The sequence below is a fragment of the Heteronotia binoei genome, chromosome 1 (assembly GCF_032191835.1).
Source record: "Heteronotia binoei isolate CCM8104 ecotype False Entrance Well chromosome 1, APGP_CSIRO_Hbin_v1, whole genome shotgun sequence".
Lineage (NCBI taxonomy): Eukaryota > Metazoa > Chordata > Lepidosauria > Squamata > Gekkonidae > Heteronotia > Heteronotia binoei.
Genome location: NC_083223.1, coordinates 136,233,688 through 136,522,045, shown reverse-complemented (window position 1 = coordinate 136,522,045; position 288,358 = coordinate 136,233,688). Strand labels below are relative to the sequence as shown.

Here is a 288,358-nt window from a genome sequence, read left to right as displayed (position 1 = left end):
AACACTAGGGATGTTTCTCTAGTTTCATATGCCTTCACTGAACCTTGCAACTTTCTAAGAAATCCACAAACTATATGCTAATGGTTCTATGTTAGCTTGCCTTACAAAAAACATGGTAAAAATATGGCTCTGCCTATCTTCCATTGAATCTGAAGAAGTGTATCACAAAAGCTTGTACTGGGAATTATTACACACATGTTACATATAAAGCTGCCTTATATGGAATCAGACTGTCAGTCCATCATGGTCAGTATTATCTACTTAGACTGGTAGTGATTTGTCCAGGGTCTCAGACCTTAGACATCACCTACTGCCTTTAACTATTAACTGGAAATGCCAGGGATTTAATCTAGAACCCTCCATATGCAAAACAGAGGCTCCTCCATTGAGCTACAGCTCCTAAATATTGTTAGTCTTTAAGGAAGAAGTGGCCTTCTGTTTGTCTCACCTTTTAATCTCCATCCTTGAATGCACTAAAATGGGCAACTGTAATTTGATACATTGTTCTTCTTTTATGATCCTTACCAGCAATGCCTCTTGTCCCATCCATCAGAACATAACCTCCAAGGGCCCATCTTCTCACTTGCAAGTCCTACACACAGAGATGGCTCTATGACACGACAATACTGGCGGCATATGCTGATTGTTCAGGGCTACTGAATTAAGCAGCCTGTTGACTGCCATGCCAATGCTTAATTCCCTAACAGCTTCAATTAGACAGATTTGTAATATATATAAAAAGAAAACCAAACATGAGAAAATAACTAATGAATGCATAAAAATCATGAGGTGTATAAGAAGATGGTTCGAGCTGCATGGATGTCCATTGCAATAATACTGCAAATAATGCAATAATTTAGTGAAGACTTAGAACAAACACATTTTAAATCTAGATGTAAGAATATAAACATGTTTATAGTGGGTAAGTCAGGGGTAAGTCATGAGTGTCAAACATGTGGCCCGGGGGCCGAATCAGGCCCCCAGAGGGTTCCTATCAGGCCTCCAAGCAACTGGCTTTTGTCTGCTTCCTTCTCCCCTCTCTTGTGCCCTTCTGCATCGCAGCTTGCTTTGCAAGGCTTGCTCAATCGCACAGAAGCTACAGAGCAAAACCTCTATTTTCTCCACTGGTTGAGGCTCCTCCCCCACCTGATCCCCTGGGGAATAGCCAGAGTTTCCTTTGCCCAGTTCCCTGGATCCCATGGGAGAAATTCAAAGGAAGCACCTTTGAGACCAACATGTGCTAATGTTTTAAGCATGTTTTAAGTTTTTTCAGAAAAATTTTTATCATGTTTGTGTCTTTTTCAAAGTTTATAATAATAATAATACCTTTTATTTATATCCCGCCCTCCCCGCACAAGCAGGCTCAGGGCGGCTCACAACATGTAAGTGCAATACAATAAAATCATACATAGCAATAAAATCATCATAAATCAATTTACGAGTTACATTAAAATTAACATTAAGGTGCTAAAATAGATCTTTCATAACTTAGTAGGAAAAGTTCAGTAGGAAAAAACATATATCTCTCTGCTACCTAATCTTAAATAGGTACACGCATGACCTGTCCCAACACAGCCCGTCCCAACAAGGTCTCATTTATGTCAGATCCGGCCCTCATAACAAATAAGTTCAACATCCCTGGGGTAAGTAGCTAGCAGCTAATTATTCTTGCAAACATGCAAGCCACTTCCTTAAGAGGGTATCCATTTCTATGGTTGCACAATGTGAAAGTTTTCAGGAACTAGGGGAAGGGAGCTATAAAATATGAGCAGATATAAGAACACAATTTACGGGAAGGAAACTAACCCCAATTTGTTCAGATGCTCATACTCAAACACTATGAATCACCGGAATTAGATGGCAACCTTCATCTTGAATTTTGTTATGCCATGCACAGGAAGAAAGCACACAAACCTTACATTTAACCAGGTTTGTGCCTATCATGAAAACTAGAAATTTGTTCATGGTATCTGAATTGAGAAGTGGCATTTGTGTGATACCTACATCCATGTCCCTTTTGCAGAACTTGAATACCTGGGTAAGCTAAAACAAGTTCTAAGCCAGTAGACTAAACGACAGAGACGGTCTAGACAAGATGCTAACATCAGCATTATTTAATAGTAAACAGCAAAAAATACTGCTCACTAGTAAACATATCGTGAAGCAATAACAGAAGATGAAAGTTTTTAACATTTTAATGTATTTACATTAACGTATTTATATTATACTAGAATCACCATGGGCAGGGTCCCTGTAAACTTTAATTAATTGCAGCCTCAGGGGAGGGGGGGGTTGGCATATGTTTGGAATACCAAGCAGACTGCTAAGTGCAGATTATCATAAGAGGGAGTCAGCAACTAGTTCCAGTGACTGATTCCAACTTTTTGAGTTTTTCTTCAAACAATTTGGAGGGTGTAAGACACACAGACCAAATTGCATGGGATTAATTCTGTTTAGGAATGTACAGTCAAGTGACTTTTAAAACACCCAAACATCCACATTAAGATTGGTTTTAAAAAAAAACCCTGAAAATACTTTGTGTAAACTAAATATATATGCTTCACAACACTCAGATTCAGTTTAAGAGAAATTGGGGAGAAGATAACACAATACAGCTAGTATTTTCATGTTCAGCTTCCAAACCTTGTGACTCTTTTACATCTATTATGTTCTATACAACAGGAATAATAGAAATCTAGACACTTGTTGTGTTGTGCCATAAGTGACATCCTTATGAAAAAGGTTTATCAGACTCTAAAGTACAAGCTTTGCCCTGTTATTTATTTGCACTTGCAGTTCAGCCATTGGTTTAGAAGAATAGTCATGTTTCTGTGCCACCTCAAACAGAAAGTCAAGTAAGCAAAGATCATCACAAGAACTAATGAACTCATTCAGCTTCAAGCAGAGTTCCAGGCAAACATGAAATCCAGCATGCATGACGTTCCTGCAGAGACTCATCACTCTATCAGATCCTCATGCACAAATCCTTTCAATACCCCTGCAAGTCCCAGACACACATCCTGAGGACCAAATTATAGCTAATTAAAACATACTGTTTTCACAGCATTACTGCTGCTACAGTTAAAACACTCCTTACAAACCTGCCTGGCTTCTTTAGTCTATTGCTAAATTGTTTTTTAAAAACCCTGTAGATAAGAGATTATATGTATAAATTTAAGGCACGTTGCTCATGTATATATCTGTATTAGGACTGTAAAAAAACCTCCTCATAACGTTAATGGTTCGGACAGTCAAGTATCTCAGGGTTTTTTCTTAAGAAACCACAAATACTGAAGAATCATATTTATGTAAAAAGTATCAAACTATAGAAGAAACAGAAACCTAAGTTCAAGAAGAGGCTTAAGAGAAGCAGGTGCTTCATGTTTTAATAAGTAGGTCACCAGTCAGAGCAGCTGGGGGAAGGGAGAGACCATCCACAGGAGAGGAGAGATTGGAGGTGGTAGCCACATCTTATTTGCAAATAAGCGTCTTATTAGGGCAGCACTCAGATGCCTTCACCATTCCAAGTGTCACCAGGGAGCAAGGGCCTGGGGTTACAGGACCCTCGGCTCAGTCAGAGCGCCAGCTGCACAGGGCTCAGCACAGACCTCTCCATTTTCCCCTTCAGCCTCCACTGAAAGGAAAAACTTCACATGTGTAAAAAGAACCAAATTTAATCAGGGAGCCCAATGGAATCTAGTCTCCCCTTTTCCTTAGCACTCTTTGTCATCAAAAACATTTAGCTAGCACTTGGGTTTCCAGCCACACAGTCACTCAAGGAGGAGGAGGGAGGGGAATAAAGGCAATTATTGTTCTTTCAGTGCTAATCTAGCTATACAGTCTTTCCAAAACTACATTTACTTGGGTGTTGTGGGAACAATACAGATCTCCCATACTAGTTAACCCAAGCACTTTGATTTATGGAAAATAAATTGACTTCTCTAGCCTTAGTGGTCTCCGCATGCTGAGTCTGTCCCACACCCCAAAATTCACCAGTGGATTCTATGGCAGGAAACAGACTTTGAGACAATTAAAAATAGTTTGTGAAGGGCATTACTATCCATTATGTACAAATTGCCTTTGTCTCACTGCTGCTTCTAGTCAGACAGGTTTTAAAATAGTACAAAGCCATAAAAAACTTCTTCACTGGAGGTGAAGGTGATGTATGTGTACATGTAATGAGCAGCTCTTCTATCAAGCTGTATTTAACTCTGGAAAAGCTATTGTCTGTCTCTAGTCTTCCCTAAGAAAAAAACCTTGGGACTATCAGGCAGTCTGTGGCCCCACCCCCAATCTCAGCATGTTCACTAAACAAGGGAGCCATTAAACGCAGCAACAGCAAAATACTTATGAGTTAATGTAAACCAATTACTCTGCGAAACTATTTGACTGGCCCAGCCTTCCAAGCCTTCCAAGCAGCAGAAGTTCAGAAACATTTTCATTACAGCTCACATGCTTATTTTTAGCATCCTCTTAGATGCTTTGTGATGAAAGGGCTGCAGTGAAATTATCCAGACACACGAAGTTAGATTGCCTTTCTCTGAGGGGCACTAAAGAAACGCACTCATACATCTAAGTAAAGGCAATTTCCACAATTCAACCCATTTTAAAAGCACTGCAGGACCATAAGGGCTCAAGTAAGCGCGGCTGCTCTGGGATGTGTGGCCAGAGGAATGAGATTAAAGCTACATACACAAGATGGTATCTGAAAATTGCAAACTCCATGTCACCCATGCACCGGGAAGAGGGCGTCTTCTCTTTGCTATTAACTGCATGCGAAAGGCTGGGGTACCTAATTGTGTCACATGATCTTCAGGCAGCAGCACCAAACGTGTAACCGCTTAGGAAAGCCTATTCCTGTGTGGTCCTCTTAACACTACAACTTGCACTTGAACAGCGCAGCATCGCCTTGTAGTGGGGTTTACACACCTTTCCAAGATGTAGAAACAGCCACCTACATTTACCCCGCAGGCTACCCAAGGGTCGAACTCGAAAGCGTGGGTGGCACAACCGGTGCGTGACCGCACCAGACCACAAATCACAGCACCAGAAATCCGGATCCTCACCGCATGCGAGATTTACGGTTATGCTGCAGCTGACCGACGATACAGCATCAAGTTTCAGAACGAAGGCTTTATCCTCCTACATAAAACTCTTAGGACAAGGTCTGTTTATTCAATCCAAGGCCCCCTGCTGAAATTATCGTTGCGAGTCAGACCATATATGAAGGGAAAAAGATAAAGGCTGAGTTTGCAAGATGAAGAGACTCCCGACTCATCTCTGCACAGAGGTAAACTTGTTGACTTCAGCGGATCTACGTGCTCCCAATCCGTGAGGAGGTGCAGCTTCCTACCCGATGCAAAAACTGCACTGCGAGACCCCCCACGCCAGCCTTCTAAGCCACCCCACCAAACTCCTGGCATAAGAAAGAAACAGAAATGCTCAGCGAGGGAACGAGAAAGGAAAGTAGGGGAGAGGGCGGGGGTCTGGTTCCCTACCGTCTGGACTCCTGGAGAGAAGGAAACGTCTTTCTCCACCCTGAGGACTCCTCGCAGCGTCCCGGGCGAAATGGTAACGACCCCAAAGTAGCCCAGCCCCGCCTGGCTGCTTCCCGCAGGCAGCGCCCCGCGTGCGGCCACTCGTAGCAAGACAAACAGGCGGAGCGAAGTTTGTCTTGTCTTGCTTGGAGGCTGGCCGCCATACGGCACGCAGCTCCAACACCAGAACTCCTGCTTGTCCTCCTAGTCGCAGAGGTTGCGGCAGCAGCAATACATTCCGAGCCACGCCTTCGAGGAGCGGCGGCTGCCCCCTTGAGTGCTCAGGGGCTTGGAAGGAGGCGGTGCAAGAGCCGCCGCCACCACGAGGCAGCCCTTTGCTCCCCGCCTCTCTCCCGGGTAAACTTCGCTTCTTTGTGTCTCCTTTGGAAAGGTGCTGGTGGACTCTGTAGAAGACATGGCTGCGGCACTCAGCTCTCTCTACACCCATAACCATTTGTGCCTAACTGGTTACATGACAGACAGAAATTCAACCGGGGCAGCCTTTGCTGTTTGATAAGCAGCAAAGGGGAAAATTGGTAGCTTTCAAGTGGAGCGTTTAATAATTCTACAATGAATTTCTGACTTTCATGGACATAACAGATATTAGAGAAGTCAACGTCTTCTACTCTGTAGTCTTTTCTGGGGATGCGGTCGGGTAATTGCACTGAATTCCTTCTTCATGGGACTGCTTTTAATGCCTAACTAATTCTGACATAACTTTTCCATACGTACCTATTGAATAGCTCTTCAACTACTCACTGAGTAAAAGGCAAACATAAATTTGCAATCAATTCCCCACCTTTCCTTTGCCAAGTGCTTTCTCTGCAATGGGCATTCAAAGCACCTTACAACATTTAGTCCTCCATTGTGTCCTCACAACAACAGCCCTATGAAGTACGCTGGGCAGAGAGAACATGACCTGCCCAAGGTCATCCAGTAAAGTCCCAGATCCTAGACCTAGCCCAACAATCTACCCACAATACCACAGTGGTAGTGAAAAGAAAGAAATATAATTGTTAGCAATATGAACAGTCTAGGCTTCATCACTGTCTGCAGAGGGCCAGAAGACTGTATTTTATCCTAATAACTTTGTTAGCTCACCATTGCCATGGAACTGTTCTTACTGCTGTTCAGGTTCTTCTGAGTACAAACCTTTGTTGTAAAACTAATGGCATCTCTAAACCATTGTATTAACAGCAGGGACGGCCCTGCCACTAGGCAAACTAGGTGATTGCTTAGGGCTCCGGCCTTCTGGGTGCACTGAATTGGGTGCCCCCCCGGGTGCCCCCCCCCACATGACTTGCTGATGTTATTAGTGCAGTGGTGGTGCCAGAAGTTAGCCTTGCCTAGGGTGCCAGACAGTCTAGAGTCAGCCGTGTTTAAAAGTTGTATAAAACTTGATAGAGGGGATTTCAAAAGGAGGAAGGAACTAGGATGTCATTCCATCTTCATTTTGAGAACCTAGGTTGTTGCTCAGGTGTAGAGTGTTTACATGCAACTGGGCTTCCAACATCCTTTATTGCGCTGAACAAACCAGTCCTTTAATGAGAATGATATATGTAAATCTAAGAATTCTTTCACACTCATGAGTTCGGTGCCCTTACCTATTGCCTTCAAAATCTACTCCAGGCTTTGTCAAATCTAACCAGTTAAAATAATTACTACAATAGTCTTTTATATTTCTTTTTATATGCTCAGAATTATATTTTATTTCCCACTTTCAGGGTCATTAAAGCTTTAGCCACAAAGCTTTGTTCAGATGCTATGCCTGTTATATTATGGAGGGGCCATTAATAGTGGGTTGGAAAGCCATCCGAATTCGGTGAGGAAGGTATGTATAGCCAAATAATGCTCAGTGGCTTAGGACAGTGCTACCTTATTTTTTAATACTTCTTTTTAATGTATATTCAAGTTTTCTGCCTAATCAGAAACTCAAAGTGACTATTTACATTGTTCCTCCCTCTTCCATTTAATCCTCTCAACAGCAACATTGTGAGGGTAGGTTGGGCCTAATGAAAGCAAGTCTGGTGTAGTGATTAGCATGGACTGTAATCTGGGAGAACTGGGATTGATTCCCCACTCTTTCACATGCAGCTGCTGGTTGACCTTGGGTCAGTCAGTTTCTCTCAGCTTTTCTCTCAAGCAGTTCTCGAAAGAATTCTCTCAGTCCGCCCCCTACCTCACAGGCTGTCTGCAGTGGGGAGAGGAAGGGAAAGGAGCAGGGGGGAATGTGGTGGAACGGAGTTCTAGAACCTCTTTGTGGAAACAAAATTCTCAAAAAATGTTTAAAAGTTCATGGGGGGGCATCCTTGTGTTTCTCCTTCATTTCTGTCTTGAGAGTTCTGACACCTCTTTTTCCAGAATAAAAGTTCTGGGAAGACAATTGTAAGCCACTCTGAGTGAAAGACAGGGTGTAAATGCAATCTTTTTCTCCTTGGTCTGAAAGAATGTGAGGGGCCTGAGGTCACCTAGCAGGCATCCAAGGGTTGAGTGAAAGATTTGAGCCCTGTTGTCCCAGGTCCTAGTCTGATACACTAACCACTACACCACATCAGCCCTGTGGCTCTTGTGAACACTATTCCCCAAGATGACACCTGCCCCCTGTTTCAGGAAAGTCAAGGCCCTTGCTGGTGGAGCTTGTGACTAGCAAGTGGTTTCCACTTTGAAACTACTGCTGGAGGGATCTGCGAGTCAGCTTGAGGTACAGGCCTCATGCTAGGGGTAGAAGTAAATGTGGCTCTGTTGGCAAGTGTGAATGTGGCTGTCAATAAGCTGTGGAGTGACCACCACAGGCATAGACATTACCGCTTCATGAGGGCCTGACTGAGTGAAAAGCAACTCTTCAAAAAGAAGATGGTGATGGAGGGGAGAGAACATTTCTCTTTGTTTCCCATGTGGGTTTCATTTCTCTGAGAAACTTCTAAGAACTTTGTCTGCATCTCAGAATTTACTGCTGATATAGCCCCTAAGGATGGTAGCTATGTTTGTCTGTTTAATCAAATATGAGGCAAAACTGCAAGAGCCAAAATAGAGCAATGGAGGGTCCGTGATTATTCCTGGATAAAAATGGTAAATGTCTGGAAATATTGAAGCTAGTTCAGTTCTGTATACTAAAGTGCAAACAGAACCCAGTGCTGGATTAGATTAATGTGCTTTCCTCCCTTTATGACATAATCCTCAATGTATGTTTTCATATACCACTGTATCGCTCCAGCCACTATGTAGTGCAGATGGTAAGCCTCTCTGTCTGTTGGAATCTCTTGGTCTTCAGCATAACCACTAAGTGATCTCATTTCAGCTTTGCTTTTATCAAAAATGACTCTGCCTGGCAGTCTGGGTAGATTCCTCTTTGCCTTTTCTGTCACTTTGCTCTCTCTGTGTGTGTTTTGCTTACCATTAAACTGGTCTTTCACATTCTTAGAAAATTACTTTTTATACTAACAAGACAACATCCCTCTCTCTTTTTTTGTTCTTTATAGTCATACCAGACAAGCCAGTCAGAAAGAAGCCAATCCTGAGCCACACTTGGAGCCTTTCGAACTCTCTATGCAAAGAAAATACACATCTGGATTCCATCCCTATTGCACAAGAAAGGTCTGTCAAATCTGACAGTTTCTCCTCTCCTAAACTGTCCTAAGTAACTGATCGGATGTGTGTGGGGTGTGGGAAATCCCACCACTTGCTATTCCAGTACAACCTGTGTCCTGTCAAGCCCAAAGTAATTCACCAGCCATGTATTCTGCCTGTCAAGTGCTTGGTTATTTCTGCTCAATACTGTCCCAGGCAGGCAGCAAAAAAAGAAAAAGAAAGCTATTGGGAAAGAGGAAAAAATTTAGCTGTGCAGGCCTACAGTATTTTCTAAAACATCTTAACTAGCAGCTAGCTTGTTTAACTGAAGTCCTAAATCATTCATATTTCTGGAATATCTCAGAGGATCTGGTTCTAAGTCCTCTGAAATCAGTAGCAAATTTCACAATGTGAAGGAGCCACGCAGTAGTGTCTCAGAATATTTTAAATGTCAAGTTATCTTGTGGCAAAGCAATGTAAAAGCATATAATGGTTTCCAATGATAAACTGCTGTGCACATGGTAGCTTTCTGTGTATTCTGTTTAATAGGATAATATCATGATCCTCATTTTCTGTCAGTTGTGTTTCCATTTGCACATTAAACATGACCAAGAATGTGTATAGTTATTTTGAATAGTCTCAGATAGGGTTGCCAATGTCCAGGTAGCACCTGGAGATCTTCCACTACTACAGTTGTTCTCCAGATGACCAAGATTGGCCTTTTCAGGGTTATGTGTTCATAATAGCTCAGAAAGCAGGAAATATAAAAATCTAGGGAGGCTAAAAGTTGAAGTCAGTGAAGCCTTTTTGTGGATGCAAGGATTTTCCTCTCTGGAGCATGACTTAGTTTCTCTTATTCCCCTCCCACTGCAGTCCCAAATGCTCCCTGAAATGCAATCCCCCAGGAACAGCACTTCTGGTGGTATTCTGGGCTACAGCAGGAAAGGTGAGGTGCGAAAGGCATGCACCACAGCCAGAAAACCTTCTGTCTGCAGAGATGCTTCACTGGATGCAAGCTACAGCCTCTGCAGATGAATTAGTTTCATGTAGCAGTAGATAGTAGTAAGAAAGCAGGAGAAAGTGACCTTAGTCACATTCTGTGATGTATGTAAATGATAACTGATCAATAATTTTGTTTGATGTATCTTTTCTGTTTTGCCCTTCTTACATGCACACACACACTGGTGTACTCAGCACATTTTGTTTACTCAGCACTTACACTGTAAGTAGTACACTTGATGGGGGTGGATGGAGATTACCATGTATATAGTAAGGCTAATTACCATGTATGTAGTAAGGCTAATCACATAACTGCTTTCCACTTTACAGAAATGTGATGTAACAAACCATATAGTTGCATAATGAAGGGGAGACCCTGAATAGTTAATGAATACTCCTATAAAATAATAAATGAAAATATGCTCTTGTCTTTAAAAAGCAAAAAAGGGCGTCTGATGTAATGTTGAAGAAACTGCAAGTGATAGAACCAGACAGGCCTTCAATGGGTGTGAGTCACAGATGTGTATTTGATATCAGGCAGGCTTTCTAAGGAAACTCCTTGCTAAATAGATAAGCAGAGACACACTGGAAAACTACCAGGGAGAAAGGGGAGGGGGAAGTGAATCTGATAACTGTGAGGGCCAGCCTGCAAGCTTGCTTTTTTGCTTAAAACGGATGGTTTGAGAAGTGTGCAAGGGTTCATTATTTTTGGGAGCCTTGCTGCTCAAATGAACCTTGCTATTGGTACCAAATAGTAAAATACCTCGTTTTCAATCAGTAAGTGTGCGGCCTCGTTATTTCCCTGCTACAGTATCAGGTATTAAAACATTTCACAAAAGGTAATAGGCTACAATAGGGTTTTCTGACAATGTAGAAACTTTGTAGAAAATATATATTTGTGTCCAGATGGTTTATAATTTAGGCAGTATGTGTCACAAATCATTATTTTCCAGCAAGACTATAGTAAAAATAATTTAAAAACATGATTCCTTCCAGGCAAACACCTGGTATTCATATTCTGTGTTAGTTTAATACTGTCAATAGCTGTTTCATTAGCACAGTTCTGGTCTGGGATCTAATCCCAAATAGGTTTGAAGGTATGAAATGGCAGCGCTAGTCCAAGTGAGAAGCAATGGCTGTATGCAAACTCCTTTGAATGTAGCTCAGATTACAAAGATTAATTCAAATTAACACCTTCATGGACTGTAAGCAAATTTCTGTTATCAATAGCCATTATAGTTATGAAAGTGGAATAATATACCAACACAATTCCAAACACAGTACTTATCTATAATGTTAATATGAGTATTAGGGGCATTTTCAGAGAAAATAATTGAGTGGAAGCAGAGCTGGTTTTAGGCCCTTTTTCCTATGGTGTGTTTTGAAACCTAATGGAGGGAAGAGCAGCCCTGAAAGAGACAATCAGTAGTTGTAGGAATTGCCCACCAATTATCTGTTATAAATGCCCTTCTTCCCTGAAGTAATTACTTCAGCAAACACAGATTTGTAAGTTCCAGACTGCCAGGTTTGTATAGGGAAGTTTGAGGAATAGGAGCCTGGTTTGGGGATGGGAAATTTTCTTGATAAAAACAAAATGACTAGTGTTTAAAGGTGTTAAGTAGTAACTGAAAGCAAGGATTGTCAGTGTCTTCAGCTAGGGATTGGATCATCCCCAGCTACAGTATCACTGATTGCCCTCCCTCACATACTGGCTCATGGGGAAATGCTACAGGCAGCCAACCTAGCAAGCAGTGCTGACCAGAGCTCTGATCTAATCACAATGAACCTAGTTATACTATCATAACTAAAGCATCACCACCACTGTCTCCTAAATGCAACCCTGAACCAGTGTGTCACAATAGAAACAAAGCCTCTCCACTACTGCATACCACAAACAGCCTACCCATTGTATTTCTCAATTTATTGTGTGATACCAGAAAGAAGCTATGAAAATGCAGCTTATTGTATCTATTTGGTTTCTTGTAAATTCTTCTGCTCCCTGGACTGAGGTAAAACAAGGAAAGAAACCCATCCTCCAGGCACTGTATTGATGGCTAGCTCCACTGGGATGAATGGAGTATGCACTGTCAGAGCAGTCTGATCAGCTGAGCCTCATTCTCCCTTCAGGTCATATCCTTACCATCTGCAGGCAGGGAGGGAAGATTTACTGTGATGCATTCAAAGGAAGGAAATGTGAGTGTTCAGATCTTGCACAATAAGTTCAGTTTAGCAATGACAGTTCTTTGAATGAGTTTAAAGCATTAATAGCCTTCAAGATTCCTGAGGTGCAAAGTTCAAATGTGAATTCACTGAACAAATGTGAGGAACAAGTGATAGAATAAAAAACAAACACACACTATAATCTAGATTATTTTAGCTCTCAAGATCATGTCTGTAAATATATGTAGATAAACAGCAACAGAACACCATATGGATTTACATGATAAGCATCTAAGTAGTCCTTCAGAAAGTACATAATTCAATACTGACTTTATTAAAAATACTTAGCATTTATATAGAAATGTATTACATTTAAAGCTCCTCCTACATTTTGGTAAAATTCTGTCAGATCAACCAAAATATAGCTAACAAATAGAGTCTGGGCCTGATACTCAGGCGACATGATATAATAACCATGCAATGGCACCTCTACCCATCAGTTTTATAAGCTTCTCACTATGCCCTGTGGGCACAACAAACTGATGCTCCAGCAGTTCCCACATTACCAGAAACATTTGAGAACTGGGTCTAAGCTGGAGAAAGAGAGTGGCTTTACTAAGAGCATTTGGTTCATGACTGAGGCAAAATTTTAGCTAAGGACTTGCTTGTTCACTGCCAATCTTCCTAGCTATGTCACTCTTTCACAGGAATGATGCATTTGTTCTTTTGATGGGTCGAAGCAAATTTGGATAGCCTGGATGAGATCTGCCCTCCTTGCAGCTACAATTAAAGTTGTGTGGTACACCATGTGTCTCCCATAACACATCTAATTTGGCCATTGCTGATTTCTGCAAGTTTCTACATCCTTGTAAAACCATTACACAAGCAACAACTGATGCTATAAAACAGGAAAAAACATAACATGTGCATAAGGAATGCACACTGTTTTGAGAACAGTTATAAATTTTGTTGGGCCCAATTCCACCTAATAACTTTGAAGCCATTAATTCAAAACCACATCCTGAACTATAGTGGTTCAAAGCTGTCCTCAACACTCTAAACCAGACCTCAGTGGAAAAACTTCCAGCACTGGCCTGGTTCTTTTTGGACATGTTAACTAAGAGGTTAAACTTGCCTCTGATCCCTTTCATAAATCATCTTACCCCACATATCTCTGTTTAAAATGGCAAGATCCCAGCATGACCATGGAATGTTGTGAGGCAAGTAAAACATAAACTAAGAGGGGAATTTGATGGAGGAGTGGGGAAAGTAATGATAGGTGATCTAGAATTTTCAAGGAGGGAACTGGAGAACTAGGAAAATAGTCCAAAACCTCATTAGCCTTCTAAGGCTTCAGCAGGCCTTTCCTTTACATTTTGTCTATAACTACCTAGGACAGCCTGCAGCTGGATTAACCAGATTCTGCTACTTCCATCCTTAATATGAGATAGGATATGACAGCTTCTACTGCCATAGTGCAAGGGTGGACTAACTTCCACCTTACATGATTTACTTCGGGGGGGTTTTCTTACTATAAATTCCAGGACCCATCAAAGTAAGAATATATATTTCAGATCTCTTGGAAGTTGAGGAAAACTTGATTTGTTCCTTAACTCCAAGAGATCCTAAATCTATTCAATAATCTATTAACAGTGCAATCCTGAGGGGGGAGTGCAAAAGTGCTTTGGGAGTGAACTAACCGCTATGTTGATGCAAGTTGCATTTGTGCCCGCGGAAGTACAGTTGTGCTGTGGCAGAGGTGACTTACGTGGGCGTGCGCCCATCTGAGAGCAGCAGCGCCTAAGGGCTGCGCCTGAGCAGAAGCTGCAGTCCGGCAAAGCACACCGCACCGGTGCAGGAGGGGGTGGAGTCAGAGGTACAGCCAGGTTTGTCGGCTTCCTAAGAACTTTGGGACATGACACACACTCCCAAGAGGCATAAAGTTACGCCCAGGAAAACAGCAGTGTATTCTATAGGCACTCGTCGAGACTGGAAACAATTATTGTCCCCACCACCGTGGGAGCTTGCAAACCCCTTATGAAGCCGTGTAATTGCCTCATTAATCCCCTTGCACCCCGGACTGGGCAAGCCCCCTCCCCAACACCCAATCACCGCTCCCCACCTCCTAGAACTACTTCCATCCCTGCCTCACACAACTCATTTAGTAGGGAAGGCTGCATAGCGAGGGGCTCTGCTGGGGAACTCCCTGCCACGTGGACTTAGAGCGAGGGACAGGGCACTTTGGTGACAGGCACCGCACAGCAAGGTTGCTTAGGCAGGAAAGGGCGAGCTCTTTGACTTGCAGGGATGAGAGCGAGGTCTCTCCTCTGTGGCTAACCTCTAATTTCCAAGTTCCAACAGGTACTCAGTCTCCAGGGGCTCAGCATGCAGAAGCGGTTGCACAAGGACAGGTGAGTGTGACTGCACACCCCAAAGTCCCTCCCCCTCCAGTTGCTCATGGCTGGACAATGTGACAGCATCTCTGGTGCTTGACCTGGGCTGCAAGCTCAGGTGGGGGGTGCATGCCATGGCCCCTGCATGTTGCTGGAGCCCCCCCTGGTTTGTCCTCTGCCTCATTCCCACCACTGGTAGGGCACCGGGGGAATGGGGGGTCTGGCAGCTGCTCCGATGCCTGTGGTGAGGTGGGTCAGGGACTGTCCCTTTAAGAGATCCCCTCAGCAAAACACAGCCTAATGCTGCAGCTGATGCCCCTTCGGGGGGGGGGGGGGGGGGGAGGGGGCTTTTGATCTCTGTCTCTGTTTTGCAGGTGAAAAGTCAACGCAGAGGCTTCCATGTGTGGTGGTTCAAGCCCCCCACCCCCCGTACTCAGTCAGCTGTTCCTGCCCTCCTCTCTGAGTGGAGCCTCGCACCCTGCAAGACTGTCCAAGTTGTGCTTGGGATACTGTTGCACTTGGTTCCAGCACAGTAAAGTCTGAGATGTGCGCTACTTTGTCTCTCCTGCTTGCCGTCTGCTGCACGTTCCCTGTGCCCCTCCCCTCTGCCACTTAGTCAGTGGGCTCTCTAAGGGAACATCTTGGGGGCATGCTCGCTTGGTCCTTGGGGGGGCGGGGGGAGACTATGACCCACCTTGCATGTGCAAGGCTGGACAGGGGAGGGAGGATCTTTGCCCCACTCCTCCCACAGGAGGCTGGGTGCCGCACCTTAGCCTGGCTGGCCCAACAGCCTGCCTAACCCCACAGAGCTATTGTGCTCAGGGCACAACCTACAGCGGGGGGGGGGGGCAAATTGAGTGGTTGCATGGACGGTGCCTCACACTCTGTCTTCTGCGGCCCCTGGAGGAGGAGTTCTGTGCACACTGCAGATTCCCTATTACTATTTACTACTATAATTAGGAAAGGGTCAGAAAGAAATGTTAGGTTGTTAAGATAAAATCTGGAAGGTCAGACCAAAGCTTGCTTATTATTGCCATTTCTCTACCAAATCTATTATTGGCTTAATATTCTCTTGTTGAAGAATAATATTCATAATTTTATCAAGACAGATGACCCTCTGCATCAGACCAGGTGGTATTGATATATGAGGCCAACTGAGACTCCATGGCATTGCTATATAGTTTTGTTTCATGGGGACTCTGGCTATAGGTGTTTAGTCATAACAGCAGCACTTATGGGAGGAAGCGATGATTATGATCTATTTTCCTATAATTCATATTAACTCTCTCTGCCAGTTATGTTCATCATCAACTCAAGAGTCAAGTGATTCATCTGTGAATGGGTGCATGAAGAAACACAAGAACCGATTCCTAGGTTTGAAGACATTTTGAAATGAATTTCAGAATGAGTTGCAAAGTGCTAAGCAACCTTTATTCTAGACTTCAGTCTCTCTTGGTGCCATTTCATATAGTGTCCACAAATATTACAGCAAAGACATACTAAAGTTGTTGACTTTATAGTTGACTTTATAGAACCTACTATAGTTGTTTTCTGTTTTCATTTTGCTCCCACACCACACTGATATTGTTCCACTGTGCCTCCTGATTATTTCACACATTGCCTCCATTCAGTCAACCTGGGAAACCAATGCTTAATTAAACTAACTGTTACAGTGCTTGTGTGTATGCAGCCCATACTTCTAATTATTATTAGCTCTCTGTGTGTATATATTAAGTACCATCAAGTTGTTTCCAACTTATGGCAACTCTATGAATCAGTATTATCCAAAACATCCTGTTGTTAACAATGTTGCTGGAATCCTGCAAACTGAGGGCTGTGGTTTCCTTGACAGAGTCAATCCATCTCATGTTGGGTGTTCCTCTTTTCTTGCTGCCTTTAGTTTTTCCTAGCATTATTCTCTTTTCCAGTCTCTCTTGTTTTCATAATGTGAACATAGTATGATAGCCTCTATTTAGTCATTTTAGCTTCTAGGGAGCATTCAGGCTTGATTTGGTCTAGAACCCACTTATTTATCTTTTTGGCAGTCCAAAGTATCCATAAAACTCTCCTCCAACAGCACATTTCAAACTAATCAGCTTTCTTCCTGTCAGTTTTCTATATTGTCCAGTTTTCACACCCATACATAGTAATGGGGAGTACTATGGGATGATTTAATTTAATCTTGGTCATCAGCAATTCATCCCTACGTTTAAGGATCTTTTCTGGCTCCTTCATAGCCTGCCCTTCCCAGTCTCAATCTCCTTCTGATTTTTTGGTTGCAGTCTCCCTTTCGGTTGATAATAGAACCAAGGAATAGAAAATCTTGGACACTTTCAATTTATTTATTGTCAACCTTGAAGTTGTGTAATTATCCAGTAGTGATTATTTTTGTCTTCTTGAAGTTCAGTTGTAATCCCACTTTAATCTTCAGTGGTAATTGTTTCTTCGCTATTTCCTGCCAGTAATGTAGTGTCACTTCCATATCTCAGTCAATGTTCCTTCCATCAATGTTTACTCTACCTTCATCTAAACCTAATCCAACTTTTCTTATGATATCTTCTGCATAGTTGAAAAGGGTATGGCAAACCAGCATCTGAACCCATAATTGGAAGCAGGTATAATCAGTCTGAAAATGGTTTCAACAAATGCAGACATCCTGGCCTCTTCCCTTGTGACATCCTTACTGTAAGGCAGGTTGGGATAACAGCCAGGTCTCTTTGGGGGAGATAGTGGAATGGCCTATGGCACTGAAGCCAGCATTTGTAAGGCAAACCAGGATCTGAATGGTCATTTGGTTCTACAAACAAACTAATAATGATTTTTTTCACCATAGGCCGAACTAAACATAACAGTTTTTAAATAGTTTGAGTCCCTCACACCCTTCTTGTTTTTCTCCATAGCCACGCAGCAGCTGTGGGGAGCAGCATCTAAAAAAATCAGAGAGCCAAAGTCTTGGAACCACACTACAGGGGGAGGAAGGTTTCCTGCCTCTCTTCCAAACCATTGTCCTGTGAAAAATCCACAACAGGGAGGAGTTATTTCCCCAGCATTCTGCTCCACTTGCACAGATACTCCACATGGAGCATCAAAATCACTGAAATAAGTTTCCATCATCATGGTTTTTGCACAGGAAAACAGGATGGGGAGGTAAGTGCCATTCCAATCCTGTTTGGGCTGTCCTTTGTTGTTGTTGTTGTTGTTGTTTTTAAAGAAGTCATTCCCCACAGCTGCTATATGGGAGCAGGGAACACAAGTTCCCCAGATCCAACTCTTTAAAAACAGTAACATTTAGTTTGGCTCTATGTCTCACCCAGGCATTAGATGCCTTGTGAGTGGCTGGGCGTGTATGTGCATATGCATATCTGTGAAAGCTTCTTTTCAGTAAGCAGATGTAGGGTATGGTAAAACTCCTTGTGCCCATAGGAAGACAAAAAAACCTTTACACATGCAAGGATACATTATTTGCAATGTTTTTTCTACAATTTCCCCTTTCCCCTTTTCCTCATTAGCAGTAATCCTGCCATTTCCAGAGAGTGAACCTTAAGCACTAGTAACTTCCATGACCTACTGTAATTGAAGTTTCATGCACAGAGACGCCTGTATACTTTTTGGAGTCTTCTCAAAGTCCCAATTTAGCATATTTAATATATGCATTATGGCCATTTCTGCAGTATATTCACCAGGCACAAACAGAGCATTCTTTTCCATTAAGCTTTATTCATAGCTGTTTTTGTACTAAATAAGTAATGTATGCAAATAATTGGAAAGTGAACCCTACAGTGCTATTTATAAATTTACCGTCACAGTCTTCCTAATTTTTGTTACTAAGTATTTGCATCAACAATTTTTGTTTGGTGTGCTCCATACTTTTCCTCTTGAAAAGCAAATGCTGACAGTGCTCTCCTCTGCTTTCCTTACATGCAGAGAAATCATTTGGATTTTCACATGGTTTTGAATGGCTGACCAATCATGGGATGTCCTGCCTGCAGAATTAACTTGTATCATGAAAAGGCATCTATAAAAATGCCAGCATGGAATGACTCATAGTCACACTCACACTCTTCCTGCTTAAATTCTTACAGTCTAAAAATACAGCAACAGAATAGTCTTTATATTTGTCAGTGATGGCTTAGTTGAGCTAGGTGGGAAAATAGATTGGACTGAAGCCAGTGTTGTATTCCATAGCGCTGCTTATTTTGGATTTGGCTGTGCTGGCTCCAGATCCATAACTCCTAATATGCCTACCTTTATGAAAAATGTGGTTGGTACTATCAATCCTGGTAATTCTAATCAGATGTTGAGCAGAGAGGATTCAGTATATCCCATTCTTTCAAGCAGATGATTGGGACTGTTGAAAGTGCCCATGTCAACCATCTGATATGTGCATGAATGCCTGCACATACAGTGGCAGATGCTTAACATTCTTCAGGCTTACAACACCTGATTTGCATTCTGAGACAGTGCACTTTAACAAAGATTCTGGCACGTGGTTCCTTGTGTAGAAACTACTGTGTTTTATTTTATATACATGTTGGGAACGGTAGTTACGGTATCAGTACACAAATGCCATGTCGTGTAGTTGTCACTTCTGTGTAGCTTGGGTTCTGCATTACAGCAGTAATATTTACAACAAGCAATCACATGGTTGGGGAGTTCCTGCCATACTGCAACAATATGTGTGAACCAGCTGATGGCACAATGGTAGAGTATCTGGTTTGCGTGCAGGAGTTCCCACATTCAACTAAAGCTGACATCTCCAGCTAAAGGGACAAGGTAGTAGGTGACGTGAAAGCCCTCTTTACCCCAGAGAGCCGCTACTAGACTAGACAATGGTGACTTTGATAGACCAATGGTCTGGCTCAGGTTCATGTATTTGTTATTCAGTTCCAGACAAAGGCAAAAAAAGTGAGATAATTTGCTGTGGGGAAAAGCAGTCTGAACCTTCAAGTTTCAACTGTAAGCTGCAGAGCAGTAAAGTCTGGGAGTCTGTTCTTTTACTGTTACCTCCCAAACAGGATCAATCTGATGAACAAAGAATGCAAAACAAGATGCCCAAAGGATCAAGTTGTTGAACTGGCATGAAAAGAGTGTAAGGGGTGGAAGATGGTAAGACTCATGGTGTGACTTTGAGCCATGCCATGCTTTTTAGCCTGCTCTCCTTATTAGACTGAAGATGAAACCCCAGTGGAATTCACTTGGAGTTCCTTAAGGAACACAAGGAACACAAATATGACATATAAGGATTTTGTAATTTTCCTTAGTTAATCATTAGCAGGGCTGTACTTTTCAAAAACAGTTCCAGGTTATATATTTTTTTTATTTTAAACTTTTTAAAACAAGTACATCAAACATTTCTCGTAGTCCTGAATAGTACTGCTTTCCTTATGTACCCACATGACCTGCATCTAAACTATGAAAGCCTGCAGACACTACAACTGTGGTGGAATTATGCTGTTTTGAAGTAAACCATACAGGACAGCCCTCAGTTGCTTGAACACTCTTCATTGTGAAAATTCACATATTTTACCCTGCCATTGTTCCACATTTAGCCGGTGTCTACCTCACACACCCCTTGCTTGCTGCCCTGCTTTTCAGAGAGGCAAGTGATTTAAAAAGAAGACGTTTCCTGAATAGCAAAACAGAAGGCAGATGCTGGGTGATTATTCCCCTCTCTCCAGCCGCCCTTTTCTGAACTGTCAGTCATTGGATTCACACTTCACTTGGAATCAAAGAGGCACAATGCCTAATGGGTAGCAACCCTTCAAATTGCTATTAGTCTAATTAGTTAGCTCAGATAGCTTGTGGGGGGGGGAGCTCATGTCACAAACACAGCTTTTGCTCCAAAAGCACATTTGTTTCCTACAGCTAATTTTATTGAAGTTTTGTATTGTTAAACTACAGGAGTATGCCAAGTGCAAAGCCATACACTGAGAAGCACCCCCTCCCCCTTTTGCAATTAAATTCAGATGAATTTGAAAGGACAGAGTTAGGCAGAAAAAGGCAGACGTGATCATCTTTTTCTTTGTCCACTTCTCTCACAGAAACAGCAACTGTATCTGAAGAAGTGTACATGCACATGAAAGCTTATACCTTGAATAAAACTTTGTTGTCTTAAAGGTGCCACCAGACTCAAACTTTGTTCAGAAACAGCAATAGTAGTTTAGATCTCAGTCCAGAACTCTCCCTTTGAATACAGGTAAGTCACAAGGAAGTACACCATCAATGCTCAAAAAAATGAAGCTTCAGGGAGGCTTCAAACATTCCCTTAATGTTGCTGACACTGCACCTTTTGATAGGCAATGACTGATTTTGTGACTGGGAGGGGGTTCTTTTTGGAGGGGATGCAACTTCAGAAAGCATGGTAAGAGTTTAGGATATAAATATTTAAAATTAAAAAGTTATTCAAGACTACAAGCCTATGTACGCAGTAGTTCATACTTCTGGGTAAACATGCTTAGGTTCAGGTTCACTATTTCCCTAGAAACCAGTGCTTCAAGCTAAGATGCTTGTATGCCTGGTAGAGAGCACAATATATGTGCAAATCAAAAACTGCATTTCGATAGCTAATACAGTAGAAATAGTATCTCCTCCAGGAGCAAGTAATCCATCAGGGCAAAGAGGTCAGTGCTGCAACAAGTTCAGTTCCTTGCTGCTTGTCTCCTTCACTGTAAAGAATTAGCTTAATTAATATACTGTCAGTCCAGGGCTTGCATGCTCTCAGTTCCCTCAGTATAATCAATCTTAGTCTTCCTGCTTTCTTGTCTTTCTGGACCCCAACCAAGTTCCTCCCTACACTCACAGCTAGAGGTTTTCCTTTGACATTCTTCTTAAGGTAGAGGCTGTAATCAGGGGAGGGGTGAGAAAAGTTGGCTGCCAGTTTGCAGATGGGGTCTGGGATTGTCCTGGAATTACAACTGATTTCCAGACAATAGAGAAAATGTCTGCTTTGGAAGGTGGTCCCTATGGCATTATACTCTGCTGAGGCCCCTCCCCTTCCCAGGCTTCACCCACAGAATCTCTAGGGAGCTGGTATCCCTATGCAAAGCCCATAGGTGCCCCATGGGAAATCTATAGAAGCTGTGTGAGGCATATTAAAATAAGATTGACAGGCTTGGCCAATGGATTCTTAAGCAATTTAGTGACCAGCTGAGAGTGCAACAGAACCTGATGTCCTACTTCCAATTGTTAACAGCTTTAGGCTGAGGCAGTTTCTGCAGTCTGTGCTACCAATTGGCTAGTCATAATATGGTAATGGGAAAAGTGGGAGTTTCTTGTTGATCAGTTTTCTTTCTCTCCAGCTCTTAGGGCCCAAGTAGATGTGATGGTGTCTGTGAGGCCTAAACTTGCTAGGCTTCCCACTACGGTCCCAGAATGGTGGCAGGAAAACAATAAGATAGAAAACAGTGATGTTAACAACAGCCCCTGGTGCACTTATGTCACTTCCTGAAAAAAAGTAGAAGTGACATGGTGGATGCTGTAGCAGGCTGAGGTGCTCTTGTTTCCCCCTCCCTTATTAGGTGCTGAAATGGCCTCCCGTGGCTGTTCTGGCACTTGATAAAGGGTGTGGGGGAACATGAATAGTATACTGCAGGCTTTGACAGGATTGCCCTTGAGGCATTTTTAAATCACTTTAAAAGGACAGCCGTGTCCTTATGGTTACATTGAGGATGACTTTACATCTAGTTCAGCCCTTAGATTTGGCTTGATGGGGGACAGAATGAGAAAAGGAACTTAGCTGGAGGTATAGTTGAAGGGACACTGTCTTGATCTATGATGGGGGGGATGTATGTAAAAAAAGAAATCCATGTAGATCTGACCTCTTAACTTTTCAAAGCAATGGTACTTATCTAGAAATATGGCCAGGGAGAGTTTTTTGCTTTGTTGTTCTGTAGTCAAGGATGTGTGTACGTCCCATTATATAATTAGTTTCCCTTCAGATGTGGTACACATAGGCTGCAATCCTAAACATACTTGCCATTGAGTTCAATTGGACTAATCAACATGTTTAGGATTGCATTGCAAATCTCTGTACCCGTCTGCCATTTGAGTGTCTGGGAGACTTTCTTTCCTCACATCTCCTTTCTCTTTATTAACATCCCCGTTAAAGAATTCTGAACAGCTTGAAAGATACTGCACTGTATCATTTGGGTTAGTATTAATAAAAAGTATTGCATGGCTTTGACTTCTGCTTTTGATTTTTTTTTTAAGTCAAAGCCAGGCACTGAAATATGAGCTCTTTTCCATGCACTCCTTTTATTTCTGTTGAAGACCCCATATTTCTGAAGATGTGTTTGAAGTCATTTATTGTAACATAATACTTGGCAAGAGTTAAATTGCAGTCCCAAAAGACCATGAAAACAAGCTGAATTTTCAAGCAAAGCCAGACTTAATCTAAAGTCTTAAATATTCATAGACTCTTGGTATTACTCAGTTTTTAAGGGTTGTATTGCCTTTGGATTTCTATTTCTATTCATTTCTGCTCTTCTATCACCTTCTCAGCTCTCTTGTGTTGTCTGTCTAAATTTAGCTTGTAAGCTTCTTGGATTGGAAACCTGACTATAAGGTTTTCTGTTGAGTTCCAGCAAAGTACCACATGCACTTACAGTGCAGTAAAAAGTCTGCTATGAAAACATTGTGAAAGTGTCACCCCAGAGTCAGAAATGACTGATGTTTGCATAGGGGACTACCTTTACCTTTTTAGTAATAATGATTTATCTGCTAATGAGACAGTAGAATTCTTGAAACCAGGAATCATTGTGTAGAAAAAGAGGTGCCAGAGCTCATTAGCACAACTCATTTGTATAACTTATTTGCATATGCCACACACCTGTGACATCACCAAAAGGAATACTAAATTATATCACCTCAGCATCTACCTTAATACTCTTCTTGAATTAAAATTGTCATCATAAAACCTTGCTGCCATCATACTTTTCAAATGACTTTCTCCTATCTGGCCACAGTGGCATGATGAAGATTTCCATCTGTCTGCTTTATAAGTTTTGGTTATTTTCCCATTTTTGTGGGGGGAAATATTAGAAAGTCTGTCAAATCTTAAGAGTTCAGCAAAATTCTCACAGGGGGTTTGAACAATGAAGCCCAGAAGCAAGTATTTGGGGAGGGGGTAAGAAAGAAAGAGCACAATAAAATTTAGAAGGTTCTGGAGTTCTGCTCTTGTGAGCTCCTGCCCAAAATGAGGCCTGCTTTAAACAAATACAAAAGTAAGGAAAGTGTACACAAGAATACACAGTCTGCAAAGAATTGGGTGTGTTTTTTAAAAATTATTTCTTGGGTTGGAACACTCTCAGAAGAAGGTATAGGATCCTTACAGTGCATTGCTATGAAGAGCTGCTCCAGTCGAGGTCCACCAAAGTTAATGCACTTAGATCGGAGTAGCTTTGCATAGCCTGTGCTGTCAGAAGGAGATTGTTCTCCCTTGGCCTTCCCTGCCGCCCCCCACTGAGCCCATATCTGGGTAGTATGATTTGGTGGTTAGAGGGATGAGTGTGGACAGAGGTGGTTAGAAGGGGTGGTGGAAGCCATACCATTTCCCTGTAAAGAGAGTCAAGTATAAAAGCACACAAACCTATGGAGCCAAGGTAAGGAACTCTTCGTAAGTTAATTTAGAGCCAAACTAAGCATGATAGCTTCCTGGGGCTCATTCAGGGATGCCACCACCATTTTAAAGGCTAATAAGGGTGATTTTGAAATGCTGCAAGGTGGAGCCTGTTTTCCCCATGCCTTTTCGAAAGCTGAACCCCTCCCCCCCAATTTATTCAGTATTTGAAAAGTTGCATGCGGGGGAGAGAGCACCTTGTCCTGGGACACCATCACATCTAGCTTGGCCCTTGGATGTACACAAACTGATTACAGTGTTTGAGTGTTGACAAAATCAGTTAGTGTGAACAAAAGAGAAGCCATGTTGGATTAGGCCAATGGCCCATCCAGTGGAACACTCTGTGGCACACAGTGGCCAAAAAACCCCAAGTGCCATCAGGAGGTCCACCAGTGGGACCAGGACACTAGAAGTCCTCACACTTTTGCACCAAGAATACAGAGCATCACTTGCTCTGCTTTCCACCCTACCAGCCCACTGGGCAGCATATTACACAAATATTATGACACTATATAACAACTCAGAGAAGGGCTATGCATATATAAGTGTTTACAGCACGCTAATAAGGGGAGACACAAGATCGTTTCCAATTGCCCCACCACTTAGGTATCCCACTATCTGGCAGACTTTGCAGTGGGAAATTTTCCCACTTCTTCCTCTTGCTGGAACCCGCTGCCCTTTTCTTCTCAAACGGAAATGTAGCTCTGTCAGAGGAACTTAAGGTTGTCAACCCCTAGTTGGGGCCAGGGGATCCCCTAGTTTGGAGGCCCTCCACCACTATCAGAAAGTGGAGGGGGAGGAAATGTCCACTGGGCACTCCATTTACCCGATGAAGACCGGTTCCTATAGGGTAGCATAAATAATTGATCCATGGGTAACTGGGGCTCAGGGTGTGTATGTGTTTTGCGGTACAGACACAAAATTTTCAGCAAAGCATATGGTGCCTCTACTAAAAAAACAAAAACTCAAGTTTCAAAAAGGCAGTCTAATTCTACAAGCCCCAAAAGGAGGAGGGAAGACATTTAAAAGGAGTGCAGTCCCTTTAAATGTGATGGTCATCACTCCCTTCAAAGTTCAACTGTGCTTTTCACAACCTTGTATCTGGCTCCACCCCCAACGTCTCCTACCTTCACCCCAAAGTCCCCAGATATTTCCTGGGTTGGACCTGGCAACCCTAGGGAAACTATGTACCGTAGTTGAATATATACCATTCACTCCCCCACCACCAATGTCTGACTTTACATTCTTGTAATGTTTGTATAGCTGAAAATTCAATCCCACAGAATTACTAACTGGGCCACAGTCTGCTTAAATGCAGGATTGGTCTCAAGTGTGTCTAATTTTGCTATCTTTTCCCTACCTCTGTTCCTTTGATAGAACCTCTAGGGTTGCCAGTTCTGGGCTGGGAAATACCTGGAGATTTTGGGGAGTGGAGCCTAAGATAGGAAGGGTTTGAGGAGAGGAGGGAGCTCAATGGGGTATAATGCCATAGAGTCCACCTTCCAAAGCAGCCATTTTCTCCTGGTGAACTGGTCTCTGTCACCTGGAGATCAACTGAACAAAGTTTGAAACCAGAGGCACCTTTAAGACAAACAAAGTTTTATTCTGGGTATAAGTTTTTGTGTACTTGCAACACAGCTACCCACCTGAATCTATCTGGAGATCAGTTATAATCCTGGAAACAGGGTTGCCAGGTCTGTGTTGGAAAATACCTGGAGACTTTGGAGGTGGAGCTGGGAAAGGGTGGGGTCTGGGGACGGGAGGGGCCTCAGCATGGTACAGTGCCATAGAGTCCACCCTTCAAAGCAACCATTGTCTCCAGGAGAGCTGATCTCTGCCAGCTGGAGATCAGTTGTAAAAGAGGGAGATCTCCAGGCTTCACCTGGAGACTGGAAACCCTAAATTCCCTGACACAAATCAGTTTAGTAGTTTAACCTTTTGTCATTTCTTTATCTCCAGAAGAGGAAAAGTTTTACTAGCTAAATTTCTTAGTGTTGGGCTGCTGTAAAAGCAAAGGAGCAAGGGCTGTGTAAAAAGTTATTCTCCTAAACTCTGCAATAATAGTTGGATCATCCTGGAGTTGGTGGTTCGTCTCATAACATGGCAACTATCTGGGTACATATTTGAAAACCAGAAGCCAGGCCTAGTTCTCAGTCTCACTAGACTTACACTCCTTGAAGTCACTGGAGGCAAATGAAATTACACCAGCATAAAAAACTGGTGTAATGGAGTGGAGAATTAGGCCTGTGGACTCTAATTTGTTCTGACAGAGTGAGGCAGAGCTATTTGCTGGATGTTTGTTTCTGAATTGTGGTCTTGATGAAATTTGTCAGGGGCAACAGCCTCTGAAATTCAAGACTTCTTTCTCTTCCATTAACTAATTCTGCAAAGGTAAGAGTAGTGCAGGCTTCAGCAGCTGTGCATTTCTTTACCCAAACAGGATACAGCAACTCTAGTATGACAAGGCAGTTTTGTTTCTAGCCCAATAAAATCTTTGCAACTCTCTTTGCAACTCTCTGTAAAGGCTACCAGGTTCCTCTTGGCCACCAGAGGTGATGGGGGTAGGGTTCCCAGATCCCGTTTGGGAAATCCTTAGAGATTTGGGGATGGAGCTTGGGAAGGAAAGGGACCTGAGTGGGGTACAAAATGTAGGTTCCATCCTCCAAAGCATTCTTTTTCTCTAAGGGAACTGATCTTTGTAGTCTGGAGATGAGCTGCAATTCCCCAGGTCTCACCTGGAGGCTGCCATCCCTAGCTGAAGGAGACCATGCTGCATGCAAGCCATGTTATGTGACGGAAGAAACCAATCCAATAAGAACTGAAGTGTTACCTTCAAGTCTGAATTTTCACATGGTGTTTAAAGAACTTCCCTGCTTGTTTTCTCAAGGATGACCTCATCAGGAAGTTTTAAGTTCCTTCTAATGTAGTAGTTTTTCTCTGATGCAAAATGAGGTGATAGACTGAAGTTGCAGCATTTGGGGACTGTACCACAATAATGCAGGAGATGTCTTAAATGCTTATATGTGTTGGTTTTTTTTACATCCTTCCAAGTACAGCAATGCTGATTCTGTAAACTTAGGGGGAGGTATTTGTGAGATGCAAGGCCTCTCCTGACAGAACAAGGACTGTACATTAGAGAAGACAGGATATGATTTCGAGGCACTCTAACCTCCTATCCTTCTCCCATTTAAAAAAGTTAGATAGCATTTAATTAACTTTGAGCCAAAAATGTCCCCCGCTCTGCAAATAAGTAAAACAGCACTCTGAGCATCTGCAAAGGGTTCTGTCTTTTCAGCCCATAGGAACCATACACAGCCACTTTCCTGGTATTAAAGGATGAGTTCCTAGGTGTGATAAGTGTCTTGCAGGCAAGTGCAAGTCTGGAATATTCCATTTTGATAATATTCCATTTTGATAATTAAAACATTGATCTTTGCCACTTCCCACCTATTCCAATGTAGATCAGAACCCAGTCCCAAAGCCTTGTGACCTGCAAAATGTCTTCGGAGAAGAACAAAGGTACATGAGTGAAATAAACAAATTTAACAACAAATCTACTACCTGCCATTGCATTTTATGACATGCATGGCCTAGCCCCACAAATTCCCATTTATGTCAGATCCGGCCCGTGTAACAAATTGATTCAACACTCCTGCACTAGAAGGTCAGTAAGGCCTATGTGCAGGGCCGTCTCCCCTGCTAGGCAAACTAGGCGGTGCAATGTGGTTTCCTGCCTTTTATCTTTTTTCAAGGATAATTCTAGAATGCAAAATCTTGACTAGTTTCACATTTGAAGTACCAGAGAAGAGCTCAGATTTTCAGTTAATCAGGATAAAGGGAAGCTGGCAGTGCCAGAGATCAATGCAGTACTAGAAAATATGATCTGGACCATGTGGTTTTTGTAGGCTCATTGTTTGAAACAGGCAAAGACGAGGCAGAAGGAGCTGGGAACTTTGTCAGCCTTGGAGATTAAAAACGTTAGGACGGGAGGGGGGAGAAAAGCCCAAGGGACTAATTAAAGACCTGGACGGGCTGGTTGTGGTCTGTGGGCCATAAGTTTGACACCCCTGTTCTAGCTGTCCAGAGTAGCCCAAACTTATCAGATCTCAGAAGCTAAAAAGGGTCAGCCCTGGTTAGCATGTGGATGGGAGACAACCAAGAAAGTCCAGGGCTGTTATGCAGAAGTAGGCAATGGCAAACCACCTCTGTTCATCTCTTGCCTTGAAAACCTTACAGGATCACCATTAGTCAGCTGAAAAGTCATGGAAATCAATAAAAGTTGTACTGCAGAAACTCCACTATAATTGTGTCTATCTTGCATTTTTAAATCATGTGCCAAAAGTTTCAAAATCCCAGGCCTGAACTAAATGAATAAGGGTATTTTAATGCTACCATTGGGGAGAACAAAAGAAAGCACCAAGTAATTTGATTTATTGCTTTTAGAAAGCTGTCACCTACCTAGGTAATTCTGCATGAGCCAACACTGATGTGTCAGCAGACTGAGGCATATGCAATTTCTAAGTGCTGCCAGCACATTTTCACAGCGCATCTTAAAGAAGAAAATGAAAAGAACTGTTTCCCACTAACCTTTTGTGCACCTTTTATCTTGTGCAATTTTTTCTTTCAGGTCAAGAAGGAAAAACATCTACATGAAATACATCTTTCATATTCCCAGGCTTTCTACAATGGGGCTTTGCTCAAATCCCATTATTAAGCAGGAATACTTTTCCATTGCTCCTCTTCAGCTCTAAGGAATAGTGTATTGAGGGTGGGATGGCTTGCAAATGGTACACAGATTACAAGCAGTCATGTGATCTACAGACAGAATTAATAGACCTTGCCTGCCCACCCCTGAATTATTTCTGTGCATGTCCTTGAGTAGAAGCTGTTCTTTTTTTAAAATAAATCTTATTATTGTTCCTGTCAAAGGTAGTAGCTATCTAGACATGGCCATGTGTAGGTCATGTGTGGTTATAGCCTAGGATAGGGAGTTGAAGCCTAGGATTGGCATGGGGGTGGTACATAAACACCTAGTTCCTTTAAATGGAATTAAGTCCTCGGGGCCAGATGAATTGCATCCAAAGGTGCTAAAGAAACTTGCTGATGTAATTTAGGAGCTTCTGTCCATATTTATGAGACTTCTTGAAGAACAGGTGAACTCGTGGGCATTCGATGAAATTGCTGAGCAGACAGGTTAAAACGGATAAAAGGAAGTACTTCTTCACCCAAAGGGTGATTAACATGTGGAATTCACTGCCACAGGAGGTGGTGGCGACCACAAGTATAGCCACCTTCAAGAGGGGTTTAGATAAAAATATGGAGCACAGGTCCATCAGTGGCTATTAGCCACAGTGTGTGTATATATATAAAATTTTTGCCACTGTGTGACACAGAGTGTTGGACTGGATAGGCCACTGGCCTGATCCAACAGGGCTTCTCTTATGTTCTTATGTGACACAGAGTGTTGGACTGGATGGGCCATTGGCCTGATCCAACATGGCTTCTCTTATGTTCTTATGTGCCAGAAGACTGAAGGTGGGCAAATGTCCCTATTATCAAGGAGAAAAAGGAAGATCCAGGTAACTACTGACCTGTCATCAAATAGTCCTTGAGTATTTAATTGTGATTACTAAGAGCATCATGGGTTCCTCAAGAACAAGTCATGTCAGACCAACCTTGTCTCCTTTTTTGAGAGAGTTACTATCTTATTGGGTCAGGGGAATGCTGTGGACATAGTTAATATTGATTTTAGTAAGACTTTTGATAAAGCTCCGTATGATATTCTTGCTGACAAGTTGGTAAAATTTGGATTTGATCCTGTTACTGTTAGGTGGATTTGTAAGTGGTTGACTGATTGCACCCAAAGAATGCTTGTTAATGGTTCCTCATTCTCTTGGAGAGGAGTGACAAGTAGAGTGCTTTAGGGATCTGTCCTGGACCAGTGTTGTTCAATATTTTTATAAATGATTATAAAGGAATAGAGGGGATGCTCATAGGGTTGCCAGGTCCTCTCATTGCTCTGGTGGAGGGGATTAGGGGTGTGTTTTGGGGATGGTCAGGGACTGCGACACACTGATGTTACCTGGAAGTGATGTCATTGTGTAGGAAATGCTGGGCACAAACCTCTGGGTTTGGAGTGAAACTCTATAGTAAATTCACCCTCAAATCATAGAGTTTTGCTCCCAAACCAGAGCATCTCCACAACAACATTTCTGATGCAAGGACATCACTTCTGGGTGATGTCCTTATGTTGGACACATCACATGGTGACACACAAACACACCCCATTTAGGGGACTGTGGTGGGGAGAAGCCCCTGAAACTGGGGGATCCCCCATTTGGGCCTGTGGACTGGCAACTCAAGATGCTTATTAAATGTTCAGATTATAACTAAATTGAGCGGGATAGTAAATACAGAAGACAGAGTCAAAATGATACAGGATGATCTTGACCAGCTGTAAAACTGGGCTAAAACTAACAAAACGAATTTCAACATAGATAAATGTAAAATTCTACATTTAGGTAGGGAAAATCAAAAGTGATTTGGGGTAGACTTATCTTGGCAGTAGTATATGCAAAAAGGATCTAGGGGTTGCAGGACCGGATCTACCTGTTTTTTGAGGGGGGGGCAAAATTAAAAAATGGCGCCCCCTTATGGGCCATTCTATCTTATGGTCCCATAGAATACAATGGACTTCATATCCAATTTGCCCATCAGCTCTCAGAACAAGCACCCCCCTCTGCCCCCCCCCCCAGATCCGGCCCTGAGGGATTGTAGTGGACCTTACACTGAACATGAGTCAGCAGTGTGACACAGTAGCAAAAAGGGCAAATGCAATTCTGGGCTACATCAACAGAAGTACAATGTCCAGAGCATTTTAGATTTCATTTGGAGTATTGTATTCAGTATTGGACACCACCGTTTAAGAAGGATGTTGACACAATGAATGCGTCCAGAGTAGGAAAACAAAGATGGTGAGAGATCTGGAGACCAGGTCTTATAGGGAAAGGTTGAAAGAGTTGGACATGTTTAGTCTGGAGAGATGGTATGATAGTCCTCTTCAAGTATTTGAGAGGCTTTTATACAGATGATGGAGCGAAGTTGTTTTCTGTTACCCCAGAAGTCTGGACCAGAACCAATGGATAAGAACATAAGAGAAGCCATGTTGGATCAGGCCAATAGCCCATCCAGTCCAACACTCTGTGTCACACAGTGGCCAAAAATGTTTTTTTATATATATATACATATATATACACACTGTGGCTAATAGCCACTTATGGACCTCTGCTCCATATTTTTATCTAACCCCCTCTTGAAGCTGGCTATGCTTGTAGCCACTGCCACCTCCTGTGGCAGTGAATTCCACCTGTTAATCACCCTTTGAAGAAGTACCTCCTTTTATCCGTTCTAACCCGACTGCTCAGCAATTTCATTGAATGCCCACAAGTTCTTGTATTGTGAAAAAGGGAGAAAAGTACTTCTTTCTCTACCTTCTCCATCCCATGCATAATCTTGTAAACCTCTATCATGTCACCCCACAGTTGACGTTTCTCCAAGCTAAAGAGCCCCAAGCGTTTTAACCTTTCTTCATAGGGAAAGTGTTCCAAACCTTTAATCATTCTAGTTGGCCTTTTCTGGACTTTTTCCAATGCTATAATATCCTTTTTGAGGTGCGGTGACCAGAATTGCACACAGTATTCCAAATGAGACCGCACCATCGATTTATACAGGGGCATTATGATACTGGCTGATTTGTTTTCAATTCCCTTCCTAAAAATTCCCAGCATGGCATTGGCCTTTTTTATTGCAATCACAAACTGTCTTGACATTTTCAGTGAGTTATCTACCACGACCCCAAGATCTCTCTCTTGGTCAGTCTCTGCCAGTTCACACCCCATCAACTTGTATTTGTAGCTGGGATTCTTGGCCCCAATGTGCATTACTTTGCACTTGGTCACATTGAACCTCATCTGCCACATTGACGCCCACTCACCCAGCCTCAACAGATCCATTTGGAGTGCCTCACAATCCTCTCTGGTTCTCACCACCCTGAACAATTTAGTGTCATCTGCAAACTTGGCCACTTCACTGCTCACTCCCAACTCCAAATCATTTATAAACAAGTTAAAAAGCATGGGACTCAGTACTGAGCCCTGCGGCACCCCACTGCTTACCATCCTCCACTGCGAAGACTGCCCATTTATACTCACTCTTTGCTTCCTATTAATTAGCCAGTTTTTGATCCACAAGAGGACCTGTCCTTTTACTCCATTAAAATGAAATCAAAAGTTTTCAGCTAAACAATAGGAAACACTTCCTCAGTGGAACAGGCTTCCTTGGGATGTAGTGGGCTCTCCTTCTTTGCAGACTAGATAGTAATCTAAAAGCAATTCTGATTTGTGTGAACTTAGATTGTGAGAGGGAGGCAGGAAGAGCTGAGTCAGTGTTCAACTCTTGTGACCCTTTCTTACATGCCCAAGGTAATCCCATCACCATTTTGGGGTCAGAAAGGAATTTTCTCCAGGCCAGTTCAGGAAGGGATCCTGGAGGTTTTTTGCCTTCCTCTGGGCATAGAGCAGGGGTCACTGGGGTAGTGGGGGAGTTGTTTGTTGTACAGGGGGTTGGACTAGATGACCCTTGAGACCCATTCTAGCTCTGTGTTTCTCTGTTAAACATCCAGCTCACTCTTTGAGGCAGGATTTGGTGTAAGATCATAAACAAGGAGAAACAAGGCCATGGGGAATAATAAAGCTTTCTAACAACTTGATCTTAAAACTTGTCGAGACAAAAGTATTTACGAGCAAAGTGATCAGCAACTGCCCTAATGCAACAGAACATGGAGTTTGCAGGGCTGCTAGTGGTAGTATATGTAATAGTTCAGCTGCTGAAGAATAGGATGCAGAGAAGTTAAGGATCAAATACATTTTATGAAATTATTTTAGAAAGATAAATGAAATCCAAAAATGGGATTTTGAGTATGGTTTTATGTAATGTTTTAATTTTTTTTGCAGGAAGCAAGTTTTTTTAAAAAGTTTTTTAAAAAAGAACATAGTCTTCCATGAAGAACTGAGGAATTCATTGTAAGAGCTCTGTAAGAATTGAAATATATAGGGCCATTTGTAAAATAAACATCCTCTATCATTTTAGGAAGTTTTGCTTTTGTTTTTGCCAACACTAGAGCAGCCAAGATGAAGTGCAGTCTGAAATAAAAGGAGGAATTTCAATGCTGGTTAGAGATAAGCATTTGGAAATTAATGAATAAAAATCTGACCCAATAGCCTGTTTGAAGAATTGTTTTATCATCTTGCAGTTGGATGTAAAAAAAAAATTGACCATTGGAAATCTTTTAAAATGTCCAAATTATAATTTTTGCATCCTACATTGCTTGGTTCTTACAGTCATACAAGGTGGCAGCAGGAGGAGTGAGGGTTGCTGCATTTAATTTATACTCAGAAGAATTAGCAAGTGTTGTTTGTTAAGAGGATTGTGGCCTTGGAAGTGCTTTCTAGATCTACATTTGCAGACATAGGTTTTGTTTACTTGCTATTCTCTGCTTTGGTGCTGTACCTGCTGTCTGCACAGGTGCAAATATTCTGTTTGCATTCTCTGAGGGCAGGCAATGCAAATAGGGGTGAGGGATGGAAGCAAATTCTTTCCCCTTCCAATAAATGGCAGGTCAAATCTGGGCTTTTGTCCTATAACAAAGAGTAAGCAAACACACACACAAGACTCAAATGGTATAAAAGAAGTTGAAGGACAAGATTCTCTCTCTAAGTATGAAGGAAGAACTTACTTAGGATTTGAGATATGTGTGTAATAGTTAAAACATATATATCAATACACCTACCTAGTCAGGTTCAAGGTCGGACACATATCCCTAATTGCCATTTGTGGAATCTTGAAAAAAGAAAAGAAAAACCTTCTCACATGGCCACTCTCTGCCAGTTCTGCAAAAAAAAAGTTTTAGTTGCCTAAAATATGACCCTTTCCTCCATACATCTGAAACTCGGCAGAGAGGATTCATGGGGTGAAAAAAACAATCCCTGAGAGTAATTTGAATTCAGGTGGAGATGGTTTCCAGAAACATGTCTTCATTGAAACAAATTAAAAATAAATCAAACATAACTAAATTAATATATTTCCATAAAGGGCCCACATTAAGTTAAAAGACCTTAAAACTAAAAACAAATACAAAAGTGAAAAAAAATCACATCTGTGCACATCCCTATCATTGGCTGCCTCTGCTGTGTAAAGTCTACAACCCGCCCCCCTTTTCCACATAGAGACTATTGATGCAAAGAATGTATGACCAGGCCTCCTCCTCCTTGACTGCTATGTGGCAGCAGAAAATGGTAACACATTGCAGATCTCACCCAGTCAATCTAGAAAGGGCACAACAGTTATACCATATTGGTAAGGTCAGGGCCAGCACCCATTTGACGAACTTAGGCCATTGTCTAGGGTGCTAGCCCTTAGAGGGTTCCATATTGGGCACCTCCCACATGACTTGTGGAGGCAGGATTGGGGGTGGGTGCCCAAGATGGCAGTCTCTCAGTCACCCCGCCCCCTTTGTTTCCCTGGCACCGCCATCAGCTTCGCTTTTCGCACCCACCCTCACCCAGTGAGGAGGTGCCAGCAGCACTGCCACAGAGGAGGAGGAGGAGGAAGAGGAGGAGGGAGTGTGAGAGCCAGCCAAGTAAGTGCCTGAGCACATCCGGGAGCTGAGTGCAACCCTCTCTCTCTTGCCCCCTGCTTCCTCCCCATTGGTCGCCCTCTTTCTCCTCCTCCTCTTGTGTAACTGGGCCCACTGGCAGAGGCAGCTCATGTTTGCTCCTCTCACATGCTGCAGCTCTGCTGAGGCCAGATTGCAGGCCACCTTTTTCCTTGTTCCTCCCTCCATTTGTGTATTTACTGGTTCTTTTCCTCCTCAGCCCTGACTCCTTCGGTTAGATGCAGCTGCTCTGGAAGCTGCCATTTCTCCATGCAAGGCAGGGGAGGAAGGGCATGGCCGGGGCGGCAGAGCAGAAAGTTGGGGAGAGGGGCTGGTGGGGGGCTGGCAGCTGGGGAGGAGGCTGGTGGAGTGAAGGGGGGCTCACCTAGGGTGCCAAAAGCCTGACACCGGCCCTGGGTAAAGTTGCCAACTGACCAGGAGAAAAATTAAATGTCCCTTTAATAGACACTAACTATGTGGAAATGGCAGTTGAAATTTTTCATAGCATGCTGGAAAACAACATCCTCTTAAACCTGTATTGAAGGGACTGGACATTTTTTTCCAGATCAGTTGACTGCCAACCCTACAGAACAACATTCTGCTGTTGTTGGGCAGTTTGCTTTATTTCTTCTTTAGGAATAAGCCAAATCTCATCCCATTTTAATTTTTTTTAATGTCTATATGCAGCCTATCACCCCACCATGTATACTTCATTGATTGTAGCAATCAATCACAGTAAGCAGTGTGGTGCTGCAGGGCTCAGTACTGGGTCCCATGCTCTTTAACTTGTTCATAAATGATTTGGAGTTGGGAGTGAGCAGTGAAGTGGCCAAGTTTGCAGATGACACTAAATTGTTCAGGGTGGTGAGAACCAGAGAGAATTGTGAGGCACTCCAAAGGGATCTGTTGAGGCTGGGTGAGTGGGTATCAATGTGGCAGATGAGGTTCAATGTGGCCAAGTGCAAAGTAATGCACATTGGAGCCAAGAATCCCAGCTACAAATACAAGTTGATGGGGTGTGAACTGGCAGAGACTGACCAAGAGAGAGATCTTGGGGTCGTGGTAGATAACTCACTGAAAATGTCAAGACAGTTTGTGATTGCAATAAAAAAGGCCAACACCATGCTGGGAATTATTAGGAAGGGAATTGATAACAAATCAGCCAGTATCATAATGCCCCTGTATAAATCGATGGTGCGGTCTCATTTGGAGTACTGTGTGCAGTTCTGGTCGCAGCACCTCAAAAAGGATATTATAGCATTGGAGAAAGTCCAGAAAAGGGCAACTAGAATGATTAAAGGGTTGGAACACTTTCCCTATGAAGCTTTAGCTTGGAGAAATGTCACCTGCGGGGTGACATGATAGAGGTTTACAAGATAATGCATGGGATGGAGAAAGTAGAGAAAGAAGTACTTTTCTCCCTTTCTCACAATACAAGAACTCGTGGGCATTCGATGAAATTGCTGAGCAGTCAGGTTAAAACGGATAAAAGGAAGTACTTCTTCACCCAAAAGGTGATTAACATGTGGAATTCACTGCCACAGGAGGTGGTGGCGGCTACAAGCATAGCCAGCTTCAAGAGGGGATTGGATAAAAATATGGAGCAGAGGTCCATCAGTGGCTATTAGCCACAGTGTGTGTGTGTGTGTGTGTGTGTGTATATAAAAAAATTTTGGCCACTGTGTGACACAGAGTGTTGGACTGAATGGGCCGTTGGCCTGATCCAACATGGCTTCTTTTATGTTCTTATGTAGTGGGATTTACTACCAAACTAATATGCACACAGTGAAGTTCTATGCAGAGTTGCTTCATTCTAGATCAATTGCTTTCAATGAGCTTAAGACTGGACTAATTCTGTACAAGACTGTCCTCATAGAGTTGCAGCTGCATAAAGCCACTGTGCATGGAAGAGTTTCTCTCCCACATGTGCCTGGAGACATCTCTGCGGGCATCTAGAGGCCTGAATAAGCAAACATATTAGTCATGCAGTGGATCATACCACCATAATTTTTGTTTAAAAAAAATCAGAGCAAGCTTATGTATCCTTCATGTGAGTCAAAAGGAAAACTTGCTGAATCCAAACCAAATAGGGGGAAACGCACATTTGATGGAACATCTTAAGCATTGCATCAAAAGGCAGAAGCAAAGGAAATATACAGACTTAGCAAATGGAAGCAATTTACAGTATAAAAAAGAAAAGGTGACATTGTTCTTTGATGAAATTGCACACAACTTGTTAAATTAATATCGAGGACTAGATGAATTTCCTGCTCTACTGCAAGTAACTTAAATACATTTTCTCTCTCTTTTTGTTGCTTTGTTATTTAAGAAATCACACATGGGAGAAGAGAAGAAAATCAAAGCAACACAAATAAGGCAGAAGGATACAATCATCCTGAAAATTCTTATTCTGAAATGAAAGACATATTTAACAAGTTGATTAACCATTTGTCTTCCTTCCCAAACCCATTCCTAAGGCAAATTAGAGGATGAGAGAGTGCATTGGTCACGGCTTCCTAGCAAGGTTGGGGCTGATTCTCAGGCAAAGATATCCTCACAATTCATGCAGCCTCTTTCAGTTGTGAAGAATTCATTATTTACCACCCTCCCCCCAGTCTCTTTGCAAGGGGAGGGGATGGTGATGGTAATTAATTTCCCACTTGCTATCAGAGAAATGATACATACATGCTGTCCTTAAAGCTGACGTGGTTCTATATGTAACCACAAACTGCTCTGTGATAAGCTGTACTAAGTGTCATAATGGTTTATCTGAAGGTGGATCTTACACATGCAAACCCAACACTCTGTCCACTGTACGCCTCTGTTCCGTAAGCATTAAGCAATGATTTGTTCACTATTTCTTTACTGATCAATCACAGATTGAAGCACAAAATGTTTAGTGTGGGTGGTGTCACTTTGCTTGGTGAACATCCCTTGGTTTAAAGGTAATGGCTGTCACTCCAGATGACTATGTACACAGCTGGGCCCCATTGTCTGATGTGGGTGACAAAGAATTGTGAAGGTTCTGTTACTGTCAGTGAGAAAACTCCAGCTGCATGGTAGGCTTCCCTTGTTACATGACAGGCAGTGTGTTAAGGAACATTTCCTCAACAATACATTATTGCTTGAGAGACAGTTAACTAGACAGCTAAGTCTGTGCAAAACTTTAGAAAAGCAGTGAAACAAATTTTCAGAAAAGAAGCACCATTTTTAGAACCTTTTCAAGAAATGGTATAGATCTATGTCACTATAACCTAAACACAGAGTTTGCAGACCTGAAATATTGCCAGTCATTGCCCCAACCCAGAGACTTACATGCCTAGGGATATCTACAGAGCATCTCAGTGCTTAAAGGGTCTTTCATCTGTTAAAAAGGAAATATACAGGCTTAGCAAATGGAAGCAATTTACAGTATAAAAAAGAAAAGGTGACATTGTTCTTTGATGAAATTGCACACAACTCGTTAAATTAATATCGAGGACTAGATGAATTTCCTGCTCTACTGCAAGTAACTTAAAGGGTCTTTCATCTGTTAAAAAGAAGGTTGTCGATCCACATCTATGAAGGAATGTGCCCCAGAAGTCCTGTGCATGCATCAGAACAGTGGTATCCAGAACTACCAGTATGCAGGGCACACATACAATGCTGAGTGCTTGTAGCCATTTTCAGATTTTGTTTTCTCTGCACACATATTAATTACATGAGTTCATAAATCTAAATATGAAGCAATCCTTAGAAGAGTTTGTTTAGGCTGCCCCCCCCCCCCAACAATGTGTTTGATTTCCAGGTTAGAGATGAGTCATCTCAGGACTCCAGATGAGTTAAACAAATCCATACATTCCAAGAGTGATTCATGGGCAGTGGTTTCATTTGCATAAGGCTCAGCCCTTGGGTGGTAAAAAGGATCAGAGAAGTTGTGTTCTACTTCATTTTCCCCAGCCTCCTGAATCTGTACACAATAAAAATCATATTGAAGCAAACAGTGAATGGTATGATAAACTTTACCATATGCATGCAGTTTAATTATCTGGCATCCTCAGAGCGATGTAGCCATTAGAACAGAATGAGAGAGAGAAAAGAAGGAAGACCCTATTACATATTGAACTTTCTGTTCTTAAGTTATTTTTTTCTGTTTAAATCAGGTAGTCCACGAAACACAAAAACCCTTTCTTTCCATGCGGCTCAAGCCATATGGAAATAAGAGTGTCCTTATGCGAGCTACATAAGAAAGTAATTTTGAGTGACAGTTAATGGCCATTCACACTCTAGTGGTGTGATAATGGTAGGCTAAAAAGGTAAAAGGTGTGCAATCACCAGTCATTTCCGACTCTGGGGTGATGTCGCATCATGACGTTTTCACGGCAGACTTTTTTAATGGGATGGTTTGCCACTGCCTTCCCCAGTGATGTACACTCCCCCCCCCCCCCAGCAAGCTGGGTACTCATTTTACCGACCTTGGAAGGATGGAAGGCTGAGTCAACCTTGAGCTGGCTAGGCTACCTAAACCCAGCTTCCACCGGGATCAAACTCAGGTTGTGAACAGAGAGCTTAGACTGCAGTACTGCAGCTTTACCACTCTGCGCCACGAGTCAGAGGTTGTCTTAGCCAATGGGCAACAGGAGCTACTGCCCTTTGATTCATGCTGAAGAAGACACCTGATCACCCATCGCTCCATCCCCTAACACAGGGGGAACAAGAAAGAAAACAGCAAACTCCTGCCACTGTCAGTTACATCCAGCTTTCTTGGGTCTGGGTCACTCACTTACACCCACTCTGTCTCTGTCTCTTTTAAACATGTTATCCTTCTAATGCATAACTGCTTGCAAGACATTTATCTCCAGGGTAGTATATACACTGAAACCCAGAATACATTTTTATAAAGGGTAAGATGTGGTGACTGCATCCAAACATTGTTCTAATACTGCTCCCATAGGCAACAACTTAAAGGAGAATCCTGATGGATACCGTGGAGTGGGGTGGATCTTGGAAAGCATAGTTACTTTTTGAGAGGAAAAAAATGAAGTTTTCCTGGACAAGGAAGTCTCAGTCTTCAATTTTGTTCTTCCATACTGGCAGAGCTACAATTTATTCCAGCCCCGCCCCCCCTAATCTCTCTTATGCTTTGCCAGGTTGAAATGTGATGGTATATTATTTGAACCCCCCCCCCCCCACCTTGACGAACAAACAGAAGCTAAATAGTCTGCCAGGATTCTCTCTCCTTTATCTGTGCCTAGCCAAGCATGGCCTTTTATTTCACTGTCCACATTTACCTTTGTACTTTCCGCTTCTTGTATATCTACATTTCCCTGGGCCTTTCTGGGCATATCAATGAAGTATTTGTAAGTAGCATCAAGCTGGATTGGAAAGCTAGCCTTATCTAAACACTGTGATGTTTCCACTGCTCCTTGTCAACAGGTGGGGTGCCCCATCAGTCCTCACATGACCACCCCTTTCTTCTCATCTGGCAGGAGAAAGTGAGAGAGCAGGAATTCATTCCAAATTTACTCCTCTCAGAGGCACAAGTGTTTACTTGAATTTATTCCACTGGGTAGGGATTTCACTCCATTTATTCCACTGGGCAGGGACTGCACATTAATAGCCTTCAGCTAACTGGTTTCCTTTAAAGAAAACTGAATATATACTGGATCTAGACTACATGTTACAATTCTACTGCAGTAAGTAGAAGTCACACCTGCTTAAGCTGGAACACTGGTTTCTTGCATCACTGCTACAGATAATAACATTGTGATAGTTAGTGATCAGCACCACACCCATCTTTGACGTCTCCAACCTGATATACTGGATATGGCCCTTTAGAACTGGAGTCAGGTTTGTGATATGAAAGGCAGACACTGAGGCTGATACCTGAGCTATTCAGCCAGTCCCCATACACTGATTCTAGGTAGAGTGATGTAAGTTTCCTCCTCCTTCAGATCTCTGTTACAGATCCAGCCACTCTACAGATTCTTGTGACTCTTCATAGTCGAGGAAATGAAGCACTAAATGTGCTTCCACATTGTGACCAGTGTCCCTTTAAGCTGAGACAGTGTAAGCTAGCTCACAGTGTTTTTTCCTCCAGCTCACACATTTTTGTCTTAGCTCAGGAAGGGTGGCCCCAGAGCAAACTAATTTATGCAATAGTCACATCCTTCACTCACAACTTAAATGCCAGTAGCTTACAATTTTTGCTCACAAGACTCCACAGCTTAGAGGGAGCATTGATGGTGACTATTTTAAAATTTTATTTGTACCCTACTCCTTCCACCAGTGGGGACCCAAAGTGGCTTGCAACATTTTTCCCTTTTCCATTTTGTATGCTCACAACAATCCTGTGAGTAGGGTTGCCAGGTCCTCTCGTTGACCCAGAAGTTCCTTCTTTCCTTCCTTCCTTTTCTCAAATATTCATGTCTTGCAGCTCTCAAATATTTCATGTTTATTCTATGTGGCTCTTATGTTCGAATCAAAGAGTTGGAAGGGACTCCCTGGGTCATCCAACCCAACTCCCCACACAATGCAGGGAACTCACAAATACCACCACCCCCCAAAAAATTCACAGGAACTTCATTGCTGTCAGATGGCCATCTAGCCTCTGTTTAAAAACCTCCAAGGAAGGAGAGCCCACCACCTCCTGAGGAAGCCTGTTCCACTGAGGAACCGCTCTAACAGTCAGGAAGTTCTTCCTAATGTTGAGCCGGAAACTCTTCTGATTTAATTTCAACCCATTGGCTCTAGTCCTACCTTCTGGGGCCACAGAAAACAATTCCATACCATCCTCTATATGACAGCCTTTCAAGTACTTGAAGATGGTGATCATATCACAGCGGCATCTGGATTGAGGCGGCGTGGCGGTGCTGATGTTGTTAGATCTGTCGGCCGCGTTCGACATGGTCGACCATCGGCTACTGGCCCACCGGCTTGCCGACACAGGGATTAGGGGGTCGGCCTTACAGTGGCTTTCCTCCTTCCTTGATGGGCGGGGACAAAGGGTGGCAATTGGGGGAGAGCTGTCCCAGAGGCACCCACTAGTGTGTGGGGTGCCACAGGGTGCAGTTCTCTCCCCGATGTTATTTAACATCTACATGCGCCCCCTTGCCCAGATTGCCCGGAGGTTTGGGCTTGGGTGTCACCAATATGCAGACGACACCCAGCTCTATCTGCTAATGGACGGCCGGCCTGGCTGCGTCCCGGAGAACCTGGACTTAGCATTACAGGCTGTGGCAGGTTGGCTCAGGCTGAGTGGGTTGAAGTTGAATCCAACGAAGACAGAGGTCCTTTGCTTGGGCCGTGGTGCCCTGGGGGGGGGGGGGAAATCCCCCTTCCGGCTTTTGATGGTGTACCGCTGAAAGCGGCCCATAGAGTCAGGAGCTTGGGGGTTCTTCTGGAGCCTTCATTGTCAATGGAGGCACAGATAGCGGCCACTGCCAAGTCCGCGTTTTTTCATCTTCAACGGGCGAAGCAGTTGGCCCCCTTCCTTGGGCACCAGGACTTAGCAACGGTGATCCATGCTATGGTCACCTCGAGACTGGATTACTGTAATGCCCTCTACATGGGGCTGCCCCTGTGCCAAACTCGGCGGCTGCAGCTGGTGCAGAACGCAGCGGCTAGGCTGTTGCTGGGGCTCCCAAGATGGGAGCACGTACAGCCGGGGCTGCGCGGACTGCACTGGCTGCTGGTGGCGTACCGAGTTCGTTACAAGGTGCTGGTTATTAACTTTAAAGCCCTATATGGCCGAGGACCTGTCTACTTGAGGGACCGTCTCTCCCCGCATGAACCCCAGAGAGTGCTGAGGTCAGCTGGAAAGAACCAGCTGAATATCCCTGGGCCAAGGGAGGCCAGATTGAAGTCCACCCGGGATCGGGCCTTCTCTGTAGCGGCCCCCCTACTGTGGAACCAACTCCCGGAGGAGGTACGGGCCCTGCGATGCTTAGATCAATTCCGCAGGGCCTGTAAGACCCACCTCTTTAAAACAGTCTTCACATAAAACCGAGCCAAGAAAGTCCTGTTGGATATGTTCTATGTTTTATGTTTTAATCACTGGATTTTATGAAAGATCTTGATTATAGCACCATAATCTTAAGTCTAATGTAATTTTAATGATTTTAAGGATGATTTTATAACTGAAATTGTATATGAATTTATAATTGATTGCACATGGTTTTATTGTATACTGTATTTACATGTTGTGAGCCGCCCTGAGCCTGCTTGCGGGGAGGGCGGGATACAAATAAAAAGTTGTTGTTGTTGTTGTTGTTGTTGTTATTATTATTATTATTATTATTATTATTCTCAGGCGCCTCCTCTCCAGGCTAAACATGCCCAGCTCCTTCAACCTTTCTTCATAGGACTTGGTCTGCAGACCCCTCACCATCTTCGTTGCCCTCCTCTGGACCTGTTCCAGCTTGTCTATATCCTTCTTAAACTGAACACAATTCTCCAGGTGAGGTCTTACAGAGCAGAGTAAAGTAATACCATCACTTCACGTGATCTGGACACTATACTTCTGTTGATACAGCCCAAAATTGCATTTGCTTTTTTAGCCACCACATCACTCTGTAGTGTGAACATGTGACTCACGTTCAACATATTATCCACTAGATCCTTTTCACACATACTACTGCTAAGACAAGTCTCCCCCATCCAATAACCATGCATTGTATTTTTCCTACCTAAATGCAGAACTTTACATTTATCCCTGTTAAAATTCATTTTATTGGTTTTAGCCCAGTTTTCCAGTGTTAAGCCCAGTGTTAAACAAGTTTGGCTACCCCTGTGCCAACTACCACACAGTTCTGGCACCCAGTTTATCAACTGGAGAACACTGCTATTATACTACTGGGATTGTCATTTTAATTCAGATTACAGATGAACAAGCAAGCAGCACCACAGAAATTATTAGACATGGAAATTATAACTAGTTAATGGAGAACCTTATAAAAGAAGTGTAACAGCTGAGGTACAAACCACCAGAAAAGAGGGAATAGCAGTTGTGAGTGAATTTCCACAACCAAGAAGATTCAGTGGTAGTCTTTACTTTCATATCCTGTGAGATCTAGGGTTGCCAACTTTGTGTTGGAAAATTCCTGGAGATTTTGGGGTTGGAGCCTGAGAAGGAGAAGAACTTTAGCAGGGTATAAAGTCTTCATCTCTCAAGGCCACTACCTTCCAAAGACAGTCTACATTCCAAAGGAACCTTTTTCTCCAGAGTAGCTGATCTCTATAATCTGGACTGCAGTTGTAATTCCAGGAGATCTCCAGACTCTATCTGGAGACTAGCAGCCCTAAACATTGCATGGAAATACTCACCCAAGGGAAACAAAACAAAAGTGAATGTGACTGAATTCCCACTATTAGCCCTTTCTTTGTATAGCTGAAGACTGATGAACACAGGAAGAAAGGGGGAGAGTGAGCACAGCTGATATTCCCTGGAGTGTTTGATTATCTGATCCACAGAATCATAAATGGCTCACCATAAAGGCTAGCCAATTTTTCAGATGCAAATATAGAATATACCAGCAACCCTCAATCTTCAGGATATAAACAGGGACTTTGGGAGCTTCTAGCATAGTCAGGTCTTGGTCTGGCTAAAGGATTAGAGGCAAGTGTTCATCAATTTTGTCATATTTGGAATTGCTAATGCTGATTTCACCTTTGCCCTTTTCCATACTACTTGAAAGCTAAAGCTGTTAGTGACTGGATCATTAAGGTGATGGTGATCTCATTAGAATAAACCTGTTTTTACTTTGCAAGGCAAATGATGCATTGAAAAAAAGATACCTTTGCCTCACTTGTATGTCAAGCAGTGGCTAATGTTCACAATAAAAGCCATTTTAAGTTAAAGCTGTGTGTTATAAATTCATTCAACAGAAGTTAACCCCAACCATAGAAATATTCTGAACTTTAAAACGACTTTAAAAAAAGATTGTGTCTTCATTTTATTTGTCTTAACAATAATGAATTCGTTTCACACTCTTAAGATGTGTAGGTGGGCCTTTTTTATTGCAAGTGTGGAAAAAGGAGATAAGATTTGAGGAGAGCTCCCTCAAGTGCTAGTAGAAGGAATCACAACTGTAAATGATTAATTCTAGCTTATTCAGTTAGGTTTTTGTTTCCATCAGTTTCAGTGGGAAACATTTTATCTTTATCACTTCCTTGTTCTCTCCCCATTTGGGATGGAATTTTCTGCGATAGGTGACCTTTACTCTTCCCTCACTCCACATCACATTTCAGACTAATAGAAGGAAATGTCTCCATTTATAGGCAATAAAAACATCTCACTTGCAGAGTAAGTACAAGTGGGTGTTTAGCAACACATGTAAGTAAATTGGGAGCACAGCTAAGCTTGATTTTTGGAAGAAATAGATCAAAATAATGTGACACGATTGCCCTTCTCGTCTTCCATCATTTTGAGAAAGAGGAAAATGACCACGTTTCAGAGAATATTCCTTTGAACTGCATTGGCCTATTTAGTATGTTTGTTGAAGAGGCTGCACAAGGAGGGAATCTGTGTGATTGCTTTGTTAAACTTTCCAGATTGATAGCAATACACATCTGATTTTATGCAGAGGCCCACAGTGCTACCATTTGCCTTCTGTTCATGCACCATCACATGGATATATGATACAAGGTTAAATGGAGCTAAATGCAAATATTTTGCTTTCTCCTGGATCTCAGAACAATGAAGTACAATCAAATAGGAATATTTTTTAAATATGGCATTTAAAGAATATCTAAAAGTGCATACAAAGCATATGTACTGGAGAGCGGAGTCTTAAGTTACAGTTACCTATGCATCTGTTTCAAGTGTATATACAGCTGGGCACAAAAACACATCCAATATGCCTACAAAAGGGCAAGACTTTTCTAATTCCAAATAAATGGATGATTAGTCCCATTCAGATAGCTTTTATATGTTTATAGTAGCTGGTAGTGACTACTAAATCAAGCCCCATAAACGCACAGAGAGTGTATCTTGCTACTCTGAATGGAATGAAAAAACACTGGGGAAATGTTAATTTTTCACAGCCAATGGTGCAGAAACTTCCGCTCTGAGAGTAGTTGGTGTTCGCTGCATTTGGGCCACTACGTATCACTTATGTGTATGTGTAACACATGTTAATAGGTATGGCTTGCTGTGCAGGAACATCAGGTATGATTTTATGGAGCCACAAATAGACATGAGTGATAAGTAATTCCATTTTTGTCACTGTGAAGCTATTCTTGCATAGAATCAATTTGCTAGAATGCTTCTTATGATGTGTGAATGATTAAACTCACAGTCATCTAGCAGAAACATAATACTTGGCTGCAGTAGTAATTCACAACTTATTTATAAAACTGTCACCTTTTCAGAAGGCAGCTTCAGGATTTGTGTGTTTATTCAGTGCAAAAGGAAAGGAGAATTTCAGTAGAGCCACCAACATCTCTGATGGCCTGCAAACATGCAACTGTATCAGATGAGAGCATGAAGTCAGAGAGAAGAGAAGCAGGTGACATTGCTTGAGGCCTTGTAGTACAAACTGATTGGAAAGGTGGGAGAGAATACAGTCCGGTCAGGCTGAGTGGGTTTGCTGGGAACCGATAACCACCATAGTGTGGAAGGCCATGCTGGAAAACAAAGCTGGCAGAAAACAGTGCAGGTCACCTTGGTCACGTCAACTGGGTGTTTCAATGGAGTTCAGGCATCTCAGTGGTGCTGCTATGATGCCGATTTGCGGTCCTGTTTCAGTGCCATAGCATTAACAATAGAACATTGAAGGGAAAAAAATCTCCAAGGAAGATTGTGCATGTGGTGAAAAGGGGCAGGAGGAGAGGGGAAGCAGCAAAGCAGGAAGTACTAGCAGGCATTTCATACAGCCCACCATAGCGATTCAGAAATAGAAGAAGGGATTGAAAAAAGGAAGAAAGCAGTTTACATCAACAACACCTCAGGCACACTTCACCAATTAGAAATAACTGGGAATTGTATTAAAAGGTAAATAAATTCCACTAGCAGTCAGTTACTAAACGGGTCTGTCTGAAATGACCGGGGGCGGGGGATACAAACCAGTTACTGAAACAGAATAGATAGGCAATCTGAAAGGGGTCATAGTGCTGTCCCTAAGCAAAGTTACACCCTTCTAAACCCATTTACTTCAATGGATTTAGAAAGGTGTAACTTTGCTGAGGACTGCACTGGCATGTGAGCAGTTAGCATATTCTCATTATGAACAAACAGTGCTGTTGCTTAAGTAAAGGATATAAATTAAAACCAGTGAGTTGGATCTAAATTAATGGTTCCATGGGTGCAAACATTTCTGCTCATGAAGTGTGATTTTCCTGCCTGTCCCCTGCTGCAGCAGCCCAAAATTGCCCCCCATCCTAATCCTGGGCTCCCCTCAACCACAAGAACAGGACAGGGAGGCATTTCAGGCTGTTGCAGGAGGGGAAAGATGGGGAAAATTTTTTGGGGGGGGAGGGTCCTTGTACTGGTGAAAATATCTGGGCTGATTACAAAGAAGTGTAGTTAGACAAACATTCTAAAAGGAGATCTCAAGGTGTGAAGGTGAGTCTTAGAAGAATGGTCAATGAAAGAGGAGCCTATTCTTTGTCATCCTGTGTTTGCAGTTCTCAGCCATTGTAGAAGCATGGATAGATTTTAGCCCTAAAATTTTCACAGTAGCCTTGAAGTCCCATTGGACCTATAGGTCTCCCACTGGCTAAGTTGCCTGTCACATTGCTTTGCAGAGGAGAGAAAGAAAGCCTTCCCTTGACAGGCTGAAGGACAGAGGAGGGAAAGAGCCAAAGAGGAAGTCTTCCCATGATTGGCTGAGGGCGGGAGGAGAAGGAAAGGCTTTCTCTCAATTGGCTGAAGACTCCTTCCTATCCTCCTCTGGGAAAGAAACACACAGTGACTGTGGGTGGGGAATGGTGTCCTGTCGTAGTAGGCCAGATACAGAGACAGAGAGATAGGGAAGGAAAGTAAGAGATGGAGAGAGACTGAAGTCAATGTTATCACAGAGAGAGTGTGTTGTTCTGAAAGGTATTGCTAAAGGCCTCTGAGAGAGAACTCATTGGGGCCAGTCCTGACTAGGGCTACCAGTTCCAGATTTGTGGGAAATCCCTAGAGTTTCTGCGGTGGAGTTTGAGGAGGGCATATGAGTTAAGGCTTTAGAGTGGGGCCTGCCAGACTGAGGTTTTTGTTGTGGAAGCTGACTGTGTGATTTCAGACCAGTCTGACTTCCAGCCTCACCTACCTCACAGGGTTGTGGTGTAGATCAAAGGGGGGAGAGGAGATTGAGGTAAGCTTCTTTGTCCCCTCCTGCCACTGTGGAGAAAGACTGTCCTTTTCCTATACAGAGGCTGCAGGGAGAGGGGGGCAATGGGCACATAAAGGGAAGGAGATAGGGCTGCCAACTTCAGGTTAGAAAATTCCTGGAGATTTAAGGGGTAGAGCCTGGATAAGGTGGGGCTTGAGGCGAGGTGGGTCCTCAGACAGGTACAATGCTATACACGCCTCCATTTCCTCCTGGATGACCACAGTTGTCGATTTCCAGGTGAGGGTTGGAGATCACTCAGAATTACAACTGCTCTTCAGATGGCAGAGATCAGCTCCCCTTGAGGTGTGGGGGGGAATGAATGCCTTCACTTGGATGGGTGGGAAGCCAGCAAGAGTGAGGGGGCACTCACCCAAAGCCACTTTCTAGAGCCCATTATATTTTTCTCCATTACAGGCCTTATCCCTAGTATCCACATAATTCTGAATGAATCAGCTGCCTTATTTCACATCAAATAAAGTTATGCCAAAACAGATGTTCTTTTTTAGGGGGAGGGAATACTGTTCACTAAAGAACTGGTTGAAAACCACCCATCTTATTTGAATATGAACGTAATACTGTTCTAATTGTGTAAGTACTGAATTGATTCAACTTGTCAAAGTCAGCTAATATTCTGCAGGAAACTAGCCCTGTCTTCCATCAAAATGTTCAAAGTTCCCACAGGACAATGGCACTTGAAAGCTTGTCTTTGAAACTGCAGGAATGGAGGGGTGGAGGGCAGACCTTGTAAATATTCATGCACATTCACAAAGAGAGACTTGTCCAGATGCTGAGGAGCAAGAAGTAAAGGCTTTTGAAAAGATTTATCCAGGGAACAAAAACCTCCGATCCTTGTTAGGGTACCCTGGGATTTCCCTCCATTTTCCAAAATGATTTCTTCAACAGATGGAGCCTTCCTTATGCAACTGCAGGGAATCATTTCTAATAGAATGCCACAGATTACCACAGAGCCACAGCAATTAGTGGTTTGAATGTATCGAGTATCATATAAAGCACCTAATAATACCAGTAATACTATGAATATGATTCAGCCAATGTTAAGTACTTTCAAGTCTTACAACAAATACTGGAACTTTAAAGTACATAGCTATGGTTTTAGTTCATAACTGCTGATTTTTTAAAAGTGATTTCCATGCTCCTGCTGATGTATTTTGAAGCATTTTCCTTTTGTCATTGTGAGTTTGTTGCAATTTGGGTTGATGGAATGCTTCAAATGTACTCCATTCAGTTATTCAGTTCTAGTTGTGATTAAAATGTTCTTTTTCCAATTGATGCCAACTGAAGGCCTGTGGGACACACTGCCCCCCCCCTCAAAACATTTCCCCCTTGCTCACTGCCAAATTTTAATTAGAGTTTCCATACTGGATCAGAGCAAAGGCACATTTAGTCCAACACTGTATTTCAGCACTAAGATGACTAACAGGATCTAGAGGCTCTTGTTTGCCCCTTACCAGATGATAAGTGGTATGTGAAAATATTGCCCACAATTTTCATTTATAAGGAAAATAAAACTGCTTTGAAAAGTTTTGAAAGATAAAAATACTCCATATTCCTATTTTACATCTCTCTTTAGAGATTTATATGAAATGTCTCAGCCGATGTTTACTTGAAAGATTTTATTGCAGAGCTTGGCAAAACTGGACAGCTTGTGCTGTGAAGAAAAATATACTTCTGAAGCTTGTACCACTGCTTGCAAAATGGCTTGTTAGAATGTAGCATTTACATCCTGGTTACAAAATAATCCTCCTACCTTAATGCTTCCTTTATACTGCATATAAGTAACAGTACATAGGATCAGTTATAAGACATCCCTTGGTTTAGTTCTAGGACCATTCCAGCCCCCTCATTAATCCACCTATAGTCCTATATTTAACAGTGTGGATTGATACAAAAAGTGACATGTGAATGGTTGTTTAGACAATTTTAATTTTAGACAATTTTAAAAGCAAAGTGGATTTCTGAGTTTATAAAAAGGAATATTTAGCTTTACAATCAAGTTATTTGAACAGTAAACTATTTAGTCTAGTTTACAATCTGATGGTTGCACAAGTAACAGATAATACTGTGCTTCCAGCCAATTTGGCTACAAATTAGATCATGGGAGAATGATAACATCCTAAAATGAGCTACCTTATACTAAGATGGATTTTGTAGTATAATATTGCTTGCCCTAACTGGTAGCACAGGTAGTGAACTGGCTGGAGTATTGGCCTAGAAGGTCCCAGGTTCCCCACCCTGTGATGGAAGCTTGCTGAGTGATTTTGGACCAGTTACACACTTTCAGCCTAACCTACCCCACAGGGATGTTGTAAGGAGAAAACTGAGGACAGAAGAATCATGTAAGCTGCTTTGGGTCCCTGTTGGGAGAGAGAGGGTGTAAATGAAGTAAATAAAACAGAAACTCTCCATGGTTTCAGGTCTGGTTTACAGCTGTAACATAATGAGGTAGAAGAGTCATGAGAAGGTGGAATGGGCTGTACCACTTTAAACTGCAGGTAGGAAGAACAATATTTTATTTTTTTTCCTGGGTTACAACTCCCTGCAAATGAAAACCATCACTGAGAATGTCTTAAGCATGGTGTGCCAATTCTTCTTTTACAGAGAATTATGAAGACAGAGGACCTCTGAAAAAAGCAATCCCTCACCTCTAGCATCACGAGGTACAGTCCTTTCTACCACATCAGTACTTTGCCTACTGAAGGCTTCTTGGCTGTCCTCAGGCTTAGTAATGGACTACTTTAGCCAACTCTCCCAGGGTGAAGTTGACAGGAAATTGGGTGCTGTGTCCTGTATCCGTGTTTGTCATGGCTGGTGAAAGCCAGCAATGACAGGATACAGATTCCCTTGGCAGATATTGTCAGCTTGTCTCTCAGTTCTGGAACTTTCCAAGGGACTTTAAAGGAGGCAAGGGTGAGGCTGCTCTTAAATTATCTCTGGATCCAACTGATCCAGCCAGCTACTGCCCAGTTTTGAATATTTCATTCCTGGGTAAAGTAGTTGAGCGAGCAGCTGTGGAACACCACGAAGGCACACCACCCCCTCCCAGCCAAATCACCAACAACTCTGGTGGCTCCAGTGCAGCTGACTTTACCCACTACAGCTTCTCCCATCACCACTCCCCCATCACAGCTTTTAGCTGCTGCTGGACTAGCTTTCTCCCCTCCTGGGCCTGCTGTGACTTCCCTCCCCCATTGACACCACTGCTTTTGCCTCTGGGCCCTGCTTCCTCTACCCCGCACCCCATCAGCATTGCTGTTGTCGGATCTGATCACAGTCAGAGAAGGGGATTCTTGACATCACTTACCTTTATTTCCCTCCACTGCTGCCACTGGACTACTTTACTTTTCAGAGGATTTAGCCCCCCTGAGTTTGCAGAAACCTCTTATTAGCCTCCACGTGGCCCTGATCTACAGATTTAGTTATGTGCAGAAGGGGGACACTGTTAGCTAATAGTATATAGATTCTGTTCTGGTATGGTGGAGTGGACAGAATATAGGACTAGAACCTGGGATGACCAGGTTCCAATCCCCTACTCCACCAGGTGACCTTGAGCCAATTACAATTGCTCAGCCTGGCCTACCATCATAGGGGGGTGGTTGTAAGAATTAAATGGAAGAGGGGCAACTAGGTGAAAAGCTGCTTTGAGTGACTGATCAAGCAGACAAATACAATAAATTAAAAATAAACATGTCTAGACCAAACCTCAGAGATCTTTCCAGGCTCTGTTATTTTTTAGTCAAGGAATATAATCTGAGACCTTCTATGTGGCAATTGTGAGCTCTTCCACTGACCCACATCCTCTTTACTCTACCACTCATTAGTCACTGGAAAAAATCAAATTGCCAAAGAATGAAGTGGAAGTGGAGGTGTGATAGGGGTAGACCAGGCCTTAGTCAGATTTCTAATCCTTTTTAGACCTAGATAGCTCCAGTATTGACATAGCTCATAGAGGTTCTGGTATGTGTATGGGAATGCAACTCCACACCTCCCTTGCCATCCCCCAAGTACTGAAAAGTCAAAAGGACTGCTGACTATGACCACTAAATGTGATCCTTCATTACTGAATGAATTGGGTTTCTACATTGATACATTGCTGAGATCGGGTTCCATCACCAGCCTATTGGGTTTGAAAAAGAGCCCCTTGAAACGCATCACTTCTTATCCAGAGAACACATCATTTTCAAGATTCTACATAGCCCACTCTTTTTCAGAAGTGCACATCTAGTTGGACATTGGAAATTGTTGGACAACAAAAATTATTCGAGTGAGACTATCGAAAGTTGGAGCTGTATCTTATTGTGCTGTTATAACACTATTTTGTTCTGACCACAAACCAAACAAGACGGAGATTGGACTTTTGCACAGAATAAGTTACTATCTAATGTTTTTAAGATATGTGAGTGACATCTAGTGGTCATAGCCAGCAGTCCTTTTGACTTTTAATTTCTGTGCCTGCACATTGGCTCCCCCCCCCCCAACTTTTCTTGCTGATCCCCCAGGTACTGGCATAGCTTAGGATGCTGCCTACAGCTAATCACAGCCCACTCTATCAATAAATGGCATACCACCAGGGTAGTCAATTACAGTTGTGCTCCTAGGCAGGGAAGAGCTTTAAAGGTAACTACCAACCTTTGAAGGTAACTACCAACCTGAATTGAGCTTGGATACAAATAGGTAACCAAAGAAGCTGCCAAAGTATAGGTGTAATATGATCATACCAACATAAACCAGTCAATCATCTAGCAGCAGCATTTTGTACTAGATAATGTTTCTGAACAATTGTCAATGGCAGCCCCACATATAATGTCTTTAAAATTACAGTGGCATGACTAGCATGGTAAAGTCAATATAGAGGGCCAATTGCCAACTCCAAGCTCCTGTCACTTTCCCCACTGGTCTCCTTGAGTGGGGCTCATCTGTATCTTCTGGCACTCTGTGTGAGCAACATGAGAAAGTCATGACTTCATCAGCAGACAGTGGTTGGCTGCACTGGTGACTAGTAATCATGGGGTTGTCAGCAGCACACTGTTCTTTGAGTGGCTATTTATATGGATTCCAGTGCACTCATTATGCAGTTTGCCACTTATTTCTGATCTGAGGAGCAGCCATAGGATGCTAACTAGCAGTGCTGAGCTACCATGCTGCACCATCAGGGTCTTAGGATAAGGCTGCCCTACTCCTAAACAACCAGTCATGAATTGTTTTTAAAAGGACCCAAGTTTTTTTTGTTAACACTTTAATATACTTTACTAGTACGACCATCAGATGGAGATGGCACTGGTCATCCTTATGGTTGACCTCCAGAGATATTTGAATACTTTTATTCATAGGGAAATTGTTCCATTTCCTTAATCATTATAGTTTGTTTTTGTTAATTTCTAGTCTGCCCTACCCCATGGGCTCAGGGCGGATCACAACAGACTTAAACAATAACAATAAGCAATAAAATTAGAAGTAAATAAACAAATAAAACAATAAACAACTAATCAGGCCATAGTGCAAACAAAGCTGGAACCGATGACATTCCAACAGGCCTGATGGAATGCTACAATAGGGAGGCCAGACTCCATGTACTATGGACGTCTGCTGCCTTACTCACTGCCCTTTTTTGCACTTTCCTCAGTACTATAATATCTTTTTTGAGATGGGGTGACCGGAACTGTACACAGTATTCCAAATGAGGCCACACCATAAATTTATACAGTGGCATTATGATACTGGCTGATTTGTTTTCAATTCCCTTCCTAATAATCACCATCACAGCATTTGCTTTTTTTATTGCCATCGTTATCTTCCACAACTCCAAGATCTCTCTCCTGGTCAGTCTCCATCAGTTTGGACCCCATCAACCTATACTTAAAGTTAGGATTTTTGACTCCAATGTGCATTACTTTGCACTTGTTCACATTGGATCTCATTTGCCCTGCTTACACCCACTTACCCCAGCCTCGACATATCCCTCTGGAGAGCTTCACAATCCTCCCTGATTCTCACTGCCCTGAACAACTTAGTGTCATCTGCAAACTCAGCCACTTCATTTACTCCCAACTCTTAACTATTGCAATTCACTCTACGTGGGCCTACACTTGCACCTGACTTGGAAGTTACACCTAATCAGAATACAGCAGCATGCTTACTATGACGCCATTACAGGTGCATGTTTAGCCAGTCCTCTGTGAACTGCACTGGCTGCCAATACTGCTTCAAATCAGGTTCAAGGTTTTGGTTCTAATCATTAAGGGCGTGAATGGCCAGGGACAGCGGCGTCACTAGGGCGGGGCCAAGGGGCCATCGGCCCTCCCCCAGAGCATTCTCATTGGCCCCAGGCACTGACCCATGACCCCCCCCCCAACAGGAAGGGGCTGGCCCTGGGACTAGAACGCTGCTGCTGTGTGTGGCTGGCCGGGATTCTGAAACCGGGGCCGCGCTGCTGCCGTCTCAGCTAAAAGCGTGTGGGTGAGTGGGGGAAACTTAAATGCTGCAAAACTGGTATCTTGGATTACGGGGGCTGGTCATGTGACCAGAGGGTGGATGAGGGAGGGGCCATGTGAAGTGGGCGGGGTTGTGTGCAGAGGGGGTGACGCAGCCCTCCAAAAGGGGTGATGCCCAATGGGGGGGGTGACTTGAATCAGTTACACCCCAGGGTGCAACCCACCCTAGTGACGCCTCTGGCCAGGGACCAACATACCTGCAGGACTACCTCTCTCCAAATGTCTCACGAGGGGCCTTAAGATCAGCTGATCAAGGTCAACTGGTAGGCCCCAGCCCAAAAGAAGTTTTTTTGGCCTCTACAAGGACCAGGGCCTTCTTGGCTCTGGCCTCAACCTGGTGGAATGAGCTCCCCATAGAGATCAGGACCCTGTATGACCTACTACAGTTCCATAGGTCCTGTAAGATGGAGCTCTTTTGCCAGGCTTTTAACTAAGGCCACGGACACTTGATAGACTGCCCCTTCCTGCAGAAATTAACCTGCCTTTTAACTGCTCATGAACAATGTAAATTGAACTGAATCAGATCCCGTATAGTGATGAGCAGACTAAGGAGCTATTGCCATCTTTGTTATTCTGTATTGTTATGTACACTGTTTTATACTGAGAAATTTTTATCCTTTATATTCTTATGTTTTACTGATATCTTGTATTTTATTCTGTTATAACCCGCACTGAGCCCGCTTTGGCAGGATGGGTGGGATAGAAATCCCTAAAATAAAATAAAATAATAAATACATCATTAATGAACAAGTTAAAAAGCATCGGACATAGTACCAAGCAATGTTCCCTCTAAGCTGCAGAATCTTGTGAGCAAAAATTCTACTTTGTGAGCTACTGGTATTAAAGTTGTGAGCTACTGCATAAATTATTGTGCTCTGGGGTCATCCATCCTGAGCTAAGACAAAATGTGCGAGCTGAAGGCTAAAAATCTGTGAGCTAGCTCACACTAACTCAACTTAGAGGGAACACTGGTACTGAGCCCTACAGTACCCCACAGCTTACCACCCTCCACTGTAAAAATTTCCCGTTTATACTCACTTTCTGTTTTCTGTTAATTAGTCAGCTTTTAATCTACACGAGGACCTGTATCCCATGAATACTGACTTTACTTAGGAACCTTGGATGAGGAACTTTATCAAAATGTTTCTGGAAGTCTACGTAAACAACATCTATTGGGTCACCCTTGTCCACAGGTTTGTTCATCCACTCAAAGAACTCTAATAGGTTTCTGAGGCAAGATTTTTTCTTACAGAATCCACAGTGATTCTTCCTCAATAGAAGAAGAAGATATTGGATTTATATCCCGCCCTCCACTCTGAAGAGTCTCAGAGCGGCTCACAATCTCCTTTACCTTCCTCCCTCACAACAGACACCCTGTGAGGTGGGTAAGCTGGAGAGGGTTCTCACAGCAGCTGCCCTTTCAAGGACAACCTCTGCCAGAGCTATGGCTGACCCAAGGCCATGCTAGCAGGTGCAAGTGGAGGAGTGGGGAATCAAACCTGGTTCTCCCAGATAAGAATCTGCACACTTAACCATTACACCAAACTGGTTCATCAAATAGCTTTTCTTCATCAAAGTGCCTACTAATTCTGTCTTTAATAATGGATTCCACCAACTTACCCAGTATCAATTTTAGACTGACTGGCCTGTAATTTCCTGGATCTCCTCTGGAAACTTTTTGAAAAATGGGGGTTACATTAGCTACTTTCCAGTCCTCAGGAATGGAGGCAGATTTCAGTGATAGATTCCATATTTTTGTCAGGAGCACCACAAATTCACATTTGAGTTCTTTCATAAGAACATAAGAGAAGCCATGTTGGATCAGGCCAATGGCCCATCCAGTCCAACACTCTGTGTCACACAGTGGCCAAAATTTTTTTTGGCTCAGAGGACAGTGAAATTGGGTGCATTGGAAAGGGCAAGCTTCACTTTATCAAACCTGATGGTTAAAATTTAATTTGGTGAGATTAACATTTTTGATTTTTTTTTATATGTCAGACCCAAAATAAACTCGTGCTAGGTCTGTTTCAATAGAGAAAATGCAAGCCCAATTAGATGCAATGGAAGCTAGGCGGTGAAAGGAATGATAACTGCCTCTAAAAAAGAAATAAGAAAGGATATTGAGGACTAAAAGAAAGAATTAAAAAAAGAAATAGAGAATCTCAGAAATGACACTGTGATAATAACAAAGAAAGTACAAGAAGTGGAAGAGAGTGTGAAAACACATGACTCCACCTTGTTAAAATTACAAGAAAAAGTGACAATTCATGACTGCCAGCTGATGGAAACTCAGATCCATCTGAGAGGTACCGGAAGATGAAGAATCAAACTTGAAAGAATACATAAAAATAATTGCAGAATTTTTGGAGGAAGATCCTGAAGGGGATAGAAATATGTATGACTATATGTATAGAGTAAATTCACTCTATGCAAAAAAAAGAATAATCTGCCAAGAGATGTGTTCATAAGATTTATGACAAAAGAAATGGTGGGAAAGATCATGAATAAAAACTTTGAAAAGTCATTGACAGTGGGAGGCAGTAGAGTAAGAATTATGAAAGAACTGCCAAGACAAGTGTTAACTGACAGAAAGGCATATAAAAAATTGGCAGAAAAACTACGTGACAATGGAATGAGGTATAGATGGATAATACCCCAAAGTTTGAGCTTTGAACTTCAAGGGAAAAGGATTACAATCACAAATACACAGGAATTGCGTAGATTTTATGAAGAAAATAAAGAATTTGCACTATGATGGTTTACAAATTGATATCTTGGATTGTAATGGACTAAATTCACCACAAAAAAGAAAGGCAACGTTTCATTGGATTAAAAAACAAAATTGTAATATAGTATGTTTGCAAGAAGTGCATATTAGACAAAAGGATTATACATTTTTATGGAATAAACAATTGGGACTAGAATTTTTTACATTGAACAGAAGAAGAGAGGAGTAGTCTTTTATATTAAACAAGAATTAGACCCAAAATTGGTATTTAAAGATAAGGATGGAAGATATATAGCGGTAGAAATTACTTTGAATGCCAAAAAAAATGTTGTTGTTGGGACTTTATGCTCCAAATTGTGCTAAAGACATTTTCTTTAAAAATATTACACAACACCTTGATGAAGTGACTTATGAGCAAATTTTATTGATGGGGGACTTTAACGGAACAATTCAGAATACGATAGATAGATCTGGGAAGAAAAAAAATGATAAAGAAGGGAAATTGCCAAAGTCTTTTTTTGAACTGGTCAAACAGGAAAGTTTGGAAGATATATGGAGGAAGTTTAATCCTGAAGTACGGGACTATACCTTTTTTTCAGCTAGACATAGCTTTTTCTCTAGAATTGACATGTTGTGGGGTACTAAAGATTTGGGACTTATAACAAAGAAAATAGAGATATTACCTAAAATAGGAGCTGATCATAACCCAATAATGTGGATTACAAAACTGTCGAAAAAGTCAAGAAGATGGAGATTAAATGATTTACTACAAAATAGTGACATCTCTAGAAAATAGTGACATCTCTAGAAAATGAAACCAAAGCGTACTTCCAAGTAAATGACAGAGAGGATATAGAATTTCAGATGGTATGGGATGCCTACAAGGCAGTAATGAGAGGATTATTAATAACATTGAAAAATAAAGACAAGAGAGCAAAAGATAAACAGATGTTGGACATTCAAAATGAATTTAAGAAAAAAAAAGGTGAATTAAGGAAAAGGCCAGGAAAAAAGAAAATTATAAGGGAGATTACAATATTGCAAGCACAAATGAGACATCTGTTAAATAAAAAATTGGAAAAGAATTTGAAAAAATTAAAACAGAAATCTTTTGAGGGAGCCAATAAACCTGGAAAACATTTGGCCTGGCAACTGAAGAAAAAGAGAGAAAGTAAAATTATTAATAAAATTGTGGCTGATGGAAGAGAGATGGTAGATCAAGAAGGAATAGAGAGAATTTTTTAAATATTATGCTAAACTATTTAAAGGTGTTAAAGTAAAGAAGGAAAAAATGGAAGTGTATTTGCAGAAGATTAAAATAGCACCCTTAACTCATTATATGGAAAAAGTTTTGAATGATCCAATTGAAAAAAATAGAAATTGAAGTAGCGATTAATGCAATGAAAATTGGAAAGGCTCCTGGACCAGATAGATTTACGGCAATTTTTTTTAAAACGTTTAAATAAGAATTAATATTGAAACTTCCAAAATTAATGAATGTGATAAGAATAAATGGGAAAATACCAAATACATGGAAGCAGTAATTTCGTTGATTCCAAAGGACGATAGAGATGTCACTAATGTAAAGAACTATAGACCAATCTCATTATTAAACAATGATTATAAGATATACACAAGAATCTTAGCAGAACGGTTTAAACAATATCTAATAGATTTTATAAAGGAAGACCAAACGGGTTTTCTCCCTAAAAGACAAATAAGAGACAATATTAGAACTGTTGTAAATATTGCAGAATACTATGAAAGGCATCCAGAGAAGGAAGTTGCATTATTCTTTGCGGACGCAAAGAAAGCTTTTGATAATTTGAATTGGGACTTTATGTTTGCAGTAATGGAGAAAATAAAGTTGGGGGAAAACTTTATAAGAATGATAAAAGCAATTTATACTGAACAATATGCAAGGTTATGTATAAATGCAGATCTTATAGAAGAAATGATAATCAGCAAAGGTACAAGGCAAGGTTGTCCGCTTTCATCATTGTTGTTTATAATGACTCTTGAAATCTTATTGATGCAAATACAAGATGAAGAAGAAATTGAAGGAACGAGAATTAAAGGATTTTCCTATAAATATAGAGCATTTGCAGATGATATAATGTTTATAAATGAAAAACCTAAGCAAGTAACATATTTGTTGTAGCCAAAATACAAGATTTTGGAGAATTGGCGGGACTTTATGTTAATGAAGAAAAGTAAAAAAATTTGTGTAAAATATGCAAATAAGTAAACAAAAGGAATTGCAGAGATTAACGGGATGTGAAGTTATCCCTAAAGTAAAATATTTGGGCGTGGAAATAACAATGAAAAATATTGATCTGTTTAAAAACAATTATGAAAAGTTATGGTGTAAAATGGATGAAGATATGATAAAATGGAACAAGCTTAATTTGTCACTGCTTGGTAGAATAGCTGCAATTAAGATGAACATTTTGCCGAGAATAATGTTTGTTTCAAACTATTCCAATTGTGAAAGACGATAAACAATTTAATAAATGGCAAAGAAAGATTTCAGAATTTGTATGGGCCGGGAAAAAACCACGGATTAAAATGAAAGTTTTAATAGATGCTAAAGAAAGAGGAGGATTTCAATTACCAGATTTAAGATTATATCATGAAGCAGTTTGTCTAGTGTGGATAAAAGATTGAGTGACGCTATTGAATAAAAAACTTTTAACGTTGGAAGGTCATGGAAATAAATTTGGCTGGCATGCTTATATGTACTATGGAAAGAAAAAGTCGGATTTTTTTTCTCACCATTATATAAGAAATAATCTACTAAATATTTGGATGAAGTATAAGAAATATGGCGATGAGAGAAAACCACTATGGATAGTGCCAGCAGGAGTAATAAGACTAACAGCTGAGACAGGAGAGGAAAAAGGGATGTCATATAATCAATTATTAAAAATACAAAGTGGTAAAATAGAACTGAAAACTGCTGAAGAGTTGAATAATAAGTATGATTGGTTTCAAATGCAACAAATAAAAAGTTTGGTGGAAAGCGATGTTAAAACTGAAGGAATAAGATGAGAACAAACAGAAATGGAAAAAGTTCTGCTTGGAGATAATGAAAAATTAATTTCGAAAATCTATAAGTTACTTTTAAAATGGTCTACGGAAGATGAAGTAGTGAAATCTCAAATGATTAAGTGGGCAATTAATGTAAATAAAGAAATACAGATGGACACATGGGAATATTTGTGGAAGAACTCTATGAAACTCTCAACATGTCAGAGTATTAAAAAAAACTGTTTTAAGATGATGTACAGATGGTATATGACTCCTAAAAAGTTGGCAAAGATGAACAATAAGATGCCAGATAGAAGTTGGAAATGTAAAAAACATGAAGGTTCTTTCTACCATATGTGGTGGACTTGTGAAAGAGCGAAAAAGTACTGGCAGATGATTCAACAAGAGATTTCTAAGATCTTGGGATACAAATTTAACAAAGTTGCAGAGACTTTTCTGTTGGGATTACAAATGGAAAAATTTCCAAAAGAAGATAGAACTTTAATTTGGTACTTGCTCTCAGCTGCTAGGACATTGTATGCGCAGTTGTGGAAGCAAGAAAAAATACCAGAGAAATGGGATTGGATTGTAAAAGTTATGACATGGAGTGAAATGGACAAGTTAACAAGGACCTTAAGAGACTATGATTTAGAAGTATTTAAGATAGAGTGGAAAAAGTTCAGAAGATACGTAGAAAAAGAGTGGAAAATAAAAGGACATTGGACAATTTTTGATAATGACCAAGTACGAGAGGGAGGAGGATATTAATTTTTGTTCTTATTAATTAAGGGTACCTTTAATATTAAGATTTTAAGTATGTAACACCGGCGGGGGTCAAGTAACGGGGGGAGGGGTGGGTAGAAAGTATTATATGGGATAGATTAAAAAAAGTAATTATTAATGAAGTAAGAAATTGAAATTTATTACCATTTATTACTAATAAAATTGTTTGAAACAAAGAAAATGTGCTGGAGGTAGAGTGGATTGAGGGACCACTCGTGGTCATCCAAGCGAAATCTGCTGAGAGAGTTCGTCTGGTGGATATTGTTCTTGATACACCAATCCCAAAGAGTCATGGCCAGACGGCAGAGTCTGGAGGATCTGGTTTCTCCTTGTTTGTTCATGTAGAAAACCGTGGCCATATTGTCCGTGGTGACCTGTACATGCCTGCCAGTTATTGCAGGGAGGAAGAACTGGAGGGATCTGTGCATGGCAATAAGTTCTAGGCAGTTGATGTGGAAACATCTTTCTGCCGAGGTCCAGAGGCCTCTGATGGTCTTGTTCTCGAGATGGGCTCCCCAACCCCACATCGAGGCGTCTGTTGTCACCATGGTTGAGGGAGAGAGTAGTATGAAGGGTGTTCCCTGCAGCAGATTGTTCAGGTTAGTCCACCACAGGAGGGATAGGAGGACTCCTTAAGGTGCTGTCAGCATGGTGGATTGTGGTTGTACATGAGGACGAAAAACACTTATGAACCAGAGTTGAAGTGATCGCATTTGAAGCCTTGCAAAACAGATCATGGAGGTGGTTGTAGTCATGAGGCCTAAAAGGCACTAAAATATGAATGCAGGCTGTGTTGGAGTGTGTAAGAGTGAGGTCGCAAGGGACTGGATTGTCAGGGTGCAGTCCTGAGGGAGGAAAACCAAGTGAGGACCCGTGCATAGGCAAGCGCCTATAAATTGAATTTCCTGCATCGGAGTAAGGTGGGATTTGGCGAGGTTCACATGGAGACCTAGAGAGTCCAGAAGGGCACGGGTGGTGCAGAGATCTTTCTCTAGTTGGTGAGGAGAAGCGGCGATTATGAGCCAATCATCTGTGTATGGGAAGACGGAGATGTTGCAGAGGCAAAGAGCTGCTGCCACCACTGCCATGCATTTCGAGAATACTCGTGGAGCTGTTGATAGGCCTAAAGGAAGGGCCCGATATTGGAAATGTTGATGACCTATGGCAAAGCACAAGAAATGCCAATGCTGAGGTCTGATGGTTAGGTGGAAGTAGGCATCCTGAAGATCCAGGGATGCTATCCAGGTGTCCTGGGGGATTTGTGGGAGGATCGACTGGATGGAGATGATTCTGAATTTTTTGTAGATTATTCGTTTGTTTAATCTTCTCAGGTCCAAAATAGGGCGCTTGCCTCCATCCTTTTCGGAACTAGGAAATACCTTGAATAGAAACCTGTCCCCTGTTGGTGGAACAGGCTCTATCACACCCTTGAGGAGAAGATCTTGAATTTCCTGGTGTAGCTTTGGGGATGGAGGGGTGGTGACGAAGTGGTGGCAGCGGGGAGGCAAAGTGAACTCTATGGCATAGCCCATTCGAATTATGGTGAGCACCCAGGAGTTCGTGGTGATGTTTTGCCACGTTCTCCGGAAGGGGCGCAGTCTTGTATATTGAGATGTATACTCGGTGTGGGGGGGGAGTCAAAGAGACTGCTTGGAGGGGGGTGTTGGTTTTTCGAATGGTTGAGTATGGGATTTTGGATGAAAGGATTGCTTGGATTGAGGGGCCCTTCTCTTTTCAATACTCTTGTTGTTTTGGAGAATGCTGCTGCTTTGGGTAGGAGGGTCTCCAGGTTCTAGGTCAATTGGGTTGTGCAAGTGGTTGAGTGACACCCAAGCGCTTAGTACGCTTTCGACTGTCATCCGCTGAAGTGAGCACCTCATCAGTAGACGTGTAGAACAGGCCCTGGCTGTTGAAAGGAAGATCTTCAATTTTTTGTTTGATGTCATGTTGCAAATTAGTTGACCAGAGCCAAACGTGGCATTGCAGAGCGACAGAAGAAGCATATACCCTTGAAGAGCAGGATACAGCGTGCCAGATGGAGTTTATCTCCTGCTTATTGACTCTTGAAAGCTCAGCCACAAGGTTTGAGGCCACTCACTTGGAGGCGTCAGGTAGAGCCAGGATCAGTGGTGTAAACTGGTTGGGCTAGGTTGTAGGTATATGCGGAGAAGTATGCAAGATAATTGTTTATCTTGGAGTTGGTGGCAGGCAGGGAGTAAATCTTGCACGCTACCATGTCTAGTTTGCTGTCCATGCAATCCGGAGGGGTAGGATGTCTGGAGGGTTTTGCTTTTGAAGTCAAGTGAACTATTAATGAACTTGGTGCTGGGTGGGATGCAAGAAGTGGCCAAATTTGCGGATGACACTAAATTGTTCAGGGTGGTGAGAACCAGAGAGGATTGTGAGGAACTCCAAAGGGATCTGTTGAGGCTGGGTGAGTGGGCGTCAACGTGGCAGATGCGGTTCAATGTGGCCAAGTGCAAAGTAATGCACATTGGGGCCAAGAATCCCAGCTACAAATACAAGTTGATGGGGTGTGAACTGGCAGAGACAGACCAAGAGAGAGATCTTGGGGTCATGGTAGATAATTCACTGAAAATGTCAAGACAGTGTGCGTTTGCAATAAAAAAGGCCAACGCCATGCTGGGAATTATTAGGAAGGGAATTGAAAACAAATCAGCCAGTATCATAATGCCTCTGTATAAATCGATGGTGCGGTCTCATTTGGAGTACTGTGTGCAGTTCTGGTCGCCGCACCTCAAAAAGGATATTATAGCATTGGAGAAAGTTCAGAAAAGGGCAACTAAAATGATTAAAGGGCTGGAACACCTTCCCTATGAAGAAAGGTTGAAACGCTTAGGGCTCTTTAGCTTGGAGAAACGTCGACTGCGGGGTGACATGATAGAAGTTTACAAGATAATGCATGGGATGGAGAAAGTAGAGAAAGAAGTACTTTTCTCCCTTTCTCACAATACGAGAACTCGTGGGCATTTGATGAAATTGCTGAGCAGACAGGTTAAAACGGATAAAAGGAAGTACTTCTTCACCCAAAGGGTGATTAACATGTGGAATTCACTGCCACAGGAGGTGGTGGCGTCCACAAGCATAGCCACCTTCAAGAAGGGGTTAGATAAAAATATGGAGCAGAGGTCCATCAGTGGCTATTAGCCACAGTGTGTATGTGTGTGTGTATATATATATATTTGGCCGCTGTGTGACACAGAATGTTGGACTGGATGGGCCATTGGCCTGATCTAACATGGCTTCTCTTATGTTCTTATGTTCTAAGAAACTTTGACTCTGGAGCATGAACCCTGTAAAGAGAGTCAAAACATTTCGAGGTTGGCGGCACGAAGGCAGGCTTGTTCCAGGCTTTTTGCAGCTCTTCAAAGTGCATCGGCAACATGGGAAGGAGTGACCCTGCAGGCAAGTCTGACTGGACCAGGTCATGGATTACGTCTGATATCTTCGGAGAGTCTGATGGAAGCATGACATTGAGGGCTTCTGCCATGGTTGTGATCACGTTAAGGTAGGCCTTGGAGCCATCTGAGAGAGAGAGATGGCCTGGTTTCGTGGTGTCTGAGCCAGGCAAGCCCGGTGACAGTGGTTGCTCTGAATCAGAGCAGGATGAGCGGGCCTCATTTGAGTCATCTGGGTTCCGAGGTGGTGTGTGCGGGTTGGAAGGGTCTGGTTCAGCCTCTGTTGTAGGGTGAGTTGGAGCCGATGAGATCTGAGGAGACCTGGGTGGCAGCGGGGCTGCAGTAGAGGTCGTAGCTGGGGCGGTGGTAACTGTAGGCTGATGCTGGTGTAGGTATGTGTCCTGGATAGGGAAATGTGGATGTTCTCGGATTCGAGGATGCACAGGTTTGAAGTCTCAGGTTCAATAGTAAGTCGTATCATAGTCAAAGATCTGATCGTAAGGATCACGGTATCAAGAACATCTGTATCCGTCATCTGAGGGTGATCGGGAGTAATGTCTGAGAGTCCTACAGATTCGACGGGATGCTGATCGAGATGCAGAGTAATAATCGCCTCGTCGGCCGTGATGATAGTACTCTCTGTAATCTCAATACCATTCTCTGTAGGCAGGTGAGCGGGAGCGGGACACGTCACATTCATGTCTGTAGTGCTGATAGGAGACCTGTGTAGATGACTCTCTGTACAGGGGAGAAACACCGAAGGCCTCAGTGCGAAGGAGGTTACGAGGTTGAACCTGGGGTTCCGATTCAAGAATGTCCAGAGGCACAGTGCTATGAACCGAGGGTGACCTGGAGGGTATAGGAATAATATCTAGAGGAGTTGTTGATGGGATCTGTGACATGTCCGAGATGACGTCAGTCGGAGCCGAGAGCTCAAGTGGTAGGAAGAACTGTGTTGCCAGTGTCGAAGTCAATGTTTGGGACAGGTTCAAGAGCTGGGTCGAGGCCATGGACAATAGAGTTATGGTCGCCGTTGGAGTCATCTTCAAGACAGTGGTCGTAGAAGTTGACTTCGGTGTGGCGGTTGTTGGAGACAATTTGGATGGCGGCGAGACGGTTGTTGGTTTGGGCACTGGAATTGACTGGGCTGTCTAAACGGACGATTCCTGCACTTTTTTGGGAGCTGCAGCCGAGGACTCGGAGTGGTGGCGAGTCTTTTTGGAGGACTTGTGTTTGGCCTCAGAATGGCGGGAAGCTCCTTTGTCGGGCTTATGCTTTCTCAGCGAGTGAACAGTGACCGACGCAGTCGGATCTCCCGTTTGCTCTGGGGAAGGTGGCAGAGAAGTCGATGCAGGCATTGGCCGAAGTGATTTTTCGAGGCGAAAGCTCTTGAGTCTTGCTGCTCAATTTTTTTGTGCCTGTTTTCCGAAGTTGGCACAATGGATGCAGGTTTTGACTCGGTGGGTTTCTCTCAGACAGAACAGGCAGTGAGAATGTCCATCAGTCGTGGGGATTTTAGTCACACACCTCTGGCACTTTTTAAAAGTTGTTTTGCCTTCCATACGCTCCACACAAGGGGGGTAAGGGGGGAAAGGGGGGAAAGAAAGCGCAGTAAAAGGGCCTCTCTTTTTTTAAGAGACGAAGGAAGATAAAGAAAAGGCACACAAAAAAGAAAAATGAGGAAATATATGATACCACACGAACAAAGAGGGAACGAGCCAAGGAGAAGGAACACAGCAAGGTAGGTGTTGTCCGAGCAACGGTTAGGAAGAAACTGAGTGGGAGGGGTGTCTTCCAGTCGTTCCAGGCATGTGCAGTCGATGCCTGCTCCCCAGAGCGAAACCAAAGTCACACCAAAAAGATGCTCTGAGCGAGCTATTGGAGTCTCTGAGGTATGGATCCATTGCCGAAGGCAAGACCCATGTATGGGACTGCACAGAGACCACGGTGAAGATCATTGTGGTCACTTTCCCAACTGTTGTTATAACAATTACATCTCTCACCAGGTCTTGGGCATTACTTAGGAGCAAGTCCAGAATTGCCTAACCCCTGTGATAGGTTCTATGACCATATACTCCATGGCACAGTCACTGAGAGTATCTAGAAACTCAATCTCTTTCTTCTGACTTGAACACATATATTGACCCAAACGATGTGTGGGGCAGTTGAAATCACCTATTATAACACAATTATTCCACCTGGCTGCTTTCCATAATTCTTTTAGTATTTTAAAATCATCCTTTAACCTTTGATCTGGTGGCCAATAGCAAACTACTAAACTTCCTTTTGGGCATACTATTTCCACTCAATTTCCACCTCCAACCCTTCCCTCCCTATTCTTCTGATAAAATTTACATCCAGGAATCACTGTATCCCATTGATTTTCCTCATCCCACCAAGTTTCTGAAATCCCCATAATGTCTATGTTCCAGCTTCCCCATTTTATGTTGGACACTTCTAGTATTTGTATATAAACATCTATAATTTCCTAGACACCTTAGGCCTGCAATCTGCCTCCTGTGGCCTCTAGACTGTGCCAAGCTGTCAATATTGTTTGTTACCCTCTCAGTGGCCAGCCCTAATCCATTTCCCTGTAGAACAATAGCAGCTTCCCCTTAATCTCTTTGAGATGTGTCATCCTGAACCAGAGATATTTTATCTCCTGTTGGCTTTCTCCCAAGATTTAATTTAAAAACTGCTCTGCCACTTTCTTAATTTTAAGCGCCAGCAGCCTGGTTCCTTCTCGGTTTCTTTTGTACAAGTTTTGCTTGTTCCAAAAGGCATCCCAGTGCCAAACTTAAGTTTTCTTTCCCCCTTACACCATTGGCTTATCCACACATTGAGACTCCTAATTTGTCACTGCACATGGAATAGGCAGCACTTCTGAGTAGGCTACCTTGGAGGGCCTGACCTTGAGTCCCCCGCCTAGCAACCTATATTTTTGCTCCAGGACAACAGTTCCCAACATCACTGGTGCCTGACAGTATCCTATAGCTTTAAGGCTTATTGGAACTGCAAACATGATTGTGCAACTCTTGCAATACAGGTGTTAAGGTAGAAGCATGTGAGTATCATGTGTAGGCCATTAACCAATGAGCAATGTGATTAGTTGATGGGGATATAAGAGCAGTAGCCCAATGTCTATCTGGTGTGGAGGAGATCGGATGGATAGAGAGTGGCGTGCTGTCGGACTGCTGGAGGATTGATGTTAAAGGACTGTGACTTGACTATTCTATTTGGAATTTGTGTTTACCTGTACCTTTGCCTGGCTGGACTGATTGTAAGTGAATGACTCTTGGATTGTGACTTGACTATGATATATGCCTAAACCCCAATACAACTCTGTTGAACGGCTATCTCTGTGAGTGTCTTCATTAGAGCAACAGCTGAGACTGGTCTGACCAGAGTGGCCCTGAGGGACATTTCCACTACTACTCTCTCATCGGTTATGGGCCCAGAGCGTCCTACTTGGGAGTAACCTCTGGCTGTTCCAGTGCTTCAGTGTTCTGTGAAGGAAACTTACTCGTAAGACAGCAGCAGCTGTGGGTGTGGCAATTTATCTTTGTCTAGGTCCAAACGATGAAGTCCAGTGTGCAAGCCTCGGGTTTTCTTATAACCAGGCTAAATGGAGGCAATTATGGTACGTGGTCTGAGAAAGTCACTATGTTGTTAAAGTTCCAAGGCCTGTGGGAGTCGGTGTCTAACCCGCCTGATATAACAGCTCTGCATGCTGTGGATGACGCCGAGCAGATTATCAAACTCTGCAGAGACGATGATAAGGCTTTTTCCCTAATAGGGCTTACCTTGGAAGATTCCCAGCTTGTCCACATTAAAGGTGCCAACAATGCTAAAGGTTGCTGGGACGCTTTAAAAGCAATTTATGTGTGGGAAAGTGTTGGTTCCCAGATATACCTGATGAAAAAACTCTTATGAGCCCGTATGGAGCCAAGAGGAGATATGCAAACTCACTTGGAATTTATAAAACGTACTATGGCTGAGCTTCAGGAGAAGGAGGTAATATTTTCTCCCCTACAGTGAGCCTACATCGTTTTGTGTTCGTTAGATGCCAGTTATGATCAGTTTGTTGCCAATTTGGATGCTGTGCCCAAGGCTGAATTAACTGTGCCTAACGTAATCCACCGTTTGCTGAATGAGGCCATGAGGAGGAGGGAAAACGCCCAAATCCGGGAGACTCCCGCCCATTCTGCAAGTAATAATGCCCTGGAGAACCTTAAAGGGGCCAAGCAAGAGCATGATGCAGCAAAGGCGTATGCAGTGAGAAAGTGCTACTCGTGTGGCAGCACTAAGCACTTAAAGAGACAGTGCACTATGAAGAAAGGCAAGAAGTCTACCACTAACCCAGGAGGTGGGTATGCGAATGTAATAATAAATGAACATTCTTCCCGCAGTGCTCACCAGTTCCTGATAGTGGAGCAACTGTTCATATTGCCAAGGCCAGAAAGATGTTTGAGACATTTACTCCTGAGAAGGACCAGTGTGTATCACTGGCTGATGGTGTCTGTGCAGAAGTAGCCGGGAAAGGAACAGTAAATATGGCAAGTCTTGGAAAGGAATTGAACAAGCTGAATGTGCCAAGCCTTAACTGTAACCTACTCTCTGTATCATCTTTAACTGTTCAAGGTTTTAAAGTTTCTTTTACAGCAACCGAATGCAGCATATGTGCAAAAGGGCTGACTGTAAAGGCAAAACGGCAAGGAGACCTGTATCTCCTGGGAATGGAGAAGAGTGTACAGGCAGTGAGTGCAAATCAACCACCCCATGATGAATGCATCCACATGTGGCATAGGCGGCTTGGACATGCAAATTTTCAGGCTGTAAAGAAAACTTTGCTGTCAGCAGGAATAACGCAGAGGCCGTGTAAATGCTACATCGACTGTGAGGTCTGTAAGGCTGTAAAGTCTAAGTCTGCTGCGACAAAAACTCCTGGCAATTTCCAAACCAAGGAAATACTGGATGTGGTGTTCCTGGACCTGATTGGGCCATTTCCTAAGAGCCTAGGAGGGGCAAAATATTATTTATGCCTAGAGGACCATCACAGCAGGTACGGTTTCTGTTTTCTTCTTAGATCAAAGGCAGATACCTACCAGGCTGTATCCAATTGGCTCCGGTTTGTGAAAAGGAAAACAGGAAAATTGCCTAAGTGTATGATCTCTGATAATGGAGGGGAGTTTGTAAATGCGAGGATGGAAGCCTTATTCCGGAGATATGGAATAGAACAGAGGCTAACAGCTCCTTATCGTCCCCAGCACAACGCGTTTTGTGAGCGTCGTAATCAAACGCTGGAAAACATAGCAATCTGCATGTTAAAAGACAGTAATCTACCCATGGACTATATGGGGTGAGAGTTTTTTGTGTGCTTCGCACAATCTCAACTTGATTTGGTCCTCAGCTACAGGACAGATTCCAGCAAGTCTATGGTACGGCAGAAAACCATCACTTAAACATATCAAAATATTTGGAATACTTGCCTATGTACACATACCGAGTCAGATGAGGAAAAAGGGGTGAGACAAGGCTAAAAAGATGTTATTTCTAGGTTATCAAAGTATCCACAAAGCCTATCTTTTTGGTCTGGCTGGAGAGAGGAAAATCACTTCCAGCTGTTCTGCAAGCTTCCTGGAAAGGTCCGTGGGCTGGGAACGGATCTCTAGCCCTACGTCTTTGTTTTTACCAACTTCTGACAGTCTAGAGCAGCAAACCCCCAAGGTCGGAAGGGGGAGTGCGTTGCCTAATGACGGAATAGTAAAGAATGAGCAACAGGAGACAATGTTAACCCCAGAGTCTCTGGCTGCACGTTTGCAGCATGAAATTGCACCACAGCAGCCTGCTACAGGGGAGACTGCAGAGCCAACTGTCCACAGATCAACGCGTGAGTGAAGACAACCCGACTGGTTCATTCCAGGGACTGCATGTGCTGTATTGGTTGAGCCTTCTAGCTATGAGGGAATACAGCAGCTGTCGGAGGAGGAACAAACTGAGTGGCAGGTAGCGATGAAATCAGAGTTAGACTCTCTAGAGCAGCTACAAGTCTTCGAAGAGGCAACTTTACCACCTGGGCAAAGACTGATTGGTTCCCGCTGGGTCTATAAAATAAAGAACAGTACTGATGAGAAAGTGCAGTACAAGGCTCGCCTTGTTGCACAGGGATTTGCCCAAAAGAGTTGTGATTACGATGTGACTTTTGCTCCTACTTTAAAAGCGAGTTCACTCTTATGCGCCTTAGTTCTAGCAGCTAAGCAGGGTTGTCATGTAAGACACTTAGATATAAAAACTGCTTACTTACACGCACCCCTAAGGCATAACATTTACCTTAAAAAGCCACCAGGTGTTTCTGGTGATAATGGGAAATGCTGGCTATTGAAAAAATCTTTGTACGGTTTGAAGCAAGCCGGATTCGAATGGTGCAAGCATTTAACAAATACCCTGAAACAGCTTGGATTTAAGCAAGGGATTGCTGATCCATGCATATTCATTAAGGGGAAGGGGGAGCAACAATGTATTATACTTATTTTTGTTGGTGATTTAGCTTTGATTTGTAAATCAAAAACTGTTATGAATAATGTTATAGAGAAACTGAACAGCAAGTTTACTGTGAGGGATTTCGGGGATATAAGACAATATGTTGGTCTGGAAATCCAAAAGGTACCCGAAGGTTACAAGGTGTCTCAGAGGGCTAAAATTACCCAACTGCTCAAGCAATACAATATGGAGCAGTGCAAGGGAGTGGGTAGCCCTATGTCCGCAGAATTCGAGAAAGACAGTTCAGAAAGTCCTATGTTTGAGCCAGAGATATATCAATCTCTGATAGGAAGCCTCATATACTTGGCTAATTGGTCCAGGCCTGACATTGCCATGGCCAGTAATTTGTTAGCCAGGGCTACAGTGCAACCGCAGCAGAAGCATTGGCTAGCTGCAAAGCATATACTGAGATACCTAAAGCAAACCATTGACATGAGTTTGTTTATAACTCCAAAGGGTAGTCTCAATCTGACAGCCTATGCTGATGCTAGCTTTGCAAATGATCCAGCAACTAGGCAATCCACTTCTGGCATTGCAATATTTCTGGGTGGGGCCCTAGTTGGTTGGAGGTCGGTGAAACAAAAACATGTAGCACTGTCAACATGTGAGGCAGAGTTCGCAGCACTCAGCAATGTATGCACAGAGTTAACCTGGTACAAACAACTCTTGGTAGATCTAGGAGTACAAAGTATCCAACCCATAACAGTGAGGGAGGATAACCAGGCAGCTATTCAGCTGGCTTCTTCACTGGGCGTGAAGGGGAGGTCCAAGCATACAGATGTACGCTTCTACAATGTGAAGCAGTGTATAGCTGAAGGGCTAATACAACTCGAGTACTGTGAGACTAATACTAACCTGGCTGATATGCTCACCAAAGTGCAAACTCCAAACAAGCACAGGGAAAACTGTCCACTACTGGGAATGAAATAAAATGAAACTGTATGTTGCAAGAATGTTCCCAATGGGGGAGGATGACAGTATCCTATAGCTTTAAGGCTTATTGGAACTGCAAACATGATTGTGCAACTCTTGCAATACAGGTGTTAAGGTAGAAGCATGTGAGTATCATGTAGCACTGTCAACATGTGAGGCAATGTGATTGGTTGATGAGGGATATAAGAGCAGTAGCCCAATGTCTATCTGGTGTGGAGGAGATCGGACGGCGTGTGGAGGAGATCGGATAGAGAGTGGCGTGCTGTCAGACTGTTAAATTGTTGGAGGATTGATGTTAAAGGACTGTGACTTGACTATTCTATTTGGACTGTGTTTACCTGTACCTTTGCCTAGCTGGACTGATTGTAAGTGAATGACTCTTGGACTGTGACTTGACTATGATATATGCCTAAAACCCAAAACAACTCTGTTGAACCGGCTGTCTCTGTGAGTGTCTTCATTAGAGCAACAGCTGAGACTGGTCTGATCAGAGTGGCCCTGAGGGATGTTTCCACTACTACTCTGTCAGTGCCAACATGTACCATGACCACTGTCCAGCACTGTCTATCAGCCTATCTAGATCATACATAATGTCCATCATCTTTGCACCAAACAGGCAAGTTATCATGCGGTTAGTACGTGGGTTCACCACCTATCTATCTACATGCTTAAGGACTGAATCACCAACTATCAAGAGCCCCGCTTACCTCCCTGCCCAGGGGTGGTTCCTTAGTGTGAAAGGCTACCTGTTCACCAATTGTAGAAGGGGTTCCTTCTGAAGGAACATCAGCATAGGACACCTATGACATCTATGTCCTAATCTGTAAAAGGTGCTTACACCATCCACGCTATCTTATTAGCTTGTTTTAACTGTTTTGATTTTGTTATTGTTGGATTTTTCATTGTTCTATTATGTTGTAATCCACCCTGAGCCCATTATGGGAAAGGGTGGACTATAAATCCGCAAAATAAATAAATAAAATAAATAAGCATGGTGCCCTGTTTCCATTTGACCCCCGTGCTCCCTGACAGTGGCGAGGTTGCCATTCTTGGAGTGGGACATATCTAATAAGTCCCCAAGAGTCTTGTCCATGTGCTTAACACTATCTCAATCTCTACAGGTCAGTCAGCTTGGCTTTGAGGTACAAATTCGTTCCCTGAAGCCAGGTGCTCCTTGCATTGAGCACGCACCCATGATTTCTGTCCTGTTGACAGAGAGTCATACAACGTTAAATACTGCCATGGGTTGTAGCAAATTTTAAAGACTCAAAATCAGGGCTTTTTTTGAGCAGGAACACAGTTCCATCTTTTTGTGCGGCCTAATATGCAAATAAGTTACTGCTGGGCTTTTTCTACCAAAAAAGCCCTGCTCAAAATATATTGCAATTCTTTCATCTATATTGTTTAGCACAGTTCTGTATTTTATCATCATGTCGATCTGTTGCAGCCACCTTCTTATAGCCTGCATTAATATCTAACTTGTCATAGGCAACTGGGTTTTCAGCCTTTCAGAAAACTCTTTCCTTTTTAGCCCCTCTACCATGGAACCCCTGGATATCTTAGATGATTTAGGAGCATTTTCTAGGGCATAAAAATTAACAGCAGGTACTGACCACATAAATCTCACCACTGCTCTCCATGTTCTAAAAGACTACCAACCTACCACACTTCTGCAGATGCATGATGCAGGGCAAGATTAGAAATAATTGGAAGCTATGTTATTGAAGGCTTTCACAGTTGGAGTCCATTGGATGTTGTAGATTTTCTCTCAATTTGACCCAGAGAGAACTCCAGTTTTCTGGGTTACAGCTCTGAGGATGCTAGTCACAGTTGCTGGTGAAATGTCAAGTATCACAATGCCAAGACCACAGCCATACAGCACGGAAAATCTACAATAACCAATTGGAAGTTATGTTTCAGGAAAGTTTTTCTGCTTGTATCCATGTTCCCATGGACAAATCCGTAATCCAATACAGGACAAGGCTCTTGTATTTTTTGTAGCACAGATGATTACAGCATGTATACCAGGGGTAGCCAAACTTGCTTAATCTAAGAGCCACACAGAATAAACATCAGATGTTTGAGAGTCGCAAGACATGAATGTCAGATATTTGAGAGCTGCAGGACAGGACAGGACAGGACAGGGGAGGAAGGAAGGAAGGAAGGAAGGAAGGAAGGAAGGAAGGAAGGAAGGAAGGAAGGAAGGAAGGAAGGAAGGAAGGAAGGAAGGAAAATGGAGGGGAGGGAGGAATAACGAGGGAAGGGAGGTGGAGAGGTGGAAAGAAAGCAACTTTCATTTTAAATGTACTCTCCAAGCTGCTAGCTGGCTTGCCTTGGAGAAACTGATTTAAAGAGACAAATGCCTTCTCTAAGCCAGTCAATGAGGCAGTGGGTACTTCAAGAGCCATACAATATGTGTGAAAGAGCCACATGTGGCTCCTGAGCCACAGTTTGGCCACCCCTGATGTATACTATCTTCTATTCCAGCATTGGGAAATTGGAATTACAATGCAGGGGTCCTACGACTATAAAAAGGCAACCATATGAAAAAATCTTAATGTTGTAACTTTATTCTGTTACAGTGGACAAGATCTCTTTGATGCTCAGCATGATCTGACCTAGGGGCTAGGACCGGAAGTCGTCTGTTCAAATCCTCCCTCTGCCATGTAGCTCACTGGGTGAAGATAGGTCAACCTTGTCTTTTAGTCTAACCCACCTCATAGGGTTATTGTGAGTTTAAAATGGAGGAGGGGAAAACAATGCATTTCACTTTAAACACCTCAGAGGAAGGGCAGGATAAAATTATAATAAACAAACAAGACTTTAATATAACATATGGACTTAACATGGTAAATTAAGTTGTCACCTCATTTAAAGGAAGATTGCATGTAAAATGTCATTAATATAAAAAGGCAAATACCGTTTTGATGATTTCACCAAATTGTTATTTGCCCATTATTTTCCTTCAAAGAACAAACAAGACAAGATGCATAAATGGTGATTGTTCCAAATATTTCCCTGGGAATGTTGCATGAGAGAACAGCTATTTCAGTGCTATTCATCTCCAGCCATGAGAATCAGATCAGTGCAGCAGAGGTGATGTTTGTGATACTGTGTTTTGGCCTTTGCACACTATTGGGCCTATAAGATTAGGACACATATAGAGAATCCTGAGTATAGCTACAGTGATAATGTAAACAGAGGGGAAACATACTGCAGTACTATAGCCAGAGTGGGACACAGGTCCCTTACTTGACTATTCATCCATGGGGGCTGCTACTACTATGAACCATGCATCATTTAATGTGTAGTATGGTAGGCAGAAAACTATGAGAAAACAGAACTCTTCATTTTTTTCATTTATTGTTATACAAAGCTGTGGTCACCATGCAGGTACAGCGTAAAGGGAATGATCTTCCTGAAAGATTCTGACTAATCAGATTTCAAGAGGTCATAGACTACAACATTCCAAGTGACTGGCTCTTTAATTCAGATAGAGCAAAACATAAACAGCAGAGAGACAAAAACAACCATTTCACATATGGCGTGTGACCACATTTCTCTTTTGTTCCACAGCTGCTCAGTAAACCAAGTCCACATGTTCACCCCTGAAACATAGAATTTTTCTTTGGGAACTTAGAAAGGCTATTGCCTTAATTAGGAAGATGCAAAATCCTGTCTGCTCGATGAATGTTAAAACTAATTGACTGTAATTTTTCATCTCATCATAATTTTTCTTTTTGCTTTCTAGGAATTCATTTGGAACAAAAACAACAGGATGAGTCTGGACAAATCTTGGCACTGATACTTTGATTTCCAATTCTCGTGGTATTGATGATTGTAGGGTTTGTCACCCTGAACATGTTCATATCTCTCCTAGACCCATTAAGAGATTAAAGATGTGGTCTACTGACAAGTACTGGCATAACAAAGCTTGATGCTACTCTAGTGCTGCACTAGAATATCTAGAACTTGCAGCACCAGTCACTATTCAAGGTCTACACAATGACGGCACATGTAGTGTAACATCAAATGGAGCCACCTAAAAATGCATTTTGAAAGCTTTAATCTTGAAAGGAAACATCTTTTCCACAAAATGTCTTTTCTTGCCATCTGTCCTTGTATTACAAGATTCAAGTGGGACTTGTTATAATTTACAATCCAGTGTTATCTTCTGGTCCTGCAGAAGAGCCTTTCTCTGTGTTGGATGCAAAACAAAAACCCCTGTTCATCTGAGCAGAAAAAAGGTCTTTAAAAAAACTCACAGAGTTTATTGGTTTCAATTTATAAAATTAACCCCTGCTCCAGACAGGTAATACTGGTAGGTACGTTTATAATCCCTGGTGTTCATCGGAAAGTGTGTACTGACACAAAACGCCTTCTCAACATGTAATGTCAGGTTCCTTCCTTCTAATACTCCACAACCAAGATTCGATGGGATGGCCTTTAGAACACAGAAGCACTTCTCATTTAACTCTGCTGAGCCCAGCACACGGTCAGTTGCCACAACATCCTTCATCATATTGCCTGTTGACAAAAGGAATAATTACTAGTCATCACTGGAGAGGTGTTTCCAGCTTTAAAAAAGACAGAGGTCAACATTCAAAAGCAACTGTCACTCAAATACCTCTGGGTTAGCATTTGACTGTTAGCATGCTGATATCAAAGTATTAAGTTTAATACTATTTGTTTCCTATAAGCTAACTAGGCTAAATGCAATGGCTATCTCTGCTCAGTTTTCTTCCTGCAATGAGTCTCTCTCCCCTTTTCACACACACACACACACACACATATATATGATTAAAACTTCAGGATTGTTAACATTTTCTACATTTGTTTTGGTCACAGTACTAAGGGATAGTACACTCTATGAAAAGGTTGTGAGCTGCCTAATTATTGCATTTAGAGCTCATCAACCAAGCATGAATTGATTTTATGGTTTAAAATAATTTCTTCTTATCTGTAGAATGAATACAAAATAAGTGTTCAATGATTGGTGAAAAGTATGGTGCCATCATCCTGGTGGGACCTGGAGACTTCCCAGAGGATGTGGTTGCTTTGAAGGCTGGACTCTGTAGCACTATGTACTACTAATGTCCCTCTCCTCCCCAAACCCCACCATCCCAAGGTTCTACCCTCAAACCCTCAGGAATTTTCCAACGTGGAGTTGGCAACCTTCCTGGGAGGCATGTGACCAATAAGGACAGGAGTTACATGTGACACAAATACTGAAACCTTGACTAAGCTTATCCATCAGCCAATCAAGAAACATCCACACTATGAGAAAAGGTTCTGATGAGCTGATGCAGTACAGTCAAACCTGGAAAGCTATATTGTACCTATTCACAACTCTTACTAATAGCTCAGAATGCAAATCAGTGGAATTGTGAATTATGAGATCAAGGCAAGTAGTGCAGTCTTCATGAAAGAAGGATGCATTATGGATTTTCTGTAGATATTACTAATCAAGGGTTGCCACTAAAATTTTATTTTTCATTTCCCTGACTTTCCCTGATCAACATTTGTAAATTTCCCTGACCAACATTCAAATATTTTACTGTATTTTACTGTAATCATGGTATACACCACGTCCTGTGAGCTGCCCTGAGCCTGCCTCTGGCAGGGGAGGGCGGGATATAAAAATAAATTATTATTATTATTATTATTATTATTAAATATAACCACAAGTTAAAAAATGAATAGGTCATGTTGCATCAATGCAAGGCTTAATGAAATGTTCCACTCTACAACTACACAAGTCTCAATGGCAAAAATATCAGCGTCTTTCAACATTAACTGCAGCACATCTGTTTTGCAATTGCACCAAAATTACACCAAGACACAAGCTTCAAGTAAACTCTTAATGCTAACAAGTAGGAACTTTCCAAAGCTGGGAAAGTTTCACTTTTACTTTCTGGTTCCAGAAAGTGTAATGAGCAGATCAGCAGCAAGAAAGGAGAGAAGCACACAACCCTCATTTGCAACCTTTATGGATGGGAGGAGTCAGGAGAACGGATGAGAGAGCTGGTACTCTGTAAACTCCAGCAGGAACAAGCAATCACATTTGCAAAATTTACTCTGCATGGTGCAGAGTAGAAAGTGCTAGTTGCCATCTGTGCAATCCAACAGCAGCAAAACTCAATTGCAGTTCTGTGCTGGGTTTAGCAGGAGACAAAACATCCATTCCATACACAAGCATGACCCCAAAACATGCATATCTTTATACATAAGTTAAATGTAGTACTAGCAGGTAGGGATGAAAAGTTAGACCTTTAAAATTTGTATATTGCTAAATGTTTAAACTAGCCTTGCTTTGCAAATGCCACAGGCAGACCTGGGAAATTATGCAGGGACAGAGCTCAACAAACACATTAGGCTGGTTGCTGGGGGTAAAGCTGAGAAAAAGGTGGAGCTGGGAAAGGGCATCATTAACTTTTACATGTATTCTAGTACTTCTCTATTCCAGTTGCCACAAGAACAGCAGGTCAAAAATCCACTGCTTGATTATATTTTAATCACAATTTCCCTGACTTTCCATGACTTCATAACCATTTCCATTTCCCTGACTTTCCAGAAAGTGGCAACCCTGTAATCCTGTCTTTCCAACAGAATCACTACCTCTGGAAAGCAGAAATGCTGACTGCATAGGTCCCTCCTATGTGGCTACAAGCCTTGAAACTTTAAAGAAACACTGCTGGATGAATGTAAGGCAAGGCTCCTCCCAGCATACTTTGACATTTTTAAAAGGCACCTATTGTTTGTGAGAAGGCCCACAATGCAATGTTACTTTTATAAATGCAACCCACCTTCATCATAACAACCAGCTTGTGAAAGGTAGTTATGGCTTAAAAACCTTTAAAGAGCTTGCCTCTGATTAAAAGGAAGTATGGGGAAGCACAGAATATCAAATGTAGATTATTTCAAAATTATATCAAAAATTATTAAAATGATCATCAAAAGTTGCTTAGAAAATGTTCTGGTCAAGAAACTAAACAAAGTACAATATTGTTTCCTAGCAGTCTAAGGAACACCACACCTTGGCTTTCCAGAGCATATATAATTAATTTCATCATATAGATCTAACACTACCCTTCCCCTGAAGTAATCAGTACATCATTTTTGCAATTAACAAGAACCGCAGTCAATATATTTTATAAGTTTAAAAAGTCAACAGAATCCTGTTGTGGATGAGGGATAGATGGGCAAGATATGCAGTGACAGTTATGGTGATGGAAAGGTGGACTGGTGTCTCTGTGACAACAAGAGAATGGGAAAGATGCACTCCTCTAGATAAAGAGCACTGCTACAACCTAAAGGGAAAACATGTTAGCTCTTTGATGTCTGGCTTTGGCAGACTTGAGCCCCACAATGTGGCGCCCAGATTGGCTAAGGTCCTAGGAGTCCACATGAAGAGGGGCCTGAAAAAGGGAACTACTCTTTTGTTTGGACACTTGTTACATTTTCCATAACTTGCTCTTGTATGCACTGCAGTGAGTCATACTAGAAAAGAATGATGCTACAGGATGCTTGCAGGTGCCTGGGGTGGGGGCAAAATGCAACTGGCAAGGATTGTGAGTAACTAGACTGTAACTAGAACTTGAAGCTACCCTGAGTTTGTACCTTGTGTAATAAATAATAATACATCCTTGTGGGGTCAACCTTGGGCAACACTAAGAGAAAGCAAAGGGCTGATTTTTACCTGAGGCAGTGGCATGCTATCTGAAAGGAGAGACAATTAGCGATTTTCTGCCCAGCTTCCGGGTTGGGTTGCAATCTGGCAAGGCAAGGTTGGGGAGAAAGTAACCTCACAATTATGGGGCAGTAGAGAAGCCAGCCTCCAGGTGGGACCTGGGGATTCCCCAGAACTACAGCTCATCTTCAGACTACAGAGATCAGTTCTGCTGGAGAAGATGGATGCTTTGGAGAGTGGATTCTATGGCACTATACTCCACTGAGGTTCCTGTAGTCCCCAGGCTCCATTCCCAAATCTCCAGGAGCTTCCCAACCTGGCTCTGGCAATCCTACCCCGCATCCCCCACTGGGTGGACCTGACAATCTTATAAAACTGTTTCACCATAAAGCCACATTATGTGCTCCTAGGAACCCCATCCCTTAGAGAGACAGGTTGCTACCTTTTACATCAACTGTAATTAATTAACAGACACTGCCACAGGAGGTGGGGCAGCTACCTGCATAGACAACTTCAAGAGGGGATGGGATAAACACATGGAACAGAGATCCATCAGTAGCTCTTAGCCACAAGGTATAGATAGAGCTCTCTGTCTGGGGCAAGAGATGCTCTGTATTCTTGGTGCTGGGCAACAGTGTTTATTTATTTATTTATTACTTTCCATTTATATCCCGCCCTTTCCGCAAGCGGACTCAGGGCGGCTTACAACATTATAAAAACAATCAGTCCAATAAAACATATAAAACCATAATTTACATATCAACTTTAAAACCATTCTATAGCGCTATTTCAGTCCAGTATAGGCGGTATTGACTTCTCGACTATGATCGCCAGCATTCTGTAGGATGTCCGGTGGCAGCCCTTTTTCAATTAGACCGCAAAAGCCTGTTTAAACAATTCGGGGGGGAGGGCTTCTAGTGTCCTGGCCCCTCTGGTAGACCACCTGATGGTACCTGGTTTTTTTGGACACTGTGTGTCCGAGTGTTGGTCTGGATGGGCCATTGGCTTGATCCAACATGGCTCCTCTTATGTTCTTGTATTAGAGCATGATTATTATATCTGCCTTCGAAAACTGCCAAGTGAAAAGCATTCATTTTTGCCAAAGTAAAAGCTCTTCTAAGATTTGAGACTGTCAATTGATAAAAATATTTTGGCAGTTGCATCAGGAATATATATCGATAAAGTGTCTTTTGGGAATATTTTGGCACCACAAAAGAATCCTGGATTTTTCAGAAAACAATAATAATAATCCAGATAAGATCAGGGAAACAGTTGAGAGGCAGGCAGACTGCTCCTTCCCTATCAGCTTCCCCTTCCTGTGTTAAAACCCCTTCCTGTGTTAAACCACCTTCCAGGGTGGTTTAAAGGGATTGCAGAAAAGATTAGGGAAACAGCTGGGAGACTGCTCCCTGACTATTATAGAAGATATATTTATAGAGGATATATTTATAGAATTTCAGTGAGCAAATACATTCACTCTGAAAGCTTATGAAACAGCCGACAGGAGATGAAATGTCTCTGGTTCGGGAGAACTCGTCTCAAAGAGATGAAGGGTTGGCTGCTATTTTTCTACCGGGTAACGGACCAGAGTTGTCCACTGTGAAGGTGACAAACAGTATGGACTGTCTGCCAGAGTCTTGAGGCGGCAGGAGGAAGGTGGCGGGCCTAGCTTGCCTGGGAAATTATAGATGTTTGTATGCAAATGCTAGAAGTGTTCGAAGTAAAATTGGTGAATTGGAATGTTTAGTGTTGGGAGAAAACATAGACATTGTGGGAATTTCAGAAACTTGGTGGAATGAGGAGAATCAGTGGGACATGGTGATTCCTGGATATAAGTTATATCGGAAGGATAGGGAGGGAAGGGTTGGAGGTGGGGTGGCTCTGTACGTCAGAGAGGATATACGGTCCAGTAAGACTGAGGTCAGAGAATTAGATTCACTTTTAGAAATGCTTTGGGTTGAAATAGAGGGCCCAAAAGGAAATTTAACTATGGGAGTTTGTTATCGCCCACCAAATCAAAAGAGAGAGGACGATTATAATATGATGGAAGGCTTAAAGATAGCGGCTAAATGTAAAAACTGTGTCGTAATAGGTGATTTTAACTACCTGCAGATTGATTGGGTCAATATGTGTTCTGGTCGAGAGAAAGAGATTGAGTTTCTTGATGCTCTCAATGACTGTGCTATGGAGCAGATGGTCTCAGAACCTACCAGGGGTGGGGCGATCCTGGATTTGGTCCTAAGTAATGCCCAAGACTTGGTGAGAGATGTAAAAGTGATTGTGCCACTTGGGAGCAGTGACCATAATGTTATTGATTTCACCGTTTGTATAAATAGGGAGTTGTCCAAAAAGACCGCCACAACCACGTTTAACTTTAAAAGGGGTAAGTACACTGAGATGAGGAGGCATGTGAGGAGGAAACTGAAAGGAAAGGTACATACGGTCAAAACCCCTGGGGAAGCTTGGACACTATTTAAAACTATAATCCTAGAAGCTCAGATAAAATACATACCACAAGTTAGGAAAGGCACAAACAGGCATAAGAAAAGGCCTGCATGGTTAACAAACAAAGCAATGAAAGCTGTAAAAGGTAAGAAAGACTCCTTTAAGCGGTGGAAAACCAGTCCAAGTGAGATTAGTAAAAGGGAACAGAGGCTGTGGCAAATCAAATGCAAGACTGTGATCAGGCAGGCAAAAAGGGACTATGAGGAGCATATTGCAAAAAACATAAAGACCAACAATAAAAATGTCTTCAAATATATTAGAAGTAGGAAACCAGTCAGGGAGGCAGTGGGGCCCTTGGATGACCATGGGGTAAAAGGATTACTGAAGGAGGATAGGGAAATGGCTGAGAAGCTGAATGAATTTTTTGCCTCCGTCTTCACTGTGGAAGACGAGAACTTTTTGCTCGCCCCAGAACCACTAATTTTGGAAGGGGTGTTGAAAGACCTGAGTCAGATTGAGGTGACAAAAGAAGAGGTCCTACAACTGATAGACAAATTAAAAACTAATAAGTCACCGGGTCCAGATGGCATACATCCGAGTTAAACTTGTGGATCTTCTAACAAAAATCTGTAATCTTTCATTGAAATCTGCTTCCATTGCTGAGGACTGGAAGGTAGCAAATGTCACCCCCATCTTTAAAAAGGGTTCCAGAGGAGATCCGGGAAATTACAGGCCAGTCAGTCTGACTTCATTACCGGGAAAGTTGGTAGAAACCATTATCAAGGACAGAATGAGTAGGCACATTGATGAACACGGGTTATTGAGGAAGACTCAGCATGGGTTCTGCAAGGGAAGATCTTGCCTCACTAACCTGTTACATTTCTTTGAGGGGTTGAACAAACATATGGACAAAGGAGACCCGATAGAAGTTGTTTACCTTGACTTCCAGAAAGCTTTTGATAAAGTTCCTCATCAAAGGCTCCTTAGAAAGTTTGAGAGTCATGGAGTAAAAGGACAGGTCCTCTTGTGGATCAAAAACTGGCTGAGTAATAGGAAGCAGAGAGTGAGTATAAATGGGCAGTCTTCGCAGTGGAGGATGGTAAGCAGTGGGGTGTTCATAAATGATTTAGAGTTGGGAGTGAGCAGTGAAGTGGCCATGTTTGCGGATGACACTCAATTGTTCAGGGTGGTGAGAACCAGAGAGGATTGTGAGGAACTCCAAAGGGATCTGTTGAGGCTGGGTGAGTGGGCGTCAACGTGGCAGATGCGGTTCAATGTGGCCAAGTGCAAAGTAATGCACATTGGGGCCAAGAATCCCAGCTACAAATACAAGTTGATGGGGTGTGAACTGGCAGAGACTGACCAAGAGAGAGATCTTAGGGTCGTGGTAGATAATTCACTGAAAATGTCAAGACAGTGTTCGTTTGTAATAAAAAAGGCCAACACCATGCTGGGAATTATTAGGAAGGGAATTGAAAACAAATCAGCCACTATCATAATGCCCCTGTATAAATCGATGGTGCGGTCTCATTTGGAGTACTGTGTGCAGTTCTGGTCGCCGCACCTCAAAAAGGATATTATAGCATCGGAGAAAGTCCAGAAAAGGGCAACTAGGATGATTAAAGGGCTGGAGCACTTTCCCTATGAAGAAAGGTTGAAACGCTTGGGACTCTTTAGCTTGGAGAAACGTCGACTGCGGGGTGACATGATAGAGGTTTACAAGATAATGCATGGGATGGAGAAAGTAGAGAAAGAAGTACTTTTCTCCCTTTCCCACAATACAAGAACTCGTGGGCATTCGATGAAATTGCTGAGCAGACAGGTTAAAACGGATAAAAGGAAGTACTTCTTCACCCAAAGGGTGATTAACATGTGGAATTCACTGCCACAGGAGGTGGTGGCGGCCACAAGTATAGCCACCTTCAAGAGGGGTTTAGATAAAAATATGGAGCACAGGTCCACCAGTGGCTATTAGCCACTGTGTGTGTGTATATATAAAATTTTTTGCCACTGTGTGACACAGAGTGTTGGACTGGATAGGCCGTTGGCCTGATCCAACATGGCTTCTCTTATGTTCTTATGTTCTAAAAGATGTTTAAATAGACAAGACTTTTCAACTTCTAAAAGAAAACTAAGATGCCATTAAATATTCATATCCCTCTCTATCTGCAAGAATATAAGGGTCATACACCCCTTTCCCCATGGCATCTTTTCCTAAGAGAACTGATCTAGCCCAAACTTGGTGCACGTTGTCATTCAACAGTAGCTTATCACACTTTTTTGCTTCCTAGATGGTAAATATTACAGGGAAAGCCCAAGCAAAATTTATCTGGGCCTGTTACAAACCTATGACATCACTGCACAGTCATGCTCCACATGTACAGTCTCATGAGTCATAAAAGAAACATCTTTATTTTGTTTCTGAATAAAGCAGCCTATGTGCTCACCATGGGGAATTGCAGCTATACAGCAGCTGCAGATTCCCCATGGAAACTTAATTCTGAAGTTCCACAGGTGCCCGATTTGGACTGGGACCATGGTGCAGAGGAATGAGGGTCTTCAAGAGGGATAGGCATGAACTAGGGGAAATGGTGGTTCATCTTGTTTTGTGATTCATTTGATTTTTGACACGGTTCATGTTTCATTGGTTAGCTTGAGGAGGTGTAGAGCTCACTGGCTCTCCTCCACTCACCCTCCAAGTCTGGCAAAGACTGGATTGAAATGTCCAAATTATAGCCCCAAAGAAGGTGCCCCCAGAAAAGTTCAACTTCAGTTCTCATGACAACTCTTTGTGCTCATGGAGCTGCCAATCAAGCTGTTATGGGTGTTTCTAAGGCTCCCAGAAGTCCATGTCTAGCATTGCTTGGAATTGATTGTATCACCACCAGGCTGTCTGGGAAAACAAACTGCAAAAATGAACCAAATGAAGCACCAAGGTCTGGACTGGTTCAGAATGAACCACAAATCAGCCCAATTCATGCATGAATCAAGATTCGTGGTTCAGTTAATGCCCATGTCCAGTCTTCATCCTTCCTCCCACACCATTTCACTAAGCCAAAATGGTCCTGAGGGGGTTATTTGCCACTCTTGGGGTTTGCATGTGCACAGAATCTGCAAATAATGCCTGTGGCCATTTTAGGACAGGAAAACTGCATGAGTGGGAAGGCTGAAGTTGCAGCCCCTCCATTCTCAGTTCCCTGCAGCTTACACTGCCTGATCTTAGGCTATGGTGGAAGGCCTCTGATCAGCATGCTGTCTGTCCAAGAGAACCTCAGAGTTTCTGGCAATTCCTAGAGTTACCCTACATCTCTTCCAGGTTTTCCTCTGAAGTGACAAAGCAAGTGTACAGGATGTCTCCCTTCCCCCCATGCCTCACCTCTGAATCTCCTGCTGGGTAATAGGCATGGTCTTGCAATGCAACCTGCAGTGCAGGAACAGCTGGTGTTCTGCTGCAAGTCTTTGTGGTGATCATGTTAAAACATAATGTGTAGTTTGGACCTTGTAAAGGACAAAGAATGTTGTGATAGCAGATGCAAGCCTTCCAAGATTCCTCCTCTTTGAACCTGTAGTGGGTTAATCTCTATCCTTGCAAGGCAGAGCCAACAGCTCCAGTGAATTAAGCCTGAGTTAGTCTAATAGGCAGGTTGTGAGCCAAGCCCTCAGAGTTGGAGTAGAACTTGGAGGAGAGATGACATTTTTAGTTGCAGCTGCTGCCTGTGAGATATCTGCAATTTATCTTATTTTTAATTGTTGGAAAAGGCTCTCCCCAGAAGCCGGAGTGAAGAATTTGCGGAAGGCTTGGAACTGTTATTGTGTAAACTATTGTGAAGCTTACATGGACTAAATATCATTATTTTGACTTCTTGCCTTCCTCCTCTCCTTGCTTTGTTCTTGGAATTTACCAATTAAAGGACTGTGTATTATTTGAATAAGGAGTTTCCTTCCTTGTGCACCAAATAGCCCACAGCTGGGTGGAAGAGCCTTACCTGGGGGGTTTCTGGAATGGCAACCGTCATTGCAGACCTCACTTGCCTGCTTCATACTTAGGCCCTGCCATGTCTAACCTCAGGGAGTTTCGAGGACAAGGGCTCTGTATATGTTTTCACCCTTTACATTTCATAAATTGCTGGAAGCAGGGTTTCTGATTACGAGGTTTTCAAATTCAAATTGATCTCCAAGGGTGCAAATGGATTTTTTCCCTCTATGACATCTTCACTCATGATAGTCTGTCATTAACATTCAAGCTTTGTACATAAGTTTAATAATTTGTAGCTCCTTTATAAGTTTTCTTGCTGGTTGCATTTACCACTTCATGCATTAGAGCCACCATGACTTTTCTTACCTGTTATTTACAATACAGGCTTTCACTGTTGGGAAAACTCATAACATAGTAGCCAAATCACATGATGACTTGTTCTACAACATATAAATTGCAATGGGAAAGTTACCACGTGGTGACAGTCTGTGTGAGAAGTGCTTTGAAAACCTGAGATAACACTATATATAAATTCTCTCTTCCTTCTTCTCCCTCTTAATACATGTGCCAGGTGTTTATGAGAATCAGGTGGGGTGTGCATACTACTACTACCACCAACAACAACATTAACACTACTACTACCACCACTAAAATAGCAGCAGCAGAAGCAGCAGTAGTAAAAGTTTTATACTAACATCAAGTAGATTCAGTTGGTCTGAAGTAGCAGAACAAAGTTTGAGGCCACGGGGAGGGACGGTGGCTCAGTGGTAGAGCATCTGCTTGGGAAGCAGGTCCTAGGTTCAATCCCCGGCATCTCCAATTAAAAGTGTCCAGGCAAGTAGGCGTGAAAAACCTCAGCTTGAGACCCTGGAAAGCCGCTGCCAGTCTGAGTAGACAATACTGACTTTGATGGACCAAAGAGGGTCTGATTCAGTATAAGGCAGCTTCATATGTTCATATGTTCAATATCAACAAGTACACTTTCTCAGCTTATACTTTGAATAAAAACTTTGTTGGTCTTAAAAGTGCCACTGGATTCAAACTTTGTTGTGCTTCTTCAGACCAGCATGGCTACTCCACCTGAACAGATACAAGTAGTTAGTCTTTCCTCACTTTTTTTGGTCTTGTTTTTAGTGATTGAAGTGGTGGAACCAGAAAGCAGAATTCTGCTTATGCATTCAGCTAATTGTTTGCTTTGCAGATGATGCTGAAATATTTTTTTCCATACACAGATCAATGCTATGCAATTGAGTATCTTACATATTCTCGACAGACTCTTGGATCCATTGGTAGGCAAAATTATTAGGGGCTATTGGCCATGATTGTTAAGAGGCTCTCTTTTCAGAAACAGTATTTGCGATCAGGCACAATACAAATATATGGTCTTAACGTGTGAACCAGACTTTTGGTTGGAAGACCTAATCAAACTACGTGAATTAGTGATGTGATTTGACGTGACATGGTACTCCACAGTGCACCATGGAACCGTTCAGTGGAGCTACCTGCTTTACCTTTACCTTGGAAAAACATCTCTAGCTCTTCCTACTCAAAATCATCTGGAAATTTGGAGGTGTTTCAAAGAAATTATAAATTAGATCTGGTGGAGCATTTCCGTGGGTGGAACATAAGAAGTGTCTTGCTTGATCTGACCAGTGATTCATCTAATCCAGCACTGTTTTACATAGTTGCCAACTAGTTGCCCTGGAGGGCCAGCAAATGGCATAGAGACCAAATCTTTCCCGATGTTGCTTCCTAGCACTGGTATTCAGAGGTAGAGTGACTCTCAATGTGGAGATTCTCTTTAGTCATCACTGGCAGCAGTCACTGAAGGATGTGTCCTCCATTAATTAATCTAACCGCCTTTTAATAAGAAGGGCTAGTGTTTTTTGCCCATCCTCTCTCCTGCTATAGACTTCAAAATCCCACATTCCTGGGGATACCGTTTTTCCCCAGGACCAGAATTGGGGGGGGGGGGGTATTTTGGACTGCAGCAGGAAGCAGAAGCAGGAAAATCTCACTTTGTAGACAAAAATCAACCATATTTGTGGAAGTATGTTTTGGATCCAACCCTATAAACATTGGTAAGTATGTCAGTGGTAGTATACCTATGACAATAGTGCAAAGGAGCACCAAGTGTCCAAAGATATATGTCACAAAAGGAAAAGTAATTGTAATACAGAATCTAAAAACTCAGTCTGTGCCATTTCTATCACAATGTTATGCTCAGAATAGGAACCTGAATTTATTGTCAATTTGTTGTGCTTGTATGTGTGTCTTTAACTGCTAGTTTATTACATTTACTAGACAAGTTCATTTCATTAAATACTTGCATAGGTTATCATTTATTTATTAATTAAAACTTTTATAGTTTAATTCATTCTACTGAAATACATAAAGTATAAGGATCTCTTTATTTCTTATTAAAGTAGTACTATAAATCTTATGTGGTATATAATGTGTACAGTCATAACCAGTACAGGGTAGAAAATCACTCTGTGATAGCACAAACCACCTTACTTCCGTGTGGCAAAAACACTGAAATGGATAACACATGGGATCCAGAATAAGGAATCCCACCGTAAGGAAAAAGCATGTTGCTCCTTCCCACCCAATGCCACCATGATATACATCTCTTCTACATGGGGCTACTTCTGAAGGACCATGGTTCTGGATTCATATTCTTTTATCATATAGTTATATTTTACATTAAAGGACTGTAATCTTTTGTCTAAACTAAAGCCTACATTTCTATTATTTTTGCTGAGAGATTTATTGGATGCTGGATACATGTGCTCTAAACCAGCATATCAGCTTGTGCCAGAAGCATGGCAAAACATGCATGGTCTCCTCTGCATTGTCACCCTCTGGATAATGTGAAGTCTCTGGATGAGTTTACACACACTAAGTAACATGCTTTGCAACTGGATTTTACTGTGTAAGAATAGCAAAATCCACTTGCAATCAGTTGCCAAGTGAAAGCACACCTTCATATATGCATCTCTGGGTATTTGCATAGAGATAAGAGTACATCTACTGTTCTAAGCACAGTTTAAGGTGCTGGATTTAACAATAAACCATCAAGAGTCTAAATGCATTAGAGACTGCCTCTGGCTGTATGTTTTATTGTAATTTCTATGATGAATTAAAGTTATCCTCTTGGTGGTGAAAGAGCCCTGTGGTGCAGAGTGTTAAAGCTGCAGTACTGCAGTCCTAAGCTCTGCTCACGACCTGAGTTCGAACCTTGGCGGAAGCTGGGTTTTCAGGTCGCCGGCTCGAGGTTGACTCAGCCTTCCATCATTCTGAGGTTGTTAAAATGAGCACCCAACTTGCTGGGGGGAAAGTGTAGATGACTGGGGAAAGCAATGGCAAACCACCCCGTAAAAACTCTGCCGTAAAAACATTGTGAAAGCAACATCATCTCAGAGTCAGAAACGACTGGTGCTGGCACAGGGGACCTTTCCTTTTTCTTTGGTGGTGCCTTGCTTGTAGCAAGTTTAAAAGGTAATGATGCATTTTTTGGTAGTCAGTCCCTCTTGTAGGACAGATTTCCTGTAGATTTTAAGAAGCATGGCTTTGCTTATCTTTGTGAAGCAATTAAGATCTTTTTTATTTGTATGAGCTCTTAGCAGATTCAAATTCAGTTTTATTACAGTCCATGCCCAGATCCAACAGACAGAATCTTTGCAAGAAAAATGGGAAATTTTAATGGTGCTTTAATTTAAACATAATCACATGTGACTTATAAAATGTTGCCCTACTATTCAGTTTTCCAAATTGATTGTGCCCGTCATTAGCTCCAATCCCACTGAGTGGATCTTGGAGTACTAGGTTGTGGACAGAGAAGAGTTCAACCAGGAAAAAAAGAAGATCTAACTTGGCCATATTATAACTGAACAGAGTTCTAGCATGATAACATGTCAGTATCTGCTCTAGACTGCCTAAGAAGGAGCCAGAAGTACTCCAGTCTGAATCCTTTTTTTACTTTTTATTGTCAAGGGACATAACTGATCCCCAGTGAACAGTCATGCAACTAAGGATACTCCTTTCCAGATCTCCTTTCTTATGCTTTGCCACTCTGAAGTAAGAAGCTGGAGTAGGGCATAGAACAGCAGATACGCCCCAGCAGATTACTTTCCTGGAGACATTCCCACACTTAAGTCTTGTTATCCATCCTTTGAGGATAGGAAGTTATGAATTAATTAAAGGAGTGAATGACAAATAAAACGGAAACTTCTAAAGAAGTGTTGTGATCATGAACCTACGCTTAATAGAAAATGAGATCTTCCTTTGATTAATTAGAATTTTGCTAACGACTCTATGCTTTATAACCTATAATGATATTTCTTAGACATTCTTAGGCAGTTTCCACAATGCTAGATATCCTAACATAGGGTGAGGTTTGGTATTACACTACTTTTGTAGCACAATGACTTTGTGTCATCATATAAACTTTAAAATACAACCATATAGAAGATGTGATGGTTTCTTTCCCATGTGTTCACATGTTTTGAGTCATGCCATATGAACATATGAAGCTGCCTTATACTGAATCAGACCCTCAGTCCATCAAAGTCAGTATTGTCTACTTAGACTGGCAGCGGCTCTCCAGGGTCTCAAGCTGAGGTTTTTCACACATATGCCATGAAGCATCTGGGGTCACACTGCGTTCATACTTCAAGATGTATACAGTGTGCTTGGCTGTTTATAATGGATGCTCCCTCCCCCCCCCCCAAAAAAAATCTCTTCCAGTAGTTGTATTGTGAACTCAACAGGTACCACAATAACCAGTTCACAGAAGTAAACGTCAGAACTTAATTAATCAAGAAAAAAGTGGACTTTGGAAAATGTTTCCAGGATATAGCTGAAAACATCTGCTTCCCAAAGTTTTCTTTAATGGATTTTTCTGTCAAAGATTAAATATTCTCAAAATATTTTAAATATTCTTATAAAATCATTAGACATGAGATTTGATTTTGACATGAAGGTTGATATTTGATAGTATGTGACATGCAACTGCATAATGTTTGACTTGATACTTGCCATGCAATGTTATTTGGCATCTGATAACTGACAGTAAATGTTGATTCTTGGCTGACAGTTCCCAAATTGAAACAATTAAAAAATAATGACTACTCTAAAGCACTGAGCTTTGACACAAAATCTAACTCAAATTCCAATTCACAGCTTCATGTTTGAAAATTTTGTCTCATACTTGTGTAAAAAATTATTTCAGCTAAAAAACTGGAAGAGAAGAAAAAGATTTAGGGATCTTCATTGATCACAAGATGATTATGCGTAGCTATGCTGTAAAGTTTTAAAATAATGAGTTCGCAATGTGAATTTCCCCCACTCATAATACCTATTATTATTGCAAGTCCCCTTGCTCTCAAAGTATTATTTTGCAATTAAAAAAAGAGCTATATCTTGCACTTGTGTGTCCCTTTTTTCCAGCAGTCATCAGACTGAGAAACTGAGGTCATTAGCAATGGTTGGTGCTTGCTCAGAGGTTGGTAGCTTTAACTTTTTGTTCGATCTTGATAAACCTGTTATGAAGACTGCTGAAAGTGGCTTGCACTTTTTATGGAAGTAATTGTAAATGTTGATACACCTGCTGCCGCCTCGTCTTCCATACATATGGAGCATGAAACAAGACGTTAAGCTGACATGGCTGCTTAAGCAATGTGTTACCCTGCCCTGCATGTGCACTACAACTCCCAAGTAGCAGTGGAGAATTTGTTTTAAAAGCAAGACAACGGAGAGCTCCTGATAGAAATCTATGCTTACAGATTCAGATGTTGCAGGTAATTGCTGATCCAATTATGATTCAAGTCATGGTAGATTCACTCACCTAACACTATTATATGCATCACTGTGGTGGTACTAGAAATCTAAATACCACTCCTAGATCATTTCTGCCCGGAGTTTTAACTTTAGCTTTGTTTCTTAGCTGTGTTGGTTTTCCTCCAACCTTACACAGTATTGTTTGCTAGTTGTTCGTCTGCTGATTTTCTTCCAGCTTTCCCCCATTTTTTCAGACCACCTTTGGCCCAAAGTTTCTGGAAGAAACACAATGGCAGCATTTTTTGTGGAGACTGTACAGTAAGCTGCATTTTCAAAGGTCCTACACACATCCAATCACTTCCACATCCTGCGTGTCCTACAGCAGAATGGCATGCTTAGTTACTGAAGGTTTTTTCTCTTTAATGTGCTGACTGCTAAAAGACACTTTTGAGCTCAGAGCTGATCAGACAAAGAGGGTGTAGTGCATTACCAAGTAATCAGACACACTGTTCCTGATGTTCTGGTGCACCAGAGAACCTCCAGAGTGGCTGGAAATGTGGTGTGGCAGTAAGAGGATTCATGCTGTTTGTGGTGGCTACTGAAACACTGAATTTCAACCAAAGGGCCTGGAGTAAAGGGTTTCCCATAGCTGGAAATCCATTACTCGGAAAGCAAGATGAGAGGGAAGGTACAGTGTTTATAAGTGAGTGAGTGACACACACACACAGAACATGGAACTATGTCCTCCCTCTCCTGTTCGATGTAGCACATGTAAAAAGGGGGGGGGGGAGTGGACAGTGGCATTGACAAAAATGCTGATGGAACTAAAATTCATTCCTTCACTGGATCATATGCAAGTGAACGTGAGACTCACCAAGGTCAAATATGTGCATGTTTATCAGTAAATCCAGATACAAAGTTGTAACAAGTGTGCTTTGAACAAAGCCTTTACAATGTATTTGACTATACTGGGAAAAAATGTTTCTGCCAATCCATCTATTATCTCTTTGAAATGTAACAACCTTTCCTGAAACATCTGCCATCCTGAGCTTGTCTTCTTCTGCAGGCTGCTAGCCAGAACAGATAGGGCACAGTTTCAGGGGAAAAATTAATTTATGATATAAAATATAATTTAAATGGAAGGTCTGATAATTGAGCAATAAATGCAATTTTGTTTTAATAGCAGGATTTCCTTGTTTTATGAGGCTCTTCAATTCACATTTTCAGTTAAAACATTTTATTAACTATTATTCATTATTATAATAGTTGTTGCTAAGAAAAAAAGCTATAATAAAATAATGCATATCACTGCAAGGATTAAAACAACTATAGCTATCTTGCTTAAAAAGCTAACAATAAAACTAGTCACAGAAGAAAGTCAATGAAAATGATCACTTTCCAATGAGAAAAGACTTTTTTTAAAAAAGGAAATGTGTAAGAGGGCTTACAGCAAGACATAATGTAGCAGATAAAAAAATGTAAACCATAGTTGTTATTTCCTGAAGCTGAAATGTTGGGAGCTGTCCAATTAATTTCAGCGGGATATCTCTGAAGGAAAGCAAAGTACTTTTTCACAGCATGAATTTGTCTAATTTAATCCTAGGATTAAGAGAGAAACAATCTACTGAGAAAATGCTGTTAAGTACACAGCTAAGAGCTCCAGTGAAGACTACTAGATCAGGAAATACACCTTTTCCTCTCAATTAACATATATATTCCACTCACAAAGAATGGGAATCAAGTAAGAAGAAATGCCCTATTCAAAGTTGTCTTCAAATGATTGACTTTCATTAAACCATCTGGAAACAGACTGGTCTACAAAGGATTTGCCATGCATTGTAGAGGGTTCTGGGGTGCAGTGCAGGGTGCATCCTTGGTTGAAGGGATGCCAGCTGGGATTGCTGTTTAAACTGCTGCCCTATGGAACCAGAGCAGAATCACAGAATGCTCACTGCAGAGAAAGATCTGCAATGGAAGCCAAGTTGTTTATCAAGTCATTTGTGTTGTATTCATGACACTCCGACTAACAAACTGTTATTGAAGATTGCTGTTAATACACTTTCAATATCCAGTATCAGCCATTGATAATAGGCCAGTGCTCCAACTAGCGGGAGAACTAATTCAACAATTATTCCGGCTTCATTTCAAATGTTATGAGTACCAATAGTTACTATTTCTATGTATTTTTGTTCTATACATCGTTAAGTGTATCACCATGCTGGAATGTCTGAACTGAGTGCTCTCTTTTAAATACAGTGTCTCATTTTAGGAGCTTATCAAAAATAAATTCACATTTAAAACTTTTGCAAAAAAACCTAGGTTTGTTTTCATTAGCAAACCACTAGAATCTCTTTCTCATTACAAAAGCGAAGACAACTATTTCCTCTGCCACATTTGAAAGTATTTTGGATACAGTTCTGCGTGAGATCTTGACACCCCCACCCCCCATAGCTTTAGTGCTATATTACAGGAAGAGGAAAGCTAGCTCTCAGACATCTCATTGTTTAAGAAGATAAAACATCACAGTTAGACAGATGAAGAACACAGCAGGGATCTTCCAGACAATCCCTCCAAAAAGGAATTTTGTAGAATCATGGTATCTAAGTCTGAACTGGGCCATAGAAGTATGGATAAAAAAATCCACATGTGGCTAGTGACAGTCCAGGAGAACTTTTCCTATATGTCTGGGGAAAATCTCAGGTTTGTGGAAAAATGTGATTTTTTTTTAATCCAACAATACTGGGGGTTAATCTCCCCAAATATCTCTCTCTCTCTAAGATCTGACAAAACTACATTGTGAGATATCAGTGGCCATTTTGGGGTATGTTAAGCAACTCCAAACCAACATGCCAAAGCTTTTAAGCTTTGATTAGAGAAAGCAAAACAGATAGAACACAGGACAAGGAAAAATAAAGCTGGGGGGGGGGGCAGCAAAAAAAGTGAAAACTGAAGACAGGAGGGTAACAGAAAAATGTGTGTAAATGTGAGGGGGCAGAGACTACCATGGGGAGAAACAAAAAAAGGTATGTGGGTTGGCAGTCACAGACAAGGAAGGGAAGAGGGGCTGTAGGCCCATCAGGAGGACAAAGAGAAAAAGAGGGAGAGAGAGATTAGGTAAATGAGATTCTCCTCCTCCCCAGTCATCATGGGGCCCCCACCTGTGTAACATTTAACACTAACAACCAATTAATAAGCTACAGCATTGTGGCAGAGGGTGGGGGAGAACTGCAAACAGTAGACTGAACACATGAGGCTAATATTGAGTCACACCATTGGTCTACCATGGTCAGTAATGTCGAGTCGGGCAGCTGTCCTTCAGAGTCTCAGCAAAAGTATTTCACTTCACTTACTACCTGATATTGTTTAACTAGAGATAGTAGGGATTGAACTAGGGACCTTCTGCATACAAAGCAGAGGCTCTACCATTGGGCCTATGGTAGGGAGCCTGTAACTCCATTTTAATTACCGGTATACAGTAAAGATGTGTGCTTGAGAGCTAAAGGGAAGCAGCAAGGAAGTCAAAGAACTAAGAGGCAATAAGGGGAGAATGTAACTAAATCACAGGGAATTGCTCTAAAGGGAGGGGGGTAGCCTTGCAGATGTTCACTCATTTTTTTAAAGATAGAGTGCACCTCTATAAATATCATTTGAAAATTTTTAAATAATTAAATAAAATGTTGGAAAGGCTTGGAGGGAGACTGGAGTTTTTCTCAAGTGACTGGTGATGTCATGTTTATTATACAACAGATATTTTGGACACTTGGCTAAATATTTTTCACACTTAATTCACTCTTGCAATTGATGTGCTACCAAGACAGTATATCACATTTTCTCAACCAGCAACAAATACAACCATAATATCATTTTTCGAAAGTAGTCAAGATGCACAACAAAACAGAATAACAACCCAGTATTCACTGGTTGATAGCAGCCCTGTGGCACAGAATGGTAAAGCTGCAGTACTGCAGTCCTAAGCTCTGCTCATGACCTGAGTTTGATCCCAGGGGAAGCTGGGTTTTCAGGTAGCTGGCTCGAGGTTGACTCAGCCTTCCATCCTTCCGAGGTCGGTAAAATGAATACCCAGCTTGCTGGGGGGAAAGTGTAGATGACTGAGGAAGGCAATTGCAAACCACCCCATTAAAAAAGTCTGCCATGAAAATGTCATGATGCGATGTCACCCCAGAGTCAGAAATGACTGGTGCTTGCACAGGGGACTACTTTTACCTTTATTCATTGGTTAATATTTTGACCATCTGAGAAAAGCCTTTACTGTTTTGCCCAAGGTCAAACAAAAGCTATGGTCTAAAAATCAACTAAGATTTAGTGTCTCTGTTTTTGAAATCATTTCTGTATCTGCACTTCAATTCAACACAAGAAAAACACATCCAAGGAATGTAACAATTCTAGGTTCCATTTTTTGGAATACAAGACACATCAATTAAACAATGAAACAGAGAAATCTAGTGAATGACAAAAGTTATCCAAAATTGTTACTTCTAAGGTAAGACATATATAGGATGCAAATCAGGATCTCATGATGCCTGAGAATTCTTGCGTCTGTACCAAAGGGAACATCTTATGGCAGTATCCTTCGCTCCTAGGCTTTAGAATGCAATGTAGAATGCAGAAAGTTTTCTTGGGAAAGGTAGGTATCTTTTTGATAGACCATTAAAAAGTAAACATAGCTCATTGGTAGAACACATGCTTTATTCATTTCATGGCGGGGCCTTAGATAAGAAGACTGGAAAAGAGCATGGATGTACTGCACTTCTCTATGTTCAAGCTGCACTCAAAGCAACAAGCCAGCAGGGGTAGGGAACGTTGGCTCTTCAGATGTTTTTTGCCTACAACTCTCATCAGCCCCAGTCATTGGCCATGCTGGCTGGGGCTGATGGGAGATGTAACAAAAAACATCTGAAGAGTCAACATTCCCTACCCCTGAGGCTAGCTGGGTGCCTCCCCTCTTCCACAGATTGGTAGCTTCAAGGCTTGGCCAGTGGGGTGCCTCCTCCTCTCCTTGCACCAGCAGCTTCAGGGCTTGACTGGCTGCTGCCTTTCCTCACTGATGGCTTTCGAATTCAGCATAGTAGCTATGTGAGAGGTGGACGGCAGCAAGAGGGCTGGGCCAGCTGCTCCATGCCTAAGACCACTCCAGATGTTTTTAAATTTAAGACAGATGGCTTTAATAGTAACCTAAATTTGGGGAGGGATGGTGGCTCAGTGCTAGAGCATCTGCTTGGTAAGCAGAAGGTTCCAGGTTCAATCCCCGGCAAATCCGACTAAAAAGGGTCTAGGCAAGTAGCCTTAAAAAACCTCCGCTTGAGACCCTGGAGAGCCGCTGCCAGTCTGAGTAGACAATACTGATTTTGATGGACCGAGGGTCTGATTCAGTAGAAGGCAGTTTCATATGTTCATATTAGTCAAATAAACTTTAAATCCTAGCTATATAATACAGATAGCTCTACATAGACACTGAGGTTGTCTCCCCAGGCTCTTCTTAATGTTCCTTTGTTTTTAAATTTGAGGTAGGTGACTGCTATGGAAAAATCTTCTACTCTTTTTGTACCTGGTTCTATTTCTGAATGTTTTTTGATGTCAGCCTTAGACTTACTTGGAGTCGCCTTACACAGAGTCAGGCTGTTGGTTTATCAAAAGAAGAGGCATCCAGTCTGACTGGCAGCAGCTTTCCAGGATCCTCAAGAAACGTAGTTCATAACACCAATGACCTGTTTTGTTTTGTTTTTAAACTGGAGATGCTGAGGATTGAACCTGAGAATTCTTGCATCTGTACCATTGTGCCATGCCCCCTTCTCAAGAATTTGTTTTTCAAATGAGCAGGCATCTGATTGATGTGTGGTTTTACTTTGGGTTTTGGTCACAGTATAGATTTAAAAGTTTGCTGTTCTGGGTATTGCAGCTGTTTTCTAGTGTATTTTTAGATATTCTGGTTGATTTTATTGGTTTTCTACTTTGTTTCACCTTACTTTGTTGTTTGTTGCTTTTCACTGGTTTTTTTTGTTTGCTTTATAGTTTAATTGTATGTGCTTCACTGACTGAGGGGCCTGCAGAAATGTAGCACACACATTTCAAAACTAACTGAATAGGCTAATCAACTATACTGCACAGCACAATGGCTAATTGGGAAAGGAAGAAAATATGTAAATACACTTGATTTCTTAAAACCATGGCTACTAAGTATAGGTTGCTACAGCAGAATAGGGAACAGCACAATATTTAGGCGAAGTGTGTTAAATCCGTTTACATTTTCTTTAGGTTTCAGATGTAGCAACCATTCTAGGATTTAACTGGCTAACTCAGTACCTGTACTATATGATTAACTACTTAATTACTTTTTATATGGCCTCATGTATTTTGAAATAACTTTTTTCCTTTTAAGATTGAGAGTATAGTTACAATAAATCAGTATGAAAAGTAGCCCACACTGTGTTAGCAAGAGGTGAAAATATTGGGAATGATTCCTCAGCCTCAAAAGTATACAACCCCTCCCACCAAATGACATAATTCAGTATAAATTACTAAAACAAAAAGCTTTATGAATAATGGCATCAGGTAACAATTTTGAACATTCATAAAACTACAATAAAAGACACCAGCAAATATGACCAATAATTGGGATCTTAAATTCCAGCATGATAATGTAACAGGTGCCTTAATACCATTACTGGGTTCTACCCTGCCTCCTGTCCAGCGTTTCTGCACCCTTACAAGGGCACCCATATCAGCTTCTGAAGGACAGTGTCCAAACCAGCCATATTTGATATCAGAGAGACACCCACTGTTTTTTGTCTCATTAGGCATGATTAAGCTTTTCCTTCAAAGGTGCAAGTCACTCCCAGTCAGTGAAATTTTACTGGACTGATACAACTGTGATTAGGTTTATTTGATCTATACCCCAGTGATGCAAGTATGGATTTCTATGACCAATGTATGTGATGATATTTATAGGATATACTTATTGTTTTTCTCCCTATTTCAAAAAGCACTTGAAAGCCATCATATGGTATTATGTTAAACAAAGACATACTGTTGTAGCATATAATACATGTATCTTAAAGTGCCCTTATATCTCCTAAAGAAAGTTAAGGCTAAAAAATTACACTATCTGTACAGTCAATAAAGAATATACTTACCAGAACTGGATCTAATAAGGTAACTCCTAAATATTTGTATACCAACAGTCTGTAGGATAACATCACATTTTGTTATGTTGGTGATGTACCTGGTAGTTGGATCTATCCACAGAACTATACAGGTGCACTAAATTTGAGTACCGGAGAATAATGCTGCAAGCCTAGGTATGCTTAGTCCATGCACTGAGCACAGTAGTACTTATTTCTGAGGAAACATGTAAGACTGTATTTTTGACCTGTGTGTGTATAATAATCTAACTGGATTGTCATGCTGTATTGTGTGTCCCTACACTATCTTGTTCTGTTAGCTGTCTTGAGTCTTACAGAATCATGTGGGATAAAAACATTTTATATAGATGACTGGACTGCAACCCTAAGCATGCTCATTTGGAAATAAGTTCCAGTGAAAAGAGATGTCAGCCCAAATTGACATGTCCCACTTTGTCCAACAGGATTTACTTCCAACTAAGCATGCACAGAATTTTAGCCTTAACTTCCAATGTTAGGGTAACATCTTATAATATTGGTCCTGAACAAAAGTTAAGTAGGCAGCTACTTTCTTTATATCCACAGTCAGAAGCAAAACTTTTCCAGGAAGAGCTGAAATTGTGTTCATCTAGTGTGTAAAAGAAAAGATTACCTGTTCCAACATAAGCAATCTAGTTTTATTGACATAATACAGAATGGCGAATGCAATTGAAACTTTATTTTGTGCACCATCTATCATACAAATATTTTACAGAATTCAATAATACAGTTTCAAAGTTAATGTAAAATGAAAGCAGATGAGATATAGATGCAATGTATTTTTTATTAATGTACACAGATTCAAAGGAACTCATTGATGTATCTTTTAGAATTTCTTTTTAGGTCCAGTGGTGTCTCAACATCTATGAACCACATCTAGGACTACTGTAAATTGAAATGTAATACGGTTAAAAATAAGATCCTGCTTCATAGAGCTAATTATAACCTACGATTCAAATCAAAATAAAGATGATAGTGTGTCACAGCAGGTAGGTGGAAGCAAAGCAGGTGTTAGGCCAGCTATTTGAAAGAGATCTTGGATTGTAGTTTTGCTCACCATTGGCACATTGAACTGCTTATTACTACATATGTAGGATAAAATGAGGAGGATTTTGCAATAGAGAGCTAGACTAGGTAATCCTCTGAGCTGTTCTCAGCTCAATGATTCTGTTAACAGCACTGCATGAAAATACTACAATAGCAAACTGCCCTGAAGTCCTTCACTTACATTTAATATTAATACTAATTTTACAAGAGCATTTCAAGTGTTCCAAGTGCTTTCATATATGTTCAACATATCTGCAGTGACAATGGATCCATTGAAATGAGTGATTTATGTTAGCTCAGGATTTTCAAAATGTCAAAAAAGGTCATTGTGAAATAAACAGACTTTGACAGTATTTTCAGTCTCATAGAATATTTGGAAAGAAGATGATCCACAGTTATTACATGTCAAGGTCCTTCCTATGGGGTCTCTCAGAAATCCAATAAGCAATGCTTATTTGTTGTTGACTCATGGAATACCCCATGAACTCTTTTTTGAGCTTGTGGACAGGAGAAGAATATGCCCGCTGGCAGCACATTCATTAGAAAGTGAAAACAGAACTTATATGCATATAACCATACACTGGGGTGGCCAAACTGTGACTCGGAAGCCACATGTAGCTCTTTCACATATATTGTGTAGTTCTTAAAGCCTCTGCTGCTTTATCCCACTGGCTGACTTAGAAAAGACATTTGTCTCTTTAAATCAGTTTGCCAAGCCAGTCAGCATTGGTGGTGGGGGGGTGCTTGGAGAACACATTTAAAGTTAAAAGTTGCTTTCTTTCCACCTCTCCCTCACCCATATATTCTCTCCCTCCCCCTTTAAAGTTACTGTGTTTTCCAAGTCCTGCTTCATTGCTGCACTGGCCAGCTGGCTAGGCTCGGAGAAGGCATTAGTCTCTTTAAATCTCTTCTCCAAGCCAAGCTTATTGGCATAGGGGTGGAGGGGTGAGCTTGGAGAACACATTTAAAGTTAAAAGTGCTTTTAAACACCTTTTCCTCCCTCCCCCATCTAATCTCCCCACCCCTCCTCACCACCTTTTCATTCTTTCTTTCCAATCGAGGGAGCTAGAGAATGCTTGCCAAAATATTTCACTTTCAAGAAAAATTTTAGGAAACAAATAGTTCTAGTTATCTAGTAGGTCAGGTTATTACCACAAAGGTAAAAACTGAAATAAACAAGATGTTGTGTCAGCAGCATAAGGCTGCTTTTATTCTTGCCTGATGCTCTTTCCCCTTTTGTATGTGTAATAATATATAAGGACATAAGAGAAGCCATGTTGGATCAGGCAAATGGCCCATCCAGTCCAATGCTGTGTGCCACACAATGGCCAAAACCCCCAGGTGCCATCAGGAGGTCCATCAGGGGGGGCAGGACACTAGAAGCCCTCACACTGTTGACCCTCCCAAGCACAAAGAATACAGAGCATCACTTGCCCCAGAGAGTTCCAACAATACACTATGGCAAATAGCCACTGATGGACCTCTGCTCCATATTTATCCAATCCCCAATTGAAGCTTGCTATGCTTGTAGCTGCCACAACCTCCTGTGGCAGTGAATTCCATGTGTTAATTACCCTTTGGGTGAAGAAGTACTTCCTTTTATCCATTCTAACCTGACTGCTCAGCAATTTCATTGAGTTTCCATGAGTTCATGTATTGTGAGAAAGGGAAAAAAGTATTTCTTTCTCTAACTTCTCTATCCTATACATAATCTTATAAACCTTTATCATGTCACCCCTCAGTTGACATTTCTCCAAGCTAAAGAGCCCCAAGCATTTTAACCTCTCTTCATAGGGAAAGTGTTCCAACCCTTTAATCATTTTAGTTGCCGTTTCCTGCACTTTCCCCAATATTATAATAACTTTTTTGAGGTGCAGTGACCAAAATTGTACACAGTATTCCAAAAGAGGCTGCACCATCGATTTATACAGGGGCATTATGATACTGGCTGATTTGTTTTCAATTCCCTTCCTAATAATTCCCAGCATAGCGTTGACCTTTTATATTGCAGTCACACACCGTCTTGACATTTTCAGTGAGTTATCTACCATGACCCCAAGTTCTCTCTCTTGATCAGTGTCCTCCAGTTCACACCCCATCAATTTGTATTTATAGTTAGGATTTTTGGCCCCAATGTGCATTACCTTGCACTTGGCCACGTTGAACCTCATTTGTCATGTTGATGCCCACTCACCCAGCCTCAACAGATCCCTTTGGAGTGCCTCACAATCCTCTTCGGTTCTCACCACCCTGAACAATTTAGTGTCATCCGCAAACTTAGCTACTTCACTGCTTACTGCCAACTCCAAATCATATAATTGCACAGTGAATAGGATGGGGGTGTGGTTAGCATCTCAGGAACTGGTGGGCCATAGCAAGTCCAGCCTTGTTAATGTCTTGTGGCTCTCAAACATCTGACATGTTTTCTATGTGTCTCCTACATTATAAGCAAGTTTGGTCACCCTTGCTATATACCCACAGGGTTTCTCTGTATGATCAGGAACACTGCTTTTTAAGGATCCCAAATCTCACAGAGAGAAGTATATATACAAAAAGATATGGACGGTGAGATAAATGTCCCAGTCTTAAGTTTTTATCATGCATTTAGTGTGCTTTTAGAAAACCAGTCTCTCAACTAATTCTATGTTCAGGTTTTTTAAAAAATATCATGTGTTCCTCCAATTTCCCTCAAAAGTCTCCTTTTCAGCCATACAAGATGAAAAGTTTCTAAAACCTCCTGTCTGCTTTCTGATGAAATGAAAATCTTGAAGAAATGCAAAGATGAGAAAAAACTAAACATTCTAGTCATAAATACTTAACACAAGGGTAGTCGATCCCCAGCACGTGCCCAGTAGTAGGACACCAGACCATTTTGTTTAGCCCACTGTACCAGTTTTCTACTCAAATGACTCAGATAACCTCTGAGGCACTGGCAGCATTGCTAGGGCTCAACTGTCCCCCAGTATATCTGGTCAAGAACAGCTGTCACCTCCACCATTATCTTGCTTGCACATAACCTTCACAAGTAGACACTGCATTATGTTTTTATACTAAGGTTAAAAAAAAGAGGTTGCCTACTCATAATTTCAAGATTGGATTCTATACTGTTGCTGTGTAGCCACTTCTCTCTGGGCACTATGGAGACAGTCCTCTGCTAAAGAGCTTCCTTTTTCTCATGCTAGGAACTTGTTTGTAAAAAGGTAAAGGTAATCCCCTGTGCAAGCACCAGACATTTCTGACACTGGGGTGATGTCACATTACATTTGTACAAATCCAATAAAACCCAAAGTGACAGCATGGAAGGAAGCAAAATCCATGGCAGAGAACTGTTGAAACCCTGAAAAACACCCCTTGACGGACACCCAAACAATGTACTCCTGGAATGTGATATTGCAATGTAACCCTAGAATATGGATATTACACAGAAACGGCCATCTGAACTGGGATGGTCTCTTTTCCGCATGAGAGAGGCAAATCCGGTTCAATCTAGGCCCTAGGCAGACTGGAAGGATATCAAGTCTGGTTCATAGGCTTGGCAGGCATCTTGGCTGTGCTGAAAGGCTACAGAGCATCCATTTTCTGATCCTGGAAATCCAGGCCCAGAGAGGGACATGCGGTGGGCAAAGTTGTTAACATTCCTTCACCCCTTGCGGTAACCTCTTTCAAGCCTGTTCCCAAAACATAAAACTGGCAACATATAAACAAATTGTATGTAGGGTCAGGAAAGACAGCAGAAACATAAAAGTTAAAGGTCAAGAGTCATATTGTTGTGTGGATGTGTCCTATATCTGTAATCTGGTCTCACATTTCTGCCAGGAAATCTGAGTTCTATAGAACTTCTATTTTTCATTAATTACTGTCAAAGGCTATCAAAGTCAAACAATCTCCTGAATTTGTGATTAATGGCTATCTATCCTGACATGTAGAGAGAAATCTATCATTTTTGGTGAGCTTCAAAGGAACCAGTGTCAGCAATAACTAGGCCATAAACCCATTTGACCAAACTAATTAAGATTCCTCTTTTGGGGGTTTGGGTATATGACACCCTGCGTTTTCATTGGATATTTGAATATGACACTCTGATTTTCTATTGGGTACTTGGGATATGACACTGTTTCTTCATTGGACACCTGGACCTCTTGATGTGATGTAACTGACCCTAGAAAACAGGCCACCTTACCTGTCAAGAGTAGCTTCCTAGCATTCTTCCCATCCCTTTTCATCCTCCCCTCCTGTCATCCCTTCCTGCCTTCACCCCCCTCTTCTCAGGAGAAAATCTCTCTTCAGAGGCCTCTTGCCTTCTCTGACCAGCCTACTCTGCAAGAACTAGGTAACTGTATCACTTCCCCCCCCCACACTTATTCAGCTAACCTCTGTAATTCCTCTTGTATGCTTGAAAATTATTTGAATGGGATGTAACTATTTGAAAATCATTTCCTATAATAAAATCCATTAATTTAACCAAAGGATTTTCAGTGGTCTATCTCTGTAAACATTGACAGAGATCCTGCTTCACCTCACCTCTCGTAGACTTGCCATTTTGAGCTAAGAAATGTTAATATTTCCCAATAAAAAGCTGGTTGAGGTGGTAACACTGTCTCCACAGCACCTGGAGAGAAAGGTATATGATCTAAGATTCAGGACTTAATAATCACTATAGGGCCAAGGTACAGCTAATAGGCTTGAAAGCTGGGTTGTGATCAAAGATGGAGAACTTTGGCTCTCTCTAAACTAGAGATCTTGATTACAAAATGGACATTTGTAACCAATTTGATTACAAACAATAGTTCCTACTATTTGCCTACCATCTATTTTATATAGAATACAGTCACTAGTAACTACATGCCAGCAGAAAGGTCTATTCATTCCATTCAGAATGAAGTAATTCCAATTCTCGTTACTACCACCCCAAAATATACCATCTCTGAGTATTAAGAACACAGTGTCTGTCTACAGTAGGGGAATCCCTAACTTATGACTAGAGAGTATACCATGTTCCTATATTTGATGTAAAGGTAGTGAGTGTTCAATGACAATTTTAAACTAATGTAATACTGGAAGTGCAATAACAGACCTATACCATGTAATCTCTAACAGCCCTACACATCAGGTTTTTAACTAGGTACTAGTGATGTGAATGTATGGGATGGAAACCTGGAAAGATTCAGAAAAATTCAGTTTTTTTAAGGACTTACTTTTCCCCCAATGGAAACAGTAAGACATTGGAGACAGAATTTAAAATAAATTCTGAGGCCTTTTCCCCCTTTTGGAATGAATATGATTTTTTTATGACATCGTTTTACTTACTCAGAATGTATAGCAAGAAAACCCTGAGGATTTCCCATTTTTTTTCCAGTGAACATTTTGAGGAACAACGGGTGGGTGGGAAACTCAAAATATCTTTTGAATGAGTAAAATTCAAAAGCCAGGTTCTACTCATTCAATACCAAACACATTTTTTTTTTTGAATGGTTGAAATGTGGTAAAATAGTATAGGATGCAGCAGTTTGCTGTTCTCCCTTTAGTATTGGGTGTATTTGCACTTTTGCAGCTAGAAAACTTATACTTTCAAATTCCATAAATATGACAACAACATGTATATGGTAAATTAGAGAGCCCTGTGGCGCAGAGTGGTAAAGCTTCAATACTGCAGTCGGAGCCCTCTGCTCACGACCCGAGTTCGATCCCAGCGGAAGCTGATTCAGGTAGCTGGCTCCAGGCTGACTCAGCCTTCCATCCTTCCAAGGTCGGTAAAATGAGTACCCAGCTTGCTGGGGGGGGAAGTGTAGATGACTGGGGAAGGCAATGGCAAACCACCCCGTAAAAAGTCTGCCATGAAAATGTGAAAGCAACGTCACCTTTACCTTTTTATATGGTAAATTATAAATGATGCACTTTATGCTATTAAAGCAGCAAGAGGTTTAGATTTGTTTATGAAGTATTGTATTTACATTTTTTTAAAAAACAAAGCTCACTGTTTTTCTTCCCTAGGTTCAAAATCCCCAGAAATTTCACATCTCTAATGGCTACAAAGAACATTGTTGTCATGTGCATGTAACAAATACATTCATGACTGGCTCTGGTACTAGCAGTGTTATAGTAAACTAGGAGTAAGGCCCATTGTGGGGGAAAAAAAATACAATGGGTTCTAGAAGGAGGCTCTGGGCAAGTGCCTGTCACCCTTGCTGCCTTCCCACCCAAGTGAAGGTATTAACCTCCCTCCATTTCAAGGGGAGCTTATCTCTGCTATCTAGAGAGCAGTTATAAATCTGAGGGATCTCCAGTGGTTCCCTGGGAGGAAATGGCATTGTACCTGTCTGAGGTTCCACCCCTCCAATATCCAGGAATTCCCTAACCTGGAGTTGGCAACCTATCTCCTTCCCTTATCTGTCCCTCTGACTTCAGCTTTCCATCTCCTTCTCCCTCCTTGCAGCTTCTATATAGGCTTTCTCCACAGTGGAGGGTGGGGAACCAAAGTAGCTTACATAATTCTCTTCTGCCCCCTTTGATCTGAACAACCCTGTGAGGCAGGTTAGGCTGAAAGTCTGTGACTGGTCTGAAATCAGTTAGTCAGCTTCCACAGCGAGAACCTGGGTCTGACAGACCCCACTGAATAACTCCTATGCCCTCCTCAAACTCCACCACAGAATCTCCAGGAATTTCTCACCAACCTGGAACTGGCAGCCGTAGTCAGCACTGGGCCCAATGAGTTCTGCCTCAGAGGCCTGTAGTGAAAACTTTCAGGCCAACAGTCTATCTCTGACAGACTGTTTAATAGGGAGGAGTCGTCAGCCATTACATCAGTTTACAGCATTCTCCTCTCCTCTTCCCCCTTTGATCTGAACAACAACAATCCCATGAGGCAGGTTAGGCTGGTTCGAAATTACCCAGTCAGCTTCTACGGCCTTCACCTGGAGATTGGCAACAGTGGTTCTCCAGAAGGAAAGGACTCCCTCAGAGGGCTTAGAAATTTCTGACCAACATGGAAAGGTACCTCTAAAGGCCTCTGTGCGAGTGCTCCCCCCAGCCTTGTGTCTTCCCACCTACTCAAGTGAAGGCATTTACTCCCCCCCCCCCTCAAGGGAAGCTGATCTCTGCCATTTGGAGAGCAGTTGTAACTCTGAGTGATCTCCAGCCCTTACCTGGAGATTGGCAACAGGAGGAAAGGCCTCTCCCTCAGAGTCCATTTTGTCATATGAGCCCACTGTAGCCTAATTGAAAGAGTGAAGAGTATTGGCAGGCGGAAAGGGCCTCTTCCTGCTGTGAACGAACATTCCTTTTGCCTCAGTTGAAGAGAAGGAACCCAGCTGTTTTCTCATAAACACAAGCTTGTAGTTGGGGGGCAGTCTGGGGGGCCAGGCACCACAAATCCCCCCCCCCCCGGTTTTACATCTTCACACCTCCTTGCCTGCTCTCAGACAGACTGTCCTGGACTTCCTATCACAGGCCCTGAGGAGAGGCTGTGATGATCAGGAAGCCACGTCAGCAGAGAACTGGCTCCCTCGAAGGTCAGTGGGCTTATGCTGGAGTTATTGCCTGATGGGGCTGGCGGTGGGCGGGGAGAGCAGAATCAGCCAATGGCACGGCAGAGACAGTGTGAGCCAATCCTGAGCAAGCCACATCTAACTAATGAAAATCCTCAGAATTGCCACCACGGTTGGGCTTTTATTTATATAACTGATGTATACTTTAAATGATATATAAAGAAAGGCTTAACCTGTACCAAAGTAACTGTGACCACAGGAATAGCAGGATGGCTTCATATAGACCCAACTATAAATTAATCTACCATTCAGATGCTACGATCCAGAATTCGATCTGGAACCAAAGCAAAATGTTCATGAAGAAATGGAAAATACAACTATTTTTTCAGGCAGGCTCCAATGCAAAGTTTTAAATACATTCAAACCTAACAATTTGTTAACTGAAGCCTACTTTGCATGAAAATGGAAGATCCATAGTCATCATTGTGAAGCCTGTAGCTGTTTGTCAATGCCATTCTACAAGTTCCATGAGGTGATTCAGTGTCAAGTGGTACTTACTATATAAGCTCCTCAGGCTTGTTTATGCTTCTCCTATGATAGCATGGGGATATACTGGGTAAATTTGAATATATTCACAGTGGAACCAAAAACTATTGTGATGAAGGAGGATCTTATAAGCACATATTTTCTGTTCACTTGATATAACCACCCCTACCCTGATAATTCACAAGTTCAAGATAACAGAATCTGTAGCCGACAGTATGAACAGGGCCTACAGTTGAGAAACATAGGAGCCATTTAACCCTTTTGAAATGTTCACAGGGCGCCCAAATAATTTGTCTCTGGTGTTTTGCTTTGCACAACACTTGTTAAATATTTTAGTTCTTGTCTCTTTCTTCTATTTTATCTTTTCCAATCTCCTCACCAGTGGTATGAGACTAGGAGGATTTGGGAGTAGGGAGAAGTGTGGCATTATGCCAGCACATGACCCACATTCAGCAAAAACCAGAAATGACATAATGCATTTAGTCAACAGCAGTGATCTCAGGAATCTCAGTGGAGCCCAGGCATCCCAATGCTGGTGCTGTTTCACTGTTTTGATGCTTTGTTATATTATTATAACACTCTTAGCCCAACGTTAAAAAAAAAATGCTGAGATCGTGAGCCGGTCAGCAAAAAAAGGGCACCAAAATGGCCAGTGCTCCCGGAAGCAAGATGAAAGCAGAACAGTGTACAATGGCTCACTTCAGACACGGATTCCTACTGAAAAGAAAATCATGTGTCTGAATCTCCCATCCCTGTCCTGGATTATTCCAGGGTGTCACAATACTGATTCCCTTCTGGTTTCCATTGGTAAGTGTAAAAAGCCTCCCACATACATATACTAAAAATACTAAATAAACTAATAATAACATAAAGAATACCCCATCCATATGATGCCATCAAGTTTTATATTACTTTCATAATGTTGTTGTTGTTCAGTCATACAGTCAAGTCCAACTCTTTGCGACCCCATGGACAACGTCACGTCAGGCCCTCCTGTCTTCTACCATCCTCTGCTCAAATCCATGTTAGTTGCATCAGTAATATGTACTGAATATGTATTGAATATACTCAGACTCTAATTTGGAGAAATTTCTGTGTCTGGGTGAAGCTGAACTATCTCTACATATGCTGGCAGCCCAAATTTGATACATAAATTTAAGAGGGCACTCTGAGTCTTTGGCCCCATTAGCAGTTGGACAACTGTCATATGCACTGCATGGGGCTACCTAGGCAGACTGTTTGGAAACTTCAGCTGCTTTAAAATGTGACCAGTCTGCTGCTAACATATAAATTACAGAGACAACAAACAGATTGTACATTCTAAAAACTCAACATTGGTTGCCATCACAATTCAAAATGCTGGTTGTTACTTGTAACACTAAGATCCCTGAAGGAGCTTTCATAGAAGCCTACCCAGTTAAGATTTTAATAGAGGCCCTGTGCTGCACATCCTCACTTTCACAGGCTAAGATTTAGAGGAAATAGCACTTTTACTGTAGAGGTTGCCAAGGTTGTGGATCCAGCCCCCCCCCCCCGAAAACCCTGACCCAACACTGTATTTACAAACTTTTAGGCACCAGAGATGTTTTATTCTTCCAGGACAGCTCTTCCAACTTAATTTAATTTTAATTTAATGTTTAGATTTATATCCCGCCCTATCTCACAAGTGGGCTCAGGGCTGCTTACAACAACAAAACATAATTAAAATATCAAAGATTTCAGGTTTTCACGGCTGGTAACATCATTAGGGTTTGTAGAATCTTTCGGGATCAAGTGCCGTGTTCTACTGGAGAAAGTTTTCCTTCCAGATGTTTCGTTCTCAGCTGTGGAGAACATCCTCAGTGGCGTTGCAGCCGGAGCAGGCGCTCAGACCTTCTTGGCTGCTGTGCATTGAGTGGGGCCAGGGCTGCTGGAGAGCTGCTATTTCTAGGCTGGAGGGAGTGTGATGAAAGGGCAATTGGTTTGTGGATGAGCCCATTGTTTGGTGGGGCTTCCTGGAAGGGTAGTGATAAGGAAACTACGGTCTCACATTATAAGACCCGCCTGAACAGAGAAGCTATTGAGATTTACAAACACCAGCACAATTTTAACAGAAAGGAAGAAGGCATTTTCATCCACCAATCTTGGTACCCAGCTCTGCAAAACACCCTACAGACTATAAATTGCAGAAAGTCTCAGAACAACCAGCAAATTCCACAGAACAATCAGCACAGTCAACAACCATCTTCCTTATCTTCAAACCCCTTCCAACCCTCCCAGCAATTAACACGGAACAATGGTCACATTCAACAGCCAGTTTCCTTATCACTACCCTTCCAGGAAGCCCCACCAAACAATGGGCTCATCCACAAACCAATTGCCCTTTCATCACACCCCCTCCAGCCTAGAAATAGCAGCTCTCCAGCAGCCCTGGCCCCACTCAATGCACAGCAGCCAAGAAGGTCTGAGCGCCTGCTCCGGCTGCAACGCCACTGAGGATGTTCTCCGCAGCTGAGAACGAAACGTCTGGAAGGAAAACTTTCTCCACTTGATCCCGAAAGATTCTACAAACCCTAAAGAATTAAAATAATATCATAAAAACAGACATTATGAAACAGGAGCAGCACAGTAAACAATCTTACAGACATAGGTGGTAAACAGCATGTGACTGATGGCTAACAGCATAACATAATACCATAATGGTGAAATGCTGGGGGAAGTGATGACTTTCAAAGGACGCCTGCTGGATTAATTAAAAGCCTAGTGGAAGAGCTCCGTCTTACAGGCCCTGCAAAACCTTGGTAAGTCCTGCAGGGCCCGGATCCCTGATCTTAAATAGCTTTTCCTCTAGTTGAGTCACTTAAGTTGGAGGAAATCTCCTTGGGTTTTAGGAAAGTCCTGAAGGGCTTAAAATGGGTGTCAAATGTGCAGCCCGCATATCAGATCAAGCCCCTGGAGGGCTCCTATCAGGCCTGTGAACAACTCATTATCATCTGCCTCCTTCTCCCTCTCTTTTAATCTTTGTTGCAGCTTGCTTTGCCTGGCTTGCTCTATCATGCGGCAGAGTTACAGAGCAAGCCTCTGATTTCTCCACTGACTGAGGCCCCTCCCTTGGGGAGGAAGGGATCGAAGGGAGAGCTTCCTTTGCTAGGCTCTCTCAATTACACAAAAAATACTGGAACCACGGGAGTGCCTAATCCAGAACAACAAATAAACTTTCAGTGTTATAAAAATATTTTGTGTATGAAATTATTCACAATTTAACAAATATAAACACCTTAATATCTTTAAACAACATTTGTGGTGTCACCATTGTTGCAATCACTTAACACTAATAGCAAACGGTTTTTTTACACAAAGAGCTGTGACAATGCGATATGACTGGGGTGGCCAATGATAGCTCTCCAGATGTTTTTTGCCTACAACTCCGATCAGCCCCAGCCGACATGGCCAATGGCTGGGGCTGATAGGAGATAAGAACATAAGAGAAGCCATGTTGGATCAGGCCAATGGTCCATCCAGACCAACACTCTGTATCACACAGTGGCCAAATATATATATACACACACACACACAAAACATACATATATATACACACTGTGGCTAATAGCCACTGATGGACCTCTGCTCCATATTTTTATCTAACCCCCTCTTGAAGCTGGCTATGCTTGTAGCCGCTACCACCTCCTGTGGCAGTGAATTCCACATGTTAATCACCCTTTGGGTGAAGAAATACCTCCTTTTATCTGTTCTAACCCGACTGCTCAGCAATTTCATTGAATGCCCACGAGTTCTTGTATTGTGAGAAAGGGAGAAAAGTACTTCTTTCTCTACCTTCTCCATCCCATGCATAATCTTGTAAACCTCTATGATGTCACCCCGCAGTCGACGTTTCTCCAAGCTAAAGAGCTCTAAGCGTTTTAACCTTTCTTCATAGAGAAAGTGTTCCAAACCTGTAATCATTCTAGTTGCCCTTTTCTGAACTTTTTCCAATGCTATAATATCCTTTTTGAGGTGCGGTGACCAGAATTGCACACAGTATTCCAAATGAGACTGCACCATCGATTTATACAGGGGCATTATGATACTAGCTGATTTGTTTTCAATTCCCTTCCTAATAATTCCCAGCATGGCACTGGCCTTTTTTATTGCAATCGCACACTGTCTTGAAATTTTCAGTGAGTTATCTACCACGACCCCAAGATCTCTCTCTTGGTCAGTCTCTGCCAGTTCACACCCCATCAACTTGTATTTGCAGCTGGGATTCTTGGCCCCAATGTGCATTACTTTGCACTTGGCCACATTGAACCTCATCTGCCACTTTGATGCCCACTCACCCAGCCTCAACAGATCCCTTTGGAATTCCTCACAATCCTCTCTGGTTCTTACCACCCTGAACAATTTAGTGTCATCCGCAAACTTGGCCACTTCACTGCTTACTCTCAACTCCAAATCATTTATGAACAAGTTAAAGAGCATGGGACCCAGTACTGAGCCCTGCGGCACTTCACTGCTTACCATCCTCCACTGCGAAGACTGCCCATTTATACTCACTCTCTGCTTCCTATTAATTAGCCAGTTTTTAATCCACAAGAGGACCTGTCCTTTTACTCCATGACTCTCGAGCTTACTAAGGATCCTTTGATGAGGAACTTTATCAAAAGCTTTCTGGAAGTCAAGGTAGACAATATCTATCTGGTCTCCTTTGTCCACATGTTTGTTCACCCCCTCAAAGAAATGTAACAGGTTAGTGAGGCAAGATCTTCCCTTACAGAACCCATGGTGAGTCTTCCTCAATAACTTGGGTTCATTAATGTGCCTACTCATTCTGTCCTTGATAATGGTTTCTACCAGCTTTCCTGGTATTGAAGTCAGACTGACTGGCCTGTAGTTACCCGGATCTCCTCTGGAACCCTTTTTAAAGATGGGGGTGACATTTGCTACCTTCCAGTCCTCAGGAATGTAGGTAGATTTCAATGAAAGATTACATATTTTTGTCAAAAGATCCACAAGTTCAACTTTGAGTTCTTTCAGAACTCTTGGATGTATGCCATCCGGACCTGGTGACTTATTAGTTTTTAATTCGTCCATCAGTTGTAGGACCTCCTCTCTTGTCACCTCAATCTGGCTCAAGTCTTTCAACACCCCTTCCAATAGAAGCGGTTCCGGAGCAGGCAAACACTTCTCATCTTCCACAGTGAAGACGGAGGCAATAAATTCATTTAGCTTCTCAGCCATTTCCCTATTCTCCTTCAGTAATCCTTTGACCCCTTGGTTATCCAAGGGCCCCACTTCCTCCCTGGCTGGTTTCCTGCTTCTAATATATTTGAATAAATTTTTATTGTTGGTCTTTATGTTTTTTGCAATATGCTCCTCATAGTCCCTTTTTGCCTGCCTGATCACAGTCTTGCATTTGATTTGCCATTGCCTGTGTTCCCTTTTATTAATTCCACTTGGACTAGCTTTCCACTGCTTAAAGGAGTCCTTATTACCTTTTACAGCTTCCATTACTTTGTTTGTTAACCATGCAGGCCTTCTGTTATACCTGTTTGTACCTTTCCTAACTTGTGATATATATTTTATCTGTGCTTCTAGAATTGTAGTTTTAAATAGCCTCCAAGCTTCCCCAAGGGTTTTGACTGTATTTACCTTTCCTTTCACTTTCCTCTTCACATGCCTCCACATATCAGAGAATTTACCCCTTTTAAAGTTAAACGTGGTTGTGCTGGTCTTTTGGGGCAACTTTGTATTTATACAAATGGTGAAATCAATAACGTTATGGTCACTGCTCCCAAGCGGTGCGATCACTTTTACATCTCTCATCAAGTCTTGGGCATTACTTAGGACCAAATCCAGGATCACCCCACCCCTGGTAGGTTCTGTGACCATCTGCTCCATAGCACAGTCATTGAGAGCATCTAGAAACTCAGTCTCTTTCTCTCGACCAGAACACATATTGACCCAATCAATCTGCGGGTAGTTAAAATCACCTATGACGACACAGTTTTTTAGTCTAGCCACCATCTTTAAGCCTTCCATCATATTATAGTTGTCCTCTGTCTTTTGATTTGGTGGGCGATAACGAACTCCCATAGTTAAATTTCCTTTTGGGTCCTCTATTTCAACCCAAAGCATTTCTATAAGGGAGTCTAATTCTCTGACCTCAGTCTTACTGGACCGTATGCCCTCTCTGACATACACCCTGACATACACCCCACCTCCAACCCTTCCCTTCCTGTCCTTCCGGTATAACATATCCAGGAATCACCGTGTCCCACTGATTCTCCTCATTCCACCAAGTTTCTGAAATTCCCACAATGTCTATGTTTTCTCTCAACACTAAACATTCCAACTCACCAATTTTACTTCGAAGACTTTTAGCATTTGCGTACAAACATCTATAATTTCCTAGGCAAGCTAGGCCCGCCACCTTCCTCCTGTCGCCTTGAGACTCTGGTATGCAGTCCATTCTGTTTGTCACCATCTCAGTGGACAACTCTGTTCCATTACCTGGTAGAGAAGTATCAGCTAACCCTTCGTCTCTTTGAGATGAGTCTTCCTGGACCAGAGACATTTCATCTCCTGTCGGCTTTTCCCCTAGATTTAGTTTAAAAACTGTTCTGCCACCTTTTTGATTTTAAGCGCCAGCAGCCTGGTTCCATCCTGGGACAAGTAGAGACCGTCTTTTTTGTACAGCTCCCACTTGTTCCAGAAAGCATCCCAGTGCCTAACAAACTTAAACCCTTCCTCCTTGCACCATCATCTCATCCACGCATTGAGACTTCTAATTTGTGCCTGTCTCTCCAGCCCTGCACGTGGAACAGGTAGCACTTCCAAGAAGGCTACCTTGGAGATCCTGGCCTTAAGTCTCCCGCCTAGCAGCCTAAATTTTTCCTCCAGGACCTCACAATTGCATTTCCCCACATTGTTGGTGCCAACATGCACCATGACCACTGGCTGGTCCCCAGCACTGTCTATCAGCCTATTTACTACACGCGTAATGTCCGCTACCTTCACACCAGGCAGGCAAGTCACCATACGGTCAGTACGCGGTTTTGCCACCCAGCTGTCTACTTGCCTAAGGATTGAATTACCAACTACCAAGACCCTCCCTCTCTCCCCGCCCAAGGATGGTTCCTTGGCGCGAAAGGGTTCCTGTTCACCAACTGAAGAAGAGGTCCCTTCTGAGGGCGCATTCCCCTTATCCTCAGCCCGGTGCCCTGTTCCCTCTTGACCCTCACGCTCCCTGGCAGCAACGGGGCTGCCACGTTCAGATTGGGGCTCAACTAACACGTCCCCGAGAGTCTTCCGTGAGTGCCTAACTGACTGTCTCTGCTTCTCCAAGTGAGTCACCTCAGCCTCAAGGGTACAAACTCGTTCTCTGAGGACCAGGAACTCCTTGCATTGAGAACACACCCAAGACTTCTGTCCTGTGGGCAGATAGTCATACATGTGACACTCAATGCAAAACACTGGAAAGCCCCCACCCCCCTGCTGGCATTCTACCTTCATGATAGCTTTTTTAAAATATGCAGTCTCTTTTTAAACCCTGTTTATGTGGCTCCTCGCCTGGAGAGTCTACTTACCTTATTGGGAACACAAGGAAATAGGGATCTGGGTTCCTGGTCCTTACACAGCCCCCAGGCTAAGAGCCACAGGCCAACAGCCCTTTAGCGCTCACCCTTCGGCTCGTGCCGAAGGCTCGCACCTCTGGCAAGGCACAGCTTAATAATGCAAAGAGGGTGGGCAACACAGCCACTCTAATCAATCAGCCACAATCACCTTCAGCCCTTCACACGAACTCAAAAGTTTTCAGCAATTCCCCCAGCTGCCAAACCTCACCCTTGAAGCACTCTCTGCTCTCTTCCAGAGGTCTCTGCAATGTGCTTAGTGAATGTGCCGTTGTGGTTAGTGAAAATATTGGGAAGAACACTTGAACTACAATGTATTAAATGAAGGATGAGTGAAGTGTGATTAACTCAGCCAGCCAGTACAACATTAATTGAGCCAGCCAGAGCAATGAGATACAGTGAGGCAAAACAGAAGACACCAATAAAGATATCAGATTCTCAAAGCAGTGCAACAAAAACTTATACCCCTTTGAAAAAGAACGAAACGGACTGTACAGTTATTAAAACCATCGGGTCAAAACTGGAAGAACATTTACAAGCACTGTAGCAAAATTGTGTTTATATGCTTATATAGCATTGTCACAGCTCTTTGTGTAAACACTGTAATTATTGTTAAGTGATTGCAACAATGGTGACACCACAAATGTTGCTGTTTAAAGATACTAAGGTGTTTATACTTGTTAAATTGTGAATAATTCAATACACAAAATATTTTTTGTAATACGGAGAGTTTGTTATTCTCTCAATTACACAGCAGAGCTACTGAGTCAAGCCTCCCTTCTCTCCATAGGCTGAGGCTCCTCCCCCTTCTTGTCCTCTGGCAAGGAAGAGAAAGAGCGAGAGCTTCCTTTGCCCAATTCCATCAATCACGAGGGAGAAATACAAAGAAAGCAACTTTATGGCTAACAAAGTTTTATTCAAAGTACGAGCTTTTTGCCTTACATTAGAGAGGGGTTTTGTGTGTGTGTATTGGGCTTGTTATGCCAGGGCTCTCATGGGTGCAACTGAGTTTGCCTTTCCTTTATCACTGTATTTATGCCCTCATGATCCAGTCTTTCTCAGTAGGAAAGCATGTGAACTATTCAGAAGAGAAATAACAAGAAGCTAGGATTACGCTGAGAATGTATGTCCTGACCAAGTTCACCCAGCACATTTCTTTTGATTTTCCTTTGATTGATTGGGGATTTTGAACTTAGATTTCCAGCTACTAGGCTGATACTGACCACTATACATTGCTGTCTCTCTATTCTTTCACTGCCTCACAGGAGTTGCAGTTATTTTTTTCTGGGGAAGACTATAGTTTTGTAGACAAATACATAGCCCTTAGTCTGTGTCATGGTGCTTTCACATGTTCTTGACCAGCACATGAAGCAACTTATGCACAAAAGCTCGCAATGCCCAGCCATTTCATGTTTTCTTCTGGGTCTTGGGCTCAAAGCATTGACCATGAGATTTCTGTAATTAATGTCAATAAATCAAAAGTAGCTTTGCAACTTACAGATACACATCTGAACAATATACTTAAGACTGCTAAAGCACAGACACTGTCTTCAGATTCCGATGCAATAATTCAGAGCAAGAGGCATCAATTATCAGAGACTGTTAAAATATTGCAAGAGTGCTAAAGTTTTAAGATTGTTTTAAGTTTTTAAAAAATCTTTGTGTTTTTCTGTGCCTTTATAAGGTTTACATCTCTGCTACCTGGCATTACATTTTATGATACACATGGCCCAGCTCAACAAGGTCTCATTTATGTCAGATTTGGCTCTCATAACATACGAGTTCAACACCCTTGGTTTAAAGGTCACAACCAGCATCCTGAACTTGGAAACTTCAATTTGCTCTGCCTTACCCTGAAACACTCATTCAGAAAAGAAACGGGTATATCTGGATACTAAGATTTAAAACAAATAAACATGTAGAGCTGGGTTTCACCAATACATTGATGATGTCCAACCCCAAAGTTCAGATTATTAGCCATTCCTATATGACTGGAAAGACATATATTCTTGATCTCTCATTTCTATGCTTCAATCTACGTGTATTCAAGCTGTTTTTCAGTTCAGACCGGATCTCAGCAAGAGCAGAACTCTGTTAAACTGCAACCAGGACTCACAGTCAACAGAACACTAAGATAAACATGAAGAATTATCGATTCATCCATAGGACGAATGCGAGTGCTTTATAAACTTGTCTTATGAAGATAGGAAGGGCGGGCCAGAAATGGCTTGTCTAATGAAGATTGAGTAAAAGGAATCAATATCTTCTTTTAAGAGTCTCAAGACTCCTAATAAGATGCCCCAATAATACTGTTGTTGGGAGAAGGGTTGGAAAAAGGAATAGGCTATGTTGGAAAAACCCCTTAACTTGAACATACATAGTTAGAAGAAACTAGAGAAAGGGCAGGAAGCCAAAACATAGCTTGAATTGAAAAAGTCCCTCTTCTGGATGGGAGGGGGCAAAAGTAGTTTGCCAGAAGCGCCATGCATGGACAGAGGTCACAGCCTGGTTTGTGCTGACACACAGCGCATGTTTTTATACAGAGATTCAATACAAAGTATATTGAACCATATAGAATTAATATAAAAGTTGTTTTAATTCTATAAGGATGTTCATTATTGAGGAAATGATTATGATGTTCTATAGAGTGATATGATTAATAAAAAAGGAATTAGAAAGGACTGGGAGTGATGCCAAAGCATTGAGGATAAGATTTTTAAGAACTGTTAGATTCAATACAATACATGGTAGATTTTGAGTATTAAGAAGAGTACATACATATTCACTATATGGACACAGATTTATAACATTGGTTTACTATTTTTGGTACTTAAAACGTGTTTTCTATCTCACCTCATCTGCTTAAGTCAGGAAAAGAATCTTAGGCCTCTGATAGAAAGGAGAACAGCTCCATCATTCATGTGAAGCAATGAAATTGTATTCTAGGCCTAGAAGAAGGCTAGAATGGTTATGTTCAAATGGATTCTTTGATACAAAATGGAGTTCTCTAGCAATGTGGAGACATGCCAAAGTAAGAATGCGGAAAGAGTGGAATTTTACCCCAAAGGTTTTAATGACATTTGGGAGAGAAAGTCAAGATGACATTTATCATCCTAGTTTTGATGTAGAAGGGACTTTTTGGTATGATGAGTAATGCGTTTCAGAGCCAAGGAGTTGACCCCTTACAAGAGACTGGCTGAATTGGGTGGTCTAACCACTCAAAGATTGAGATAAAAGGAAGGGATAGCAGACCAGTAATTGGGAACAAGCCTGACCGAGGTCTTGATTCTCCACCTCATCTTTGAAGGCAGATATCAGGAAGGTGAGATGCTACCATGCTTTGCAAGAAATGAATCAATAAACTTAGCTTAAGCTTGCTTTGCTGAAGAAAATAGGTATTATGGGACTTTAGACTTATAATTATGTATTCATTGTAACCGTTTCATGAAGTTTCTGAATTGTAATTGGATTCTGATCTTAGAACTATATATTAGCAAGTACTTCTGAATAAATGACCATGTATTCAAAGGCTCCTGAGTCTGCTGTTTCTCTGTTTCAGAGGGGTATTCTCAAAGGTTCGTTTAAAGATTCCTCTCTTGCAAATTTGGGCTAAAAAGTGCTTGACGACAGCGGTTAACACTCCAATAAATATTAAAGAGTACAGGCAACAAAATGAAACTGAGGCATTCCACAAGATAGGGTGCGACCTGTTGATTCTGCTTTTTCATTGAAAACTGTGTTCAATCAGGAAAAAAAATCGGAACCATCAAATGGTGGCTAATAACTCCATATCCCAGATCTAACCATATCAACAGAGATAATGCACCAATACAAGCAATACCATAGCCTGAAGCCGAAGTGAAAGTCAAGGCCAGACATGTTATTTAGGAACCCCTGGAGCTACTCTGCCACCATGTGCTGCATCACGTTCCTTAAAAAGGCAACTGGACACTGTGCAGATCATCCCTCACCAAAAAAGGGTTTTTAAAGCAGCAATCTAGTAACTACTACATTAAAAATAACTAGGGAAAGTCCCTTGGTCAACAAGTAATTAATGATTTTAACCAGAGGCTCCAACACTTGCCATGACAGGCATGGATCAGGAGCCTAAGTGGTGGCTCTCACAGATGCTGGCAAGTTCAATCTGAATCTTTCTGTCTACAGAAGAAAGACATGCAGGCGCTTCTGATACTTCTGATTTCTACTCTCAACTCATCTTCTAAATAGGAATGGATAAGAGAGCTTCTATCAGCAAAGAACCTTGGCAAGTGTCACAGAGGAGCATCATTAACCAATTTAGACTTAGGTCTTACCTTGTCATGAATCACTTTAAATGACACAGGCTTGCCCTTGGGGCTGATCCAGAAACTCCAGATGGTGCAAAATGCAGCAGTATGGCTGTTAAATGCATTGCCTTTCCAGGCAAGTATCCGGCTGGTGCTATACCAATTTCAGATACCTCTGGTTACCAGCTGAGTACCGGACCCGCTTCAAGGTTCTGACATTTAAAGCCTTACATGGCCCGGGGCCTACATACCTGCAGGACCGCCTCTCCCCATTTGCACCCTGGAGATAGTTGTGATCTGCTTTGCAACATCTTCTGACCATCCCTGGCCTGAAGGACATCTGACTTGCCTTGACCAAGGCCAGGGCCTTTTTGGCCTTGGCCCCTGCCTTGTGGAATCAGCTCCCCATAGAGATCTGGGCCCTTTTTGATTTATTACCATTTCACAGGGCCAGCAAGATGGAGCTATTCCGCCGGATCTTTGGTTGAGGCAGCAGGTGTCCTTATTCCATCTGCTTGGCCTCCCTTGCTGTGATGCTACCTTATTATTATCTTATTTTATATTCCTGGGCTTAGCTGTATCGAACCGTAGAATGTACCCAATGAAAATTGCCATCTATGTTATATTATAATTGTTTTGGTTTTACTATACTGGTATATGGTTTTAATTTGTACGTTTTATGCTGTTATCCACCCTGAGCCTGTCCACGGGAAAGGGCAGAATATAAGTCAACAAAAATAAATAATTCCTTCAAAAGTCAGTGATCCAATCACAGCAAAGGCTGAAAATCCACCCCTCCCCCCACAACTGCATCACTGACAAGCTATTCAATACAAAAAAGATGGTCCAGCATTTGACCTGTTCCATTTGGGCAGTTCCACAGTTCAGTCAAAGTGATAATATTCCCAGTAGTAATGTATGGCTGTGAGAGCTAGACCATAAGGAAGGCTGAGCGCAGAAGAATAGATGCTTCTGAGCTGTGGTGCTGGAGAAGAATCTTGAGAGTCCCTTGGACTGCAAGAAGATCAAATCAGTCAGTCCTAAGGTAAATCAACCCTGACTGTTCTCCGGAAGGTCAGATGCTGAAGCTGTATTACTTTGGCCACCAAATGAGAAGGGAGCATTCACTGGAGAAGATCCTGATGCTAGGAAAGACAGAAGGTAAAAGAAGGGGATGGCAAAAGATAAGATGACGTTATTGATGTGACTAACACGAATTTGAGCAGACTTCAGAGGATGGTGGAAGACAGGAGGGCCTGGCGTGACTTGGTCCATGAGGTCACAAAGAGTCGGACTCGACTGTGCAACTGAACAACAACAAAACAGCTGTCATGGCAGCAATGATATAATCAGTGTTGCTATCATCAGGCCTTCACTTATTTCAAAACCAGACTGGCTCACACAATGAAGGCATTAATGTAGTTAGTATTAAGGGAGTGTCTCAAAATAGCAGTTCTTACCTCCTTGACTTGTATGTGGAGATCAGAATTAATTCAAAGTACACAAAATTTGTGATAGTGGATAAGTGAATGTGGCTAAAAAGTCCAACATCCTGTATTAGTTTGAGATAGTTTTAAACCAATAGCACCTCAGTTAACTTCAGATACCCCTGGCAGCATATGTAAGGCCTTGGGAAGGATCCATAGAATCCATTGCAATTCTCACGTCTCACTGTAACTCCCTGTGCTGTGCATAATGTGCATCTGGTAGATCTCTTAACTCTAATGACAAACACTTTTGGAGGTGCAAGGATCAGCTTAAAATGCCCCAGGCCATGAAAGAAATGTCACTAACAATTTTGTGTGTCCTGGTTTTGTTTGATGTGCTACATCTGTCCTTAAAAACACATTCATTATATTTAACACTGCAGCTTTTGTGAGCAGCATGCTGTACTAAAAACTTTTTAGACATTTACAACTGTTATTTTATTAAATGGCATCTTAGATTATGATCATCAGAAAGAAAGCCTTTAATACCAATCATAGTGCAAGGACAATTAACCATAAAGAGATGAGAGACATGCTGCAAGATATATCTTCCCTTGCTGATGCTTTTGGATGTTTAAAGATCTTTTGCATATATGTGCGCAGATGAAGGCACAGATACCTTGTCAATGTTTTAGAACGGAAACTGTTCCAAAGCCTTCACATTTCTATGAAAACATCTACTGAAAAGCTTTCATGCTGAGACTAGAACATCATATTTTAAGTGCATGACTGAAAGAATGCCAGTAAAACAGGGAGAATGCATCCAGCAAGATGCCAGGATAGGCAACAAGAGGGAAGGACCAATAACCATTGGAATGCTGTTTGGGCAGAGGAAATACAAAGGAACTTCTGTTGGACGTTGTACATCTGTCCCCGAGTTTGGGGTCTTCCCAGGGAGATTAAAGGAGGCAGTGGTGAGGCAACTCTTAAATAAACTATCTTTGGACTCTACTCATCTGTCCAACTAACATTGAAAACCAGGGCTTTCCTGGCCCTGACCTGGTAGAACACTCTGCCAAGTGAGATGCAGGCCCTGCAGGATTTGATGCAGTTCTGCAGGCCTGCAAGAGATGGCTGAGGGCAGCAACTGTTTCCATTCTCAGACTGGCTCCCTCCTTTCCCTCCCCCCCCGTCTCTCCTCCTTTTGTATCTGTATCTCCTTACTTGCCTAATTGTAGGATACTTATTCTCTCCCTCTGGATAAGGGGAACTAGGTCATAATCTAGTGTCATTGTGATAGATCAGCAGAACTGCAAGAATGAAGAAAGGGTAGGCTATAAATCTAATGTATAAATAAAAATAAATAAAATCTGATTTCCAGGGGGAAAACTTAACCGGAGGAGAAAACAGCAGGAAATAGAATACATGACAATTATTTTCTAGATACAAAAGTAAAAAAATAACAACCAAATACTAGTAGTTTGTGGCCATAAGGGTCAAACCTCAGCTATGATTGCAATATTGGTCATTCATCAGGTGTAACCTTTTGACAACTAAACAAAAATTCTTGTTTTTTTTTAAAGCACAATGAGCTTGAAGTGCCATGCTATGGGAAACATTGCTCAGCTTCTTTTCCACATGAAATGACACCTATGAAGAAAAACTGCTCTTGAATCAAGTTCGCATTTTTTCACCTTAGGTGGGCGAGGCAGTTGGCCCCTTTCCTGGAGCACGACAATCTAGCAACGGTGATTCATGCCACGGTCACCTCGAGGTTGGACTACTGTAATGCCCTCTACATGGGGCTGCCCCTGTGCCGAACCCGGAAGTTGCAGTTAGTGCAGAATGCCGCTGCCCGGCTGTTATTAGGGCTCCCAAGATGGGAGCACATTCGGCCGGGGCTTCGGGACCTGCATTGGCTGCCAATAATATACCAAGTCCGGTACAAGGTGCTGGTTATTACCTTTAAAGCCCTACATGGCCTAGGACATGCCTACCTTAGGGACCGTCTCTCCCCACATGTTCCCCAGAGAGTACTGAGATCGGGTTCTCAAAACCTGCTTGTAATCCCCAGGTCAAAGGAGGCCCATCTGAAATCCACCAGGGACAGGGCCTTTTCGGTAATGGCGCCTTGCTGGTGGAACCAGCTGCTGGAAGAGGTGCGGGCCCTGCGGGACTTTGGGCAGTTCCGCAGGGCCTGTAAGACAGCCCTCTTCCGGCTGGCTTATAACTCTCGGCTTGGCTTCGCGAACGAAGATTTAAGAAGGGTGCAATAGTCCACGTTTGCTGCAGGCTCGCTGGTGGCTGACAAGACCAATGTGGGACAGGCAGGTCCGGCCACAGCGGCTGCAGGGAAAAGTCTGATTTAGGGTTGGTCCTGTAGCAGTGCGATTCTTCCTCAATCTCCTTTTGTCCTCAAGACCAGCTATGCGTGTGTTCTCAAAGGAAGAGACAGCCTGGTGGATGACATTGAAACTTCATGGAAGGTGTAGTGTAGCATCTCAGCAGATTGCTGTTCTATATGTTTTATTATTTTACTGTTTTAAATTGTTTTAAATTGTTGTAAATTGATGTATTTTTAAAGCCAAACTTTATGTTAGATTTTATATGTTGTAAGCTGCCCTGAGCCGCCTTGTTGGGAAGGGCGGGATATAAATTGAAATAAACTGAAAACTGAAACTAAAAACTATGAGAAGTAATCTTCACATTGGCTGCCATTGATGGTGGTGGTTTTACTCCAGCCAGCTTCTGGCAGTTGCTCAGACACTGGGATGAGAGAACAGGTGCTGTGGAGAAGGGCAGATAGTGGAAAGGATGGGCTCTTCCTATTCCTAGAGCAAGGCCCAGATTACAGGTAGGCTCACCACCCTCCAGCTGTGGCTATTTCAAGATGGGAACCACCTGCCAACCACTAATATGACATTTCCTGATTTATTGGAACACAAGGCAGGTGACATATTGGACAACAGTGCTCAGAACAGCTACAAGTGTCATATCAAAGGCCCATATGTGCCTCACAAGCCACTATCATTGATTCAAAAGGAAACGCAACCTTGGGAGCCTTGGAGCTTTAAAATATCTGCTGCAGGCTAGAGAATAACCTTCTTGTAGAGTAGCCTGCTTATGGAGAAGAAACGCAGGCAACTGGGGAAAGGTTTGGAACCATTAAATAAATTTCAAAAGATAACGAGTAACGTTAATGTGTAAATGGAAAGATGATGGGAAGGCAGAAAGAGAGACAAAGGGGATGATCTGGGAGATTTGCATGGCATATACAGAAAGCCTGAAGAGTGAGGAAGATGTCAAATATCTTTTCAAACCCATAGGACTTTGGAGGGTGTGGCTATCACTGCACATTTCTGAATTCTGCCTAGAAGAACTTGACTACTTCACAATTCTTCCTCTGAGGTGAGAAAAAACTAACAAGTCAAACCATGTGTGTCTTGCTAGTGAATCAACTTTTGCACAGATAACCAAAACTACCTTTTACATCTGGGTTAAAGTACCCAAGTATCTGGGATCCAAACTACACGTTCTCATGTTAACAAGTGACTGCCATGGACAGCTGCAGCCATATGGCAGCTGTGAGCAGGGGTGGACACAAACCAGCACACAAGCCAAAATCCAACACAAACTTGCGCTGATTTGGAGCTTGGGAACCAGTGTTTTGGGAAGGCACCTTCCCCAAACATTTACCCAACTTGTGGCCAGTTTGGTCAAGCTGTTTAGGGCCAGCCATCTAAACTTAGCAGAGCAATAGCATGAGGTCTGCAGCTCCACTGTTATGTTTAAATGGCTGTGATTCATTTAGCCCTTAGATTTTGCTTCCTCCTAAGGGGAGGGGGACAAATGGGTAATCCTTGCCCCCTTTCTCCTGGCTGCAGCAAACCACGGCAGGAGAACGACCCTTGGCACTTACCGTGAGGGGTCCTTCTCCTAGGAGGTCAGGAGGACATCTTGGGTGTTTTCCCACCGTCCAATCAGGGAGGCAGGATTCAAAAAACTTCTTCCTCTTCCTGTTGGCTGTGGGAACCACCCCTCAGTTCGGGTGACTCCGAGCAGCAGTGTGTATATAATTGATCTAGAAAAACAAGAAACTTCTAACATACATAACTAACCGTCTGCCGACGGCCTCAGCCTCAGATCTAATAGACTGGCTAGAAGAGGCAGGTCCTAAGCAGACAGAGAAATGAGAAACAAGAAACGGGCCAAACGGGCAACAGACAGTGGTGTGAGAGGCTTAGGTTGACGAAGACAGAAAACATAGAGTATAGGTTGCCCGAGGTAGGGCGATAGACGGGAGGGCAAGATGTCCTCCTGACCTCCTAGGAGAAGGACCCCTCACGGTAAGTGCCAAGGGTCGTTCTCCCTAGGAGGCGGAGGACATCTTGGGTGCTCCTAGAGCAGTAGGTCAATTAGGGTGGGGTCGCCCTACTCAGGTAGGACATGTTGCAGGATTCGTCTACCAAAGGCCGCGTCCGCCGATGCGTAGGTATTCAGTTTGTAGTGTCGCACGAAAGTGGAGATAGAGGACCACGTAGCCGCCTTACACACCTCCTCAACTGAGGCGTTCCTGTTGAAGGCTGCGTTGGTGGCTGCGCTTCTGGTCGAGTGTGCCGTGATTCCTGGTGGAATCTCGAGACGTAATGTCTTGTACGCCTCTGTTATACACTGTTTGATGGCGTAACTAATGGCAGACTTGGACATCTTCAGGCCCAATCTGGGTGCCGTCACGTTGATGAACAAGGAGTCCGTCTTACGTAGAGGTTCTGTTCTGATCAGGTAGATCTTGATTGCCCTGCGTACGTCCAGCGTGTGCCACGTGCGTTCCTTCGGGTGCTTGGGATCCGGACAGAAGGAAGGTAAGTTGATTTCTTGACTTTGGTGGAATTTAGATGAGACCTTAGGTTGGAAGGTAGGGTCCGGGTAGAGGACCACTTTGTCCTTGTGGAATACGCATAGCTCCTTTTTTGCCGACAGGGCTCCGATTTCGGAAACCCTTCTGGCTGACATTATTGCCACCAGGAAGATCGTCTTCATGCGCATCATCCTAAGGGGCACAGACATGAGTGGCTCGAAGGGCGGACCTGTTAGGGCTGACAGCACCGGGTTCAGTCTCCAGGTCGGAAAACGGTGAGATTGAGGCGGCGAGCTCAAGGAGGCCCCTCTAAGGAACCGTCGGATGTGAGGGTGGGACGGCAGGCTCGTGCCCTCCACCTGTTGCAGCACTGAGGACAGAGCTGCGATCTGTCGCCTGAGGGTGGCTGGCCTCAGGCCTGACTGCAGACCGTCCTGAAGGAATTGGAGGACCTTAGGGACAGAAGGACGTAAAGGGTCCACCTTCTTCCTCCGGCACCACCTGTGGAAGGCCTTCCAAGACATGTTATAGATCCGCGTGGTGGATTCTTTTCTAGAAGCTAGTATGGTGCTAGTCACCTCACTAGTATACCCTAGATCTAATAGCGATCTCCTCTCAACCTCCACGCGGTCAATCTCAGCCATTCTGGGTGAGGGTGCCACACAGGCCCCTGCAGCAGCATGTCTGGCCAGGTCGGTAAATGGAGTGGTTCCTCCATGGCCATCTGTTGGATTGAAGAAAACCATGGACGTCGAGGCCACCAGGGTGCAACCAAGATGACCTCGGCCCCCAGTGTCCTGATCTTTCTGAGTAACCTCGGAATGACTGGAATTGGAGGGAAGGCATACAGCAGATCTTGAGGCCACGGGGATGTTAGCGCGTCTGTGGCCTCCGCCTGACTGTGGAAGTACCTTGTGAAGAATCGGGGAAGTTGGTGGTTTTGATGAGATGCGAATAGGTCCAGTGCTGGAGATCCAAAATGCTCCGCTATCTTCAGGAACAGAGACTTGTTGAGAGACCACTCTCCCGCCTGGATGTTTTCCCGGCTGAGCCAGTCTGCCTTGACGTTGCACGTCCCTTTGATGTGTTCCGCTCTTATCGACTTCAGGTGGCACTCCGCCCATTTGAACAGCTTCTCGGCCTCCCTGTAGAGGGAGCTGGACCTGGATCCCCCTTGATTGTTTATGTAGGCTTTCGCTGCTATGTTGTCTGTTCGTATCAGGACATGCTGTCCAGATACTTGGTCCTGGAAGTGAAGCAAGGCTAGCCGGATTGCCCGAAGCTCCAAGAGGTTGATTGGCAGGTTCGATTCCTTGGGCGTCCACCGACCCTGTGTGGGTGTCTCGTTTAGGGTTGCCCCCCAACCCGATAGGCTGGCGTCCGAAAACAGTTGCAACTCTCCCTCTGCGAAGAAGATTCTCCCCCGACGCAGGTTGCTGGCCTTGGTCCACCACATCAGGCTCTCCTTTACCCCCATGGGCAACGTCAGTGATATGGAGCTTCTCTCCATGATTTGAAGCTGGTAGGGACGTAGAAACATCTGCAGTTGCCTGGTGTGATGGCGTCCCCATTGCAAGGCCTCTAGGTTTGAAATTAGAAGGCCCATGAGTTTTGCCAGCATCTGGAGCGTCGATGCCGGCTCTTGAATCACCTGTCGCACGAGCGTCACGGTCTTCAAGATCTTGGCTTCTGGGAGGAAGATGGATCTCAGGTTCGTGTCGATTATCATGCCCAGGTGCTCCAGTCTCTGGGTTGGCCGCAAGTGGCTCTTGTCCAGATTGATTAGGAAACCGTGTTGCTGAAGGCAGTTGATGGTACTCCGGACGTCCTGCTCTGCATTCCTCCTCGACGAGGATCTTAGTAACAGGTCGTCGAGGTACGGGTGAACGTGTATGCCTCTCTGCCTGAGGAGGGCGATCAGGTTCACCAACACCTTGGTGAACACCCGTGGGGCCGTTGCCAGGCCGAAGGGCAGGGCTCTGAACTGGTAGTGACGTCCGTTCACGCAGAAACGTAGGAATTTGCGATGGGCAGGTAGAATCGGAATATGAAGGTAGGCCTCTGTCAGGTCCAGCGAAGCCATGTAGTCCCCGTGACTCAGGGCCTCTGTTATTGACTTGATGGATTCCATCCTGAAGCGGCGTAGCTTGATATTCCTGTTCAGAAATTTTAAGTCCAGAATTGCCCTCCAGTCCCCATTCTTTTTGGGAACTGTGAAAAAGATAGAATAAACACCTAGATATTTCTGCTTCGTAGGAACTTGTTCTATTGCAGCAATATCCAGAAGGTGGCGTATAGCTTTGAAGGTGACCTCCCTCCGCTCTGGGTTCGAGCGAAGGGGGGAGATGATGAAGCGATCTGGGGGGGTGCGCCTGAACTCTATCGGGTAGCCCCGAGATACAATTTCTAGAGTGCAAGAGTCCGCCTGCGACTCCGCCCAGGCCTGATGGAAGTGTAGCAGGCGGCCCCCTACTGGGATGCGCTCCCAGTCATGCTTTATTGGGCTTGGAGCCCCTCTCAAACTTGTCCGATCTCTCGGGCTGGTTTCTGTGGAATCTGGGGTTGGAGAAGCCCTTACGGAAATTCTGCTTGGGTTGACCCCAGGCTGCTTTTCTAAACTCTTGCTTGGGCTTTGGGGCGCTGGAGGAGGTCCGAAAGGAACTAGGTCCAAATCCTCGTCTGTCTGGACGTCTGAGGAACTTGGGCATAGCTTTCTTTTTGTCCCGTGTCTCCACGAGGATCTTTTCCAGGGCGTCTCCGAATAACTTCTCTCCTTGAAAAGGGTAGGCTGACACGATTGATTTTGAGTGTATGTCGGCCGGCCAGGCCCTAAGCCACAGGCCCCTTCTTGTCACGGCGTTGGACGCCATAGCTCTGGCAGAGAAGGTAAGGGCGTCCAGGGAAGCATCTGCTGAGAATTCAGCTGCCCGCAGGAGTCTGCTGGTGCCCTCAAGGATCTTTTTATCTGCGTCTGGTAGAAGCTGTGAAAGACGCCTTATCCACACTATGGCTGCTCTAGATACTATGGAGTTAGCAGCAGCAGCCTTAATGGCAAAGGCCGTAGCCTCGTGTGTCCTCTTCACGGCCAGGTCAATTTTTCTGTCCCAGCTGTCCCGAACGGACCCCTGGCCGTCCTCTGCTAGCAACCCATGGGACTGTAAAGCTGCCACCGGCGCATCTACCAGGGGTACCTGTAGCATATCATTGGCAAAGGTGGGCAGCTCATACAACTTCCTGACAGAGTTGGGAACCTGCCTGCTGGCACTTGGCTTGGCCCACTCTGCTTTCAGTTGGCGCTCGAAAAATACTGGGAAGGGGAAGGCCCTGTCAGGAGAACGATACTTTGGAAAAAACTCTGAGTTCCCCTCGGACTTGTTCTTGGGGTTGGTCAGAGAACTGGGAGCCTCCTGTTCCTCAGGGGCCGCCTGGAGGTCCAGGGCAGCTAACACCTTGGCCAGAAGAGGCTGGAATTCTTCCGCCCTGAAGAAACGTGAGGAGGGTTCTGGCACAGACGCACCTTCTATCTCCTCATCAGAAAGAAATTCGCCCTCCTCCCGTTCTCCCTCTTCTGACTCCTCCGACTGATCCCCATACTGGGATCTCTCACCTTCCAGAGGATCATTGACTAAATAACCCCTGGTGGCCCTAGGGTAGTGGTCTTGGACCCTGGGCCTCTTAGGCGATGGAGATCTGGAGGGGGGACGTGGGCTAGAGGGCCTTCGTCTCCTATGGGTGGCTGCTTCCACTGCAGCACCCACTGTCTGTCTTATCGACTCTAAAAAATCAGCAAATAAAGAGGGTCCCATAGTGGGTACGTTACCCAAGCCCGCCCGGGGCTGGCTGGTCTGTGCAGCTTCCTGGTGTGCCTGGGCCTCGTGGAGATCGAAGTCTCCCGCCTGGAGGGTGGCATCCGCCGGTCCCCGTCTCTGCAGACTGCCCAGCTGCTGGTCGCCGTCCTTATGCGCCTTCCTGCGCTTCTCGGAATGGCCATCGGGGCCAGATCGGCATTCTGAGGAGGAGGCCTCCTCCGCTGCCGACGACGACCAGCGCCGCCTGCGCTCGTTCTCCGCTCCTCTTCTGCCCCTACAGGGCACGTTGCCGGCAGCCGTGGCAAGCCCCGCGGTCATGCCGGCTCCGGAAGGCGGCCTTTCGGCCCCGCGCAGAGCGCTGGGGGCCGAGTCGTCCATCAAGAAGGCGTCCCTCGCTCTGCGCGCCATCAGCTGACCTCTCTCTCTTCGCGCCGCGGCTTGAAAGTACACAGCTCGGGCCGCCGGCGCGCCGCTCCTCTTCGTTGAGAGGAAGAAGGTGGAAGAGGGAGGGAGGCTTAGAGGAGGGATCAGAGGCAGCAAGTTGGTTAAGAAAACAATCAGGTAAGGCAAAGGACAAGGTGAGGAAGAAATCTACTAGGCTAGAGAGAGAAAGGGTAAAAAGGTAAGCAGGAAAGGATAGGAACCTATCCTAGCACATGCTCTCCCTGTCGAGGCAGGAAAAGAACTGAGGGGTGGTTCCCACAGCCAACAGGAAGAGGAAGAAGTTTTTTGAATCCTGCCTCCCTGATTGGACGGTGGGAAAACACCCAAGATGTCCTCCGCCTCCTAGGGAGAAAGGGGGAACCAAACTTGCTGGACTGGTTCAGGTGGGGCCTGTTTGGTGCAGGGTTCAGTTTGCGGGTCACCCCAAATCAAACAGCCCTTTTTAGGTTTGTGTCCATTGTTAGGTGTGAGTTCCCTGGAAGAACTCAAGTGTGAAGAGAAGCAGAGGTCTGCTTGGATTAGGACCACAAGTGCAGAGGTAAGAGAGGCTTCAGTCCAGCCCCCATTGTTATCCAGAGCAAAGTGGTCCCAGGAATATTATTTGCTCCATCAGAAAGCTGGAGGAGCACATAATGCTTGCATGTACAGTTCTCCTATGGGGCATATAAAGCCTCCTGAGGAGTGTATTGAATTGGGAAAACAGCACGGGGGAGGTTGAAGACCTTTCCCTGTCCCATGCTGTGATCCCAATCCAAATCAGACACTTGTACCACTTCAGAATTAAGTTCTCATAGCAAAACACAGCTGGTATTCTGTTTCAAGTTCCTGTGGCACTCATGTGTTATTTATTTAGAAAACTGTATGCTGCCTCTCACTGAATCTGCCAGAGGCAGCTTGCAAAACATTAAAATATGCTAATTAACATCCAGTATTAAAAACCCAGCCTAGCATAAAAATATAAAACTATAAAAACATCATTGGCAGCTTAAAGTAAGAGTTTCCATACTAAAATAATGTTAAAATCTCAATTTATTAATAAAAACCCTGGGAGAACAGAAATACTTTGGCCTGCACCTAGAATTACTGTTGGATAAGCAATTGTGGCCAGGAATTCTTTTCACTAATTTTGACTGGTTACACTGGGCAGAAAAGATCTGGGCACTATCTTTTTGTTTCTGTGACCAATTCAAAATGCTGTTGTTGACCTTTGGAGTTCTATACAGCTGGGCACCAAAATACCTGAAGGCCCACCCATTCTTGAATGGATCTACAAAGCCACTACAGCCACCTTCTGAGGCCCTACTTTAAACACCCCTGCTTTCTGAGATTACATGGGTGGTAATCAAGGAGACTGCCTTCTCAGAAAGAGAAGAGGGGGTTGGTTTAAACTGTTTTTATAATGTTTGCTGCCCTGGTGGGACATAAAAGCTGCCCTGGTGGGACAAAAAAAGTACAAATTTTGCAAATAAATAATATAGGAAAACATCGCTGTAAGAATATGCAGACAGGGCTGGCCATTCCATTTGCTACGTTCCTAGCTTTAGGAGAACATAATTTTTTTCCCCTCCACACACTGGTTGGAACAAACAAACCAAGGACCTTTTGGCCTTCCCATCAGACTCTCCTGGAAGAGCTACATTCATGATCAAGAGTCATGCTCCTTGACTGAGTTATAAATGCTCCCTGAGTTTTAACGTTCATGTCTGACTGAGAGCTATAGGTACATATTACACAGTTCATATTTTCAGAAACAGACCTGATTTAAGCAGCAGTTGTTTTATCGTCTCTGACTGGAATGTAAAAGTGCAAGTTCCTGCCTGATGACTCTTCTGAGAACTTATAAAAACTAAATAGATGTACATTTTGCGAGTAAATGTCAGGCAGTAAAATGTCAAGTAAGAATTTAATGCATCCCTCTTTCAATTATACTGCTACATTTTAGTATTTTTATAAGTGGATCCACCTCCACTTAAATACATACAATTCAAAGTCTCCATAATGATCAGAGAGTGCTCCCACATCTATGAGCCGGCAGAATTCTAAACTGAAGACTTTACCTCAACTTTCAAATTATTTTTATAGATTCACATTTAAAAATATAAATGTATATGCAAAGATTTCAGTACTAAATATTTTTATAATAAATTTTGCTTAGTTTTATGTTGAAGTAAATTTTGTGAAGTTTACTCCAGGGATACAACATTCTAGGCTGGGGTCAATATTTGCAGGATCCCTTTTTGAATGGAAAGTAAAAGGTCATGTTCTTCAAGCTCCACTTGCCAAGAACATCAGCGACTACTGTGGAGTATTAGTGCTGATGTTTTTACTGGTAGCCACAACTGTACAACTGGTAGTCAAAATTTCAGGTTTTAGGGAACTGTCTAGATGGTACTTACTGCGACAATATACGCAGCTGGTAGTTATTCTCATGACTATGAGATACTCTTCCATATTAACTAAAGGAAAACCAAGCAATTTCAATAGCATGAGAGCCAAATGTCTTTAATATTTACTACCCCAAAATGATTCTTTAAAAATACCTTCATCACTAAAACAAAAGGCCACACAAAATGTAAATTATAATGAAAACAAACCTCTAATAAGTGCTACAACATACTCAAGAATTCATGTGCAATTATCCTTTTTCTGGATCCAGACTAATGTGAACAAATCCCAAATACACCCCCCTATCCAGTTCTTGGTATGTATTATGCTATTATTGCACAAGCTGATATGCTTGAGATGTTAAATTTGTAGACCATTTTTCCTCCAACTTCAGAGCACCATTTTAGCCCCATAACAGCTCTGTGAGGTAGGTTAGCCTGCGTGCCTTACCCAAGGCTACCTGACAAATGTTAAACAGGTATCTGAACTTGGGTTTCAAACCAACAGTCTAGCTACCTCATTAGACTGGTATATAAAAGCCCACATGCACTCTCATGACATTCACTTCAACTATTAAATATCTCAGTCACTACTAGCGTCTAAGCAGAAAGGTATTAATATTTAATTGTAACATTTATGCAGATATATTGACACATATTTCTAACTTTCATATGTCTTCTAATATGAAGTCTAAATTACAAAACCTTTCAGGTTCTTCTCCCCTTCAAATTATGAAGGACCAGCTAATGGTAAAAAGGTGTAAACCTTTGAACAAACGTAGTTGGCTTGTACTATTGGAATATGTTTACTATCCTCCCTGAGGATAGCAAAATTCCTTTAATTCATTCTACAGATCAGTAAAATGTCAGATAACTTTGTGCCCCATCTTGTCATCAAGTTTGATTTTGTAAGGAAGTAGCAACACCTTTAACATAAACAACCTTAGAGTCTTTGGAACAAAAAGCTCCTATGAGCAATTTTCCTTCAATGTTCCAATAAGGCAATGGTCAAGTAGTCCTAGAACAGGTGCATCCGGTGTATAATGTTCCTCCTCACACCTGATTCTGCTCTCATGTTCAACATTTTCCATGGCTGCTCTAACTAGTCCTCTGAAAGTAGCAATATGATAAATGGACAGGAAAGGTAAATGCAACAAATCACATCAGAGTATTTAATTGGCTTTGACTTCTAATTTTGAAACTGTGAGGTTTTCATCCATCCATGCCACAGGAAGAATCCAATCCTGCACCTTCTGGTAGAAAGAAATACTAAATTGTTACAATAGAAATGCAACGTTTATATATAAAGTACTGTTAGTTCATATGTTTTTTTCCTATAGGTTAAAATAACATTCTGAGATCATTCCTGCAGCTTTATGGAAACCAACTACATGATAAGTTTCTTAGGTGCTAGCATGAGAAAGTTATAATGTCTAAATAAAAATAGCAAAACAGCTCAATGACTCATCATATCGTACAAAGCTGTGAAATATTACAGTCCAGGACTGAATGTTTGTATATTAAATAACTGAACACAATGTGCAAAGGATTAAATTTGTTAAGTGACACATGTTCAATTGATCGTAGCTGAATAATAACACTTTGTACTAAATCTAAGGATTCTTTCATGCATTGTCAGATAAACATTATCACCATATATCTACAAATTCTGTACTGCACTGAAAAGAGGTAGATATACTAAAGAAGGAAAAGAAATCAGGACTAAATAAGATAAAGATGATGCAAGGATCAACAAAGCTTTCAACATTTCAGGTAGCATGGTGTTAGAGCTGAACTACCCCACAATTATTTCTCACTTAAGAAACAGTATACAGCCACATCAAAGCATCACTTTGGTGATACCACCTCTGGACAAATTCACTTGTAGATAATCAGTTTTAAGGAGTTGCAATAGCATATCAGCTGTAATCAACCAACATGGCTAAACAAGTCTGATTAAAAAGCAAACAATCACTACTCATAAACTCAACTTTCATTATTATATAATTGAGACTGTAATCCTATGCATATTTACTCGGGAACAAGTCTGACATAATTTAATTCTGAGTAAGCACATACAGGATCTCACTGCAACAACTCTTTTATTTTATACAAAGAAACAAAAATAAAGGCACATATATAAGGATTATGGGTGCTTGTGAGATACTTTTGAAGTGAACATTGTTGCTGGCTCAGCTGTCTGCATTTCTTGTTAGAAGAGAAAGCTTAGTGATTTCATCTTAAAAAAGCAAAATATCCATTATCTTTTGAGTACAAACTAGAATTTTTTTCCTCCTGAAAATTAGGCCGGAGAGGGAACAAAGCTGTACAGAAGTATATTCCTAAATCTCATCAAATCACTGAGTAACTATTTTTGTCTGCTATTAAAGCTTTGATGGATTAGCCTATAAATCACACATGAAAGCTATCAGCTCTAGTTTCACAAGATAAAAAAAAACTGTTAATCTTAAATAGCAAAAGTGGATTCTACAATCCAAACTAATCTAAAATTAACCTGTAATTAAAGTTTACAGTGGAAAATCCCATTATTTATAGCTGATAAAGGGCAAGAATCTATACGATTTATCTGCTTTGTTCATGAGTTAGTGAACATCTGAAAACATATAAATGAGTTGAACCCACTTTCGCTCTGGCAGAAGCCCTCCTCTTGTGGAAGAGGACTACTTAAAATTAGAGGAAGGGAGTTGTGGGCTGTAAGACACTAGGTCTGCGGTAACATTACTGAAATTTTTTTAAAAAAATTATACACAATTACTAAATTTGCTTTTCAAAGCAGTGATACCAGCAATGGCTACAAGAGCTACAGTAGTATGTCACGTTGTTAAGACCTATGGAACTGCATAATACAGCTAACCACCCAGGCCAAACTTTATAGCAAGAATGCAGCCCAACACAAATATGTCATGAAACCATATAAAACCACTAGCTAGAATATCTAAAACTCTCATAGTGTGTGTTCTTCTGCAATTTTCAAATGAAATCCGTCTATTTCTGCTCAGCGCACAGCAACTCAGATTTATGCATGCTTTATCACTGTTGCATAAACAGCAGTGATCAGATCACTTCACTATGCTGCACTCTTGAAGATTATCTTTAAATTTCTAAATAGAATTAAGCAGAAACATTCTAACCACCTACGGCAATCATTATTTAATGAATATCAAAAGACAATGTACAAGGAACAAAGTGTTCAGATCAAGTTTTCAAATACTGTAATCACTTTTAAACTGGAGGGGGCACCTTTCAGTAAAACAATTACTAAATTTCAGTTCAACAAAAAGATAACTCACATTATTGACTATGTTTTATAGTTAATCACCGCTTTCCTTTTAACTTTCATCATCTTACAAAAACAAAAAACCCTGAATGCTATAAAGCCTGGCAGATTAGCATTTATAATGATAATTCTCAAACTCACCTTCTTTGAATTACAAGATGCTCTTTTCTGTGCAAAAGAGCTTATATATCATAGGACAGTCTGCTCGTAATAGATTATCTTACCCCTTTTTGTTATTAACAAATGACCACTACACATCAAACTTTTTAAAACTTTCAAAAGGAGAAAAAGTACATGAGTACATGAGACCAACTTCTCCACTATTCATCAAAGTCCAGGTCCTGAAAAATACATTCCATTTCTAGCACATAGTACTACACTTTAAGAGACAACTATAAGAAAGTGATCCTCAGTGAATATGAATTCCTAAGGTGCCAGCATCAAACCTTTAGGGAGCAACTAGGCACTGGGATCTTTCCAGCCTAGTTTAAGTGAAATAACAAACAAATGAGGACAGAATTAATTATCGACATAGGTAGCTTCTTTGTCTCAATAATCTGTCCAGACTATCTTTAGAGCATTTGCTATCTTGTGATTTTTTTTTTAAAAAAAGAGGCTCAATATGGTTGGCCAACAGCTGCTGATTTCAGATATTCACTGCAAACACATATGCACAAAGTATTTTACTTCTACGACTTCCTATCCAGAACACAAGAAGTATTACAAAAAAGGACAATTCAAATATTTGCTTCAATTTTTGCTTCAATGCATATCCACACTTTAACCCCCATCTAACTGTATCAGACTTCATTTTCCAAAGTAATATGGATTTAGCAGATCAAATGTTAATTTCACCTGACCCATCAGCTTATATTATTTTTGCTACCTAAAGAATGTGAAAGACAAATTTTCATTTTATAACCTAATTCCATTTCAGTTTTATTTAACTGTCTACATTATTCTGTGAGTGTGTGCACATACACTATCACACACAGAAACAGTGGTATCTACATACAGTTTTACACAAATATTTACATACATAATGTTATACACAAACTAATGTGATTCCATGATTTTTTTAGTAGAAAGGCATATGCTTTTCATAGCACATTTAATTGTTGCACTGGTCTTACAAGGGTACTATAAACCTTTTGCAACAATTAGTAAAGCACAGTTCATCCAGAATTGTATAGATTGTATATAAAAAATACAATACCTAGAATGTTTACCAAACAAATAACGCTTTATTGGGATCTAAAAAAACATTAAAACGTATGTTAATTTTCTTTTTTTTTTAACCCACTGCAGTATGAGAAACAATCACGAACACTTACTATTAAGAAACAGAGACTAGAATGCAGAAATTTCAACAACACCCCATCTCTGTATTAATTATGCTACTTTTTTTGCCAAGCTGCAGGAACATATAATATCACAGCTCTGCCTATGCTTTAAAATTCTGCAGCAGCCTAAAAACCTGAACAAGATATACCAGCACCTGTTTTCAAGTATAACAATTTCCATGGCCAACTTAATAGCAATTACCTAAAACTTTCATTTCTTCCATAGGAAGTCTTTGTTTGACAAGCCGTTTTTTAATCCTTGTGAAGTAAAAGTGGGGCAACTTTGTGTTTTACCAGAAAAATTAAAAAAGGAAAAGAAAAGTTTACCTACCATGTTCAAATTAAGAACAATATTCTATACAAGTCAGTTGTACAGCTACTTAAGTGAAATATGAACATGAACATTAGATTAACTTAATTCTGGCAGACAAAAGTGAACTACTAAGGTCCAGTCAGCCATTCATTTATTACAGAGAGAGATGACAACTTTACAAAAGGTATCTTTTTACCTACTGAGTGATGATTATGTCCCCTCAGTTTCTGTGCTTTCTACCACTGGTTCACTTTCTAATTCAGCTTCTGTGTCACTCTTCTCTTTTTTTATGTCACTTGAAGTAGCCAGCTTTTCATAAAGTTCCGATTCATCCTGTGCTTGCACATCAGGTGGCTGGCTCTCTGTCTCTGTGTTTTCACCATTTACTTGGGGCACGCTATCAGCTTTTGGTTGAGAACTGCCCCCTTCAAAATATTCAAATGCTCTTGGGTGTGGAGGGGGTATCCAGTTATTCTGTAATCTCTCTCTCCCAAATCTGTTTCCATTGATTTCTCTGCCAAAATTAAAATCTCTGTCATCCCTGTCCCTTTGCCTTTCCCAGGGTCTACGGCGGTCATCAAAGTCTCTGTGAGCATCCTGTTCCAGGCCCCTGTTCCAGGTAGGGCCACTTCGAGTTTCAAATCTGAAGTTTGTTTGTCGATATCTCTCTCGATCTTCCTGGAAGCCTTTAAGACCACCATATGTAGGAAAAGAATGATGCTCTCTTTCATCATAATCTCCTCTTTGTCCCCAGTGCTTATCAGAATTGTAAGCAAAATGCTCTCTACGGCCAAGAGTATCTATACCTGGTCTTCCAAAGTTCTCTCTTAAATCTATGTGTGGCCTGGCAAGATGATCTCTTCCATCTACTGGAGGCCTTCCTAGATTTTCTCTTGGATCCAGTGGTGGCCGTCCCATGGGATCCCTAATATCCACTGAAGATGGACGATTAAGGTTTTCTCTGTTTTCCACAGGAGGAAAGCGATAATCTCTGTCTCCTTCCTGCTGAATGCTGTCATCTCCAAGTGATAACCTTTTATCTGGATTAGAAATATTATCAATGCTTTGCCTACCAGAAGTTCCAAAAGGCCTCTCAGTTTGATTAAAAAGATCTCCTGGAAGGAACGCTCTAGGTGGAGGAGGAAGCGATGGGTCAAGGATTGCTGGAGGAGGAATATTACGCTGTGGTGGCATGCCAGGTTGCAGCAGTGGAAATCTTGGCCCATGTGGCTGTGGCATTAGTCCTGACCGGATATCTACCAAAGGCATTCCGGGCAACCTTTGACTTGCAATACCTAAATGGGGTATGTTTTGAAGCCCAGTGGGTGGCTGTAGCCCTAGAAGTCCCGAACCACTTGAAATATTTGGTGGTGGTACACCTAATAGTCCAGAACTACTTGAGACCATTGGTGGTGGTAATCCCAGAATCCCTGTGTTACTTGACACAATGGGTGGCTGGAGTGCTGACAGAAGCCCAGAACTACTTGACACTAAAGGTGGCTGGACTCCTGTCAAAAGTCCAGAACTACTTGACACTATGGGAGGCTGGAGTCCCATGAGAAGGCTAGAGCTGCTTGAGACATTCATGGGCTGGAGTCCTGTAAGAAGCCCGGAGCTGCTTGAGACACTGGGTGGCTGAATACCCGTAAGAAGCCCGGAGTTGCTTGAAGCACTAGGTGGCTGAACTCTTGTCAAAAGTCCCGAGCTACTTGAGACATTAGGCTGCACGAGCCCTGAGCTATTTGAGACACTGGGTGGCTGCACTCCAAGCACAAGCCCAGAACTGGTTGAGACACTGGGTGGCTGTAGTCCCCCAATAAGTCCAGAAGTGCTTGAAACGTCATCAAGAGCTGAAATACAAATACAAAAATTGACATTAGCAGAACTGTTCCTAATATTTAAACTGCTAGGGTTTTATTAATTGTTATTTATAGTGCTAAAAAAACAGATATATTTGAATTGCAGGTTAAACAAGAATCATCTGTCTCTGGAGCAGTATCATGTGAGACTGTTAGTATTTTCAGTTAAATCATTCTGTGGGTTTTCCCTACGTACTAACAGTTGCAACTTAGTGGAAACAACAATTTTCTCTGTAGGGAAAATGGGAAATATGAGACCAGCTTGTTGATCAGAGCCAAAACCTTCCACTCTGATCAACAAGTTTGATTTCTCATATCAATTTAGAATTATATCTGTTTAGAGAAAAACAGACAAAACATATAAAACTTGAGATTAGGTTATGAAATGGGCATGGTTTTGAACTACTTAATTACTGGATGCTTGAGGTAAAAAGACCAACAGAAATAAAAAAAAATCTGAAAGACAATCAAGGCTGAAGAATGTAATTTCCCACCTCAACTAAAATGTGGACTACAAAAGTCTTGTGATGCTAGTAAAAAGTGAATTATATATGACGAACAATCCAAATAGGAAGAAACAGGAGAAAATATGTTCTACACATTATAACTAGGAGTTCTAGACATGCTAAACTACCACCATTTCTCTTGCAAAAAGAAATGGAATACTTCTTGATCTCAGAGATTTTAAAAAACTGTAACAGTAGCCCTTCATTGTGTGTCTTTTGTTGAACCTGGAATGGCTAAATCAGGGGTGTAAAACTCATCTGCTAGAAGGGCCAGATCTGACACAAATGGAATTTTGTGGGGCAAGGCCATGTGTGTCATAAAATGTAATGTGATCTAGGAGATTTAAATTATATTATTTTTAACTTAAAGTACAAATATTCTTAAAACTCTTGCAATATTTTGTTTAAAATGGAAAGGTGGGGAATAGTGGGATTTGGCAATACAATTTTTAAAATAGAACATCAAGAAAAAGCACAAGGATCACAGCAGAAACGAAAAAATATAAAATGCTCAGATCCTGGGAAAACAATGAAATGGCATTGCAAGCTTCTCCCCATTCCTTGGGGTCCACTCAGAATTGTGATGGCTCTCCAGTATAATATCCTCCTTTTGGTTGTGGGTTCTCAGGTTAGAGTACTCACTAGGTCAGGTCCATTCAGCAGAGACAAGCTGGCTCAAAACTTCAACCCTTTATTTGTAAGCACACAACTCCAGGAAGCATGAGCTTCAGCTGTCTATATAGGAACACTGAAACACACTGCAGCACAAAGTTGCAAGGAAAACATTTTCCATTAAGTAGAATCCTATCTATCTGGGCACAGAGATCTTAATGTAAAATCCATTCCACGTTTTCTTTGCAGCTTTGCTTCCTTCTCCTGTCTGCAAAGATGAGGCCGAAAAGAGGGAAACTTCAGTAGCCTCGGAGCTTCAGACATGAGGACAGGAAGGGGAGAAGGGGGGAGAAAAAGCTCCACATGCTTGATTAAAGCTCTGGGCAGGCCGTTTCTGGCCCACCAGCCAGACATTTGATGTCCCTGGCTTAAAAGGTATTGTGTGTAAACAGGAAGGCTTCCCTGTGTAGTCAAAACCTGCACTGTCAAGGAAATGGCTCAGCTGTGTTCTATAGAGATGTCTGAACACTGGGCCAGTTCAACTAACACTGTTCACTGGCTGAATTAGGCAACTGCAGGGCCAGCCCTAGACTATCTGGCACCCTAGGCAAAGCCAACTTCTGCCCCACCCCCGGGGTAATCAATTTTCAAAAATAGATGAATTATCACCATGACTTTCAGGAGTGTGCACACACACACACAAAACAAAGAACCCAACTTGAAACTGCTATTTTTTAAAATAATTGTGAGAACAAGTAATACAACAGTCCTTCATTTTCTGTGGATCTCTGAGGTGCTACTGGATTTGAATCTAGCTCTTCTACTGCAGACTAACACATACACACACACCCTTTTTTAAAGGCCTATCTCTGGAGCAATATATGACATCAGGCTCCTATTTCAACCAAGACTAACTAAACCTTTAGCAGAAAATAATATTGCCAGTCCACAAGAAACCTGCTTATTGTAAAAATTAAATCCACTGTGCAACTGTTTACCAGCATCAAATGGTAGCATCAAAGCTTGCAGAGGAATAAACTATGTTTTTACCGCAGACCTCCATGTAATATCAAATAAGGCAAAACAAATAATGCATTGCACTCCATGGTGGGACATCAATATTACCAATCTGCTGGGTGTTATGTTGACACAACTGGTTGTGGATTTAACTTCTGAAGAATGAACCTGCGTGATTTGTTTTGTGTCACTATCATGTCTAGGGTCCAGCAGGTTTTGCCTGACCAGCCTGCTAACTCTTACTTCCTGTTTTGGAAAAGAGGCTGTTCTTAAAGGCAAAGCCACCCCAAAGTTCTCTGAAAGTATTCTACTGAGATGGTGTCTGCAGACTCTATTGCCTTAATCAGAGGAGTGATGGTGAGAAATATTTCTCATCAAACTGTCTTTAAAATCTAAAAAAAAACAATCTTAAAATAGCAGTCCTTCCCCCTACTGCACAGAGGAGAGAGAGACCCCCCTTTCTCGAAGAAGAGTCTGCCAGCCTGGTGCCTGCTGTTAGGGCATACTGCAGTGGTAAAAGTTGGGGGGTCCTTGCTCAACTAGGGCCTTCAGAACACCAGCGTGTCCCCCCATAGGTACTTTACCAGAGGATAACGCAGAGCTGGCGGCAGCCCAAAGGAGCGCCGGAAGCTAGAGCAGAGAACGGAGGAAAGGAGCCCAGACAGAAACAACACTTACTGCGCTGGAGAAGATAAGCAGGGAAGGGAGGGAGGGAGAAATACTAGAGAGTGAAACGGGAAAGGAGTGCCTGAAATTCTCAGAAAGACAAGTTACTAGATAAGCAGAGAGCCAGGGAATGGGCTGGAGCAAGCAGCACTGGCAGGCAGAACCGGCATGTGGGAGTCGGCTAAGTAGGCGGCTGTCTTGGGCACCACCTTGCTGCGGGGGCAGGCACCCCCACCCTGTCCTGCTTGCACCGAAGGAGCTGGCTGGCCAGAAGACGCTGCACGCTTCTTCCTGCGTTTCGAACACAAGAAAAAGCACGCAGGTGGCCGCTGCCCAGCCCTTCCCCACCCCCTTCCGAAGGAGCTGGCTGGGAAGGGCTGCGTGCACACTTCTTCCTGCATTTTGATGAATGCAGAAAAAAGCGAACGGGTGGCCGTTCCCTTTCCAGCCAGTTCCCTCTGAAGGAAGGAAGAGAGGACTGACTGAGGGGGTGGGCTGAATGTTCTTGCTCGGCCCACCCCTCAGTCAGCCCCCTGCCCCCTCCCTTCAGAAGGAGCTGGCTGGGAAGGGAACCGCCGCCTGCGCACTTTTTCCTGCATTCCTCGGAATGCAGGAAGAAGCATGCAGATGGCCCTTCCCAGCCAGCTCCTTCTGAAGGGAGGGGGGAGAGGGCTGGCTGAGGGGTGGGCCGAGAACATTCAGCCCGCCCCCTCGGCCAGCTCTCCCCCCCACTTCAGAAGGAGCTGGCTAGTAATAGCTGTCCGCACGCTTCTTCCTGCGTTTCGGCCGTTCCCTTCGCAGCCAGTTCCCTCTGAAGGGGCGGGAGGGCTGGCCAAGGGGGTGGGCTGAGTGATGATGTCACTTTTGACATCATCATGCCGCGTGCAGAAAGCATGCACAGTTAGCATGGGGGGGGGCGGAGGTGTGAGTTTCTGCCTGGGCCAGCAGAACCCAGAGTGCTGATAGGCACTTCCCAGCCGGTGCTTGCTCAGAGGGACCCGAGAGCAGCACGAAGGCGAGAGCAAGCGCCGGTGGTGCAGGCAGGCACTTCCTGGCCAGCGCTTTCTCAGAGGGAGCCCAGGAGTGGTGCAAAAGACGGAGCGAGCACCAGTGGCACAAGCAGGCACTTCCCATCTGGTGCTTGCTAAGAGAGACCCTAGGGCAGCACCAAGGCTGGAGCAAACAACAGCGGTGCAGGTGGGCACTTCCCTGCCAGTGCTTGAGTCTGTGGGCTGAGCAAATGCTAGAGGAAGTCCCAGCAGTGAACACACGCATTTCCCGGATGGCACTTGCTCAGAGGGGGCCTGGGGCCGAGCGAAGGCTGGAGCAAACACCAGCAGCACAAGCAGACACTAGCTAAAAGTCCCTACTTGGGGGCTTCTAATTTGGCATCCCCCAGGGCTGGTGCCCTAGGCAAATGCTTAATTTGCCTATTGGAAGGGCTGGCCGTGGGCACCTGATTAATCAGGTTGGCTGTCTAAAATCTATTCATGTCTATTCTCTGGAATAGGTCACTAATATCCATCAGAAGCTGACTCCCAGCAGATGACAGATCAGCTGGGAGTCAGCTTCTCATCTTATGATAGGGAAATTTTGCTCTGTACCAAGAAAAAAATGGGGGTGGAAGATCAGCAGCCAACACTCAGGTGGAAACCCCCACTCTTCTGCTCTCCCATCCTGGAAAATGTGCTATAAACCTGATGAAATATTTCATGTTACCCTAAGCAGTCAGCTTGGTTTGTAGAGAAAAGAAAGTTGCTTCTGTTCTTCACAGCTCAAGCTAGGAGCCACCTTCTGATTCCCCCAGAATCATTTCTATGTCCCAGCACAAGAAAGCTAGGATAAAAGGAAGAGTTGGGAGATGAAAACTCAACTCTCAGCTGATTCCTTGTTGAGTTCCGACAAACTTGTTTAGCAGCTCTTTCAGTAGCTCCATGCATGCCAAACATAATCCTTGATCATCTCATGATCTGATCATGAATGTTGAACAGGGTATGTTCAATTTCCCACCAGGTTTGCTGCAAAATTCATAGCATTCGTTCTGGAAGCATTTTGAAAATGTGAAGGCATTCGAATTCTTGAACTTCCATATACAGTCTGAAGTAGTACAGTCAAGTAATATTTACAGTATGTGTGGCTCCCAATTGTGACACTTCATTGTAACAACTACCCTTTCAGAATAACAATGCAGGATTGGCATAACCTCACTGCTTGGTACCATTTTATTAAAGTGCTACTCACCGGCTCTGTTTTCACTGGATGAAATCTGAAGATCTGCAAGGTGTGAATCTTTTTCATCCAATTCTGACTTGTTACTTGAAACAGGAGTAAAAACACTTCCAGCAGATAATGTTGAGGTGGTAAGACTGCTAGAAATAGTGCCAACTGGTAGAACAAGGTTGCTGAAAGGAACCTCTTTCATTGACTCTTGAGCAATTGGTAGTGAAGACTGTACAAGAGCTGAGAGAAAAAAGCACAACGTTAATTAAGAAATTCCCAGTCTGTACTGCAAAATTCCATGTTGCAGTAAATGAAAAGCCAATTATGCCATTTATCAAATACACACTCATATGCATAAAGAATTCCCTCTTATTGTCAAAGAAGCTTCATTTTTTATAATAATCTGCTGTAGTCCTAGCTATCACATGGCTGGCAACCCTGAACTAGAATATATTCTATTCATCTGTGATACAAGACACACCAAAAATACTAAAAATTAGCAGAAAACAGTGAAGACATGAAACAACTACTGAGGAAGGTTAAAGGAGAAAATGCCCAAGCAGGATTATAGCTGAACATCAAGAAAACTAAAGTAATGACTGCACAGTTTTAAGGTTGTCAGTGCAGCAACTGAAATTGTTAAAGATTTTCTATTCCTTGGCTCAATCATCAACCAAAAGGCAGACTGCAACCAGCAGGAGACTGAAGGCAGACTGGAAGGGCAGCTATGAAGGAACTAGAAAAGTGTAAGTAACAGTGGCTGGAAACCAAGGTCAAGTTAATTCATACTATTACATTCCCCATTACTATATATGGATGCAAAAGTTGGACAATGAACACAGCTGACACAAAGAAAATTCATACATTTGAACTGTGGTATTGGAGGTGAGTTTTATAGATACTGTGGACCGCCAAAAGGACAAATACGTATGTTCTAGATCAAATCAGGACTGAATTCTCCCTAGAAGCTAAAACAGCTAAATGGAGATTATCAGACTCTGGTCACATCATGAAAAGACAGGACTCACTGAAAAAGACAATAATGCTAGGAAAAGTTAAAGATAGCAGGAAAAGAGGAAACCCAACAAGAGATGGGTCGACTCAATAAAGGAAGCCACAGTCTACAATTGGAAGACCAAAGCAAGGCTGTTAATGACAGGACATTTTGGAACTCATTAATTCATAGGGTTATCAGAAGTGACTCTGATATATAATATACATACACAATACAAACACAGAACATAATCCAAAGAAACACACACATATATAACACACACACAGAAATTAGTCCGCTTGCGGAGAGGGTGGGATAGAAATTTAAAGTAATAAATATATTCCCCCTCCCCTCTCCCAAAATCAGGAGCTTTTCCAAAACTGTATTTTAAAACCACATTTAACTGAAGCAGTAGCTTTAAGGTTTGGTGGAAGAAGTGCTGATTGGGGATAGGGCTCCCAATAGTCTAAATGTGCTCATTTCCCCATTTAATAGCTTATGGGTTTTCTACAGAAACAGCATTTATGTACAAGCCATTTCTTGAAAAGTGTGAACAGACCATCATGAACAATGGTAGAATCTTTTATTTTATTATACAAACCCTGAGACTGATCCCAACTTGAATTGTCACAGCACTTATATATTCTGTATAGGCACAGCAACATAAATACACACCTCAGTAAGTCGAGACAATCAACAAATTAACCCATATCTATGAAAAAACTGGTAATGCCTGAGTTTCAGCAAGTACAGATTTGTTAGGGAAGCAACCACACACAGGGATTTTCTGTGACCATGCCCTGCTTGTGAAACTCTTTCTTGGTGGATGTTCAGCTGACACTGTCCTTCCTAATCTTCAGTTACCAGGCAAAGGCACTATGTTTAATTAAGCCTTTTTTTAAAAAAAACAAAGAAACCTTTTTAAAAAGTGTGACATGGTTAGCTGTTTCATTGCTACCCTTCTTCAATTGTCACTTTTGAACTACTGCAGCTGTTTTAAAACAAGGGTGTCGAACTCATTTATTACAAGGGCCAGATCTAACATAAACGGGACTCTGTGGGGCCGAGTCAAGCATGTCATAAAATGCAATGCCAAGTAGCAGAGATATAAACTTTATAAAGGACATAAACAAATTAAAGTGCGTGTGTGTATATATATATGTGTATATATGTATATACAGTATGTCACAGAAGTGAGCACACCCCATCACATTTTGTAAATATTTAAGTATATCTTTTCATGTGACAACACTGAAGAAATGACACTTGGCTACAATGTAAAGTAGTGTTGCAAGCAGTTTAGACATTAATGGCTGTGTGTTGCATAATTTTGAGGGGACAGCACATTTACACTGTTATACAAGCTGTGGACTCACTACTTTACATTGTAGCCAAGTGTCATTTCCTCAGTGTTGTCATATGAAAAGATATACTTAAATATTTACAAAATGTGATGGGATGTACTCACTTCTGTGACATAGTGTATATATATATTACTTAAAATACAAACATGCTTGCTTAAACTATTTTGTTCAAAATGAATAGATGGGGGAACAATGGGATTTGGCAACGCAATTTTAAAAATAAAACATCAAGAAAACACACAAGGATCACAGCAGAAACTATAAATATACAATGCTCTGAGCATAGGAAAACAGAACATATCTGGGTGCTGCAAGCTCCCCTACCCCTGGTCTACTCAGATTGGCAATGGCTCTACAGTGTAATATCCTCTTTTGGCTGTGGGTTCCCAGATTAGAGTTCTAACTAGGCACCAGTTCTCACGTCTATTCAGCAGAGACAAGCTGCCTCAAATCATCAACCATTTATTTGTAAGGACACAATCCCAAGAAGCAGCAGTTTCAGCTGGCAATAGGAACGCTGGAAAGTGAAACTGATCTCCACTGAAACACACTACGCACAGGCAAAGTTGTAAGGAAAATGCAGAATGGAAAATCCATGCTGTATTTTCTTTGCAGCTTTTTAAGCCAGGAACAGGTTCCTGTTGCAGCTGGCAAAAGATAAGGTAGAAGGAGCTGGGAACTTTGGCTGCCTTGAAGATTCAAAGGGCGAGGACAGGAGGAGGAGGAGGAGGGAGAAAAGAGCTGCGGGACTGGTTAAAGCCCTGGGCAGGCCAATTCTGTCCTGCTGGCTGGACATTTGACACCCGTTAAACTCTTCTCTTTGCTATTTTAAATTGGTTTTCTCTTTTTTCAAATTGATCCTAACAGCGTTTATATATATATATATATATATATATATATATATATATATATATATGGGGGGGGGTCTTGAACTACTAAACCAACTTGAATACATTGTTTTGACAGAAAGGAAGCTCAGAGATTTTAAAAATTAAAACAAATAACAAAACAGAAATCCAATACAGGTTAATTCACAGCACTAATTCTTCCATCCTATTTTTCCTGTACCACTGGTTTAGCACTGCTTTACTTGAAATGTGAAGAATGACAACAAACAAAACTTACATGTTGGGACTACTGGCGCAACAACCGGAGGTGGAACTGGAGGTGGAACAGGAGGTGGCATGTACCCTAGAAGAAACACAGATTAATAACTAAAAGCAGACAACACTAGCAAAAGCAATCTGAAAATTCAACATATATCAAAACATCTATCTGTGTATTTGCTTTTAAAATTATTTTTACAGTTTAAACGGATTAACAACAAAGCACTTGTACAACATACATTAAGAGCAATTTGATAAATCTGGAACTTCAAAAAATATATAAATACAAAATCAAATATAGTCACAACTCCAAACAAAGGGAGCACAAAAAGTAAAATTTCACCAACTATGTACAGCTCTATCAAGATATAAAAATAATGAGCAAAAAGGGGTCGTTTTCTACATTAACAACTTTTAGTACTCCACTGTCTATTAACTATCTACATCATTCTCTAAATTTATTTTTGTCAGCCTTTTATAACTCAAATCCAAGCTGTAATTCTACTTAAGATGCCTAGTTCCCAAGGTATAATGCACTATTCTCTTATCTGTAGAGGTGTTTACACACACAATTAGTCTCGCTGCAACAATTAATATGAAATAAAAAGTCTTTGTTTCCTGGTAAAATTACTTTTTAAGTAAATTAATAAACATTATTTTGGATCCAAGGACAATGATATAATATCATACTTATATAAAAGAATCCAATATAATTCAGTTTTCAGGCATAATCACTAACAACCCAGGCAATACACCAAGGTATGATCACATTTTAAAAATTACTATCTCTACTGCTATAGGTTTTGAATAACATAAAGAGCAGGATGTTATCAAGCTCGCATTTTATAACAGCTTTCTCTAAGACTACAGTGTAAAGGTATCCTTGTATGTTTCCCCCAAAATATACTTCCAAACATTTAATAACAGCTAAGTGTGCTCTCTCTCTTATTTTTTGAACATCACTTTTTAAAATAAAAATTAAGTCTTGATAACATTTTCTGAAGTGGTTAATCATCTTATACTGCAATGCTGTGCAGAGTTCTTCCAGTTCAAGTTCACTCATACTGATGTACCCCATGGACAACTTCTCTGTTAAACTTAGGCTAAAGCTTCTTGACCAACTGTTCAAGAAATTTGGAGGAAATTTCAACTAGAGGTCTAAAACCCTTGTAGCTGATCATATTTCAACTTTATCAACACACTTTATTAATTAAAATGGAAGCTTACCAGGAGGCGGTTGTGAAGGATTGAAGCTTGCTCTCAAGAAGGGAGGTGGAGGAATTGAACTATAACCAGGAGGGGGTACAGGCATCGTAACAGGAAATGCTGGAGGGACTAAACTAACAGTAGGCACAGCTGGAGCCACAGGAATCTATTAGGTTAAAAGAAGGAGAGATACATTCTATATTTACATAATGCAGAAGAAATTGCCTAGACAGCAGATGTTATAGATAAGACTGCAGTCCCAGACACAACTGCTTGAGAGTATGTGGAATTTCTTAATACACATACTTAAGATTGGGTTAGTCATAGAACCCGCATCTAAATTTAGAGCTGGTATAGTGGTGATTTCCATTACAGAATGGAATTTTTTGCACTCACACCACAGCCCAAAGGGCTCCCAAAATGTCACTTCTGGGGGACAGAAGACTCTAAGTAACAGCATGGGGGGTGACCTGGGTGGTCTGCAATAGGAGAAGTGAAATCTGTAACAACAACTACTCAACCCTTGATTTCAACATTTTTTTATTTTTAAAGATAAGGAAAAGGAAAAAGGGGAAAAGGAAACAGAAAAGTAATACTACAACTATTATGAAAGATAGGATACATTCTGCATGTTGCTATATCATTCATATAAAAGGAAGTTTCATCATATTATTACACTCAACCTCTCATCACAATAGACATCTAGAAATATATTGTAAACTCCCATTTAAGTTATCAGTTAACCTTAAATTTCAAGCATATAAATTGAAGATTAACCACAGTTCACACCAAAGCATTTTAAGAGTTTAACCATACATATAACTTCTCCCAATATTCTCTTGCTTCTTCCTTGGATTTCCCAGCAAGCAATAACAAGTAGTCCATCTCTGCTGCTTCCAGTATTTTACCGATCAGTTCCTGTTTCGTAGGTAGCTCTTGAAGCTGCCGCTTCTGAGCAAACAAAATCCTTGCTGCAGTATTAATATGTGTAATTAAATGTCTTGTCTCTTTTATATAGTCAATGGGGTACATATTCAACAAGAACAGTTCTGGTTTAAATGGAATCTGTATCTTCAACATTTTTTGCAATAGATCATGCACCATCTTCCAGTAGTCTTTCGCCTTCTCAAAGTCCACCACATATGATAAAACGACCCCAACTGTTTTGTACATATCCAGCATTTGTTAGACATATCAGTACATTTTAGAAAGTTTTTGAGGAGTTACATACCACCTATAAAACATCTTATACAAATTTTCTTTAAAAGATACTGATTTGGTTAGTTTAATATTAGATTTCCATAGGGTCTCCCATTCATCTAACGTAATAGTGCGCCCAATGTTCTTAGTCCATTGTACCATACAATCTTTCATAATCTCATCTTGCATCTTCATCTGTAATGCATAAGAGTATATTTTCGAGACCAATTTTTCCTGAGGACCCAGAAAAATTTTATCAAATGGATACTGCTCAGTATGAAACCCTGTTGTCTTATCTTTAACATATCTAGACTCTATTTGCATTCTCAGCCACCAGTTCATATTAATATTCTTACTCTCTAGCTTTTCCTTGGTTTTCAGTTGATTATCTTGTTCCAGTATCTCCTCATATCTATAACATTGATTTGGTTTAATAAGAATTGGTGATGTAAATGCTTCAACAGGAGACACCCATCTTGGAATTCTTTTGAAGATTTTCGGTTTTAACCATACCCATGTATGATAAAGAGATTTCCATAGCCAATGGTTTTTAAAATAAGTATGTCCTTGATAGTTTTTGATACCACAAATACACATGCCAACCTTGGGTAAGTTCATGGCCCTCCAAAGACAGCTGTCTTCTATCTTGTAATAAAGTCCAATCTCTTGGCCATGTCAGCACCAGGGCTCTATTGCCAATCTGGCAGGCCCAAACCTGCTCTTTCTTTACAGTCTTGTAGTGCTTTTAGTTTAATTCTTGGCTTTTTCTTCTGCCAGATATATGCAGAAATCATCTTATTCAGCTCTTGGCAGAAAGCATTAGTTAGGAGTACTAGAAAGCTTTGAAATAATAATAACAATCTTGGCAATATAGTAATATTTATTGAGGCTATTCTTCCCATTAATGATATATTCAAGTCTTGCCACTTTTCCAAATATCTTTTAATCTTTCCATAATTTGTCATAATTATCCGCTTTTAGAGTATTGCATTTATTTGTAATATAAATACCCAAATATTTCAGTTTCTTCTCATAAGAGAATCCAGACTTTCCTTGCAAAGATTGAATTTGTTCTATTGTCATATTTTTGGCCAAAAATTTTGTTTTACCATAATTTATCTTCAATGCTGCCTAATGGCCAAATTGGTTAATCTTATTTGTCAGACAGTCAATTGAATAAAATGGCTGTTCTAAAATAAAAACCAGGTCATCTGCAAATGCCCTCAGTTTGTATTGTTCACCCTTTACCAGCGCACCCCTGATATTTGGATCTTCTCTTATTTGTTTGTTCAATATCTCCAAGCATGGAATAAACAAAAGCGGTGATAATGGACAGCCTTGTCTTGTACCCTTCCGTATAACGAATGGTTCTCATAATTCGTCATTCACTATCACCTTTGCTCTTTGAGAAGAATAGATCGATTGTATCATTTTCAAAAAGTTCTCGCCACATTCCATACCATTCAATTATTGCATCATAAATTGCCAGTGAACATTGTTAAAAGCCTTCTCTGCATCTAAACAGATTAGGGCTGTTTCTCTGGATGGTTCTCATAATACTCCAATATGTCACATATTGTCCTAACGTTGTCTTTCAGATGTCTTCTTGGCAGAAATCCTGCTTGATCCTGATGTATAATAGTCAGTAAGATTTTCTTCAAACATTGTGCCAGAATTGAAGCAAAAATTTCGTAATCCACATTCAAGAGAGAGATTGGTCTAAAATATCTTACATCTTTCAAATCTGTACCATCTTTTGGTATTAGCAATATTGTAGCTTACCATGAAAAAGGTATTTCAACCTCTTTTTGGATCGTTTCTATAAGAAGTTTAAATGGAACCGATAGACAATCTTCAAAGGCTTTATAAAACTCTGCAGATAACCCATCTGGACCAGGAGATTTGCCATTTTTTTGAGAAGTTATTGCTTCACACACTTCTCTTGTCGTTATTGATTTATTTAAAACTCTCCTCTGCTCATCTGTAAATTTGTTAAGGTTATTCTGCCTAAGATAATCTTCTAGGTCTTCCTTTGAAATCTGTTTATCTTCATATAGCTTTTATACAATTGTTCCACAATTTGAAGTATCTCCTGCCTTTGAGATTTCTCTTTATTGTTATCATCTCTCAATACTATTATGACTCTCTTTGCATTTTCTTTTCTCAGTCTATATGCCAACTCAGTTTGTATTGTTCACCCTTTACCAGCGCACCCCTGATATTTGGATCTTCTCTTATTTGTTTGTTCAAAATCTCCAAGCATGGAATAAACAAAAGCGGTTTATTGGCGTGTGCAAAACAATTTTGTTTTGCAAATTTTAATTTTTCCTCTACTTCTTCCACCAATAATAAATTAAGCTGATGTTGTATCTTTTTTATTTTATCCTGGAACTCTTGTTTTGTTGGTTGTAGTTTTAGGTTCTTACCTGCTTCTTCTGCTTGGATCATTAACTTTTTAAAGTTCTCAAATCTTTCCTTCTTTTTTGTGGCATTGAATCTAATTGCCAGCCCACTAAAATATGCTTTAGCTGTATCCCATATTCAGCCCTTAAGTTTAACCTTCCCAATGTTAAAAAACAAAAACAAGAATCCCACATCAGATACCCCTGACCCCTTTCCCTACCTAGATCTGTAGTTTTGTTGATAACCATTAGTGGCAGTTCTGGTTTCAATCTCTGTGCTGCCAGATAAACAAACACTTCCAAGACAGAGTAAAATTGACCTACCAGGCTTGTCTTAAAGAAGAGTGGAATGAAACTTCTAGCAAGCATGTGAATCCTTACACTTTGACAGCTATTATCCTCGTACTCACATCTCCTTCAAGTGGAATATGCTCTCTGCTGCATCTAATTCAAAAGCCCTTACTGCTCCTTCAGGGAAATTCACAATAATGCAATAAGAGAACTTTTAAAAAACTGCTACTGGGATGCTTTTATTCAGCATCTTCATCCTTTTGTCCTTGCCTGGAATGTGATGGAGATGGGTTGCCTACAGTGTGCTTGCCTGGCAATTCTATTCTAGTTCAATTCAAGAGCGGAAGAATTCATGATAAACAATGGATACAGCAAAGTGCATACCACCACCTCAGGATGCTTCTATCCTTCGCTCCTGCAGGGCTTTCCCATCATCTACAGAGCAGAATGCAACTCCTGCTCCCTTGCCAAACCGACCAACTCAGGCTGGTCAATGCAGAAACCATTTCTGGCTAGAAGTCTTCTTTGTGTTAGCCTTGCCAACTGCCTGGAGAAAAACTTTCCTTTCCCTTTGTAAAGATATTATTTATCAGGTGTTATTCTCCTCCATGTCATGAAAGCTTCAGCTGCCCACTTCCACATATTAAATCTCTGTTAAAGAGACAGGAAAATGTTCTCCAGATCAGTTGGCAACACTTCTTAGTTTGTGGGCTAGTCAGCCTGGCTTGCTTGAAAGATTTTTGTGGATTAAACCCTCCTAGTGTGTAAACCTATTGGCCAATTTTTTATTTATTTTCAAGCCCTTTCTCCCCCCCCTCCAAAAAATTTAGGGTTACATAGTAGGATGAGATTACAAAATAAAGTCACAATACCATTAGTCCATGGTTAACAATATATACAATGAGAGTAACTCTCAAGTGCTTTCAAAAGAATAAAAGATCTCAATAAAATGTCTGTTTTGGAATAACATGTTGTTCACTTAGGTACTCAACAACAGGGAACCAGACCACCTGAAAGTATTTTTTTAATTTTGGTATCAAAGAGTTATACGTGATTTTACCATTTAGAAAATATTTCCAAAATTTGTTCTGTCACATTTGAAGGGATGGTGGATTCTTATCTCTCCATTGTGACGCAATTACTATTCTCACTATGGCTAACGAAACTGAAATTAAAATATTTGCCTTTTTATTACAGGTTGAAACAGGCCAACAATATAAAAGGGTAAATTCATTTTCAAGCCCCTTCTGAGACAACTTGTTTCATGGCCTTTACTAAGTGGTTACTCTAAAGTAAACCCTTCCTGCCAAAAGAATATCCTTTCTGTTCCTCCCACAGGTGGCAATGGTCAGAAGCCTTGCTAGCAGCCTCAGGAAAAAGGGAGGAAAGCAGTGGGCCAGCACAGAAGGCTGTAAAAAGCCCTTCTTTCATATTACTAGCAAGTACAGTCTGCCAGGTGGGACCACTTGACACATCCTAGTATCAGAAGATTCTGAAAATGACTTCAGACACAGGAGCTCTGAAATTAATTCTTTCCATTTCTGGCTTCTTTCCAGAGTACACAAGAACAGGGGAACAAACAAATGCAGTACTAACCTGTAACATAGCAACGGACTGTGTGTATGTTTCTGTTTGTGTTGTGACAACTGTGGTTGTTTCAGCTGTTGTACTCTGGGTGGTTTGTACAGGCTCTTTTACAATCTCTGTGCTTCTTGCTGTTTCCCATTCTGAAGAAACAATACAGCAAGACAATAAAGATTAATTACTGTTCTGTAAACCTAAAGTTTTGTAAATACAGAATACATACTTTTTTTGGGGGGGGGGAACTATCCAATAAAGGGTAATTCTGTAACATGCTGAGCTTGTCTGGTTCTTTGAATCCACTGTAAAACTGGTAACATATTGTCATTTGACTTCCCTTCTACTTTCAGATGTAACCTTAATATAATTGAAGAACAAATACAAATAAATGCACATCCAGCCTTAGTAAAATACACGAACTAGCTCCCAGAACCAATCCCTGTACCACTCGGATGCTGCATTCAGAGATCCCAATCAATCCAGTTATTTGTAATGTCTGGATGCAGACCATCTAATAAACTGGGTTTGCTGGTGGGCATCAAACTGGGATTTGAACTGAAGTTTGCAATTGGTTTGTTGACCACAGATTATACGGATTATGATTAGTTGTGATGACAGAATGCACAAAACACATTCTATTCCGATCCCTTCTTGAACTTCTTATCTGGCCACAAAGACCAGGAAGATAAGGTGGTAAGGAAAATGCATACATTGCTGGTACGTGCAGAAGCAGCAAGCTGTGATAAACCTGGTTTACACAACAAGATTAATTGTGCTAGGTATGCACCAGACTAATAAATGTAATCCTAGCAGAATTATTCCAACCCACTTATTTCAACTGGCTTAGACAAGAGTAACTTTGTACAGGATAATGTAATAAAATGCATAAACTGCTGTTTAAATAAACCAGTTTATTGTAATGTCTGAATGTAGACTGTATCTCTTCTGGGCCTAAAATAGTTTAGTAAAATATATTTGGTTGTAACAGGAGTCTGGGGCAAAATGATATCCATGCTTCCAGCTAACATGTCACCCAAGAAGATCTGATCTGTAATAGGAAGGTTTAATAAGACTAATCTGCTGAACAATAAGTACCTTACTAAGAACCTTAATAACCAGAAAAGCAATGAGCCAACTTATATTGCAGGAAGCCTACTTTTTAACTGTCTGGAAGCAAACCACTGCCTTTTTTATTCTGATGGACACATTTTTAATCTTAGAAAAGACTTTTTAATATAATTAAATATTGAAAAATTGAAATTTAGCTGCAAAATGAACCCAAAATGTCCTTACCATTATTTACTGTTTCCTGGTCAATCATGCCTCCTTCCGCAAAGCCATCTAAGTCATCCAGTTTAACCTTTTCCCAAGGTATATATGAAACTCCAAGATCTACATCCCAGAATTGTTTGTATTCTGTTTTCACCCCTTTATTTAAAGCCCATGCAATCTAAAACAAAAACACAACTCAGTAATAGGGTAAACAAATAACAACTTAACTTGGTACTGTAACGTTTTGTCCAAGTCCACTTTAAAACATGCACAACCTATGGTCTATTTGCCATGTAGGACAGTATTCCACAAGAATTCACTGGAGAACCAGTGTGGTGCAGTGGTTAGAGTGTAAGACTAGGATGAGAGACCTAGGTTTGAATCGCACTCTGCCATAGAAGCTTGCCGGGTGACCTTAGCCCAGTCTCTCTCTCTCTCTCTCACACACACACACACACACACACACACACACTCAGCCAACCATACAGGGTGATTCTGAGGATAAAATGGAGAACAGGAGAACAATATAAGGCACTTTGGGTTCCCACTGCAAAAGAAAGGCAGTGACAAAGAAGTAAACAGATAAATCTTTCTGAAAGTTTTCCAAGATGTTAAAAATAGAAGGTACTTCATATTTCCACATACTGGATTCTATCACAGTCCTTTATCTCCTTGAAGGTTATACATAATATAATTTAGTTGAGGCATCAAAATCTACAGTACAAACCAAACACATTATTTGATCAGCCTTCTCTGCAAGTTGTAATAAGCTTGTCTGAAATATTTCCCCGCAATACCACCTAATTTTCTGTAGCAATAGCCTACTGCAACCACCAAAGGTAAAAGAATATTAATCAGACTCTGGCTCTAAAAATATTGCTGGAAAATTAGTTAGTTACTGTGGATTTTCACAAATAAACCTCATAACTACATCCTTCAAACTTACCATACGTAGATGACAAACACCTAATTTTTTTGTCCAATCAACAACATCCTATCCCCTCAATTTATTTTATCCTGTTAATGCATGCTATATTTCTTTGGCTAAACCAGCCTGTCACCTGGAAAACTCAGGAACAAAATCAATAAGAATTTGTGCTATTTATCACCATTTGCACTCTACACCAGGGGTGTCAAACAGTAATGGCCCTCTGAGGTACTCAATCCGGCCTGCAGGTAGAACAGCCCCTCTGCACTCCCCCCCCCCCACTGGTTGGGCCAGCTGCTCTACCGGCAGCTCTTTGCAGGGCTCAGAAAAGCTACTTCCCCCTGTTGTATCCTTCTTCCAGAAACTGAGGCTGCCTCATGTGACTGACGCCTCCATGTGACCCTGCTGGTCTTATCTCATTGGCTATTAGCCACTTCCTCTCAGTTGGTTCCTCTTGCAACCCTTCTATTGGACTGCCTGTTTCTCCAGGCTAACTGATCTCCATTTTCCCCATTCCTACCTGGAGGCTGGCTTCCATGTGCAAGCACTTGTAAAGCCTGCTGCTTCTCTAGGGTGGAATGGCTGAGATTGCAGCCTGTGGCTGGAGCAGCAAGCTGGCCAAGAGTTGGGGCGGTGGGGGACAGAACCAGGCATGCAGCCTGTTTCTTCTGGAGGGGGGTTGTAAAAAGGCAAAGAGAGCAGACTGCAGCTAAAGCAGTGAGCTGGCCGAGAGTTGGGGTGATGAACCAGGTAACAGAGCCTATTGCTTCTGGAGTGGTGTGTGTAAAAAGGCAAAGAGAGCAGCCTGTGGCCAGAGCACCAAACTAGCCAAGAACTGGGGTGGTGGGGGAAAGAAGCAGGCACGGAGCCTGTTGCTTCTGGAGGGTGTGTGTGTAAAAAGGCAGAGAGAACAGCCTGTGGCCGGTGCAGTGAGCTGGTCGAAAGCTGAGGCAGTGGGAGAGAAAATCAGGCATGGATCCTGTTACTTCTGGAGGGGAGGGGTATAAAAAGGCAGAGAGAACAATCTGTGGCTGGAGCAGCGAACTGATTTGAGGCAGTGAGAGAGAAAACCAGGCATGGAGCCTGCTGCTTGTGTGTATATGTAAAAAGGCAGAGAGAGCAGTCTGTGGCTAGAGCAGCAAGCTGGTCAACAACTGGGGCGGTGGAGAGAGAATCAGGCTCTGGAGCTTCTGGTGGGTGGGTGTGTTGTGTGTGTGTGTAAAAAGGCACAGAGAGCAGCCTGTGACCCAGCTGGCCAGGAGTTGGGGCAGTGGGAGAGAAAACCAGGCATGGATCCTATTAATTCTGATGGTGGTGTGTGTGTAAAAAGGCAGAGAGAGCAGCGAGCTGGCCAAGAATTGGGGTGGTGGAGCTGCTGCAGGGGAAGAAGCTGGCTTGCATCAGAGTGCATGTGGGCAACAGCACCTTTTTAATCCTTTTAGGGTTCACAGCAATCTGGCTGTTAAGCAGAGAGTGGCTGGGATCATTTCACATGTGAAGAGATTATGTGATTTTGGCCAGGGATCTTGGAAGGTGGTTTATTTGTTTTGGTAATCTTCTGAGCATAGAGTTGGGGTAACTAGGAATGCGGAGGTATTTGTGAATTTCCTGGATTGTGCAGAAGGTCAGCCTTGATGACGCTGGTGGTACCTTCCAATTTTATTGCTCTCTGCTGCAGTGTTAGGAGGCAGCACTTATGTCACAATTGCCCCGTTAAGTCCAGACTGTTGTCTTGTATTTTTAACAAACACTGCAACCCTCCTTGGTGCTTGGGCATTGCCTGATTGCCATTTGGGAAGGCACTAAAATGGGCAGCCTTCCCCAAATGATAAAATGTCATGTGTAGTTGAAGCTAAGGAAAAGCACTATTACAGGTAAAATCAAATAGCCTGGCTGCTAAAACCATCACCTTCCCATTGCAGTATTGTCTTGGCAAGTGTGAGGTTTGGTAAGACACTGACAATAATGCCATCTTTGAAGAAGTGAAAAGTGGAGGCTTAGTGTCAGGTTGTTCAAGGAAAATGGAGAAGTCTTTATTTTTCTGTGGAACGGAATGGCAAACCAAATTGCCTGATTTGCTGACCACAAATATCTGTTCCCAAAGAATACAATATTTGGTGACAGTGAATTAAACTTGGTCTTCATTTATGTGCCACTGTATTCAAACTTTGTTCTGCTGCTTTAGACCAACATGGCTACCTCACTTGAATCTTTGTTAATTATTGTTGATAATAATTATTAATTGCTATGTTTTAAGCAGGTTTGTTTTTAAAGTAAAAAATATCGTTTTTAGTTATGTTTGTCTGTGTCCTTTATTAAATTTATATCTCCACTACCTGGCATTACATTTTATGACATGCAAGGCCCGGCCTGACAAGGTCTCATTTATGTCCGATCCGGCCCTCATAACAAACAAGTTCGACACCCCTGCTCTACTTCATAGTAAGCGTATGTAAGAAGTAAGGAGGATATATGTTTCTGTACAATTTATATGGAAGCCTCCTGCAATCTTTCCTTTAAACACAGGTCAGCTACTTCCTACAGATGTCTGGTCTGCCTTTCAAAATTCAGACTAACCACTTCAGGATGGTTCCTGCTATTTATGACTAACACTGATTTTAAGGACTGTTACCATACAAACACAACCAATTTGACTTTGCTTACATTTTCTATTTCATATTTAACTGGAATCCTGTTCTCAATACTACACACACTATAATTAATGACAATATACGCTTTTTTATATGTAAAAACATACAACAAAAACTGCACTAAAGAAGAAAAGCGCTACTCAAGATGTACCTTGATAACTTTTGATCCAATCTTGTAAGATCCAGAGCTTAATTTCTGAAGAGCACGATATGCATCTTGTCTATGAACCATGCAAACATATGCACAACCTCTGGGAGGAATCATCTGTAAGGAAGAACAATAAATTATGGCAGCATGGAAATGAATATGTACCAAGTCTAGCTATTAACATTTTAAACAGTAAAGAATAATGACTTCACTTACATTTATAGATTCTATTTGTCCAAATTCCTCAAATAAATTTGTTAAATCTTGCTGTGTGGCTTTTTTGTCCACTTGGCCAACCCAAAGTGTAGTACTGCAGACTATGAAGACAAATTTTGTATAAATAATGTATGTTTTTATTACATTATAAGATCCATTCACTCAATTAAGAATCTTTTACCCTGATTTTGGTCAAAGGCAAATTCAAGCTGATGGGTACCTTACGCAGGCAATTTGTCAAACCACTAAATAAAGTTATTTCATTTAAGTGTAGAAGTCAAGACTGCTAGCCATCTTTTAATAATTAAAAAACAGATAAAATCATGAAACATGGACGGCTAATATTCTGAACACAGTTTTCAGCATGTAGTAGCATGACTGAACATCCACCCCCTTCCCCAAAAAGAAAGGTTTCATTTAAAATAGTCAGAAACAACTGATTCCCACAGTTACTATTGATGACAGCCATCAGATTACAAAGGCTTTTAAATTCCAACTCAATGCATGTAAAGGTGTTGATTTTCTCACAAACAGATGGGGGGGAGATTGTATTGAGTTCTCTGAGACCTTTCTCAGCCCCACCTACCTCATAGGGTATCTGTTGTGGGAAGAGGAAGGGAAAAGAGACTGTAAGCAGCTCTGAGACTGCAAGTGAAGAGAGGAGTATATACTCAATCTCCTCCTCCACTCTTCCTTGCAACTCCCCAAAACATGTGGCAGTTACTTCACACTGCAACCCCAGGAAATCAACTTTATGGGGGTAAAAGTGACAGCAAACGTCTGTTCTTCTGACCACTTCACTAAATCCAACCCAAGATTTGCAGAGCCCCAAACTGTAGCCAGGAATTATTTGTTTTGCAGATTTCTGATCCATGGAGGATCCAGCTCTTGGCTACTGGACATAAGGATTATGTTGTGTTCCCTCCAAGCTGAGTTAGTGTGAGCTAGCTCAGTTTTTTAGCCTTCAGCTCACACATTTTCATCTCAACTCAGGAAAAATGGCCCCAGACAAAACTAATTTATGCAGTAGCTCACAACTTTGATGACAGTAGCTCACAAAGTAGAATTTTTGCTCACAAGAGCCCACAGCTGAGAGGGAATATTGATTATGCTGTCTTAACTGCAAAGTGAAAGCAAACGTTACCTACCACTTAGTGTTTTGGATCGTATGGGAGGTAATCCCTTTTTCTGTCGTTCTTTCTCCCTTTCTCTAGCTCTTCTTTCACTGGAGTATGACCTTGAGGATTTCCTTTTTCTTTCTCTTGATCTAGAACGTGAACGTTTTCTATGTTTACGCTTTCGAGAGCCAGATCGTGATCTGGATCTTCTTTTTCTTGGGGACCTGTAAAATATTCATTTTAATAATGCTAATAGAAAAAATACTTCACAAGAAAAACACAACTAGATTTTTAACATCAGTAATAAAATGTCTGCATTGGGGGAAAAGAAGCATCAGTTCTCCTGGCCCTTTCTTACACGCTCAAGAAAATTATGATCTCCACTTTGGGATCAAAAAACATTTTTCTCCAGATCAGTTTGGCTAGGGATCCTAGAGGTTTTTTGTTTTGCCATCTTTTGAGTGTGAAGCAACAGAGTAACTGGGGGTGTGGGGTGAGGTGGGAGGTATTTGTGAATTTCCTGGATTGTGCAGGGCATTGGACTAGCTGACCCTGGAGGTCCTTTCCAACTCTATGATTCTATAACAACCTTGAACGAGATCTTGAACGTGTTCTTGATCTTGAAAGAACTGCTGATTTCTTTTCCTCTTGTTCGAAGGCCTCCTGTTCGACAATTTCTTGCCCTTCATCTATATCCATGTCCTGGGTGTATAAGAAATCAGATGCTTACTCAAAAGAGTCTAATTTAGCAAGAACAATCATGAATATATATATATATTTTTAAAAAATCACTAAATACATACACAAAATGGTTCTGTGGGGAAAACTCTATATACAGTATTTGGGTGTACTTGTCATATTTATGCAATGTGCATGATTCCAAGAGGCAATCAGATTAAAACTGATATCAATATTCCATTTAGTGGCAGAGGTGGGGGCTTTAGAAGGTAGCTTTGTTGGTCTGCAGAAGAACAGCTACATTCAAGTCCAGCTTACAGACTGACCAGATTTTCAGGGCATGAGCTTTTGAGACTCAAAGCTCACTTCATCAGAAGGCAAATAGGAATCTTTGGCCTAATAAACATATGCACAGATCACTGTTGCACATGCGAACCTCTGAACAAGAACACTGCATTTCTTATTTCTTTAAAAGCTTTCATCCTGCACTTCAGAATACACAATTTCATATTATAATACACAAAAAGAACTCCCCCCCCCAAAAAAAATCATATAAACACACAATAATAACTATTTAAACAAGTAGTGAGAGAAAGCAGTTAATATTAAAACACTAAAATCCTCAAATGCCTTCCAACACTTTCTGCTTTAGAGAATTTCCTGGAAGTCAGAAAAATGGCAACTGATCTGGCAAAATGAGCAAGACTCTGTAATGATGGGGCACACAAAAAAAGGCCTGTGATTGTAAAGTGGTACAATGAACCAGGGAGGGGACAACCAGAAGACCTGTTGCATTAAATCAAGGACCCACACAAACATACATGAGGAGACATCATAAAGAACAAATACAACTTCTCGCCTTACAACCCTACATGCCTGTTCTGATAAAAAAGATACAAAGTACTTCAGTACTGTTCCTCTCACCCCTACTCAATACTTCCAAGCTCTTCAGGAAGACTGCATGACTATCGTATCAAATACAACTAAAGGATCTAATGAAACTAAAAAAGTCATTGATTTGCAGGCCAAACTTGTCCACCAGATCAATCAATCTCTGTGCAACAGCTGGGCCTGAAGCTGGACTAAAAAGGGCTAAAGGAAGGTTTTATATCACCCATCAAGTAAGCTTTAATCAGAATAGTCATACTTTATGAACTTAGAAATTCTGCATTTCACCTGTTGTTGAACATCAATTGCATTTTCAAGGTTCGTTTCCACTTCTATGAACTGCTGGTGATTACTATCTTGTGAAGGTGAGGCAGAATGTTCAGAGCCAAAATTCCCTTCTTGAGTTTCCTCAGGGCTTGCCTGCAAAGTAAGAATACATGGCATTAATCTTATTGAGTTGAAAATGTTTGTAAGGTATATGTAGTAGCGCAACTTGCATAAATCACTGGAAAAATTTTAATTTTGGTATTTTTATTTTTAGATAATCATGATTAAAATCTGCCTACAGCAAAAAATACTTTGGAACCTGCCATTTGAATATGTCTTTCCTTAAGTCATTTCAGTGTTATAATTACCATTAAATACGTGGACTGTAAAAATAGGTGTGTGCATTCAGCATAAACCAAATGAAATAAATACCCCCAAAATAACCTTATTGGCATTTTTCAGGTATTATTTAAGTCAGCAACTGATATAACTGAGCCTGAAAAAGGTTGATAGTGGTTTTTATTCAGGTGTATTCAGCTATACCGTGAGGCAGCAGAGGTTCTCAGCTCCATGCTGCCTCAGCTAGTTCACCTTGCATCTCAGTTTAAACTGAGGTGCAAGAAGAGCCAGCCCAGGATCAGCTGTGGCGAAAGGAGCTAACAGTTCCACGCCACCCTTGCTGATCCTGGGCTGGTGAGTTCACCCAGAAGGTGTCATAACAGACTGTGAGCCTTTTAAACATATTTGGAGCAGTGTTCCCTCTAAGCTGAGTTAGTATGAGCTAGCTCACATATTTTTAGCTTCCAGCTCACACATTTTTGTCTTAGCTCAGGAAAAATGGCCCCAGAGCAAGATAATTTATGCAGTGGCTCACAACTTTAATGCCAGTAGCTCACAAAGCAGATTTTTTTGCTCACAAGACTCTGCAGCTTACAGGGAACATTGCTTTGGAGTTCTCTGTGGCTTGCAGAAGGAATTTAAAGGGACTGTATCCCTTTAAATGCCTTTACTCCCTCAATTTGAAGCAATGGAGGCTGGGTACAGCTTCTTCTGAGGCCACCAAATTGGGTTCCCAATTCAATCTTTTTGAAACTTGGGATTTTTTTTTAAAGGCACCAGGAACTATGCTGCAAATCTGGTGCCTCTACCTCAAAAAAATCAGCCCCCTCCATAGCCCCAGATACCCTGGATTGATTCTCCATTATAGCCTATGGGGACTATTGACTATAATGGTCCCCATAAGGTATAACAATGTCGGAAAAATTTAGCAATCCCAAATATTTACCAAACCCAATATTGGGATTCGGGGATATCAGGCAATACCAATATTTTCAAGGTTCAATATACCTGAACCAAAAATACCATTTTTGTGTGTGCGCACACCCCTATGTAAAACATTCAACGAGACAGTACAAACTACAGATACCATTAAACAATCAGTTTGCTTTCGCTGTTATCCATCTCTTAAAGAACTATCACCCCCACAGCCAAGTATAAAACAGAAAATCCATTTTTGGAGTAAAATAAACTTGCATTTCTACTTTATACTTGAAGAATGTTGTGAAGATTGTAGGATATGTTTTAAATCAATCAACCATTTTCATCAACAACATTGTATTATGAATTCCACCTAAAAAGAAGTTAATCACATCTGATCAGCCTGAAGTTCAACAACTAGTATATATCTATGATCAAGAATAAGTTCTAGAAATGTAACTGTTCTGGACAGTATCAAAAAGCCATCAGTAGTATGCATAAGGATCTTTTCTAGCTTGTTCATGGCTGCCTTTCCAATTTCTCAAACTGGTAAGTCACCAGGCCCAGATGGCATACATCCAAGAGTTCTGAAAGAACTCAAAGGTGAACTGGATCTCCTGACAAAAATATGTAATCGTTCTTCAGTTATCCTTTTACCCCTTGGTCATCCAAGGGCCCCACTGCCTCCATCCGGTTTCCTGCTTCTCATGTATTTGAAGAATGCATTGAGTTAAAGAGCCCCAAACGTTTTAACCTTTCTTCATAGGGAAAGTATGCCAACCCGCCCATTTCTGCACTTTTCCCAATGCTATAATATAATATCTTTTTTTGAGATGTGGGGATGAGAACTGTACACATCACCAATTTTTTATGCAGTTGCACACTTTCTGGAAATCAAGGTATGCTGAGTCTTCCTCAATAGCTTTTGTTCATCAATGTGCCTACTAATTCTCTCTTTAATAACGGTTTCCACCAACTTACCCGGCATTAACAGCAGACTGGCTGGCCTGTAATTTCCTAGATCTCCTCTGGAATTCTTTTTAAATATGGGGGTGACATTAGCTACTTTCCTGTCCTCAAGAATGGAGGCAGATTTTTGGACCTCCCCATGGCTAGTTAAATACTTCCTAACTAATACAGTCTCGGTTGAAGAGCAAGTGGGAGAACTAACTTGCTGGATTCCGTCGTCCACCACTAGAGTGTATTATAATTTAATTCTGCAGGATTAATCTGGAGTAAGAAGATGTACATTTTCATTGCTAAACTAGTTACACAAATTCATGTTGATGTATCTGTTGCGGTTCCAAAAATTGACTATGTGAATGCTATACACAGCCTAGGTATGGTAATTCAGCTGTATTCCAACATTATGTGAAGTCACATTATGCATGTTTTAAACACCAACATCTGGTGACACCTAGTGGAAAGACTTTTCAGGTCTTCACCTAAAGAGAGGTCTGCCTTTAAAAACCTTTTTTTTCAAAAAAGGCTGCTCAAGAATACCAGTGACTGCACATAAAAAGTGTCACATTACTTCTCACCATCTCATCTCCATTCATTCAACAAAGTTTGCTAGTGTCTTCTCCAGTTTCTGTACATCCTATGACTTGCTGTATCACTTTGTCTAATTCTTTAGTACTACTTCTGTTCTCAGGATCTCTCACATTCATATTCTTGCCCTGTTTCCTTTCATAAGGCACGCAGATCTTCCTGTTACTATTATAAAAAAGCTACAAAACATGCTTGTTTGATACAGAAAAATGGATCTAACTATAAAGAAAAGTTATCAACTAATAAATGCTTCTTTCAAATTTTACCTGGGCTACAATACTCTGCACCAAGGTAACCAAAAGATTGTGATCTGATTGTACATGCTAAGTGTCCTTGTATAAATTTGCTTCACTTGCATAATTTTTTCATTAGAGGAGGGATGAAAGGGAAAGTATTTTAATTACACTTTCTGAAGCAGTGGATATCTCTGTTCCAACCAGTATTTGAAAATTGCTTCAAAAAGAAACAACGTCATATATTCAGATTAATGTTAATGAAGTGGCTTCCTTCACACTGAGCAAACAATACTGTCAGTGGCCAAACAGTATTGTGTCATCACAAAAGAAAAATAAATATAAGAAAAAACTGGTACTAAAAAAACAGCACAGAGAAAAACAATGGAAGTGAGAAGGTCTAAAAAAAAACACAGAACACTCCGGAGTTTTGAGAAGGGAATATTTCGGCAAGTTTCGAAGTATTCCCTTTGACCTAAAAAGCAAAATGTTGGAACATTCCACACAGTGCAGTTTCTCATATTCTTAAGGAGGTGGATGGGAAAGCCTCTGCTTTGCATGCAGAAGGTATGACGTTCAATCCTTTGCATCTCCAGTTAAAAGGATCAAGCAGTAGGCAATGTGAAAGTCCTCTACTGAAATCCTGCCAGTCTGAGTAGACAATACTGACTTTGATCGACCGATGGTCTGATTCAGTACAAGGCAGTTTTGTGTGTTACTATTTCCCTGATGTTCATTTTGATTATTTGACCCTTGAATGCAACAGCCGCCTAAACTGAAAGTGTTGTTGGAATGCAGCATGTTTTATTTTAATCTTTTAAACCACTTATGCTAACACATTCCTACTGCTGCAAATGGTCCCAGGTTAATGCAGACGGCCTCAGTTTCAGTCCCTAGCATCTCCAGTTAAAAGGACCAGGTTGCAGTGATGTGAAAGACCTCTACCTGTGATCCTGGAGAGCTGCTGCCAGTCTGAGTAGACAATACTGACTTTGATGGACGAAAGGTCTGACTCAGTATAAGGCACCATGTGTTCATGTGCTTATTAATCTCAGGAAAGTGCTTCTTAGTGGCAGCAGATGACAGGTGGACTTTTCAAAAACAAAAAGGTATGTATGGTTGGCTCTTTGTATGTTGTCCTAGTTACTTTTCAAGATTCTACAGGTAATCAGCTATAATGTGTTTCTGTTTCTGATACAGAACAATCAAAAGGTGCTACTTTTTCTGCATGGAAGCAACAGTAATTATTATAAAAATGAGTAATGCTCATTGTCCAAAAGATAAGAGTCATGTACCTTCGTAGGTTGCTGCTCTAGAAGCTGTTGGCGGAGATGTTCTAGGTTTTGTTGCTGTAATTGTTCAGCTAGCTGATGAAAAAGTGAGTTGTTCACTGACTCCGATACAAGAGGCCTAGAATAACATAATTAGAACAACCAATTTGTATTACTTCATTGAAGAAAATCTCATAAATAAATTTCCTACCAACTGAGATATATATTGTAAGTTAGTATGCATCTGGTTCTCTATATACTGAGCAGCTTCAGGTTTTCCTGAATGAGGCATCTATCCTGGATCCAGTCCAGTCCAGTTTTTTGCCCTGACCATGGAACGGAGACTCATAGATGACTACTGGAGACATCTGGATCAGGGCGGCACTGCTGTTACTTCTTCATTTAACAGCAGTGTTCAACAGTTGATTACAATCTACTGACCCATTATCTTGCCAACATAGAAATTAGGGGCACTGCTCTTCAATGGTTGTTTAACATCTACATGTGCTCCTTTGCTCAATTAGTATGGAGGTTTGCGCTGCACTGTCACCAGTATGCTGATGACACTAAACTCTATCTGCTGATGGACAGATGCCCAAACTCTGCCCCAGAAAATGTGGGAAGGCCTTAGAAGCCATGATTAGGTGATTACAACAGAGTCACCTGAAACTCACTCAAAGATGAAGGTTTGTGTCTGGGTCAGGGCAGGATACGTTTGGGAATCAGGTTCCCGTTCCTCAACAGGGTGCCATTGGTGTCGGCACGGAGGGTTGGGAGCCTAAGGGTGATCCTGGATGCCTTGCTGTCTATGGAAGCCCAGGTCTCCACTGTTGCCAGGTCTGCCTTTTATCATCTTTCGCAGATCAGGCAACTGGTTCCTTATCTCTCTGCCTAGAACCTGGCCACTGTGACCCATGCAACAGTCACCTCCACGCAACAGTCATTGCTTTACACAGATTTACCCTTGAATCTGATCCAGAAACTGCAGCTGGTATAAAATGCAGTGGCTTGCCTGCTGACTGCAACATCTATGCAGATGTGCATTCAGCCAGTGCTCTGCCAGTTGCACTGGCTACCAACTGAGTACTGGGTCTGTTTCAAGGATGATGGTATTAACAAAGCCCTGAGTGGCCTGGGACTGACATATCTAAACCAGCCTTTAACTAAAATGACAACCAACGCCAAGATATTAGATCTAAGTGGATGTTTAAGATAACTGAATATCATCCTTAAACTGTATGGAAATTAACACCAAATTGTTTTAATCTAATGCTTAATTTAAATGTTTTTATTGTTGTTCTATTGTATTGTGAGCCGCCCTGAGCCTGCTCCAGAAGGAAGGGTGGGATATAAATCAAATAAACATAACAACATAACCATCTCTCCTATTCCTCCCCCCAGAGAGCACTGTGCTCCACTGATCAACATCTACTTGTTATCTCTGGCCCCCACCTCAGGGAACATACTCCCACCTGAGACCAGGGCTCTGCAGGACTTATTACAGTTCTGCAGGGTCTGTAAAACAGAGCTGTTCCACCAGGCGATTGATTGAGGCAATGGAAGTCCAGTTATTTGGCCTCTCTGCAGAAAGCCATCCTACTACATCTGCCCATGTGGAGTGTTGGTATCATTAACCTGTTGCAACTCCTGTTTACCATCTATCCAGCTGTTAGGGTTATCATGTAAATATACTCTGCCATCTTCAAATTATTTTAATTATTACTGCAATAATTGCTTTTAATGTTTTAAAATCTGATATTACCTGCCCTGAGCCCGTTTGCAGGAAGGGCAGGATATAAATTTAACAAACAAAGTAACTAGTAAAAAAGAAATGCTGGGACCACCAACAAAATATTACACCTGTTTGTAAGTCCCCTAGAAGACTTCATCAGGCATGATGTTAAAAAACAAAGAAAGGGAGAGGAGAAAGAGACAAAAATTTCCAGAGAACTTCAAAACATGGTAATTCACATTATTTGGCTAGTACTAATAAAAAGTATTACTTGACCTTTACTTCTGGACTTTGCATTTGACCAATGCAACGACTGGGTTAACAATGTGGGTGTTTGAAAATATGTTTTAGGAACAGGGTACAAGACTACAACACTCATCTTAACAAATCCATTTTTGGAAAAGATCAACAGTAATGCCTAGATCTGCCTCTTCAGTAAAATGAGAAGGAATTTATTTGTTAAAGCTACAGGTGCTTTTAAAAAAAAATCATTTTGGGATTTTTACAACCCCCATTTTTGGGGGGGGGGGGGGGGGGTTAGATTTCAAATTTTTCCGCAAATCTGTCTTGCTGATTCACAGCTCCAGTTACCAGATTTAAGTATCTTCAGATTTCACGGATGACTGTTAATATATAGATTAGGGGTGATCAACCTTGCTTAACACAAGAGCCACATAGAATAAACATCAGATGATTGACATGAACGTCAGATGTTTGAGAGAAGTCAGGCAGGAAAATGGATTTGGGGGAGAGAAAGGTGGAAAGAAAACAACTTTAACTTAAAAAGTGTTCTTCAAGCTGCCATCTGGCTTGGAGAAGTGATTTAAAGAGACAAATGCCTTTTCCAAGCCAGCCGATGAGGTGGTGGGGGCTTTGAGAGCCACACAATATATGTGAAAGAGCTACATGTGGCTCCTGAGCCACAGTCTGGCCACCCCTGAGAGATTATTAGTACGCAGATTCCACATAAAACCAAAATCACTTTATACATGATTTCCAAATAGAGTGCAGTTCTAACTTAGAGCAAATCAATCTTACAGCTGGGAAGCTGGGGTTTCTTTTTTAGGCTCTTCATTAATGTCAGCTTCTTCCCCAAAATCCCCAAACCTGTCCATCAGCTTCTAGGACAAAACAAACAAACCATTAGAAATGCACTATATGTAACCGTTCTGTATACTCTTTGGAACAGAGGACCTCTGTTAGAATATGCTGCGTTAGAATATGGCAGTTCAACACATGAATCTACGTTCTACAAAATCAGATCATTGGTCTATATAGATCAGAACTGTGTACTCTGACTAGCAGTAGTTCTCCAGGAATTCAGGCCCAGAAAGGTCTTTCTCAATACTGGCTACTCTCAACATTTTAGTTGGCAATACCAAAGATAAAAATCAGTACCTGCTGCATGAAAAGTATAAACTGTACTTCTCAGGTCCTCCATTTCTATATATGTGATCAGTTGGAGAGATGCACATTTTCAAGTATTTAAGAGATTTATTTAATCCATATAGCAAAGCATAAATTAGCAATAAAAATAGGATGTCTAGTGATAGGGACTCAGCCACACTTGACTGGGAGCTGCTGTGGAGAGAAAAACAAGTAACTGATGATCTGGGCGGCTGCCAGGGTTATGGAAACATTAAAAATGGTGCTGCCGCTTTAGTTGAGAGTGACCACAGGGGAGGAAGCGTCATCAAAGTCACATCGGAATGTGAGGGATGGAATGCTTGCAAAAGGCCAGAGAGCTCTCTGGGGCCTGCTATCCAAAGTGCTGCATGCTCTTTGAAAGCCTTGAAGGCCAACCAAGGAGAATACTTGACTATCCACTCTTAAGAGCATAGCTTGGGAATTATTGGATGGAGGAAGAGCTAGGACTAGCTTTTACTAAGATGAATTCATGGTGAAAGAACTGGATAACAAATCAGGCCTAGAAGAAGCAGGCTGATCAGCCTTGGACAGCCTCCTCACCCCCGCCACAAGAGACTGATGAATACATAATAGACCTACATCTTATGCTTGATTTACATGTGATTGTGGGCATTAAAAACCAACAAACTGTTACCTATGCAGAGTGGTCCCAAGCAGCCAGGTACATTTACATATAAAGGATAAGAGTTTCCACAGGCATCACGGACATGTTTAAATATAGCACTAGCTCAGGAGCCATTTGTTTTACATATCTACTTTCATATTTCAAGATCAAATCAATTTATCAGCAAGATGCCTAATTTCATCTATTACGGTAACCCCTAGAAAATGTGTAATATAGTAATACTTTTTAAAAGTGAACCGTTTTCACTGCATATAAACTAAGAATCTATCACTCCATGTGAACTGCCAATCACTGCAACAAATGGAGCCAAGGTTGATCACTTGTTTCTTGGAACTGGTAATTAACATCTAAACACCCACCATGCCTCTCAGTGTGGCCAATGAGTCTTCAGATTCAGGCCCTGATCTGACCTAAACTTATTTATTTAATTTCTAGTCTATCTTTTTTGTTACATTGACAATGTCAAAGCCAACTTTTATAGATGTGGACTACCAATGGTTTAAAAGGAAACAAAAATATTCAACATATTTCCAAAATATTTTAATAAGATCTATAATAATTAGTAACATTGAGAGTAACATCACAAACAGGTTTAAAAGATATTACAACTGCTTAAAATAAAATCAAAACTTTTGATAAGCAAGAAAAAGACAAAATTCACAAAAATTTTATGAAAAAATTCAGGACTGAAGAAATACTTTGCTGTTACACTACAGTAAAATGACTTCTACCTTGTTAAAAGAGACACTTTGTTCTAGTGGATTAAGTGTATTGGCAGCAGCAGCGGCGGCTGTAAGTTGTGCAGTGAGGGCTTGTAACTGAACAACAAGACCGGCATCCAATGCCTGGAGCAGAGATGGTTGTGGCTTCTGTTGCTGCATTTGCAGCGTCTGTATTAACTGCTGAAGCTGGAATTTGTGGGGGAGGAGAGAAAAAAGCAAACACATGGTTCAGTTTTTAATACAATACACAAATTCTAAGTTAAATACCAGCTGTAATGTAGAAGTATGCAGCATTACAATTTACAGACTGGACTTTTGAAGTTTTCTCTGGCAGATAGGGATGATAAAACATAACAACAAAAACATAGTAAAAACACAACAACAAAAGCACTATACTCAAACTGAAAATTTTTGAGGAAAAATACAACATTTTTAGAAATGCAGTGTAAAAAACAAAGTATAACACATCAATCAACACAAATACTGGATTTGCAAGTCCTAGCACAGCTGATAGACATTTGTTGGCATTTTATTTCACATTCCAGCTTGCCTTTGACAAACAAGAGAGTCAAAGTAGGCTTCTAAAACTCAGAGAATATCTGTAAACCACATAATCTGCTTGCAGCAGTGAAGTTGCATTAGTATGAAATTGTGGATGGCAATTTTTTTTAAAGCCACACATGCACATTAGTTTTTACCTGTTGGCCTTGTGGACTCTGGAGAATCTGTGCTACAGCAGCAAGGGTGTCTGTATTAGTTATCTGAGAGACCCAAGGATCAGGTAAGCTTTGGACCACATTGGCTGGTGTAGCAGGTGTCACAGGAGTGCCTAACAATGGAGGGGGGGGGGGGAGAAGCAAGATGTTTTTACATGTTTATCATTAGAAATAAGCAACAAAAAACAAAGATATAAATCAGTCAAAATGAAGTTGCATTAAAAACAGTACAAACGAACGGTTTTAAAGCATTATTTGTGATGTGTTAGCAGAGTTAGGATTTATTTGACAAAAAGTACTTTCCAACCACTTACAAGTGATGGAGCTTAGACACAAACCATACCTGAGCTAAGACTACTAGTAAGAATTACAAACTACAAAACAAAACAAAAACACCTCCTTACACTATCACTGGCTGAATAATGCATACAGAAGCAACAAATTGCCTGAAAACTACCATCCAAAAAGGGCAACTGTAACCACCATTTTCCCAGTTTATATTGCTGTCTTTATATTGCTACATACATGCACAAGCATTTAATATCTTAAACAAGCGACTGATGGCTCTCTTGTTTAGTACGACTTCGTGCACCTGTATATACCAGTTCTTAAACAAGCGACTGATGGCTCTCTCGTGCACCTGTGTATATCACTTCTCAGGAAGTCCAACTGGTATCAAGCAATATAGATTTCTCAATGGCCACCTTGTATCTTTAGAACAGTCTGTCCGAGGCCATGTACCAGAGCCCATCCCTGATGAATTTGTTATTCTAGAAGGCTTTGTTAAGAACTGAGGATGGACAATCAGATCTGTTTTTCCCCGACTGGCATTTCTGAATTTGCTGATATTTAGAAATGAATTTGAATTTACTATATAACTGGGTTGTTGTTCTAATAATATATGTACACTGATTTTAAAACTGTGACAATTCTTTTTAGTTTATTAGCTGCCCGAAGCCTTTGTGAAGGGAAGCACAGAAGCAAGCATGCTAACTAATTCTATATTTTTTTCATATGAGGTGTTCTTACTATGGAAATTATGCCTCTTGATCAACTAAATATGATTTATCATACCACCTAAGAGCACATCAAGATACTAAAATAAAAAATAACAATTTCTGTTAAGGGAACTCAATATTTATACCTTAGACGTTAAAACAAGCATATGTGTTAATGTACGAGAAGAGAGATTCAGGTGGGTAGCCATGGTGGTCTGGAGCAGCAGAACAAAGTTTGAGTCCAGTGGCAGCTTTAAAACCAACCAAGTTTTATTCAAAATATAAGCTTTTGTGTGTAAGCACGCTTCCTCAGATACACTAGAAGAGACTACTACAGTAACAATAAAAGAATTCTAAAATCACATACTATAACTTGCCCAGTTTTGCTATGAAAAACACATATGGAGCTTTGTTTTCCAAACAACAGCAAAATAGATTTTACTGACAATATTCACCAACATAAAAATAAAACAATCATTTTTATTACCTGGTGTATTGTTACTCATAGTAGCTGTTGTGCTAGGCAAAACCGGGGTCATAACTGGAGGAGGAATTCCTGCAGCCATATCCAGTAGAGGCTGAATAATTTCACTCTTGAACACATTATTCTTCTGCCATAAATTCAGTACTCTAACGATTTTACTCTGAAAGAAAGAAACAGCAACACAAAGCTAAATACTAGCATTTGCACTAAAGTGTCTTTACAATTTTAGAAGACCTTGGGAAAAAGTTTGAGAGCTCACAAGTCAGAGCAGATCTTTCTCATACACACAGTGTAATTTATGAGGAACGTGCTACAGGTCCTTCCTCACCCTTCCATTTCCATTTATTATAACCCTAGTTTGCTGCAATGTCCAAATCAGATAACTATGATCAGCACTAATCTACAATACTATGGTTGACAAACCCATTTCAAAACTCTGGTTTGGAAATTTACACAAAGCCAGAGTTTATCCAATTTGGACATCCTTTTAAAAATATCAACTCAGAAATGGGAACAAGTGGTACATGGCAGAAAGGGTAGAGCGTGCAAGTTCACAGCACGTTCCCAGTCCTTCAATCCCTGGGTTGGAAGACCATACAAACTATGTGGTTTAGTGAATGAAGCACTAGATTTGGACCTGGAAGACATGGGCGGAAATTACACTGAAATCCTATGACTATGTATTTTTAAATAAAAGTAAATGTCACTGAGTTCAATGGGACTTACTCCCAAATTAGTGAGCAAAGGATTGTGGCCTGACTGATCCAGAACAAATAGTTTTCACATAGCCTCCGTTTCCCATTTATGAAAGTCAACCCTAGTTAACTATTCAAAAGCTGTGATGGGAGGATAAGATGACACAAAAGATGATGAAAAATAATGCAAATGTGAGAAGCAGAAGCTTTATACGCTTTCCCTGTCTTGTGTCAACCCACCCTACCTGAGTAAAACCTTATTGCAGTCATGACCATAAGAGTTGCCTTTAGGGAAACCATCTTCCTAGCCATGTACAACCACCACCACTTCCATTTCTGAGTTGATATTTTTAGAAGGATGTCCGAATTGGACAAATTCTGGCTTTGTGTAAACTTCCAAACCAGGGTTTTGAAATGGGTTTGTCAACCATAGAATTGTAGATTCAAGGATAATAATATTGGGTCTTTCTGCCACTATTATTAGGACTCTAAAGTCTCTGGAGACAATCTAAGTGAAGTATCTTGAGAACTTGAGTAAAAACGTTATAAAAAGGTAAAAGTAGTCCCCTGTGCAAGCACCAGTCATTTCCGACTCTTGGCTGACATCACATCAATGGCAGACTTTTTACAGGGTGGTTTGCCATCACCTTCCCCAGTCATCTATACTTTCCCCCCAGCAAGCTGGGTACTCATTTTACCGACCTCGGAAGGATGGAAGGCTGAGTCAACCTTGAGCCGGGTACCTGAACCCAGCTTCCACCGGGATCGAACAGGTAGTGAGCAGAGAGCTTCGACTGCAGTACTGCAGCTTTACCACTCTGCGCCATGGGACTCCTTAAAAACATTATACATGTACTATTAAAGTTCACCATACAGGAACAATGTAAAAATCACAATCCAAAAAGTGACAATCCTACACAATTTCTACACCAGGAGTGATTAAACTGCAGCTCGGGAGCCACATGCGGCTCTTCTACACGTACTGTGTGGCTCTTGAAGCCCCCACCATCCCATTGGCCAGCTTGAACAAAGCATTTATTTCTTTAAATCACTTCTTCAAGCCAGGCCAGCTGGCAGCTTAGAGAATGCTTTTAAAGTTAAAGAATGCATTTAAAGTTTAAGTTGCTTTCTTTCCACCTCTTCCCCCCAAATCTATTTTCCTTCCGGCTCTCAAACATCTGATGTTCAATGTTGTGCGGCTCTCAAAATCTGATGTTCATGTCTTGTGGCTTTCAAACATCAGACATTTATTTATGTAAGCAGGTTTGGCCACCCCTAAGAACATAAGAGAAGCTATGTTGGATCAGGCCAATGGCCCATCCAGTCCAACACTCTGTGTCACACAGTGGCCAAAAAAATTATACACACACACACACAAACAGCTAATAGCCACTGATGGGCCTCTCCTCCATATTTTATCTAACCCCCTCTTGAAGCTGTCTATGCTTGCAGCTGCCACCACCCTTTGGGTGAAGAAGTACTTCCTTTTATCCATTTTACCTGACAGCTCAGCAATTTCATCGAATGCCCACGAGTTCTTGTATTGTGAGAAAGGGAGAAAAGTATTTCTTTCTCTACTTTCTCCATCCCATGCATTATCTTGTAAACCTCTATCATGTCACCCCGCAGTCGACGTTTCTCCAAGCTAAAGACCCGTTCTACACAAATATCCACAATAGTACAATGTATCCAATTTTAATGTTAATTTTGAAAACAATATTAGAAAGACATTATTCTATGATCAGAACATTCTTTTCTTTACCAACAGATATGTTTCTACAGAATTTCTGTCAAGATTATGTATCCCATTTCCAGTGATACTGTCAAATAAAAATGTGTGTCTGGTGTGTATGAATACTTTTATGAATGCTGTAACTGGGTTAATTACTTTTAGAGGAAAGAAGACAAAATACCTTATCATCCCCAGGGCAACGATATAGGTTCTGGAAGGTGCTAATGATGTTATTGCTGAATCTAGGAGCAAACACATCCTTTTCTTGCCCAAACTGATGTCGAGACTGGCGAACAATAGAATCAATGACATACAAGCCAGGCACCTTGTATTCCGGTTTACACTATTAAAAATACAGCAAGAATGATCTTTTGCATGCAAAACATTCTCTGAGCATAGTTTACAGTTTACATTACAAAAATCTAAGAAGTGGAATATATGAATAGCAATTTGCACGCACTGACATAGCCACATTTCTTTTTAAGAAGCTAAAAAGTATTGAAACACTGCAAAAATAGTCAACCTACTTTTCCAAAACAACTGAATATATAACCTGCTCTTTCACAGACTTCCGTCAGCCTGTTGTCTCAGGGTTGACCTCTGGGGGGGTGAGGCCTCCAGGATGTAAGTAACTTTAGAAGAAAGGCAGCTCCTCTGGCCTCAGACTCCAGGAGGGAGGTGGTTTCAACACCAGTCTTCCACCTCTCCTGACAGTCTCAGAGTGAGCATCAGGGAAGTCATTGTTCCCACTCTCCCTCTCCTGACCCAGCGACAGTGGGGTGGAAGCCAGCTTTTCCTCCTTTACTAGCAATTCCTCTTCCCTGGGATATTATGCTCCAAAAGGGTATTGCCAATGCTGTATCCTCTCCACAACTTTCCTCAAACCTTGTCAGCTGGTTTCCCCTCTCCTTTTATATCTTGGTCTCCTGGTTGCTCCACTTGAGCAGTCGCCCTGGTTTGCTGTGGGGTCCCAGAGTCTGGGCTCATCTGGACAGGCACTGGACAACTTCCCAATGGTCTATTCAGATTCCTGATCATATCTGCACCCCACTTACGTTTTGGTAATACAACAATTCATAAATCAGAATAACACACGATTATTTTATTCATTCATTTCTTTTATTCGATTTTTAGCCCGTCCTTCCCGTAGGACAGGCTCAGGGTGGGTTACATCATAAAAACAATCAACAATAAAAACAATAAAAGACCAATTTAAATATATAACATCTAAAACTACAGAATGACAATAGACTGAAATGGCAGGTTCTGCCTCACAGACATGGCCTATTATCCAGGCCCAGTAGATCTTAAAAGCACTGGGATGGAATGAAGGGGGAAGGCCAATAATAAGTGACATCCACTGCCTCAGCATGCTTCCACTAACTTGTTTAACTCAAGATGCATGAAACAGCTACAACTAACATGATCTTTGATGGGGCGCCTTTGGTGCTAACGCCTAAGGTTAAGAGTTTGGGGGTCCTCCTGGAGCCTTTGCTGACAATGGAGGCCCAGGTGGTGGCCACTGCCAGATCAGAAGAAGACTGCAGATTTATACCCTGCCCTTCTCTCTGAATCAGAGACTCAGACCGGCTTACAATCGCCTATATCTTCTCTCCCCACAACAGACACCCTGTGAGGTGGATGGGGCTGAGAGGGCTCTCACAGCAGCTGCCCTTTCAAGGACAACTTCATGCGATAGCTATGGCTAACCGAAGGCCATTTCAGCAGGTGCAGGTGGAGAAGTGGGGAATCAAACCCGGTTCTCCCCGATAAGAGTCCACACACTTAACGAGGGGTGTGCATTCAGTTCGGCCAAACCGAAGAAACCACTGAATCACCCCTGATTCGGAAGTATACAGCACCGTATACTTCTGAATCCAATTGGAAGCCATTATATGGGAGCTGTATACAGCTCCCTGTATACGTCCGAATAGATATTTGGAAGTATATGGAACTCAATGGAAAAGGCAGGAAAGTAGCTTCTGCAGCCTATGGGGAGCTGCTTGTCTCCTTTCCCGCCTTTGGAAGCCTCCCATGGCCTCCCTGGGATCAGGGAGGCAGGGGGAGAGGCGCCCCAGCAGCCAATTCATGCTTTGCAGGGCTGTTGTGTAGCTGATGGCTGGGCTAATCCCCCAGCCATCAGCAACACTGTTGTTCTTTTGTTTACTTGGCTATCCAAGTAAACAGTGTTCTCTGGCCAATCACAGAGCAATGGTATTCTTGGAAACTGCTCTGTGTAGGGCCAGAGAACCTTTTTAAGGAGTCTGCCTGGCTGGACTCCATTCCATTGCTACTGTGTTGGTGTGAGAGAGAGATTGTGCTGTGCTGGCCCTTGGCCTCAGCTGCTGCTGCTCTCTCTCAGCCTTGCCTGACCTGCCTGGAGAAGAGAAGACATCTAAGGTAAGACAGACTTGGGGTTCTTGGTTTTATTTTAGTTAGTAAAAGGACTTTTTAAGACTCAGAGAGTCCCTTTACTTATCCAGATTTGGGTGGGTGAGTACTGAGTAGCTTATTTGCGGTTAGGGGGTTCTGCTGCGGATGGGGGCCTGGGATGGGGGGGGTTTGCCAATTTGCCCATATCTTACTTTAGTGAAAGGACTTTTAAAAGTGCAGTGTCCTTTTACTTTTCCTGATTTGGGTGGCTTGGATTTCTTGGGTTATGGTGAAGGTTTTTTGGGGGGAGGGGTTGGTAAAGTTCCTGTATTGTTAAAAGTCAAGTTTTTTATGGTTTTAAAAGGATTCTGTGTTTGATTTGTTGCTGCTGTTGTTCCTTTTCTCTTCTGGTTCTGGTTCTTGCGAGGGGGGCTGTTTGGCCTAATTTTCATTGTTAAAAAGGTCACTTTTTTAACAGTTGAGTTTCTTGGCCTTTTCTCAGTGATCTGTTTGGATCTATTCTCTGTTTTTGCTGGTTTTGCATCCTGTCCTGTTGTCCCTTTTCCTGGTTCTGGTCTTGGGGGAGGGGTGGATGGGTTAAAAGTTGTTTCTTTATGTTACGTTTTGGTTTTTTTAAATTACCTCTGGTTGGTGCGGGGGTTGGTGTGTGGGCTGTGTGGGTTGGGTCATATTTTTATAAAGTTATTTTTGGAGTCTGAGGGTGCTTTCGGTTTGGCTAGGGCCACTAAAAAGGCTGCCCCACTAATAAGGGTGTTTTAAGAATTTTTTTTTTTAAATAATCCAGTTTAGGGCTTTATCTTCGTTCAAAATTCAACTAGGCCAGATGGGGCAATTTAAAAAGATTTTAGGTTTCTCATAAAAGGCAGCGTGACTACTGGCCACATCAGGCTACCTTTTAAAGAGACTAGGGTTGCAGTGCATCTTGCTTTCAGCCACTGAAAGTTGGTGCATCCTTAGATTTCCATAGGGTAAACCACAGCTTCTCTCTAGTTATAGGGAAGACCTGATTTCTAGTTTGCAAGGAAATCTGGTTTCCCCAGGATCTAGTTAGGAGAAGTTTAACTAGGAGGATATAACAAGGATTGACTTCATCTCAAGGCAGCCTTTTAAAAACTGCAGCCAGGTAGAGGCAGGATCACTTAGTCTCCTAAACTTTACCAGACTACTACTACCCCAACCCAAATAAGGACAGGTTAAGGACCAAAAAACCCCCAAACAAGTTATGGTGGGAGGGTTTTTAAAAAGAAGTCAGGGCATCTGTTGGTTCAGGGTACAGTGTAGTGAGTTAGGTTTGTAAAAAAACCCACTCTCAGTTCAGGTTGTGCAAGACTGGCCAAGGGTGTCATGAGTGACAGGCAGCAGAAGAGAGGCCCTGGGGTCAAGGCCAAGGAGAAGACTAGAGGGGTGGAGGGGAGAGGAAGGACCCAGTTCCCCCCCACACACACCTGTGTGTAGGGCCACTCCACAGCTGCCTTCCAGCACTCCAAAGAGCAGCCTTCCTTGGAGATGAGCTTTGGGGGCAGTTTTCTGTCCAAAACGATCACCCCAAGGAGGTTGCAGAGTGTCATGCAGGAGCTGGAGGAGAAGCTGGTTGAGGAGGACCAGCCCCTTTCCTCAGTTCCTTCTGGCCGGAGTATGATGAAGAAGTTCCACCTTGGGCCCTTCATCGAGGCTGCTGCTGCCCCCCCCCCCCCAGCAGAGGTGCCATAAGGTGCTGGCACTGAGCAGGGGTCTGCTGCTCGAGCAGTCTCTCCTCCAGCTGATGTTGCTTGGCCTCAGCAGCCGGAGGAGGGGCAGCAAGAGCAGCCCTCCTTGGAGATGAGCTTTGGGGACAGTTTTCTGTCCAAAATGATCACCCCAAGGAGGGTGCAGAGTGTCGTGCAGGAGCTGGAGAAGAAGCTGGTTGAAGAGGACCAGCCCCCTTCATCAGTTCCTTCGGGCACCAGCAGTACTTCAGGGGATGGCCAGGAGGGGAGGCCGCATGGGGCGGAGGGGAAAGAAATGGAGACACACGAGGTGCCTCCATCTCCGCCCACTTCCTCTCGGCGGCCAGCCCCTCCTGCCACCCTGAGACACGATGTGTCTGCCCCGAGCACCTCACAGGAGGTGGCTCTGGACACCCAAGCTGGCGGTCAGCTTGGGCATCCGTACACCTCCAAAGTCTGGAAGCATTTCTGACTTATGGAGGATCCACGCTATGCGTGGTGCCAGCTACGCAGGGCCCGGATCAGTCGTGGGCAGGACCCTGTCCACCTGATTCCGGGCGGGGGGATGCAGAACCAGCTGCGGAAGCACCACCAGGTGGTGCTTCTTAAGGGGGAGAAGCAAGCTGGTGCTGGGATGCCCAAGGAGCCAACACCACCCAGCCAGGAGGTCCGTCCCATCACAACTACCTCCAGAGCTCTCCAGGAGAGTTCCGTGGAAGTGCTGGGATGCCAGCCATCTCTGCCTGAGATGTTTGGTGATGTTTGGTGGGGGTGGCACCTGTGTGCCAAGAGGGGGAATCAGGTACAGTAGGAGGTTCATCGCCTGGAACCTTGCCAGGTCAGTTGCCCATGGGCTTCCACTTTCAATGGTCGAGAATCCTGGGGTGCTAGGGTTGCTCGATTACCTGGTGCCCTGGTACAAAGTTCCTGCTAGAACCACCATTAGCAGGACCATTGTGCCATCTGTTTTCAGGGCGACCAGATCTCTGGAGAAGGCACATTTGTCCTGTGCTGCCGGGGGGACTGTTCATTTCACCTCAGACATCTGGAGCTCCCAACATGCGTTCGAGGGGTATCTCTCCCTGACTGCGCATTGGTGGCAATACAGTGAGCTGCAGGGTGGGGGTGGCAGTAGCGGCAGGCAGGATCAGGGCCACCAGGCTGACTATCGCTGAGCCTTGCTGCACGCCAAAGCAGTTGACGCGCCGTACACTCTCAGAGCCATCCTCTCACGGCAGTTAAAGGCCTGGGTAGGCAATGGGGACGTCGCTACGGGCTTTGTGGTGACTGACGGTGGCTCCAACATCAAGGCAGCTGTCCAGCTTGAGGGCCTACAACACCCTCCTTGCGTGGCCCAACTTTTCCACCTTGTGGTTAAGGATGCATTGGGCCAGAAGAAAAGCCAGGATCATTGGTATCTAGCCGTGATCCATGAGTACTGACTTCTGCTCCAGAAGTGTTGGCATATCTTGGGTCACTTCTCGTGCAGCAATATGGACTCGTATCTGCTGCATGAGAAACAGACACTGACAGGCGTGCCAGGGCACACGCTGGAACTCCATCTGTGCCATGCTGGAGCGCATGGTGGAGCAGAGAGCAGCCATGGATGTCTTTGTCTCTGAGACGAGGGTCTTTTGGGATGAGAACTGTCTCATCCAAGAGGATTGGGTGGTCATTTCTCAGACTGTGGAGGTTCTTGGGCCCTTCAAGACCCACACAGAAATGCTCTCATCTGACACGGCGAGCATCGCACTGGTTGTCCCCATGGTCCACATGGCCTGTGAGGACCTGGCCTCGTTTCTAGTGCCAGCTCAAGGCCGTGCAGATGTTCTTCCAGCGGTGCGTGCCCTGGTTGTTAGGCTGCAGGAAGGGCTTGAGGCCCGCTTTCAGACTTTCACCCAGGATAAGGTCTACATGATGGTGACCATGTTAGACCCGCACCTTAAGGGCATGATCACCGAGCGGGCCAATGATCTCGATCACTGGCGAGATGAGCTCTCCCAGAAGATCAAGTGCTGCAGAGTCAGGGCGTGCCCAGTGCCGGTAGCTGAGGAAGGGGGGGGGGGGTGGAAGCAGCTCATCTGCCACTTCCACTGCTGTTCATCCCCAACCTCCCTGGCTAGGCAGTATTTCCCACCAGACTCACGCCATGAAGAGTCCCGAAATGACACTCATTGGGCGGCTCGTTGGCCCCTCTGGGAGCGGTAGGCCCCTGAGAGTGGAGATGGATGCTGCAATGGTGAGGGACTATCTTTTGGAGCCCAATGAGTCGCAGGAAAGTCTCCTTTGGACTACTGGGTCACGAAGGAGGGGGTCTGGCCAGCCCTCTCCTCCGTGGCAAAGGTGATCCTCTCATGCCCACCAACAAGCGTGCAGAGCGAGCGCGTCTTTTCGCATATGAGTGACATTGTCTGCCCACATCGCAATCGCCTGCAACCCTGGACAGTTGAGCAGTTGGTCTTCCTGAAGGTCAACTTGCCTCTGTTCGGCTCCCTGAACACAGACTCTGAGAGTGAATGAAGTGAGCACCTACTTGTGCCTGCATCCTCTCTTGGCCCGCGCTTGGAAGGCGGTTGTAAAACGCTCTCCCACTAAACATAGACTAGAGTCCAAAGACAGCCCAAAAACTCACTCACAAATTGATTGGCATTGCACCCCCCCCATCATCCATCCCCAAATGAAAAGAGAATGCTGGTTTAAAATCTGCAAAGCAATCCAAGTTTCCCCAGTACCCATCCACACATGCCTAATAATACTGAAAGGGCCATTGCAGCCTCCAACTGTAACCCACAGCACCCACAGGCCCAGCCAGGATAACACAGGGTTTTTTTTCAGGGGCAGGAGGAAGAAAGAGGGAGGTGCCAGTGATGATGATAGGCAGCCAGTAGCCATACCAATGCTGAGGTCCCTCTAATGGGACAGTGATAGCTGGTGTGTTGCTGCTAAGCTGAGAGAGAAGGAATGGTTCCCTTCCTCTCACACAATCTGAGGCCCTCCCAGTGATCTTCCTCATTTGGGATGCAACTCTGGCTCACCTCTTCATGGTGCATCCTGGGTAACGCAAAAGAGCCTGGACCAGCCAACCATCCATCACTCAAGGTAAGTCTAAATGCTTCTTGCTTTGTGTCAGATACAGAATGATGTGGAGCTAGGTGTGGTCCACCGCTTCTCTTGTTAGAGAGTTGTGTTGTTTGGGGCAGAGCTGGAGAGCTGGCATCTGTAGATTGCGTGTTCTGTGGCAGGGAAGCTGGCATCTGGGTGAGAGACCCAGAACCAGCATGCTTGTTGTGCTTGGCCAGCTCTCCCCGTGTTGTTTGGGGCAGGACTGGAAAGCTGACATCTGGGTTTGCTGCAGCCAGGTCTGCAGAGCAGACCTTCAGCAGATTGTGTTTTGTGTGGCAGTGACATTGGCAACTGGGTTTATATTGGTTCCAGGCCAGCAGGATTCATAGAGTAGATAGATGGATGTAGTGCATTTGGGTCCTATAGAGATTCTCTGGTGTGAAGTTAGGTTTGGCTTTGGGTGCCCCAGGAATTAGACCCCCTGGTCCAATTTTCTTTTGGCCTTGTGGGCTTTGTGTGGGACAGTGCCCTGAAGCACAGCACAGCACAGTTTGGGGGGCTCTCCTCAAAACCCCCTGCCCCCCAGACAATTACAGTGGGAGAAGTGGCTCTAATTGGTTTTTTCTCACCTTTGGGAACAGTGTTCCTTTTGGGGTGCCCACAGATGGGTGCAGTCTTTTTGGGCCAGGGGGGCTGCATGCGGGGGAGTCCCCTGAAGCTGCCCTGCAGTTTTGTGGCCTCTCCCTCAAACTCCCCTCTGGCCAGATCCACTTTCCCCACAGCAATTATAGTAGAGGAAGTGGCTAATTGGGCTTTCCCCAGCATTGGTGGCAATGGGCCTTTTGAGGAGCCCAAAGACAGGGACCTCCTGGCCCAATCTTTTTGGGACTTGGGGGTTTTGTAGAGGAGAGTCCCCTGTGGGTTACCTGCAGTATGGTGGCTCTCCCTCAACCTCCCCTACCTCCCAGTAGCCTCTAATTATGTCCTATGTTGCCACTGATTTCAATGGCCCATACGGTATAATGGTGGGATAGGGGCACCCTCTTTGGGTGCCCCTGCAATGGGACCCCCGGCCCAATCTTTTTGAGACTTGGGGGGTTTGTAGGGGAGAGTCCCCTGCAAATTTGGGGGCTCTCCCTCAAACCCCCTCCCCTCCAGGCGGCTTCCAATATATCCTATTTTGCCATTGATTTCAATAGCCGTAGGGTATAATGGGGCCATATATTCGGAAATAGCTGCGCATCTACCGTATATGCGGCTATTTTGAGTACCGGTATTCGGAAATATACGGTATTCTGAATTTTTTGGCCCCATATAATTCCAAATCCAATTTTTCCCGATTTTTTTTTTTAACACTTAACCACTACAACAAACTGACTCTTGAGGTGACAGTAGCATGGATCACAGTTGCCAAGTCGAAAGGAGCCAACTAGGAAGGGAGCCAACTGCCTTACTTGCCTAAGTAAGCCATCATCTTAGGCAAGTAAGGCAATTGGCCCCCTTCCTAGAGTGCAGCGACTTGCCAACTGTGATCCATGCTACGGTCACCCTGAGAATACTGTAATGTCCTCTACATGGGGCTGCCCTTGTCTCAAATCTGGAAGCTACAGCTGGTGCAGCATGTGATGGCCAGGTTGCTATTACAGCTACTTATACGGGAACATATTCAACCTGCACTGAAAACACTGCATTGGCTCCTGTGGCATTCTGGGTTTGTTTCAAGGTGCTGCTGTTAACCTTTAAAGTCCTGTATGTCCTGGGACTTTTCTACCTTCAGGTCCACCTTTCCTCACATGTGCCCCAGAGAGCTCTGCATTCAGGATCCCAAAATCTGCTAACAATCCCCGGGCAGAAGGAAGCCCAGCTGACTACCATCAGGTCCAGGGCCTTCTATGTAGCAGCTCCCACATGGTGAAATGTGCTACTGGATAAGATCAGAGCCCTGCACAGTTCCATAGAGCTTGTAAGACCAAACTATTCCACCTTGCATTTAGCAATCAATGGGAGATAGCTGTCGCCACATAACTGACCATCTTGACCAACATTACTTTATTAACATCAAGAGAACTATACTTGATAAGGTCCTTGGATAGTATCAGTAGCACTACTGGTTACCGACATTGTAATTTTAACTGTCTGTTTTATGGTATAGTATTTTCTTGATTGTTTACATTTTATGCTTCGATGTTGTGTTTTTACTGGTTGTTAGTTGCCCTGAGCCTTCTATGGGGAGGGCGGGATATAAATCTTATGAAAAAGAAATCTGTAACTTCATGTTAAAGTAAGTTTTATTAACATCAATACCCCTTGCGTATTTCACATATCTTTAAAATATCTATAAATATACAAAATTCTAATAGAAAACAACAATAATATACTTCTTTGGTAACGTACCTTTTGAATGAATTTTTCAACGCTCTGTACAACATGCTTGTAGAACTAGAGAGAGAGAGAGAGAGAGAGAGAGAGATTTTAACAGCAGAATATCATTACATAGAGTTCACTTCTAATTTTGGCAACTTCTCTGTAAATTCACTGGTTCAGCTGAGTATGGGTAGAGAACTCTCACAGGATTCAGGAGATTGTTTTTCTGCACCCACTTCTCCCATCCAGCCAATAGAACAGGCTGCTTGAAGGAAGTGCTTTAAAAAGGGGCTGGACATGGATCTCATACCCTACTTAGTTCTCCCTCTATTAGAATTACTGCAAATCTCTCTTGTACCTAAAGTGGATTGGAAGGGGGGGGGGAGGAAGAAGAGTAAGTTTTCATACCCTGCTTTTCGCCTTCCTCTTTTCACAACAGGCACCTTGTGAGTAAGTGAGGCTGCACAATTATAAATATTTTTACCTGTTTAGCACTGACCACCTAACAGTTAAGTGATGTGGCAGAGCACGTACTGACAGAGAGAGAAATATTCTCTTTTTGGACAGGAATGTCTTGGGTCCTCAAAAAGCATCCTCCCTTCACTTTGCTTTCATGCTAGATGTCTCATATCTATTGCCAAAGCCTCTGACCATTTGGCTCCTCTGGCCAACTAGTGATGTCAGACATAATAAAATCAAATCCACGAAATAAATTAATAAAATCAAAAAGGCATAGGACAGCAGGCAAACTTACGGGGGCATACAAAAGTCAGTAAGCTGTCAAATGCTCCTTTCAGGCCATAATGTTTTAGAATATTACATAATGTTTGCATACAGGCTAACATTTCTTGAGGCACCACAGTGCAGCTGCTCAAAACTGCATAAGTAAGTAGCAGTTTTAACCAAAGAAAAGATGTCCTGAAAACACCATACAGCTTTTTAAGTAAAACCACACACAATGCAAGACTGTTTAGACCAGAGGTGTCAAACTCATTTGTTATGAGGGCCGGATCTGACATAAATGAGACCTTGTCGGGCCGTGCCCTGTGTGTTCCTATTTAAGATTCGGTAGCAGAGATATAGACCTTATAAAGAACATAAACAAACACAATTAAAGGGTTTTTTTAAACTTAAAACATGCTTAAAACTTTAGCGCTCTTTGGTCTTAAAGGTGCTTTCTTTGTATTTCTCCCACGGGATCCAGGGAACTGGGCAAAGGAAGCTCTGGCTCTTTCCTTCCTTCCTCAGGTGACTAGGAGGGGGAAAAGCCTCACCCAATAGAAGGAAGAGAGGCTTGGGTCAGTAGTTGTACTGGGTCACTGAGAGAGTCTGGCAAAGCAAGCTCTGCCTTCCCCCCCTTCTCTCCAAGGGAAGCGCCTCAGCCAACAGAGAATATAAACGTTTTGCTCTGTAGCTCCTGTGCAACTGAGCAAGCCTGGCAAAGCAAGCTGTGATGCAGAAAGGAGAAAGAGAGAGGGAGAAGGAAGCAGATGACAGCCAGTTGCTTAGGGGCCTGATGGGAGCCCTCCAGGGGCCTCATTCGGCCCCCAGGCCGCATGTTTGATACCCCTGGTTTAGACAGTGAAAAAGTAACAGCATCAAATCATCTAAAAGGCACTGCACATTCTCTTGTTTGCCCCCTCCCTCCCTTTGGCAACCTAAGCATTCAGTTAGGTAACAAGGAACAGAGAGGATGACAGGTGCCTATAGCCATGATATAGTGTGTGGTTCCTGAACTGCAGCTGCTCCCTTTGTGCTCTTTTTTATTAACCCTTCCCCCTCCCTTTCTTTAATTCTGCAATAGTTCAGTTTTATTGCACAGGGCCAACAGCCATTACAAACAATAAAAATAATACACAATAGTAATATACTCCTTCCTACTATGACTTTTCGGTTCTCTCACTTCCCAGAAAATCTGGTCCAGATTTACAAATCACATAAAAATATAAGAAGAGGAACAGGTTGCTTGCCTGTAACGTATGATCTTTGAGTGGTCACCTGTACAGTCACACACATGGGTTCCACGCCTGTGCAGGACCTGACCTCAAAAAGATAATAGAGCTAGCCTTGATCAATTTTTGGCATCCTTTCCCCTCCTCTCTGGGGAGCAGACACCCCCTGCGCGTGTCTGGAGCTGAGGGGGAAAAGTGTCATCCACTCAGTTCCTTCTAACAGCCACCAGTAAGCCCTATCAACTAAGGTAAGTAAACGAGAGATGCCAGCAGTGGAAAAGGATGGGTGGGCATGTGTGACTGTACAGGTGACCACTCAAAGATCATACGTTACAGGCAAGCAACCTGTTTAATCTTTAGTCACTGTGCAGTCTCACACATGGGTGATTAACAAGTAGCAGCAGGATGGCAGGTGCTGGAAAGAAAAAGCATGTTATTAACATCACATTATATCTACTAAGGTGTACCTAAGAAGTTCAGCAGCGTGTATGTCAACGAAAGATGGCTTACAGCACCAACTGCCCAAAGGATGCATCCTGATGTGCTTTAACATCAAGGGCATAGTGTACTATGAATATTAAGAGGCCCACGTTGCAGCATAGCAGATGTCCTCCATGGAAATGCCACTCAGAAAGACAGAAGATGCAGAGACCGCTCTGGTGGAGTGTTCACTTAGACTTTCAAGTAAGGGTTGATGTGCAAGTTTATAACACAGCGATATTGTTGAGGTAAGCCACTTTGCAAAATGTTAGGTAGATTACATGAGTTTCCATTTAGCAACAAATAAGTTAGGATCCTTGTGAAAGGGTTTTGTCCGTGCCAAGTGGTAAGACAGAGCCCTACGCACCAGTATGCAAGTGTATGCAATGTCCTTTGCCCATCATTAGATAGATTCTGAAAGAAAGCAGGCAGTACAATTGGTTGTGAAAGGTGAAATAACAATATAACCTTGGGCAAAAATGATGGATCCAGATGCAGAACTACTTTTCCTTTGTAAAAAATCATATAAGGGAGATCACACCTGAGTGCACAGATGTCACTGGTCCATTTAGCGGGTGTGATGGCTACTAGGAAAGCTGCCTTCCATGATAAGAGATGCAATGAGGTAAAAGCCCAAAGTTCAAAAGGTTTTCCCATGAGCTGGGACAACACCAGAGAGAGACTCCAGGCTGGAACAATTGGTTTAACTGGAGGAAAGAGACGCTGAATTCCTTTAAGGAAAGTTTTAGAGAAATTGTGAGGAAATAGGGTACAACCCTCGAATTGCTGCCAAGCGAACCTTTAATGATGGAACACTCAGGTCAGCAAGAGAGAACAGGTAATGCATAACTTCAGCAAGTATAGCTGTGTGAGGATCAAGGTTGCAGCTTGAAGCGAAGGCTGTAAACCACTGCCATTTAGAAGTATGGGTTCTACATGCAGATGGGGGGGTTTTGCATTCAACAGTACATGTTCCACCTCAGGAAGAAAAATCATAGGGAGATCTTCCATGCAGTCAGTCTGAACAGATCTGGATTGCAGTGGTAGACTGCCCCCATTTTGTTGAGACAGTAAGTCTGGTGCCCGAGAGAAATGATGATAGGTCCCGTGAGAGTTGGAGTAGGAGTGGGAGCCAAGGCTGCCTTTTCCCTCCTCTCTAGGAAGCAGACACCCTCTACGCGGGTGATCCTGCAGGTAGAGTGATTCTGGACTACCTTCTGAATGGTACAAAGAACCAGAGAAAAAGGAGGAAACATGTACAGAAGATGACCAATCCACTGATACAGGAAGGCATCTCCTGATGAACCTGTGAATGGTGTTCCCCAGCTGTAGAACCAAAGGCACTTAGTGTTCTCTCTGGTTGCAAGGGCATCTATTTTTGGAAAACTAAACTTAATGAAAACTGGAATGAGGTATGTCATATTGATGGACCACTCATGATCCACAGAAAATGCCCTGCAGAGAAAATTGGCTTGTGAATTGTGAATGCCTACAATGTGTACAGCTTTTATGTGAAAGCCGTGGGCTATGCAACAGTGCCAAAGATCTAGTGCAGGGGTAGGGAACCTTGGCTCTCCAGATGTCTTTTGCCTACCACTCCCATCAACCTCAGTCTTTGGCCATGCTGGCTGGGGCTGATGGGAGTTGTAGGCAAAAAAATATCTGGAGAGCCAATGTTCCCTTCCCCTGATCTAGTGCTTGAACACAGAGTCTTTTGGAAACAATTCCACTCTTGTTGATGTAACAGGCCATGGTTGTATTGTGGGAGGCAACCTGAATGGAATGATTTTTGAGAGATGGGACGAAGGACTGTACAACAAAGGTAGTCACGGCCATTAATCCCAGGAGGCATTTTACTGTTCATGTAGATTGATTTGGATTATGCTGAAAATTGGGAAATCAATGCTCAGAGGTATCTGCCCTGACTCAAGGCAGAAATGCCTATTGATCAGTGATAGAAATCTGTGTACTGATAAATTGGAGAGTATGTGAAGAAGTTAAAAAGGATTGTGTTAGATTGGTGCAGAGGCCTAAGAGAGCAAGAATTCGGAGAATCACAGTCACATCTGCCACCTGTTGATGAGAGGTTTGGGCAATGACTAGCCAGTCATCTATGCAGAGTAAAATTAAAATCAAATGCCCACAATGAATCTAAGATATTGGTGATGTTTGGCCTGATTGTTGTGTGGAAATAAGCACTGTGTTGACTGACTGATGCTAACCAAGTCAGTTCTGGAAGAAAAGGAAGGATGGCTCGCAGGGTTACCATTCAAAATTTTCTGTACTGGATGTAACAATTGAGGTGTCTCCTATCTAGAACTGGTCATTTGCCCCCATTCAGTTTCAGGACCAGGAAGTACTGAGAGTTAAAACCTAGACTATGTTAACTATGTGGAAGTTCAAATGGCCCCTTTTGTGAACGAAGTGTTTATATTGTCAATTAGAAAGGGAAATGGGGATGTCGGTACGAAGTGTGGAAATACTGTGAACTCGTGTTGGTCTCTGACCTTAATAAATATTGACTGGCAGTGTAGAATGGGGTTAGAGAATGAAACTCTATGGTATACCCCACCCCAATGATGGTGAGGACCAAGGAGTGTGAAGTTATATGTGTGATGGGAGATGGTAAAGCAACTTTTTGCTCACTTGGGAAGTCCAACAGCTTGCTTTGTTGGTCATGCTTCTTGGAAGGCTGGGTTTTTGCTCTGGCTTGGTAAGACTGTTTAGAGTATACTGATTTCGGTCATCAGAAGATCTAGGTAATCGTCGTTGCTTGCCATATAAGGGACACCATTCGTGGGGTTTGGAAGAACACTAAGTTGTGTTAGTAGATACACCCAGTCGCTTTGCCCCTTTTCTGCTGTCATCCACTGAAGCCAAAATCCACTGAAGCCAAAATGTACTGGAAGTGTCTCACTCCAATTTTTATCTTGGTATCTGGCTGCAAGGCACTGGAACATAGCCAGGCATGCCTGTGTAATGCAATGGAGATAACAAAGGACTATCAAGAAGTCACAACAGCATACCTTAATGTGGTGATTTGCTGCTTGGACACATTCCCAGTTTCTGATACCAAGAAGGACACTGCTGTGAAGCGGAAGGTAATTCCTGAAGATACAGCAAGAACTGTGCAGCCAAATGATGGTTGTAAGTAGAGAAATATGGCAGGTAGCTAAGCATCTTGGCCAGTGATGATGTGACAGAATATATCTTTCATGCCAAGGTGCCTATCTTGTCTCATTCTCTGTCAGATGGGAGCAGAGTGACAAGATTGTTTGGTTTTAGCAGCTGAATGGTAATAGAGTTCAGAGGCGGATGTGAAATCTTTTTTAAAAAAAAATTATGGAATTCTGTACAGAGATTTGTATTTTCTAGAAGTTGGTGAGATGGATGATGGGTTGGACCAAGTCTCTTTAAGTGCCTCAAGATGCAATGAAAGTAGGTCAATCTGGGGGACTACATCAGTAACTGCAGCAGTGTCACTGGACAGAGGGATTTGCAAAACCTTAGCCAAACATTTAAGCAGCTCATTTAGAGCCCTCAGAAAGCAATGAGGCTATTGGATGAGCCAAGTCGGGATCAGGATACGTGTTACTGATCTTGTCAGTCTCAAAAGCATCAGTATCAGTGTTAGAATGGCCAGCCAAAGGTGAAGCATCTCTCTTGAGTTGGAATGGAATCAAACCCTGACACATAAATGATTTGGAGTTGGGAGTAAGCAGTGAAGTGGCCAAGTTTGCAGATGACACTAAATTGTTCAGGGTGGTGAGAACCAGAGAGGATTGTGAGGAACTCCAAAGGGATCTGTTGAGGCTGGGTGAGTGGGTGTCAACGTGGCAGATGAGGCTCAATGTGGCCAAGTGCAAAGTAATGCACATTGGGACCAAGAATTACAGCTACAAATACAAATTAATGGGGTGTGAACTAGCAGCGACTGACCAAGAGTGAGATCTTGGGGTAGTGGTAGATAACTCACTGAAAATGTCAAGACAGTGTGTGATTGCAATAAAAAAGGCCAACGCCATGCTGGGAATTATTAGGAAGGGAATTGAAAACAAATCAGCCAGTATCATAATGCCCCTGTATAAATTGATGGTGCAGTCTCATTTGGAATACTGTGTGCAATTTTGGTCACCGCACCACAAAAAGGATATTATAGCATTGGAAAAAGTGCAGAAAAGGTCAACTAGAATGATTAAAGGTTTGGAACACTTTCCTTATGAAGAAAGGTTAAAACGCTTGGGGCTTTTTAGCTTGGAGAAGTGTCGACTGCAGAGTGACATGATAGAGGTTTATAAGATTATGCATGGGATGGAGAAAGTAGAGAAAGAAGTACTTTTTTCCCTTTCTCACAATACAAGAACTTGTGGGCATCTGATGAAACTGCTGAGCAGTCAGGTTAAAACGGATAAAAGGAAGTACTTCTTCACCCAAAGAGTGATTAACATGAGGAATTCACTGCCACAGGAGGTGGTGGCGGCTAGAAGCATAGCCAGCTTCAAGAGGGGGTTAGATAAAAATATGGAGCAGAGGTCCATCAGTGGCTATTAGCCACAGTGTGTGTGTGTGTTTGTGTGTGTGAATGTGTATATATATGGCCACTGTGTGACACAGAGTGTTGGACTGGGTGGACTATTGGCCTGATCCAACATGGCTTCTCTTATGTTCTTACTGTCCCAAAACTGCGTCAGTAGGAACTGTTGATCCCAAACCGAGGAACTGCGTTAACCATGTTGATGTTCATGGTACTGATGAGCAGTTACAACAAGCATACTGGGGAGATCTTGAACAGCATTGATAGTAGTCATGGTACTGATGTGGCGGGAACCTTGGACCTCAAAGATCCACAGGACCAAGGGGATTCATGGTGGGCATAGTACTGACGGTGCTGTGAGCAGATAAATAAGATGGAGGTGTGGAGTACTGCAATGATCAAGTGCAGCTGATTGAGAGCGATGGTGATGCTGATGGCTCTGAGATCAAGAACAGGAAAGTTGGGTTGGAATTCTTTGATTAACAATAGCTGCTGCGGTGGAGTGCCTAATGCTAATTACTGGAGGGTGATTCTGATGGTACCAGATGCACCAGTTGCTGTATCAAAAACTCTGAAGGCACTATAGTTGAAATGAGCAACTGACAGGAGCGACATATCAGAAAGTGTTTGCATCTGCTCTGTAAGAACTGAGGAACCAACCAGGGGGTTCTTGGTACCATCTTCAAACTCAAGCCTGAGTTTGATTTCTTCGATTAGACTTATTTTTCTGGGGAGAACACCCCTTTGATGGAATCCTCAGATCTTCGCTTCTTAGATGTGAGGAAGCAGATCCAACACTGCTGAATCTCCCCTCAGTTGCAAGGGAGGCGGCAAGGTCAGGGAGTTTGAGGACTGAGACATAATCAGTCTTAGTAAAAGCTCCAACAAATGACTCCAGAGTCGGGTGCCTTGATTTTTGTGTGCCTGTTTTGTTAGGCAAGCGCAGTGGAAACAGGAATCAACACAATGATTTCCCCCTAAACAAAGGAGACACAGGTCATATCCATCTTTTGACAGACGTTTAGATTTACAATGGCAACAGTGCTTGAAAAACGTTGCCCCTTCCCTAGACCTCCTCAGGGAAAAAATGGGTGCAAAATAAGTAAAAGGGATTTTTTTTAAGTACAAAGAAATAGACTGGAAAACAAAACTGAAAGAACTTCAGAAGGCTGAAACAGCTCTGAGCGAAAGAAGTCACAACAAGGTGCAGGTAAGGAGGTGGTCAAAGAAGAACTGAGTGGATGGTATTCCCCCCCCCCCTCAGCTCCAGACATTCACAGAAGGTGTTTGCTCCCCAGAGAAGATGTCTTAATTAGCATCATTAGGGAATTGGGGTTGCTGGTTAAGCAAACAGGGACTGTTCTTTCACAGTCCGCCAGTAGGGAGAATGATCAGGTAGCAGGTCCCAGGGTACTCCTGGCTATGAGCACCACCCAACTGGTAGAAGTATAGATGGTGCCCCTAGCTCTTCCCCCCATACCATCAATCAGCAGTGCAACAGGTCAGTGATTTAAAGAGGATGTTTTCCAGACCTTTAAATTCCTAACTGGTGTGCACCTTATGACAACATGTGAGCAAGGTATCCTGGCAGTAGGATCCTGGATATGGGCACTGTCTATGAGCCAGCTTGGAATTAATAACTTTTAAAAGGTATCAAACAGGACACACATTTTTCTCCACTCCACCCCCAAATTCCTCTCTGCCACAGAGGGAGGAACCCAAACTAGCAGTGAATCTGTAAAGCTATCCAAGTTCATACATGCTTAAGTTCACAATGTTGGAACAAATCCCAAAATAGTTATGGGGGCATGCTTCTCTTCTGAAGAGTTAACTACATAGCTTATATTCACCCTATACTGTACCAGAGTAAAGTCAATTACTACTCAGCAACTGACACATGTGCTCAAGATGTGCCTTGTACCATCACAATTTTTATTTGCCACAGGTAGCTAGTCAAGTAGGCAATTACAAATTTTATGCATAACATCATTATTTATATGAAGCTAGCTGTAGTCATGTCCCATCATGCTGTTCATCAATTTAAGATACCACATAACTACCAAAACCCCTAAGGATTTAACTTCAGTTAGAAACAGAGTGTGTAGTAAGGCTGGAAGGCAACAAACCTCAACTATGTCACTTATTAATTAGTTGATAAGAACAGACCTTTGTCATAAAGTCAGGAAACTTCCTGTTCCAGATGTTTAGCTTCAGCATCTCCTCGGTAAAGACACTGTTAACATGAACCCCACATCCCCAAGCATCAAAAATACAGGGTTTAGTTTCCTTTAGATAAGACTTTTAGTGATAAAACATCCTAGACTATTAGCGAGCCATCAGCCAAAAAAAGAATAATCTATCAGCAGCCTTTGCAATATATTGTAAAAAAACTTAAGTCAAATTCCCAAACAACTGTGTCTAGAAAATCTACTTCTTAATCAGTGCTCAGTGCATATTGAACATCATCCAATACCATGCACGGAACTACACTATAGCCAAAATGGCCAAGATATTTTACCAATTACAGCCAGTGAAATTTAACTAAAGAACCAAAGTACACAAACAGAACACCTGGGCTGCTTGTGTGACTTACAAAACTTCACATTTTAAAGCAACTTTGCTGTGCTCAGAAATAAAAATACGTTTGTCATCATCAGAACACCAAATTATTATATGCATATATTTTAGCAGTTTTATGCATTGTTATCAGTGTAGAGTACCTTTATAGCCTTGATTGCTGCCTTGGTAATTTGTGTCATTTTAGCTTTCGAAATTGGAGGTTTGTAGTCATTCAGCGAGTACAACTGAAAGAAAAAACAGGCGTTTGTAAACAAAGATGGAAATAAATTTTGCCTGTAAGTTTTATAAAGTTTGGAACTTGTCTACATTTTTTCACATTTAAAAGGGATTTGTCTCCTTAATGCTTGGAGAGGATAAGAGATAATCAATACTACATTCCTGGACTGAAAGAGCAGCATCATACAAATCAAGGAAAACCATTTGGCTTTTAAGTGCCAAGACAAACACCTGAAATGAAAGCCGTGTTTGGACTAGGGATGGGCATGAACCTCATTTCGTGATGAACATCAATGGTTCGTGGTTCACAAACTGGAGGTTCATGCCCATCCCTATCCATGACCCTCCCTGTAGTTCTGGAGGCTTGTGGGGTTTGCGTTGAGAAGCAGGAGAGGGGAGCAAGAGGGACTGCTGAAAAAGTTTGCAACCATTTCGAATTAAAGACTGATGAAATTGGAAGCAGTGGATTTGACTGAAGGTTTACACAGCCATCTTTGGATTTAATAAAAAGGAAAAACAACAGAAATGCAATGAAAGGTCATGTAATCAGAGACAGTTTACTTAAAAATTAGCCTGCCAATCTCACCTATAATGTCATCAACAAATGTTTATTATGACAAAATTAAAAAAGAATGTGTTGGAAGTTCAACAAAACTGACAGCACTTTTTGCCATATGTAGTGGTCCTATAAAAGATCAGCAAATTTGGGGGGGGGGGGGGAGGACTGGAAGATGGCGCAGTGAACGGAGCGGATTCCCATAGCTAGTGGAGACGCTCTGAGTTTGCAGGTCTTAGAGGGGGCCCGCATTTGGGGGTGCCCCTTAAAGGAGTGTCGGAAGACACCCCAAAGCCAGGAGAGCGAGTGGAGACACGGGGAGAGCGGCGGAAGCCTCTTTCTCCGAGCTCTGCTTATCTCTGGGCCGCGGCTGCAAGTGCTTATAGCACCAACTGGGCTGCCGGATTAAGGGACGTAAGAAGATTTAAGCGACTATCTATCACTCAAAAAGCTACCCATATTCAGAAGAGTGGCGGAGAAAAAACAAAAACAAAGGAAACACTTACTGGTGATCGACGGAGAAGTTGGCGTGGAGGAGCGGCAGATGGGGAGAGCGGAGAGAATGGCGGAGAGGAAGGAGACGAGGTGCATGGTGGTGTGGAGTTTATTGGGCGAGACTGAGTGACGGAGAATAAAACGGAAGGCTTGGATGTGCTAAAGAGACGGTCGAGAGGTGGTGAGAGACAGAGATAAAAGAAAGAGGGGACAGGAAAGTCGTTGAAGGATTGAATGGAAGTCGTTGAAGGACTGAATGGAAGTGATTGGGGGCTGAGGGAAGAAGAAGTGGAAGGAGGGGGGGGAGTTATCCATTGACTGAGTTTGAATGGACAAAATCTAAACTTTTAATAAAGCGTGAGAAGAGAGAAGGGAGAAGGAGAGGGAGAAGAAGAAGAAGAGTGAAGAAAGGGGCAAAGAAGGGGAAAGTGCAAGACTGTGACGTCAAAAGAGGAAAGCAAGGACTGAGTCTGAAGAGGAGGAGGAGACAGTTTTTAGCAGCAGTTTCTCTGCTGCAGCTGTCTGCTTCTTGAAGAGGGGTTTGGAAATACTACAGGAAGAAATTTTGTTCTTGAGACGTGGTTTGGACCTTAAGACATAAGACGTTTAATAAATGAGTTCAACACTCTGGACTTAGATGAGCTATTTTCAAGAGAAAATGGAGGAGGCTCTGGTTGTATAATACTTGCTTGAGCTTGCTGGGAAGAAGAAGGAGGGGTCAGGTGAAGTAAGAACTGGAGTCTTAAAGGGGCGAATTATATTTGGTTACAACTATTTAAAGGTACTGGTGTATTATGTAAATTGGAAATTTATCTTAAAGTCAATTGGATGTGGAGATGGATTTGTGAAAGTAATAAAGACTATATATACTACCCAAAAAGCAAGGATTAATATTAATGGATCCGTTTTGAAACAGATAAGATTAGAACGAGGCAAGGCTGTCTGCTTTCTCCTTTGCTCTTCGTATTATCATTAGAACCTTTCTTAAATGTGATAAGAGAAGATCAGGAGATCACGGGAGTTAAAGTGAAAAAAGAACTTTATAAAACACAAGCGTTCGCAGATGATGTTTTGCTTACCCTTGAAGATCCTAACAATTCGATTGAAAATTTTAAAAGAAGATTAGAACAATACAGGGAAGTGGCGGGGTTTAAAGTAAATTATCAGAAAACTAAATTTATTACTAAAAATATGACAAAAGATCAGATTGCGGAATTGGCAACAAAATCAGGATTTCCCTACGAGAAGACAGTTAGATATCTTGGCATTCACCTAACTGCGGATTTGAAAACTTTATTAAGAGATAACTAGGAAAAAATATTAAAAGATATAAGAGCTGATTTAGAAAGGTGGTGCGATATGCAAATCTCGTTATTAGGAAGAGTCGCCTCGGTAAAAATGAACATCCTACCTAGGGTATTATTTCTGTTTCAAATGATTCCAATCTCAATTCCCCAGAGCTTTTTCCAACAACTTAACAAATTAGTGACAAAATTCATTTGGCAGAATAAAAAACCAAGGATCAAATTAAAGGTTATGCAAGATTCTAAGCTAAGAGGAGGATTTGCGCTTCCGAACTGGCAGATGTATTACAAAGCGTGTGCCTTGACTTGGGTGAGAGATTGGCTACTATTAAAAAATAAAAAAGTGTTAATTTTGGAAGGGGCAGACTTGACAAGAGGATGGCACTCTTACTTTTGGTATAGCCCTCCAGCAAAGGATAGCAAATTTCTCAGACATGAAATAAGAAGAGCGCTTTTTAAAGCTTGGTGGGAAATAAAAATGTTGATATATAGATATACACCTAAATGGCTTTTGCCGGTGGAAGCGGCTTTACACCCAAATCTTTACTTTTGGGAGGAAAGCTATACATATGAATGTTTATTAGACTCGAAAGGAGAATTAAAAATTGAGGAATATTCTAAGTTAGACTGGTGGTTAAAGGTACAAATAAGATCCAGGTATAAATCCGATAAAGAAAAAGGCTTCTCGAACAGGGTAAATGAATTTGATGCAATTTATTTTGAGTCAGATCGGAAATTAGTCTCTAGAATTTATAACTGGTTACTAGAATATAAAATGCAGGATGAAGTGGTAAAAGAAGCCTGGGTGCGATGGATGAAAGATTTCGGATACACTATTGAAATTACCGAATGGGAAAAGATTTGGAAAGAAAATCTGAAATTAACGAAATCTGCTTTATTTAAAGAAAATTTGTACAAATTGATTTATCGCTGGTATTATACCCCAGATAAACTGTCCAGAGCATATCCAGAGGTTTCAAATAAGTGTTGGAAGTGTAACAAAACAAAAGGTTCTCTCTTCCACATATGGTGGCTCTGTGATAGGGCAAAGAAATATTGGATTCAGGTGTCCATATGGATTCAAAAGATATTAAAAAAACAAATCCCCCATCTACCCGAACTTTACTTATTAAATGTCTGTAAAATTGATGTGTCCAAATCGGAAAAAAAAGTTCTGCTCCATATACTAACTATTGCCAGAAGTCTGTACGCCAGATATTGGAAGACCTATAATATTCCAAATAGGAATGAGTTTATAGTTAAATTAATGGAGACTGTAGAAATGGATCTCTAAACCACGAGGTTGAGAGATGGTAATATTACGGAATGTAATGATACTTGGAAATCGGTGTACGAATGGGTGGAACATTTAAGATTTGAATAGATAGAATAAGATATAAGTGTTAGAAAGTTATCTATACGTTCCTTTGTAAATGGTGGTGGGTATGTTGAATCCTCTGAGTATGTATGTTTGGCTATGTTATATGTTGTATGTATAATATAATAAAACAACTTATTTTCCCTGGGAAAATAAATAAATAAATAAATGATCAGCAAATTTTGGAAAGAAATTCATACTGAAAATCAGAAAAATTTGATTGCCATGAAACCTGAGATCATATAATTGGATATCCTACCAGTGAATATAGATAATCGACATGTTTATTATTTAAATACATGTTAACTGCAGTGTGAGTAGTATTCACAACTAAGTAGAAAACCAATGTTTGCCCAAATGTTGAGAACTGGAAAGATAAAATGGAAGAAGAAGAAGATGATGATATTGGATTTATATCCCGCCCTCCACTCCGAAGAGTCTCAGAGCGGCTCACAATCTCCTTTAACTTCCTCCCCCACAACAGACACCCTGTGAGGTGGGTGGGGCTGGAGAGGGCTCTCACAGCAGCTGCCCTTTCAAGGACAACCTCTGCCAGAGCTATGGCTGACCCAAGGCCATGCTAGCCGGTGCAAGTGGAGGAGTGGGGAATCAAAACCGGTTCTCCCAGATAAGAGTCCACACACTTAACCACTACACCAAACTGGCTCTCCACACCAAACTGGCTCTGGAAGATTATGCTGTTATGGCAAAATTCATTAATCATATATCGAATAGTGAATTTGAGAACAATTGGAGAACTTTTTATACCTATTATAGATAAAGCTGTAAGAGGAGATATAATATTTATGAACTTTAAATTGATAAAAGAACCAAAAAATCATATAATTATAGTAAGCATTGCAGTAATTGTTAATAATCAGTTTTCATGCTTAATAGTCATATATCCAATTTTTATACAAATATTAATTTTCATATGGAATACTACCTTCTATCTTTTCTTTATTATTAAACATTGTTATCTTTAAACTATATACAAAATCAAAAGAACTCTATTTTTTCTTTCCCATTTGTTTTCCTTCACAGTCTTCAAGACAGGAAATAATGAAAATATATTATGTGGAAACAGCAGTACGTCTATATAGTTATAGCAATCTATTATGACTTTTCATGTCTTATATTTCTGTATGTTTGCCCTTTAAAATTTGCAAAAAAAAATTTTTTTTGCTATTATTTCCCTTAAACCTTTTTAAAAATTCTGTACCCCCATAAAATATTAAAAATACATTTAAAAAAAAAAAAAGAAAATCCAGGAAGACAGTAGCCCTCCAGAGAACAACAGGTACTGGTGGAGAGTGAGCTGGGAGAGTGACACACAAACACACGAACTCTGGAAGGCAATGGAGGTAGGAAGGTGGTTAGGATGAGAGGAAGGAGAGAAGGAATGATAGTAGCAGCATAGCAAAGAAGGAATGACAGTAGCCATGGCTGAAATGGAAAAGATAGAAACAGACAGAAGAAAGGACAGTAGCCAGGTGGGAGAAGGAATCCCATACCTGAGATGGGGAAAAAACAGAGACAGAAACAGACAGAACGAATGAGAGTAGTGGGGGAAAGTGGGATGGGTCCCCCTGCAAGTTCCTTGCAGGTCCCCACTTCTAACATCTATTCATGGGACGTATTTCATGCTGCTTAGACTGTTCTGCCTAGCCACAAATTCATCCAAAGGATTCTAAATAGCCATAGCTTGTGATAACTTCCATTAATAAAAGGCTTTAAAAGAGCTCAGAATTACAAAGCACTTATGGAGTAAGATTTCTTTTTAGCTGTTAACTTGCCTCCAGTTTTTTGTATTTATTGCAATTATTTAGAAATATTTTCACATTTTCAAAGTGGTAATTCTTCAGTTTCTTGACTCTTTACAAGCATTTTCTCTACTAGCCCATTATTACCCAAATTACTGATATCATATAATTAGTTTGTAGCATGTATTTTATCCAGTTTTACCAATACATATATAACTCATGATAAATGCAAATGTATATTTCATACAATTTGTGCAAACACTTTCCTACCAATTCAAATACCAAATAGTAATCCAGTTTCATTCAAATCCATTCATTATACTCAGGACTTTTTTTAAGCGGGAAAGCACAAGAACACAATTCCAGCTGGTTGGCACCATGGGGTGTGGCCTAATATGCAAATAAGTTCCTGCTATTTTTTTTAAGTCCTGATTATATTAAATATTCTGCAAATCCCATAGTCTCAGAAAACTTGTGGACAAGGAAAAAATCAGGGGGGAGGATTCTAAGTGTTTTTTAGGAAAATAATGTATACCAGCATGGGCTAAGAAGCAACAGAATGATCAGTTAGTAATTATACGGAAAATTACAGAAAAATGGATAGAACTACATATATTCTACCTTAAACTTTGAATGATTACACATATGAAAATGATGTTTGAAAATGATGTTTTATTCCAGTAAGGTCACATATGTCTGACTGATTGAAACAATACAATTTGTCATTTCAAAAGAAATTATAGCAATTCAATTGACAATTTATTCTGTGACAGATGGGTTAGGGACAATGCTGAAGAGGCGATTAGGTGGCAATAAGTATTTCCCCTAGACTTTGGAAGATGCAGATACTTTCTAATAAAAAAGAATAGCTGTTAAAACTTTACAATACTCTGCAAATGTAGAATCAACTGTGCTCAACCTTTTACTAATGTAAAGTATTGACCAAAAAAACTGACAACCTTTAATTAGATATTTAAATTTAGTGGTAGAGTAATACATAATTAAGGGCATTTTGTTAGTTAGAAGTAAATGTATGTCATCTGATTTTCAAACGGAATGTTTTGCACAATTTATGCAATAATAATGGAGACTTTGATACAGATACCAACGCCAACACCTGTAATCTCCTCCCCCCAAAACCTTCCCTATTTTTTCACCTCTCTCCCCAAAGAAGAGTAACTGCTATAAACTTGCTAAAGGATAATAGTCAAGATATGGGATGCAAAAAATACAAAAGACCCACAGTTGTGGAGTTGCAAATCCCCAGAAGGTAAAAACTAAAATATATGTACACTTTTAGTTCTCACAGTATTGAGTAGTATACTTGCAATTTTGTTTGAACAAAACCAAGACAATGTTTCTAAAGCTGATAGGCTTCAAATAATCCAAGATGATATGCATAATGTATTCCTAAAGTGGTAAAACAAATTTAGGTTTAATAAGAAATTTAAATAGCATGTCATTTTTGTCTAAAAAAATTCCCCATGGCTTCAAAGTTTGCAAAAATGTAAATCTCTATGAGAATTTATGCGTGTGACATTCCTCCAATTTTTCTACTTGAATTGTTTTTTTAAACTAACAAGCTGGGACCTGCAAGAAACTTGCAAGATAGGTGCATCTTTCCCCAATTTACTTCCTTCCCTCTTCCCCCTTCTCTAACAATCTTGCCCATTTTTCTCACCCCTCCCCTTCTTTGTCAATCTTCCCCCTCCTTTCCTTACATAACCCAAATATCCTTGAATATTCCTGTTCTAAGACAAACCACAGTGTTTATGAAGCCTTTTGTACAAAGATTTTAATTATATGCCTGATAATGCCTAACAAGATTTGAAAACATCAGACCCCCATCTTGCTTTTGTCATAGTAAGGTAGACATAGCCATTCTAGTTTTTTCCCACTGGAACCTATATAAAGCTCCCCCTCCCCTAAAAAAAACAACTTGGTCTTAACTGGGATGTTTATAGGCACATTTTCAAACAAATACATTATTTTTGAAGTAGTTTTTTTCTTTAAACAATTTAGTTTCTCTAACCAGCAAACATGTAAGATGCTCCATGCAGACATATCTTATTAGTGTCCATAATTTTATGCAATTATTTTTAACAGCTCGGATGAACTTTGCAATAAGGCAAGATCTCAGTTTTAGCTTTGTTTAGAATCAGGGGTGTCAAACCTCTGGCCCATCCAGGCCTTTAAACTGACTCAGCAAGGGGGGCTGTCTTTTCTCTCCCCTCCCCATCCTTGCTGTTCTGAGCTTGAGAACAGAGGATGGGGCTAACTCTGAGTGCAAAGAGCACAAGGCAGGGCTACCTCTGAGAGCAGGAAACAGAGGGCAGAGCAGCCAAACTTCCCAGCCATCACTCCCAGTCCCCATAGTCCTCCTCACAGGTAGGGGTTGGATGGGTCCGTCTGCTGTGATCTTTGTGCTTCTTTTTATTATAAAAATTGATTTGCAAAATCCCACTATTCCTCCACCTTTCCAATTTAGGCAGGCAATTTTAAGAGCAGGGAAAAGGCTTGTAACTAGCCACTGTTAAAACACAAACTCAAGGAACTCCAGTTCTGCAGATAAATATTAGTTTTAACACACCCCTGCTTATTGTGATGCTACCCTGGAATAATAGCTGAACAACTGCTGAAGAGGACAATCAAAATTATTACCTCAAACCACACAGTTAAAAAAAAAACAACAACCAAAAACCTGACACACTGGAGAACCACTACCTCTTTAAGTAGACCGGGGGGGGGGGGGGGGAGGGGGAGAGAAGCTTGCAATGCTTAGCCATTCCATGTTTTTCTCTTGGGTTCTAGGCTCAGACCATTTATAGTTTTAGTTTATATTTTTAAGGGCGAAGGGGAAGGTTTTGGACCAACCACAGTAAAAATCTAGGGTTCAACAAACTCAAGAAACAACAGGTTTGCAGACAAATATTAGTTTTAACATCTGCCCAATGGAATAGCTGCTTAATATCTTTAATTGTGTTTGTCTGTGTCCTTTCTAAAGTTTATATCTCTACTACCTGGCATTACATTTTATGACAGACATGGCCAGGTCCCACAAAGTCCCATTTATTTCAGGTAACAAATGAATTTGACACCCCTGGTTTAGATGATATCCTGAGACCAGCGGGTTAAAACGTGTTTTAAAGAACTGGGTCATTTGTTGATAGTGTAATATCATCAGCATATATATTTAAAGTTTCATGTCTCTTTTAAACTAGCTAGGTTTAATGTAATCTGAATGTAATGCAAACACAAAATATCTTAAAACCGTACATATAGTCCTATACATACATAAAAGCCTAACTGTATTAGGAACAACTCACCTACCTTCCCTTTAGCTGAGCCACATGTTACTCAAAAAGCAACCCCACTCTCCAGCCCCAGGAAAGATGAGATTAGGCCACTGGGGAAGCTGCTAGGCAACCAAACTTGGTTCTGTCAGTAAAACGTGGGGGGGGGGGGGGGCTTTCCAGGCCTATTTTGGTTTTTGAAAGAGAACCCATTGGAGCAAGTACTGACTAGGGTTGCCAGCTCCAGACTTGTGGGAAATTCCTGGAGATTTTGTGGTGGAGTCTACGGAAGCCACAGTTTGGGGATGGGAGATGCCTCAGCTGAATGTAATGCCATACAGTCCACTTTCCAAAGCAATTATTTTCTCCAGGGGGAGAGAGATCTGTCGTCTAGAGTTCAGTTGTAATACCAGGAGATCTTCAGGCTCCACCTGGAGGCTGTCTACACTAGGCCTGGCTTTTTGCTATTGTTCAGCAGCACCCTTCTATGACAGACAGTGTAGCATAGGAGTTAGTGCTCCAGAGCAGGGTCTGCCAGGTTCTTGCTATGGAAGCTGACTGGGTGATTTTGGACCATTCACAGACTTTCGGCCTAATCTACCTCACAGGTTTGTTGTAGCTGCCCTGAGCCTGCTTGGCGGGGGAGGGCGGGATACAAATAAAATTTTACTTTACTTCCTTGTGCAGATCAAAAAGTGGACAGGAGAATGATGTGAGCTGCTTTGGTCCTCACTGTGGAGAAAGACTATCCTTTTCCTAAGTAAAGACTCCAGGAAGGGGAGAGGAGATGGAAAGCTGAAGTCAGAGGGCCAAGATAAGGTTGGCTGGGAAGAAGACAGAGTTGCCAACTCCAGGTTAGGGAATTCCTGGAGATTTGAGGGGTGGAGCCTGGAAAGGGTGAGACCTCAGACAAGTATTTCCTCCTAGAGAACCACTGTTGCCAATCTCCAGGTGAGACAAAAACCATGATATACTGGCTTACAATGTTTAGTAAAACTTTTTAAAGAGTCATATGAATCTTTTGTACACATTATAAAGAAGTACAAATTTACAATATTACAAGAAAAGTCCATCCCATGAGAAGACAACAACCACAGATTTATACCTCACCCTTCTCTCTGAATCAGAGTCTCAGAGCGGTTCAGGCTGGATAAAAATCAATTAAAAAAAATTAAGGTCGGTAGAACTGCTACATAGCCTATTTCCAACTCAAAGGGTCCTTTTATCATTTAACAGTTCAACCTTACCTAACTTAATTTTTAAGGAAAAAGCTTACCTAAAGTCAAAAGGGATTTTTCCTACACGGGTCTTTCGCAATGCAAATATTGTGCCACTCATTCCTGTGGGCACAACTGGGAATTTTCCAGCTAGCCGCCCTGAGCCTGCTTCGGTGGGGAGGGTGGGATATAAATTAAAAATTATTATTATTATTAGTCCCAAAATTGTATGGAATGACCATTCTATAAAGGTGGCACCTCAACTACTTCAACTTTTCTGATCTTAAGAGACTCTATAATTGCTAGCATGGATCCCACACCAAAGATTTCAACTTACAATACTCTGATTTTCCATTTTTCTCAGTAACTCAGTATAAAACTTAATCATTCCACAAAGAACAGCAATGGGGCATTAACTCTTGGTTCACTGAAGACTGCAAAGTATTAAAAACTCAATTAAGTAATATCTATAGCCAATTCTGAATCTCTAACAAGCCTTCTTTTCTTTTAGAGTACATCCAGGTAAAAAAAACAGCTAAGGGAGAGCATGACAAAGAAAAAATTAGAGAATTTGCACTATCAGTGGGATCAACTATACCAAGCCCCTATTCTAAACAATTCTAAGAAGTTCTGGGCTATAACCTCAGGGTCTGAATGTGTGGGGCCTCTCCCCATGTCTGTGATTCCATCAAGTGCATGGTTTCAATATTTCTCAGACTTATTTCAGCAAAACCAAGATTGTACCATTAAGCCGTGTGATTTTTATGATAAGGATTTACCAGCTTGGTCACCTGTGACACCAGACGAAGTAATAGAATTAATCAACTACCTGAAAACTGCGAAAGCTACTGGCCCTGATTTGATTTCCCCAGAGCTCTTAAAAGTTAAATCCAGAATGGTGCTCTATCCCTCTTGCTTCCCTTTTTACCATGAATAATCAAATGGGCCTTATTGCTGATGCTTGGCGAAATGCAATTGTAGTCCCACTCTACAAGAAAGGTGACTGTACAATTCCTTCTAATTACAGGCCAATCAGCCTTCTTTCCATTATAGGCAAACTATACGCCAAGCATCTATTAACTAAATTAACTTCTTGGATGTCCCAGCAAAGAGTCTTAGGTCCTGAACAAATTGGGTTTAGTAAGGGTAAATCTACTGTAGATCATTTTATCACTTTAGCACACCTGGCTGACAAATATACTACCCCTGAGAATTCCAAACTTTATGCAGCTTTTTTGGACCTTAAAGGGGCATTCAACTATATAGACAGAGAAGGACTATGGATTAAACTCCATCAACTGGGCATTGATAAGAGACTTCTCAAACTAATCATAACTCTACATTCCTCCACCACTTGCCAAATCAAAACATCAACTACTGGGGAACTGACGTCTAAAATTCCCTTCAATAAAGGAGTTAAACAAGGATGCATACTTGCTCCTTTTTTATTCAATCTATTTCTCAATGATTTGGCTCCTGTACTAACATAAGTAGATTGCCACCTCCTAAAATTGGGCTCTATGCACGTACCCATTTTGCTATACGCAGATGACACAGTACTCCTTTCTCGTACGAGGTTTGGGCTTAGACGACTGTTGAATAGGTGTCTCAGTTTTTTAAGAAAACAAACTGCATCTGAATTATGAAAAATCTAAGATTCTGGTTTTTGCTAAGTCTTGTAAAATCTACAAATGGCTATTCGATGTGAAAGAAAAAGAACAGGTCAGGCATTTTAAATACCTAGGTCTCCATTTTAGTTACAAATATGTCCTGGACATGTCACCATAAATCTGCCATTAACTTAGCAGCCATTACTGCATCAGCCATTTCCCAGTTTTTCTTTAATAGAGGCAACCAGTTTGTCCCAGCGGCTTTAAAAATCTATTAGGTCAAAGTAATCCCGCAGTTATTGTTTGGCATTCCAACTTGGATTAGTGCCTTTGAGTCCGATATTGAAAGAGTTCAGTCCAAATTTGCTAGGAAAATCAGGAGCCTACCATGCTGTGTCTCATATGCCACTCTTTGTCTAGAAACAGGCCTCAATATGTTAGAAACTAGAGCATGGTTTATATCAATAAAATATTGGCAACATGTGCACTATTCCACCAACTGTGGGTGTTATTTATATCAAATGCTGTCTGAATCCTCCTCGTCCAAATGGATTTCCTGCATAGAGAGGAAAATAATCACCTTAGGTTTGTCTATGGATTCTCTTTACATGCTTCCTCTTACAAATGCATACTATGTAATTAAACACAGAATTTTAGATAATGAATTACAAAATCTAATGAGTGCTGCGAACAAATCTTGCCCCCCTCTGAATTTTGGAATTTCTCCAATTATTGGTCATCTGTCTTCTTATTTATCATCTCTCCATGTTCCAAAATTGTGTAGAGCATTTACTCTTGCTAGATGCAATACAATCCCATCAGCAGTTACCTATGGTAGATATAAAAAAATCCCACTTTCATTAAGACTATGTATATGTAATTTAAAACAAGCTGACTCATTGTCCCATATTCTTCTTTATTGTCCCCTATATGATACTATACGCCTTAGGTTTCTAGATCCAATTCTGTTCAATATGACAGGCTGCTCAGATGTTGTAAAGGTTTGCCGTCTTCTGAATGATCTGTCATCTGAAATAACTGAAAGGGTTGCTTTATTCTTGAGTCTTGTAATCAAGGATCAATTGTCCAATGTATAGCTACATATGACTGTTTTATTATTTCTATAGCTGTTTAATTGTTTGTTTATCATCTAATATACGCTAATAAAGGCTTTTGATTGATTGAGTAAACTTCAGAGCGAAGAGGGAACCATTCAAGAAATATATGTTTGCTGAAGATGTTTTAAAGAAAGTCACACCAGTGAACTGGTGAAAGTCACTTAAGCACTTGGATTTAGAGACTATTCAAACAATGATTTCACTTTTAACAGCAGTAGCTTCTGCAGGAGTAGAAAGCATATTCTCTTCCTTTGGGCTCATTCATTCTAAATTGAGAAATCGTTTGGAACCTGACAAAGCAGGAAAGCTTGTTTTTCTTTTCCATAGTATGAACAAAGAAGATGATGAAGATGATGAGTAAGATAAAGAGGACAGTTTTTAACCTTTTCATGTGTAGGCTGGGCTAACAGTTTAAGTTTTTAAAAAATATACATTTTGTTGAACCACATCAGTTAACATACATGGATGTTTAAGCAAACATATGCTATAATGTTATTGTTTTAGTTGAATAAAATGATTTAAATTATTATTATTAAGGTAATGATAATTTTTCTCCTTCCAATAAAGACAGAAAAGTTGTCCAAATATGAATGATTAATCTATTAAACTGGAGATAATTCACCTCACGATGATTTCATAATTAGCTTATCTATAATGTGTTTCTAATAGTATTAAAAATCAATATTTTTATATAACTGCAAAACTAATATGAACAGTTGTTATTCTAAAAATGAAATCTTCATCTAATTGTGAATATTAAGGTTATACCAGCAAAAATGAGTCTTTATGTAGAAAACTATGATTCAATCAAGTCTTACTGAATAGTGATTTAAATCAATTTGATTTAAATCAAATTCATCCTGGAGCAGTTTATAATCTCCTTTATCTTCTTCTTCCCCCATAACAGACACCCTGTGAAGTAGGTGCGACTGAGAGCGCTCTCACAGAAGCTGCCCTTTCAAGGTGAGAGCTATGACTGACACAAGGCCAACCCAGCAGCTGCAAGTGGAGGAGTGGGGAATCAAACCCGGTTCTCCCCACACACTTAACCACTACACTAAAATGATCACTTGGATATAGGCTCATTTCATCAAAAAACTTCCTCAAAAATATTCCTATTTCCTTCAAGGTTATCAGCCTCTTGCTACAATTCAGTGTTAATGCTCTCTGCAATGTCTTTATTTTCTTCAAAGAACAGGGGAAAAAAGAAAAACACTGAGAAATTTGGAGGAGCACTGGGGGAAAGAACACTTCTATAATCCCCCACACCCTGTGTAAAACAAGTGATACATTTTTTAATGTAAGGTTTATGCAAAAGGTACAGCATAAAAATTTTACAAAAACCTATGGCAATAGGTAATGATGCTTCCTCTGTATACTGCACACACATAAAATATATTTTTAATTTGTTCACTGTTTAAATGTGAATAGTTCTGAAACCAATGAATATGTTATATGCTTGATGATAATAAATTATTTAAAATTTCAGCCTCCATTGTTATGAAATTTAATTTCACATCCAAATATGCTGATAGTCCTAACCATTGTGACTTTTGAGACTGCTTCCATACAAATAGTACACTTCATTGCTACTACAAAATTAGTTTTCCAATATCAATGTTTAGTTTTTCCTCTCTCTCAGAGAGCAAAAAGATGCATGTACAAAAGACAGCACAAAAGGCAACTGTTTGCAGTTTATTTATTTATTTGTCCATTTATACCCTGGCCTTCCTGCCAAGCCAGGCTCAGTTCCCATTAAAAGTAATTTGTAACTTTGCTACCAGAAAACGAAGGCATTTATACTTTCAAATTAAATAAAAATGCCAATTAATAAATCTTTATATGCTAAATTCTAATTTATGCATTTTATGTCACTTCAACAGCAAAATAAGTTTGGATTTGATAGGAAACTACATACTGTAGATATTTCATTTTCCCTCAAACTATTGAGATATCCCCCCCACCCCCGCAACTGACATCAAAATTTCTGGAAATCTTACATCTCTAGTGCTCACCTTGACCGGCGCATAACTTATCAACATTTCACTAATATATAAACTGCATTTTCTGTTCTATTCTACAAACCTATCAGACGGAATTATTTTAATTGAGCTTATAACATATTTCATTTACACTAACAACATGACTGTAATGGAAGGTTTCTACTGGCTCACTTAAGGACCCTTTCTTCAATCTGTGTTCCATGCGTGTATGGCCAGGAAAATTATGTCCTTGATCTCTTTCACAATATTACTGTTACTATTAAACTATTTGTTAAACAGGAAAGAAAGCCTTTAATTACTAACTCTGAAAAAGAAGACTGCAGATTATGATTGGTAAGGCCAGAAGTTGTAATCAGGATATGGTTTCTTTAAAGACTATGCAAAATATCTAAATCTGAAGCAAAAAGCAGGCCCCCAGTGGATAAGGGTACAGAACAATAAGGTGAAATGAGATACTGGAGACAAAAGTCAATCATGAAAATTAGTCACAAGAATAGAAAAATAGATGAGAGCCTACGTATTATTAGTAATATGATAAACAGTTGATAAAATGAATCCACCATCCAAAAGTTTGTCAGAAACTGACATTGATGAGCTACACACACACAAAATTTACCATCTATAGATTGAAACAGCTTCTTAATATAGTTATATTCCCACTGACCTTTCACTTCGTCATATAACATGAATGAGGCTTGTGGCTCAAGTTGGCAAGGTGACATGAAACAAGCACAATTCAATCCATTACCAAATATTAATGAACCAAACATCATGGAAGGTTAGCTTACTGTTTCCTTCATCAATCAATACATTTTAATTACTATGTATTTGCCTTATTATGGCCATAATTTGCCATTCATAAAACAAGAGTCCATACAAAAAGCAAAAAAGTGTCTCCATGGCCAGTTATCTAGATCCACAATGTACATGTATCTAAAAATACAGAACAGGGAACATAAGCAAGGGTATGTCTCAGTTTTTTCTAGTCTGCTGATCACTGATGGAAATTTTTACAATTCCAGGTGCTTATAAGTAAGGGTACAGTGAAGTCAACTGGCTAAACTTTAAATTTCTGGGTTATTTTGTATGAAAAGAACCTTAAATGCTCTACAAGGAGGTTTTCCATTAACAAATACTTAGAAAGAATTCTGGTTTATAGGCCTTAATCTTTGTTTTTTATCTGAAAAGAATATGTTCATTTATTGTATTTATTTAAAACATTTATTGGTTGACGTTCTACCTTACAGGAACTCAGGGTGGGTTACAGCATGAATTGTAATAAAACACAATAAAAATTTAAATTATTAATTTAAAACCACTAGTAAGCAGAAGGACTAAATTAATTGAATGTCACCCTGAATAAAATCATCAAATAGTTGTGCTACTATTATTTTCTTGTAGTTGATAAAACAAGCTGAAAAAAATCAATTATCTTATATTTCTGCTTATTTCACTAGTCATTAAAGATCCAAAGATCTTATTAATTCAATTTGATTAATCACCCCATCCCAGCAAAGGCCAGGCTCTGAGCGATGTACATATGATGCTTTAATTGTTCACAGAGATGGGAAGGCCCATGACTCCCTACATTTTTCTTTTGGAAAAGCACTGGAAAATCTCCAATTACATATTTTGTCTTTTGGCATGAGCAAAATACTTTTTCATTTATTTCAGTTTTTTACTTGCAGACACACAAGCTACAATCTACTGCCATGTCTGTTAAACATACATAAATTCACACATTGGTAGAATGGGCCTCAAAGTGCCAAAAGCAGAGAACTATTATTAGAAACACAGGTAACCATGGTGGCATTTTTCCAGTTGCACTAAACCTGAAAACCTTCCCCTTATTTAGAGACTGCTGTTTTGGCCATGCTGATCCATATTATAGTGACTGCAAGGCTTGACCACTGTAGCAAACTTCATGTGGGGCTGCCTGTGAAGGCTATTCAGAAACTGCAATGATTTCAGAATATGGCACCCTGTATCTTATCAGAGGATACCACCTGCGAAGAATTTTCATCAGAACTGCTAGATTACAGCCCAGTAGCACCTTAAGAGACCAACAAGATTTTGGGGGTATAAGTTTTTGAGAGTCCCTTTATCAGAGCTTTGACTCTCAAAACGCATATACCCCTAAAATTTTGCTGGTCTCTAAGGACCTACTGGACTTGAATCTAGCTGTTCACCAGCAGAGTATATAATTCCCATTTTACAATTTCTTCACTAGCTGACAACTGGATTCCAGCAATAATTTAAGGTGTCAACAAGTGCCTTTGATAATTAACCTAAGCATACATACTTGGAGGAAAAACTTCTCTCAATACTTACCTATCTGCTAGCTTTACTCAGCACATCACCACCTTTTGGTGGTCCCCCTCATCACAAGATACAAATAGTTGTCACCATTCATGGGCTTTTTCAGCAACCGCCCATTTTATGGAACAGCCTTTTAAAAGCATAGAGGGGGACCAGCACCCTGATAGCATTTCAGAGATGATACAACACTGAACTTTTTAAGGAAGGCCTTTGTGGTTTCTTGAGTTGGGATAAGATCTCTTATACATTGCTTGGATTCCTGCTGGATGCGAGTCAGTCAAGAGAATGACAATTATACTTTGCTGACTGTTTGATGGATCTCATTTTCATGTTTGTGTTATTTTTTACCCATGAGTCTACAGATTTCTCTAATTGTTGCCCACCTTAGGTATCAGTTACAAGAAGAAAGACAGCCCTGTTTAAAATAAATGAACCTATGAAGAAATAGCACAATTGTCTCAAACAATACAGGCAAAGCCACCCTCCAACCCTAAACCATCCAGACTAGGGTTGGGCACAAACTGAGAAATTGGAGTTTTGTGGTTTTCACGAACCATGGACCTCCAATGAACTCCTCTACTGGTTCAGGAATTCAGCCTATCCTCTTACTTCCAGGTCAGGCCAGCCTGACTGAGCTCCAAGACTGAGTGGGTGGCCTGACTCTACTGAGCTCTCAGAGTGAGCTCTGAAGCCTTATATAGACCTGATATGCCCTTATATAGGCAGGCCATATAATGCTGATAAAAGCCTTCAAAGTTTGCTCTCAGAGTTCACTTCGGTTGGCCCAACCCCCTGAAAGCATTTAAATGTCTTCAGTGCTCACTTCCAACTGTGAAATCACTTGGTCAGACCAGGGTGCCAGTGGTGGGCTCTGATGGCATTTAACTCCCGAACCTCCCATGGAGATTCATGAAGTTCACGGAGGGTTTGTGGGAGGCATGTTCTCTCAACCCCCTGGTTTGGGAACCACAAACTGAGCTCATTTTCGAACCAGGGTTTGTGGTTCAGTTCATGCCCATTCCTACTCCAAATAATTCATCAATCTGACTGTGAGGAAAATTAATTTCCAACTGTCTTATCCCTAAATACCAACTATAGGCACAGCAAATTACACTTTTAAAAAGTGACATATTACAGCACTTGAGAATAATACTGAGATATCCTGAAGTGTGCACGTACACAAAATATTTGAATACGTGTGCATGCACACAAAAGCTTATACCCAGAATTAAACTTTGTTTTCCTTAAAGGTGCCATTGGACTAAAACTTTGTTCTGCTGTTTCAGACCAACATAGATACCCACCTGAATCTTGTCCATAATATGTTCAATATCTAGCAAGCCTAAAATATGGCAGTTCAAGGGTCATTCCAGATTTCACTTAGTACCTTAAATTATTTAAGCCACATCTTACATTTTGGAAGAAAAAATAAGGAGTGCATGTTCCAAGAAAATGAAAATATTATTCAGAAAAATATGTTATAAAATGTAACTGGCTGACATTCACTTTATATCTAGAAGGAAAGACTGCAACCCTTCCATATGAATCCAAAATACCACACTAAAACATCCAGGAGAACACACATATGAATCAGCATGACAAAAAAAAAAGTGACATTTCATCAGTATATCTCACACCTAAGGCCATAAAACACCAAGACTCTAGGACCCCAAATAAGAGAAATGAACAGCATTTGCAAACTGGTGTTACTGCACTACATTATTTCCTCCAGTTGACTACTGCATGCAACATCAGAAGTATGTTTTGATGTTTATTCATTTCCACATACCAAACAAAAGACTGACTGCTTAACTTCAGGGGGTGGGAACAGCCACCTATCTAGCACTGATGGAGTAAAATGGGTAGTGGTACAGCAACTATGACTGTAAAGCAAATGCAACAGGCATAAACACGTAGCTTTAAAAAAGTATGCCAAGATTACTGAAAAGTGTAAAGCAGCTATCACACCATCATGGGATTATACTAAATTAGCCAATATTCCTGTATCTCAGAACCAAATACCAGAGACAAGATGACTTCATTGCTGTAACCTTTCTAATATGCCCTTGCACCTTTGCTACTTCTGAGTGTTTGAGATTTCCTCTCTCCCCAAAACAAATTCTAATTTTAGTCTATCAAGTACATCCTAATGATAATTCTACATCTATTGCTCTTTTTTCCAATTTGACCTCAGGGATCTCCTTTTAAAGGCATCCTACAACTTGCACTGTTGCCACTACCACCTCTTCTCCCTGTCTCAGGGTGCGTATGCATGGGAAGAAGTTGGAAGGAAGACATAAGACTGAGCACTCTCTCCATGCATTCTTTCTTATCTATATATTCCTCCTGCCGTTTCCCCGTGACCTGAAATCATGGTTAAGAATTACATCTGCACCTACATCAAATAAGGTAAATACTAACCAATGATTCCCATCTCAACTAGAATATGACAACACTGTCTGAAGCAGAAACCTGATCACCACCATGATTTACATTAACTATGTTTAAATTCAATGCAGATGTAAATCAACTGCTAAGCCATGGGAGAAGAGTAAGGAAATTTCACACTGGAGAAAGGAAGGAGCATTTGATCCTACTACTGAGTGCCTTCAGCAAAATGACCATCTTACAGCCAGATTCCACAGAGAAAAAGAAGACTCCCAAAATCTGGCATGGAATTCTACTGCTGGCATGAGGAGGAAAAACTGCCAGCTATGACAGCAGTAAGTCCCAACGGTGGCAATGCTTTTCCTCTAGATCCTGCGCTGCTTACCTTGTCTCACTGGAACATTTTGCCTCACAAAAGTGATAGTGTCAAGGTGCACTGATCAGAACTAATGCTAAGAAAAGACAGCTCTGCCCTCTCAAACAAAAAAATCTGAGATTTAGTTGCCAAAACATAACTATGGACTTTGTTCACAGTATTTATGTTGTCAAAATACAGCACAGTATTTATTTTCTCTACATTCTCTATATTCTAAGTGACAGGTTAAGGGTCCTATCCATAACAATTGCAAAAATTAGCGCCTTAGAGCCTCAAAAACACACACATCTGGAGTTATTTCTTTGAGAGATGCCTCTAAAAATGCAAGGTACCTCAAAAGCCTCCACAATGAAGTACAATGATCTGTATTTTTCTTAAAGTTAAGGCTCCTGCAAGGTTGAATACGGCATGTGTGCTTCTTCCACACTGCTTTCAGTAAAGTCAACATCAGTTCTTGAGCTCCAGAACTGACCAGGATAAGAAAACAGCAGCATGTTGCAGACATGACAGCAACCATACTTCATCTCAGAAGCCTCTGGGAAGTCGCATGTGCAAAATTAAGGATCAATGTATATCTTCTGGTTTCATCACCCATTTCTGTGCTCAGTTGGGAGCCAAAAATATAGCTGTGCTACTTACTTACAGGCAATTCTCACTCTGGGAAATAACAGCAGAATCTGACAGGTAAGAATGCTGTGATTCATGCTCCCAATCTGTCACAGTGAACAGAAGAGTCTACAAAAAGTGAGGGAAAAATTTAATCTGAAAAGCTAGTTATAAATGTTTAAGGACCATTACAGCAATTTTTAAATGGCAGAATTTACAGCCAGCTGTTCTACTTCTGATTATGCTAAAACAGAGGCCCACAAATTTTTGCTAGACTTGCAACTATTGTTCCTAATTGCCAGAAAGGTTCATTTTTCTCATTTCCTGATCCACAGAGATGAAACAAGCACCTCTTTTTATATCTGCTAGTTGGATAAATGATTTTACAAGGCAGGAGCTGCAGGTATCTATAGCGATCTTTCCCCACCAACATGAACAATACACCCATCTGGCACCATTCTGAAGAGCACACTATGAACCTGTTTCCAGAATTTTTTCTAAAAAAATTCATAATCCAAGATACTGTATATTGGGAGGACTTCATTGCTGGTCACCAGAATTAAATTTCTGATTAGCCATAATTATGTAGGGATCCAAACTCTTTTTGTCCAGAAAACACTCCCCACCTGGATTTTTCAAAGTAATGATCTTTTTTTTTTAAGGCATTTTCTGAACAAGGAAAATTATTAAGATGAGGTCCAATAAGAAAAATTCTTGACAAAGTTTTATTCACTTGAAGTGCTTTCTGCACATTATATTTTTTATGCAAGACAATCTACAAAATTAGACAGTATTTCTTCTGCATACTGTAAATAATGTACAGTTTTTCAATACTGGATTTTTATTTAAATATGACTAATTATGCCCACAAATAATAATACAGCGAGTACAGCAGTACATTGTTTGAAAAGCCAATGTTTTCAGTTTTAGAATCAGGGCCTTTATTTTTTAGCAGGAATAGACGGGAACACAGTTCTGGCTGGCTTGGCCAAGGCTCCAACTCAAAAAAAGGTATCCAGCAGAGGGAAGGCACTAGGCAGCCAAACACTCCATCCTCTCTGCCACCTCCAGCCTCCAACAGGCTTGTAAAGACAGAGAGAGACAAGGAGCCGCCCACAAGTGCCTTCTGGGAGAAGCTTGACATGCTGCTGCCCGCTCCACTTCATGTAGTGCTCTGTCTCCAGCTGTGTTTGGGGGAGGGGGGAAACAAGGTCTCTCACTGGGCTGTGTGAGAACACACATCCATTAATTGCAGCTGATGGCACTGAACTGTTCTGTGTCAATATGCAGAAAGTAACCTACTGAACAGGTGATGTCACTTCTGAAGATCCTGTGGGGTGTGGCCTAATATGCAAATGAGTTCTTGCTGAGCTTTTTCTACAAAAAAAGTTCTTGTTAGCATCAAACTGAACTAACACTGGGGTGCATAATATACCTATCCAACTGCCACCCTGAGCAAAGTTGGAAGCATTCTTCAGCCTAAGAAGCCTTCCTCCAACAAAATAGGTGTATTCACACTACTGTTGACTGCACCTAAGTCAAAGTAATCAATTTCCTTTGGTTTACTACAAAACATACAGTATAGTTTCTATTTTTAGTGGTTACTTTTCAGATGCAAATGATAAAGACTATAAAAAGAGCCATACTGCATCAGGTCAAAGGCTTATCAAGTCCAATACTCTGTACACAGCTGCCTTTAGGAAGTCCACAAACAAGATGACTGCAACACCATTCTCCCACATGTGCTCCCCAGCAACTGATTCAAAGAGGCATACTGCTTCTAGTACTGACAGGACTAGATATCCATAACGGCTAGTAGTCATTGTAACTAGTAGCCACTGATAGTTCTGTCTTCCATGATTTTGTCCACTCCATTTTTAAAGCTTCCCAAATTTGTGGCTATCACCATATCCTGTGGCAGCAAGTTACACAATTTAACTGTGCTGCGTGAATAAGTACATCCTTTTGCCTGTTTTGAATCTCTCACCCTTCAACTTCACAGAATGACCCTGGATTCTAATGTTATGAAACAGCAGAGAAAGACTCTCCCTGTCCACTCTCTCCACACTAAACAGTCCTAAGCATTTAAACTGATTCTCCTTGAGCAGTTGCTCTAACCCTGTGATCATTCTGGTTGCTCTTTTCTGCACCTTTTCAAGCTCTACAATATCCTTTTCCCAGGTACGGTGACCAGAACTGCACACAATATTCCAAGTGTGGTCTTACCACAGACTTATATAAGGGCAGTATGATCGTGGCAATTTTATTCCCTTTTCCTTTCCTAACTACAGGCAGCATGGAATTTGCCTTTTTCACAATAGCTGCACACTAGGTCAGGGTCAGCCCTGGATAGTATTTGGATAGGAGACCTCCAAGGAATACCAGGCAGACAATGACAAACCACCTCCGAACATCTTTTGCCTTGAAAACCCTATTGGTCACCATAAGTCAGCTGTGACTTGCCAGCACTTCCCACCATCAACATCCATTACAACCCCAATACTTTAGTAATATAAGACAAAAATATGGAGCAGAGGTCCATCAGTGGCTATTAGCCACAGTGTCTGTGTGTATATATAACATTTTTTGCCACTGTGTGACACAGAGTGTTGGACTGGATGGGCCATTGGCCTGATCCAACATGGCTTCTCTTATGTTCTTATACGATTCTGCAGTTTGCATCTCTTGTTATTGCATACTTATAATTTAATTCGAAGAAAGGGGAATTTATGCTGTTAAATTTCATAAATATGCTAAAAGTAACTATATAACTCAACTAATAAACTTGCAAATATACATGTTATGCTATTTTTAAAGTTTATCTTTGATAAGAAATTAAGTATTGCATAAATGTTTCAGAATTGCCAGGATTTCCCCCTCCACCCCCAAAGTTAATATCTTTCCCCCTATTTTCTGAAAATGTAAACAGGTTCTATTCTGATGCATGATTTAAAACAATCTAGTTTGCCTTGCAACTACCTTTCAACAGATAGGACTAAAACTAATTAAGCCTACTTGCATAGTAGCAGTTAAATGAAAAAATTAATTTTAAGAATATTTTATACATAACCTTGTGAATATACATTAAGATGTAGTGTGTGTAAATTAGAAAAAAGAAAAAACTAATATATATATATATATATATACACACACACTGTTATACTTAGTTCCTTCTGTTGCTAATCCATACACTAATCAGTCCACTTGATTTAACCATTCTATATAAGTTACTCATAAATTTCACAGAAACATTTTCAAATTAATTACTCAGGAAAAGCGGTACCTTCACATACAATCTTCACAAGCAAGCTTTAAACATGAAAACTTTCAAACAAAAACTGATTGAAATTAAAGCCTTTATGAAGACATCTGTGTAAAAGACTATTTTTCCCAAACAAAACTGAATACTGTGATCTTGATTACTCGCTTTTTTAAACTATGGAAATAATATATTTTTTTGAAACTCTATTTTTAACAAAAACTTATTGCTCCCCTCTGCAAATTCGTATATGTACAACCCAATCCTGATCATGTTTCCTGAGAAGAAAGTCATATCAGTCTAAATGAAACTTGTTTCCAGGTGAGTGTGCCTCAACTGCAGTCTTATAGCCCAGAAGTAAATGCCAGTGGGTTTGACAGGGATTACTCCAAAATGAGGACTGCAGCTTTACAATGATAATTACACACAGGACTGCTGCTTTACAATAATAATGGCTCAACCATAAACATAAATTGCATTAACTGCATGTACATGCTGTACATAAAATTGTACTTCTACTGCTATATGAGTTGAATTTTTGGTTACTTTGCTGCCTGGTCCATAGTTACTAAGGAGAAGTTGGTTTTTGGTTTGACTATCACCCAAACAATATGTTAATTTTTGAAACATCAAATTATGTTTCAAAATAAACCACTACATTATTTGTTTAGGATAAAAGTTTTTAAAAGGTACACAGATTTTTTTTTCTGAGAAAAGCTAGTATATAGTTTTTAGCGTGTACTATATATTCTTCTAAGCTAAACAAATTCTATCATATACACAAGAAAACCTGCTTCTTTAACAATGTTGCCTTCTTGACTGATTGCCTGTAACAACATAACAAAAAAAACACATTTGGCATAATGCCCTGCATATATAACAGCAAGATAATTTGGTACCCTCATGAGAAAAGAGAGATGGTAGGTATGACGCTGTTGCTTTAACCAGCTAACGGAGATGCATACTTTACAGGCCTCTTCCACCATCTGCAGCGTTGCTCTCTTGATACACAACCTAAGAAGCAAAGCCTGGTACAGTGGGTTTTACTTTTGACTGCAGCAGCAAAGACAAAATGGAAAAGAATAGCACATCTGTAGCTCCATTTGATCTAGGATGTCATGGTAATGAGGGACAGTGCAAGAGGTGAACAAGGATGGTATTTAAACAGGAAAGTGGCGAAAGGAGATCAGAAAAAGGTTAAAACCTGCAGCGCGGGGGCCGGAGGGAAACACTGAAGCAGGAAGAAGAGAGGGCGAGTAAGAAAGCAACCTGCGTGGACCTGAGAAAACCACCAGTTTGTTTTCAAAATCCCTTTTTAGCCTCCGCACACACCTCCCCACCCCCAAGGTATTTCATCGTCATAGGAAGCAATGTTTTCCCAGCCTAAGAAAAAGCCCGCACCGACCCCGGTCAAACCCCTTTAGATGCACAGGCCTCCCTCCATTCGTATTCCGGAGACAGGGAGCCTCCCCTCCCTCTGGGCCTGCCTCAGACAACCGAGGGGGCTGCCCGCCCGCCCACCGTCCCCCAAGGCGTCCCAACACAGACCTCGCTATTAAAAGCTTTCACGGCCTCCATGTTGCGGCGGCAGGAGACGAGCTGAAGGGGGGGGGGGCTGGTTTGTTCCCTGCTGTGGTAACGGCGGCCGGTTTCCTTCAGGAGCCAACAGGCCTCGTCGCCATGGCGGGCGGTGGCGGAGGGCTGGCGAGGAGACGGGCTGGGGAAGGGGGCTCCTCCCTGTTACGCTGGGCCGCCCCAGGGCAGGCTCCGTTGGCGCTGCAGGGACAAACACGCAATAGCTGCGGCGCGGGCACCAATATGGCGGACGGCCGGGCGGGAGGGCTCCTCGCTCCCTTGCAGCAGCGCAGTTCGCTCGCAGGAGCAGCCAAGACGTTGGCCAGAGCGGCCCCTAGCGGGCGAGCGAACGCCCAACTGACAGCCAAAGGGAAACGGTGGCTGCCATAGACGTCAAGGGTAGAGCGTCACTTGGAGTCTGAGGCCCAGGGACCACGTCATGTGAAATCGGGCGCCACGCACAGGGAGATCTTGGTACTCCAGCGGGTGGGTGGTGGCAACGGAGAAAACGCAGCCGCAGTCTGTCATTTCTCTTGCTGCGGCGGTGGGCAAAATATTTATTTGAGTAACATCCAAGGAGGTATAGTAAGGTCGTCAGGTTGTTAACGTTATCATAAACGCTGCTTTCATTTTACTAAAACATGAGTCCCACTGAGTTCTACGGCGGGTTTAATGTTTTATCTATCCATCCATCCAGAGCTTTTTTTGGTAGAAAAAAGCCCAGTAGGAACTCATTTGCATATTAGGCCACACCTCGTGTTGCCAGCCAGCTGTAACTGCGTTCGTGTGCGTTCCTGCTCAAAAAAGCCCTGTGTCTATCTCTATTCATATGCATATATATATATATATATATATATATATATATATATATATATATATATATATATATATTGGGAATAAGAAAACATTCGGCTTCCTTTCATGTAGGTGTACCTCTCTAATAAAACAGTGTTTCGACCCATGCCTTATAAAACGTTTCTTCAGCTAAATGGCAATTTAAGGTTGATTTTCATTTCCATCAGATTCTGAAGTCATACACACAACAGAGCAAGCACCTTTGTCAGACTGCTTTTAGCCACACAACCATAGGTTAAGCCAGGCATGTGGGAGATGCTTGCCACATGATTAAATAAGCCTAGATTAATTATTAGGTAAAATTATAGCCCTTCTACAAAAACATGATTTCAGGGTGGCTTGCAAAACCCTACAAGTAAAACAACACCCATATCTGCATATGTATTACCAGTATGTAATGTCCTAATCTCCATGAATGTAAAAAAAATAGGCATGGTAGCCAACTATATGTAACAGAAAAGTGATGGAAACTGGTTTTTGTTAGTACAGGCTGTCTGACCTAAACAATCACAGCAAACCCAGACAAATGCAGCAGATGTTGCCTGACACCTAAAAGATAAAAAGGCAGTGGCTGCTCCCAAACTAGGTGCAACCATGGAAAAGATCACCTCAATTAAACTAGACCAATATAAAAACATAAGAACATAAGAGAAGCCATGTTGGATCAGGCCAACGGCCCATCCAGTCCAACACTCTGTGTTGCACAGTGGCAAAAAAATTTATATATACACACACACTGTAGCTAATAGCTACTGATGGACCTCTGCTCCATATTTTTATCTAAACCCCTCTTGAAGGTGGCTATACTTGTGGCCGCCACCACCTCCTGTGGCAGTGAATTCCACATGTTAATCACCCTTTGGGTGAAGAAGTACTTCCTTTTATCCATTTTAACCTGTCTGCTCAGCAATTTCATCGAATGCCCACAAGCTGAAGCAGTCCCTCAGGTATGTGGGCCCCAGTTCATAATGTGCTAAAATACTGTTCCTGACAGGGACTAAAAGCTGAGCTGCCACTATTTTCAAAACACTGTCAATGAGAACAGTCTACCAGTCAGAGGGCAGTGGGATGGTGATTGTCTTGACTTGCACTTTGCCACTATTTGCCATTTGTTGTGATCTCAGAAGACATCAAATAGGATTTCATTTATTTTTCAAATTTATATTCTGCCTTCCCTGCAAGTGGGCTCAGGGCAGATTACAGATATTTAAACCATTTGGCTTCATAACAGTACACAAATAAATAGTTAAAACACATTAAAACAAAGAAGCTTAAAAACAAATTGCGCAGTTATCATGTGCTCATGATTCCAATGCAACCATTCAAGCTATGATCTATGGCAGGGGTGGCCAAAGTTGCTAAATGTAAGAGCCAAATAGAATAAATGACAGATGTCTGACAGCCGCAAGACATGAACAAATATTACACACGTCTTTATTAAAACTTTGCACAGAAAGATAAAATTCATTTGTACGCACTTTACAACACCACCATTCTAGGAGGTGACTTTTTAAAAAACCAAAGTTGGGAATAACAGTTCCCCTAAAACCAGTATAGGGAAAGGTTAGGGAACCACTGGAAGAAGGAAACACACATGTACCATATAAATCACTGACGACCATTTGTATCATTATGCATCTCTCTTTGCCTTGACACCAAAGTTAATAAATACCAAGGCTTTTGTGTAGAAAAAGCCCAGCAGGAACTCATTTGCATATTAGGCCACACACCCCTGACACTAAGCAAGTTGGAATTGCATTCCTGTGCATTTCTATTTTTAAAAAAGCCCTGGTAAATATAGCTCCTACAAAAGCGATGAAACTAAGGGGAAATCCTGAACCACCCTCTTTAATTCTGTCCTTGCTTCCAATGGCTCCTTCAGATCCTGTGCTCTCTTTCTCCATTCTACATCTTCAGGCTACCTCTGTGATGGAGGAAAAGAGCTTGCAAACCTGCTTATTTCCCCCTCCTTCCCTGCTTCACACATGGCGGATATAGTCACCTACCCATGGGTCAGTGCTCAGAGGCTGACTGAGGTCCTGATGCTAAGCATGCTTACTTGAGAGTAAGCCTGCATTAAGTTCCTCCTCAACCTCCAGGAGTCACACAATATGTGTGAAGGAGCCACATGTGGCTCCCAAGCCACAGTTTGGTCACCCCTGATCTATGGGCTGTTCATCAGCCTGTTGTAGTTTTGTACTTCTATTTCCTAGTAGTTACTGTGCTGTAAGAAAAAGTGTGTGGGGAAGTGAAATATACTACTTACTAGATCCTTAGGGACTGCCTTTACCCTGCATATGCCCCAGCGAGCACTTCGGTCCAGTCTCAAAACCTGCTGACAGTCCCCAGCATCAGAGAAGTGAGGTTCAAATCAATGAGAGCTAGGTCCTTTTCCATTGCTGCCCGTAGCTGGTGGAATGAGTTGCCAGAAGAGATCAGGGCGAGAGCTTTCACAGTTCCGCAGAACCTGCAAAACAGCACTCTTCTGCCATGCATTTTCATGAGGGAAACATCTGCAGCAAAGGGACTGGCCCATAAAATACTACCAACGGCTCTACCTCATCTCACTGTGGCGATCCTGGGACTTCTGAGAAGAGCTAATACTGATCATTTAGCTATTCACCACCATTAGAATTTAATTGCTGTCTGAAATCATGATATTAGCACATGTAAATGTTTTAGTAATTGTTTTTGATGTTTTACATTTTTAATTGCTGTTTTATCTTATCTGGTCATGTTAATTTGATCCTGTGACCCTTAACCTGTGAGCCGCTCTGAGCCTGCCTTCGGTGGGGAGAGCGGGATATTAAATAAATAAATAAAATAGATCCAGGATATCACTTCAGTTTTTGCATTGCAAACTCTGTATTATAGTTGCTAAAATTCATCTATACGAATTTTGAAAGAGTGCTTGTGAATGGTTCCTCATCCTCTTGGAGAGGAGTGACAAGTGGAGTGCCTCAAGGATCTGTCCTGGGACCTGTTTTGTTCAACATCTTTACCAATGATTTGGATGAAGGAATAGAGGGAATGCTTATTAAATTTGCAGATGATACTAAATTGGGAGAGGTTGCAAACACAGAAGAAGACAGAAACAGGATACAGGATGACCTTGACAGGCTGGAAACTAGGCTAAAATCAATAAAATGAATTTTAACAGGGATAAATGTAAAGTTCTGTATTTAGGTAGCGTAATGTACTGAGTGATGAGACGTGTTGAAGGCAACATACTTTATTGGCGAGTACATCACAAAAAGCAAGACACGCGGGCCGGGTCCCGATTATATACATTCCCCGGAACAACCCTCCATCTGGCCAGGTCCAATCCTGGCCAGTTAAACTTCCCACCACAGATCTGGATTGGCGGAGCGTATTAGCGAGCTACATCCGGGGACCCGTGGGCTTCCACTAGTCGCCTCTGTAGCGATCGCTGTGTTGTAACATTAAGACTGAAATGCAAGACATAACAGGTAGGAAAAATCCAATGCATGGTTATAGGATGGGGGAGACTTGTCTTAGCAGTAATATATGCAAAAAGGATCTAGGGGTCTTAGTGGATCATATGCTGAACTTGAGTCAACAGTGTGATGCGGTGGCTAAAAAGGCAAATGCAATTTTGGGCTGTATCAACAGAAGTATAGTGTCCAGATCACGTGATGTGATGGTATTGCTTTACTCTGCTCTGGTAAGAGCTCACCTGGAGTATTGTGTTCAGCTTTGGGCACCACATTTTAAGAAGAATATAGACAAGCTGGAATGGGTCCAGAGAAGGATTATGAAGATGGTGAGGGGTCTGGAGACCAAGTCCTATGAGGAAAGGTTGAAGGAGCTGGGGATAAGAACATAAGAGAAACCATGTTAGATCAGGCCAATGGTCCATCCAGTCCAACACTGTGTCACACCGTGGCCCCCCAAAAATAATTTATACACACACACACACACACACACACATATATATATACACACATATATATATATACACACATATATATATACATACATACACACACACCGGGCTAATAGCCACTGATGGACCTCTGCTCCATATTTTTATCTAACCCCCTCTTGAAGCTGGCTATGCTTGTAGCCGCCACCACCTCCTGTGGCAGTGAAGAAGTACTTCCTTTTATCCGTTTTAACCTGACTGCTCAGCAATTTCATCGAATGCCCACGAGTTCTTGTATTGTGAGAAAGGGAGAAAAGTACTTCTTTCTCTACTTTCTCCATCCCATTCATTATCTTGTAAACCTCTATCATGTCACCCCGCAGTCGACGTTTTTCCAAGCTAAAGAGCCCCAAGGGTTTTAACCTTTCTTCATAGGAAAAGTGTTCCAAATCTTTAATCATTCTAGTTGCCCTTTTCTGTACTTTTTCCAATGCTATAATATCCTTTTTGAGGTGCGGTGACCAGAATTTCACACAGTATTCCAAATGAGACCACGCCATCGATTTATACAGGGGCATTATGATACTGGCCAATTTGTTTTCAATTCTCTTCCTAATAATTCCAGCATGGCGTTGGCCTTTTTTATTGCAATCGCACAGTCTTGACATTTTCAGTGAGTTATCTACCATGACCCCAAGATCTCTCTCTTGGTCAGTTTCTGCCAGTTCACACCCCATCAACTTATATTTGTAGTTGGGATTCTTGGCCCCAATGTGCATTACTTTGCACTTGGCCACATTGAACCTCATTGAACCCCATGTTGACGCCCACTCACCCAGCCTCAACAAATCCCTTTGGAGTTCCTCACAATCCTCTCTGGTTCTCACCACCCTGAACAATTTAGTGTCATCCGCAAACTTGGCCACTTCACTGCTCACGCCCAACTCCAAATCATTTATAAACAAGTTAAAGAGCATGGGACCCACTACCGAGCCCTGCGGCACCCCACTGTTTACCATCCTCCACTGCGAAGACTGCCCATTTATACTCACTCTTTGCTTCCTATTAATTAGCCAGTTTTTGATCCACAAGAGAACCTGTCCTTTTACTCCATGACTCTCAAGCTTTCTAAGGAGCCTTTGATGAGGAACTTTATCAAAAGCTTTCTGGAAGTCAAGGTAAACAACATCTATTGGGTTTCCTTTGTCCACATGTTCGTTCACCCCCTCAAAGAAATGTAACAGGTTAGTGAGGCAAGTTCTTCCCTTACAGAACCCATGCTGAGTCTTCCTCAATAACCCGTGTTCATCAATGTGCCTACTCTGAGCCTGCTTCGGCGGGGAGGGCGGGGCATAAATAAAAACGTATTATTATTATTACTCATTCTGTCCTTGATAATGGTTTCTACCAACTTTCCCAGTATTGAAGTCAGACTGACTGGCCTGTAATTTCCCTGATCTCCTCTGGAACCCTTTTTAAAGATGGGGGTGACATTTGCTACCTTCCAGTCCTCAGGAACGGAGACAGATTTCAATGAAAGATTACATATTTTTGTTAGAAGATCTACAAGTTCAACTTTTAGCTCTTTCAGAACTCTTGAATGCATGCCATCCGGACCTGGTGACTTATTAATTTTTAATTTGTCTATCAGTTGTAGGACCTCCTCTCTTGTCACCTCAATCTGACTCAGGTCTTTCAACACCCCTTCAAAAATTAGTGGTTCTGGAGTGGGCAAACACTTTTCGTCTTCCACAGTGAAGATGGAGGCAAAAAATGCATTCAGCTTCTCAGCCATTTCCCTATCCTCCTTCAGTAATCCTTTGACCCCTTGGTCATCTAAGCGCCCCACTGCCTCCCTGGCTGGTTTCCTGCTTCTAATATATTTGAAGACATTTTTATTGTTGGTCTTTATGTTTTTTGCAATATGCTCCTCATAGTCCCTTTTTGCCTGCCTGATCACAGTCTTGCATTTGATTTGCCACAGCCTGTGTTCCCTTTTATTAATCTCACTCGGACTAGCTTTCCACCACTTAAGGAGTCCTTCTTTCCTTTTACAGCTTCCATTACTTTGTTTGTTAACCATGCAGGCCTTTTCTTATACCTGTTTGTGCCTTTCCTAACTTGTGGTATATATTTTATCTGAGCTTCTAGGATTGTAGTTTTAAATAGCCTCCAAGCTTCCCCAAGGGTTTTGACTGTATTTACCTTTCCTTTCAGTTTCCTCTTCACATGCCTCCTCATCTCAGAGAATTTACCCCTTTTAAAGTTAAATGTGGTTGTGCCGGTCTTTTGGGGGCAACTCTCTATTTATACAAATGTGAAATCGATAATGTTATGGTCACTGCTCCCAAGCGGTGCCATCACTTTTACATTTCTCACCAAGTCTTGGGCATTACTTAGGACCAAATCCAGGATCGCCCCACCCCTGGTAGGTTCAGAGACCATCTGCTCCATAGCACAGTCATTGACAGCATCAAGAAACTCAATCTCTTTCTCTCGACCAGAACACATATTGATCCAATCAATCTGCGGGTAGCTAAAATCACCTATTACGACACAGTTTTTACGTTTAGCTGCTATCTTTAATCCTTCCATTATATTATAATCGTCCTCTCTCTTTTGATTTGGTGGGGGATAACAAACTCCCATAGTTAAATTTCCTTTTGGGCCCTCTATTTCAACCCAAAGCATTTCTAGAAGGGAATCTAATTCTCTGACCTCAGTTTTACTGGACCGTATACCCTCTCTGACATACAGAGCCACCCCACCTCCAGCCCTTCCCTCCGTATCTTTCCGATATAACTTATATCCAGGAATACCGTGTCCCACAGGAATGTTTAGCCTGGAGAAGAGGCGGCTGAGAGGTGATATGATCACCATCTTCAAGTACTTGAAGGGCTGTCATATAGAGGATGGCGCAGAATTGTTTTCTGTCCCAGAAGGTAAGACCAGAAGCAATGGGTTGAAATTAAATCAAAAGAGTTTCCGGCTCAACATTAGGAAGAACTTCCTGACCGTTAGAGCAATTCCTCAGTGGAACTGGCTTCCTCAGGAGATGGTGGGCTCTCCTTCTGTGAATTTAGGAGGAGGTATTTGTGAGTTTCCTGCATTGTGCAGAGGGTTGGACTAGATGACCCTTGAGGTCCCTTCCAACTTTATGATTCAATGATTCTATGATTAGGTTTCCCAGGGTAATAATTCTGAGCCAGATCTGAGAGTGATATTCTATCACCAAGGGCAAATGCTTCTAATGAAGGGTTTAGAGCTGATGTTCAGATCTTTCTTCTGCCTAAAGCTCCTTTAACTGTACCAAGGAAAAACACACTCAGTCCTCCTGTTTGCATGATGGAAACAATCAAGGTCAACATTAGAGAGTTGTTGTCAGGGCTTCTTTTGAGAAGGAACACATAGGAACACTGGTTTGGTATTAGGGTGTGTGGTCTAATATGCAAATGAGTTCCTGCTGTGGGGTTTTAAGCCCTCTCTGAAACAATGGTGATGTCAGGGGTGTGTGGCCTAATATGCAAATGAGTTCCTGCTGGGCCTTTTCTACCCAAAAAGTCCTGGTTGTTGTAAAGATTCCTGAGGGAACATACAAGACACAACACTATTCTGTTTATAAAGTGAATGGATGGGAAAGCATTTCATGCCTGAAAGGTGTTCATATATCACTTACAAAGCAAAAACAAAACACAGCATATCATATTTAGTTATCACTAGTATGAAGTTATAAGGGAGAATGTGCCCAAATGCTGTGCATTCTTAGTGTTGTTTTAGAACTATCCTTATATATCCTTTTTTGGAGTAGGGCTGCCAAGCCCCCGTTCCAGGTGGGGGTTCCCAATCCACCAGCCCACATTGCGCCGGCAGGGGGAACCTCCCCCTACGTCGCCGGCACGATGACATCACCCGGAAGTGACATCATTGTGCCGGTGACGGTTGCTCTAGGCATTTCTGGGAAAATTCTATGGTTTTTATTTTTTTAGTTCCATTTATATCCCACCCTCCCTACCGAAGCGGGCTCAGGGCGGCTTACATATTCATGCATATGCATGGTTATAACATATACCAGGACGCTCTAGCCATTTGGGAGGGGAAACTCTATGGTACAATAGGTACCATAGAGTTTTTCCCTCCCAAACGGCTAGAGCGCTCCGGGGCTGAGGAGACTTGGTAACCCTATTTTGGAGTGTTTTTGTATTTGTGTCTGTGCATGTGTGCACATATTTGTGTTAAGTGTGTTTGTGCACCTGGTGACTTCATTGTGACCTCTGGTGACTGACCCCTAATGGGGCTCTGGAGGATATTCAGAGAGGTAGTTGAATAAAACTTGCCCCCACCTCCTGCCTCTGGTATTTCAAGGAAGTCTCCCATCCAAGTACTTGCCAGAGACCACCTTGCTTAGTGCTTCTGAGATCTGACAAGATCAGGCTTTACTGAGCCATCTATGTCAAGGTATATATATATCTTGATTAAATGACTGCAATGAACTATTCATGGGGCTGCCCTTGTAAAGCATTCAGAAACTTCAATTGATGCAGAATACTGCAGCCAGGATGTTGACCGGAGTGGATTTGGGGGATCATATTACTTCAGTGTTTACCCATCTACACTGGCTCCCAGTCTGTTTCCGAACACAGTTTGAGGTGCTGGTGTTGATCTTTAAAGCTTTATATGGCTTGAGACCGGCACACTTGAAGGACCACATCATCTTCTGAGGCCTGGCTTTGAGTGCTCCCACCTTCTGAGATTAGGTGGGTGGCTGGCAAGTTGCGACCCACAGAGGGCCTTCTCAGTTATGGTGTCCAAAGTGCCAGACACCTGTCCCCACCAGTTCTCATCTTCAACCAGTGGATGAACATGATTTTGTTTCAAGATCCCACCTTCCTGCACTATGTTTTAATTATTGTTGTCATGTGTGTGTATCGTATTGTATTGTACTGTATATGTATTTTATCTTCCTTTAAAATGTTTTAATGACGTGTTTCTGGGTTTTTTTAATGGCTTTTGATACATGTTTTCATTATGTTTAATCAGTTTAGCAGCCATGGTAGCTCAGATCAAAGCAGAACGGTAGGGTATAAATGTTGTAAGTAAAATAAGTTGCTGGAAACAACAGAGGACCTAAATGGTTTATTATGAAGACAACAGCACCATCTAGTGAATAATCCTGTGGTTAACAAGACCATGCCTTTTTTTGTCTTTCATTTAAATTAAAGGAATACTTATACATGCACAACACCTTTCATAAGACTTGACCTGCATACATCTATCAGGCAAGAATATGCAGTAACTGACAGCTTTTCTGTTTATAAAGTGAATGGATGGGAGAGCATTTCATGTCCAAAAGGTGTTCACATATTGCTTGAGATAAAAGAATAACAAAACACAGCATATCATATTTAGTTATCACTGGTATGAAATTATAAGGGAGAACTTGCCCAAAGCCAGTGTTTTATGGGGAAAGATGTTACTATGAAAGATGGAAAAAAATAAACCACAGGAAAGTTAATCTAAAAGCACATTCATGATTAATGCCCTAGTTATACATACTATTTCCTTATCACAGAATCATAGAGTTGGAAGGGACCTCCAGGATCATCTAGTCCAACCCCCTGGCACAATGCAGGAAATTTACAAATACCTCCCACACAAACATACATCCCCAATGACCCCTACTTCATGCCCAAAAGGTGGCAAAAACGTTCAGGATCCCTTGCCAAACTGCCCTGGAAAAAATTGCTGACTGACCCCAAAGTGTAAGGCGGGGCCACGAGGACTAAGCACTAATGCAACCCTTTCTGCCCTCATTCTCATACAGCATTACACTCAGGCACTAAAAATCTTCTGGTGATCCCTGGCCTGGGAGAAATCCAGCTGTCCTTAACCAGGGCCAGGGCCTTCTTGGCTCTGGTCCCTGCCTTAATGGAACTTTCTGTTGGAGAATATCCATGCCCTACACAAATTACTATATTTCTGCAGGGCATGTGAAGCAGAGAAGTTTCTTCCACCAAACCTTTAGTTGAGGACAGTGCCAGGACAACAAGTAGTCTGGTGCTCCTGGGTCCCCCCTCCCTTTATCTGCCTCCTAGATGCATTGGGGAGATGCAATTCTAATCCAAATTCTTCACCATCTGGCACTGTTTTTATTCTGGGATTTTGTACCATGTTTTAACATTAATGTAATTTAACTGATATCAATTCTTGTGTTTTCACCTTGATGTAAGCCACCCTAAGCCCTTTTTGGGCAGCCTAAAAGTTTAAATGAATGAGACTCATACCAGGATACCTGACTCTAAATAAACTTATGTCTTCCCAAAGCGATGGTAACACCTATAAGTCCAATTTCTGCCTTTGTCTATCTGAGTGAAACTACTTTATAAGTCTTTCTCTAACTAAGAGTGTTATCCAGAGTGAAGGAAACACTGTTTGTTTGTTTGTTTTTATAGTACAACTTCAGCCTGTCAACATCTCTAGTATTCTGAGATTATTTGTTATTTGAATTCCTGCCTGCCAAATGATTTTTCATAAACATCCAACAGTTATTATTTCCTCCCTTCCTTGCCTTCTGTACTTAATAAACTTAATATTTGGTTTTTGACTTTGAAATGCTATCAGTGCCTTCCTTATTTTCTGACAAGTTTTAATTTCTGGTTTCCTGAGGTACTGGGTAAAGGTGACAAAATTCTAAGTGTTCCCTGTTTACCTGCTGACCTTGACTGTTCCTCACAGCTCCCTCTAAAAATCCTTTAAAAATCTACTTTGTAAGCTACTGGCATTAAAGTTGTGAGCAAGCAATTTGGTTACTGCATAAATTAGTTTGCTCTGGGGCCATTTTTCCTGAGCTAAGACAAAAATGTGTGAGTCAGAAGCTAAAAAACTGTGAGCTAGCTCACACTAACTCAGCTTAGAGGGAACATGTACTGGAGGCCTTTAAGTAGTGGCTCTTCTGTGCTTGCTGTTCTCTTCTCTTGCTGCTATGTCTGCTAGACATAGTTAGAATGGTTTTGCTTGCAAGCTTTGGCACAGGCCACTCTGCAGGAAAGCAGACATACCACGTGCCCAGATGCCAGACTGTGTCTGTCCTCTTCCTTTTGTCTTAATTATGTGTGTACTGGAGTTGGTATAAGAGCAAGATATACAGAAAGCTGTATGTGTGTATTTAGGGCCAGAGCAGTTGAAATGTGAGGGGTACATGAGGAGAACTTGAGAGTATCTTTAATTCTCTCACAGTATCTTTAATTTTCCTTAAAATAAGTTGGGGGGGGGACTAGGAAGCATTATTTGGATCAGGCCACAGCATTTTCTCTCCATGCTGTTTCCTCCAGAAATTGCATTATTACCGCTAGTAGCTAAATACATAAATAAATAACAAGGCACGTTTTTAAGTTAAACTCCAAGCAAATCTAGATGTCTCCAGGATTTTGTGTGTGAGAGGGTGGGGACAGTATTTACACATATGTATTCAAGTGGCCTCCTATTCACATCTGAAGCTAGCGGCAGTTCTGGAGTTGGGGAAAAGATCTTTACTTTCACAGGGTTGGACATAGGAGTCTGTTTTTTAACATGGATGACAGGTATGTGATAAAATGACACTCCGCAGTTTTACCTATGTAAAAAATCTACAGCTTTACAAGACAAATGTTGCACTTGCACTCTGTGGATGCTCAGAGGCTAAACTAAAACTATCTTGATAGATGCTCAAAAGGTTGCAGAACACAGTTTCCCTTCTTGCAAAGGTGGCAACCTTTTCCCACAGCAGCCCACTCTCTCCTGACAGCCATACACTTCATCACATCATAAGTGATGGTTTCAAGAGAGGTTAAGTCTCGATAATCATCAAAAGTCTGAACTGTTTGTTGATATTCCAGTAAGACCACACATTCTCCCTTTGGACCCTTCAGTCAATCCGTGGAAGGGCCAAAACCTTTGCTCCCATCTGCAAAACCTGTTCATAAGCTCACCACCTTAGAGCTCTATAGACGCAAGGGATAGTCCGGTCACAAAAGGTCAGAATCAGGTATGTCTGCTAAAATATTCTGAAAATTTTTCATTGATCACATAGTTGGAGCTTATTCTGATCCAATGCTGTCCAATATAATTGTCCTGTTTGCTAAAACAAATCTTTTAAATCCAGGAGGTCACTATCCCATACCTTTTAATAGCTTCTTGAATGGCTTCCACCAAAAAAATTGATAACGATTGGGTTACAGCAACAGTCAAGTGTGTAGCCACCACTCCTCACCCCAACATGCCTCTATTCAACTACATACAAAAATGTCCCAAATCTGTCTACCTTACAATGCGGGTAAAGTTGCATCTCTATCCTTTTGCCACACTCCTCAGTTTGTACAAAGAAAAATACAAAGAAATCATATACCAGTGCCTAACAGCCCTATTCCTCCATTATTTTGCCGCCAATAAGTCACCACTCCAGCTAACGGGAATGTTGTCCAAGTAGCCATTTAAATACTTTCCTTGTTACATCCAACACCAACCTTTCAAGTGGGGGAAACACATCCACTAAATTACCCACTGACACAAAATATTGCACCTTCTGTGGAGTTGTGAGACACCCTTCCACGACTCTAACTGGTCTAACATTAGCTGATGCCACATCTTCCAGTTCTCCTGGAGCGCCGGGACCTGGCAACAGTGATCCACGCGACGGTCACCTCAAGACTAGACTACTGCAATGCCCTCTACATGGGGCTGCCTTTGTGTCGAACCCGGAAGCTGCAGCTAGTGCAGAACGCAGCGGCCAGGTTGTTATTAGGACTCCCGAAATGGGAGCATATACAGCCGGGGCTGCGTGAACTGCACTGGCTGCCAGTTACATACCGGGTCCAATACAAAGTGCTGGTTATCACCTTTAAAGCCCTATATGGCCGAGGACCTGCCTACCTGAGGGACCGTCTCTCCCCATATGAGCCCCAAAGAGCACTGAGGTCAGCAGGGAAGAACACGCTGACTATCCCTGGGCCAAAGGAGGCAAAATTACAGAGTACACGGGCACGGGCCTTCTCTGTTATAGCCCCGTGCCTTTGGAATCAACTTCCAGAGGAGGTACGGGCCCTGCGGAATTTGGACCAATTCCGCAGGGCCTGTAAGACCATCCTTTTCAAGCAGGCTTTTGTAGACGTTGATAGGATGGCTGTTTAATCCACCAATGATTTATCTAGTGACCCCTGCCATAATATAAGTGTACAGAATAACATCAGGAAGATCACCGCCGTTTAAATTATGGAATGACCCAGACATTCGAACTGGTTTTAGATTGTTGTTTTAAATTAATGTATAATTTCAATGTTGTTTTAAATCACCTTATATTGTATATTCTATATTGTATAATTTTATTGAACTGTTGTTAGCCGCCCTGAGCCTGCCTAGGCGGGGAGGGCGGGATATAAATAAAATTTATTATTATTATTATCCTTCCAATTGTCTTTCTCCAAAGAAAACTGAATTCTTAAGATCTTAACTGCTGGTTCGAATGCATCTTTGCCTGTCGTCTTGTTGTGTATGCAGACCAAAGTGAAGACTATTGTGTGTGTTCCTGCCTGGCTCATTGGACCCGTAAGGACTGAGCTTGGGGACTCAGGAACAAAGGACAGCAGGATCCAAATACCTGTTGCCCTGCTCCAATCAGGAGCCCCTGGCCAGTTTGAATGGCCCAACGGCATGCTAGTGCGGGAACTTTGAAGCATATATAAGTTGGCTCCATTCATCAGTCTAATAGTGCAGCCCTATACTATGCTGTACTGAAATAAAGAGCTATTATCACTACCACCTCTCCTGTTCATTGCTTTGAACCCACTATATTATACGTCTCATCCCCTATCAACTCTATTGACTCCACCAGTGTGTTAGGGGGTGGAATAAAGATGGAGACAGGTAGTACTCACTGAGCAGCTTGAGATATGGGCTGAGTAAACTCCATGCCCCTACAGTAAAACAATGTGTCTGTGAGGCCCATTTTACCACAGGAAACCATCTCCCCTTTTGACTTTCAAAACTAGACTGCGAGAAGAATGCTGAAACCCAGGGCTTTTTTGGTAGAAAAAAAGCCCAGCAAGAATTCATTTGCATATTAGGCCACACACCCTGACACCAAGCCAGCAGGAACTGTGTTCCTATGCGTTCCTGCTCACAAAAAGCCCTGCTGAAACCACTGGAGTGAGTGAGGTGCTGTATGGAAGGGATTGGTTTTAACTCCCCTCACAGATGTTCCCCATTTTATTTAAAATCTAGAAGGCTGTGAAATGACATATGGGGTGGAGAGAGTTGACAAAGAATCCCCCCTCCCATTATACTCAAGGGCATCCATGAGGCTGATGAGCAGTAGGTTCAGGATGGACAAAAGGACTAGAAAAGGACTATTGGTCAGATCCATCAGGGCTCTTCTTATGTAACAGTTTCAAGCCTTGCACAGAAGTACTGGGGACCCCTGTGCCACCAGATTCTGAGGGCTCTGCAATTGCTTAACAGATGGGTGAGCGGGAAGAAAGCTGCTGCTGTAGCTGCTGGTGAGTCCTGGCACACAAGCCACCTTCCCCAGTGGGTGGATGGTGTACCCCTTCCCCTAGTTTAGTTTCCCTATTGTTCATGCTGGCTGACCATATGGAGAAGCAGAACAGAAGCAAGGGCACAGGAGACAGAGGAAGTCTAGTGGAGAGCTCTTGTCCACGCAGGGCCAAAGCATAATCTCTTCTCCAGCGCTCTTCATCCAGCCCCAAGCCAGCAAGGAAGGAGTTGAACCCCTGGAGATGTTTTAATTGCTTTCACCATTGTTGTTTATAATTACTCTTAAAATATTATTGATGCAGATCCAAGAAGAAAAAGAAATAGAAGGATTAAGAATAAAAGGATTTGCTTAGAAAAATACAGAGCTTTTGCTGATGATATAATGTTTATAAATGAAAACCCCATACAAGTTACACCTTTGCTGCTAGCTAAAATACAAGAGTATGGGGAGTTGGCAGGACTTTGTGTTAATAGAGAAAAATCAAAAATTCTGTGTAAAAATATGCAGATGAACAAGCAACAAGAATTAACGGGTTGTGAAGTCACCTCTAAGGTAAAATTGGAGATAACAATGAAGAATATTGATCTGTTTAAAAATAATTATGAGAAGTTATGGCGTAAAATGGATGAAGACATGTTAAAATGGAATAAGCTTAATTTGTCATTGTTGGGTAGAATAGCTGCAATCAAAATGAATATCTTACCAAGAATAATGTATTTGTTTCAAACTATTCCTATTGTGAAGGATGGCAAACAATTTGATAAATGGCAAAGGAAAATCTCAGAATTTGTGTGGGCTGGGAAGAAACCAAGGATTAAAATGAAAATTTTGACAGATGCGAAAGAAAGAGGTGGGTTTCAACTGCCAAATTTAAAATTATATCAGTAAGCAGTTTGTTTAGTGTGGATGAACGAATGGATAATGTTGTTAAACAAAAAAAATTTAGTGTTGGAAGGTTATGGAAATAAATTTGGCTGGCACGTGTATTTGTATTATGGAAAAAAGAAGATGGACGGTTTTTTCTCTCGCCATTATAAGAAATAATTTGCTAAATACATGGATTAAATACAAGAAATATGGAGATGAGAGAAGACCGTTATGGATAGTGCCAGCTGAAGTAATAAAAATAACGGCTGAGATAGGCGAAGAAAAGTGTTTGTCATATAATCAATAATTAAATTACAATGTGGCAAAATAGAACTGAAAACTGCTGAAGAGTTGAATCATAAATATGATTGGTTTCAAATGCAACAAATAAAGAGCTTGGTGGAGAATGATATTAAAACGGAAGGAATAAGGAAAGAGCAAACAGAATTGGAAAAAGTTCTGCTTGGAGACAATGATAAATTAATTTCAAAAGTATATAAATTACTTCTACAATGGTCTACAGAAGATGAAGTAGTGAAATCGCAAATGATTAAATGGGCAATTAATGTAAATATTTGTGGAAGAACTCTATGAAACTTTCAACATGTCAAAGTATTAAAGAAAACTGTTTTAAGATGATGTATAGATGGTATATAACTCCTAAAAAATTGGCAAAGATGAATAATAAGATGCCAGACATGTTGGAAATGTAAAAAGCATGAAGGTTCTTTCTACCATATGTGGTGGACTTGTGAAAGAACTAAAATGTTTTGGCAGATGATTCAGCAAAAGATTTCTAAGATCTTGGGATATGAGTTTAACAAAGTTGCAGAGACTTTTCTGTTGGGACTACAAATGGAAACATTTCCAAAAGAAGATAGAACTTTAATCTGGTACTTGCTCTCAGCCACTAGGACATTGTATGCACAGTTGTGGAAGCAAGAAAAAATACCAGAGAAATGGGATTGGATTATAAAAGTTATGACATGGAGTGAAATGGACAAATTAACAAGAAAATTAAGAAACTATGATTTAGAAGTTTTTAAGACGGAATGGAAAAAGTTTAGAAGATATGTAGAAAAAGTGGAAAATAAAAGGACATTGGACAATCTTTGATAATGATTAAGTTTTAAAAAGAAGAAGAATATAAATTTTTGTTTTAATAGTTAAGGGTACCTTTAAATATTAGCATTTTAAGTAAATAACACCGGCGGGGGTCAAGTAACGGGGGGAGGGGTGGGTAGAAAGTAATATATGGGGTAGATAAAAGAAGCCTTTTTTTAAAGATGTAAGATATAGATTTATTACCATACATTACCAATAAAATTGTTTTTTTTTTAAAAATAGATGTTTTAATTGCAACCCAGAAAAGCATCTGCTCAAGGACTGTCCTACCTTGCAGGACAGGTGAGAGAAGCTGAGTGAGGTCAACCCTATTAAAAGTGTGTTGGATTGCAGTACAGAGTGAAGGACTAGACCAGAGAAGGGGGAATGTATTCAAGTGGGCAACAAGGAGGTGTGGATAGCCTACCATCTGGGGGAAGAGTGATCCTTGATTCATGCAAGCCTCCTTAGCCAAGCACAGTATATCCCTAACAAATTTTTGTGTCCAGTCCAGCCATTATACTTCTCATGGCCAGGATGTAAATCACTTATCAGTGCCAGCTGATGCTGTGCAAAGTGCTGGTCCACTGGATCCATCCATTTAAGTTCAAAATTGGGATGGACTTGCCCCCCATCGCCCATCAGGATGGAAACAGTCATCAGGAGCTGAAAAGCAGCTGGCAAGAGAGGCAGGAGCAAGGCACAGAAAAATGAAGGTGGGAGAACACAATTTCCTAGAAGGGAAAGCCTCCCTATTTCCCTAAGCCTCTGGCTGATGCTTGAGGAGGGGAGGACCTGGAGCGGGGGAGGTCATCCCTTGCCTGAGAAAGACTGTGCATTTGCAGTTGTGGGGAGGAGATGGCCCACTATCCAAGTACAACAGGGAAGATGCACCAGGAGGAGGTTGCACCTTCCATCCAATGGGGAAGGTGGCTTCCTTTTAGAAGAGACTATTGGTGGGGGAGTGACCTATTGATCTGTGTGCAGGGAGCTGAGGGGGGGTGCAAGAGCTGACACTTGCTCCCTGCCTTGCAGCTAAGCAAAGGACACAGATGCACAAGGTGCTAGCCCAGTTTGCGACAATTATTTCTTTAACCACCAGGGAGGTCACTCCATTCTGACTGGAGACCAGCACTCCATACACTGAAGCAAGCTCAGTGTATGGAGGATGAGGTGAGGAAGGTGATGATTCTTGGGGTGATTTGGGAATCCACCAGCCTGTGGGGGACACCCACTGTCGTGTCTGGCATTCGTCCCGGAAAGTACAGCACAGTGCACCTGTTGGCGGTACCTGGAAGGGACGAACGCAGCCCGCCTATGACAATCAGTGGCGGGAAGTTTAACTGGCCAGGATTGAAGGTTGTTCCAGGAAATGACCAAGAAGAAGGTTGTTCCAGGAAATGTATATAACAGGGGACCCGGCCCCGCCATGTTGTCTTTGTGATGTACTCGCTAATAAAGCATGTTGCCTTCTGAACGTCTCTGACTTCAGTACATTACACTGGCGACGAGGATGGGATTCTGGTGAGCAGAGAGCAGCCTCCAGCTGCCTGCAAGCCCTGCGATCCGAGCTCTAGTGCTTCCATGGCCGAGGTCATGGCTAGTGCTCCAGGACAAACCCTACCGGCATTCGACGTCACCTGGTCCGACTTATGGGAATCATGGGTGGACCAGATCAACTACTACATAGAGCTGCACAAAATGGAGGCAGCGGCAGAGAAGAAGGCACTTCTCCTGAGTTTGTGCAGTGTGGAGACCATCTGGCTGATGAAGCGACTCATTGCGCCGACCACCCTTACAAGGGCCACCTACGACCAGCTGGTCAAGGTGATGAGTAACCACATGGCGCCACAGCCGTCCCATCTCACAGGCCCGTGTTCTACATGTGTTCTTCTAGGATTGCGGCAATTAAAGTGACCTTTTCAAGCATTTGTCGGTTTCAATTTGCCTTCCCTTGGTCCAATTTTATCCTGGATCAGGAGATCTGGGCTGTCTTTCATTTTAGTTGCCACTGTTGGTGCCATCGCAAAAAGCTCTGATATACATTCCATTGAGTAGTTTTTAAAATAAGTTTTTATAGATTCTGGGTGGGAGACAATAAACAACAGTTCCCATGAGGAAGTGTGAGACTGTTCATGCACAACTTGATTTGGCTCCAGACACTTAGCAGTCACTTTAACAGACAACAGTTTAACTGTCAAAATGAGAGACCAAAAGAATGTCTCAACGCAAAGTGTTATGTCAGTCTGTCTGTCTGTCTATATCATCTATCTCTTTTTTCACAACACACCTTTTAAATTGGAAGAACCATTCAGATGCAGAGGACCAGTTCAGTTCCCCAAACTCTCATTTTCTGTAATCACTGAAGAAGTATTGAGTTAGCAGAGTGCTCCAAGGCGTATGACACAGTGGAATTTATCTGGTGTGTGTGTCTGTGCTGCTGAGGAAACAGTTACACAGAAAGCCTTTTTATCTGCTGCAGGATTGTACACTATGCTGAATGCATCAAGATCTTTTCCTCAGAATCCTGAGGCTATCTTGTGAAAACTCAATGCATCATGAAAATTCCTGGATCACATAATTGTTGCTATTTATATAAATTACAGATAATGAATACTATTTACATTAAATAAGTGGATGTAATTATCCATATGTTAGTACATTAACAGCACAGCTTCCAGGGACAGTTTTGCTCAGGAAACAAAGGCTGTTCTCCTTCTGGGCCATGAATTCCCATCCAGTATGTATTCTGAAAAGACCAGTGAACTACCAAAAGAATGGAGAGTTGCAGAATAAGAGTTATAGGGTGTCCAGTGTTGTCTTTCCAGATGGGGGAAACTAGGGGAAAGAAATAAATAAACCTGTGGAAACGAACTATAAATTATGCTAGTGGTGAATGGGCTAGCTTCACGCCTTAGCCAACCAAATGTTTGATGCAGCTTCCAGTTTTCACACAAAATCATCTTGGATAGATGACTTGTTTGACTTCAGTTACTGTCCTTACTTTGCCTACCAGAATAAGGGTCTTGTTGGTTCATCATGAAACGATTACAAGGGATAGCCAGGTTTAGCCCTGCTGAGGCATTTGGCCACAATTATGAATTTTAACCCTTTGCCATTTTGCTAAATAAAAACTTGAACATGTCAGATGGGAAAAAATAACTTTTCTGACACTGAGATTAGATTTATTTTTGGCGTAGTTAAAAAACCAAAGCAGCATGACTCTAGACACTGGGCGTGACCCAGTCAAACAATAGGCATTACACATTTCAGTATCATTGTGCCTTATCAAAGATTGGGAAAGGTCTTTTGACATCACAGCCATAATCACTTTAGTCCCCAGTGAACAGAAGCTGGCCTTTTTAGCCCCCTCTTACTGTGCCATTCATTTGCTGGCAGGATATACTGTTGAGATAACAAAGGAGGGGATGGTTTGGCAGGCACAGGAAAGCCGACTTGATTTCTTCCTCTGTTGCTTCCTCCATTGCTGTACAGCCTGATCATTTGTGGACCAGTCTGGTAGAATTTTATTTTATTTTTTATAATGCTGCTATTTTATACAATTGCTATTTCGGAAACAAAAAAAAATCCTTGTGGCTTTTTTAACAAGGCTGAAGATGTTAACCACCATGGCAATAAAAATCAATTTATGCATATAAGTGCAGATAGCTTTTGTTTTGTGAATATCCTAATAAAGTAGAAGAATGCCATAACATTAAAAGACTATTCCTAAATAGGAAATACATACAGGATCAGGCTTTCTCAGGGGTCCAAGTTTTGAAGCCCCTAGCAACTATTCCTCAGTGGAACAGGCTTCCTCAAGAGGTAGTGGGCTCTCTTCCTTGGAGGTTTTTAAACAGAGGCTAGATGGCCATCTGACAGCAATGAAGATCCTGTGGATTTAGGGGGAGGTGTTTGTGAGTTTCCTGCACTGTGCAGGGGGTTGGACTAGATGACCCTAGAGGTCCCTTCCAACTCTATGATTCTATAATATTTTTTTAGTGATGAGATGTGAAAACAAAATAAGGTATTAAAGAAAGAGTGAAACATACTTTCAATATTTTACTTACTTGATGCTTTGCTAGCCTTTTCCTGTGTAAAACATGGGGTGTCAAATTTGCAGCCTGGGGGCTGAATCAGGCCCCCAGAGGGTTTCTATCAGGCCCCCAAACAACTGGCTGTCATCTACTTCCTTCTCCTTCTCTCTTGTTTCCTTCTGCATTACAGCTTGCTTTACAAGGCTTGCTCAATTGCACAGGAGCTACAGAGCAAAACCTCTATTTTCTCCATTGGCTGAGGCTCCTCCTTTGGGGAGGAAGGAGGGAGGCAGAGCTTGCTTTGCCAGGCTCTCTCAATATCACAGCAGAGCTACTGAGCCAAGCCTCTCTTCCTTCTATTGGTTGAGACTCCTCCCCCTCCTGGTCCTCTGGGGAAGGAAGGAAAGAGCCAGAGCTTCCTTTGCCCAGTTCCCTGGATCCCATGGGAGAAATACAAAGAAAGCACCTTTAAAGCCGAGTACTAATGTTTTAAGCATTTAAGCATCTTTATCAGTGTTTGTGTCCTTTATAAAGTTTATATTTCTACTACCTAATCTTAAATAGGTACACACATGGCCTGGTCCAACATGGCCCAGTCCGACAAGGTCTCATTTATGTCAGATCTGGCCCTCATAACAAATGAGTTCAACACCCCTGCACTAATCCATTAATCTGCAACTGATGCACCTTTTAAACTTGAGGCCCAGGCTAAATGACTCTCCTGCCCACCTCCATTTGCTCTGGTCAGACTCTTCGTTGCCTGAATGCTGTAAGTCAGGGCTTTTTTTGAACAGGAACACAATTCTGGATTGCTTGGCATCAGGGTGTGTTGAAATGAGTTCCTGCTGGGCTTTTTCTAAAAAAAAAAAAAAAAGCCCTGCATGAAACAATGGTGATGTCAGGGGGTGTGGCCTAATATGCAAATGAGTTCATTCTGGGCTTTTTCTACAAAAAATGTCCTGCCCAAAATACATGCAAAGGGTAAGGAGTAGGAGTCTTTGCTACAATCACAAGGGACAGCAGTTAGCCTCATGTATTGTTTGTCAAAGTACTTATTCATTCATGGCAGAATTAATAATTGGCAACCACTCCCAGCAACTGCCAAGCCATCCCTAAAGGTACCACTGATTAGTAGGTAAGTCAAAACCATACAGCGCTCACTTTCCATACAGCTGCTGTCCCTGTGTTCAGGCCTCCTTTAGGGAGGCAGTATCTTGCTTACCCTCCTGGTACAAGGAATTCTGTGGTATGGCTCTTATTAAGTTTTGTAAGACATAAGCTTGCTCCTTCCTTCAGTCTTCTCCCACCATTATGAGGATGACATGCGAATTGTCTATGATGCCAAGTTTAATCTGTCATACAAACCTGCCAAGTCTGCCACTTGAGAGATATCTTAATAGGACGTAAGAAAACTGAAATGCAGAAACACCAGAGCCCAGGCTGCTACAAGAAGGGTACCGTAGCAAGAAATTCAGTTGAAGAATGGATGGAGCACAGAAATGGATTTGAGTGGACAAGGGGAGATATTGAAAAGAGGGGAAATTTAAAAAGATAGTCAGGTTTCAGGCACTGTCCATGAGACCCTAGCAGCCAAATAGGGTGCAAAATCAGCAGAAAGGTGGCACTTGGGAGGATAGAAAGCATCAGTCTTGTACCTAGGGTTGCCAACTGCAGGTTGAAAATTCCAGGAGATTGGGAGTAAAGTCTAGGGATGGCAGGGTTTGGGAAGATGAAGGACCTAAGTGGATATAGTGCATAGGGGCCACCTCCAAAGCAGCCATTTTCTCCAAGGGAAATGGTGTCTGTAGTGTAGAGATCAGCTGTAATTCTGGGAGATTGCCAAGCATCACCATGAGGCTGCCAAGCCCACCTGCCAAGCCCACTGCCCATTTTTTTGCAGTCACCCTTGAGCTGACCCAAGAGGAGACATACGATTCCCTCCTCCATTTTGGACATTGCTGCTGGGACCCTAACAGCTAGTGCAAGAGAAAGTGCAAGATAAGAATGACACAAACAAACACAAGGTGTTGCACTTTGAGATAATATGATATTTAAGAGACGGGAATCATTATAACAATGTTTGCAAGGTCCAAAATCCAATGAAAACAATTTTCAGCACCAACAAATTTTGGTATAATTTCAGTGGGTTTAGCAGTCAAAGTTAGAAGAGGAAGTACTATTTTTGACAACACTTTTCAGCAAATTAAGTAAATTCTATTTGGAATTCTCCCTTCCTTTCTTGTTGCATACTACCTACTTAAAGCACCAGGTGGCAGTACTACAATAACCAAGCACCCAGTAATCCTAATTTATCTATGAAGACAAAACAATATGAACTAGTTCTCATAATGATCTATGCCCGACAAGGTTTGTTTACTTCTAAATTACTAGGAATGGTGAGACAGCTCATTGACAATATATAGTTAGTCCATAGAAGTGCAGCTATAACTCTCTTTAAAAAGAAGACATTACTGCTAATTCTTCTTCTTCTTCTTCTTCTTCTTCTTCTTCTTCTTCTTCTTCTTCTTCTTCTTCTTCTTCTTCTTCTTCTTCTTCTTCTTCTTCTTCTTCTTCTTCTTCACAATTGATAATTAATCTAGCAATTCTGGTGGGTATTTTTCAGTCCTGCTCCTTCACCTGCAGCTTACCCACCTACTTTTAAAAGAAATTATTTACTTTAATAAAGTGATTTCTCAACTAAAAGTACTCAAAGAAACATATGAAAAAACAAGTGAAATTTATTTACATATTTATATAGCAATTAACTGTTATTATCTTCTACCTGATACTGAATCTGCTCCTCAACATGAGGACTAAAAAGCCATGCACTGGGGCCAGGTAAGGACTGGAAAGATGTTTCTTTAAACCTCAGGGAATCTGCAGAGTTGCAGAAAAATCTTAACAAAATGCAGAAGAAGGGGAACAAACATAAAATAGCATATGCTGAGATCTTGTCAACCAGACAACATTGTTATTGGGCTTTGTCTCAATCTTCTTGGTTACCTGGGCTGAAGTTTTTCTCCCCCTTTTTTGTCTTGGTTTTGAAGTCAAATTTGTGGCCTTTGCCTCAGCATGCAGAGGACACAGTACCAGGGTTTTTGTATGAGAAAAGAATCAAATATCTAGGTGTACTTATCTCAAATAAGTGTAGCAATCTAAAAACAGACAATTATGATAAAGTATTCAAAGAAATTCAAAAAGATTTGGAAAAATGGCATGACTTGAACTTATCTCTAATGGGAAGAATAGCCTTTATAAAGATGAATATCCTTCCAAGGTTATTTTTGTACCAAACTATTCCAGTATTTCTAAATAGTGAGTTTTTTCAAGAATTAAATAAGATGGTTTCCAAATATGTTTGGCAAGGCAAAAAACCTAGAATCAAACTAAAGACGCTGCAAGATTCCAAATTAAGAGCAGATATGGGTCTTCCAGACTGGCAATTGTATTACAAAGCTTCTGTGCTTTTGTGGGTAAAGGACTGGATATTATTGAATGACAAGAGACAACTGTTGTTGGAGGGACATGACCTTACTATGGGGTGGCATGCATACCTATGGTATCAAAGACTTGAAGGACACTCCTACTTTAAGAACAATTGGTTTTGGAAATCTTTGTATCATATGTGGTCATGGTTAAAAATGAGAATTTATCAAAAAATTCCAAGATGGGTCTCCCCAGTGGAAGCATTTACTCATCCAAATATTCTAAAAACAAATCAGAATTGTAGGTATGATGACTTGTTGGGAAAAGATAATCAGCTGAAAACTAGAGGAGAGCTGGAAAATATGGATATAAAAATGAACTGGTGGTTGAGAATGCATGTTGAATCTAGGTACGCCAAAGATAAGATGACAGGTTTTAACACAGAACAATATCCATTTTATAAAATACTTCTAGCGGTCCTCAAGAAAAGCTAATTTCTAAATTATATGCATATCTACTACAGATGAAGACGCAAGAGGAAGTGGTAAAAGATTGTATGGTTCAATGGGCAAAAAACTTTGGTCACAATATTACATTAGATGAATGGGAGAGATTGTGGAAGTTCAATGTCAAATTAACTAGGTCAGTAACTTTTAAAGAAAACTTGTATAAGATGTTTTATAGATGGTACTCTACTCCACAGAAATTGTGTAAGATATATACTAATATGTCTAACAAATGTTGGAAATGTACTAAACAGGTTGGTTCCTTTTATCATATGTGGTGGACATGTGAGATGGTGAAAAACTACTGGATAATGGTTCATGAACTATTACAGAAAATTATGAAGACACAGATTCAATTCAGACCAGAATTGTTTTTATTGAATATATTTCCTGAGGACTATTCCAAAGAAATGAGACATTCGTTGGCACATTTCAACACAGCAGCCAGGATTCTCTTGTTGCAGAAATGGAAATCTCAGGAAATTCCCACGAAAATGGACTTAGTGGGAAAAATCCTGGAAACAGCAGAGCTGGACCTTTTGTCCCAGCTGTTGGCTGGGAAATCTAAGGAAGAAGCAAAAAAGTATTGGATGAAATTTTATGCCTGGCTAGACACTCGAGACTCTTAAGATTCTCTGAACTCATATCTCCTCTTTTCCTGTACTTTGTATTACAAGATTGCCTTTATTGGAATTATAAATTTAATAGACACTTTAACAAAAAGATTTATAACATAAGATATGTAAAGGTTGATAATGCATAGTTTAGAGACAATAATATGTGACAATTTATGTATTTTAAGAAAGTATTGCAGATGTAGACCTATACTTTTTGAAAGTATTTTTATAGGTGTGAACTTATACCTCTTTTTTTCCCTGTACTCTGTAATACAAAATTTCCTTTATTGGAATTGTCAAATTCAATAGACATTTTAACAAAAAGATTTATAACATAAAATATAAAATATCAAAGTGTCGATGATGCACAGTTTAGAGACAATAATGTGACAATTCATGTATTTTAAGAAAGTATTGCAGATGTAGACTTAAATTCTTTGAAAGTATTTCTTATGCAGAATAAGACTAATATGTACTCCTACTCCTTACCCCCTTTTATTTCCTATTCCTAAATCAATAAACTTTTCAATATCAGAGGACATAGTACCAGTTGGTGGAGAAGACTAGGCAGGGGTTGGCCATCCATGTCCCCATCCAAAACAACTCAGCAGTCACAGGTAAATGTGTGAAAACTAATTTTAATAGGGACCTACAGCAGGCTCAGTTTTCTCATACAGTGACATTGTGCCACACCCTGTTCCAACCACTTGTTCCCTTCACTGACCCACATGGTCACCACTCATCTGTATCACCCTGTCCCAGCTCCTCTTCACAACTGCCTTCAAGTCCATACCTAGCAGGCAGTAGTGTCCTGGAAAGCAGGTGAGTTGTCCCTTGCCCCACTTCCAGTTCCATCCTCTCCAACTTAAGTCATGCCTTCCCCAGTCAAGGCTGCAGCTGAGCCCAGCCACAATCCATGTTATGTCCTTCAAGCGAGAGCCACTCCACAGGTTTAACCCTTCCATGCTTCTTCAGTTATATCCTTGGCCCCTCTTCCAGCCTGAAGGACCTGTGATCTGCTTGCCCTTCACACTGGGTTCATAGGTGCATTATCCAAACTTCATGGTTGCCTACCCCATTTTTGAGCTGAAAATTTAACCTAGAGAGCATTATATTGGGACTCAACCATGCCTCCATCATGAAAAGGAGTTGTTGAGCAAGATTCACCCACAGCCTATCACAGAACACCTTACTTACTTGAACGCAAGAATAGATGTGGCCCAATGATCCATCCCAGATGGCAGATTTCTCAACTAATTTGTATATTTAAGGACATAATGCATGGTTTCATTAATGACTATTATTAAACTACTTCATCCTATTGATGATTGTGACTCTAAGCAGAGTTATACTCCTGTCCATTGAGGTCATTAGGCTTAGAAAGGCACAACTGTGTTTAGGATTGCATTGTGAATCTCCTGTCAACCCACATTCCTCCCTTGCTGTAGAAACTTATTATTATGCCTCTGTTGTGGCAGGGAGGGTATTAAATAAATGAAGTGTAATCCCTCTCTCAAGATTGCAGTGTTTAGCACAAAAGCATTGGTCAAAGACAGGAGAAGGTACACTTAAAGCCCCAGGCTGTAGCAATTTCTGTAAATCACTATGCAGGTGCAGATCTCATAAATGACTGCATGAACCACTCAAAAAAAACAACAGTTACAGGTAATGCAACTCAGGTTATTCCATTTTTATTTATTTTATTTAGATATTTATACTCAGCTTTTCTCCCAGATGGGGACCCAAAGGATCTTACATTATTCTCCCCTCCTTCATTTTATCCTCACAACCTTGTGAAGTAGGTTAGGCCCACAGTGTCATGGGTGCTGGGGACCCTTCAGAGGAAGTTGAGTCTGATGAGGAAACTGTGCCCCTGCCACCTGCACCAGTGCCCCTGCCTCCTGCTGGAGAAGATCCCAGCCCCCCTGCCTCGCCCTCTCGGGTGGCTCGTGTGCGTGACCGCCTCCGGCAGGACCTCAGGGATCGGAGGAGGGCGGCACGCTCACAAGCAAGACGCTCCCTGAGCCCTGAGTTCTGAGAGGATTCTGGCCCTTCTAAGAGCAAGGATGCTTGAGTGGTAACAGGATCCTGGCTGCCTCCCTGAGCCAGCAATTAGCCCAAACGGGCAACAGCCAGCAGAGGGCTATATAGCTGTGGGCTTTGGGAGGAAGCTTTGTGGAAGCAACTAGTCATCTCCCTGACATTCTAGCATCCACTCCGGCTTGGCTTTGGTTCCTGACTCCCTGACTTTGGCTTTGGACTTCTGGACTCCCTGACCTCGGCTTCTGGACCTCAGACCTGCGATACTTCTACAGTGATTCGGATTTGGCGCCTCGGACCCTCCTGCTTACTGGCTACAGACCTCGGACTGCCTCTGGACTTTGCCTGACCCGGCCCCAGCCGTGACAGATTGCTTCCACCGACAAACACCCACTCCACAGGATGGATGCTGAAGCAAGTGAAACCACAGAACTACTGGCTGCGCTCCAAGCCCAGGTACAGCAGCTAACACAGGCAGTAGTGCACTTGCAGCAACAACCTGCGGCCAGTGCTCCAGCCAAGTGCCCAGTTCCCCCACCTGACAGATTTGGGGGTGCCGTGGAAGAATTTCCTGCCTTCCTAGCACAGTGTCGGCTGTACTTTGAACTGAGAGCACGGGACTTCCTCAATGACAAAACCAAGGTGTGTTTCGTCATCAGTCTGTTAAAGGGGCAGGCGGCCAAATGGGCCACACCCTTACTGGTCGCGTCCTCTCCCCTACTGACTGATTACCAGGGGTTTGAGGCCCACCTGTCTGCTACTTTCTCAAACCCAGTCCAAGCAGCCACAGCCAACCGGAAGATCAGGGCACTGAAACAAGGCAACTCCTCGGTGGCTCAATATGCCACTGAATTCAAGCTCCTGACCCAGGACTTGGCGTGGAATGAGGCTGCCCAGATGGACCAGTTTACTGAGGGGTTGGCAGAGGAGGTCCTGGATGAACTGGCCAGGGTGGAGCAGCCACCCACGCTCCAAGAACTTATCACCCTCTGCCTCCGCATCGATGGCCGCCTGGAAAGTCGCCGCCAAGCCAAGACCAGAGGGCGCCAGCTCCCTGCGCCGTGCTACCTGGCTCCTCGCCCGTCCCCAGCTAGTACCAGCACCAAGGATGAGCCTATGCAGCTTGGAGCTGCTCGACCCCGCCTGACCCCAGAGGAAAAGACCAGACGCCGCACGCAGAATCTGTGCCTCTACTGCGGCACGGCAGGCCACTATGCCTCTGGCTGCCCTGCTAAGCATCGGATACCTGGACCTTCGCTGCCACCGCCGCCAAAAGGGCAGCCCCAGGCGTAAGTGGACCCCCCAGCCTGGGGCGACTAGCTGGGTCCTCCGAACAGCGGGCTGATACCCCAGGGCCATTCCTGCTACCAGTCAAACTCCGTCTGCCTGACGAACGCTGGCTGTTCGTGTATGCCATGCTGGACTCGGGAGCGGCCCACTGTTTTATAGATGCCGCCTTTGTGAAGCAGCACCAGATCCCTGTGCAGACAAAAGGGATTCCGTCGCTGGTGGAGGCTATTGACGGGCGCCTCCTCCGTTCTGGCCCCGTCACCCAGGAGACCTGTCCCATCACCTTCCACGTCCAGCAGCACCAAGAACAGCTGCGGTTTGATGTCGCCCGCATGCCTCGCTTCCCGCTGATTCTAGGCCTTTCCTGGCTGAAGCTGCACAACCCCATCGTGGACTGGGCCCAGCAGGAACTACGCTTCCGAGACCCATGCCCCCATCTGACTCCTCCCACCACTCTAGCAGCTGGCATCCCGAGTGGTGGTCCTCAGCTCCCTCAGAAGTATGTGGACTTTGCTGATGTCTTCGAAGAGACAGGAGCTGATCAGCTTCCCCCTCACCGGCCCTACGACTGTGCCATTGATTTGGTACCTGGGGCACCACTCCCGGTGGGGCGTCTGTACCCAATGTCGGAGCCGGAGTTGGCAGCTCTGCGAGACTTCCTGGACAAGAACCTGAAACGCGGATTCATCCGACCCTCAACCTCTCCCCTATCTGCTCCAGTGCTCTTCGTGAAGAAGAAAAGTGGGGAGCTCCGGCTGTGCAATGACTACCGGGCCCTGAACAAGATCACCATCCGCGACCGGTACCCTCTACCACTGATCCCTGAACTCTTGGATCGCCTAAAGGGGGCCCAAATCTACACCAAGCTGGACCTCCGTGGAGCGTACAATTTGGTGCGCATACGGCCCGGAGACGAATGGAAGACCGCGTTTGGGACCCGATACGGGCAGTACGAGCACCTGGTAATGCCCTTCGGACTGACCAATGCCCCCGCTGTCTTCCAGAGGTTCATGAATGACATATTCCGGGACCTGCTCGACCGTTTCGCGATCATATACCTGGATGACATCCTAATTTACTCCCGCAATCCTGCCCAGCACGCCGAGCACGTCCGCCAGGTCCTGCAGCGCCTACGAGCCCATGGTCTCTACGCCAAGCTGGAGAAGTGCGACTTCGACCTGCGCTCCGTCGAGTTCCTTGGGCACATCGTGTCACCGCAGGGGATCCTCATGGACCCGAAAAAAGTAGAAGCGGTCCTGACCTGGCAGGCTCCTCAGAATCGCAAAGACCTGCAGCGGTTCCTCGGTTTTGCCAACTACTATCGGCAATTCATCCCGGCCTACGCATCCCTGACCACACCCCTGACTCAACTACTCCGCCCCAAAGAACCCTTCCACTGGTCCCCAGAGGCCGATAACGCCTTCTCCACCCTGAAGACTCGCTTTGCCACCGGGCCACTCCTGAGATACCCCGACCCCCAGCTTCCCTTTACGGTGGAAGCTGATGCCTCCAACGTGGCCCTGGGAGCAGTGCTGTCCCAGCGCGAGGAGCCGTCCCAGCCACTACAGCCCTGCGCCTATTACTCGCGGCAGCTCACTGCTGCAGAGAGGAACTATACCATCTGGGAGAGGGAGTTGCTCGCGATCAAGGCGGCGTTTGAGGTTTGGCGACATTACCTCGAAGGGGCTCGCCACCCTGTTCAAGTGCTCACCGATCACCGGAACTTGGAACACCTCCAGACCACCCGCCGTCTCAACCAGCGCCAGATCCGGTGGTCCCTATTCTTCTCTCGCTTCGACTTCCGGATCTCCTACATCCCCCATACCCAGAACCGGAAAGCAGACGCGCTCTCCCGGAAACCGGAATACGCCCCTGCTTCAACTGAGACCGCGCCCGCTGCTCCAATCCTGCCGCCCTCAGTATTTGCAGCCACCTCCACTTCACCAGCACTCGTGGAGGACATTCGGGCTAGCCAGGCCAATGATCCCCGGGTCCAGCAACACCTCCAGGCTCTCCAAGATGACCCAACAGGGGAGTTCACGACTCGAAGCGGCCTCTTGCTACACCGCGAACGCCTCTATGTGCCGCCCGGGCCCTTGCGGGCAGAAGTGCTACGCCTGACCCACGACTCGTTACCCGCCGGGCACTTTGGACAGCATAAGACCACCCACTTGCTGACAAGGGAATTCTGGTGGCCACGAGTTCGCGCTGATGTTGCCCGCTATGTCAGCTCCTGTGACGTCTGCCGACGGGCCAAAGACATCCCAGCCAAACCCTCAGGGTTGCTGCAGCCCTTGCCCACATCTTCAGGACCCTGGGATACCATCTCGATGGACTTCATCACGGAACTTCCACGCTCCAAGGGTCAGACTTGTATCTGGGTGGTCGTCGACCTATTTACCAAGATGGCCCACTTTGTTCCGTGCCCGAAACTCCCCACAGCTCAGGAGACGGCCCAGCTTTACCTGCAACACATCTTTCGTCTGCATGGACTCCCAGCCCATCTGATCTCCGATCGGGGCCCTCAGTTCTCCTCACGGTTCTGGCAAGCCCTCCATTCCAGCCTGGGTACTCGAGTGCACCTGTCCTCGGCCTACCACCCACAGACAGATGGCCAGACAGAGCGCACCAATGCCACGCTAGAGCAATATCTCCGCTGTTACACCTGTTACCAGCAGGATGACTGGACCACTCTATTGCCCCTAGCGGAGTTTGCATACAACAACGCGGTCCATTCATCCACCCAAATGACCCCGTTTGCTGCAACCTACGGGTACCACCCTCGGTTCTTCCCAGCGATCCTACCACCCACGAATGTCCCCGCCGTCGATGCCTACCTGCAAGAACTCCGTGCCAGCCAAGACTTGCTCCGAGAGCAGCTACAGCAAGCCAAGGAGGCATATAAACGGGCTGCGGACCGAAAGAGGCAAGAAGGCCCTCCAGTGCAGCCGGGGGATCAGGTGTGGCTCTCAACTCGCTACCTGCGCCGGCCTGGTCGGTCTCACAAGCTGGATGCACGGTTCATTGGACCCTACCCCGTCGTTGAACAAATAAACCCCGTCGCCTTCAGGCTCCAGTTGCCACCCCACCTCCGCATTCACCCCGTGTTTCATCGCTCCCTCCTTGTTCCGGCTGCACCCCCTGACCCAGCTCGGACTCCTTCCCCACCGCCGCCACCACCAGTGTTGGTGGATGACGAGGAAGAATATGAGGTGCGCCAGATCCTGGACTCCCGGTACCATCGTGGAGGCCTCCAGTACCTGGTGGACTGGGAGGGATACGGCCCAGAAGACCGGTCTTGGGAGCCCGAGGACAATCTTCATGCCCCGGACTTGGTGCACCAGTTCCACAACGACCACCCCGACCTTCCAGGTCCCTCGACGGAGGGGGGCCCTGGGGGGGGGGATAGTGTCATGGGTGCTGGGGACCCTTCAGAGGAAGTTGAGTCTGATGAGGAAACTGTGCCCCTGCCACCTGCACCAGTGCCCCTGCCTCCTGCTGGAGAAGATCCCAGCCCCCCTGCCTCGCCCTCTCGGGTGGCTCGTGTGCGTGACCGCCTCCGGCAGGACCTCAGGGATCGGAGGAGGGCGGCACGCTCACAAGCAAGACGCTCCCTGAGCCCTGAGTTCTGAGAGGATTCTGGCCCTTCTAAGAGCAAGGATGCTTGAGTGGTAACAGGATCCTGGCTGCCTCCCTGAGCCAGCAATTAGCCCAAACGGGCAACAGCCAGCAGAGGGCTATATAGCTGTGGGCTTTGGGAGGAAGCTTTGTGGAAGCAACTAGTCATCTCCCTGACATTCTAGCATCCACTCCGGCTTGGCTTTGGTTCCTGACTCCCTGACTTTGGCTTTGGACTTCTGGACTCCCTGACCTCGGCTTCTGGACCTCAGACCTGCGATACTTCTACAGTGATTCGGATTTGGCGCCTCGGACCCTCCTGCTTACTGGCTACAGACCTCGGACTGCCTCTGGACTTTGCCTGACCCGGCCCCAGCCGTGACACACAGTCATTTATCAAGTTTCCAAAGTTGAGTGGGGATATGAACCTGGGTCTCCCAGGTCACAATCCTACATTCTAACCAGGATACCACACTGTTGTGACTAACCATTCTACTTTTCACTGACTCATCGGGCACTTTCTCATTTTCCTTGCTTGTAAACTTCTTTGTTTCTTTGGGGGGGGGGGAGTTTTCCCATGTTCTGCTGGTGTTTTCCCTCCCTCTGGTGGTTGATTTGATATCATACAGGTTTACGTCCAGCATATCTCCCTGCAAATTTAAACTGCCGGTTTTTATGCTGGATGTAAACCTGTGTGCTATCAAATCAATTGCCATAGAGAGCAAAACATGTGAGGAACAGAAATCTTCCCACTTGAAGAAACAAGAACTTACAAGAAAGGAAGAGGAGAATGCAGAACAGCCCTTAGCTAGGGGTTGAGGAATGACTTTGGTCTTCTTGGGGTACTGAGATAGCCATTAATTTTACAGTGAAGATGTGTACATTTTTAAAGGATACTTTCAGTTCCCCAGGCAGTATCATTCTCTATTATATATTTGTACTGTCTTTTGTTTATAACAATTCAATACAGCCTTATACAATGTCTCGTGAGAGCATTTTTCCATGAAGGTGCAGTTTTAAAACAGAACAATTGCTATTAAATGCCAATTTCTTTTTTTAAAATTACAAGCATAAAGTCCTGTGTGTTTTCCAAACAATGAGTTCTATTTGTTTCCAAGTCCATCAAAGGTCAAATCATATGCACAGTGGTTACTTTAGCTTCTTCTGTGTTTTAGTTTCTGCTAACCAAATGTCACCCAACACATTCATGAAACTGGTGAATCATTGCTGTCAGCTGCTGCGGACAATAAGGAAAGACCAAAAATGCCCTCAAGAAGAACGATCATTTCCAAATTAGAGGCCACTTTGTTTTCATTGCTTCTTTGTTATGGCTGCAGATTACAGTAGAAGTTTACTGCCTACGAAGGTACACATTTAAGTGGTTAAAAGGATCTCCCTGCAAACAGATGTTGTTTCCCATCCTGCACTGCTTCTATTATGTTTAGATAGGAGGAATATCTCAGTGCATTTAGATGCACACAAGGCCGTTGATTTTTATAGGCTTTTGTATGCGTGTAGTGTTGAGTAGAAGGTGAAACAAATTAAAACCTACTTTCACCACAATACTATATTTATCAAATACTCATTAGTCCATCTCAAATGTTTGTAGAAGATTTTGTGAAATAGCCTTGAAATTTACATGAAAGGAGATCAGGTGAAAAATCCAGTACTGGTTCATATAACTGATAATCATAAATTTTAGCCACACTTTTGCTGTTTTTGATATCAAATATTGGACTGTTGACAACTGTACAATAGTATGACCCTGGAGAGCCTTATTCATGCAGTCTGTTCCAACTGCTGTTTTTATGTAGCTTACAGATGTGTGACCCTGGGCTACATGCTGAGAACTTCAATATAAACATAATTACTAGGCAAACCTAACTTGTTCAGATTCCTTCAGTTACACACAGTATAAGTGAGTTCCAGTTGGATCACTTCAATATTTTCTAGAGAAGTTTGCCTTGAGCATAACATCGTGCTGAACAGCTTTATTACTGGGCCAGGCTGTTCCAGTTTGTGGCTGCTTTTGCCATGTCAAGAACTGAGAAACATAATTATTGGAGAAGAGGCACATTGTTGTAGGTATCTGGAGGTGTTGTGCCCTTAGCTAGAGGAGGGGCTGTGGCTCAGTGGAAAAGTTTCAACTTTGCATGCAGAAAGACACAGGTTCAATCCCTGGCATTGCCAGTTACAAGGACCAGGCATTAGATGATGTGAAAGAACTCTAGCTGAGACCCTGGAGAACCACACCCAGTCTGAGTAAGCAATACCCACCTTGAAGGACTGATGGTCATTATAAAGCACCACCATGTGTTTTTCATATGTGTGTGTTAAGTTTGTTTGAACCTGTTTAGCTCGGTACTTGGGAAGTGACTATCAAGGAGAGCTCAGTGTTCTGGTAGCTGTGTTCTAAGGCAATAAACTTTGTTATGGATTATGACAGGGATGGCTAAACTTGCTTAATATAAGAGCTACATAGAATAAACAGTGCTTACTTGGATACCCGAGTAAGCAAAAAGATCAAAAGAACAACAATGTTGCTGATGGCTGGGCCATCAGCTACACAACAGCCCTGCAAAGCATGCATTTCCAATGCATTTTGCAAATGCATGCTTTGGATTGGCTGCTGGGGCTCCTCTTCCCCCTCCCCTCCTCCCTGAACCCAGGGAGGCTATGGGAGAGAGAACTGCTTGAGAGCTGCAAGCTGCTTGAGAGCTGCAAGGAAGGAAGGAAGGAAGGAAGGAAGGAAGGAAGGAAGGAAGGAAGGAAGGAAGGAAGGAAGGAAGGAAGGAAGGAAACTTTAAATGCATTCTCCAAGCCACTAGTCAATAGATTGCTCATTTCTTTGGAAGACATGCCTATCAGATTGCTTACGTTGACCTTGATTTGGGACCAATTTTGATATTGCTTTAAGATTGTTTCAGGGCAGGCCAGCAACTAAACTGAAAGAGGGATTGTACCTGTACCTTCTGTGTTTTAACTGAATTTTACTGGTTGTATATTGGAATCTTAAGCATTAGTAAGCTGCTTTGGGGTTCTGGGAGGGCTATATATATATTTAAATAAAATAAATAAGCTGCTGATTTTCTCTCTGTTTCAGTTCAACAAAGTGATTTATTTGCATGAGCAAATAACTGCAGACCAGAAAAGGACAGAATATATGACTGCTGCAATGTATGATCAGGAACAAATTGCCACAATTCTGTCACACCCAACTCTCATTACTTGTCTCATGCCATCTGCCACCTAGCCTATTATTGTCTGCTCTGACTGGCACTTAAGCAGTGGTCTTTCTCAAAACCTGTTACCAGATATGCCTTAAACTAGAGCAGCCAGGGACTGAATCTAGGACCTTTTTGCATACAATGTGCTCACAGCCCCAATTCCTTCCTTGGTCCTTAAATATACTTATGGAGACTGAACATGGGAAAACAGGCAGTCAACCAGAACATGTTGCTGTTTTGATAGGATGGATTTTCTGTAGCCCTTAGGACTTTGGAAAAGAAAAGAAGAGTATCATCCTGTCAATAGAAGATCTTGTGCTTCATAATAGATTGCCCATTTATAAAATTAATCTAGATCTCTCAAATTTTCATTTTAAAAAAGGCACAAAAGAAGCAAAATGAATATTTCATGTACATCTTCTACTAATCATTGTCAAAAACTTCTGTACAAGACAATAAAACATTTCCAGTTTCATTTCTTGAATGAATGATGCTTAGGCATTTTTGCTTCGACACAATAAGATAATTAATAAGATTTTTAAAAGGCTCAAACAGAACAATGTCATAATTAGAACAGACAGAGTATTTCATTTTATCTTTCTATAGATTTAAAGCTTCTCACAAATGAAACTTTGGAGCAATTTTTCCAAGAGATGTCTTGAGTGTGTTCTCTATTTCCAATTACTAAGAGTCCCTCATTCGCCTGTGCTGAAACATACAAAATTCAGCCACTGATAATGGCTAAAACCTTACAATGTTTGTCCAGATGGATTTTTCTTCTAATTTGAGACTGTGCTGAAGAACAAAACAGCCTGGAAATAAAGTGTACTTTTCTTCATAGTAAAATAAGTTTGCAAGTTTGCCAGCCCTTTTCACTAAAATGCAGCCTAAAAAGCTTGCATTTTTGCCAGTAGGTGTTGCCAAACTCCAGGTGGGCCCAAAACAACACAAACGCACTAAGAACAAGCTGTCAAAATTTTGTTGTTAACATTGTCAATAAATTTAATAAATATAGTTTTCACTTGTTGAAATAATTAAGCAAACAATAAACAGAGCTGGCAGTATCAGTTCAGACAACCAGGAAGCACTCGCAGGAAGCACTAAAACGCTGATTAAGAGAGAAAGGTGTGGTATAAATCTACGTCCTTCTTCTTCTTCGAAGGTTGCTTAGTAAATTAGACAATGTCCTGAAGTCCACAAAGAGAAAAGATCCAATTCAGAGGTTAAAATTATCTATTCAGAAGATTCCTGATAAAATTGTCATGAAGGACAATAAAGTTGTCATGAAGCCATTAAGATGTGTATCCAGGCGTTTTGAGGAGACTTTGTCCATTCAAGTGATTATTGACATTGGAACCCGGAAAATTCCTGTCAGTAGTCTAAGAGCACTCTGGTCACTCTTTGCTGATGGAAGGAGACAATGGCCACTTTGGAGGGTGGATTCTATGGCATCATATTCCTGCTGAGGTCTCTCCCCAGGTTCCACCTCCAAATTTTCAGAAGTAGAGCAAGTTTGGTGTAGTGGTTAAGTGCGTGGACTCTTATCTGGGAGAACCAGAATTGATTTCCCACTCCTCCATTTGCACCTGCTGGAAAGGCCACTTTGGGTCAGCCATAACTCTGAAAGGGCAGCTGCTGTGAGAGCCCTCTCAGCCCCACCTACCTCATAGGGTGTCTGTTGTGAGGGAGAAAGATAAAGGAGATTGTGAGCTGCTCTGAGATTCAAGGTGGAGGTCGAAATATAAATCCAATGTCGTCTTCTTCTTTTTCAACCTAGAGCAGGCAACCTTATTTGCTGGTCAAATTTCTTTTATTACTCCTGAATATAACAGTAAGCAACTGACCTGTTTTATCATCCACTGGTTGGCAGTGAGAGGCAATTTAGTAATGGGAAATAGTTATGATCATAGGTATAGTAGGGAAAACATCCAGAAATCTTAAAATGCATATTGCTGAACACAAAAACAATATTTCCATTAAGAAAACAGGTGGTATTTTGGGTCAACAGTTTCTTCAAAACAGTCATACCCCACTAATATCTTTTCTTTGGTGGAGGGGGGGGGGCAATAAAAAAGTGCATAGTCATCATGACAATGTGTTACCGGAAAAGCAAGCAGACATTGAGACTTCAAATCATCCTCCACAGGGACTAAATAAGAGTCTAGAATTTTTGCAGCTAGTGTGACTATAATTGTCACTGTACATTGGCTACCTTATCTTACAGCTTATTATGGTGGAGATGTCATAAGAGAAATTTGCTTTATAGGTTGTTCACATCCTCTGTTCTTTAAATTTAGAAGACTGATCCCTGGTCAGAATTGGTTTTCTGCCTCAACCTCCACAGAGAAAAAAAGTCAGCGATAATACCTTTGCTTTAACTTTCCAGAGCTAAAATCAAATTTGGGGAGTTAATTTCAATCAGGGAAGCAGCCTGGGATAAGAACATAAGAGAAGCCATGTTAGATCAGGCCAATGGCCCATCCAGTCCAACACTCTGTGTCACACAGTGGCCAAAAAAATTATATATATATATATATATATATATATATATATATATATATATATATACACACACACACACACACACACACACACACACACACACACACACACTGTGGCTAATAGCCACTGATGGACCTCTGCTCCATATTTTTATCTAAACCCTTCTTGAAGGTGGCTATGCTTGTGGCCGCCACCACCTCCTGTGGCAGTGAATTCCACATGTTAATCACCCTTTGGGTGAAGAAGTACTTCCTTTTATCCGTTTTAACCTGTCTGCTCAGCAATGTCATCGAATGCCCACGAGTTCTTGTATTGTGAGAAAGGGAGAAAAGCACTTCTCTCTCTACTTTCTCCATCCCATGCAGTATCTTGTAAACCTTTATCATGTCACCCAGCAGTCGACGTTTCTCCAAGCTAAAGAGTCCCAAGTGTTTCAACCTTTCTTCATAGGGAAAGTGTTCCAGCCCTTTAATAATTCTAGTTGCCCTTTTCTGGACTTTCTCCAAGGCTATAATATCCTTTTTGAGTTGCGGCGACCAGAACTGCACACAGTACTCCAAATGAGACCGCACCATCAATTTATACAGGGGCATTATGATACTGGCTGATTTGTTATCAATTCCCTTCCTAATAATTCCCAGCATGGCGTTGGCCTTTTTTATTGCAGACGCACACTGTCTTGACATTTTCAGTGAGCATAAACCCCCAGCATCATAGCCTTGAACCATATTGGACCTCTCATGGCTGTTTTCTGGGACTAAATGAAATGTGAGAGAATCCAGTCATAGATCCACAACATCACAAATAGTTTAGTCCAGAGAGAGAGAAAGGGTGGGAGAGAGGTCTAAAAAAATTGAAACCAGTTGCCACCCATAATATATGGTCTCAGAATACAATTTCAGTTGAGGAAGAAATTAACTATATTCAAGTTTTCTTCATGTCAAGTGAAAAATGGTAAGCAACACCATCAAAAGTACAAGGGCATCCACTTGATGGAGAGACATGGCCTTCGATGAAAGGTGTACATAGGAAATGATCACATTGTTGGTAAAATATGTGGGATCTATTGCATGTTGGTAAGAAAACCAAATGATACCTGGCCTATTGGCCCTCTTTCCCCTTTTGATGGGTTTCATGGTGGTTATTACAGGATTGTTTTAATTTGGGGATTATGAAGCAACTAGACATTTGTAAGTCTGAATTGTACATATTGATTAGGCATTATAGGGTATGCCCAGACCTGGATAGCTCAGGCTGGCCTGATCTTGTCAGATCACAGAAGCATGCAGGGTTGACCCTAGCTAGTATTTGGATGGGAGACCTCCAAGGAATACCAAGGTTGCTACACAGAGGCAGGCAATGACAAACCACTTCTGAACATGTCTGCCTTGAATACCCTATGGCAGTGTTTCCCATTTGCAGGGTCGCAACCTGGTACCGGGCCACAGAAGCCTCACTACTGGGTCACAAGAAAAGCCAAATCTAGCCCTGCCCCCAGCAAAGCATGACCTTTGCTCTGCTTCCTTCCTTCCCCCAACTCTCTGTTGTGCAGAGAAAAGCTAGCTTTGAAGACTGATACAGGCTGCAAAGCCTGAGCTCCATTTGGCTTCCTTCCTCCCCCTGTCTCTTTGTTGTGCAGAGAAAAGCTAGTCTTGAAGACAGATACAGGCTGCAATGCCTGACCTCCATTTGGCTTCCTTCCTTCCCCCTTCCTTCCTTGGTTTTTCTTTGTCCCTCCCTTCTTTCTTTCTTTCCTTGCAAGTAGTGCTCTGTCTGTATTCTTGGAGCTGGGGTGGGTGGGTGGGAAACATGGGAAACACAGCCAGTAAAAAGCTGCAAGCCCTTCATAAATATCCTTTTTGGGATAACTGCAGAAAAGCTTGTATGAACTTTATATAACTTAAAATTAATTCATTAATTGCAGTACAATTCTTTGCTACCTTTCACAGCAATTTACCAGTGTTTTAGCCAAGGAAAAGTATGAAAAATAGCTGTCAAAAGATTTTCTTGAAACCGAGCAAGCTTGGTTGTAGCTTGAGGCAGGGTTCCAGTAGTAGTAGCTGAAGGAAGGGCCTACTAAATGTGTCAGATATTTTGAGGTAGAGCAACTGCCAGGGTGGGTAGTACACAGTGCTGGCATTCCTGATGGCAATGGCAAAAGCACTCCCAACTGCATACACTGGCCGTGCTGTTGAGGAAGGGGTGTGTAGGTGGTGCAGCAATTGAACATGGGCATGAGGAGTGCTTGCAAGCTGGAGAAGAACACACATATAGGTACATGCAGGTGTGGGGGTGGAAAGAGAGGACCCTAGGAATGTATGAAAAAATTGCAGACTGCCCACTTTCCACCCCCATTTTGGCTCAGCATGAGTTTCAAAGAGATTTTCTGAAAATGAAGTTACTTCAGAAGAAGCAGGTTTAGGGGAATGACCTGGAATTGACATCACAGGAAAAGGTGGAGTTTTGGTTCAGTGTGCCTCAGAAGTGACATCACTTGGCTCTTGACCTGGAAGTGACACCACAGGAAATGACATAATTCCTGTCTCCCAGCTTCACCTCCGAAGTCTCCTGGCTCCACCCCCACATTTTAGTGGGCCATGAAGGAGAAGTGTAAAAATAACCAGGCCATGGGAAAGAAAAGTTTGGGAAACCCTGCCCTATGGGGCTGCCATAAGTCAGTTGTGGCAGCAAAAAATAAATAAATTATAGGGTTTGGAAAAAACCCCGCACTCTGAAAGATTCACAGGAACATCAGTCCCAAAGAAACAAATGCAACACAAAATGAATCTCTTGGTTCAAACATGTAACTTTACATGAACAGAATGTGAGAATGGCTTTATCAAAGTTCTGTCCCACACTGCAGGGAAACATTTGCCAGTATTGCAATGATGTGGGCCTATGACTAATAACATTAGTCTTTCTCACTCAGTCACCCTACCAGGAGGAGATTGTTAGGTGGAAGAGATCCAAGTAATTAGCATCGTTCAAGGCACTGCAATATTTTCTCATACCAGCAGTGTGGGATCACACCATATGAAAATGGTCTCCACACAGATATGAATGAAGGCATATGAAAAGATCCAAATTTCATGTTTTTTTCTCACATTGTAGGCAGCTCACTTCCCAAGCAGCTGAGATTAATGACTGAGCCACACCGAAGTTAGAGGGAGGCACTGAAGTCTCGGGGAGCATGGTGTCTGAGAACATGCTGATCCCCAAGGAACAGGGTTGATTTTTGGCAGCAGCTGCAGTAAGGTTTTCATTACTGGAATATTAGAAAGACAGTGCACAGATGGAACCAGTAGACTATAGTCCTTTTGACATATTTACCAAGTCTGAAACATTTGATTTACAAATTTCTCATTTAAAAAATTAAATATGGAGAAGAAAATGAACTTAAGATTTATTTATTTATTTATTTGATTTATATCCCGCCCTCCCCACCAAGGCGGGCTCAGAGCGGCTCACAACATAAAATACCAGAACAATAAAATTAGTAAATATTAAAACACATTCAATAATTTACAATAATTAAAACTATAAAAACTGTCTAACAGTTTGGTGCTATTCTGACGGCTTTCCTCTGCAGTTCTTAAATATGACTTGTATCTAATATGGATGCATCTTAATTATTACCGCATGGTGTTTCTTTAGCATGACTAGGTGTGGTAAAGAACTGTAAGGTTTTATTATGCTTATAGTAGAAATGGTTTGTTGAGTGCACTCATCAGCCAATGGGAGTGCTTCATTTGGCCACCACCATTAGGAATTATTATCTATGATTTAGGCTTCAGCTGTGAATTAGAACACAGAAGCTGGCCGTGCAGTTGGGAAAGTTTTCTAGCTCTACGTAGTCTGAAACAGCAATAGAACAACAGACAGAAAACATCATAGAAGTGCAATGTATCTACAGAATGATTCAGCCTTGATTAAACAAATTTTAATGAGTGCAGGGCTTCTAGCAGGGCAGTTCCATACACTGGCAAAGAACTGGAAAAAGAAGCAGGATGTCAGCTGATGGGGTGATGGATTAGTGGGAGAGGATTTTGTTTTGTTCCAAAAGCAGGCAGATTAGCTGATATCCCAATTGACTCTGGTTAGTGGGATAGAAGGAGATAATAGGACAACTATCACAACATCATTAGCTATTGTGGCCCTTCATGTTTTTGCTGGCAGTGTCATCTGCTGTACTTCCATGTTTTTTATGTAAAGCAGGCTATTTTGTGAAACTCTACAGACGACAGGCAAAGAGAAGTTTCTTTTTGCTCTTGTCTTTGATGCAGGTGGATTGATCAATTGATTTGGTCTTTAAAAGCCAAAATGACAATGGCCCAACTGGGGGAAAGTTGAGAGAAAGGAAAGGTCATAACCAGGGGTCATTTTGTAAAAAAATAGGTGGTGGAGCTCATCCAGGGATTGTTATGCAGCTGCACATACTATTCAATGGACAAGGAGATGGAACTCTCAGAAGGAGGAGGTGGAGCTCTCAGAAAGGTTCAGGAGCTGCACTCCTGTGAGCTCCCACTGAATCTGAGGCCTGGTCATAAACCCCCCCACCCGCAAAAGATTTTTTTAAGAATTACCAGGCAAGCCTTCTCCCATCACCTTGCGCCAGGAAGTTTTACAATAACACCTCATTGAAACATTTGAAATTATATAGTGTCATTGTTATTTTTTGGTTAGTTGCCATGGTTTTTAAGGTATGGTTTTTATTATGCATGTTTTAATTTGTTAGCCGTTTTGATCACTCTTGTGAGGGCAGAAAGATAGGATATAAATATGATTATTTATATCCCACCTTTCTTGCCAATGGGGGACCCAACATGGCTTACATTCTGTCCTCCATTCTGTCCTCTCAAGCAATGCTGTGAGGCAGGCAAGGCTGAGAATGTGTGAGTGGCCCCAGGTCACCCCATGAACTTCCATCGCAGAGTGGGGATTCAAACCTGGGTTTCTCAGATCCTAGTCTGACACCTTAATCACTAAACCATGCCGGCTCTAAAATGCTGTTAATAAATGTTTTAAAATAAATAAATATTGTTACCTGTCTCATTTGTATTAAAGAGCCAAATTGTGCGTGGGGGGGGAGGGGGAAGGGAGCCCTGCTAACTGTACTTTATTGTTTCCAAAGTTTAGATACCTGGGACAAAATGATGTGGGGTTTTTCATTGCACCTGGCATTCCTTTGACTTAGTAGTAGTCATAATAGTAAAAGATACACTGACTAGTTTAAGTTGATTCAGTTGTTTTACCAGTTCTGTGTCTAGAAAATTCATGTCCATACCTCTTAAAAAAGCTGACCTATTTCACAGTTTCTCATGAAATGTAGCCCCCAAGGCTGGGCGTGTAAATGGAAGCACGATAATAATAAGGCAGAGCAGAGTATCAGGCTGCAACAAAGCAATAGAAGATGGCTGAAGCAGGAGCAAGAACAAGAGAACCAATGTCAATCACTTGCTCTCTTCCAGGTTTTTTCTTCTCTAGCTCCATCTACACATTACAAAATCCTCATGTTTATTGGGGGGAAGCATGAGCCCTGTGGCACAGAGTGGTAAAGCTGCAGTACTGCAGTCGGAGCCCTCTGCTCACGATCTGAGTTCAATCCCAGTGGAAGCTGGTTCAGGTTGCCGACTCCAGGTTTACTTAGCCTCCCATCCTTCTGAGGTTGGTAAAATGAGTACCCAGCTTGCTGGGGGGAAAGTGTAGATGACTGGGGAAGACAATGGCAAACCACTCCGTATAAAGTCTGCCATGAAAACATTGTGAAAGCAACGTCACCCCAGAGTAGAAAACAACTGATGTTTGCACAGGGGACTATCTTTACCTTTTTTTAAAAATGTGGACTTTATAAGTCATGCACATGGGAAGGTTTTTTTCCCTCTTAGACACCCATTAATTTTTTTCTGATGGAGACCACAGCACATAGAATCATAGAGTTAGAAGGGACCTCCAGGGTAATCTAGTCTAACCCCTGCACAATGCAGATTTGTAAATACCTCCCTCCCCCGTGACCTATGCTCCAAGCCCAGAAGATAGCAAAAACAGCTGTAGCCTAGCCTACTTCTTTTTATCTATCCCATATATTACTTTTCTAACCCCACCTCCCCCCCGTTACTTGACCCCCGCTGGTGTTGTATACTTAAAATACTAATATGTAAAGGTACCCTAAACTAATAAAACAAAAAATTCTGTTTTTCTTACTTTTAAGACTTAATCATTATCAAAAATTGTCCAATGTCCTTTTATTTTCTGCTCTTTTTCTATATAACTTCTAAACTTCTTCCACTCCAACTTAAAAGTTTCTAGATCATAGTCTTTTAAAATTCTTGTCAATTTGTCCTTTTCACTCCATGTTATAACTTTTATAATCCAATCCCATTTCTCTGGTATTCTTTCTTGCTTCCACAACTGCGCATACAATGTCCTAGCAGCTGAGAGCAAGTACCAAATTATAGTTCTATCTTCTTTTGGAAATTTTTCCATATATAATCCCAACAGAAAAATCTCTGCAACTTTCTTGATTTCATATCCCAAGATCCTAAATATTTCTTGTTGAATCATCTGCAAATACTTTTTTGCTCTTTCACAAGTCCACCACATATGGTAAAAAGAACCTTCATGTTTTTACACTTCCAACATCTATCTGGCATCTTATTGTTCATCTTTGCCAACTTTTTAGGAGTTATATACCATCTATACATCATTTTAAAACAGTTCTCTTTAATACTATGACATGTTGAAAGCTTTATAGAATTCTTCCAAAGATATTCCCAAGTTTCCATTTGTATTTCTTTATTTACATTAATTGCCCACTTAATCATTTGAGATTTCACTACTTCATCTTCTGTAGACCATTTCAAAAACAGTTTATATAGTTTTGAAATTAATTTTTCATTATCTCCAAGCAGAACTATTCCCATTTCTGTTTGTTCATTTCTTATTCCTTCAGTTTTAATGTCTTTCCCCACCAAACTCTTTATTTGTTGCATTTGAAACCAGTCATATTTATTATTCAACTCTTTCGCAGTTTTCAGCTCTGTTTTGCCACCTTGTATTTTTAATAGCTGATTATATGACAACCACATTTCTTCACCCACTTCAGCCGTTATTTTTTTCACTTCTGCTGGCACTATCCATAACGGTTTTCTCTCATCACCATATTTCTTATATTTCATCCACGTATTCAACAAATTTCTTATATAATGGTGAGAGAAAAATCCATCCTTTTTTTTCCATAGTACATATAAGCGTGCCAGCCGAATTTATTTCCATCACCTTCCAACGCCAAAAGTTTTCTGTTTAGTAGCATCACCCATTCTTTTATGCACACTAAGCAGACTGCTTCATGATATAGTTTTAAATCTGGTAATTGGAATCCTCCTCTCTCTTTTGCATCTGTTAAGATTTTCATTTTGATCCTTGGTTTCTTCCCAGCTCACACAAATTCTGAGATCTTCCACTGCCATCTGTTAAACTGTTTGCTGTCCTTCACAATCGGAATAGTTTGAAATAAATACATTATTCTTGGTAAAATGTTCATTTTAATTGCAGCTATTCTTCCCAGCAATGACAAATTAAGTTTATTCCATTTTATCGTATCTTCATCCATTTTACGCCATAGCTTCTCATAATTATTTTTAAACAAATCAATATTCTTCATTGTTATCTCCACACCCAAATATTTTACCTTTGAGGTAACTTCACAACCAGTTAGCTTTTGTAACTCCTTTTGTTTACTTACTTGCATATTCTTACATATTTTTTTTGATTTTTCTTTATTTATATAGAATCCCACCAGTTCTCCATATTCTTGTATTTTAGCTTACAGCAAAGGTGTTACTTGAGTGGGATTTTCATTTATAAACATTATATCATCTGCAAGTGCTTTATATTTATAAGTAAATCCTTTTATTTTTAATCCTTCTGTTTCTTTGTCTTCTTGAATTTGCATCAGCAAAATTTCAAGTGTAATTATAAACAACAGTGGAGAGAGTGGACACCCTTGTCTTGTACCTTTACTAATTATCATATCTTCTGTAAGGTCTGCATTTATACATAGCCTTGCACGTTGTTCAGTATATATTGCTTTTATCATCCTTATAAAGTCTTCTCCCAACTCCATTTTCTCCATAACTGCAAACATAAAGTCCCAGTTTAGATTATCAAAAGCTTTCTCTGCGTCCGCAAAGAATAATGCTACTTCTTTTTCTGGATATCTTTCATAATATTCTACAATATTTACAACAGTCCTAATATTGTCTCTTATCTGTCTTTTGGGGAGAAACCCTGCTTGATCTTCCTTTATAAAGTTTATCAAATATTGCTTAATCATTCTGCCAGTATTCTTGTGTATATTTTATAGTCATTATTCAATCATGAAATCGGTCTATAATTTTTTACATTCGTGACATCTCTATCTTCTTTTGGAATTAACGAAATCACTGCTTCCTTCCATGTATTTGGTATTTTACCTTTTAATCTTATCATATTGTCAATTTTTGGAGTTTTGATATTAATTCCTCTTTAAAAGTTTTAAAGAACTTAGCTGTATATCCATCTGGCCCAGGTGCCTTTCCAATTTTCATTGCATTGATCGCAGCTTCAATCTCTATTCTTTCAATTGGTGCATTCAAAACTTTTTTTCATATTTTCTGTTAAGGGTGCTATTTTAATATTTTGTAAATACAGTTCCATCTTTTCTTTTTTTATTTTAACACCCTTAAATAGTTTAGCATAATATTTAAAAAATTCTCTCTTTATTCTTTCTTGGTTCACTATCTCTCTTCCATCAGCCACAATCTTACTAATAATTTTACTTTCTCTCTTTTTTTTCAATTGCCAGGCCAGGTACTTTCCAGGTTTATTTGCTCCCTCAAAAGACTTTTGCTGTAATTTTTTCAAAATCCATTCCAGTTCTTTATTTAACAAATGTCTCATTTGTGTTTGCAATATTGTAATCTCCCTCATATTTCCCCCCCCCCTGGCCTTTTCCTTAATTCACCTTCTTTTTTCTTTATTTTATTTTGAATGTCCAACATCTGTTTATCTTTTGCCCTCTTATCTTTATTGTTCAATGTTATCAATATTCCTCTCATTACTGCTTTATAGGCATCCCACACTGTCTGGATTCAATATCTTCTCTATCGTTTATTTGGAAGAAAGCTTTGGTTTCATTTTCTAGAGATGTCACTATTTCTTTATTCTGTAGCAAATCTTCATTTAATCTCCATCTTCTTGATTTTTTCAATGAATTTGTAATCCACATTATTGGGTTATGATCAGCTCCTATTTTAGGTAAAATCTCAATTTTCTTTGTTATGAGACCCAAATCTTTTGTGCCCCACAACATGTCAATTCTGGAAAAAGAATTATGTCTTGCTGAAAAAAAGGTATAGTCCCGTACTTCAGGATTAAATTTCCTCCATATATCTTCCAGATTTTCTTGTTTAACCAATTCAAAAAAAGATTTTGGCAATTTTCCTTCTTTATTATTATTTTTTTGTTCAGAACTATCCAATGCGTTATGAATTGTTCCATTAAAGTCCCCCATTATCCAAACGTGATCATATGTCAATTCATCAAGTTGTTGTGTAACATCCTTAAAAAAATACATCCTTCGCTCTGTTTGGAGCGTACAATCCCAGTAACGTTTTTTTCCCCATTCAAATTTATTTCTACTGCTACAAATCTTCCATTTTTATCTTTAAGTACTAATTTTTGATCCAATTCCTGTTTAACATAAAAAATCACTCCCCTTTTCTTCTGCTCAGCCAGGGAATAAAATTCTGATCCCCATTGTTTATTCCATAAAAATTTATAATCCTTCTGTTTTATATGTACTTCTTGTAGACAAACTATATTACAATTTTGCTTTTTAATCCAATGAAATGTTGCCCTTCTTTTTTGTGGTGAATTTAGTCCATTTACATTCCAAGATAATAATTTGTAATCCCTCATGATGTAAATTCTTTATGTTCTTCATAAAATCTACGCAGTTACTGTTCATTTGTAATTGTAATTCTTTTCCCCTGAAGTTCAAAACCCAAACCTTCAGGTATTATCCATCTATACCTCATTTTGTTTTCCCGTAATTTCTCTGTCAGTTTTTAGTATGTTCTTCTGTCATTTATCACTTGCCTTGGTAACTCCTTCATGATTCTTATTCTACTACCTCCCACTATCAATGTCTTTTCAAAATTTTTGTCCATGATCTTTCCCACCATTTCCTTTGTCATATATCTTATGACCACATCTCTTGGTAAATTATTTTTTTTGGCATAGAATGAATTCACTCTATACATATAGTCATACATAATTTTTGGTCTCTTCAGGATCTTCCTCCAAAAATTCTGCAATTGTTTTTATTATATATTCTTTCAAGTCACTTTCTTCCTTTTCAGGTACTCCTCTCAGACGTATCTGAGTCTCCATCAATTTGCAGTCATGGATTGTCACTTTTCCTTGTATTTTAAACAAGATGGAATCATATACTTTCATTCTCCCTTCTACCTCCTGCACTTTCTTAGATGTTTCCTCAGTCTCATTTCTGAGATCCTCAATATATTTTTTAATCTCTTCTATAATTTCTTTCTTAGAGGCATTTATAATCTCTTTCATACCTTTCATCATTCTAGCCCCATTGCCTCTAATTGTTCACGCATTTTCTCCAGAGAAGTAGCCCTTGTACGGGTTTGCTTATGCTCTGACATTGAAAAACACTGGAAATTTTACTCTAACCAATTTAAAATTTGACTATCAGATTCAAAAGATTAGAGCTTGCTTTTTCCAACAAGCTTCTATTTTTGCCGTCCTCCGAGCCTCCTAGGCTGAGATATTAATTTTTAAAGTTTTTATTTCTTTCAAAATGGTGGCCACGACTTTCTACTTCCCTTTAAAAAAATTCTTTGTTCCTTTAAAAGCTTCTAAAATCTATTATTAACAATAATGGCCAATAGTATTTATCTTTTCATCACCACCTCAATTGTTTCTAACAATTATTAATGTTCCGAACACCTTAACAATATTATTTAAATTTTGACCTCCTTGCAATGGCTGCCGATGTTTTTCTATGATATTATAGTCCTAGAGTAGGCTTTTCATCTAATGCTTCCTGCTTTACTTGCCACCAAATCCCATTTTCGCTGGTAGAGAGATCTCACAATACTTGACGTGCTTCCTGTGTTGACTGTGTATGCTGCAGGTCTGTGACGATGGTGCTCTTTTATCAAAACCACAAGTAGACCAAACAATAAATTCCTTCTCACTTTTTAGCACTGTCCTTTAAATTTAAATAGTCCAAATTTCACCTCTTCATCCCTTCTTCTTCCAAGCTTTCTAGATTTCCATTTCCCACCTTCTGAATTTATTCTGTTTAACTTTAAATAGTCCCGGAATGAAAGATAGTAATCTGTACCTTTTCTGCAAGTTATCCAGATCCACACCGGTCTTATATAGCTTTGATGTTTAGTAATGTCCAAGACGGTTAGGATTCTGTCGAGTTTATGTCAAATAAATGACTTTGAAAACTTCTGCAGATGATGAAAATGAAACTCTTCTCCGGAGAGCCCTCAAACCTTCAAAGGAGCCCCCCCCCCGGGACTCCCTTTTAGCCAAGGTAAATCTTCTCAAAGTTTTTTGTGCATATCTTGGACTAATCTCTGACTGAGAAAAGTAGGCAGTAGGCATTAATTTGCCTTCCACTACCCCGAACAGAAGTTCCAGCCTGCTCCCTTTATGAGAAGCAGCTCAGCTCGGCATTTTCCTGCCCCAGAAGTCGACATCTGGTGCTCTCTTGATACTGTAACCCAAGATTTTAGAAATCTCTTGTTGAATCATTTGCCAAAATTGTTTCGCACTTTCAATCCACTTTCAATGCAATTTCCAAATGGATTTTACTGTGCAAACCGTATGAGTGTTACTGCAGCCTAAGTAAATGCCTTTGGAAGTAAATGCCACTTTTTCAATGAGACTTATTTCCCAAGTAACTGCAGTCTTCACTATCCCCTTCAAAGTGGAGCCACAGAGGTTCTTGGGAGCGATCTCACTGCCTCAGTGACTTTTCTCAGCATGTTTTTTGTATAGTATAGACCAGGGGTGTTGAACTCATTTGTTATGAGGGCCAGATCTGACATAAATGAGACCTCGTTGGCCAGGCCATGTCAGGTTGGGCTGAGCCATGTCGGGCCAGGCCATGTGTGCACCTATTTAAGATTAGGTAGCAGAGATAAAAATTTTATAAAGAATACAAACAAAAACAAATATATATTTATTAAAAAACTTAAAACATGCTTAAAACATTAGCACTCATTGGTCTTAAAGGTGCATTCTTTGTATTTCTCCCATGTGATCCAGGGAACTGGGCAAAGGAAGCTCTGGCTCTTTCCTTCCTTCCCCAGGGGATCAGGAGGGGGAGGAGCCTCAACCAATAGAAGGAAGAGAGGCTTGGCTTAGTAGCTCTGCTGTGCGATTGAGAGAGCCTGTCAAAGCTGTGCCTTCCCCCGCTTCCTCCCCAAGGAACCTCAGCCAAGGGAGAAAATAGTGGCTTTGCTCTGTAGCTCCTGTGCGATTGAGCAAGCCTGACAAAGCAAGCTGTGATGCAGAAGGAAGCAAGAGAGGGAGAAGGAAGCAGGTGATAGCCAGTTGCTAGGGGGTCTGATACGAACCCTCGGGGGACCAGATTCAGCCCCCAAACTGCATGTTTGACACCTCTGGTATAGACTATACTGTACCTTGAAAGCAACAGACATACAGGCAAACTACACATTATATTTTCTATCATGTTCATTTTAAAATCCCCCCCCCCTCCACACACACACTGCTTCTCCTGAGGCTGCTTTTTCAAAGAAGAGAATGGCAGGGGCTCCTATCAGGCTCCCAAGCAACTGGCTGTCATCTGCTTCCTTCTCCCTCTCTCTTGCTTCCTTCTGCATAGCAGCTCTTTTAGCAAGTCTTACTCAATTGCACAGGAGCTACAGAGCAAAACCTCTATTTTCTCCATTGGCTGAGGCTCCTACCTTTGGGAGGAAAAGGGGAGGAATAGCTTGCTTTGCCAGGCTCTCTCAATCACACAGCAGTGCTACTGAGCCAAGCCCCTCTTCCTTTTATTGGCTGAGGCTCCTCCTCCTCCTGGTCCCCTGGGGAAGGAAGGAAAGAGCCAGAGCTTCATTTGCCCAGTTCCCTGGATCCCACGGGAGAAATACAAAGAACGCACCTTTAAGACCAATGAGTGCTAATGTTTTAAGCATGTTTTTAAATATATATATATTTGTGTTTGGCTGTGTTCTTTATAAAATTTATATCTCTGCTACCCAATCATAAATAGGTATGGCTCGGCCCAACAAGGTCTCATTTATGTCAGATCTGGCCCTCATAACAAATGAGTTCAATTCCACTGCTCTTAAGTGTACCAACATATGAGAAAAACTGAAAAAAATCCTTATAGGAGACAATGATAGCACATTATTGACTTGGACGAATGCATCTTGTGTATTCCTTTATCATGATATACTGTTGGATAATGCAAGGGAGCAGAAAGTTAAACTTTCAGCTGTTTGGAACACGATTGATCTTCAGAGTGGAAAACCAGGAACACATCTGCAAAAGCTACTACCCAAATTGACAAAGCTCATTAAAATAGGCTGTACTATATCTGTTTCATCCTGTATATCAGAAAAGTCATTCTCATACTTTTGAAGGAAAACTCTTCTGTGGTCAAGCATGAGGCAAGCCAGGCTTAATTAGATAGCTATTCTACATGGACTTAAACAGATCCAGATATTACAGCTAATAATCAATGAGAAGAAACACATTCAATGTTGAATAATCCTGCACACACACACACACACTTAAAATTTTGGTTAGGTGTAATACATGGATTATTTATGTTACGCATATTTATTTTACATTATTTTTGAACAGTCTTTTTGGATCTTGGCCTTTGGCACTACCTGCTTTCTAGGTTTGCCTCCCACCCTTTCCCTAGGTTTTCCCTCCCCATGATATAGCAGTTAAGGTGATTGCCAAGGTCTAGGAGACCCAGGTTCAAATCTCAACTCAGATATGAAGGTCAGTGGGTGATTATGAGCTGGTTAGTCACCCTGTCCTAGCCTAACCTGCTGAGAAGGAGGAAAGATCAGGGTGGCATTCTTTCCTCCATTTTATGGTAGCAGGGATACAGATGTAAAAGATAAATATGGTATATGGAGGGGTGTGTGGTTAAAAGAGCTAGTGGATAAAAGGGGCAGGAAAAAAAACACAGCTTTATTTGGAGGTGAAATGGTACAATGGCCGTCTCTGGTTTGTAACCTGAAAACTAATATCAAAGCACATAAGCATTTCTGAGTACTGGGTGTGCTACTTCAATGTACCTGTGATGGACTGCACTTTTAAGAAGCTCAGAACTGCTGTACAAACAGCTAAAGGACTATGAAGGGTTAATATTTCACAGAAGCTGAGCATTTTGAGTGACAGGCTGCTCCAAGCAATCTGATTGTTAGCATCAGTTGAGCAGAGAAAGTCTGGAGAGAGCTGCATGCTGAGGAAAGCCTTCTGCCTCAACTGAGTTGGGTACTGACAGTCTGAATTCAGTCATAACTGAGAAGAGTCAAGTACTGACAGTTTTGGAATTTAACCCTGATTGAGAGCACAGGAGGACTGGGGGGAAAGTTGGCAAGGAAATTTGGCAAGATAGGCAAAGACTCCCATTTCAGCCAAGGAAAGCAGATAGATCTATAGAGAGAAGAAAATTCCCTAACCAGTCAAACAGGGAGTTAGTTCTGGAGAGTGCAGAGATCCTTGGTCTGATATGGTTAGAAACTGCCTTTAGAGACCTTAAGAGTCAGTTTAAAACTCAAGAAAAGTACTGGTGTTTCAAGAGAAAGGGTATAAGTACTGGAAAAAGTGTACCCAAATTAAAAAGAGTTAGAGAATATTCAAAGAGAGTGTGCTGGAGTGTTTGAAAAACACTGGAGGGAAAGGAATGTGAGAGTGGCGTAAGGTGAGTGGGAAATTGGTCCAAGCGTTTGCTTATTTGCCTCCAAACTAAGATCTCAGTGGGTTGTATTTGGATCATCACAGATGAGAGAAAGATCAGTTTTCACAAGGAAGTCCTTAGGAAGTTAGCAAATCTCCATACAGTCATTTCTTTATTCTCTGTGTTTGCGTATTTTGGAAGATTTAATGTATGCCCCAAGTTCTGCTATTTATTTTCTGCCTCTGGGGTTTGCTTCAAATTGTTTTTGCATATTAATAGTAGACAGTTAAAAACCAGCTTCACCGGTTTGTATCCCAGCAGGAAAATCTGAATGTTTAGACTTCAACAAAATCAGGACCGGCTCTCAACAGTGGGAGATAATGTATTCATCCATTGAAATCACAGAGTGGGGTCTTGCATCCTGTTTTGCTGCTTTTGTTTTAATGGATGGTCTCTTCCTTTGCAGATGGGAAGCTCTTAGTAGTGCTTTTCCAAGCACAAGCTGTTTTCATATAACAAATTTCCTGCAGCTTCAGAGTGGGCAAACTATCTTTTTTTGTGGGGGGCGGGTGGGTGGGGGGGAATAGTCAAGTAGCAATTATTCTGCATGGCTTTTCCTGGAGCTGCCTTTATAGGAGAATTGCATACAGAGTTTTCACAGAGTTTGCTACGTCATGGTGCGACCGAATTGTCCGGCGGTATAACCGGATGGGCAGGCTGGGCCCACCAACTTCGTCAGCCTAAGAGAAGGAAAACTCTAACATCAAACCCGGGCAGATAGAGCTCGTTAATGTAACACCTACCACCTGGAGGACTCACTGCCGGCGTCCCGGCTTACTGGGCCATGGCAGATGACCCCCAGGTGAAAGGGTGGAGCCAGTACCGCGCACACTGCGCTTCACCTAAAAAATCCCTCTGCGCAGGCCTGAAGGGCATATCCACACACACAACCCACAACGCATCAAGTCCTGCAGCGATAGGCAAGGGGCGAAACGGCAGGTGGAAGGTGCCACTGGATCCTGCATGTAGGCGGTTCAGGATATTGGTCGCCTGATGCTAACCCGGAGACGAAAGCATCTTTCGGCAGCACCCTGAACGACCAAGCAGCCTTATCTAGGGACAGCACTGCTTGCTCCACACGGAGAGGGGCCTAGAAAAGGTGGCCTAAACAAAGCTCGTCTCCCCCACCCCAGTTGGCTAGCCGCGGTCAACGGGCATCCTTACTTGCGGTCGAAAAATAACAACAAAGAAAAGGCATGCACCTGCCTCACAAAGTGTGCAAAGACTAAAGCTTGCGTGTTGGAACATCAGAACCATGCTTGACACAGTAGGCAGTGGTCGCCCTGAACGACGCTCTGCTCTAGTTGCCCACGAACTTCTCAGGTTGAATATCGACATAGCAGCTCTCAGTGAGGTCCGTTTCCCTGAGGAAGGTAGTCTTCAAGAACACGGTGCTGGCTATACCCTCTACTGGTCGGGTAAGTCAAAGGCTGAGAGCCGCCTTTCTGGCGTTGGCTTCATGGTCAGGAACTCCATTGCCTCCAAACTCGAAAACCTTCCAACAGGTCACTCAGATCGCATCATGTCCATGCGCCTCCCACTTCAAAACAAGCAGCATGCAACACTCTTCAGTGTGTATGCCCCAACCCTTCAAGCAGATCCTGCAGAAAAGAACAAGTTCTATGCTGATCTACGCAACCTCGTACGGCAGACCCCTACAGAGGACAAGGTGATCATCCTTGGCGACTTCAATGCCAGAGTAGGTAAAGACTCGGAAGCCTGGAAAGGAGTACTTGGCAAACACGGCATTGGCAACTGCAATGACAACGGGCGCCTCCTGCTAGAATTCTGCATGGAGCACCAGCTCACCATCACCAACACTATCTTCCAGCAGAAGAACAGTCTGAAGACAACCTGGATGCACCCACGGTCCAAGCATTGGCACCTTATCGACTACATTCTGGTGCGCCAGAGAGACCTTCGAGATGTCTTACACACCCGAGTAATGCCCAGCGCAGAATGTCATACGGATCATCGTCTTGTACGCTGCAATCTCCGTCTTCACTTTAAACCCACACCCAGGAGAGGAGGTATCCCTCGGAGGAAGTTTCAGGTTGGCAGTCTCCAGTCAGCCGAAGTTAAAGCTGCCTTCCAGGCAAAACTCCAGTCAAGAATTGAGGACCTCAGTTGCCCCACAGACCCTTCTCCAGAAGCACTCTGGGAACACCTAAAAACTACCGTCCTGCAGATCTCTGAAGAAGTCATCGGGTTCTCCACAAGGAAGAACAAGGACTGGTTTGATGAGAACAATCAAGAGATCCAAGAACAATCAAGAGATCCAAGAATTACTGGCAAAAAAGAGATCTGCCTACCAAGCACATCTTGCTCCCTGTCCTGGGAAAAAAGCAACCTTTCGTGCTGCATGTAGCAACCTCCAGCGCAAGCTTCGAGACATTCAGAACGAGTGGTAGACCAAGCTTGCAGAGAGAACCCAGCTGTGTGCAGACACTGGTGATTTAAGAGGGTTCTACGAAGCCCTGAAGGCAGTATATGGTCCATCATATCAGGCTCAGAGTCCCTTGCATAGTGCAGACGGCCAAGTGCTCCTCACAGACAAGGCATCCATACTGAACCGGTGGTCGGAGTATTTTCAGGTTCTCTTCAGTGCCAACCGCGTAGTTCAAGATTCAGCAATCCACCTCACCCCACTTCAACCGGTGAAAACAGAGTTGGATGAGATCCCCACCCTAGAAGAGACTGTTAAAGCAATCAAGCAACTGAAAAGTGGCAAGGCAGCAGGAGTTGATGGAATTCCACCAGAGATCTGGAAGCATGGGGGCACAGTACTACATAGCTCACTTCACAAAGTACTTGTCACCTGCTGGGAACAAGGCAAATTACCACAGGACTTTCGCGATGCAATCATCATCACCCTATACAAGAACAAAGGGGAAAAGTCAGACTGCTCCAACTACCGGGGGATAACCCTGCTCTCCATCGCAGGCAAAATCCTTGCCAGAATACTCCTGAACAGACTGGTGCCCACCATTGCAGAAGAACTCCTCCCAGAGAGCCAGTGCGGCTTCAGAGCTAACAGGAGCACCACCGACATGGTATTTGTTCTCAGGCAGCTCCAAGAGAAATGCAGGGAACAGAACAAGGGTCTGTATGTGACTTTTGTCGACCTTACCAAAGCTTTCGATACCGTTAGCAGGAAAGGCCTGTGGCAAATCTTGGAACGTTTAGGATGTCCCCCAAGGTTCCTCAGCATGATCATCCAGCTACACGAAGACCAGCGAGGCCAAGTCAGACACTGCAACGACCTCTCGGAGCCCTTCCCAATAGGCACAGGCGTAAAGCAAGGCTGCGTTCTCGCGCCAACTCTCTTTACGATCTTCTTTAGCATGATGCTTCAAAGAGCCGCAGTAGATCTAGATGAGGACGATGGTGTCTACATCCGCTATCGCACCGATGGCAGCCTGTTCAACCTGAGGCGACTAAAGGCACACTCCAAGACAATGGAAAAACTCATCCGAGAGCTACTGTTTGCTGATGATGCTGCACTCGTCTCCCACTCGGTATCAGCTCTGCAGCATATGACGTCCTGCTTTGCAGAGGCTGCCAAGCTATTCGGCCTAGAAGTTAGTCTGAAGAAGACAGAAGTTCTCCACCAGCCTGCACCCCAGGAAGATTATCACCCTCCCTGCATCACTGTGGGTGAATCAGTTCTGAAGACAGTCCAGCAGTTCAGCTACCTGGGGTGCATCATCTCCTCAGATGCCAAGATCGACAAGGAGATTGACAACAGGCTGGCAAAGGCAAACCGTGCATTTGGCCGACTGCACAAAAGAGTGTGGAGCAACAAGCATCTGAAAAAAGGCACAAAGATCAATGTTTACAAAGCGGTTGTGATGACAACCCTCATCTATGGCTCCGAATCGTGGGTTTTATACCGTCATCACCTGCGACTCCTTGAGCGCTTTCATCAGCGCTGCCTTCGCACCATCCTCAACATCCACTGGAGTGACCTTGTGACCAACACTGAAGTCCTCAAGCGGGCAGAGGTTACCAGCATCGAGGCACTGCTGTTGAAGACGCAGCTGCGCTGGGCAGGGCATATTTCTAGGATGGAAAACCACCGCCTTCCCAAGATTGCCCTGTATGGCGAACTCTCCACCGGCCATCGAAATAGAGGGGCACCAAAGAAGAGGTACAAGGACTCCTTGAAGAAATCCCTTAGCACCTGTCACATCAACCATCACCAGTGGTCTGACCTAGCCTCAGATCGCAAAGCATGGAGGCACACCATCCACCAGGCTGTCTCTTCCTTTGAGAACACACGCATAGCTGGTCTTGAGGACAAAAGGAGATTGAGGAAGAATCGCACTGCTACAGGACCAACCCTAAATCAGACTTTTCCCTGCAGCCGCTGTGGCCGGACCTGCCTGTCCCACATTGGTCTTGTCAGCCACCAGCGAGCCTGCAGCAAACGTGGACTATTGCACCCTTCTTAAATCTTCGTTCGCGAAGCCAAGCCGAGAGAGAGAGAGAGAGAGAGGAGGGAAAGCCTCTCAACATAAAGATTTAAGTCAGTGTGAAAAGCTTTTTTGTTGTTTGGTGTTCAGCCACACAGTCGAGTCTGATTCTTTGTGACTCCATGGGCCAAGTCATGCCATGTCTTTCACCATCCTCCAAAGTCTGTTCAAATAAAAGCTTAAGAAACTCTGCTTAGCTGGAAGCATAAGAACTAAAAGTCTGTGCACTTACTGATTTTACCTCAGAGTTATCTATATAGAGTTACCTCAGAAATTTTACCCCTGATTTCACCTGACCCTTCCCCTCTATGTTGAACAAAATATTTGTTAGTTTGGATAATAAAAGTGCCTTGAGTGCCATTTAAGTTGTTTATGTTAAAGCAGGCTCCTGATCCCTCCTTTCAGTTCCTGGGCTGAGCCAACAGCCAAAATATCATACTGTGGCAGGGTGGGACAGCCAGAGTTCTTCAGCAAAGAGGAAAATGCATTACTAGGGTGGCCCAATCAGTATGGAAAAAAATGGAGAGAAAATCTTGCCCCAAGGGAGGAAAGTGGACAGGGTTGTCATATTACCTGATGTCTAAATGGGGCCAGTGTTAATCCTTAAACTGATCCCCATGAAAGGGTTGTGTACTAACATATACACTGGAGGTAGCACTGTCCAAAATGGTGATTGTTGCCAAGAAGAAACATCCTCACAGATATAGTAATTGGAATGATCTGAACTTTCCTACACTTCCAGTATAATTCTACAGTACTAAAAGAGTTTTGAAAGTATTTTCCAGGCCAGCTGGACTAGCATTAAGCAAGAGATGTTGCGGGGCAGGGAAAATTTCTTATTGACTCACATGGTGAACATTAGCAATAAGTAAGGACTGAGAATTTGCCATTTTACTTCTGCCTTCCCTGCTTCACTGGCTACTTTTTGTACCTCTCAATAATTTTTTCTTAAACTTTTGATATTTTGTACCACCCTGGAGGTTACTCAAAACTTGCAGAAAGATGCGCCCTAGATCTGGGTGCCTCCTTCCTTGTGACATTGTTATCCATATGGTGGGTCCACACTCACAATCAGATATCTGATATATGAATCTGTATTAAAGCAGAAAGTGGTATGTATTATACATAAATTATACCAGTAGAGGATGCTAGTAGAACCAGTTCTTGTAAATAGTGAGCACCTGGATTTCTTTAGACACTTTGTTTTCCTTCTTATGTCTTTAAGATGAGAACTGGGAGGTGAGGAAAAATAACCAAGTACATTAATGTTGGGCAGACTCTGATTGGCCCCTGATCATGACAAAATGAACATTTTGGTAGAACTAGTATAGCTAACACAGTATTGGCCAACAAACTAAGTACTATTCAACACTACTTCAAATATTAGGCTACCATTACTCAGCTGTCATCATAGCCTTATTTGGGGGCAGTAGTCTTGAGAAACCAACACGTATCTATTGCTATGGCCTCTGGCTGAATGAATCTATCCAGATTGCTGCTTCTGAACACTGGACTGGAAAAGTGAGGTGTAATGTTCTTGAAGCCATGAGGCTTCCTTTTCTCATAACCATTGTTCAGAATCCTTTTTTTTTTAAGCTAAAAAGGGGCTTGGTTCAGTCTGTGTCAGAATATCTGCATTATAAACTCTTGCCTGAGAACTTGCCTGAGCCAAAATAAAAAAAAATCCAACCCTTTTTAAAATACATACACCGTACTAGAAACACATGTTTAACACTCTTGATTCCCAGGAGGGCTGTAAATATAATGCTTGACCTTTTAAAGAATCCAAGCTATGTGTGGTTATTGCTGTTAGTATCCCTCAATGTTTCTTTTCAATGTTCCACCCTAGATGAATAAACTCTGAATTACTATTTTAAAATAAATAATATGGACATGTAGGGAAATATACATAACCTCCTACCTTTCAGAACATTGCTTCAGTAGTGACCCAAAAGCATGGTTTTCTGGAACAGTCTTTAATAGGGGTTACAATCATAATTAAATTTACAACATAGCACCATTACAATCATAATTAAATTTACAACATAGCAACAGAAATGTTAATTTTAAATAGAAATGTTTTAAATGTTGGTTTTATAATGTATAACTATTGAATTGTATGATTTTATTGTATAATGGATTAATATGTTGTGAGCCACCCTGAGCCTGCTCCAGCAGGGAGGGCAGGATATAAATAAAATGTATTATTATTATTATTATTATTAAAACAGAAGTTCTTTAATAAACTTCTTAGCTTGAAATGTAGATGTGTGTGTGAGAGAGAGTGTGAAAGTTTTATAATCCCTCCCCTTTATCATCTTGCCCCTTCTTCATGACCTGTTCATGTTCATAGCAGGCCCATAGCCAGAAAATCTTAGGTGAGGGGGGGGGGCCCTGGGGCCCAAAATGACATAACACAATTAAAATTAAAAAGGTGAGCAGTGGTGGCAGAGTGGGAGGCGAGAGTGGCTGCAAGAGCAGGGTGGCGAGAATGGGGTCAGGAAGTGGGGAAAGTGAGATGGTGAGAACAATGGTGGCGGCAGGGAGAGCGGGGTCGGGAAAAGCAGCAGGGGCAGCGGGGAGAGCAGGGTGGTGAGATCAACTGTGGCTGCGGGGAGAGCAGGAGGGCAAGAGCAATGGCGACGGTGAAGAAATCAGGGCAGGGAGAGTGGGGTTGGGGGGAGCAGCGGGGAGAGAGAAAATGGCAAGAGCAATGGTGGTGGTGGGGAGAGCGGGGACAGCAAGAGCAATGGTGGAAGCAGGAAGAGTAGGATGGGGAGAGCTGTGGTGGCAAGAGTGGGGCAGTAAAAGGAGGGGCCATACAGGTGGAAGTGGGGTTTGGGTGGAGTGGCCTGGCCACCCGGGCTCCCCGTAGCTATGGACCTAGTTCCTAGGCAGCTGTACTTCTTGCAGTTGTGTGCCATCTCCCCTCCCTCCCATGAGCTGCTGGAATGAAGTCAGGAAGCATTGCCCTCACTTTGGTTTAGCTTCAGATGTCATCAAGTTGGCTAGAGTGAAGGCAATGAACTGTTACTTTGATGCTGCATAAGGGGGAAAAGGTAGTAGGGAGCATGACTGCTGCCACCTGCAAATCAGGTAAACTTCCTGTCCCATTCCCAAATCAGCAAAGGTGGGAGCACGCATCACTGCCTGAACACAGAATTGTAAAGTCTGGGGCCACTGTGGCTTGGTCATGTTTTTTTAACGGAATTCTTTTATACATAACAGTTCCTAGAAGGTATTCAGTCCTCCACATGTACTCATTACCTAAAGCTCTGTATAGACTATGAGAAAGCTGCGAACTTTTATACTAGCTCTTGTTTTGTGCATTGAACAGCATTTGGACGTTCAGAAAGCTGACAGGTATCCTGACCAGTTCTATCTTGCTTATGAAAACAGGTTCCAATCCTTAATTAAAAACAACAACAACAGCAGCAGTGCTGGACTTTCGGGGTTGGAAAATGCCGAGCTGAATTGCTTCTCAGGCTGGAGCTTCTGTTCAGGGTAGTGGAGGGCAATTTAATGCCTACTGCCTACTTTTCTCAGTCAGAGATCAGTCCAAGATATGTACAGGAAATTCTGAGGAGATTTACCTTGGCTAAAAGGGAGTCCCGGGGGGGGAGGGGAGCTCCTTTGAGGCTTTGAGGGGTCTCCGGAGATGAGTTGCATATTCATCATCTGTAGAAGTTTCCAGAGTCATTTATTTGACATAAGCTTGACAGGACCCTAACCTTCTTTGAGACTGCTAACATCTAAAGCTATACAAGACCAGTGTTGGATCTGGATAACTGCAGAAAAAGGTACTGATGACTATCTTCATTCCGGGACTATTTAAAGTTAAACAAAAAAAAATCAGAAGGTGGGAAATAGAGATTCAGAAAGCTGGGGAAAAGAAGGGGAGAAGGAGCAAAATTTGAATTTTGTAAATTTAAAGGACAGTGCTAAAAAGTGGAAAGGAATTTATTGTTTTGTCTACTTGTGGTTTTGGTGAAAAAGCCCCATCGTCACAGATTTGCAGCTCTCACAGTCAACACAGGAAATACGTCAAACATTGCGAGATCTTTTCACCAGTGAAAACGGGATTTGGTGGCTAGAAAAGCAGGAAGTGTCGGATGGAAAAGGGAAATCATTGAAGCAGCTAGCCTACTCTAGGACTATAATATCATAGAAAAACATCAATGGCCATTGCTAGGGTTCAAAATTTAAACAAAGTTTTTAAAGTGTTCAGGACATTAAAAATTGGTGAAGCTGACAGAGGTGACAATTATAAGGTAAATACTATTGGACATTATTGCTGATAATTATTTTAGAAAACTTTTGAAGGAAATTTTTTTTAAAGGGAAGCAGAAAGTCGCGACCGCCGTTTTGGAAGAAATAAAAACTTCAAAAATTAATATCTGAGCCCAGGAGGCTCTGAGGACGGCGAAATTAGGCTTATTGAAAAGGCAAGCCTTACTCTATCAAACTTGATAGTTTAAATTTAATTTGGAGAGGTCAAAATTTTCGGTGTTTTTTAAAATGTCAGAGCATAAGTTAACCCGTGCAAGGACTGCCTCAATGGAGAAAATGCAAGAGCAATTAGAAGCAATGGAAGCCAGGATGATGAAAGGTGTGAGAGACACGATAACTGCTTCTAAAAAAGAAATTAGAAAAGACATTGAAGAGCTAAGGAAAGATAGAAAAGATCTCAGAAATGAGACTGTGGTAACATCAAAGAAAATGCAAGAGGTGGAAGAGAGAGTGAAAGTACATGATTCCACCTTACTAAAAGTGCAAGAAAAGGTGGCAATTCACAACTGCAAATTGATGGAAACCCAGATACGTCTGAGAGGAGTACCTGAGGATGAAGAGACTGATTTGAAAGGATATATAATAAGAATAAATTGCAGAATTTTTGGAGGAAGATCCTGAAGGAACTAGAAGCATGTATGACTATATGTATAGAGCGAACTCACTATATGCCAAGAAAAATAATCTACCAAGAGATGTGGTTATATGATATATAACAAAAGAAATGGTGGGAAAAATCTTGAATAAAAATTTTGAAAGGACATTGATAGTGGGAGGCAGCAGAGTAAGAATCATGAAAGAATTGCCAAGACAAGTGATAAATGACAGAAAAGCATACAAAAAATTGACAGAAAAATTACGTGACAATGAAATGAGGTATAGATGGATAATACTGTTAGAACTTGTATCTTTACTGCTGGTTCCCTATAATGTGACCAATGCTGTATTGTACTTTTACTGTGGCTTAGAGCTGCTTTGTTACTGAACCAAACTGACTCCATGTTGTAACCCTTGCTTGACCCAAAGTGCTTGAATAGTAATTAACCTTGCCCCACTGGTATCCAAAATATTTGGGGCTGTAGAATGAGTTATGTTATGTCTCTGCACATTCTCACACTGGGACCCTTTGAAGCCGAGCAGCATGGCCTTCGGAGTAGGGAGGCATCCTCTCTACTGATAGTGATGGTGAGAAGACAGATGTGCCTGTAACGGTGTGAATTGTGGCTTTGTGAGATGTTTGCTTTACGTGTATAAAATTGTGCTGGTGCTGGCTCTCGCCATCACTGTTATCTTGCCTTTTCCAGTGCTTAGTTCTCTTCAATAAAATCCTAACTTTGTAACCAAGTATGGGATCCGTTTGAAGTTCTTAAGTTCTGACAAATACCTGAAGGTCTGAGCTTTGAGCTGCAAAGAAAAAGGATTACAATTACAAGCACACAGGAACTGCATAGGTTTTATGAAGAACATAAAGAATTTGCACCATGATGGATTACAAATTATTGCCTTGGAATGTAAATGGACTAAATACACCACAAAAAAGAAAGGCAACATTTCATTGGATTAAAAAGCAAAATTGTAATATAGTTTGTTTACAAGAAGTGCATATCAAACAAAAGGATTACAAATTTTTATGGACTAAACAACTGGGACTAGAATTTTATTCATTGGCTGAACAGAAGAAAAGGGGAGTGATTTTCTGTATTAAACAAGAATTGGAGCCAAAATTAGTGTTTAAAGATAAAGATGGAAGATTTGTAGCGGTAGAAATAATATTAAATGCAAAAAAAGTTGTTATTGGGACTATATGCACCAAATGGTGCAAAGGATGCTTTTTAAAAAGACATTATACAACAATTTGATGAACTGACTTATGACCAAATTTTGATAATGGGGGACTTTAATGGAACAATTAAGAACACACTGGATAAGTCTGGGGGTAAAAAAAATAATAAGGAAAATTGCCAAAGTCTTTTTTTGAATTGGTCAAACAAGAAAATTTGGAGGATATATGGAGGAAATTTAATCCTGAAGTGTGGGACTATACCTTTTTTTCAGCAAGACATAAAACTTTTTCCAGAATTGACATGTTGTGGGGCACTAAAACTTAGGTCTTATAACAAAGAAAATAGAGATTTTTCTTAAAATTGGGGCTGACCATAACCCAATAATGTGGATTACAAAATTGTCTAAGAAGTTGAGAAGATGGAGATTGAATGAAGATTTATTACAGAATAAAGAAATAGTGACATCTCTAGAAAATGAAACTAAAGCTTTCTTCCAAATAAACGATAAAGAGGATATAGAATTTCAGACGGTCTGCGATGCTTATAAAGCAGTAATGAGAGGAATATTGATTACATTGAATAACAAAGATAAGAGGGCAAAAGAAAAACAGATGTTGGACATTCAAAATGAAATAAAGAAAAAAGAAGGGGAACTGAGAAAAAGGCCAGGGAAAAAGAAAATTATAAGGAAGATTACAATATTACAAATGCAAATGAGACATTTGTTAAATAACTGTCAGATCTGCACTCCTCGTCGGCTCCTTCGTCTTGGCAGACGATCGGGCTGAGGCTGAGTCTTTTCTTTTGTCTTTGGTTGGACGTCGGGTTTTTTTGTGGCAGTCGACTGGGCAGCGGCGGGTGAAGCACTGGCCGGAGCATCGGCGTCGGCTGGAGCGTCGGCTGCAGTGCTGCGGGCTGGCGGCGGCATTGGAGGCGGTGGAGGACATGGTGTTGTCCTTCTTCTTGGCTAAGTCTGCCTAGGGTTTGGGGTCTGCTGGGGCAGGGGTGGTGGAGCCCAGGGGTTGGTCTTTCCCCTTTTAATTTTTGAGGGTATGGGCCTGTGGGGCAACCTGGTTTTTTTATTATTGCCCTTGAGGTTGGCAGATGGCCATTTTGGAGAGCCTCCCTCTCCAGCCCCATTTTTCTCCTTCTGGGGACATTGGTGTGCAGCAGAGGCTTTTGTGGCCATTTTGAGTTCCCTTTCTTCTTCCAGGGGGAAGCCATTTTAGAGTGGAGCTGCAGGAGGCCATTTTGTGGTCTTGTGCTTGCTATTTAGATGGCTGGTGGAAAAGGGTCGGGCAAGCCCAAAGGGAAAAAGCCCAAGGCTCCTGCGAAAAGGCCACCACTGCCGTTATCTTCTGATGAGGAGGGTGATATGGTGGTTGATCCCAATATTGCTTGCAGATTGAGAGCATTGGAACAGGCAATGGGCATCCTTTCTGCAGGTGGGGAGGATGGTGTGAGGCAATCTAAGAAGGGTAAGCAGGCGAGTATTCTCACCAGGCTGTCTATTCTTGAGGGCAGGTCTGGTGTAGTCGTGCCTGGCAGGGATGCTGGCCTTTGCGGTCTAGTGTGTACCCGGGTGCAGGGCATCCTGGCATGGCTGGTTCCTTTATGGGGGCACCCTCAACATATGGGATGGTGCCTTTTGCTGCTTTGCCATTTGGGGAGGTTGCCTTGCCGCTGGGGGACCATTGGCTTCCCACTACTAGGGAAAAAATATTAAAAGGGGACTAAGTGGATATTTTTTCTCTTCTCTTTTGGGAGGCTGAGAAAAAAGACAAGGAAGAATTGGATGAGAAAGAGAAGGAAAAATTGAAAAAATGGAAGGTGGACAGGACCTGGACTAATTGGCTTCCTGGGTTCTGTATTTATGCCGGGGTGATTGCGAGGGCGCAGCCATGGCGGGCAGCATCCCTGTTCCAGTATTTGGACATAATTTATAAAGGCTATACGGCCTTTAGTGGACCAGCCTGGTTATAATATGTCCAGGAATTTAGGATGAGGGCTGCCCTGTATCCGTCCCTTCAGTGGGATCGGATCCATCAGCAGCTTTGGCTGCAGGTTATGTCCCTGGCTAGGCCTAATCTGGGTGATCGCTCTGATAGTGGTCACTTGGTGAGTAGGTCATCCACATCCACTGCTGGTTCATCAGGCTCTCCCCTGATGAACCAGGCTCTCTGGAACAGGGATCTGCAGCTATTTGCGGGTAAGGCAGTCATCACTGTCCGTCGCTCTAAGACGGATCAATTGCAGAAGGGTACTGTGCTCGAGTTGGGTAGTTGTTCATAGCTTGAGCTGTGTCCAGTTACTGTGTTGGCTGCTTATTTGGCAGTTAGGGGGCCCATGGAGGGGCTTTTGTTTATACATTCGAATGGTTGCCCGCTGTCGAAGCATCAGTTTTGGGCAGTAATGTCACGGGCTTTGGGTGAGTTGGGGTTGTCTGGGGTGCAGTTTGGGACCCACTCCTTTAGAACTGGGGCAGTCTCAACAGCGGCTGTTTTGGGGTATCCTTCCACTTCCATTCAGAGATTGGGCAGGTGGCGTTCCTCGGCTTATAAGGCTTACGTGTGACCTTTTATTAGGCCATGAGTGACTTGGTGTCTGTTTATTGTTGGTTCTGTTCTTTAGATGCTCTTTAGATGCTGTTGTTCCTGGCCAGAGGAGCTGAGTTCTCGTATGCAGCCATAGCCATGTGTTTTGGACCGCTCATCAGGCTCAGAGAACTGTGGTTGGCTCTCAGCTGGGACTCAGCCAGCATGTTTGTATCGAATGGCGGGGGTGCTGGGGCTTACAGTGGCCTGGCCTGCTGCCTTTGTTGTTTAAAGATTGTGTGGGTCCTCCTCCTCAGGTTTTAATTGTTCACCTGGGAGGTAATGATCTGGGACTCTTAAAGGGCAAGGCCTTAGTTTGGCAGGCCCGGGATGATTTCCAGCACATTCGGGAGCGATGGCCT

General features: G+C 42.1%; 2 protein-coding genes across 5 annotated transcripts in view; both read right to left on the bottom strand.

Moving 5' to 3' along the window:
- The window catches only part of TIAM2 (TIAM Rac1 associated GEF 2), a 303,128-nt gene extending 297,358 nt beyond the window's left edge, over positions 1–5,770 (bottom strand). Inside the window, exon 1 of the mRNA XM_060241093.1 lies at positions 5,499–5,770. The gene's annotated coding sequence lies outside the window, so the exon portion shown is untranslated. The remainder of the gene's footprint in view (positions 1–5,498) is intronic.
- Positions 5,771–75,686: 69,916 nt separating this feature from the next.
- On the bottom strand, positions 75,687–221,642 carry SCAF8 (SR-related CTD associated factor 8). Of its 4 annotated transcripts, none has more exons than XM_060241129.1 (21): positions 221,296–221,642; positions 195,987–196,070; positions 186,331–186,375; positions 176,955–177,116; positions 174,350–174,506; positions 172,847–172,977; positions 172,158–172,334; positions 170,412–170,494; positions 167,666–167,780; positions 163,351–163,482; positions 162,086–162,198; positions 161,527–161,720; positions 160,379–160,479; positions 160,166–160,279; positions 156,457–156,613; positions 155,179–155,309; positions 149,711–149,855; positions 148,503–148,568; positions 145,041–145,259; positions 138,336–139,989; positions 75,687–76,747 (listed from the first exon to the last, which is right to left on the bottom strand). In XM_060241129.1, the coding sequence occupies exons 1-20, from the start codon at positions 221,323–221,325 to the stop codon at positions 138,350–138,352; spliced, it is 3,996 nt and encodes a 1,331-aa protein (XP_060097112.1). In that variant the 5' UTR covers positions 221,326–221,642; the 3' UTR covers positions 75,687–76,747; positions 138,336–138,349. The 4 variants fall into 4 exon arrangements, with proteins under 4 accessions (XP_060097112.1, XP_060097122.1, XP_060097104.1 ...); XM_060241139.1 differs by lacking the exon at positions 75,687–76,747 and adding an exon at positions 134,305–134,438; XM_060241121.1 differs by lacking the exon at positions 75,687–76,747 and having other exon boundaries at positions 137,391–139,989.
- Positions 221,643–288,358: the final 66,716 nt, after the last annotated feature.

Excerpts from the sequence above, each read along its gene's own strand:
- SCAF8 (XM_060241129.1), bottom strand. The coding sequence starts at position 221,325 with ATGGAGGCCGTGAAAGCTTTTAATAGCGAG. Across the intron at positions 163,483-167,665 it reads TAGAGCAGCAACCTACGAAG|GCAAGCCCTGAGGAAACTCA; the intron begins GTACATGACTCT and ends CTTACTTTGCAG. Across the intron at positions 149,856-155,178 it reads AGTCCGTTGCTATGTTACAG|ATTCCTGTGGCTCCAGCTGT; the intron begins GTTAGTACTGCA and ends TTAACCTAATAG.